General features: G+C 35.3%; 21 protein-coding genes across 31 annotated transcripts; 9 read left to right on the top strand and 12 right to left on the bottom strand.

Annotated features, from left to right (window-relative positions):
* Positions 1–68,887: 68,887 nt before the first annotated feature.
* On the bottom strand, positions 68,888–71,956 carry kek1 (kekkon 1). Its single transcript, XM_053756466.2, has 2 exons — positions 71,825–71,956; positions 68,888–71,721 (listed from the first exon to the last, which is right to left on the bottom strand). The coding sequence occupies exon 2, from the start codon at positions 71,417–71,419 to the stop codon at positions 69,455–69,457; it is 1,965 nt and encodes a 654-aa protein (XP_053612441.1). The 5' UTR covers positions 71,420–71,721; positions 71,825–71,956; the 3' UTR covers positions 68,888–69,454.
* A 13,273-nt stretch (positions 71,957–85,229) lies between these two features.
* On the bottom strand, positions 85,230–87,660 carry LOC128676384 (uncharacterized). Its single transcript, XM_053756471.2, has 2 exons — positions 87,320–87,660; positions 85,230–85,479 (listed from the first exon to the last, which is right to left on the bottom strand). The coding sequence occupies exons 1-2, from the start codon at positions 87,506–87,508 to the stop codon at positions 85,339–85,341; spliced, it is 330 nt and encodes a 109-aa protein (XP_053612446.1). The 5' UTR covers positions 87,509–87,660; the 3' UTR covers positions 85,230–85,338.
* Positions 87,661–87,695: 35 nt separating this feature from the next.
* LOC128676377 (histidine-rich glycoprotein-like) lies at positions 87,696–125,340 on the top strand. Of its 2 annotated transcripts, none has more exons than XM_053756465.2 (2): positions 87,696–87,842; positions 123,692–125,338. In XM_053756465.2, exon 2 carries the CDS (start codon positions 123,711–123,713, stop codon positions 124,434–124,436), a length of 726 nt encoding a protein of 241 aa, XP_053612440.1. In that variant the 5' UTR covers positions 87,696–87,842; positions 123,692–123,710; the 3' UTR covers positions 124,437–125,338. The 2 variants fall into 2 exon arrangements, with proteins under 2 accessions (XP_053612440.1, XP_053612439.1); XM_053756464.2 differs by lacking the exon at positions 87,696–87,842 and adding an exon at positions 120,632–120,841 and having other exon boundaries at positions 123,692–125,340.
* LOC128676383 (uncharacterized) lies at positions 89,130–92,288 on the bottom strand. The gene is made up of 2 exons (XM_053756470.1): positions 91,100–92,288; positions 89,130–90,120 (listed from the first exon to the last, which is right to left on the bottom strand). The coding sequence occupies exons 1-2, from the start codon at positions 91,289–91,291 to the stop codon at positions 89,980–89,982; spliced, it is 333 nt and encodes a 110-aa protein (XP_053612445.1). The 5' UTR covers positions 91,292–92,288; the 3' UTR covers positions 89,130–89,979.
* Positions 92,435–93,794, bottom strand: LOC128676385 (probable salivary secreted peptide). The gene is made up of 2 exons (XM_053756472.2): positions 93,493–93,794; positions 92,435–92,655 (listed from the first exon to the last, which is right to left on the bottom strand). Exons 1-2 carry the CDS (start codon positions 93,679–93,681, stop codon positions 92,515–92,517), a joined length of 330 nt encoding a protein of 109 aa, XP_053612447.1. The 5' UTR covers positions 93,682–93,794; the 3' UTR covers positions 92,435–92,514.
* Positions 125,341–126,978: 1,638 nt separating the features above from the next.
* LOC128676379 (histidine-rich glycoprotein-like) lies at positions 126,979–127,860 on the top strand. Its single transcript, XM_053756467.2, has one exon. It carries the CDS (start codon positions 127,020–127,022, stop codon positions 127,752–127,754), a length of 735 nt encoding a protein of 244 aa, XP_053612442.1. The 5' UTR covers positions 126,979–127,019; the 3' UTR covers positions 127,755–127,860.
* A 134-nt stretch (positions 127,861–127,994) lies between these two features.
* LOC135309871 (uncharacterized) lies at positions 127,995–129,598 on the top strand. The gene has a single exon (XM_064436469.1). The coding sequence runs from the start codon at positions 129,002–129,004 to the stop codon at positions 129,596–129,598; it is 597 nt and encodes a 198-aa protein (XP_064292539.1). The 5' UTR covers positions 127,995–129,001.
* A 47-nt stretch (positions 129,599–129,645) lies between these two features.
* LOC128676381 (odorant receptor 67c) lies at positions 129,646–133,854 on the top strand. Of its 2 annotated transcripts, none has more exons than XM_064436468.1 (6): positions 129,646–130,232; positions 130,732–130,828; positions 131,353–131,369; positions 131,892–131,980; positions 132,497–132,563; positions 133,512–133,854. In XM_064436468.1, the coding sequence occupies exons 2-6, from the start codon at positions 130,804–130,806 to the stop codon at positions 133,572–133,574; spliced, it is 261 nt and encodes an 86-aa protein (XP_064292538.1). In that variant the 5' UTR covers positions 129,646–130,232; positions 130,732–130,803; the 3' UTR covers positions 133,575–133,854. The 2 variants fall into 2 exon arrangements, with proteins under 2 accessions (XP_064292538.1, XP_053612444.1); XM_053756469.2 differs by having other exon boundaries at positions 131,353–131,457.
* A 1,138-nt stretch (positions 133,855–134,992) lies between these two features.
* Positions 134,993–135,859, top strand: LOC128676380 (histidine-rich glycoprotein-like). The gene has a single exon (XM_053756468.2). The coding sequence runs from the start codon at positions 135,044–135,046 to the stop codon at positions 135,761–135,763; it is 720 nt and encodes a 239-aa protein (XP_053612443.1). The 5' UTR covers positions 134,993–135,043; the 3' UTR covers positions 135,764–135,859.
* A 2,768-nt stretch (positions 135,860–138,627) lies between these two features.
* Positions 138,628–145,357, bottom strand: LOC128676746 (histidine-rich glycoprotein-like). Of its 2 annotated transcripts, XM_053757051.2 has the most exons (4): positions 145,309–145,357; positions 144,200–144,246; positions 139,957–140,033; positions 138,628–139,856 (listed from the first exon to the last, which is right to left on the bottom strand). In XM_053757051.2, the coding sequence occupies exon 4, from the start codon at positions 139,668–139,670 to the stop codon at positions 138,897–138,899; it is 774 nt and encodes a 257-aa protein (XP_053613026.1). In that variant the 5' UTR covers positions 139,671–139,856; positions 139,957–140,033; positions 144,200–144,246; positions 145,309–145,357; the 3' UTR covers positions 138,628–138,896. The 2 variants fall into 2 exon arrangements, with proteins under 2 accessions (XP_053613026.1, XP_053613027.1); XM_053757052.2 differs by lacking the exon at positions 145,309–145,357 and having other exon boundaries at positions 139,957–140,041; positions 144,200–144,237.
* A 602-nt stretch (positions 145,358–145,959) lies between these two features.
* Positions 145,960–146,854, bottom strand: LOC128676498 (histidine-rich glycoprotein-like). The gene has a single exon (XM_053756633.1). The coding sequence runs from the start codon at positions 146,830–146,832 to the stop codon at positions 146,098–146,100; it is 735 nt and encodes a 244-aa protein (XP_053612608.1). The 5' UTR covers positions 146,833–146,854; the 3' UTR covers positions 145,960–146,097.
* Positions 146,855–149,388: 2,534 nt separating this feature from the next.
* On the bottom strand, positions 149,389–177,101 carry Ufd4 (Ubiquitin fusion-degradation 4-like). 2 transcript variants are annotated; one of them, XM_053757076.1, is made up of 46 exons: positions 176,878–177,101; positions 176,093–176,232; positions 175,616–175,731; positions 175,269–175,387; positions 174,793–174,932; positions 174,132–174,307; positions 173,640–173,770; positions 173,261–173,394; positions 172,473–172,738; positions 171,918–172,082; positions 171,618–171,753; positions 171,234–171,414; positions 170,156–170,221; positions 168,508–168,679; positions 167,733–167,948; positions 167,250–167,382; positions 166,851–166,981; positions 165,986–166,098; positions 165,061–165,190; positions 164,548–164,688; positions 163,871–164,066; positions 163,231–163,450; positions 162,714–163,013; positions 162,207–162,404; positions 161,547–161,806; positions 160,977–161,148; positions 160,560–160,698; positions 160,135–160,304; positions 159,615–159,743; positions 158,993–159,103; positions 158,597–158,715; positions 158,185–158,320; positions 157,814–157,939; positions 156,965–157,151; positions 156,551–156,791; positions 156,198–156,277; positions 155,713–155,902; positions 155,202–155,342; positions 154,879–155,002; positions 154,381–154,576; positions 153,897–154,021; positions 153,554–153,669; positions 153,169–153,382; positions 152,384–152,625; positions 151,907–152,051; positions 149,389–151,422 (listed from the first exon to the last, which is right to left on the bottom strand). In XM_053757076.1, exons 2-46 carry the CDS (start codon positions 176,230–176,232, stop codon positions 151,285–151,287), a joined length of 7,221 nt encoding a protein of 2,406 aa, XP_053613051.1. In that variant the 5' UTR covers positions 176,878–177,101; the 3' UTR covers positions 149,389–151,284. The 2 variants fall into 2 exon arrangements, with proteins under 2 accessions (XP_053613051.1, XP_053613052.1); XM_053757077.2 differs by lacking the exon at positions 170,156–170,221.
* A 141-nt stretch (positions 177,102–177,242) lies between these two features.
* On the top strand, positions 177,243–179,243 carry LOC128676764 (uncharacterized protein). Its single transcript, XM_053757080.2, has 4 exons — positions 177,243–177,509; positions 177,778–178,117; positions 178,450–178,700; positions 178,980–179,243. The coding sequence occupies exons 1-4, from the start codon at positions 177,396–177,398 to the stop codon at positions 179,175–179,177; spliced, it is 903 nt and encodes a 300-aa protein (XP_053613055.1). The 5' UTR covers positions 177,243–177,395; the 3' UTR covers positions 179,178–179,243.
* BBS8 (Bardet-Biedl syndrome 8) lies at positions 179,227–182,289 on the bottom strand. 3 transcript variants are annotated; one of them, XM_053757078.1, is made up of 5 exons: positions 181,895–182,289; positions 181,230–181,475; positions 180,443–180,867; positions 180,069–180,243; positions 179,227–179,528 (listed from the first exon to the last, which is right to left on the bottom strand). In XM_053757078.1, the coding sequence occupies exons 1-5, from the start codon at positions 182,168–182,170 to the stop codon at positions 179,388–179,390; spliced, it is 1,263 nt and encodes a 420-aa protein (XP_053613053.1). In that variant the 5' UTR covers positions 182,171–182,289; the 3' UTR covers positions 179,227–179,387. The 3 variants fall into 3 exon arrangements, 2 of the variants coding, with proteins under 2 accessions (XP_053613053.1, XP_053613054.1); XR_008405460.1 differs by having other exon boundaries at positions 179,388–179,528; positions 179,752–180,243; XM_053757079.1 differs by having other exon boundaries at positions 179,391–180,001.
* On the top strand, positions 182,265–185,016 carry Gpa2 (Glycoprotein hormone alpha 2). 2 transcript variants are annotated; one of them, XM_064436489.1, is made up of 4 exons: positions 182,265–182,384; positions 183,685–183,807; positions 184,347–184,513; positions 184,713–185,016. In XM_064436489.1, the coding sequence occupies exons 2-4, from the start codon at positions 183,720–183,722 to the stop codon at positions 184,803–184,805; spliced, it is 348 nt and encodes a 115-aa protein (XP_064292559.1). In that variant the 5' UTR covers positions 182,265–182,384; positions 183,685–183,719; the 3' UTR covers positions 184,806–185,016. The 2 variants fall into 2 exon arrangements, with proteins under 2 accessions (XP_064292559.1, XP_064292558.1); XM_064436488.1 differs by lacking the exon at positions 182,265–182,384 and adding an exon at positions 183,301–183,319.
* Positions 185,017–186,989: 1,973 nt separating this feature from the next.
* On the top strand, positions 186,990–191,712 carry eff (effete). The gene is made up of 5 exons (XM_053757075.1): positions 186,990–187,325; positions 187,844–187,907; positions 188,313–188,344; positions 189,628–189,811; positions 190,515–191,712. The coding sequence occupies exons 1-5, from the start codon at positions 187,302–187,304 to the stop codon at positions 190,652–190,654; spliced, it is 444 nt and encodes a 147-aa protein (XP_053613050.1). The 5' UTR covers positions 186,990–187,301; the 3' UTR covers positions 190,655–191,712.
* A 3,385-nt stretch (positions 191,713–195,097) lies between these two features.
* On the top strand, positions 195,098–197,850 carry LOC128676760 (potassium/sodium hyperpolarization-activated cyclic nucleotide-gated channel 4-like). 2 transcript variants are annotated; one of them, XM_053757074.1, is made up of 5 exons: positions 195,098–195,457; positions 195,635–195,744; positions 196,612–196,805; positions 197,183–197,386; positions 197,670–197,850. In XM_053757074.1, exons 1-5 carry the CDS (start codon positions 195,204–195,206, stop codon positions 197,790–197,792), a joined length of 885 nt encoding a protein of 294 aa, XP_053613049.1. In that variant the 5' UTR covers positions 195,098–195,203; the 3' UTR covers positions 197,793–197,850. The 2 variants fall into 2 exon arrangements, with proteins under 2 accessions (XP_053613049.1, XP_053613047.1); XM_053757072.1 differs by having other exon boundaries at positions 195,103–195,457; positions 195,635–196,805.
* Positions 197,851–198,126: 276 nt separating this feature from the next.
* Cad88C (Cadherin 88C) lies at positions 198,127–226,659 on the bottom strand. The gene is made up of 28 exons (XM_053756781.1): positions 226,510–226,659; positions 216,416–216,732; positions 214,496–214,647; positions 214,059–214,277; positions 213,217–213,508; positions 212,749–212,921; positions 212,198–212,395; positions 211,744–211,937; positions 211,121–211,321; positions 210,375–210,652; positions 210,099–210,256; positions 207,923–208,078; positions 207,330–207,509; positions 206,717–206,851; positions 205,963–206,147; positions 205,267–205,526; positions 204,653–204,816; positions 203,905–204,072; positions 203,387–203,544; positions 202,628–202,809; positions 201,972–202,201; positions 201,358–201,546; positions 200,568–200,848; positions 199,991–200,231; positions 199,698–199,883; positions 199,261–199,596; positions 198,749–198,947; positions 198,127–198,547 (listed from the first exon to the last, which is right to left on the bottom strand). Exons 2-28 carry the CDS (start codon positions 216,585–216,587, stop codon positions 198,198–198,200), a joined length of 5,637 nt encoding a protein of 1,878 aa, XP_053612756.1. The 5' UTR covers positions 216,588–216,732; positions 226,510–226,659; the 3' UTR covers positions 198,127–198,197.
* A 2,906-nt stretch (positions 226,660–229,565) lies between these two features.
* Positions 229,566–275,358, bottom strand: LOC128676465 (uncharacterized). Of its 3 annotated transcripts, XM_053756589.2 has the most exons (15): positions 273,547–275,357; positions 258,602–258,976; positions 251,616–251,780; positions 241,328–241,515; positions 239,268–239,443; positions 238,804–238,945; positions 238,441–238,455; positions 237,838–237,990; positions 236,159–236,346; positions 235,660–235,802; positions 234,940–235,068; positions 234,169–234,414; positions 233,692–233,864; positions 233,195–233,350; positions 229,566–232,874 (listed from the first exon to the last, which is right to left on the bottom strand). In XM_053756589.2, the coding sequence occupies exons 1-15, from the start codon at positions 274,883–274,885 to the stop codon at positions 232,764–232,766; spliced, it is 3,699 nt and encodes a 1,232-aa protein (XP_053612564.1). In that variant the 5' UTR covers positions 274,886–275,357; the 3' UTR covers positions 229,566–232,763. The 3 variants fall into 3 exon arrangements, with proteins under 3 accessions (XP_053612564.1, XP_053612565.1, XP_053612566.1); XM_053756590.2 differs by lacking the exon at positions 238,441–238,455 and having other exon boundaries at positions 273,547–275,358; XM_053756591.2 differs by lacking the exon at positions 234,940–235,068.
* LOC135309868 (uncharacterized) lies at positions 270,602–271,842 on the bottom strand. Its single transcript, XM_064436463.1, has one exon. The coding sequence runs from the start codon at positions 271,736–271,738 to the stop codon at positions 270,602–270,604; it is 1,137 nt and encodes a 378-aa protein (XP_064292533.1). The 5' UTR covers positions 271,739–271,842.
* A 5,484-nt stretch (positions 275,359–280,842) lies between the features above and the next one.
* LOC128676722 (acyl-CoA Delta(11) desaturase-like) lies at positions 280,843–284,377 on the bottom strand. Its single transcript, XM_053757016.1, has 4 exons — positions 284,352–284,377; positions 282,565–282,766; positions 281,715–282,051; positions 280,843–281,476 (listed from the first exon to the last, which is right to left on the bottom strand). Exons 2-4 carry the CDS (start codon positions 282,761–282,763, stop codon positions 280,987–280,989), a joined length of 1,026 nt encoding a protein of 341 aa, XP_053612991.1. The 5' UTR covers positions 282,764–282,766; positions 284,352–284,377; the 3' UTR covers positions 280,843–280,986.
* Between the last annotated feature and the right edge of the window lie 3,981 nt (positions 284,378–288,358).

Genomic DNA, 288,358 nt, shown 5'->3' with positions numbered 1-288,358 from the left:
TCGACATCATTACAACACTAGAAAAACAATAACTATATAGTTAGGTATTGGTTTTTTTGTTTGATTGATAGACTGAGTGATATTTTTTAAATGAACACGGTTCTACGCTCCAAAATCATACATTATTGAGTATAGTATTAGTAAATCCATCGCGCACAGACAGCCACATACTCGTATGTAACTTAATAATTATAACATGCTAACGAAAAGAGCATGTTTTTTTATATAAAAAGAAGCTCCCAAAATCTCCTAACATTTATGACTTTTTAAAACAAGCAAACAAAAATTTTGTTGATATTTTGTATACCTATATATTTCTAAGCGATATGCTGAATGATTTGTATTATCACTCATTGTATTTCACACATTACGATATATGACAAAATTGAATACTTCCTTTACTGTACTTCCACAGAGAGTGCGAAAATGTAACGACATTTTATAGTCACTGTCCCAAGTTCTCATTGAGATTATAAATGACCGGAGCGGGTGGCGTCTCCTTCAATATTATCTGAGATCAGGACATTCCCTTCGCCACTTTAATTGCGTGTTTATGCAAATACTCCACCCGCCGTCCTATCTACTACCAACTCGTTATAATTTGAGTGGTTCGACCAAAGATTATTGCATTCTTGGCGGTTCGAGTATTGCGAGTGACAAAAACCACATTAGGAACTGTGATTTGAGTTTTATTCTTTCATGTCAAGCTATGATGCTTCAATGGTAGACTGGGAGCGAAAGAAAAACAATATAGAATTTGCCAGCTTGATTGCTTCTACCCGCGCTGATTGTAAAAGTCAGTCGAGAGAAAGGTCTATAACCCTTGAAAATAATTCTCATAGGCGATAGGCTAGCAAACCTGTCACTATTTAATCTAAATTTCGCCAATAATAAAGTGGACAAAAATAGTAGTGGATTTCGCGTTTCCCCGCTCATGGCTCTCGCCCCGTAAGAGATAAATACGCGTTACTCTATCTGTCTAAACTACTATCCAAACAGAGCCGACATTGTCTACAATCTAACGGAATGAAAGGTATAGATAATCAGCCATTCCATAAACATCCATATTTTCAGAAACTTGTAAAATCTTTGAATGTTTTAAATTGTCAAAAAAGTATAGGTAATATTACTTTTTGTTATGAAGAATCGTTTCCATGGAATGCATGCCAGGAGTTGAATTTCTTGTCATGGTTTGATTTATTAAAATTCCATACCTATAATTATAGTCAATATAAATACCATTATAAGGAATTTAATTTTCGTTCCACACTAAACCAGCTTTTTTAAAGGTCAAAGATATTTATTCCATATTTAAGAATTATTAATATTAATAATAATTTATAATTCGTTACAAAAGCTTCAGCGAAGGTCTTATTTCTGAATAAATAAATGCTTTAACTTTGATTTATAATATCCAAGGCAAATCGGACTTTTTAATTTACATAGCTTAAAAGGTTCAACGGTTTCGACCAAATCTATATTAAAAATGTAAGTGTACAGAGTATTCCACTAAAATAAACTCATGGTTTAAATATAATACAGATACGTATCAAAACGCTCAGCGTGCACTCGAAGTTTATAATAAGTACATATTTTAAATTTAAGTCGTGTTATAACAAGCGAGTGATAATCCCGGGCTGCGAGAGTTAGTGTTATGGCCGCTGCAGCCAGAGCTCCAAGAGTTTCGCGGATTAAAAGCAACTGCTCTGAATGTCTGACTTGCCCTCGTTTTTATACACTTTTTCTCATTTGCGCACAGCCATTAGTATTTAAGTAACTCCGAAATATCTCTGCTGATTTTCTGCTGCGGCACTTGCCGTTAATTCTTGTTTTTACATTTTTTTTTCTTGTGGTTTTTGCAACTCTTCGCATAATTATTATTAATAACTAGAGGTCCATCCGGCTTCGCTCAGGTAAAACCATAGTAGATTATACAACCTAAACCTCTTGAATTTGTTGCGTAGTTTTGAAGATATAAGCATACACAGGGACACAGACAGACAGACAGAGGGAAGCGACTTTGTCTTATACTATGTAACGATAGTGATAATCAGATGTAGACTGAAAAGAAGAATATTCTCCGTTCGTTTCAGTCAGTGTGATAACTTATTCTAAATGAAAGCTATAAAATTATTTTTATGAGTATGTTATTCTTAATAACCAAAAGCAATAAAGGGCTTTAAAATATCATAAAAAAGTAGCTTTAGTCCAAAAAATTGAGTCTAGTTATATTGACACGGCAAACATGGACACCTGCCAATATTGGCCGCGCTCTCTCAACAACAAACACGGGCCAAATTAATATTCATTTTAAGCTTTTTTAATCTTTTTTTTTTTACTTTTGCATTAAATATGTGTAAAGGATTTATATTAAATGTCGTTACAGAAAAAGTTACAAATGAATGTTACTTTGGAATATTTGGATATTCTAACATGAGTTGAGCACACGGAGGTAATCAAAGCAAACAAGTTTTTTACAAAAATGTCTTTTTAACACTAATAGTAACACTAGTTTCTTCAGGCTGTTTCAGGCTCGTTGAGATCCGATCCTGGGAGATCCATCAGATGATAATAATGTACTGTCATGGAAACTTCGCGACGATGTATGGAGTATGGGACGTGGTAGAAATTTTCAAATCTCTAGGATAAGCGAAAGTAGGTCAAATAATTTTCAAGATTTAATTTCAGATATACATCGGGACAGGTGAAACTAAATAAAAAAATTGTGATCAAATTCGTTAAATATTTTTAGTCACCATGGGACCGCACAAAAACCGAAGACTACATTTTGCAAACGAGCAAGTTCGTAGAGCATTTAGCGCGTCTTACGTAGTAGTTACTCGTAGGCCCGATCGGCGTTGTAGAACCGTAGATCGTAGCGCCGTAGCTCGTAGCAATCACATCACATGCACATGAATGCACAGGTGGTGAAGCCTAGATAGAATAAATGTGTCATTTTTATTTCTGAGAATTGATTAAACGTCAATGATATCATTGGAACTTAAATTATTTATATAATATATAATCTAGATCGACATTAGTGGGAAGACAGACACATAATGGACCCAGCGGTAAACATACAAACATGTAACGAAATTTTTAAATCACTGTTCGTTGGATTTATACAAAATACTGAAAGTGTAGCTTAAATTCGAATTGAAGCGCGTAGACATTTGCCGGAAGGTTACAGGAAGCAACGTTCGCAATTGACGGTGAAAGTGCCTCACTTCGCTTTGATCGGTCACTCGTGTCGACTCCCGGAGGCGCTTTTTGGGTAATAGGCACATTAGGCAATACTTACCTACTAGTATTATATATGCGATCGGTAGGATATAAGAATATATTAAATCAAAGTTTCTTCGAAAACTTTTTAGTTAGCCGATCAACAATGTTACCGCTGCTATATTGTATTTAATCGATTAATGGCAACGTTGCAATGTTCTACTAAGTAAATGTACTTGAGCAATACTTTCATGATGAAATTTTCAGAAATTGTTTTCGTTGCATCTACACATCTACACAATTAAATTTTACACTCACACAAGAAAATAAAAACATGATTGATGCAGAGAATTTCATTCATCTTTAACTCGATATTGAGTTTCAAATTAGTTGAGCAATATGTTTTTTCTCTCATTTTCCGGGAAAGTTATTCACAGATACCTTTTTTATTAACACTGTGAACCATATTCCGCACTTTTCTTGGACCCTTGAGCGGCCGTCTTGCAATGCACGTGAAGGATAGTAATCCACAATTTATGAGGCCATACATCACAACTGCGAGCTTCCCAGTTGTTCCTGCAGGAATTATACGCGATAGACATTGATAACAATTCCCAGGTGCTGTCTGTTCTACAGTGAATTATATTTTGTAACTACTATAATTATTTGTCAACTGTAATAACTGGTTACATAATTTGTCCAATAAGGTTGTTCTATACGTGCGGAATCGATATTTTGTTAAGGATACCTATTATATTTAATATTCAGTTTAATAAAATTGATACAGCTGTAATAAGTTGTAATAAGTATTTGGAAAAAACATTCTTTTCTTTCCTTTTCCAAAGAAGTACTGAAAACCACTTTCAAACATTTTGTTCTAATTTTTCGGATAGGAACGAAATAAATAATGGTTATGTTAAGTTATATTTGAATAAATAATATTTGAGGAATAATATTTTCAATAAGGGCTCGTTTTCACTTATTACACTAATAGTACAACATATTACTTATATATGTATATTACGCAGTACTCTTTATTATACTATGCTTCATGTTTATATAAAAATAAATTACGAAAACGGTTAAACGGAAAAAAGTTTTATCTAAATTGCTGTGATAGGATTTAATTCGAGTTTAATGTTTTGTTTTGATGCAATATATAGCGGGAACCGCACTCATTTATGATATTTTTAAAAGTAATAACACATATCATATAACGAGACTGTACTGTTATATTTTCTATGTATATCTATAGAATACATATGTCGGAAACAATTTGAGGTTCGTGATATACATATACTCACAGTCACCGGGACTAGTTGTCGGTATTTGATGACAAATATAAACGTTTTCATTAAGAATTACCTCCTATACAGATGTTGAGAGATGCGTTACTTTAGTGTTAAGTAGATAAGAACGAAATATTTTATTGAAGTGAAAAATATGCCCAGTCCCGTAGTTACTTTGGCCAGTGACAATAAATAGTGATTTCACGTTTGTCCATCAGAATATTCATCCAATTGACGATAAAACAATCAACATTTCACGAGCGTGCTTGTCTAAATCCCACAAGTTTTAACTCAAAATTACAACAGCTTCAATTTTACGCGATCGAGGGCGAATGCCAAAGTTAGTTTGATATTATTCCAAATACTTTTTTATTAAATAAAGGCCTCTCCCACTTCTGAGTGCATTCTTGGTTTCTTCCTTCAAAAAGCGTTGAAGCCGCGGGTCCGCTTTCCTATTTCCTGATCTAGATGCGAGAGACATTGTATACACTATACTTCATTTGTTTCCTGTAGAAATTTCTATATTAGATATCACTATGATTTCACGGCCGGCAACCTGTATGACAATAAATCCTCTTTAGCTTTGGGCCTGTTTCACTACTTTATGGTAAAATATTATAATGTAATCTGACATATAAAAGTAAATTTTAAATATATATGCCTAATGTTTTTGGCCAGTTAGCCCTATCCAACACTTGTAAAACAAAATTTTTTAACGGTATCAACACATTAAATATGTCACATATATATCAGCTATCAGCAAGCGGTGAAACAAGCCTTTGTATTATTAGTTAGGACTGTCGCGAAACAATAATATCTATTCGTGATCTGGCACCGGTTGGTTTGCAGATAAGGTTAGTTTAATCTCTCGTGGCGCAACATTGCAACGCTCCAGTTTATTACTTGGCATTCCGTCAGCATGCGGCGCTGCGCGGCGCACGACAAGGCACAAATATGAGCACTGTGAGCACAGAAGTTTAACCCAAGCCTGCATGACGCGATACGACGCTATATAAGTATATATATGATAGATTAACACGACTACACATATAGAGGTAGATGTGGTTAGAGTCATAGAGTTCTATTCAGATTTGGTGGCTCCTTCTAAATATTAGATTGTTTGCAATGCTCTGTTATGTTAAAATAGTGAGATCTTTAAGAAAGAGAGGGTGAGTATTTTTGGAAATGAATAAACTTGTTTGATAACTCACGTATTGTTGGGAGTTTTTAAATTTTCTAATTATGTAGAATCGAGTATCGAACTTCAGCGTTTACGCGCAAAAGCGTAGCACGCAAAGCGTTGTAGCGTATTGCAGCATGTACATAGCATGGTAACATAACATCCACGGTTGTGAGTACAGGCAGAGTACTTTAAGAAGTTAACCAGTCAACAAAAAAGAAAAATAGCGAATGGAACCGTAACTCGAATTGACGCATGCATTGTTTCTTTAATTTAAGGCAACACTCGTCGCGTCTGTTTGGCGAGCGAGTGAGCAAACTCGCCCCGGCCGCATTTGCAATTCGTTTGCGGACTACGAAATACTCAGCACTCCGTAGTCTTTTGTAACAGGATTTGCCGGTTAACGACTCACATTTCGCATATTTATGCAGTTCCGTCACATAGTTTTCATGTGGAAATCTCCACAGTTATATAGGGTCTGTGTTAACAGGAGTCTTGAAGTAGTGCCGCAGATTAAACTTAAAATTGACATCTAGACGTACCAATGTCTGTTTAAATTAACATCATCACCAATGATCATTATTCTTGGATAAGAACACAGAAAGAACTACCTAGATCAAAATTTACTTATAAATTTCTAACCCGCGTTTACGTCAGGGGTAAAAATGTGTTAGACAATGGATGTTAATTGAAACAAAAAGTAAGCGGAAAATTTGAAAAAAGAACAAATGAATTATTTTTGTTTCTATTTCAGGCAAAATCTATCGGACGGATTTAATGAAATTTGGTTTTCATCCATTTAGGGCAGAACATTGTAGAATAATTTGACGTAAGGTATTTTTATGCCGACATTCCCACGTCTAAAAGTGGAATTTGTTTAAAAAATTACGTTATATTTTTCCTGATACAGCAACGCGATTGATATCGCTCGACCTTCGACAGAACACGCTTTCAACGGAACGAAAATTATCCGATTTTCTCTCTATTTTTTCATAGTCATTATTTTTGACATTTAATAGGTCGATTCTAACTTTAACTAAAATAAAACACAAGGTATGTCTAAACGGGCGACAACATCACAACAATTAGTATACGAATAGGTATAGAGATAGCCATCAAGAACAGTAATGTATGTATGTTCTAGTGAAAAATTATATTATAAGAAGAAATCCAATGAATTTTAGCATTTCTGAAAGCCAAAATATTTAACAAAACCTTAAAAGAAACATCGCTTCCAGGACTACGATGGTCACAGCACTAATACTTATCTTAGAGAAATGTGCATAATTCAGAGGTGACTCTCAGAAGCGGGATCCATGATTAACAATTGGCTAAGCTGGGAAACGAGAAAATTAACTTTTAAATGTAAATTTTACGACGAAGTCATAACGTGAAAGCTGCCGCGGTTTTCCCTGATTTATTGCACTTGGAATTGGAAGTGTTAAAGGAGTTGCAATCTGAAAAAAGTTTTAATAGGTACCTCTTTAAAGAATTATAAATCATGGCAGTGAGCGCCGCTTGCAAAGTTGTACAACATTTAGAGTCATCTACTTGAGCACCTATTTAATGACGACGCTTTATTTCGCTAATCACTGAGACTTTAGTTCTCAAGAGATACTATACAATTTACATTATTCTTGCCAAATCAAAAGGCTGCTAATAAATGAACGATATTGGTTGTCATTTAAATTACAGATAAACAGAAATATACCTATACTTTGTGAACAACAATTTTGACGTCTCCCAGGCCCAGCCAAACAGGATAGGTGAACAAATGAAATTAATAAGAAGGGCGACCGAGCTTCGTTCGCATCCTAATATATAAACATTTTTATATGGTGCAAATCTCTTGGCTTTGAAGAAAAAGGATGTGAGGATTCGGCCAATTGCGGTGGGCACTACGTTAAGGCGCTTGGCATCAAAAATCTTGTGCAAATGTATTGCCCCGACATTGGAACATAGATTTCGGCCTGTTCAAGTGGGTTTCGGCTCAAAGGGCGGCTGTGAGGCAGCTGTGCATGCGACGCGTACATATTTAAAATCAGACGCGATTGAGGTCCTTCTGAAGGTAGATGTTAAAAATGCATTTAATACCATAGATCGTGGTACTCTCCTCACGTAAGTTAAGCAACATATCCCTATTGCTTATCCCTTTCTTTGGCAATATTACCACAAACCATCAAAGCTATTCTATAATGAGGAAGTTTTGATGTCCTTTGTTGGATGTCAGCAGGGGGATTCATTAGGCCCGGCAATGTTTAGTCTCGGTATCCATCCCATTATTTCAACACTTAACTCGAAATTTAATATTTGGTACCTATACGAACGGGCAGATAGGGCCCTCCGGGATCTGGAATTTTTAAAAAGAGAGTTTCAAGAAATTGGTCTCGAGTTGAACTTCTCTCAGTGCGATTTGTATATTCACCCATCTGCTTCTTCAGCGTCAAGGGATATGATTCTAAAAAGCGAAGCTGCACCCAACATACAGATTGCTTCTGATGCCACTCTGCGCCTACTGGCAGCGCCGGTACTAGACGAATCTATCTCTGGTTTCATGGAGGAACAGCTGGAAAAATTTCACGAATCTTCAGACCGACTCATTAAAATTAACGCACACGTGGCCCTGTCTATAATGAAATTCTACTTATTTGTGCCAAAGTTTACCTACTTGCTGCGCTGTTGTCACCTTTGGATGTTTGTTTGAAAAAGTGGATACATGCATTATTGAATTGCTAACTAAGGTTCTGAATTGCCAGCTCGCGTCAAGGGCTTAGACACAGGCTTCTCTCCCAGTTCGTTTTGGAGGTATTGGCATACGTATTGTGGTGGCTATTTCCCTTCCGGCTTTCTTGGCTTCAACACACAGTTGTAACCAACTTTTTGATGACATAATTGGTCCCTCGATCCCATGTGCTGAATGGGAAGTGCCTTTGTGTAAAAATGCACAAGTGGCTCTTTTGAATTCAAGCACTGATTCTTCGGACCGAGCTCGTTTACTTGCCTCGTATCAGCGAGAGTCAGGATTGTGGTTAACAAATATCGGCACGTGTTTGGATAACTGCAGTCTTACTTTAGCTGTTGGTCTAAGATTGGGCCTTCAAATTATTCAGGCTCATCAATGCAGATACGGTGTACAGGTGGACGAATTTGGTCGTCATGGCCTTTCGTGTGCCAAGAGCGCCGGTCGCATTTCACGCCACGCGGCGTTAAATGACGTCATTCGTCGCGCTCTTGCCTCAGTGAACGTTCCGGCAAGGACTACACGGCAGACTTAACTACACGGAATTGTTCGCTGTGATGGTAAGAGGCCCGACGGGTTGACGCTCATCCCCTGGCAGCAAGGAAAATGTTTGGTATGGGATGCGACCTGCGTGGATACGTTAGCACCATCTCACCAGTGCCATTTCTGAGAGGGCAGGAGTGGCAGCATCAAGTGCGGAATTTTTAAAAGCCCGGAAATACAGCGAGTTATCTGGAAGCTACATGTTCTCGCCATTAGGCATTGAGACTTTGGGTCCCTGGTGTCCCGAAGCCAAAAAAATAATTAGTGACTTATCGGCACGCCTCTTCGAGACAACTGGTGACCGCAGAGCTGGCAGTTTCCTGGCTCAAAGAATCAGCGTTATAATTCAAAGAGGAAACGCTGCTAGCATTTTGGGCACTGTGTCCGGAGGAGACGTGTTAGATGAAATTTTTCGCTTGTAGAATATTTAATTATAAGAAATGATTTGTAATTGTATGAAATTAAAAATAGTAAGCTCCTATAAAAAAAAGTAATATACAAACAGCACAGTTTTTCATGAAGATGGTACTTATCGTTGAGATGGCACTTACGTAGACTAGTTGTTCGCCGCGAACGTAGACCTCGCGAACACAATAAATTTTGATGAGATTTTACAAAATTGTGAATATTTCGAAAACGACTTAGCCGATTTTGATGCCAAATTAAAAATTATATTGACAGATACTACATACATCAGACCAACGGTTCGAAACTCATTTACTTATCCTTTCATCTCATTTGTCGTTTAAAATTTTATATATAGTGAAAAATAATCTAAAAATAGTAATAACGATCCATCGATACAGGGTTAAGACAAAATTTTATAGTGCGACATAACACTGTACTAAATGTACACATACGTTATTTTTTGTAATAAGCCATATCTTCTTATTTTGTTTATCATCTTTATTAAAGTCGACTCCGCTACATACATAAAAGACACATATTATTATAACTACTTAACTATATAACTATTCTAGATGCGATAAAATATACATTCAATCAAATATCTTAAAACACCTTTTTCAAAGTTACAGTCTTTTGGCTTCACACGGCCGGCGCGTGCCGAGTTCAACAATATATAAGTTACCTACATTAAATAATTTGGCGTACGTATTTTTTTATTCCACAATATTTCAGAATCTATTCATCCAATTAATGTGCTGTAGAGGACAAAATTTATCTTCATGAAATTATCTTGATGACGAAATAACCTATTAATTATAAGGATTAATATGCTTGTATAGTAATAATTGTCAAAATGCACCTTTTAATTTACATTATCTTTTTACATATAAAATGCTTATAGTTACTTAATTATAAAAGATAGATGTATAGTGTCGCGGACTTTTTTATGGATCTACTAAAACCTATATTTTTGTAGTACATTATATACATGTATAATCGACAGTAGAGCCAGTGCACGCACGTAAAGATTACTTTATAAGTGTTCATTGATATGTCTGAAAACTAATTTATTTCAAAATAAATATATGCCAATAGCAATCTCTGATAATGTAGCTTTCTAATGGTGAAAGAATTGTTGAAATCGGTTTGGTAGCTTCGAAGATTACCCGCCTCAAACATACAAACTCACCTCGCGAACACAATATTTTTATACAAAATTGTGAATATTTAAAAAACGGCTTAACCGATTTTGTTGCCCCACGAACTTAAAAATTCCATTGGCAGATCCTACATACCTTTATATTTCATGAAAATTGGACCTACGGTTCGAAAGTTATCGCGTTACAAACAAACATACTTATTTACATACATACAAAACATATATTTTTGCCCCAAGTAAAATGCTCGCTTGCTTCGCTCGCTCGGTCAATAAATTTAAGTAGTAAGAAACCAACAAAGTAAAATAAAATTTAAAGTAAAAACAGTTTGCCATCATCCACTATCATCCTTTGTTATAAGGCTTAACGCGATACGAGTCACTATTGAGGTACAAAATCAACCATATCCTAACAAACTTGTCTTTGAATTTTTAGTAGGTCACAATGAGAACTTTGAATTTGATAAGATATAATTTCTAATTATAAATAATATTCTTAGATGAACGGGATTATATTCATTGCTTGCCAAGTAAACACTTAGCAAAGAATAGAAAACATGATCACTCAGCAAATCGACGAGCGAATATTTGTACTGGAGCTGGGACATCTATATCGAATTCCTTTAAGGATTATTTTAGTGGTGATAATGTGTTCATTATTTTTATAAGTATTATATGGATATTGGATAATTAGTGTCCAGTAAGGGTTTGCTTTCTGTATTTATAGGCTTTAGCTATGAGAGGATGCGAGGACGCTGGCTGGAAGCGGGGTGAGAGAAGTTTTAATATGGAGGCTGTTTGGGTCATTAGGGGTCCGCAGTAATCGCGAGGGCGGACGGGCCAGCACTTAACGACACTTCGGCTTGACATACCCTGTCTTACTCCACTCTCAGGACCTTTGTATTCAACGATATCTATTCACAATTTTGCTTATGATTTCTAAAGATTTTCATGGAACCCTCATTATCTGGAAAAGAGGCCGGTCGTTTCGAGATTTTGCGGTATATTGGACACATAATTTGTAATGTTGATGAAAATAATCGTACCTATAAGTATTTTTATACAAAGCACATTATTTCTCCAATATCTATAGTATATTTTCAATATTTTCATATTTTAATACTTATATCGGTACAACAAATATGAAGACGATGGAGAAAATATCGTAGACATTAGTCAATATCTCGGCCAAATAGTGCTTACACTTAGAAATGAATATAGTGCCTTTAGGATGTATGTATGATGTTAAGAAAAAAACCGTTGAAAAGAACCTTATTTCAGACTACAAAATGCAATAGCATTTATTGTTGTATTTAATCAAAACATTAATTACACATTCTAAAGGCGTGCGTAATAACAAAACGTAAAAATGTAATCATATTCTACGTTACGTGACGAGCTAAACTCCCAATAAAATAAATCCATCTATTACGTACATTACACGAATACAAATGCCGGTGTTTTATGTCGTTCGTAGTTAAGCTAAATTGTAGCTCAACGCATATAATGAGAGAAACAAATAAAGAAAAGGGCGGGCGATGCAGTTTCGTTTTCCAATTTTATAGGCGTCATAGAATTGTATGTTTTATAGCGTTCGGGATCCCTGGATCATTACTGTTTTGTTTTATAGTATTGCCTTTCTTTATGTAGATCTCAAATACAAGGAAAAACCAATTTATATTCTGATCAATGTATATATCTAATTGATTTATACAAGTTCCTACATAAATACAAGAAGATTTTTTTTGAAAAGGTAATGTTAGAATATTTTAAATTAGTTTATATGCTTATAATGACTACTAAAGATCAACTTTTCACGTGGATCCTGGCTGCCGGGGCACCATAGCCGATAATAAAACTAGGAACACGCAGAGACGATATATAGTAACATATCTCTAGTCAAGATATAGTGTCACTATAATTAGTTAGTAAAATTTATTTATTTCTTCGTAAGGCGAGAGTCGTTATAATATACGTTTATTACAATAGTTACTATGTTAATAGGTATATTCAGATACTCGTACAACATACGATTTGGATACAAAGATAAAAATCTGTATCTAAATCTTATCTTTTTTAAATATCATATTTACTTCTTACCACAAAATACGCTATTGTATTGATGGTAAAGTATAGGCCCAGTTATGCTACACTTCTCAATAGAAAATGTTTGTTTACTTACTATTTTTTACGTTGACCACAAGCTTCGTAACATCACAGCTGTAAATATCAAACCAAATGGTACTATTAAGAAAGAGAGGTACAGGAGGTCGGAGGTAGAGTAGTAGTAGGTGACGCTGTTAGGCCTATGAAGGAAAACGTAAGAATTAAGAAAAAATTGTTAGTAGGTAAAGAAAAATGAAGCGAGGCATAAATCCCTCGAAATAAAATGGAGCCATTAAAGTGGTAAGCCCAAGCCTCTTTGACTGAAACCGGATCATATTTTTGCTCGGAGAAATTTGCAGCAATGAATCTTTGCAAAGTTTTGATTGTACACATTCGTTACGCGCTCCCATTCGTCAACGGTAAAGAGTCCCATCTAACTTTCAAATTCAAAGAGTTCAAACATTGAAGTTCAATTTCCTTCAATTACCATTTTGTTCGTGGATAAAAAGAACGGCAATATTATCATCGAATATGACTGTTATTTGCATAAATGTTAGTTTGGGCTATAACTGTATTATACGTACCGTTAGTTGGTGTTTTTGTTGTAAACAATTGCCTTTTTTATATAATTGATATGTTTTCATTATATTCTATGGAAAATAATATATAATATAGGAAATCAGAATACCTCTTGATGAAATCGGTATTATAACGTCCTCGGAAAAATACTTTACACAAAACTTAAATACGAAGAAAACTAACTACTTACTACTATAAAAAAGTGCAAAAAAGACTAAAATATAATATGTTGTAAAGGGGGCCGTTTGACGGTTAATGGAATAAGTTTAACCTTAAGAATTAGAAGTCAAATAATTTATTTTGTATGGAGGGGTGAGTATTCTGTTGTGGACTTTCACCAGAAATAATAATTAGGCTGATTTGGGCTGAACATATTATTACTATTGCGGTCATACACACCATGAAGGTAAAGGTGAGTAAGTACAACTAACTAAATATTAGTTGTATTGTCGTTCTTAAGTTTAATCTCAAACCTTAAATAACTTGATCGGGAAATACCGGATTGAAAATCTTATTTTCGTTTTTTTCACGGACCGGCGTCTCCGCGTGCTACCATCCGTTGTCGGCAAGTAAGTATTGTGCAATGATTAATTGTTCTGTAAATTGAATTCACCGTGATAAATGAAATATCCGCACAATAGGTAATAAATTACGCTGACCCGCCAGGACGCAAGATGAAACGGTCTAAAAGTAGGCACGGACGGATGTTGCCGGGTAATGGGGATAAAACACAACACACTGCGAACACCTGCCCGTTATTGTTTGGATTTTAATTATGTAATTTGTGAAAAAGTTGTTCAGCGAAAATTAATTAAAAATATTTCCAAACTAAAAATAGCGAGAATCAATTTGCTCAGGTTCGTCCAAGTTGAAAGTCAAGGGTCAATATTTAAGCGTTTCTGAACTAAGTATACTTAATTAGATTCTGTATCTATGCAGATTAGATATGTTTAGCCAATGTCAATTTCTATATTGGATTGGATACAGTAGCTCCATCCCACGTAGCAGCGACTGCCTGTAAGGCTGGTGCGGCTGTTTTGGCGGCAGAGTCCGGCAAAAGGCGTAAATATGCATCATTGGGAGAGGCATACATATTTACGCCTTTTGCTGTAGAGACCCTGGGACCTTGGGGTGCGGATGCAAAAACCCCTTAACAAAGAAATTTCCGCACGCCTGGTCGATGTCTCCAAGGGCCAAGGGCTGGTGACTATTTTGGCCAACGTTTCAGTTTGGCCATACAAAGAAAAAATGTCGCCAGCCTTCTGGGAACTTTACCGCACGACGACGGCGATTTAGTGTCAATTTTTTATTGAAATTAATTTAGTATTTATTATTTTAGTTTTAATTTTGACTTATAGTACATATGTTGTAAATAAAAATTGATGTGAAAAAGTGCCCGTAAATGTATAATTTCTGAATAACAATAACAGCAATAGCGTTTCTTGGTGTTATTCATTGGTGTTATTATGAATTATGCATTATGTATTATTTGACATCTATTCGATTGCTACTTTTCTTATTCCGTAATGCTAGAAATTTTCCTCTAATAATTTAGGTTTTTCACAACCATAGCTTAAAAAGCGTATAAATTCCGTATAACGCAGTGAAAAACGTGCTCAAAGTGTAAGTCAATTGACGCGGGGTAAGAAAAACGGGGTCTACAACGCACCGGCTGCCTGAAATTGCCGACACTTCTGCCCCTTAAATGCTCACTGTTCACTCCACTTCATTATTTGATAAAACGTATTGATCCGACGCGGTTCAACTTTCTTGTACGTATTTATAAGTCATGCATTGGTTTACCGACTTTCAAATATTCAAGGTTTGTCAGGTAGGATACAGTGGCATCAAATGTATCTGTTTCTATATTATTTGTTATAAACTTGCCTTAATCGTTCCTTCATTCGTTTAGTTTGTAAGCTACACAGTAGTATAGAATAAATAACAAGAAACAACATTGAGGAGAATATAATTTGGCCGTAATTTCACAACATTGCTCGAATAAAGCTTTCCAATTTCATATAATATGACGTTACAAATTATAAATATTATGAATTAATATTTCGTTTTATGTGTATCTTCTTTCAATAATTCTGTGCAGTAATTAAAATAGTCATACGTTTGTACCTACATCAACATTAATAGTTAATTAAGTGCTATTTTTATTCATTATATTCACATATGTTATGTAAAGACATCCAAAGTAAAGCAAAATATACGTATAACGAAGGGTAGGTAATTAAATTGAATGTGCCAGTTAAAATAAATGTCAATAAACGGTGAACGAGTGGGACAGGTAATCAAACAGAAATTAACACTTGTTTATTACGTGACACGGAATTTAAAACCCACGACGGCGATAATAAAATTGTATCGTTATTCGGCTTTTGTTCATTTGCAGTAACGAGATCCTGGCTTGTTTTCGGCAAACTAAATTAAATTCCTATAAGTTTGCCTCTATTTTTATGTTGCAAATAGCTCAGCGCTTTGGCACGGCGTAAAATTGCTTCATATCATCATATTCGAAAATGACATTTCTATGTCCGTTCAGCGTTTAGGGATTACTTTTTAGTGTGTTTACATCATTTAAATTTATTGAATTTATGACAAAAATGGAACATTAAGCCCAAATAATTAACACTTCAGCGACCGTTTCCAATTAGCATCGATTTTGTAAATCCGAATATTCATTTGTGTCAAATCTGAGCCCAGTTCGTGTAACTTTTAAATTCCAAGCCAACTCTGTGAAGTAATTAGAATTTTTCCTACAGCGGCATTGTGCCACAAACTCGGCCCGGCTCAGGCAAACTTTTAATACGACTTAAATTCAAATGCTATTTTACGGTTTCTCTTTGTGAAGTTGATTTTAATGGAAAGTAGAATTTCAGTGATTGTTTTCTGATGATTTCTGTTGATTTAGTGATTGGAAATAAGTAAATGTGAAAAAGTTGTTATGTTGATTAATTGTCCTAATTATATTATGATAAGAAAAAAAAAATTATACGAATTAACTTGGGTGGAGAAGTTAAAAGTAAATTGCGGATTCTGTCCTCTATTAAATAAAATACAGTCACACATACACTAGTGAGCTAAAAACAAAAAAACTGTATTATCAAAAGCTTCGTTATGTTTTCATTTAGCGAGAGAGTGATGGGTTGTTTTTGAAATATTTTTTCTCCGTTTTCTTGTTGTTTAGTAACTTGTCAGAAGTATCACGAATTCCGTGGACTATTTGTATGATATTTGCAGGTTAATAATGAGCTATGTCAGCTCCGATCATCTAAACCATTCAAAACTTTCTATCAATAGCAGGTTAATTGAAAACTTAACGAAGCTTTTGATAAAACAGTTTTCATTTCGAGTTACGTTAGCTTATGATCATCAATACATATAATAAAATTGAAGAAGTTAAGTACTTACTGATATAGATGACGAAAACATAGTTTTGGAAATTTTTGTCTGTCGGTCTGTCTGTCTGTCTGTCTGTCTGTCTGAACGCGCATCACTCGAAATCTACTGGACCGATTTGCTTAAAATTTGGTACGTAGGTACCTTATATACCGGGTTAACATCTTAGATACATTTCATCTCGGTAAATGGTCAGGTTCCCGTAGGATAATTGAAAAACTAATTATGAATCAAAAATGCCTCGGAATCCCGAGCTGACATCTTATAGATATTTCATCCTGGAAATGAGGAGGGTCCTGTGGGAAAATTAGATACATTTCACCCTGGTAAATGGTCAGGTTCCCGTAGGATAATTGAAAAACTAATTATGATATGAATCAAAAATTCCTTGGAATCCCGGGTTAACATCTTCACGTTTGCGGGATGAGACATGCAGCGGGAAACAGGAATTTGAACTAAAGATGAGAAAAATGCGAATTTGAATCATATATGTTTACTAGTCTTGCAGAGTACGCGATAAAAAAAATACTGAGATTTTGCTATGAAATTCAGGCGGGCGAAGGCAAAAGCTAGTTAAGAATAAAACGCAAAGATAATTTATGTTTGATAGCAATAAAATACTATTGTATAAATTAGCAATTTTAATTTAGTATTTCAACAAACGGAGATGCTAATTCGACATGAACTTATAAATCGTGTTGCGGTTACGTAAAAGAGAGATACCTGCGTGTATAACCCCGTTTTTAAAAGCCTAACAAGGCGTATTTGTAAGATTAATAGAAAGAACAGACAGTCGTGCCTATTTTATATTCAAATCACCGTTACGCTGAGGACAAACTTGAAAGTCATTTGAGAGGGCGCTCGAAGTTTGCGCAAATAGGAGTCATCAATCGAAGGCTCCGATCAAAGGCTAGGGACAAAGGGACATCACGGTGGAGATATACGGAAGAATTATTAGACGGGAAAATATTTGAGAAGGGTGTAGGTTTTCCTTTGGATGGATACGTATGATCGAATTTTAAACAAAGTTTTTATCGATATATTTCGGGGCTTGGTTATATTCTTATGATAAACCCAAATATTTGTACTAAATTTGGCACATTTTAAATTTTCTACATAGTTGAAACTACAGTTTGAATTTTATACATAGTTTTAAACATAAAATTATTTGATTATATCAGTCGCTTATATCAATCGCTTCAAGATAAGGATAAATAGGTCGTGATTTTTATGCCAAAGTTGAGATTTTACTCAGACTGTTTTTGAGAAATATTAAATTATAAAATTATGAAATAGTTTACTTTAGGTATGGGTAATTAACCCAGCAAGATAAGCGTATACGCCAAGATGAAACTCCTATTTACCTGTAGCTGTTAAGGAAATGTATACGAAATAACGAAAGGGAGTAAATCTGTAATGATCTTGATAAATAATACTGGGGGATTAACCAAAATAACGTTTCGACTGCGCAAAGTTCTTAATGAAATAAGTTGGTAATCCTCAGTAATTCGTTCATTGTTGTTTGCGATAGTCAGTAGTTTGAGAGCTTCCCCGGCGACTGCCTTCTCGCCGTCGTCATTGGAAATGCCCAAATCCGTTTCAAGTTTAAGTAGAAATAATACCTATACGGCTTTGTAAATCGGATATTCTCATAATGCTTATAAATTAAATTAATGTTAAGCACGCAAGTTATGCCGATAAATGGATATATAATCAATACTTAAAGTACACTGCGTCGGAGTATGTGCAAAATATTGATTTTCTACAAAAGTAAAATACCTATATTATTTTACTTTTCAAAGAAATTGTTATTTTATGATTATACGTTGTTACAAGAAATGTCATTTCACACAACCTTTTATTGACGTCAGAGAGAGCTAGTCTCATTCAAAAAATCATGTCCGTGTACTAAATATATATATATATAATATAATCAGCACTAGGATCATAATCATAAGAAACAATAATGGTAAGCCGATCTGACATGATAGTGACCAACACTGTTCAAATGAGTTTCTTTCGGCATTTCTTCTCAGCAGTGGTCGTTCCGAAATGCCAGTAGTTTGTAGCTTGTGAGAAATAACTATAAATATAAAAATTGACGAGAAAAAGTGCCTGTGAAGGTCTAATTTCTGAATAAATGATTTGAATTTGAATTTATAAAAATTAAACATGTAGGCAAAATTTAAGTACAGCTGCTTTAAAATGTAGTTGCAATATTCCAGCCGAACAAACATACCAATTATATTTACCTACAACCTTCATACATTGCAAGTGGAATAAAAGCTTTTGAAAATTACACTGTTTCTATGGTTTTTAACACAGCAAACAAAAAAAAAAACTGTTATTGTAGTCGAAGTTTTCAAAATATTCGTTCATAAACATAATTATGATAATGAGTCGCTGTCAACGTGTTGCAGAGGTTTGCCAGTTATTACGAAGTCGATTACTGCCTGTTAGGTGTGATTTTACCTAATTTCATATTTATGGACTGGCTTTAGGTTACTGTGACGCAAAGAAACTTTTTCATAACAGCTGACCATTTTGTTATCTTGAGATAACCACTGATTAAGAGCGAGGTTTACAATGAGTTTGTGTAGGTGACTGTACCAAAACATCGAGAATTAATTGATTGAATGCCAAGAGTTCAATCGAATACTGAAAGTTGAATGTATAAAGGTAGCGAGCCAGGAAGACTGAACGAACGTTATTTATATAAGTCGTGTCACACAGAGCTGCTCTGAAAACTCCAGTAATATTTTTTGTTTGACAAATTGCCGTGGTAACGGCACTTGGCTAAAGTTTCACCTCTATTTAAGCCTCCATTAATACTGGCTCGGTAACCAGCAGACCTTTTACATTTTGTGGAATGGTAATTTGTTGTAAATACTTTGTAGGTACGTTATACATTAAGTGCATAATTCAGCATTTGACCCAAGGCATTTACATTGTCGAAATCCTACATGTAATTTTTGAAGTTAGATAGTAACGTTTTTCATATTGATTGTGAAACATATTAGTAGGCTTTTAGCGGTCCGTCCCGACTTCATTCGGATAAGAACATAAAAAATGTTACACCTAAACCTTCTTCAGAAATCACACTATATATTGGTTAAAACCGCATGAAAATCCTTGAAGTCGGTTTTGAGTTTATCGCGGACAGATTGACAGACGCAACATAGGACTTTATTTTATAATAATAATTAAACTTGACAACAAAATAATATTATGACATCAAAATGAGTTGTTTCCTTTTGATACAAGCCAAAAGTTTCATAGAGAGTACGGATGAGCCGCTTCCAATGCCGCCCATGCATTTCTCAGTTCGCTGGTCTGGAATGTATATATAATTGATTTCAGCATTGCGGTTGGCATGCTAACGAACCCTGAATTTCGACGAAAAGTTTGATCTTTCGAATGGAAATACCTACGCACATTTCTAAGGGCCGACACACGCACACCAGGCCGTTGATGGAATTCATCGAGTTGATGTTTGAAGGAAACATAAGAAATAAGGTTAGTAATTAAAAAATATATACTTATTTAAAAACACGTGGTGTTAAATTGTAATTTATAGTGATGACGTGTAAATGAGGTTATTAAAAATTAAAGATGTTTATAGAAACTTTATACTAGTAATGTTTGTCAACCAAAGATTATTCTTAGCTGTTGATTTTTAACACTTTAAACCATCTTTCGAAGAGAAATGATTATATAATCAGTTAAATAGAAAATTTACAAAATACTTAATAAATATTGCAAAATTTATTACGATTTGTAGGGTCGTATTTACACGAATTTGAGAATATTTAAAGTAACCACCGATACAACTAAACAATGTCGAAATTGTACTTTAATCCCCATCATCTTTTTGCAGTCTGTTAAAAAAATATAATAAAGTTTTTCACACGACCGTAGGCCGATATATTTTGCAAAAAAGCACTTTGTACCGAGCGACCGCACAGAGAGCCTTGTCAAAACTTGTTCGGCTATGCATTCCTTTTTGATTTATGACTCCTATATGTCAATTTAACGTCAGTCAGTATGATTTATATGATCATATTTGCGCGGTAGTTATCGATTTGAGATGAAGTACCTATTCGGTAAGTAAACTGCTTAACCCTCTCAAGATATATCACTTTTGAAGAAATATAATATTCTTTGTAGATATAGTCCAGTCAAATCTTTTTATCATTATGTGTCCATGGGTTCAAAGTTTCTTGTTTTCATTCTTGCTTTCCATTCGGGTCCTTCTTCTTCTTCTCCACTTTTGCGATTCAAGGCGATATAAAGTAAGTTAATTTAATTATAGACATTACATTGTAATCCTTCTATTTGGTTTAATTCTTATATATATTATAAAATAAAGTTCTCTGCGTATGTCTGTTCGCTATAAACTCATAAACTGCTGCATGGATTTTCGTGCAGTTTCCACCAACATATACTGTGAATCATGAGGATGATTTAGATGTATAATTTATTATGATTTTACTCGAGAGAAGGAGGGACGGGCCGCGAGTCAACGATAAAATCTGAAACTATTGACGGATGATTTCCGCCATAGAATGAGGTCGCTCCATATCCTCCCGTGGATGAGGTACGGGGCGTCTAGGGATAAAAAGCTATAACAGTGAGAAGGGAACAACAGCATTCGCATGAAAGAGGGTTAACAACACGAATGAAATTAGGCAGGTGGCCACAAAATTAGAACCGCATCTTTTATTTATAGATGTATATTATGTATAGACATAATTTGTTTTATAACTGCTTTAATACCTCAATGTCGAAGTCAAGCTAAGAAAAGTATCATTTGCGTTGTAGTCGAGCGTTGGGTTTTGTTTAATAATAATCCATTACGAAATTCTTGCTCCACTGAAGTGCGTAAAAGAAACATATGAGTGTAAAGCCAAACAGTATTTTCCATTAGTGTCATAAAAAGGTAACGCAACGAAATAACCGCGAGGCCGGGCCCATAACCACGTGTGATAATGCGCAGTAACATTTTATAAGGGATCTAAATGTGAGCAGATGGCACAATGCGAATCGCTGTAGTGCTTCCCCGCAATCCGCCGTTACATTTTATGCAAACAATCTGGAATGATTTTGCTCAATTTACTGTGAAGAATAATGTAACTATTATGCATTGTTATAAACTGAAGTGCAATAATGGCGGAATAATTGATTTTAAAATATGTGACATATAATGGACGACTTTACAGCGTATGAAATATTTTTTAACAGATCCTGTGTTGGCAATGGACTTTTCTGCGGACCGCTTCGTATCCTGCTTCCCTAAACTTCTAATCCCATAAGCGGCATAGGATTGATAAAATTTATTTTTCCTAGTAAATTGGTCTCAAATTTAAGCCAGTTATACTCCGTGAAATGTCAAAAACAACGAGATCCGAGTAACAAATCCCTGGGGCTGGCTCGGCACGTGATTCGGATACGGCGGACATAATATCCAGTTTAAGTCCCAACTCAAACATCCATCCAGAATCGCAATTAGCTACCCGCTTCACGAAACGTCACAAAAATAATATTAACGGGCTATAAAATTACAAGAGTTCAGTCCTAATTTAAAACATTGGCAATAAATTAATTACTATCATAGATATAACCAAATCCTAAGATTTCTAGACTTTAACAACTTGTAGACTCATGATTATTTGTTATTGTTTTGTACAACATGTCTAAATGAGACCTTGGCTATTATTTTAAAATTTATCGGCTATTCATTAAAGCAAAAAAGGGTTTTTGTTAGAAGATCTTGTATTGATTTCCATATTATCTGTTTATTTTTACGTTTTGTTATCTACTTGTACAAATAGGTTATAAAGTATTTTACTAATGGATTGTATTAGCATTATTTGCGTAAAGTGAAAATTTTGAATATATATTTTAGATAATGTTTAAGTATTTTAGTGTGTTTGCTGTGATACATTGTCTCAAATGTAAGCATTGTTAGTTTTGTTGAGTGATCTATGTTATTCTTTGTTCCAGTAAGATATATTAATATCATTCAGTGATCTACGAGTAAGCTAGTGATGATGCCGAGCAAGAAAAGTAATACCCTTAGTGTTTCAGTCGCCAACCGTCCTGTACTTATTACAGTAATATACCACATAAGCCCTAGCCTCAATTTTCCACTTTTGCCTTACTTATAGGGCATTGTGTGCTGAAGGCTATGTGGGCCATATCTGTAATTTTTGCCTGCTGGCAGTTACCATTTTTGGTTACGGTAATCTCCTCTCCTCACATTCCGTCTTCATGTGATGTCCCACATTGGCTGCACACGTCCACCTACTCATAGAATCGCTGTCCATACCCGTATCGCAGACACCGCGAACATTTAATGAGAAGGTCTGCAAGCCTGATCGCTGCTGGAGATAAATAAATAAATAATAAATAAATAAATATATTAGGACAAATCACACAGATTGAGGCTAGCCCCAAAGTAAGTTCGAGACTTGTGTTATGGGATACTAACTCAACGATACTATATTTTATAACAAATACATATATAGATAAACATCCAAGACCCGGGTCAATCAGAAAAAGATCATTTTCCATCATGACCAGACCGGGGAACGAACCCGGGACCTCTCGGTTCAGAGGCAAGCACTTTACCACTGCGCCACCGAGGTCGTCAAAATGGATCGACGTGCCATGTCTCTGCTGGGGCCAGTCTTTGCCACAGTTTTGAAGCTACTCTATATGCTGTTTCGGCTTTTATGCGGGTTACGTGTTCGTCTCCTTAAAAAGGTCTCAAAAATAATGAGCGGGTTATCACATTTTTATAGCCTAATTACATTAAAATTTGAAAAAGAAAACCTAAACCTACTCAAGCATAAGACCAGGATTTTTTCAGCCTTTTTACTTGTTCACGCACTCGGCGCATTAATCTGTCATTACATCAGACTAACTATTACATAACTTTTCTTTGTTATATTTACAATGGAATAAATTATCTCATTATGACGTAATTTTCATGAGTTGTAGCTTTTTTTTTTCAGAAAAGGTCATAATGATATGTAAAGGAAAATGGAAAGTGATGGTTTGGTTGACAACATTAATAATTATAAGTATCAGAAATTTAAATATAGACAGGCCAGAAAAAAATTTATTTGGTCAGCAAGATTTAGTCAACATGATTTGATTAAAAAAATTGGTAAAAAGTAGTGATGAGGAATAGATAGATAGGTAAAGACGATTTCCGAGTTTCCTCTTTAATGCTGTCAACAGCTATTTCTGTTATAATAAATATGATAAAAGAGTTCTTAAAAATAAAAAGTAATTAAGTAAGAAGTATTTACATGTAAGTACTAACGCGTAAATATTTTTCTTTTCAATTACTTATGAAGAAATCCGTTTATAATGCGCCAAATCTTTTTTTTATGAATGTGAGAAAAATCAGTTTCATCAACAGAGCTGACGTCCCCCGCATAACAAATCAACACGTGTTTGATCTCATCAGATTTAAAAATCACCTCTTTTTTGAAACATAATTTTTAGAAATCCGTAATTTAATTGCGTTTACAGAATTTTACATATAATGTTATAAATAGTTTTCTTTTTTGTTCAGTTACCGTTTGAATAATTCACCTTAATTTTTGTGTTACAATGCATTTTCTATAGAAAGACGGTTATTTTCACAAGAAATTTTATAAATATTTCAATATTTGACAATGCAGCTTCCATCTGGTCCTGGCAGAAGGGGCAAAACCAAGAAGTGCTGGCTGATCTGACAACAAAGTGGAGGAAAAAAGTAGGAAGGCGACTCCGACGCTCTATGCTTGGGAAGCGTAGGAAGAAACCCGGATGTTCATAAGAAAGTCATCACAATACATTATGTTATGTGACGATATTTAATTTGTTTGTGTATTTTAACTTTCCTAAGATTATAGGTAAGTTACAAATAGAAAAGTTCCAATCGTATTTCCCCCGAGACGCGCGAGGAAACGAAGTCGAGTCGACGGCGACGTCCGGACTCACGACGGCGTACATCATTTTAAACGCGCAATGGGAAGAAACGTGTAAATAATGTTAAATGCTTGTTGACACACTTTTTGTGAAATAAAAAAAATACCTAAGTAATTAATTTATATTAAAACTATTTGTCACTAGTGATTAGACCAGACAGACACAAGCTCATTTTTAAAAGAAAAAGAAACTTTAAATCAAATAATGATAGTGTTTTGTATATGTTTATTCTTTTCTTGTTTATTTATGGGTCCCAGGCTAGAAAACCCATATAATAGTATTAACTTATACTATTATATGGGATTTTTGTCGACTAACGATAGATCCATCCAAGTTCCTTAATACGACATAGTAAGAGTTATTTTTACCTAGGAAAAGTTGCCTATTTATTGAATAGCAAACCGATGTTCAGCAAAGATGATGATCAGCAAAATTTATTTGGCAAAATAGATACAGATGAACAGATATAACCTTAATAAATATATGGATAGAATAAAGTGGAAAGTAGGTATACCTAGTGTGGGCGCCGCATGATTAATAAATTACTTCGTCAGAGCGGTTACTGCTGAAACAAGTGAGTTGGCCGGAGTTTGAAAAACTTGTTTGTAAATTTATTCTGCCTTTATGGCCAGTAGCATTATAATATGTGTAATACAGCATTCCGAGCGGGTAAAAATATCGGGATAAAAGGGGGTTGGCCCCCACTAGAAAAAAATCTTGTTGCCCCACTACAATACTTTAGAGGATTCACTACAAGAAATTCGTTAGTGGTCATGTCCCCAATGACCACGTTTCCATGGGCATTGTCCTCGTGACAAGCTTTTATTGTGTCATATAAATAAACGTGTATTGATTAAATAAACATATTGTATTGATTGACGTACTATATTAATAATATACATGTTATAAAACACCTAGCAATTCATTTTTATTTACTTATCTATTGCAGAACATATTCAGATTACTAGTCACTAGATTTTAATTATTCATATTAATGACAGAGTAAAAAAAAATAATTTTATTTAGGTATTATTTCTCACTTGGGGCGAACAAGAAAAATTTTCTTGTTGTCCTCAGGACGTGGACGTACTCCCAAGACGTGGGGTACACGAAAAATAACCCGATAACAGTACCACACCTATCCTTCGTGTGCTATTCTAGTTACTACTAAGTATATTATAATATAAAAGCTCCTGTAAATGTCTAATTTCTGAACTACTTGTGTACCAAGCTTTATAAAAATATTTGTGACTCATTCGGAACTCAAACGAATGTAAACTTAATTGCAATCTGTCTCATTTTTTCCCATACAAAATGCGGCACATGTTATTTTCAAGCTTCCATATTTCGTTTAAGGGTGTATGTTACTATTCAATGTGTTTTAACAAACTCTGTTGTGTATTAGGCATCTCATTGAAAGTGTTGGCTACAAACATGTTTTGTGTGATTGTGTATTGAAGAGTGCAGGACAATGTATGTTACGCTTAGAGGTTCATACACAGGTTTTTTTTTCATCAGAAAATCCGTAACCGAGTTGGTTTATTCATACACAAATATTTGGCTTTACGCGCCCTGGCCGCTATTGGGGATAGAATTCGCTCGTTTTGTCTAAACACACTGAGACGATGGTTTCTAAAAGCTATTGAAATAATAGGCATAGTATCTGAATGATCGTTTACAGAGAGCAATATAAAAATCACTACATATTACTAAAACAAAGTCGCTTCCCTCTGTCTGTCCCTGTTTGCTTAGATTTTTAAAACGCAACGGATTTTGATGTGGGTTTTTTAATAGATAGAGTGGTTCAAGAGGAAGATTTAGGTATTTAATTTATTATGGTTTTACCCGAGCGAAGCCGGGATAGACTGCTGGTTCAACTTTAAACTTTGCCATTATATCTTACGTAATCAATATTATAAATGTGAAGATATGTTGTCCGTCTTTCACATCAAAACGGAGCAACGGATTGAGGTGATTTTTCGTGTGGAGACAATTCGTCTCCTCAGACCGGACCGGTCGGTTTGTCTCGATGATTTCTAACGGAGGTGCTTTACTAATTTTTATTGTTAATTGTTGTTGTTTTTGTTTGTTACGAAATTACGACCACGAAATTATTTTATTAAACGTAATTCTTATTAAGTTTGTTTCAAAATTAATAAATTATTCTAGTTAAAAATGTGTTAAAAGCTTTGGCGTGTTTGAAATTTGTGTTGGCAAAAGGTAAACCTTTGTCCTCTGTACCTTTAAAATGTACTTTTAAAAGCACCTTCACACCCACTCACCACAATATAATCAAACTCACTAAAAAGCATTTAGCTCAATAAAGATTTCCGCATCAAGTCTAGTGCTCACACTGCAGATACATACACCCCATCAAATTTTATAAAATTAGAATTAGCGACTCTTGATTCTGGATGTCGTCGTGATTATTAAATAAGCAGACTGAGGCGAGCGAGCCAAATTCACTCAAGTACAAAATAAATAACATTAAGTAGTATGTATATTATGTTCATAAACTTCTATTAGATGCTGTAGGTAGTTGCCATATGTATGTACTTAGAATCAAATGTGAGTCTATTCGAGTGTACTGCATGGCGTATCCTAACCTAATCCTAATCCTGTGGTATTATAATATTTTTACACGAGCGAAACCGGGACGGGCCGTTAATTACGAATACAATATGGACATGTACTACTATCATAAATAACAATTATATGTAAAACTATAATGGGATATCGGAGCACCACATGTCTTTGCTAGCTATGAACACGACATCACAACCTTACATAATAATCCCAAGAGCAAATTTATTAACCTTTTTGAGCAACAGACCCCTAGGAAATCAAGCAAAATATTTCACAAAGACTCTCTTGGTGAAAAACAGTAATTAGTTTGGTACGTTTGCTTTCCTAGTACAGTACGAAACTAAAAACGTAAATTAAAAAATACTAAAAATTGAGCTTGAAATAACATTGATTCTCATGGGACTGTTGAAAGAAATTTCATTTAGAATAAGCAGCATCTTTTTACTTTCCTATTTACTGTCTCTCTTTTTGTATTTCTGTCTTCATAAACTGTAAAATAAATGAATTTAATTTAAAAATATTTTATGAAAGGATATTGTTTATTGACGATATTTTGCTTGCGGTTACAAATGTGTTGCAATTTCAAAGCGGGTTATTTAACAAAAGAAGTATATAGTTCAGTGCTTCTTTTGTTGATAATTTGTTGTAATCTTCAGTATTCAACCAAAAGTTTTGAAGACTTCGTTATCATCATAATGCTTTATTTAATAACAATGCACATTATTTATTTAAGTTAAAGTAGTTCTTTCTAGTGGCTCGACGGGTTCCCATCTTGTCGCGATGGTGGGGCTTAGTAACCGGGGGGGCTGGTCTGAACCAGCCACCCCGGTGAACCAAGAGGAACCCAAGGCCAGAGACTTTGGTGGGTGCTCTGGGCCTGGTGGACGGTCCCCTCGGTAGTACTGCCATTGGCTGGTGACCCGCCACCAGCCTTTGGATGGAAACTAGAGGGGACCAGAGGTGGGGTCGCGGGGTTTTGTCCTCCGCGACCACAGCGCGGCCGTGGCGCTGAACACGGTGCGGTGGGGCCGCAGGGGAAGAGGAGAGTCGGTATGTCTCTCGACGATCCCTCTGTCCTCTGCGGCCGAAGAGTGGCTGCCTCTGTATCGGGCGCAATGTGTGGGTGTCACCTGCCTATCTCCTCTTGCGCCCGTACAGAGGCAGACTTGGGTGCCCTGTGGCACCCAGGATTTTGTTGTATGTGTCCTATGTGTGTTGTGACCGCTGGTCCCTTCAGGACCAGTGGTCGTTGATGCCCGCTCCCCCCGTCAGCTTTCTGACTGGTGTGCGGAGTGGGCTTGATGGTCCGCGCCACGCTCGCGTGGCGTAAGGGGCGGGTGGTTAGCACTTGTGCTTGCTGCTCGCCCAGGTCGGGGCCGATAGGCCGGCCGGGGCGCGGTGAAATGCCTAGCGACCCCGTGACTTCCCCATAACGGCAGCGTGAAAACGCCCCAGGGGTTTAGTGGGTAGGCTGGGCCGACTAGCGGCCCAGGAGTCCCACACTCAGGGCGTAACAAGCATTCCCCTGGGTAAACAAAAAAAAAAGTTCTTTCTAGTGGCTGATTTTATTTAATTCGTCTAAAGTAAATATAGTTATAGGATTTGCAAGTAAACTAATCAAAAATTGTAACGTTGTAAATCTAAATAAAAAATAGTTGCTATACAAGGATCCATAGATGGTTATATTACTAAAATTGTCATCACAATACATCACCAAATGTTTTTACAAGATCATGCTATGAGCGCATGCTTCATATTTTTCCTGCTCCTGTGCACTGTGTTCCGCCATTCAGATCTATGTTAATACCTAATCTTACCTAAACGAAAAACACATTATTTGTACGTATGCACTTTAGTAAGTAGTCGGACTTATTAATTTATTATACCTTGTATATTTTCGAAATACCTCCACAGACGCAAACTTTTTGATAATAATAAAGATAACAATTCTAATATTTTAATGTTCCGTAATTTAATCGTGGCTCGTAAATTCTTCTATAAAATTTATTTTTACACAGTAAAAATGCAATTTTTATTCTGAAATCGCTCTCCCTAAAGTTTCCAGCAAAAGCCGTTTCTTTGGAGAGTTATGAGAGCAACGAGGGGAATATTGGAATTTATTTTTATGAAGGCGGATCCCCGACTGAGTTAATCTGTTAATATTGAACGTTTTTACCACGACCTTATAACATTTTTGTTAGGTACTTAACTACTAGTAGATTGTATATTTTTTTACATAATATTTTTTTTTTATAATATGTGACTATATATTATAAAAAAATATATTATGTAAAAAAATATACTAATTGAGCGCCTAAGATAATAAATGAAAATTATAAATGTGAAAAATAGAATAAAAACTAGATGACTTAGATGGTATTATATTAAATATAAATGACAATGTACTAGGAAAGTAGAGTACGAAGGATATGATATGTTTCAGATAAGAACTGAAATAAATAAGAAAGATATTTCGCAAACAAAACCCTAATACCCTACAACAAAAAATGGTCTTTAGACATTCATAATATTTTTTTAGATCTATCAAATTACACGATAACCGGGAGAAAAAAGTGTACTCCTATAGATCACGGATCACACAATATTCATGTCCAAAATACAAATTTTTGCATAGGATCTTTATCAATGAATGAATGCTTTATGATGATTAATATTGGCACGCATAAGAGTAGTTTTAATGTCTGAAAACAAAGTTTAATCTGATATTAGTGGAACAAAGTGCAAAGTCGCTTTAATACAGTTATTGCAATTATGCTAATTTCCTTCTAGCATTCACTAAAGTTGGCTCCAACAAATTTATTATTTTCAACATGACAACGACTAAACTGTTTTTTTTATTATCCAAAAAACATAGACAAGATAAAAAAGTACATAAACAAGAGTGCACAGTGACATTTAAACTTTTTATAAAACTGGATAAACATAGTTATTGATACATTTTACATAAATTATGAATTGTATGTTGATAAGCAAATTACATACGCACAAAAAGCCAAACAGTACATTAATATTATAGTTAGGTATAATGTTTGGTTTTTTCTGACGATTAATTGACACTACCGCTGACCTAAAAGGTCAAAACTATTCCGTACCTGTCTACCTGATATTGTAATATTTTAAAGTCTACTACAGGGTAGAGCACGTTCACTAAATGGCCATCAAGTGGCGATTATCATGAGATCCTCCATTCTTTGAGAGCCGTTAAGACGTCATGGTCCGGGCGATTGTCATTACTTCGTAGATAGCCGCCGTTATAGGTACTTACTCTGGCTGGATCTCAAGCGTAAAATAATGAATGTACAGAGAGACCAATCTATGTTGTTGCTGGCAACATAAATTTAATTTTATTAGATTTTATGAAGTTGACTCTCTTAACTTCGGCTCGGTACTAAACGCTGTATTTCAAAAATAGCAAATACATTATTATTCATTAATCGACGTATTTTATTATAGAGTCCAGGCAATATCCTAACAATGTTATTTTCTTACATGCCTTAAGTCAAGGTCTCATTTTGGGACAACACTGCATCACGCAGCGCAAACACAGACATACGTACGGCGTTTGCTTTTTTGTGGCTTTGACGTTTAGCTAGACTCTTATTGCATACATGATAACAAATAAATTTATTTAGTGTCCACCTAAGGGTTTGAAAGGGCAAGCATAAGCAGACTTAACATACCTATCGATGCCCTAGTGTGCAATCATGCCAATAATGGGAGAAAGCCTATATAATGAAAAATAATGAGCACAAAATATAAAATTTCACTGGTAGAATGTAATAAATATGACGTTTATATTATTTATTAATAAACAAATAATAAATAAATATATAGGGACAAATCACACTGATAAAGTTAGCCCCAAAGTAAGTTCAAGACTTGTGTTATGATCGAGACTTGTATTGTGATTTTCAGATAATTCACATTCTTCAGTTGAACTTTGATGAATACTTAGCTCAAAACATCTTCATCTATTACATCCGTCACTAGGCAGCTAAAGATTATTGTGGAAGTTGTTACATGAATAGAATATTCTGTACCTACTCTTATTTTATGTCCAAGGGTCTTTGACGATATGTGAACTGTATAGTTGGAAAGGTTGCCAATAGGCGCCTTATTACGTACCTGTATGCCGACCTTGGTTAATAAACACGTTTTACAGTTAGTTACTTGGTAAATGTGGAAATTTTATCAAAACATGTATGTCCTTTTGAAGAATTAACTTACTTGTTCGTCCAAAACGAGAGAGCGCCATAGTCGGCTCTTCTGCGCAATGGTTTGCCAGTTTCGAAGTTAATTTCAAGAATTTATGTTGTGAATTTGAACTTTTTGAAGATGGAAATAACTCTTGTAACCTTGAATTAAATATCGGGAAATTATAAATATAAAAAACTTGATAGCGAGCATCTACGACGCTAAAATTCATGTTGTAAGAACTTTATTTGTAAAACGATGTCGATATTTCTGAACACAATTCACAGAATAGATTTGAAGGATGATAACTGATACACTCGAAAGATTTTTGAAATTCCACTTTATTATATAACTCGCTTTTGCCCGCGGCTTCGCCCGCTTAAATTTCCCACGCGTACAATTTATTTTTCCGGGCTGAAAGGTACCATATACTTCAAACTGTATATGTGCAAAATTTCAAGAAGATTGGTCCAGTAAATAGAGCGTGAAAAGGTAACAAACAAATTTACTTTCACATTTATAATATTAGTTAGGATTAAGAAATATTTTTGATAATAGGACTACGATAGCATGCCGTAGTATTTAAAGAATCTTTTTAAATTAAATAAAAGTATTTTTAAAAGGCTTTTTAAATGAAATAAAAATTTTACGTAAAGTATTGGGAGTAAACCCATCTATGATAGGTGCAATTTTTTATGATTAAAATAGTCATCGAGTACCTACAGCATCGACTGCTATTCTACAGCTTTGCTTTACCCTGTCGTGTCGAGTCCGACCCCTGGCTTTGCGAACACCAATTTCGCTTTATCCTCCAAGTTTTGAGGGCTGACCCTTCATTTACATATTACATTTAGCAGCCTGAGCTCCGATATTCTGCTTGTGCATGTGCATTACCGTTTTAAATGTTTAATTAACTAGACATTTCGATTTATATTTTATGACAACATCATAAACTTTAATTGTCCCTGAATATTTATGCAACGTGTGACCGATATGTGGTTGCAATCGCTTTCATAAACGTTGAAATGAAAGCAACAAAGCTTGTTCAGCTATGGCGTTGTTAACTTGGCACAGGATTTTGAAAATTGAATGTAAGAAAAAATGGCGTCCATTCGTAAAATGTGACACCGCCAGGCGTAAAATGTGACACCGCGAATTCGAGAATCAGCGATAAAAAAATGTGTCCCTTAGTCGCCTCGTACGTTCCTATTTCTAAAGCACAGACCAGACATTCAAATACTATTTTGATCAATCGAACTGTGCGATACATAAAATTGTATATGAAATAATGTTTATTTTCTTGGGAAGGTACGTGTTAATTGGGGATCCCGGGCACGTTCGGCTTGTTGACTTGCGACGGCGCCATTAGGAGAGGGGGACCTCCTGACCCACCCATCTCTGCGGGATATTTGCATTATAAAAAAGGAAATTTTCCGAAATGAAACAATCATTTACAAAATTTTCCTTCTTTATCCATTGATTTACTGCAAATTATCCGTTTTCCAAGAATAATGAAAAGGCTTATGAAAATAAACCACATAATAAAAACAAGACCGAGGATAAAGAACTTCTTATATAATAATAACAACAAGCTTTTGCCTACGCCATCGATCGATCGTCGCCCTGTTTCACACGACAATTTCCCGAGACAAATTGAGTTGAAAAGGCACTAGAAAGTTTCTAAGCCGGTTGATTAGCTTGTTCAGTAGTTTTAAATTCAAATTCCAGTGAATAGTTCATTATTTTATTATTGTGTACCAAGTTTACATAATTCTGTCTCAGTTTTTTACTTCGTCAAATCTCGTTTATAGTTACAATATGACGTTTATTATGATAATATAGCGTTCATGTCAGAATAATGTGGGACCTGGGTTTTAATATTATTTTCTTGGCTTCGCTCCGAGTGATAGATTTGGTGTAAAATGTAATCTACTAACGGCCCACACTAAGTATTACGCTAATATCGTGGGTGCGATAGATATAAGTAAACACAGAATGGCATGGCGGGACATGGAGAGGGGCACACATATCATCATAGAAAAATATTAGTTATTTATGCAAATACCTGCTTATGTATTACAAACACATACGAGTATATGCCCGCGTTGCGAATTGAACCTAAAATATATAGAGTGATCGAGTGTTGACGTCATAGAGTGTTTTCTGAGCTAGGATACGGTATTTTAATTTTTAAGTAGACTTTTAAGTCTTTAGAATACCTATTTAGTAGATAGAAAAAAGAATATAAGTAGAAGGGAGAAGGAGACCCTAGCGGCATATTGTGATACACAATCGTTACGAGTTCCCCACTTGGCAGGTACGGCGAGCCTAGTTACCTAGTAAATGACGAAACTTTGGGCTCTTAAAGCAATTTGACTTCATCACATAACTTCGATCGTCTAAAGTTCTACTTACGATAGTACAAAGTAACAGAGTAATTTATAGTAAAGTTCGTTCATTTTCAGTGTCACAGAATCCACAATAAGGTTTAATTTTGCTAGGAATTGAATGGTTCGAAATTGCTAGGCGAATTTTGAGTTTCTAGTTTTAGTTTTGAATGTATTGTAATCGCAGTGTTATTTACAGCATGGCAGCCATTTTTCGTGCTGATTATCTACCATATGATACAGTTTCAGATAGGAAACGGAGGAAACGATGATGATGTCATCATCAACCCTCAGTCTTTTGTCCTCATTATGTACTGTCGAAGCCTAATGCAAGTTAAGCCTAAATAAATTAATTAATAGGCTAGTTTTATTTCCCCGACTGTAAGTACTTGTTATTAAAATAGGTAAAATCTAAAAGATCCCTGAAAATTGAGGGCACTTGTTGCTACAAATTAATTAAGGAGCAAGTTAACAAAAAGTGCAATAAAGTTCGTTAAGGGAGCTTAATTTGCGAGTGGGCTCCGAGCCTAACATTAATCAAGTGAAATCGTTCTTGACTGCTGAGAATTTCATTACCGCCCCGGAACAATCGCAGATTACCATTATAATCGAATAAAAACATTTGGGCTTATTTAAACGCTCTTTGTAAAATCTTTCGGGATAACTCATTTCAGGCTCACTGCCACAATAGTGTGACAAAGAATATTAATTTTCTTCACAATCATCTTAATGTAACACAAAATATTTTTTTATTCTCAGTCACACCAGTGTACTTTGTATACCTACTGTTGATAGAAAACTAACTTTAAAATCAGCAATGTACTTCGATTCCGTGTACGAGTAGGTCCGTGTACGATGTGTGAGTCAACTACGTCACATGCCCCATTGGTAACTTACTAACTGAACTACCGACATGGTCAGAAAACTTTGCTTCGTAGGTGCAGAGCAGCTGGCAAAACTTCGATATATAAATACCTAAATTGTTAATTTACCTCGATGAGCTTAGTGGCGCAGAGGTTAGCGCGCTCGGCCTGTGATAGCGGCGGTTAAACCATTCTCAATAGTCAGTCATTGGATGGAAGACAAAAAATATATTATATTGAGCTCACCTGACTTGAATTGACCTAAATAAACATTTTTCGTCGTAAAGTGAAAAACGACTTCTCAATAGGAGGACTTTGCGAAAGCCGAAGATCATTAACGTCGCCATGTATATCCCCAGAAGCTTTTGCTTAGGTACGCCAAACTCTCCTGGTTGGTCGTGATATCAAAGGAACGGATTCGAAAGCCGGCACAGGATCAAATATTTGCCGAACAACAAAGAACTTGCTTCGTATATCGCCTGATCCATTAATCACCCTATTATTGTGTTTTGTACCACAAAGCGCAATATTGCTTTTCGACCTCGGCAGGCGCTGTGCTCATAAACTCATTCATTTAATGACCCGTTTAAGAACAGTTAAATGAAAATCGATACAAAATAAATTATTTTCAGGATCGATTCAAGTGACGTTGCGGGTATCGGTTATTTTATACGGGTTAGACGCAAAATGACCGTTTTGCATAATTAAATTGTGTTGACTTAGAAACATGTTACCTAGATAAGTACTAAGTAGGTACATTGTCTTGTTATTTTTTCTATGACTAACAAATTGCCTACAATATTGCAATAGGTGCGGTTAATTTCGTTCGGTTAATTTAATTCTATTTAAGTTTCGGTTAATTTAATTCTATTCTAGCTCCTCAAAAGTGAAATCGTATGTTGGTCTATCAGTCTGTCTGTAGTCTCTTTTACTCTAACGACTATTCAAACTGTGGTGCAAACGAATTAAGAAAACCCATTGCATAAGTTCGCGATGTTCTGAAAATAACCTTTCTATAAGTATTTCCATCTAACTATATATAATGACTGGACTATAATAATGAAATATGTGGGGTATATATGAAATATGGATGAATGTTTAATGATTTTATAAACAGTCGTTATATAGTCAATTGTTTTTAAAACTTCTTTTGATTCTCATATGGATATCAGTTCGAATTTTATATATATGTTTTTAGATTAATTTTTCACTAGTGTAAAGGCTCATGAGAAGGTGGGTAGTGAGATATTTTATAAATCGTGGGGAAGGGTACATACCAATAGAGGTAAATTAGAGTTGGCCAAGCTAGATATCATCATATCTTGAAATAGTGTCAGAATGAATAATACACTTAATACGATATGCTGACATAGGAAAAATTTTTGTTTTACCGAAACGAGCAATTCGTTTTATTTATGGGCTTAAGCCACGGGATTCCTTGCGAGAATTATTCAAATCGATAAATATTATGACTGTTGCATCTCAGTACATCTTCGACGTACTTATTTTTGTTAAATCTAACTTATACCTGTATAAAACATTGAGCGATGTTAACAGTGTAGTCACTCGTAATAGGCATAAACTTTGTATGAACAGATTCCGACTTAAAAAGGTTAGGAGGTCTTTCGTGGGTCAAAGTGTAAAATTGTTCAATAAACTCCCTGTAGAGGCTATTAACTTGCCAATGCCAAAATTTAAATCATATATTAAAAATGCTTTAATGGCTAATGCTTATTACACGATTAGCGACTATTTAAATGATAAAAAACCTTGGACCCTTCCTAAAACTTCCACCTCTCACACTTGATTTTAATTTTTTTTATTTTTTATTATTATTTATATATTTTCTTGACATGTTTATTACATATATTTTGACATTTACTTGTAAAACATATACGTGATTTGTGATCTTCAAGTGTCTGAAAGTAACATAGGTATCTATTATGTTAGATTATGGAGATCGAGTATGTCATGCACATTCAAATGGTCAAACCGGTAGCGGCGTCGTGGATCGGGTCGGGAGGTTCCCTCTATTGTGGTTGAGCTTCGCGATGGCTGACTCACGCGTCAACTCGTGAACGGGTGCTGCCGGGGGAACTGGTCAGCTCGATCTTTTATTAAAAGTTTTTTTTTTTGTTTGGTTAATTATACATATATATATAAGTATATATATTTTCCTTTCATCAGCACTTGATCACAATTATAATATGTTTCAGTATACCTTTTGACCATGTACTTTATTATGTACTTACATGTTATATTACTGATAAAAAATTATACATAAATTTATATTTAAAAAATGGTAAGCCCTTCTGGCATAATAGGGACCAACACTGTTTGAATGAGTTTCTTTCGGCATTTCTTCTCAGCAGTGGTCGTTCCGAAATGCTAGTAGTTTGTAGCTTTGATAAACATCATTTAATTTAGATTATGACGTGAAAAAGTGCCTGTGAAGGCCTAATTTCTGAATAAATGATTTGATTTTGATTTTGATTTCGGCATATCTTACAACTCTAATAAGATCAATGCCTTCAAACTCACAGTTAATACACACCGGCTACAGTAAGCGCTCCGTCCCGCGCTACACCATCCCTAACCACTTCTTACGAGTACGTTGTATAGCGCCAGGCTGTGTGCCACATACTTCATAGATTTCATTACAAAATGATGTTTTCGTGTTTTGATTTGAATTATTTTCGTATTTTGTTAACTAACTACAAACTAGATGGCGCTAGTAGTTTATTTTAATCTTTCGCTCCGACATGCATTACTACGATTTGCCAACTTGAGATTCCGAAAAAAAAATGGAATAGAACTAGTAATTTCAAATACTCATCAGCCAGTTAAAAAAATATCTTACAAATATAATTTAGGAAATCCTCCCTATACACATTCGTTCAGTATGTGAATGAGTGTGTTTGGTATAGTATGGCACTCGGGTAGATCTTTAGGAGAGAAGCCACTCGGCCCGGCTAATATTGAATTAAATCTTCGGATTTATTATGTGAGTTATATACATAGATATTTACGAGGACCAGTGTAAAGTATGAATAAATAGGCGTTCGCAATCATTCCTTACTTCCTAAGTAACGATTGCGAAAACCTATTTATTTATAGATAGATCGGACATTTGTCAAACCAATATTCTGTATCTACGCCGCTAGCAACACAATTAGTGTAACAGCGGTTTCTATCGGTTTCTGAAGTTAACAGACATTACTAACTTATCTTTCTGTTATCTTGGTGTGTCTAGTTTTAGCATTGCACATTATACAAATAATTGTTCATTACTTGCAGTTGCTCGCTTTATACATATAGATAAATGTAGTTTCATCAAGAAAATCATGGTACAAAATATATTTGTATAGAAATGAAAAGAAGAATGGATAATATGGATATGTCGTTGTTTTATTTATTTCATGAATTATATATGTATAATCATGAATTACCTTTTACAGACGGAGTTTGTATTATGGTCGAATAAATTAATAAAATATACATAGTCGTTTAAAATTTAAACAGGTGGTGTTTAAATTCAGGTTGTTTATAGGTGCGCCCAGAGGCCCTTTCTCCAAATTAATAAAGGGTATGTTTTGGAGTCCGAATTCATTCAAAATTATGAATTATATTCTTTGTATTGACTATTGCAGGTAGCAGGCACTCGAACTAAACAGTGCTACCGAAATCGCTGCAAGAGTATTATAAATATTTTGACGACGATAGATGATAGTCGAAAACTTAGTTCCGTCCGTATTTTAAAGTAGCTAAAATATTTCTCTGAATTGATTGATTTTTTTTTTCTCGAGAAAACTCTACTTTACGATCCATTTTAAAGAAAAATGAGTGTGTTTGTGTTACCAAATTTTGAAGTTGACTATACTATAATTAGTTACTTTCTTCACTGGCCATAAAACTATTTATATAAAACCTTTACATTCATTGAATGATTTAATCTATAAAACAAAGTTGCTTCGCGCTGCCTGTCTGTCCCTCTGTGTGCTTAAATATTTAAAACTACGCAACGGATTTTGATGCGAATTAAAAAAAAATGTTGGTGTGGTTCCTGAGCAAGTTAGTTCCATACAAAAATAAAATGTTAGTTGTATGTTCTGTGATTGAATTATTAGGCGGTTGTTAATACATATTGTTATAAATGATAGACTTTGAAGTCGCCTGCAGACCCGTGCAGTCCCAGCCTTATGACCGTGAGCTCACGCCTTTATTGGGGACCCTTCAAAAGGTCTTTATCGCTCCATAAAGCTTCTTTTATGTAAGTAAGGCGAACTTTCTGTACTGAACGGTAAGTTGTTTGATGGTTACCCCTGAAAATAATTTTGTAAGCCCTCCCTGCGTTCGCCGATCACTTCACAAGTTACTAGCGATAAAATAAATTCTATACATAAAATAAATCTCGTTATGATCCCCTATTACTTTTTCCAGAGTCTTTCAGAACCGGTTTTAGGGATGATCCGATAAAATATTTTCTGTTCTTACGTCACAAATTTGACCTTTTCCTTAAATAGATAATATTTATACAGTTTAAAAATAGACAATGGTTCCAACTCGCTTTAAGAAGCTAATAAAAAGATTTTCAACTGGCTGGTATGATAGCCTTATTAGGACATTCAATTTGGCTGATAACTCAGATGATGATAGTAACTTGAAGACACGACTGTAAAATTTTGTTTAAGTACTGGGACTCACGATAAGTAGTACAAGTACGTACTGATATAGAGTGTTTGATAGGAAAAAGCTCGCGTAAGTAAAACTTAAGAAATGAAGAATTAGATGTGTTTTTATTATAAAATAAAATAAAAAGGCACAGCTTTTGATATAAATTTAGATTACCAGTAAATTACCAAAAAGTCGTTCGGAATACCGGCTTTATAAAGATTTATAAAATATCAAGACGTTTCTCGAGCAAAATCTACGCAGTTTTCTGTTTAAGTACTATTTATTTATCTATACAGTAGAGATTGCAAGAATGTAGGTCGTTTCACACATTAATTGCTAAGCGGAACAAATAGTCGTCTTTGCTTTATTTTGAAGTGAAAGTCACACGGTACGACAAAATAGCTCTTTGTTTTCTACATAATTTAGTGAAATTTCAACTTAAACGTGCGTGAACTGATAGTTTTATAAATTTATAAGTAGCATTTTAACTGGTAAATATGGAGGTGTAATGACATTTCAATTTGTATGTGGTTGGGGCAGTATCGAGGTCGCTTTCAAGGTTGAAAGATGGAAATAACTATAGGTTATCTGAGGACTGGAGAAGCTTTCGATCAATGTGCAACAAATTTACAAAGTACACGCGGAAATCAGCAGATGTAAAATTAATATGTAAGAATGTGTATAGCGTGTGTGTCATGTGCCAGCAACATGTGTTATTAAAATAAGTTTTATTTATTTATTTCTTTCGAATTTACTAATGCGATATTTTTTTAATGCAAGAGTTTGTGTGAACACACACAAGTCCGTACAAAGTCTCATAGCTGCATTTCAGTAGCTTTATATTTTTAACTATATTACCACTGGATTAATCAGAACATAAAAGGCACTTCCACTACCGCACCTTGGCCGGAGGTGTGTTTCTTGGCCTATATAAAACGAATTGAATGGGTGGAGGCTGTGCTGGCTGGGAGCGATTTCGTGGTCCGATGGCCGCCACACGCCGCTGGTCAGAGACAATGGCGGCCGAGCACTGCCCTCGGGCTCAACAACGCATTGTTTTTGATTAATCACGCAACGCATCGTGTTACCCGGGATTTTAGACATGTTTTGTTTTTGGACGCTATAAGAGAAAGCATACTCTGTGGCAAATATGTGTCATCAGGCAGCCCATACTGCGTGCGCCGCGTATCCATATGAGCCATATTGTCCCAATGCTACTACGTTCCGTTCCATCGTCCTCCGTGCTTTGGTAGATCAACTATGAGTTGAACCAACGTTGAAATTGTATGGAATGGTTTTGAAGTGCATTAACGCATGTCAATGTCTACACGAAAATACTACACTAACTAGACTAACGGAGCACAACGAAGCTGCAACGTGCTGCGATGTCGCAACTTAGCAATGGGGCAAGGCTCTATGATGGATGATCTTCGTAAACTAAGCTGTAAACTTGTTAGTATTCTATCTATAATGCTACTTTAGTTTTTAACCTAATCGTGTAAAGTTACTAGCTATTGCCAGGAGAACACTCTTTGTTGATTTATTTAAATTAATAGTTGATACACCACATAAATTGGAATATTAACTTACCTAACCTGCCTAAATTCATTGCAAATTCGCCTCTATTGTTGCCCCATAGATGCCTGTGCGTAAACTTTAGGACAGTGTAATTTGCCGCTAAATTTACCACGTTTTTGAAAGTTAATTTGCTTTACATACATCATACAATTTTGACGGGCTTAGCTTGAGATGCAGTTCAAAATACGCATAAATAAAAAGATTCAGTAATAATTAAATTTTATCCGCGTGTTCAATTAAAAATGCCAAAAGTTTAATCAAATTCACAACCACATTGAGTGAATAAGTGTAGGTAGGTACCAACTAATGCAGAATACGAGGGCGAAGAAGTTGCCAGATTGAATGGAACAAAAGATATTATCAAGTTTGTTGTAAATGGAACTTAATTTTGTTGGGAGAACAAAAGACCCGATAGGTTTAAGTGAACATTCAGACTGCCAGGCCGTCTATTGTTTGTGTAAATTGTAATGAAATTAATTACGTGCGTAGGGCAGCGACCACGGGCATATGATATAAGAAAGAAATTATATTTAATAATTATAAATATAACAAAGATTTTCCATTCCGACAGTGTTTTTCTAGTTTAGGTCCTAAACTCGACGTACAAAATATATTATTCCATATCCGTATAACATCTGTAACTTTGTGTTACAGTACTTTGTACTTTGGTGCCTAATCGGCAAACATTTTATATACCGATTTCTTTGCTGTGTTCACTCTAGTGTGATACATTTATCAAAGCGTGTACGTCTTTGCGTGTAAAAAAGTAAAAAAAAATATTCTGTACAAGATCGAGCCCTGTTTCTATGCAAATACCTTTTTGGGATAACGAAGGTGTGGCTCTGAATAACGAACGTGTTAAATGTGTTTTGTTTTAAAATGAGTACATACCCATAACAAAGGAGTTTCTATGATTTTTAAAATTTTATGCAGCGCAATATAACATTAGATTTTTTTAGGTAATACCCGAAACATGTTCGTTTACTTATAGTATATATATATATATATATATATATATATATAGTATATGTATTTGGTGGTGCAAAATCGATATTTTATTCACCAAATAATCTTCCTTTAAACGAGGCTTTATAATTAAATTTATGATTTTGTAATTATACTTGATGTAGTAATTAAATGCATGACAAGATTTTTTATATTCATATTATTAGTAACTTTTCGGACAAATGACCTATAAATACTGAATTATTCGGTTCTGACTATTGATTGCGGGTTCACTCGCGTTAGTATGGTCGGTTAGGTTATTTAACTTCGGCTCTCTCTGTCTCTCTCATCAACATCGAGAACCCTTTATAACCCACTGCTGGGTTTCATAGGCCTCTCTCAATTTATGCCATTCACATAGAGGGAAAGAGTTCTCGTGTAGTTCGAAACCATTTTCGACTTACAACCTTTCAACACATCTTTCTCTGATCTGAGCGTATTACCGGTTCTTCCTTAGTCGTTGAGCGTCGAAGCCCAGGGTCTGCTTTCCGACTTTTGCGTCTCCAATTCGCACGGTCGTCGGCATGCCTACTTGTCTGACCATTGGCACGCATATCATCCTCGACGACTTAATTTCTGCATGATATAATAAATCCTTAACAATTCTTATTATTCCCTTATAATATTCCCTTTACAAAATATATTTAATAATATATATATTATATTAAGACAAATCACACAGATTAAGCTAGCCCCAAACTAAGTTCGAGACTTGTGTTACGGGATACTAATTCAACGATACTATATTTTATAACAAATACATATATAGATAAACATCCAAGACGCGGGCCAATCAGAAAAAAAATATTTTCCATCATGACCCGACCGAGATCGAACCCGGGACCTCTCGGTGTGGAAATAACTTTACAACTGCGCCACCGAGGTCGTCAAGATAATATATTATTAATATACATATTAAGTAGTAAAGGATTTTTCTTACTAAGTTATGCCAAAAGCAGTAAACTTACTTATTACGCTGAACAACATCTGCCGTTACAGTATAGCTGGTTTGTTTGAATTCCACATGAAAATGAAAAGATCTTCGATATTTATACCTCAACAATAAATGCTCATCAGATTGAACAACTTTTGCTAAGACCTTTCTATATATATTACTGTGTAGCTGGTCTCTTTGCGTTCCACAACAGGATCTGCAATGTTCATTACCTAAATACTTATCAATCTGTATCACTTTTGCTAAGGCGTCATTTCGATATATCTTACAATTACGTTAGAGTAAGTTAAAGCATATGCATTAGCATAAGCTGTCCCTGTCTTAATTATTTTGCACCGGCTTATTTTTCTTTTTTTTATGCTTAGCCCGGGCTTTGCGGCTTCCTTAAACTATTTTTTTTTGTAAATATATTAAGTGTACAACTTTTTTACTGTTTTATTATATGTAGGTTGATGATGATGATAAGAATTTACTGTATTTTGCAGGCTTCTTGGAGGAAATGCAATCTGAACCGGAAGTGGAAGTTTCAATTACTTCGCGTCACGATAAACTTTTTACCCACTATGAGGCGAATAATATACTTACTTAGTTATATAAAGAAAGAGCGTATTGCTTAAAAAAACGTATCATGAAATAAATTTATATGTTGCGAAGGTTTATTTAACAGAACTAACCTTCTCGGTCACAAAAGGTGATTTTGCAAGTGCCAATGCGGGTTTCCAAAATCAACGTTGTAATTGTGAAATAAAAACATACACGCTTGATTTCGTTTCAAACTAGTGTTGCCGAACTGTCGATAGTTTTACAATCGATAGTTTCAATCGAAAAAGGCCATACTATCGATATGCCTATCGATAGTATCAACACTATTTCACAGTCTTTTCTGTTTTTTAACTCGAATACAAATATCACTAAAGCTTACGCTTTTGTAAAATACGAGTATGCCTAGCAATAGTTCTAAATGATATATAAACCTCACACGTAGGGTCTCACACAAGACCCAAGCGTAATCAGTTTCTCAAAGTAGTGTCCATTATTATCAACTCACGGTAAGCTGTTACTTGAAACTTTGATTACTTGGCTAAATTGAGCGACGGGTGGCATCAAATTGTCATTCGGAAAGCAGTGACTTGAATTAGCAATTAACTATAGGCTTCTAATTAATGATTTGTGCTAGCTGAAGGTAGGTGCGTACCTGCCGTGGCATGTCGTACGTCCGCTATATGTCGCCCGACTCGCGCGACGCAACCTGTAATAAAGACGCCCTCAGCCGTGACGTTTAGATACGCTCCCGTTACCAAAACCGTCGCTTTTACTTGATTCATCCGACTGTATGATATGGCATACATTTGTAATCAAGTTGTATAGACAAAGTCACTCGTAGTACAAATTTTATGAATATATAATATATGGATCTCGATGGCGCAGTGGTTAGCGCGCTCGGCATGCTATGATGGTGGGTATTAGAGTAGAGTTTTAATCTCTAGAACATGACAACTAAAAAGAGAAAAATGTTGTCATGACAGTTGGTTGTTATTTCGGAGATGGTACAATTGTTGTAATGATTTAATGTATTCATTATAATAGAAATAAACAAGTGATTTTTTATCTCCATACCCTGTGCATATTTTATGATAGTTTATCTACGGTCCTCAATAGTGGGTCATTGGATGGCTGATCAAAAATTTTGAGCTTTAGAAGGCATGTCAAAGCGTTGGTCTCGGTGAGTCGCTTGTGTTTGCTGTTAAAACTCACTAATTCGTGTTCACCAATTGGGTCCGCATAGTGGGTCAAGGCCCATCCTCCTCGCACGGGATCCCCTGGGTACTAGAAATGTTATATAATCTGTGCCCTTGGGGATCGGGCTGCGGGATGGTGGATGACTTGTTATCTATCCACAAGGAAGGCTAGCTCCCCAGCAGCCATTTAAACATAACTGGATGATGTAAGTATAATAGTGTCTCAGCGATACAAAGAAGTTCTAATAGCAGAAGCAATGACCGCTGTGTTCGGCGAACTGTGACGGCTACCAAAAAATGAATCTTGAAGATGAAAGATTTTACTTTTTTAAAAATGGCGGCGGCGGTGGCTTGTGTTTCCGCCCTAGAATAGGACCAGTGCATGTCCTCCCGTGGATGTCGTGCGTAAGGCAGGCGGCGAGTTGTTAAATCACAGCCGAATCTTCAAAATTTGAAAGTTCTTTTTTACGCTGACCCCGGGCTTCGCGGCTTTACAACCCTTCTTCACAACCTGGGAACATACAGAGATGAGAGAGTGACTTTTAAAAATGATGGAAAAATGTAATGTTTTAAAAATGTAAGGAAAATAGAATAATATAAATATGAAATCATGCGGTAAAATTTAGCGTGACTGGTAAATCACGACGATCAAGAGGGATTCGATTGTAATTGTGGCACGGATGAGCGCCTCCCTGCCGTAATTATGACGAAATCACACGCCCGCCGCCGCCATGTCGAATGCCAGGGATAGATATAGATCGGCTATTTTTGGATTTTATTCGAAATTTCTGCGTTTATACAACCATAAAAATTCAGAATCAAAATAACCGATTAATCAATGGTTTATGCAAATACTAGCTTTCAGCCGCGTGAATTTGAAACAAACAATGATATCACTCAGGAATATTTTTTTTTGTCGTAAATTTGATAAATAGAAGGTTCTCGTCGTGACTGAAGCGGCGTAACTGGGGCCATCCGTTTTTAAAATAATCGTAACATCACTTTGATATTTTATAATACGAGTATAGTTATGTATGGCAACAATAACCCGCATCTAAGATTGAAGTCGCGTATATAGATTGAAGTTAAAATTTTGAGTTTAGCCAACAACTAGCCCACAGCAACGAAAATAAAAACAGCACATAAAAAGTACCATTTGATTGCCGCCAGTCTCCCGGTTAGACCAAAAATTTTAAATCATCGCTGTCATTTTAGAAATTTTACATTAATTTTTATAGCAATTTAATAATAGATACTTGCTGTGTACTTTACCATAATTAAATTTGTGAAAAAAAGGCAAAATTATGTAAACCTTATTTAATATGAATTCTATTGTTTTTAGTTTTTTGAGATTCAATAAAGTAACCCATAAGAAAAACAATTGATGTTTTTCTTAATTCAAAAAGTTATTTAGCATTTTCGTGAAAGATTTGTGGATGCTCAGAATATCAGAAAAAAATGAAGTAAACGACTGGTTTTGAGTTACGAAGAATCTCTCTTCAAATAAATTAGCGAATGATGGATCATTTACTTAATATTCGTCTCGCCTGTACCTTGCCATGTCAGCTCCCCGACCCCATTTAACGTTTCATTCCATAACGTTCCTTTTCGTGTGTAGTCTATCAATCATATTCTACATAATTACAAATAAAAAGCTGGCGGAAGTGTGGGAAATTTTGCGTATGGCAACTTTACTCTGATGGATGTAGATCCATGGTAAAGTTGCCATACGCCTGTTGTTGGGTCTGAAAGGGTAGCCTTTCAGACCCACCTTCTTGGTCATACGTATATACCAATCTAGGTAACATATACATGTCCCGTTTGGATATGGTATCTGGAATAAAAGGTATATATAAATATATACTGTGACTATATTGTGAACTATTTTATTAATGGGCTTAACTCGACGGCCATAATCTGTAATAAACGGTAAACGAGAGGACGGACGTAAAATAATTCAGAAGAAACAGATTTCTTTTTGTTTATTTTATATATTTAGTGAAACGGGCTCATTTTCATAAACTTGCAACGAACATTTGCTCGTAGTAAAAATGAAATTCTTTGCCCTTTAAAACTGGGCTAATAAAATGAATTCAGCTGCGCACTGAGCTTGAGCACCCTAAGCTAGTAGCGTGGCAATGTTATTTTACAACATCCATCAAAAGAACTAAAAGTAATAAATCTCAGAAACTTTGGGAAATGTATACGTAGCGAACCTATTTCAAACGTGTTGTGCATGGTAAGCGCCTCATCCAACTTGCTATTCAAAGAGGTCGTTAGTCCACGTAAGTAACATCGTTTATGAACGTAACATTAAACGTATCACTGCTCTCCCCCTTGAATTTCAATAATAAATAACTATTTGACAATAACAAATCCCACTATCAACCAAATTTACTAAATATTTATTCAAGTTTCGATGACATTGACATTACGAATTAATTATATCATAGGTGGAATTTATATAGAACATGCTCCTAGGAATACTCATTTTAACAAACAGATTCATAAAGCAATATTTTCCAGGTGACTGCCTAAGTCAAATTCAAATTCAAATCATTTATTCAGAAATTAGACCTTCACAGGCACTTTTTCACGTCAATTTTCTATAATTATTTCTCACAAGTTACAAACTACTGGCATTTATTTTGGAACGACCACTGCTGAGAAGAAATGCCGAAAGAAACTCATTTGTACAGTGTTGGTCCCTATCATGCCAGAAGGGCTTACCATTACTGTTTCTTACAATGTTTTTTTCTAATAATATATAAAAGTACATAATGTACATAGTCAAAAGGTATATCAAAACAGGTTATGATTGTGATCCAAGTTCTGATTATAATATATATATCGATGTGAAACACAATTAACTTACATAAAAATATAGGAGAAACGAGATGACCAGTTCCCTCTGGCAGCACCCGTTCACGAGTTGACGCATGGGTCAGCCATCGCGTAGCTCAACCATAATAGAGGGAACCTCACGACCCCGCCCACGACGCCACTACCAGATTGACCATTTGAGTGATCATGACACACTCGATTCCCATGACTTCATAATTACAAATCTTATTCGTCGAAATAGAAGTATAATTCAGACACTTGAAGATCACAAATCACGTACATGTTTTACAAACAAAATTTAAATGTCACAATATATGAATTATTATAATAAAAATAAAAATTATAATTAAAAAATAAAATAAAATAAAAAACAGTAAAATAAAAATTAGGAGACCATGTGTGGAGTGGCAAATTTGTCGGGAGGATCCATGCGTTTTTATCAGTCAAACAGGCGTTAATTGTGTAATACCCTTTATCCATGAAATTTTTCTTAACATAAGTTTTAATTTTTTCATTGGCAGATTAATAGCTTCTGCAGGGAGTTTATTGAATAATTAAATAGTTTATTGAAAAAATAAAAAGACCGCCGAACCTTTTTAAGCCTGAATCTGTTCATACAAAGTTTGTGCTTATTTCGAGTGTTTACACTATTTACTTCGTTTAATTTTTTATATAGATGTAAATTTGATTTGACAAAAATAAGAACATCAATAAGACTAAAATAGAGTTACTGACGCATGTGTCTGGAAGTTTTTGAAACTTGTTTTTGGTCACACTATAAAATTAACCGCAGTGCCGTGTCAGACCAGTTACATTTTTTTAACATTAACTTTTTTGGAAAATATCTGGGGTGCTTTCAGGCTATTCTGGGATGAGCACGGCTGGTGAGCTTTACTACGCGCATGTTATCAAGGAAGAAAAAATAATAAAACTTATTTATATTTTTTTGACCAGATAAATAGACTACCTATTTTTATTTGTCAAATCTTGAAATGAATATAAAATATTTCTGCCGAGCGCAAGCGTACATAATAACACTGGTGAAAGGGGATAAGTGTAAAACACCCCGAGGGCTCAAAGTGCAAAACCCTTGTATGTTCCGTGAATATAATCATTTATCTTCGTAGCTTACAAGTATCGAAACGGTGTTGGTACAATGTGAAAATGTCAATCACCGTAATGTATTACATAATCTTTCAATGGAAATTGTTTTTCAAAGCTCTGTGTTTTTGTTAGCCTGACCGTAAACCGGAATATATTTGGCTTAGCTCACATAAAAACCTTTATTTAGTACAGTAACAAGTAGTTGTCGGCGGTGCTTATGATTATCTATTAGCTTATGTCACTCCCACTCTCTCTCCTGCCCTCCAACAATCTCCACACCTAAAATCTCCTCAATCCAAATGCTTGTATATGACATGGAAAAGTTCCTGTGAATGTTCTAGTTTCTGAGTAAATGCTTTGAGTTGAGCTCTGTTTTGACGTGAAAGAAGGACTAACAAAAACAAACACTTTCACTAAATAAGTATTATAGGTTTTATATAAAACGTTTATGCCCGGGAGTAAAAGTATCTCTGTAGACCTAACTACGTAGGTGGACGGACAATCGTTCTGAGGTTCTGTTGCTTTGTAACTAGAAACTTTAAATGGCTTTGCCATTTAAAGGAAACTTTCTATATGCAAACTATATATAGCACAATCACTTAGATTCTGGAACACCAAACAGTCATTTTCTAAAAATTACATGTACATTGAAGTATTCATAAATATTGAAGAATTTTGGTATTGTGTGTAGGTACATATTATAATTAATTTTATTTTTAAAGTGCTCGTGTTGAATAAAATTTATATTATTTTATTTGATATATTCAAGTTCACTTTTAATTTTAAATAAGTCGTTAAATTCTGTTGGAGTAATTACCTATAAGGTCTTATTTATTTCGGTGACGGAAAATGAATATGAATGAGGAAAACAATGTATATTTCCTGAAATTGTATACAACCTTGTTTACCTTGTTGTGACATTCTAGATGTCTTCCCAAACCAGTGTGTTCCTTGTTACTCGTTCGGGGTACAGGATAATAATTAATCGTAATCAGTATAACATAAAACCGACCATGAGAAGAGATAATTGTGACAGCCAGTGGGCTACAAGGATAAATCAAATCATATCTTTGATGTACGCTTATACCTATAATTTCAATGTATTTCAGTTTTTTTTTTGTCTCTATATTTGGAACAGGCCTGTCATTGTTCCAAATATAGAGACAAAAAAAATTCTCTATAAATTACATACAGTTCGAAAATAAAGCATTTTCAAAAAGTTTCTCAAATTTTCATTATATCGAATGAATCTATTTTTTTATAGTATTTCTGGGAATCGAGATGGAATGTCTAAAATCCTACATCCAGACTAAACTAGCTGGTGTTAAAAAGTATATATGTATTGTTAAATTAGGAAAAATAAACATAATTTTTAGATACAACTAGATGATCTAAACATATAAATTCCAAACTCAATAAGCCCGTAAGCAAAAATAACAAAAACAGTAAATCGTTTGATGAATGGCGTTAAGTGTAGAAGGGCCCACGCAACAACCTAATCAAAATTAACAATATTACTGCGGCACGCAGGCGATTTTTAGGATTCTCTATATAAAATAAGAAGACGAAAGACTAAACATAAAGTCTGTCGCGGTCATTATATCTTCATACAGTATTTGCAAAGAAAATTAAGATGCAGCTATTCAGCTTAAAAATATTGTATAGTTCTTTAGTATACTTAAAAAGTCAGACAAACGTTAGAAAAATTTATACATTTTTCTAAAAATATTTAGTAAACATTACAATTATACAATATTTCAGAAAAATCAAGTTTCAGTGATGCAGCTGGGGGACGAGAGAACTGTTTCGGTAAATTTTTATACAACTTTATTGCATAACAATCACAGAAAAATAGTACACAGAACCCTTTGTGCGAATCTGTCGTATGTAACTGTGTAATTTTTTGGAGTTTGTACGCAGTAGAGCAAAGTGAACATCAATACATATAATAAAACAGTAGAAAAAAAAAATCATATACATCGAATATTTACATAAAAAAAATTAGTCGATAGAAAGAATTTGAAAAAAAGCTCTGCCTGTTTGTTTGTATGTCTGTCTGTTTGTCTGTTGTCTGTTTGTACACGCTAATCTTCGGAACAACTAGACGGATTTTAATTAAACTTTTTTGTTATATATTTATTAAGCCTGGGCATAATATAGGGTATATAAATGATTTTGAAAAGTGGAATACTTGATGTAGACCCATGATGATACAGCTAAACTATAGGAAATATATATATAATATTTAAATCGTATGAGTATCTTCTGTATAGGTATTGTTACACTTACAAGTCTGTATAGTTAAATTTCTCTAATAATTTTGACTCCTTATCAAAAAATATTCGGCCACGCGAACGAAGTCGCGGGCATCAGCTAGTAATAAATATATACCTAATTATTTAGAACTAGATTATATACAATTTCAATTAAAATATATAATTATTTTTATAGCATCGCAAAATTCAATGAATTTATTACTTAAAGCTAGTTTTGGATGACAACAACTAATAAACCAATACAAATAAACTATCATAGATTGGAATAATGGAAAAAGAAAAATATCGTGTCCGACATAATTCTAATTCTACAATTTCGTCAATGACGACCATGTTACGTGAAAATGAAAAAATAAAATATTTATTTCTAAAAGTGGTAATATATACTAGCATTCATTCTAGTGAAATAAATACACATTGCCAGAAGGCCACGCTTTTCCATAACAATTGTAAATAAATTGACCTACTAATGAATATAGTAAAAACAATCAATATTTTGTTATATAACATAACACAAACTCAGTCTGTCGCCGGCCTCCAGTAGACCCTGCTGGGGTCACTTGTTTTTATTTTTCACTTTGCAGATTGTGAATTACATTTAAAAGTATTTATTAGAACACATAGAAAAATACACAATATTAATGTTATTACCTCAACAATAATTAATAAAAAGTTACCTATCTATTTATTACTTAAAATCTTTCGAAGTGTACTAGAAATTTCAAGACACTGTCACCAGTTTAAAATTCTTACATAATCTATGAATCAATAGTTCACTTTAATAAAACAAACAAAACACTTTAAAAAACACTTCGAAACAAACTTTTTTTTTCGAAGTGTTTTTTAAAGTGTTTTGTTTGTGACCTCCGAGGCCGCTGACTGTCTTCTGTATGATTTTCTATTCCGAAGCACGCCCGATGTAAACATTCTCACTCATCTGAGCGTTTTCCATCTACAGATCTGGATTCGATACTATTTCTTTTTCACTTAGTCCAATTGGACCGCATATCGATAGTTTTAGACAGTAGTTCTATTATATAAGTAATTATATTTAAGTAAAGACATATTTTCCTAAAGTCTGTCAATATCTGTACTACACGACATAATACAATTGAATTGAACAAAATCCAGTATGTTTCACGGCACTCGAGGTTTACCTCAAAAGTTGGGCATAGCTATTGCAATCTTTCCGAAGCATTTTCCTGAGCTACGACGTTTACAAAGAGCAAAACGGCGTCGATTTGGTGGAAAAGTTCCCGAGGCCCGTTGGCGGCCGATATCTGTTCGTCGGCGGCAATCTGTTTACGTAACAACCCGTTATGTTCCGAGAGGGTTCGCTGTAGACGTTAAACATATTGCCTCATAAATCGCTGGAATCCCGGCTCCTATAGCTTCTCTTCCACTGTCAATTTGACTACGCTTCCTTTACGATTTCATGATGTTGACTCAATAGGTAGGCCGGAAAGGATGCGAAATTACAAATTGTTTGGTCAGCGAAATGGGGCTGTTTAGTACAAATGAAACTTATTTGGAAATTCACACTTGAATTATTTTGCAATTATTAAAGTTTTGGGAAAACCATTTCAATATAAATTCCTTTTGGAACACAACATCAAGTAATTGGCAAAGTGGTCGAAGAGTTAATGTGAGTAACTTTTAGTATATCAGTGCAGTGTAGTGTTAGTGCAGTGTAGCTTTAGAGCTGGCTTACAAAAGTGTATTTACAGGTTTAGTCACATAACACGAGAGTGTATATACTTCTACTTGGAAACTATCGGTCGAAACACTAGCGAAGCTGATAAATGAAAATTAATTTAATAAATTTAGCTGACAAGCAGGCATTATATTATCGTGTAACATGTCATACAGCACACGAAGTCTTTGCTAATGACACACAATTATGTATCAAAGCACCTCTTCATTCAATTGCATGTTTAACAGCGAACAGCTAAAAGTGAAAACGCTTTTAGCCCATCCAACTAGTAATTAACTATTTTAATGTTTCAAGAACATACAAAAGGCCATTTTGCTTCGAATTGGGTTAAAGTTTTATGGGTAAGTTAGCTGGAGATTAGACATCTACACGCGAGCATGCTAGGGGTCTGTTGTTACAACTGTTGCAAAATTGCTTTTGTTCTTCGATAAATTAGAAATGCTTCTCGTATATTCACAGTCGTAAAAGTTTCTTTTGTTGGCGGCGGCGGCGCTTCCTGTTTACCCGAGCCTACCCTGTTTTCCACATGAAACAAAATAATTACTTATTCAAAATTTTATGAACCGAATAAAAGAGAGTACCTATGTATATATTTATAGAAAATGGAAAGGACGGAAATCCGTTGTATACAAAAAGTACACAAATACCAAATGTATGTAAACACGTAAGTGAATTTGTATTTGAGTATGTATATTATACTTAGATGTTTTTTACGATATAATTATAATAAGTATACAAGTATATTTTTTTCATTTGACCGAAATTGTTAAGCTACCGGCTGTGTATATTGTGTGGCTCCGCCTAGATTACGACGGCTCCATGTCCTCGCGCATAACTTACTAATCGTGATGACTTACGTCGATAGGAAACCACAGCATTTCCAAAGAGTTGACATCAGGCGTGTAGCCAGTAGCAAAACCAGAAACGAATCTTCAAAAAGTTTTAAGGTTGATTTTTTCTTTAAAGCTTTCTTAAAAAGCCGAAAATGAAAAACGTTTAAATAAATAAGAGCTTGGGACATCTTAATTTACACTAAAGTAGATTCAAAAACTGCAAACGTCTCAGCTCTGTATAGATAGGTGCATTACTTTATTAGCAATATGCAACAACGTCCATTGTCGCAGCAGTCACAGGAATACATAACACACTTTCCCTTTGATAGAACGATTCTCGCAGACACATACATCGCACTGTAGAAAGTGGAGTTTACGCCCTTTGTATGTCAGTTACAAAATTGTAACAAAATTATACCAAATTATAATATTCTTGATTCTTGTTTATTTTTTATTATTGTCATAATTTTTGGCCATAAAGGGACATAATATAACATGAAATAGAATAGAGGAGAATAAAATAATTTCAAATTATAGATTGTGGCGAATTAAGCATATTATATAGAATACAACGATTTTCTTAATTTGTGACAAAACTGTGTGTAAAAGCTAAATTATATAAATTTTCACTGAAGAAACCTATTTGACATTTAGTCTAACGCGTTTCACTTCAACTATGGAGCATTTTAAAAAGGCAAACTTTATTTTTTCCTGTTTCTGTGTGCTGTGCTGGTTGATAAGTGCGATAGTGTTAGAAATCATTGTTTATGACGCATAAATGATGAAGCTCGCTGTTGTCTATGACTGTTACCTACGTACAGTATACTACACGTCAGGTAAGACTGCATGGACCGCTATGTCGCAGTTATAGAAGCAAATTTGCAATGAAATGGCCAAGCCTTTGAAACTACTATTGATATCGTCATTAACTATGAGATTAACTCACGTCAAGTTCTAGCACGTTCTAAGCCAAGTCTATTACACAGTCTCTGTTATAGATACAGACATAAATTATAGGCTACGGTGGGTATGTCAATTGGCTGACCATTTGTTTGTCAAAATTGTCAGTTAATCAGAATTTTGGACACAAACTCACTGAATTTGGAAAGCACAAACTTTATAAACATTGTACATTTTTTTCGTGTAAATGAATAGCTTGCCGTCAACGTGCCCATCGAAAGAGTGTGGAAATATTATGGAAACAGTTTAATAAATTTGGTTTATTTTTAATGTACTCTTCCTAAACACCTTTTATAAAAAACCATCGAGTAAATAGTAGTAGACTCAAAAATTAATAAGCTTCCATCCAAAAAATCTACCCATTTGTAGACACACATAAATACACAATTACTGTATTTTTATTGATAAAATATACATTCAATAAATTCTCACGACTCTTAACTTGATTGCCAGAAGTGCAGTGTTGAAAATAGAATCCGAAACGTACCTAATGAGTAAACTAATACGCTGAATAATTTACAGGCATCCGCTTTAAATATAGTAGTCAAATAGACAAAATAATGTTTATTCAATTATAACGTGACTTACGACAATCGAGACAAACTTGTCAGCACGGAAATACGATATTACAAATGATTTATGGCAATTTCTGTGTAGTATTTCATTCGTGTTAGGTTTTACATTCAAAACAACAAGTTTAACAACTAGTTGTGTTTGATTGTAGTTTGATTGAATTGTGTTTCTGGAAATTGAATAACGACCACTTTTTATTCTCGAACAGCAACAGCGAACGAAAGAGAGGTAAGCGTTCCAAAGACTGTACGAAGTGGGGGAGAAAATCTAGGAAAGCGGAACTTGGGATCCGACACTCTATGGCGAAGGGAGCTACCAGGAAAACACTCATAAGAGAGAGTGAGAGATTGTAAAAATGTTATCACTTGTCGGATTCTGTGGTCAGTAAAATACAAGTTTCCGGTAGGTTGTAAAAATTAGTAATTCTTCGGTTTGATTTTGATTAGAACTTTAACTTAACTCTAGTTAGATAATAAATACTCTTTATAGTTCACACTTTACAAATATTGTAACATGCAAGAATATTTTTTACGTATCTACAAATAAAATAAAATAAAGTCGATTCAAATATTTTTGTTTTGGTACATGAAACAAGAATATTTTCTTTTGTTTTGTTATAATATATAAAGATCTCAGGACATTGCCATAGAAATGGTAACAAAACACCTATTTAGTTTATGCGATGAGGATATGGAATGATTTATTTCAATGTTTATACGCTTTTTGCCGCTATCGTGTGCGAGACAGCGAAATATTTTTGGGAAAATGTTAAACGCGGTTTTTTTCACCACTATAATGTAGATTACGGGACATTGACTGAGCTACCAGACATTTTTATCGAGATTCGTTCATGCCTGATTCGCCTAAGCGACTATTACGAGCGGCATATATATGTAAAACAGCGGAATAGTCGTCATTTCGTTGGGTTTCTCGTCCTCAGTAACATACACAATCCCCTACTTGAGCCCTAGGCGGATCCCTTCACCGATATATTTCAATTACCGCAAACTACATATAAATATGCTATACTCTATTTGTTACAGCGAAAAATCTAGAATTTGTTTAAGTAAATCTCGTACCAAGACACAAAAATATAATTTTATAATAGTTTGTTCTTTGTAGTTTCTAGTACACTTTGTAGCTGAATGATGTCAATTTTAATTGGTGTATTATTTTGAGCTATTTTTTATCATTACTAAATATTCCCCGCAACTCGTTCGCAGATGCCTATGTTTAACCTAATAAATAAATTTTCACAATTATAATAGGTAAATTAATTATTTTTATAATATGGATATAAAGTATGGATGGATAAGTATAATATAGAAATTATAAGTTGTAGATTGCGATGACTAACGAAATTTCGTCTAAAACTTTCACACCAACAAACTCTGACCTAGGCCAATATAAATATAAAAATTAATATGCAATCGCAATATTTCGCAAGAAATCAATATATGACACACACAGTAACCCAGCCAATAGTCGTGTCAGTGTTTCGTGATAATAAGATCATGTGATTTTCTCGGAATACTGTGTGTAACTTATTTATATAGATTTTTACGCAGCAAGGAATTGTAACTACTTAAGATATCAGAAGAAGATTATTTCTTGGGTATTTTGCCGGAAAAGGCATTCGAAATTTAGACGTACCTAGGCATTTATATTTTTTATAATTAATGTGTAACTAATAAAGTGAACTTATAACCTTAATAATAAAGTGACTATATATCCTTATTTTTCAATAATTGTACTAGCTTAGGTCCATGCAGAGACACGATACGTTAACTTCATTCTGGATCCAAGGCAACCCTAAAGGATACCCCTAGGGGTGCTACGGGGATTCGGACCCGTGACACTCCAATTAAATTAGTGCAGTGCTTTTGAATATTCTTCTACACAAAAATATATCACCCTTTTTAAACCTCTAAAGATTTATAGCATTTTATAGGAAAACTAAACTGATTTAAAAGCACAAAATTAAATTTTTCCTAGCCGATTAATTACATTTCAATAAGTGTGTAGGGTTTAAAAAAAATGAATTCAGTTTTGAATTGAAACAAAAAAAATCGTGGTGGAAAGAATGGTGATGCATGGAATTATTTGTTCACAGTATTTTCTTCTTCCTCCCTTCATCATCATCATCATCTGCAGCCCTCCGTGACCCACTGCTGGGCATAGGCACCCTTATGTCTCCGCCTTCTTTCTTCCTTACAGACATTTTATACTTTAGTTCCAATGACAAGATGAATTTAACCTTTAGGTAAATTGTGGAAATTCAGCTGTGAGATTCATGACCGGCCCCGGTTGTTTTTAACTTTGACCTTCTGAGAATGTTGCCTATAAGCAGATAAAGATTTTAACTTTTAGGTGACTAATCGCCTCACATGACATTCACCTGAGTATATGGGGTGGTTCTATGTAGGGCGGGAACCACACGCCTCATTACTTATCTACTAATAAGTACATTAAGTTCCGTTAGAAGACAGCTGAGTTCGTGTAGCTAGGCACCGGTAAGTAAACTGCGATAAGGACGGGCGGAAGTGAGGTCAATGTTCGGATTCTCGCATGTAGGACAATTTAATAATCACCACCTGCTTTCTAATAAATGGCTTCTTTATTTCTGTTTTCTATATAAACAGATTTTTCTATTTCCGCCAACATATTTTAAAAGTTAAAAAGGTTCATAACAGTTTAAGTCATCTCGAATTGGGATCCTCCGATTCTACAAAAAGCAAGTACCTACATACACGTACATGTCCATAGTGTCTACTACAAATATTATTATACAACTGAGATTAAAACAAAATTGTCCACTACACTGAACTACCATAGTCAAGGTAGGCTTGAAGGCTCGATAAAATAGGCTCGTTTCAACGGAGGCTTATCTTGATCTAAACTGTTGTTTTCCACCATAATATCAGTTCTCGTAATTGTTGTTTATTGATTTTCAATTAAACCGCCATAAAAAAAACTTGGAATGTCGCGTCCGCCGGAAACGGATTATTCTACAATGAATCCTTTCACAATCTATATTTTGAATGTCAATCTGTTGTCTGTTTCACGACCGACAAAAGCGTTTGACTATTTATGATGATTTATGAAATTTAATTTGACTATAGTACCTAGGTACTCATATTCAAACTAAAGCCAATTTTGTTTTCAAGTAAATCTATCTGTAGAATCAGCAATATATCTTTGGTTGCAGACTAGCAGCGAGCCACTGTTATTGTTACTGATATGTAGCGGTGGTTCTTGCCTAGAAAAGGACCACTCACACCACAGGACATTCTCCTGTGGTATTCGTACGAGGCTATCAACAATGGTATTCCCGAGGCTGATTGACTCACGGACAATTCTGTGAAATAATAAATATTTCCTGCAAAAAATGTTCAAAACATCACAATAAATTGAGCACACGATAATAACTATATTGCGAAGAAAGAAAACACGAAACTTCTTTTATCTTCGAGGTTTGCCCTTTTAGTCTTATCTTTGTGGGACCGGATAAGGATCGGATGTGTGAAACGTAAGTATACAACAATATTTACTACAAATGTACAAGCATTCCCTATATTTACATAGGCATGTTTTTTTAAGTGAATGTATATATTTTAATTATATAATTTTAAATGAGCAATACATGGTAAAGGCTATTTCCGCTTCTACATCAGCAAATGCGTAGGGAACAAATGCCTGGCCATGCCACTTCCGCCTGGCAGGAGAGGCATGCCCAAGACAGTTGTACCTTCAGCCAGCCTCTATTATATAGTCTGAAGCCTAAAAGGAAACAAGTTTGCAATTGGATTGAATGCTGATGTATATAAAGCGAGCTAATGCTCGCTTGTTCTATCTATCCTCAATCTGATAGTCCATCAATGCCTGGGCTCGGGCTATGGCCAGACATTGGTTCGACAACTAAAATGGGGATAGAATGAGCATTTTCTGTTATATATTATTATTATATCTGTTATATATTACTATTGGTAAATGCACCTTCATAAGTACAACTCTTTATAATTAATTGTAGAGCACATTTTGAAGTACCCTGAACAGACAGAGCGATCTAATCTATCCCCAATAGCTGTCTGCCCGCCGGCGTCGAACTACAGATACGGAATGACGCTATTTACATACGAAACGTTTCACTGAGCACTTGTACGACTTGTATTTTATACGAGACTACACATGTAGATACTTTTAAAATCCATTATGGGATTTGCCTTTGTCATACATTGAATAAATAACGCGTTGACCGAACGCCGCGACTAAATATATTTTATTGTGATTAGTAGTATTTTAGTGTGTTAGGTCGGTGGGATGGCACAAATAGTAGTTGTGTGACAATTAATAAAAACAGTTTTATGCTCAAAGTTTGTGCACTAACCCAAACAAGAAATACAAAAAATTTGAGCATCTGTTACAAAAGAAGTGATCTCAAATTCACTAGATAAAAATGTTCCTTCGCCGTGAAACAAGCGTCGTTAACATCCGGTATACTCTGATATAACTTGTAAGTTGAACATAAATAAAAATTCTATACAAAGTTTTCTCGATTGTACTATGATTTATGTTAGACCGTATCCAGCCAGCGCCGAGAATTCCAGATCAGATGAGTGTACAAAATTACTTTGGCGAGTGAGAAATTCTTTTGGGCATTTTTCTTTTCTTAAATAGGGTAGCAAAAAAAGACTAGCAAGCACATATTGTAAATATAACTTAAGTTCTCATGTAAGTGACAAATGTTTTAATGAGAATAAATGTCTTTAAACCTTAAACCTTAGGAACAATTTAAAAATTGGTAACTTGACATGTAGTCCGTCATATTTAAACTGCTCCACGCTAGTCAGTAGTTTGGTTGACCAAACTATACCAGGATCGTAAAAATATGTTACGATGACGAAACTACACCATAATTTTAGAGATGACCAAATTAATACACGTTGACGAAAATACACTAACCTATTTGTTAGTTTGCAAATTAGTTGTGATAGCTAATATCTGTGTTGTATTCGCGTTCCTAATTCTGCCTGCACCAAAATAACTTTATCAAAATGAAGTCGTATTCTGCAAGCACTATACAATGTACGACATTTACATACTGTATTAGCTTTGATATTAGTTATTATGAAAATTTCTTTGCTTTGTTCTCGCGTGAGTAGTATTTTACTTACCGATTTAAATAAAGTACCGATTCAAACAAAATAAAATTTAATAAATACGATAAATTATTAAGTACGAATAATTAATCGATTAGAATGATTCTTAACGACTTCAGGAATACTATTTTTTTATCAATACTGAACTCAAGCACATAAGTATTAGGCAGAAGGTGTAAGTTATTAGGTAAATTATGTAGAACACCTGTATTGCCAAAGAGAGACAACTTCCATATTTCTAACTTTTATCAATTTAAGTGATTTATTATTTGGCTACCCACGTAGGGTACAATATAATCTGCATATAGGAGTATTTTTTATCCCGAAATTCCCACCGAGACTTAGAATTTTACGACCAAAAGCTAGAATTTTAGCATATTTGAGGAATAAATTACAGTTTGCTTTATATTTATACATATTATATTTATAAATAGAAACTAAAACTTATCTATAAGTAAACTAAATTAAACATAATAAGAATGTGATTATATTATAAATGCATAAGTTTGTGAGGATGTATGTATGTTTGTTTGTTTGTTAGTCTATCACGCAAAATCTACTGGACCCATTGTAATGAAAATTTCATGTATGGTACACGAGTAGAATATAACCTGGAATAACGCATACTTTTTATACCGAAATTCCCACGGGAGGGAAGCCCCGAGGCGCAGCCAGTATTTATATATATTTATTATATTATTATAATATTTAGAAGTTGTGTAGCTCATCAAGGCTTACACCCCTCGATAACTTGCCCAAAAGGCTGGCAGCATTGCTCATTTATATCAATACTGATCCTTTTTCCAAAGATGGTTCCTGCTTTTTGGTCACGAGATATTTTGACCTATCTTTTTGAAATTATTTTTACTAGCGCCCTGTACGCAGCTTCGCTCGATTGAAACCATAACAAATTATACACCAACCTTCCTTAGGAATCACATTATGCATATAATGGTGAAAATCGTACAAAAATTCGTCGGGTAGTTTTTGAGTTTATCGCGTTCATACAGACAGATATAGACAGACAGCCGCGACAGAGAAACTTCTTTTTATAATATGTTGGATGTTTACGAAAATAAACCTGGTATTTTAGGCTAAATCCTCGTCGCGTTCTATTAGGGAGGGAAGAGTGCAAAACCAACCAATATGTAGCTGCGAATCTGCAGTGACAAGGGCATTCACCCCGCGTGCAACCATCCCCTCGTTTTTGTTATAAAATCAATATAACGTATTTAGAGGGGTCGTCCTCGGTAGACATGTGACTGAGCTCCGGGAACAAGACGGCTATACAAGTAGTAATGTGAAATATGGGAAGAAGGAAGAACATGAGGTTAAGATTTCGAAAGCGATTTCGAGCTTTTGTAATTCCAGTGTTTCCAAAGTATAGGGATACTATTAGAAATAAAGAGAATAAAAATATCCCTACCTATACTTATCGATGTCCGCGTAGCCGATCAATTTTTGGTAAGGAGTTTAAATTAGAGAAATTTAACTGTACAGACAAAGCGTAACAATACCTACACAGAAGATGCTCATATGCTGAAATATATATTTCCTATAGTTTAGCTGTACCATCATTGTTCACCATCTGGTGTTCCAGTTTTCAAAATCATTTATACCCTGTATTATGCCCAGTATAGTTATATTATTATATAACAAAAAAGTTTCATTCAAATCCGTCCAGTAGTTCCGATGATTAGCGTGTACAAACAGACAAACAGACAGACATACAGACAAACAGACAGAGTTTTTTTTTTTCAAATTATTTCTCTGTTTCTATGGCTCTATCGCCTAATTTTGTTTTTATGTAAATATATTCAATGTACAGGATCTTTTTTCTACTGTTTTATTATATGTATTGATGTTACATAGCAGGTTCCACAATATTTATTTACAAAATTTAAAATAAGTATCTCTAATTTGTGCTAAATCTAGAACTTGACTAAGGAAGATTGTAGAAAATTAGTAATTTAGAAATTGAAGCATAATAATACTATAAGATCAATGAAATCGGAACGTTTACGTTCGAGGCCCGGGGGACATGACCTGGAAACCTGTACAGTGTACACCGACTTCGCACGGGCGCTTTTTCAACGCGCTACGATGGCGTCATATCAACGATTTGTCATTTGTGATATTAGATTTTCAACCTACGTTCCTACGCATAGCGGTCATAATGCGACATCAAATCATTTCATTTAAAAAGCCACAGCTACACATGGCTCAATGTTGGAGCGTTTCGACCGTCGCGCTGACGCCCTCTACATCATGTTTCAAATTTTAACAATGATAAGAATCAATTACATTTCACAAAATATAAATACTTAACTAGCTGTTGCATGTAGCTCTACCTACGGATAACATAACATGCTTATCAATACATATAATAAATATTATAATATAAAGGCTTTGTTTGACCCGCGATTTAGACGTGTGTGTAAGCATGACAGACAGACTTATAATAATAGTTAGCATGCTTAACTGTACTTACTGTACTAGAAATATTCTTTCCTAGAAGAAATTCTACCTGGAAGAAGGTTTTATTCCAACATTCCCAACGCTCGTGGTTCGAATCGCTTGTGGTGCGAAACGACTAAATACCCGTTAAAAAGCGCTCGCTCCAATGTTAAAAACGCTTAACGAAAAGAACGAAAAAGATAACTGGTGCAATCGACTCTGAGAAACCTCTCTCCGAGGTTGCTGGCATCATCTCATCTGCCAGAAAAAAGCTGACGTTTTCCAAACGGCTGAACACACATATACAAAAACGCGTTAAACGTATAACTCCTACTCCTTCAGTCGTCGGGTGTTATACTCGTAAAGCTTTTTTTTTACTATTTTTTAGCCAGAAATTTTCTTCACAACTCCTTGACCACTGCAATACCGAACTTATTAGATAGCGTACCTCGGCTAGTAGACACCAAGGACGCCAAGGGATGTCTGTAAATTCAGCCGTGTAAGATCTTGTTCAATTACATTATCGGACTCTAATGCTGCTCTTAATCTGCCTTAAGCCAGGGTTTTCCTTATCCTCGTGGTGAGCTTAGCCGCCCTAATATCAATTACCACCGAGGCACGTCATTTTTATATTCTGTAGGTATCGAATATCGTTGAATCTATAACTACTTATAATATTACTACATAAGTAATTTATATAAATAATATAGGACTACATTTTTTTTGGAAACTTATTGATTGAGATTGATTTTGATTTTCCAAAATAACTCATAATATATTACTTTCTTATTGATTGAGGATAAATTCAAAGATCTCAAAATCAATGGATATGTCACAAGATTTTTTTGACTTCTTTCGTAATTTTTAATAAAATAAAATTTAATTAATTATTTAAATTTGAATATTACAAAAATAAAAATTCATTTAAGTATATCAGTTATTTGTGCGTCTTTGGATAATAAACTTCCTCATGTGCACTAAATTTCAATTCAATCTATACAGTAGTTTCGCAAAAAAATATCTAAATTATCTTTTATACGCTCTAAATGGATCAAATTCCATGTTGTGAAAGTACTTAATTGAAGTAGAACAAAAATCAGCATGAAAAATTATATAAAAATCCATTATTATCTTGCGAATTATATACATTCGTGGTCGAAATAAATGTGAACCTCTCTGCTGATGCGTCATTTACTAGAACAACTAGCTATTCTCCAACTAGTCAAATTAGGTATCTGATTTGACTAGTAGACATTTGTTCTAATGACAAAAACAAAATTTGATATGAAGCTGTATGACAGTAATGTATTGCGACGTCTCGGATTTTGGTGTCAAAAACCATTCCTAATATACTTTCATGAGATTGAAAAAAAATTAAATATAGTAATTAATACCACAGATCAATTGAAATGACATTTAATTATCGTCCTTCGTGCATTTTATTTTTACCTAGTCCAATAGCCAATTCCGTTATGTTACATCAATATGTAATGACAGCGATGAGTATTATTTTTTAAAAGAAGTATTTATAATGTAACTGGCAGAAGATATGACTATATTTTTTTAAAATACGAAATACTGCGCGTGTGAATATTTGATGGACTTTGTAATTATGCATTATACATTGTATTATACTTATTTTTTATTATCGTCATAGGCAAGAGTCGTATAAAACACTATATAAACGAAAGAAAGTACGATTCGTGAAACAACTCTTTTGTATTTGCGACCCTCGACTAACGTCTCGGGCTTAAACGTACACCCTCGTTATCAGAGACTTCTCGGTGAACAATGTACTATTATAATACACGAAAAAGCAAAATCTAAGTATCAAGGCCGGACTCCTATTTGCGCGAGTTCAACTCGCACTTGACCAATTCATTTTGTTCGAAATTTTAATTCAATAAATACGTAAATGAAAAAATAGGACTCCAGTGGGACTCAAACCCTCATTTCTGCTCGAATTTAAGACAGAAGCTTGTTCAACAGAGCTACTGAAGTTAAATTTTTCATGTAATTTAGATTTAAAATAAAATCAGTAAGTCAGTCTATAGATAGACTTATCTAATATAATTCAGTTTTCATTTAATCTAATCGGAAGGGTATTTATGTATTCAAACTTTTTTGATATTAATAAAACTAATAATTTTTTTGATACATGTACTCTTACCAGAAATTATCAAAAAGACAGATTCTGGGGCGAAATCGGCCTTTACGTAAAACATATCATATAAGTTAGTATAAGAAACATTTTCTTTTATACATGATATCTCTGAATGTATCTATTCGTCCTCGCGTGCTGGGTGTTCAGTACGGACTCTGTTCATATGTAGATTCTAATATAACACATTTTTATCTATTTAGAGTTATATTGCAGATGTTTCAAGGGTAGGTGGCACCCGAGAATTGGCTAGGGGGCGCAAGCCGGTTGTTAGATTGATTTTTCGTTTACATAATTTAATGTCAACAGCAGCGCAGTAGGCCGATATTTCCACCTGCGCTATCTTCATAATTTAAGAATATACTAGATTTAGGTGCCAAATGCGTTTATATATTTCATATACAATTCCTTCCGACATTGACGAGTATGCATCGTTCTAAACATCGTTCAAAAAAAGCCTGAGTCGTGTAACCTTACGGTCAACATGGACTTACCAGGCACAGACAATATTTCATAAGTCTACCAGATATACTTATTTTTTCTATGAATGACAAGATATTGGCCATGAGCGTATTACTTCCACGATGTTGGATGTTATTAGCTTAACGTAATTACAACATTGTAATACGTAATCCGTACAGTAAACAACGCAACAGGAAAACCTTATTAGGATTGGAGACACAAAACATTGTTCTATATTGTGGTGTTCATATAACGAAAGCAAATTATATAGAGCGAGAAAGCAAATTATATATATATATATATATATATATATATATATATATATATATATATATATATATATATATATATATATATATATATATATATAATAAATTATACACCTTACCTTCCTTGAGAATCACACTTTCTATTGATGACAACCACATAATAATCCGTGCAGTACTTTTTGAGTTTAACGCGAACAGGTAGACTGATAGACGCGGCACCGGCATAAACCTATCTCTTGAATTACTCTTATCTATTTAAAAAATCCGATCTAAGCATATAGGTAGGTACATATTGACAGCCAGATAGCGGGATGCGACTTTGTTTTATACTATGTAATTATTTACAACACCCAGAAGAGTACTTTTGTTTTGATTTCATTTGATTGTAACTAAAGCAAACAGTTTACAAGGCTACAAAGAGTTTATATTGAAGGTAATTTTAATAACACGACCGACCTAAGTATTAATTATATGGGCGCCGATCTAAATAAATAATTACATACATCCGAAGATTAATCGATATATTAATCGATAAATGATTACATTTTCTCTTATGTCAGCACAACGCTAAATATACGAGTGTGCAATAAAGCTGATCACTTAGAGCGCAGCGCCCACTCGATTTACCAAATGGCTGCGGAAATCAATTTGGACGAAATTAGCCTGAATCACCATTAATCCAATTATTCAATCCGAACACCCCCTATATATTACACTATTATTATATTAACTTTGAATATTCGATGCACTGTAATGTAAACGCAATGAGTGAAATCATTTTAATTGTATTGTTGGAATTGCGTTTGTATGGAAGGATTTTGTTATATTCTGGAATGTTGTGGAAGCTTTGATAGACAATGGTATGCCAGAGAATATACACCATGCATAAGTACCAGAACAACGATATCCATTCGGTTTGACGCTGGAACAAACGAGTTCAGAATCAGAGATTAACTTATTCCGATTTCTACGGCGACCATTCATCGGACTCCGTCCCACCATGGTAGGACAGGCGTTATAGATAAGTTTTAAATTTATTTTTTCAAATGTTAATTTTGTTATTCATTTATACATAATATGTCAGTAATTCTTTTACACGTGTAATTTTAGAATCATTATCTATCGATGTATCACATAAATAACTTTTTAATATATGTGTAATATTATCTAAGTGGTCCCGGGACTTATTGAACCATGTGATTTTTGTAAACCATGATGCAATTAAGGAGTGCACAACTATTATATGAAATGACAACATAGGCGAAAGAGATAACGTTTTGTTAATGTTATACAGTTTCAATCACTGTGGATTCATTATAATGTTGTAAAAAGCACACTTTTCATGGCTCTGACGCTGATTTATACTAAAACCTTTCATAAACTTTTTTCGTTTCACAAAAATTTACAAAAATCATGTTAAATGCGAACCAATCAATCAGGATTGACACAAAATAAATTTGGTGAAATTCGGGCTTTAGAGAGCCTTCGCCACGCGTGACACAAATTTTATTGAGGATCTCGCTCCACATTGTTCAAAGTGTTCAAATGTGGCTGGAAAAATGCTCCATATTACAATTTTTTATTTTATTTATGGTATTAGCTATTGCCCGCAGTTCCGCGCGCAGAACTGTGAAACGGTGACAGACAGACGATTTATAATTTTATATGGAAGTTATCGCAGTTTAAGAAATAATTATTATACATAATAATACTCCTACTACACTTAGATAGAATAAAGGAAACATATATATACCGATGTAAAAATAAAACATTACACTTCTACTTACGTCAGTCGTCGTGTAATAAAATGTTAAATTTCAGTATTGTTATTTGTTGAGAGCTTTTTAAAATTCGATTTCTGTGAATTAGTCAGATTTCTATATTTAGCTCTAAGATGTAAGCTTTGATTGATAAACCAACCCGTTGCTTGAATCATAGAAAATGGAAGTAGTAGCTCTACACATTAAAATAGAAAAATATTGTTTAATCCTACTTCCAACTAATATTATAAATGCGAAAGATTGTGAGGATGTGTGTATGTATGTTTCTCTTTCACGCAAAATCTACTGAAATTTGGTACTTATATTTATCCCGAAATTCCCATGAAAGCGAAGTCCTGGGGCGCAGCTAGTATTACAAAACTTTATATTGTATACAGGGTTTCTGGTAAGCCGACCTACATAGCTTGGGGGCGTTACTTTGCATATGCATATCAGTCAATCAGCGTATAATTTTATATAACTAATAGGTATGTATTTGAAGTAGTAAATTTATTTGTCAACTTATTGTGTATTATAAAATCTACTTTCTCTACTCTATAGCTACATAAAATTGATGCCTCATACGTATAAATAAAGAACAAATAATAAGATTTTAGCACGATCGATTTTGTGAAAGAAATACATGTACATATACAGCATCACGTCTTTAACCCTTACGGAGTAGACAGAGCCAAGAACTGCGAAACGTGAAGACCTCGTTTAGATGTAAGCATGTAATGAAATCTGACACTAATTAATATCGATTCCACCGTTCAGCTAAATGTTGATTTCGAAGGAAATAGATTTATGCAAAAATTCAACATCGTTTTTTGTCACATAAAACATTTTCAGAATTATTTAAATTGAATACGTGTCTACCTATAGAAAACGTAGAAAATTATAACGCACAATAAGTTGACAAATAAATTCCCTACTTTAAAGGCACGACTGGCATTGAACTCGGTGGTATTTTTTCTATAAAAAAAACCACATTGAATTGAACGGAAATGAGACAACGCTAACCGGTTTTTCACCGGTCTGTTGAAGGTACCTTTTTTATGTCGAGCCTTCGCTGGATCATTCACAATGGTCGGGCTTTAGACGATGGATTTTACGAATATTTTGTTTTGTTGTTCGTTTACTCAAGTTTTATATCAAGGAATCATTACTCACGTAGATTTTGGCCAGTTATTCTACCGACATGTCATGTAAAAAATTGTACATGTACGTGTATAAAAATACATTATTCTTGACTAAATTGGACTATGATCGAAGTATTGTTTAAATTGAAATAGGATGGGAATTATGAATATCGTAATTAAATTGAAAAGTTACATTTTACATAGGTACTTTACCATACTTGACAACTCATTTCACCAGTTTGTATAGACAGGAAAAGTATGAAAAACTATGATATACAAACGACACAGCATATTTAGTAATCGATCTTTGCATACCAATGGATTAAATTACAGCTCTTCGATATGGAACACCGTAATGGTCTTATATGTTCTACTGTAAAAGTTGTTTCAGGTAGAAATCACCATATCGTATTTTGCATACTAATCTCTGAAATATAGACCAGTAGTGGTAGTAGTGTGTAGACTAGTATCATGTTATGATAATTTACATCGGATAATTATGAGAAAACGTTTTTTTATCTATGAGTTGGAAGTTCCACGAAACAATTAAAACAAAATTAAGTTTTCACAATCGCCGTTTATATTTTGTTTTGTTTCACGATTATTTCCATGGTCACTTTCTGAAAACAAATATTAAACATCCAGTTTGATACATCAAGTAACAACGACAGTAGATTACATTAATATTTATATGTTATAAATTTTTACAGTTCTTTCTGAAGGGATTTGAACATCGTCGGATAGTATTTTATTAACACATGTGGCTTACACTGTAAATACTCATTATCATTAATTATAACATCTATGTGAACAAATCAACAATTTTCAATATTATAATAATTTGGCGATCATTCATTAATACCATTCCGTATCTTATACAACTTACACTTACATCCCTCAAACTAATCAGTCGCGGACTCTTCACATGTGGGTCCAATTAAACCTTCCATCCAATCTCTACCTAAATAAATAATATATTACAAAAAATACTATACTAACAACCCGTGTAGGTATATATTATATACCTACATAATATATCATATCGTACGTATAAATGCATCCTAGCTTAATATCTATATTATACAGTGGGACATCGTTAAGATATGTAGCAACTATAGAACAGTCTAAACATCAGTAGCACAGCCATCCTGGAAGCCGTCATCGCTGATCGGCCTCGTAATGGTTAGGACACGTTTCAGGGCCGACACCGGAGGCAGCACGGGCGGCGCTCGCTGCCACACGCGGAGTGTGCGTGCGCCCACTGGCAGCCCATAGTCCGGGGGGTAAGGACCTTCTCCCGGGGCTGTCTGCAGTGACGTGGCAGCGATGTGGGATCGGGGAAATGTTCGACTGCTGAATCCTAGATTTTCTTGTGAGCCATCAACGCTGTAATTCTCTATGATTGGAGTTCTATCAGAGTAAAATGCGGGAATGGCTGAACTCACGGCGTGCGAAAGATTTCCTGTTTGATTTATTTTCATTTGTTCCCACAAACCTGACGGATATAATGAGTCGGAAGCCTCGCGTGCGTACTCACCGCTCTCTGGTCGCGGACCGCTATCTGGTCTCGTGTCATTGATAAGATCAGGATCGATAGTGGCAGACACTGTCGGTGACACTACCACCCCACCGGCAGTAACAACACTGCCACGGCCTTCATAGTGATAAGTCGAATAGGGTATTTCATTTACTCGTGGAGGTTTAGACACTGGATTACATTTGGGATCCATGTAGTTTGAAGATTCTTGTCTATCTGTTAGCACGGCAACATGTGGTCTATCATCAGCTGCCGGGTGTACCTCATTGCCGGACACGACCCGGTCCAAAGTGTTTGGGGCTTTGCTTTCGCAGACAGGCGCTGGTCGAAACCGGACGAATGTGACGAGCAGCACCAAAGCAATGATTACAAAAACCAAAAACAGCGCCGCTCCCAAGCTGGCAATTTGTGTGCTTCCTAAAGATGCCATTCCAGCAGGCTCCTGTGTTACATGTACTGTAAAGTTAACTTCAGCACTTCCTGCTTTATTTTTTGCGACACAATAAAATTCACTCGAATCTGTGTTATGCGTATTTGTGAGAATCAGAGTAGATTTCCTTTTGGCATCCCCTTCTTCAAATATATAAATTTTTTGGTGAGAATTGAAAAGAGTTCCGTTTACAAGTAAGTTTCCATTCCAGTACCAATTCATATTCGGACTAGGTATAGCTTCTGCTCTACACACAATCGTTGCATTTGATCCTACTTCAGTATCAATGTATCTGCTCACGGGTAAGATTTCAGGTTTACAAGCAAAATCCTCAATAGTTAACTCTGTAAACATGCGATTAGCTAATCGCTTTGGAGCCGAACACATAGATGTAGGAGTTAGTTTCTTTTTAATAAGCCATATCTTAAGGTCTCTCAATCGACAATCGCATACTAGCGAGTTATCTGAAAAATCGATAGTTTTCAGATCATGTATTTTTTCTAATGATTCCAAAGGTAGCTCTCTGAGCTTATTCTGATTCAATTTTAGATTATGCAAAGCTAGGACCGTTCTAAAAGCATCAGGAGCAATTTCTCTGATTTCGCATCCAGATAAATCAAGCTTTACTAAATTACTAAGATTATTTAAAGCATCTGAATGTATCGTCCGTATTGGATTTTGAGCCAGTATCAAGTCTCGCAAAAATGGGACTTCTTTAAAAGTATCCGTTGGTATTTGGGTAAGTAAATTTTTAGTGAGATCTAGTTCCACTAAATTGGTAAGATCTTTAAATGCTCGTTCATGTATTTGACCTATACTACATCTTTTTAAATATATTCTTTGTAAATTTACAAGTCCTACACGAACGAAAACTTCTTGTGGAAGTATTTGTAAATTATTTCCGGATAAATCTAATAGCTGCGTGGCTGGATCCACCTTTTCCGGCACGGTGATCAGCGCCCGCTGTATGCACTCCGCAGCCTGCTTGCCTGCCTTCCATATACACTCACACACCACAGGGCAAGCTCCTGGAGGCGTCAGGCCAGCCAAAGTAGTTTGCCACACTGTCACAGTTATTATAACAATATACCACTTCATCTTGCTAAATGTGTTCGTATTCATTAATCACATATCACTGCACGAAATTCACAGTAAATCCATAGGACAATCCATGAAGTCAAGAATATCCAATGTTCAACAGTGCGTCACGACAACAACGTTTCTGTATCGAATCACATCACTAATCGAGAAAGTTGTCCAGGCAATCATGGCGACACGGTGCGAGTCCGCCACGGCAGTTTACGAACTGAGAGAAGGTATCGTCTCCCCTACACACAAAGCTGAACGCATGCGCGCGAGCCCCCCTCGCCCCGCTCTGCGGCTGCACGGCGGCTGGTCGGGAGTTGAGTCCCTCTCGAACTGAACTGTTGAAAGAATTCCAAAAGTATAATTTTCTACCTGCCTGTGGCCGCCGCCGCGCCGGCCCAATATCCTTCTCAGTAAGGCATCACGTTCATTCATAAATACCTGAGCTGGCCGCGGCGGGGTGACGGCGACAAGCAATATATGACGAGGGCTTGAATGCCGGCTGGCTCGGCTGAGGCACGCAAAGCGCCTCGATTGTTGCATGCCACACAATATATTTTTGTAGTGCTCACGTCGTACCCGCCGCCGTCACGTCAGGTAGTGACTAATTATAGATCTAAAAGGAAAGCAGGTAGACGCTGACAATAACACAGGATGTAGTACAATGAATACGACGATTTCATTCATAACTTCTATGAATGGACATCGAACGAGACAAATGCATCGTGGAAAGACATTTTAAAATTTGCATCAAACATGCTTGTTCTACAAACCGAAAGATTAATACGAATGAATAGCGGTTTGGTAGATTTTGTATTCAATTGGCACAGATTCGGTTGTAATTGAAATAAAAAAAATTGCATACTTAAATAAAAATAAGTAAGTATCAGATTATCTTTAAAATAAGTAAATATGTTCTTGCCTTCAGAGTTTCAGACAAATGAACTACCTAAATTACCTACGATAACTCATTTTCACCCGTCATTGTATAATATATTAAGACAACTACTTAAGTGACTTTAATTGTTTATTATTATTGTTTATACATATTAGATTGTCTTAACATCGAAACTCATTTCCGCTAAATACAATCGCACAAAAGATAACTGTCAATTTTTATATTTTTTATATCATAATGAATCTTTAAAAATAGTGTGCATCTGATACATGCTAGTTGATCGGGTAGATAATGTGCAATTAACAAACTAGTATTGGCACGCGGCTGGCGACGCTGCCACATGACGCCGTCAGCTGTTGCTGCTTCGACACCTGGTTACTGACGACGCGTGACTCTCGATCGCATCCCTTATACGGCTTCGAGCTTTATAATTTAATTAAATTGCAGCATATGGCTTTAGCAGGTGTTTATTCCTAAGTAGTAAGTAACGGGTGGTAACCTACAATACTACATTACTTTTTGTGACATACACTTTCGGTATTCCTTCTCAGCAGTGGACGTAACTAAATGTTAGTTTAAAAATAAATATTATTATTTAATTACAGCATATGGCCTCAACAGGTGTTCCTGGTAACCTACAAAACAATATTACTTTTTGACTTACCTTCTGGTACTGTTTAAATGAAATTATTTCAGATTTTTTCTCAGAAGTTTCGAAATGCTAGTAAGTAAAGTAGGACCAATTTAATAAGTCACATTTGACATCTGTCAGCCTATAGCTAGAATTGTCAAAAAATGTTTTCTTTTGTTAGTATTATTAATTTCGAAGATTTTGGATAAACCCCTTATCTTTGATTTTTTTGTAGTTCTGATTTTGTAACAATAAATATAGTACGCCCTCCGTTACAAGGTTACATTTATGAATTTGGATGAAGTGTCAAATGTGACCTGTTAAATTAATCCTCCTTTAGGTACTTAGTATTTTAAAGTGCGATAGTGACAAAACATATTTTTGTTTTCTTTTTATGAATAATGGAGTTACTGTTTAACTTAGAAAAGATGTGCCTGTGAATGTCTAATATTTCTTTAATAAAAATGCATTGACTTTGATTTTTATAAGGAAATGTAATCTTGTAGATGATAAACCTAAGTAAAATCTACTTATCATATGAAGAGATGTGCCTGGCTAGTAGGATTTTGAGTATTAAAAATATATTTATTTAACCATAAAGCTGAACAGTCGAAACCAATCATAATAATAATAGACAAAAGAAACTAAAACTAATACATATTATAAATGCATTTCTATTCGGCCTCATATATCCCCTGCCACCATCTGCCATCATCAAAAATCTATTGATGTACAATGTGTTTTTGGCTCATGAAAATAATATTTCCACAGGAACGGAGCGGAACCAGGACGCGGCCGGTATTGTTTAAGTCTATATACAATGGATACTTAGAAATAATATTTACTTTAGTATTGATTACAACATCTCACCAGATGGGTGATATCAAAACTGTATAGTTTAATAACAAGTGTCGGAAAGAAAGCTGCAATAACATAAACATCTAAGTTTGTCGATGGATATATACCTACGATACGGATAAGCCTGAGTGTCTTTACTATCATAAATAAATATACTTGTTTGTTCCAAATTACTGAACCAATGATCGAAAGTGAAAGGCCCATTCATTTGTCATGTCTATTTGTGATTTATGTACCCAAAATATATTGAAATTATTTCGTAAACTATGATTATTTATGTAACTAATAACATTTCCAAATAAGTACAAAATGTTTGAATGAATGTAAATTTCTAGGTACATATATTTTATAATGCAAATTACTTTTTCATATAAAGTTGGCGGAAACATGAAGTACACACATTCAGTGTAGGTATTTCAATTCATTGTGAGTGACATATTAAGTAATTTTGAAATATGATTTTATTGTAAAACTCATTTGACAACAGCGACTTCCTCACTGTGCCGTGCAAGTTTAAACTTGTTGTCTTGATTGGTTGATTGTGATACAATCGTCAATACCTTTGTATATAGCAAAGACTTTTTATAATTGACTTTATTAACAGTGTAGTGACTTTATTAAAAAAAAATTTTTTTTCTCATTGTAACACAAGTAATAGAACCGAGCAACCCAATTTGATAATATGAGCTTCTTCCGGTTGGCATTGTCCGGCGCACTTGTTTTGCGCGTAGTCATTAAAAGAGTCATTTAACGATTTTTATTACCCAAAAAATGTTTAGGTGTTTAGAATATAAAACACCATAAAAATATTTTTAACGTGATTTGATATTTATTGGAAAAATATTTATTGGAAAGGTAATTTTGAGATATACATAATGGTCGCTATATTGCAATCTTGCAATTACTACTTAGGAATAATTTCGATTATGACATTTAATTAAAAATGTCAGATTAATTACATGAAAGAATTTAAAAAAGATGCATGAAAAACATCGTTCAAGAACCTATATACCAATTATGTATAGTTATAACCTAACTACCATATATATAGTTATATTTTAATTATCTTGATATATTCATAAAATACTTTATTGTATAGATAGAGAAAGCTATAGACCCGTTATATCTTCAATTTCGCTCATACTAGAAAGTGACTTGTTTATTAGAAATACATAAGAAGAAACGAGACTATTAAAAATCTTTTGAAATACCGGCATCAAAATCCGTTGCTTAATTTTAAAGACCTAACATAGGGACAGACGGTTGCCAATGGCAACATCATTAGTCAGCAATGTCAACACCATATCGTAATTTTAATGTTGTGAAAAGTCGAAATTATATTTGCTATAATTCGTTCATTTTAAAGGAAAGTCTTGAAACTAGAACAGTTATTGCAACGAGGTTTATATGCTCAGCGGTTTGCTCATAGGTATACCACAATCACAATTAGTTTATGCTGCATGCCCGAATTATTTATTCTAACTAGCTGCATATCGGCCCTTTGCTCCCGCGGTAATATCGAAATATAAATTACCATATGTCACTCTGGAATAATGTAGTAATACTTTTAGAAATTGCTCGAGTACTTTCGAAGATTACCTACACCAAAACACAAACAAGGCCCCAAAAACAAAACTAAATTATAACGTTATCGTTCTTGTTGAAATAAACCTTAAATAAACCTCACAAATAAAGTGTCATTTTTTCATCGTAAACAAACAAAAAAATAAATAAAAAAGTGTATAAATTTGGTTGTATTCTAATATCGTGTTTATATTTTATGCCTCTTCGATGTAAGTCAATAGAAGAAATGAAAAGTAATACTAGTTGTTCGCCGCCTTCGTGAAGACAATACATTTTTGAGTTTTTACAAAGCTGCGAATATTTCAAAAACGGCTTTTGTTGCCCCACGAACTTAAAAATTATGTTGACAGATCCTATAACCTTTTAAATTTCATCAAAATCGGACTAATGGTTCGAAAGTTATCGCGTTACAAACAAACATACATACATATAAAAATGTATTTTTGCCCCAAGTTGATTTGCATCGTATGATTTAATCATAAAAACACTACTTACATTAACTAGAACTAAACATAGCATTATATGTAGGTACTCCATGGACCCCGGGCGTCAAAATGTTTGAAAACAGAAAAAGTATTTAAAAATCGAATCGACGAAGAGTTTCGTAATAAGGAGGTAATATCGGAACATCCTACATATTTTAGATCGCAGGGCAACTGCGCGATAACAGCAGATAATGGCGGCACTCTGTAAATTAAAAAGCATAGACTAACCCGCCCTCGCCGCCGCCGTGGAATTGCGATGTCCATTTGCATTTTCCTGTATGAGAGTGCCTGTATTTAATGACATACGTGAACACCATTCCGTGACTTTTCACTTTTCCCACACATATTTACTTTGATAAATGTGAAAATTGAAACTGGAATAGAATTGAATGCAAAACTTGTACGCTTTTTCATTGCATTTATCCAATGACAGAAAATAAATTAGTTTTCTCCTTTGTCTACTCTCAATATCAACATTCTCAACTAAGTAAAAGTAATTAAGTTTTCCTTCGTTCGGATAACTCAATGGGATTGCGTTGTTTGATTACAGTTTTTATGACCTTTTTCTTGTGTCATGATTTATTTTTTATGTTTAATGTATTTATCCAAACATTCAGTTCCGTAGTGAAATAATTTTTAAATTGATACTTTTAGGGAATGATAAGGTAAAGATGAGAAAACATAATAAACTACAAGTTAGACATTGCCTTCTTCGTCAATTATTATTAAATTTACTTAACTATCCAAAAGCCTAGATGAAATCGATTAGCATTTTTAGAGTTAATAATTTTAACATTTAAGTCAGTTTACGTTTTAGCAGGTGCAGACGATAAGCTTGGTAAATTAAATCGACCCTGTTTGCAGAAAATTCGTGCAGCATTTAACATTTAACCAACTAACGCTGCAATGCAAAGGCCACATACTAAACTAACATATTAAAAATATTTGGGCAAATTGTGTTTTGGCCACAACATTCCCAGAGCTTGAAATTGTTGGGTATTTTAAGCATAATTTGAATTGTAGAGGTTTAATGCTAGTTTTACTGTTTTAAATTTTCAATATAGTAAACTAAAGAGCAGAAACGAACGATTGTTGGGAATAATGTTTCACTTACCTTTTTACCAGACTTTATAAAATAATCAACTTATACTGGTGTAGGTAATGATAATTTATTATATTTGATTTTAGAGACGATCCCTTCATAAGATAATAATTGATGGATATTAATGACAGATCGACCGCGGCGGTTAAAACGCTCAAAGGAATAACCTAATATATGATCATTAACCGGACCAAGAAGTTAAAAGTTTTAGTGTTTTCATATAAAATTAAAAGGTAGGTAATAAAAGAACCATACATAGACACTTTTCTCTAATTTTGAATAAATAAACCGAATGACTGGTTTAATTAAGTCTCTATCACTATATGATGGAATACCTATCAAAGCATACAAATCGATATTTCCCAGTATTAGACAAGGAGTTACTACCTCACCACCGCAGCATCGCAAGAGTTGCTAAAATGAAAACACAATTTTCTACAATAATCTTCCTATTTATTTTATTAGAACCACATTAGCCGCTTAAGTAAATATTCTGTATAATTATAAAATTCTGACATTTGACGTAAACCTTGACTCTCGATAAGGCCTTCCATGGAATTACTAATAACTCGGAGTACCTACCTACTAATTCCAAGGGCCTTCGTCAATAGGACACGACCGAACAAGTCCATACTTGTTGTTCTCTGAATGAAGTCACCCGCACAATGTGGTTCCACGCGTGCTTTCAATGCCAAATATTTTCGATTGTTATTAGTTTATTGAAAAAATAAATATATTTTTTACTAGGTACTTTAGTTCCTAAATAAGTCTCTGTTGAACATATATAACACCTGTGTAGGTACCTACTTATATTGATTGAAATGTTATTATACATAAGAGTGCGAAGAATGAATAAACTTGCATTCATCCAGATTCCACAATCTAGGCAGGATTCAAAGAAACCAACTAAGCCTTCGATTTAAAAGATTATGAGGCTACAAAAAGGCGGACCCAAGGTTTTGTTACAACCTCTACACTTACCCGATGTCCTAGGTAAGCGTTGTCGCTTAAAAAGATTGAGGACAATTACAGAACAACGCTTTAATTTGGGAAAAACTATGTAACACTTTACGTAGTTTTTCTTAAATCGAAATTTATACACTAGATAAGTGACAGCGCGAATCTGAGCGATACGACACTTATCTAGTGTATAACTTTCGATTTAAGAAAAGTTATGTAACGTGTTTCTTACATAGTTTTTCCCAAACTGAAGCGTTGTTCTACAATTGTCTTCAATCTTTTTGGTGACACAAAAAAAATAAAGATGAGTCTAGATAATGTTATTTAGAACACTCAGTCCATTAATACCATCGTAATCTCAAGGTAATTTATGCTAAAAACAACACACACGCACAATACCGCATCGCGTCATACGTACCCGTGCAGCGTTCCGCCGCCGCTCAGCTAGTAGGTCGGGTTAGTGATTCCATTCCCGCATCCGGTAAGCAACAACTTATAGCGGAAACAACTTATCAGATACGCTGGTGTACACGACATTATTATATTCTAAGTAATAAAGTTAAACCGGTTTCGTTTCTATCAAAAATAATCTTTTCTTGGCGCAACTAAGCTTAGTAGAAGAATAAACAGATTAGGTTAGCTCCTATTCAGTCATTTATTCATAATCCCTTATACGTAGAGGATATACATATTTTACAATATTGTAAGTCGGATACATGCATGAACAGAACACTTGTCGGATATTGTCTGTTACCGCACGAATGTTTATCGAAACCTGTACTAAGCAAAGAATAAGAGGGGGTTACACCAGTCAAGTTTGACGATAACTTTAACCTGCGCGGAAAAAGCAGGTTAAATTGAACGTCAAAGTTGACTGTTTCAACTCACCCTAATTATATTTTCTTTATTTTCGTATTCGCGCTAAGTAAAATTTGACCCCCGAGATACTTGTGGTCTTATTGTTGTGGTTGTGCCAAGATGGGGCGCAAGTTAGGCACTGTAAATGCTTCAATTTCAATAAGCCTTCTTTTCTTGATTGTTTGTTTGAAATAACTTTATTGCACATAACAAAATACAAAAAAAAAGCAAAGGCGAACTTATTCCACGAAGGGTTATCTTCCAGTGGGAAGAGAAAAAAGAAATCAACTGAGGGCTAGCAGCTGTGTAAACAGTAATAAGAACAAAATGTTCTTATAAATATTTATAAATTATATATGTTGATCTTATTACAACCAATTTAAGAAAGAAATAAATAATTATGATTCATACATTTGAGCAAGCTATTAATCAATATGGGCTGAAGACACCGAAACCACCGATGTTTGTTTAGGTAATTTTTTGCAACCTATGCCAAAATCGAGTGGGCATGGCACGAATAATAAAATCTCAGCCTTTTATATAATTTAAGGCTGCTTTTTAGTAAGTTTTAAGTAAGAATGTTTTTGTTCTGGTTGTCAAATTATGAAAGTGTTTACACTCTACATTTGCAAAACTAGGTAATCAAAGCTACTAATAAAAGTATACTATTGAAGTGACTAGGGTAAAGGCAGCCAATTTCATAACGACAATAAATGGGCTTTTGTCACTGTGAATGTATTTCTAGTAGATATTTCATCTCCACTGCATACATATCACACATTACCTCGTATCTCATCTGTAAGATACTGATTTGGCATCCTTATAGTTGTCAGACCATTGGCACGCATTTGTCCTTAACGATATCCTGGCTTGATGACATTTGAATCCTATTTTTTGGATTGTCGGCCATGATATTAAACCCAAAGTCTGAAACACTTATATGCAATGCAACATAACCTGAGAACATAAATCCTTTCTGCACAATCATGTAAGAAAATTGTTTTAAGAAATTCTAGACGCACTATATTCGTCTGAAAATCGACAGATCCTTCTCAATCCCTATGCAAGAGCAATATCGCAGCGAACGCGACGCCTTGTGATTGGCGCGGGTGGAGGGAGGAGAGAGCTGCATAATGAGCCGAGCCCAAGGCCGGATTAGAAGTCTGTAGGCCCTGAGGCGACGTAGGTGTTGAGACCCCTTAACAATTTTTCGATAAGAAACAATTTTTCAGAAATGTATTTTCAAATTTAAATAATTTTATTGGAAATAAATTTCTACAAAGAATGTCGTAATAACAAGGCGCTGGATAAAAAATGTAGTAATCGATTTGTTGTCAATGAAATTGTAAAAGAAAAGTTGCTGACCCGTCGATAGAATTTTCTTAACTATTGCGGGTTCCTTTTCTCGAGGAAGCCCCAGAACAGTAGCTCCACTTACCCCCCTGCAAATCCGACCCTGGCAAACCACGTCGCGCTGAGCGGAGCGAACTGAAGGGATGAAGGGGAGGACTGCGGTGCACACGCTAGATTGCAATCCGCACGTCCCGGCCACGTCTGACGCCCAATCCGTCAACATTTGGGTTGTCTTGTGGACGTCATAAGCGCGGATTAAATTCCTGACTGGCCATATGCTTGCCTTTTAGGATTTAATTTAATGATAAAAATAGTATTCAAAACAGAATAATGTTTCCAAATCAGGCTTGCTGCTTTAATAACAGGTAGAAATCCGCACATGCCTGAAATAATATTCTACTAGTGTGTCTTCTAATAGTGTTTCTTTAGGCTCAGTCCGGCTGCAGCGTAGTTGATGGTATTTATTTACAAGTTTATGTACCTTACACAAAATATGGCGCAGGATATATAATTATACATAGATTACTTATATAGGTGCTGCTTATTTGTAAAGAAATCTCTTCCAGAACTGTGGATGGGATTCGTTAGGATTAGCATCATCATAGCTCAGCTCATCATATGATGTGTAGATTTCTTATGTATAGGACTTATCATAATATTAGATTTTTCTGGGAAATTAGAGCGAGTAAGTAAATTATTACTGAAAATATATTTGGACGAATGATCCAAAAAGGAAAAATATAAGACATACCAATTAAAATATAAGGAACCAAAACCTTCCTAAAGTTTACTTTTGAAGATAATATTGATTGGAGTAAAATTTATTAACATGTCTCATTATATTTCATTGACAAATTTATTGTATTTAGTCAACAATTAACTATAAAACGATAGTTATGAGAATCGCTAGGCCCTTCAAAAGCCGACTTAACTGCCTCTCCCGAGTAATTACACTGAACTTCATTTAACTTCCTCAGCTTTGTCCAAATACCAGCACCGCTAACTACAGTACTTACTTACTTAGTCCGTAACAAAACGATGCAATTTTAACTAACGGTCCAGTAGTGTCTCACGCGGAAATAAGCTAATAGGTGAGTGCGTTAATTTTAAGTTTTTTATCGTTTTACTTACTACATTACATCATATTTACATTTTTCTGAAAAGTAAATATAACCTTCGAAATCTCTCAAAATAGATGCTAAAATACAATAATTAAACGAAAAAAAAAAACAATAAGTACAAAATACGATTTTCGTCAGGTGTCTAAAAACCACCATTTCGAGAAGCCGCGCCATGTTTATTTAGATAATGAGATGTTGTGATAAAGTAAATTCAAAGTTATTCCATCATGTTCTCTTTCATTGCTGGTGTAATTTCCACGTCAGGAAATTAAAGTCACATAGCGAGCGCCAACGGTGAATGTAATAATCTCCGAGTGCAAAATTCTGAGGTAGTCGATTACTCTCCCGAAATATTTAATTTACCAAAATTACCTGCGATAAGTGCTTACCTAGGGTTGCGTTTCTTCATTTATAAATCAACCGCCGAAAACACAATTTGATATTTTGTTGTATTAGGGTGGCTTGCTCCAGTCGACTGGAATTAACTTTAACCTGCGCAGAAAAATGCAAAGTACCTATGCCATTTTGTCTAAACGACGGTGGAGCGCATAAAGCGTGGATAAAATTAACGTCAAAGCTTCAACTCACCTTTAGATTGCCTAGATAGTTTTGGGGTTGTTGCAAAGTAGTTGATGCAAAACTAGAAATTAATTAGTCTACACTTCGTCTGACATATAATAAAAAAATGGTATAGAAAAAAAACTACAGTAGTACGTATAGAGTACAACAAGTTGCCCGTCCCGTCTTCGCTCGGGTAAAACCAAAAATCATACTATCTATTAAAAAGACCCGCATCAAAATCCGTTGACAGACGGCGGGAATCGACTTTATTTTTGTAGTGATAGTAATAAGTGATAATTAGCAGTTTTTCTTTTCTTTATATTTAAATTCAGACAGCCCAATTGAATAATATATTTTGATACAGAGCAATTACGATACGAACTTGTTTGGCATATGTAAAAAGTCAGACCTAATGTAAAAAGTTCCAGGATCCAAATGTAACCAAAGTTATGTATTACTGGCAAAAAGTAATAGCAATAATGACCACAATCTTTAATGCCTTTAAAGAAATAGAATAATTATTTTATAAGAATCTCAGCCAGCTCGGTCCGCCTTTCTATTGTTTCCATTTCACTTTTTCACTATTACTTGACACTCTGGTAGACCTTGCTGTCAAACCTTTCTGATCGACCGGTTTCCCGGTTTCTTCATCAGCCCTTAGAGCCATGCTCCATTGCTTAGACGCGCTCGGTCATTTTAACGTCCGGCGACAGATAACGCAGAAATTGTATAAAATTCCGACGTACGTCAACGCACGTCAGTGTCAAAACCTACTGTTAGAAAGTAAAAGACAACGTACTACACAGACTGCTCAGTACGACTGAGCTATGAGACATAGCTCTTAAGCGTAAGCTAAGGTCGATCGTTCTCTCAAGTGCATAGATAATAATAAAGGGAAATAAAAATGAAGACGCCTTTACTTCTTCTAAGGGTACTTCAAAAACTAGTGCAGGCTAGCTATTGACATACTTATATCACTTTTAATGGTTATTCTATGCATTTACTTAGATGACTTTTAATACTAGGCCATTGAAAATTAACACAAACTTACTTTCGCATTTATAATAGCAATTCCTCTTTAAAGTGGCGGAACACGTGGCTGCATTGGACAGCCGCCTACTCGTCGTTGTGGGCGTCTCAAAGTATAATATAACTAGATGTTGCCCGGGGCTTCGCTCCCGTGGGAATTTTGAGAAAAATATAGGCTATAACAAACTTGGATAATGTACCTTTTTAATGGTGAAATAATTTTTGAAATAGGTTCGGTAGTTTTGGAGGTTACCCGCCTCAAACATACAAACTCACAAACGCTTACCAATTTATAATAATAGTATAGATTACTTATATAGATTAATGCTACCTAGAACGCAAATGCCAAAGATTGCAATGGCAACCCATGGAATATCGGAATGCATATTTATCAATACGACTGGCATTAATTGCAGAACAGCAACAAATTATATAATATAACGTAGGTACCTAGGTTATATTATATAATTTTTTCGGTCTAAATGCATTTAAATGCGGCGTGTGATTTTAATAAATAAATAAAATATACATCACTATAAAGATTGAATTGATTAGTCCTAAATTAATTCTTGACTTGTGTTAAAGGACTCAACGGTACTTTATTTTATACCATATCTATATATCCAAGACCCAGGTCTATCAGAAAATAACAATATATCTCGACCTGACCGGGAATCGAACCCGGGACTTCCAGTGTAATGTGTAATATTTCGGCATGATGACCCTGAGGTCATCATCTGAATAGGCTATAGAGAATTGAGTGTCACTTAAAAATATTATCTAATGTTTCATTCGTGGATAATTCCTACGATTTCGAAGTGTAAGTCGATGAATCTTATGTTATTTTATTGATAAGAAACTATAGATGAAACCATAAAATCTAATTACTTATTGCGTATTGGCAAGGTAGGTACTGGACATAATAATACAATAAGCCTGGAATAGCCTAGATTTCACAATATAACATTATGTTTAGGTAGCTAGTAATCATTGGTGTGGTATTGTGGAGTGACCTGCGAACAATGAGTTCATAGATACAGTGGCCTACAGAATTAAACCTAACATTATGACTTTAAAACAGCTCTAATAAAACATAATAAGGTCGGTGTACAGTCGAGCGCTTGGGAAGGCCGAGTTTATTTCACAATTAGCATTTTCCTGTTGACTCAAGGCAAGAAAACACAAGGTCTATATAGGTTATCCTTATTTCTTTTTCCTTTTAAAGTCAGTAGCAACTTTATACATGTTTGGCATATCTACTTGTAAGTATCTGTTATTAGTATTTATTTGTTTACACTGATAGTAGTTTTTTTTATTAGTTTTAATTGTAATCACATGATTACAATTAAAACTAATAAAAAAAACTTAAATCAATTTTAAAGTTAACTAAGTACTTAAATTACAATACCTACATAATTTACTTAATCTCACTTCCTAATATATTTTGAAGGTCATTAAAATTAGTCTTATCGGAATGTCTTATTTATTTGAGTTGGAATTCAACTTCAACCATGTCGAACGCTCGATATTTAATTTAGAATACTCGTCATACTTACGAGTATATCTATTCTAAATTAATATTTGTAGTTTGTTTTATAAAATATTAATTGATAGTTAAACCGAAATTTAATTATCAATAGGTATAAAAATATAAGGTAACCAAATTGCTTATAGTCAAATTCAAAATTTTAAATATGGAACACGCCTGTTATCATTGCAGGTCGCCTTGCTAAGATATTTTTTAAATTAAATATGACTATAAATTCACAAGACCACAATAATTCTTTATTTTTATTCTTTTTTTTAATAGTTTAAAATTGTTCGATGCCAACCAAAGAATTCTATAATCACGTAATATACTAAAACGAATAAAAGAAAAGAACTGTTGTGGTCTTGTGATAATTGAGTTTTAACTCGATATTCGGATTAAGCTTATACCTAAATACGAGTACACTCCCAGTTGAGAATATAAAAAATCTATTCCATTTCCTGATCGATCTGAAGATCATCATGAAAATATATCAAATTTTGCGGATTGGCATCAATTTAAATTTGACAAATGCCCGTATATGACAGTAATGGTGTATCATGGAATTAGCACGAAGTACCTACTAATTCAATGTGGTGTACTTATAAATAATTAACCAATTACAAATCTGAACTGTAACAAAAAAAATCTCGTATGGATTTATCCTCCTGCCCTATCCTAGCTCATATACCTTAAAAAAACATTTACAAAAAAAATGGCGTATTACCCAAATGGCGCATTTATTGAGTCAAATAAAATGTCAAAATATCATTGCCAAATATATAAATATCTTAAAAATATATACTCCTATTGTGAATATTGTATAGAATTCAGAAGTATTCAATAGACTTATAAAATATTTTAAAAAAAATAACGAATCACAATTAATATTTTATTGCGCGCATAAATTTATTAAACTTAATTATATGTTTGTACACAAAGTAAAAATAATAATAAAAAGTAGAATAGGTACAATTTGTGATGCTGTTAGACATAAATCTCTATTTGGTAGTTTAGCCCTGATCCGCGATCGCTCTTCAGCCGGAGATTAGCGTAGGAGAAACCAATACCTCCAGCTGTGATAGTGGCTATAGCTTGAGTGTTGTCCAAATCCCGAGCTATGATACCCTGAAATTTAAAAAAAAAATGCCAATCCATTAAGGCCAAATAATTGTCAATCCATTTCTTGTCTTTCAATAATGCGTGTGTATTTTATCATTATGCTTTCTTAACGGGTCGATGGGTCAGTCGACGGATAAGTTTACGTTAGATTAGATAAAGAAACACTGTATGTAAGTAGCGTTAACACACTAAATACTTATAAAATAATTTAAATAATTAATAACGAAAATTTGCTAAGAGCGAGGTGTCAATGACCCCTTCTAAAATATGTCCGAATGTCATGGCCCGCTGAAAAAGTTTTTCTATTGGAATATACATGTCAGCATAAGTTTCAACTTTGTGCTTTTGTTAGTTAATTCCAAAGAAACAAATATGCTTATGCAAAGGTATGTTTTAAACCTTATAATGTATTGGATAAAGAAACACTTGCTTTTGCTGCATACATTTATCATTTTTCATCTTGAAAATAATAATGTTTTATAGAAACTTGCAACCTCTATTAATTTCATCTTCAATCTTCCCTTCCGCCAAATTCATCTTAATCGTCTTAGTGGTTTTCAAGATGCCGTGACGAGTACTCACTCGTACGATGACTATATATTAAAAATAGTAATAGATCTAGTACCTAATATAGTCATACACACACATTTTCTAATCATTCGTCGAAAGACAATCGGTATTGATAATCCAACCTTGGCATAGCACAGCATACTTAACATTAATATCTGATTTACCAAATTTTCGACATCTTGATATTAATGCTTGACTTGATGAGCAACTAATTAAATTACATAAGCCCCGAGAATGCTCAGTTGCTTACTTAACCAATAAATTATATCTTAAATATAATGTAATTACAGTCAACACCACATCAACCTACTCAAATTCAATGCATATTCATCAGCATTACCATCGCACAGGAGCCAGTAGGGTAACTTGTCATGCTGTTGACTGTACGAACAATAATGCCGGTGAGAATAGATGGGATTTCGAAATATAAACAGCAAAATGCTATTTATTACTTTATGAAAGTGATTCGAATATTGTAAAAAAATGTGTATAAATAGATATTGGGCTAGCAAGCACGTTTCTGGCTACCAGTGACGGGATCGCAAACGCAGAAACGGTTATACGCCTAGTAATTTTTCCCAAAAATGTTTTTAAATACTAGGCGTAAACCTATCCATAACCTATCTATGTCATAGATCAACAAAAAAGAAAAAGACCAGCAGAACTGAATGGTATATGTCCATCAATGCTAGCCAGGACCGCACCAGAATTTTAAATAGTGACACAGTTATTGTTTTACAAACTTAACGCCTAGTTCGATTAATTCAAGACCTTGAAGGTAATTTGATTAATTTTGAAATTTTGATGCCTGTTTTAACTTCATAGACACCCTGGATATTATTAATGGTGTAAAACTTCTCTTTGAACGTTACCTAAAATATTTCATAAATCAATTAAGTTCAAATTGGTCTCGAAAATCTCGTAATGAAAAGCTATCAATAGACATTGTAGTTGTTATAGTTAAAGGGCAATAAAAAACTTTGTCTATTGTTACATTTTTTTTGTTTTTATTACCAAGTCACTTTATTTAAAACGACTGTTTCCTAATGTTCACATGATTCTGCATTGTTTGTGAGATGTTTTATTTTATACAAGGATACCTATCCTTGTAATATTATACATCAGATATTATCAAAATACCCATGAAATTATTAAGTTAAACCAAATAATTTACAATTGTACAATTGACACAATAAACCACAGATCTTTTCAGATTTGGGCCTATCGGCACACAGTGCTCACTTAAGAAAAACGAAATAAATAAAAAAATACTGACCTTAATAATTTGTTGTCCAGGATCTGAAAAGAATACTTCTTTCACCCTTTTCTTGAGTGGTATAGCATTGTATTCGGCTTTTTGTTGCCAAATCAATCGATTCTGGTAGCTAGTCCCAACTACAAGGTCTTTACATTCTACAGAAATGAAAGCAATAAAGCAGATAATTAACACAGGGAACAGCTTCATTTTTGTTATTTATTTGAGTATTTTATAATCTCGCGAGTGACTACGTCTCGGCCAATGGTCAACCGCACACACACTGGTTAGATAACCAAGTTAACTGAGTAACACTTCGCTCGTAGTTCACTAGTTCATTCTGTAGTTAAATTAAAGTGGATGTCGTGAACAGCGTGTTTTATTAAATTTTGATGTCTATCTTGCTTATGGAGCATACATATAAGTAATTCGTCCGTGGTATTGCGTAATAAACATTGTACTATTCTAGATTAGTTCTACATTCCGTATTTGGTATTGCTCATATTGATAAGGCTATATACAGACTTCGGTACTGCATTGCGAGGTAAGTTGCGATTTCAAATCCAAGTGGATTTCATCAAAATTCTTTGATTAAATCCCATAAATTTTGCGCAACATTTAAACACACCTACACATAAAATTCCCCGTATGTAATTATTTATTTATCATGCGTAATAATGGAGCAAACAATTTGAAAATTATCATACTGTATCTATTTCATATTTATTCATGCTACCAACTTACTTTATTTATATAAAATCAATGTAAGCTTGTAACCTATTATTCTTAACAAACTTTTGACTTCTAAATAAAATTCATGCTCAATCGAAGCAGTGGTAAAAGCCCTGGAGATGAGACAGACATCGAACAATTCTTATAGGCCCCTAGGGCAGGAGCAAGAATAAAGGGAGGAAACAGGACACACAATTAATTGTAATACCAACTGTATATTTATCTTTCTTTCATTTTACTAATTGTTTTAACTTTACGAGATTTCCATGTTAACTTTCAACAAAAAATATTAGATAATTTACCCCATGAAATAAAATAACATGCCAGTTTTCGAAACTTAAAACGGTAATTAGTTAGATACACACGGCAATAGAATGTGTGTACCTATTACTACAGAAGTTGATACCTAGTCAATGTAGCTGATAATATAATAAGTACGTCAAAATATGCAAGATTTCTCAAAAACTGTTAGTAGGTGGGGCGTGTGCGGAGCTAGATGACAAATTTTTGTTTAGACTATTAACACTGTAAAAATACTTTGATAATAACAATGCTTTCAAAAATATGATAAAAACGATATCACATGTTTTTGGGCTCGTCCAAACTCTCCTTACTAAATGACACGTAGAAGTGACGTCACAACGTGGTAATATGTTCGCCAAAAAGCTTTGTTTGCTCAACAGCTACATTTATTTTTGTGATGATTGAGTTTGACTTTTTGTATTTTTTTAGGGATCCGGTTGCATTTTCATAACGTGTTTCAGCTAATAGGAAAAGATTGTAAGAAAACTTGTACTAGTAAAATCTGACTTCAGTATTTCTCATGCCAAGAACATTAAAAGGCTTTTTGAACACCAGTCAATTTTGTATCAGATTTGGATGACGGCATAGAATAGGTATACCAAAAAATAAAAAATGTTTTTTCTCTCATACAAATCGACAGCTCTGCAGATCGAACTAAGTATGAAAACTTGTAAAGACCGAAATAGTATATTTCAATTAATCGTACTTACATATTGTACTTGTACATCTGTAAAAAAGAGCGATGCAGCGACTGGGATTATGATAGATTTAAAAAATGCAAATAAAATCATTCTTATCTAAAAATATATTTATTAACATTATTAAGAGATATACAGAGCCTCTTTTATATTTGATATACGTTATACATTTTAATAAGTTGCATTTTTTTTATTGTGTTGCTTATTTAAAAACATATTGAGTGCATTCATTTAAAGTAATAGCTTGCTCTTGACCCGAATATATAAATTAAGCACACTATGAGCTATGAAAATAAAATACAAAAATTAATTTTATCACATTTTTTTTATCGCTACTTTTTAATATAATTTATGTCACGATCACGATGCAAAATAAAGGGCTTCCCACACAAATGGGTATCTGAAAGTACCTACTCACATGTTCTTTGGAGAGAGATTTTCTATCGGATAACTATTGTTCATTACGGTTTTCAAATAAACCATGTATAGATATAGTTTAGTATTGAATGCTATAATACTAACCCAGCTTCTATAATACAGCATCAAACATCGAACTGTAATACCTACCAGCTTGTAGAAGCGAAACAACAACTCCTTTATTATCTATAAAAATATGTATTTAATCAAAATATTTCAAAATATTCCAACTTATTACTATTATGTATAGATATTTCTTTTACGTAATGATTATATACTATACCATTGCGTTCTTAAACAAAAACAAATTGAAAATACCTACATAGGTACGGAATACAAACCGTTACTGTGTCTATTCTGAACGAATAATCTTGATCGGGAATGTTGCACTAATTTGTAGGTCTAAGGTCATTATATTTTTAGCTCCAATAAGATACTTAGTAATTAAATCATATATTCTTCGATGACGGCGACCCTTGATATCGGCCAAGGGTGAGCGGCCCAAGGGTGAGCGCGTGTCGTACACAAGTTTTAAACGTAGACTTCCACTCGGTAGTTGAGTGCCGATCCCCTCTCGCTCTTAAACCTCAGGTTGACGTAGGAGAACCCCACGCCCCCAGCGGTGACTGTGGAAGTCGCCCTAGTGTGGTCCATATCCCTGGCGATAATACCCTGAAACATTTAATAAAATATTGACTTTATATATTGACCTTTACACCTGATAGCCCAGTCAAATATTTTTTATAACGGACAGAATATAGTGTGTGTTAGTAACAATTGTTAGTAAATTATTTAAATGAATGGCCCAGTCTTTAGGTCCATACTTAAACACTAAAAACCGGTCAAGTACGAGTTGAACTTGCGTGAAGAGGGTTACATACAATTTATAGATTTTTTTTGTTTTCTAATTTACCCCCCGAAAATCATCCTTACTATTTATTTACTCTGCACGTGTTTCGGGTTATAGGATAACACCATCTTACCAAATTTCAACTGATTTGGTCTGAAATTTCAATAGATTCGTAGAAATTTGGGTGTGACAGACGAACGTACAGACAGACGTACGAGTGGTTCTATAAGGGTTCCGTTATTTATTTTTATTTTTTGTATGGGACCATAAAAATAAATAATAATTGGGCCCATATCCATCCACTGCGAACAATAACAGAAAGATGTCGCAGCAACGCCACAGCCGAACATTCATAACAATGTAGGTAGATACCTGGTGCGCTTCTTCGGTTTAATTTTTGCTTGGATGACGGATCCGACAGACAAATGCCGTGATCAAACACGATACGCCCACACTGGCAGGACTCAGGACGCCCACACATTAAACTTTTTTTTTTATTCGGTTTTTATTCTATTATAAAAATCTATTGTTCGATGTGTGGGCTGATGCGTATGTATGATGTACTAGCCGAGGACGTTTAAAAATGAGTGCCCAATGACCGGACCGAAAATTAAAGCATTTGTCACTAGTACTATCAACATTTCCATGATGGAACTCCTGACAAATTTCACTAGTTCCTTTTAAAAATAATGCAGTTCTGCTTCTGAAATTACAGCTAATAATTTACCTTTTTAACAAATCCTTTAGTTACTGGAGCATCGTACGCAGTAGGAAGCAACCAAAAACACACTAACAACTAACCTTAATAGTTTTTTGTCCTGGATCCGCGTAGAATTCCTCTTTGACCCTCTTCTTGAGTGGAATGGCATTGTATTCAACCTTATGTTGCCAAATCAATCTGTTATTAAAAGTCGCACCTATTATAAGGTCTTTACATTCGGAGATACAAACAAATGTTAATAAGCACACGGCTAAAACCAATGCTAACTTCATTTTTCAAAGGAACGTAGTAATTTAAATGTTTAAAAAGAAGATATGGACGACTTGATCAATGGTCAGTCACGTACTGGGTTGTTGATCGTCCATCAAAACTAGTTCACCTTTGTGTAAGTATGTAACCGGAAAAAGCTATAAGTACTAGTAATTCCCACGGATTCACCTGTGCATCGTTTACCTTGGCCTTCCATTATTATTCAAGACCAAAATTTTAGCTTCATTTACATCATACGAAAAACATATATTAATAGTACCTTATTACATTTTTTTTGTCTACTTTCTTTGCAATCTAATTGAATTCAATAGGTATGTAATGTATTTTTTGTAACTAGCTATTTGTGTCTCATAATATAAAGGATATAAAGCATAGACAGCTATAGGCAACAGTAGCATTCCGAAAAAGTGCTGATGTCAGGTATACAATCAGACCCGAAACTTAAAATTTATATGGGAACAAGTTAATTTTTAAGCGGCCCTCAGACTTCGGGTGACTTCACCAAAATTGTTACCGGGAACACTCGTTAATAAGAAAGACAGCATGCATAATTAAAAAATTAATAAATATTAATAAATTCATATATTTTAAAAATTAATTAAGTACCTATGTAAAGTAAAACGTTGTCGCGATCATTACCGTAATCGCGTATTCCACGAATGTATTCTTCGTGTTTAAATCGAAACGTTTTTATTAATAGCACACATAAAGATAGGTAAATTTTAGATAAATGAAATTATGATATGAATGAAATGATTATCTTCTCAGAAACACCTTAGTAACTAGTTTTATAAGTAACGTGGTACATTAAGTAGGTATCTACCTTCAGCCATTTTGACGTCTTCCACTCAAATACCATTCTAATAATGGTGGCAAAATTGTTTCACATTTGCAAAACTAGCAGACGCGGAGATTAAGTACAATTTTTACGCCCAGTTTATTAGGGAATATCTTACTTCGATTTTACATTATCTTGAGCATTTTTGGCATAGATTTAGAAAGGGCCCCGCGCGTGTATTCCTTTATCTCTGATTTTTGGTGTAGCGATAATTGGAGAACCGGAAAGTGACATGGCTACCCGTTGCCGCGGGCAACACCCATTATATTTCATTAACAAATTTATGGGAAAATAGTAAAATCAATCATTTCATATCTATGGTATATATATTTAAATTAAATAATGTTTTACAATAGAAAACAAAACTAGTATTTACAGTTGTGAAGTCTACGCGTAAATCTCTACTTGGTAGTTTAGACCTGAACCCCTCTCACTCTTGAACCTCAGGTTAACGAAGGAAGAGCCGACTCCTCCGGCTGTGATGGTGACCGATGAATCATCGTGGTCCAAATCTCTTGCAATTATACCCTGAAATGAAGATTTCAATTTAATTTTAAAAGCAGAATGTAGCCAGAATTCTGCTCCGACGTCAATTTCGCCGATTAGATCTAGGATCACCACAGATAGATAAATAGATCCAAATTAATTATATTAGTCAAAGTAACCCTACTTCAGTACTTCCTACCAAATTATAAATGTGGAAATGATGTCTGTCAGTGTTTAAACCGAAAGCCGTTTTCTATTTTTCAAATGTGACGATTGGGATTCAATCACGCAATATTTTATGAACGCAGTTTGTTGAAATTTGGCAGAAGGTACAAGCCTCAGGGCGATGCTAGTAATACATAAGATGAGTCAGTCGTTTTTCTGTTATTTGGCATTTTTAAATAATGCTGCATAATTTTATAAACAGAGGTCAGTGTTTGTAATAAATAATACACTCAGTATGTATAATCTCCGATTGTTAATGCTCCTTCAAACACCGGCCTTGATATATAAATAGTAATATATAATAATAAATAGTAAATTTCTTCATTACCCATAGTTACCTACCTATGTACCTATATAGTTCGCTAATTTGGCCGGTTATTAGATACCTCATCAACTCGAGCATCGTGAAAGGTCATCAATTCAATATACCGGACCAGTTTGAACTACGACCTGACCAATTCATTAAAAAATAAATCTTTTGTCACATATTTTGTGTGGCATTTAACATTTAGGCTAACTTACAAGTAGAATTAAATTAATAATTAATAATCATTACATTACTCAGTCTGGTGAAGGAAAATACTGACACAAACTGACACTATAGATTTGATGTAAATTAAAGATTTAAGATTTGTGATCACGAGTTCAGCTTACCTTAATAATTTGCTGTCCAGGGTCAGAGTAGAATTCTTCTTTCACCCTTTTCTTCAGAGGAATGGCATTGTATTCCACCTTCTGCTGCCAGAGCAGTCTGTTGCTAAGGTTTGTGCCAACTATGAGGTCTTTGCATTCTGCCACACACACGAATATCAGAACGCAAGCTGAGAGTGCTACAAGCTTCATTTTCTGAAAGTACTTTGTGTTTTATTGGAAAATAATGAAGATTCACGTTGGCACGTCTCGCAGTGACTGGTCGATCACACACTAACTTTTGATTCGCTTGTTGGCGCAGCAAGACTACCTTTAAAACATGTTTACTTTTGCAAATGACTAACCGGAAAATACATATCGAGATGTACATATAAAATTCATTTGAAATTCGTCGCTATTACCAGTTCTCAGAGTCCACATACGGCAATCTGGCATTCAGTTGACTGTGCAATACCTACAGGCGTCAATTCATGATTGTATTGTAGTGTCAATTTGGTAGTGGAACATATATCATTTAGGAGTATATCACCAGACACATAAAATATACGATCCAAAGTCATAAAAAACACTAAACAGTGTCTTTCAATAGACTTGGGTAAACAGACATAACATGCAAGAATCTACTTCTTAGATACCTTTCATGAATGAATACTTACATAATCATTCAATTAAATCCAAAATATTTATAGTGCAGACTTCAGACAGCGTCTAAAATCGTGTTAGTAACAAACAAAATAAACTTATAAAAAATTAGAAAAAAATACCCATTGAAGAAATTGTTTCTACTAGTTAGTGAAAAAAAGTTCCTTCGTTATATTTGGTATTGAAGATGAAATGCTTCCAATATTTTCGCGTGGGTTTCCAATTATCTTGTGACAGTGTACGGTAATAAATCTAGAATCAAGGATTTCTCATAAAATAACTATGATAATAGAAGCACATTACTACTGTTATGTATTGTGACAAGCTGTTACTTTACGTTAGATTCTGAAATCTGGATACTACAAAGGTGAAAATCAGTTTTTTCACGGCTGAACCGCGAGGCTGATTTTAATACAATTAAGTTAGTAAAATTAGTAAAATATAAAATTATTACAACTAATAATTAAATCAAGGCCGCGTTTGTGCATTTTTATTTCGTTAAATCCAATTTAGTTTCTCAATAATTATTATTGATGGATAATATAGGCAGAAATATTTATGAGAGAAACCCTCATTAAAAGATTATTTGTATGTATTCTACAAGGGACTTCCCATCTTCCACTGAGCGTATTCCTATTTTGCTATCTTCCATTGTTACTTTAATATAAAAAATACCCCGTACAATACAATAAGTACTTATCTGAGCATTTTCCCAGTTTCTTCCTCATTGATAGAATATGCCCAGGTTCCGCTTTCCACATTTTCTGCACTTCACACGGTCTTCAGAAACCAATATCCGTAATAAAGTAAAGCACTTCTTGGGTTTGTCCCGTCTGCTAGGACCAAGCGGAGCGGCATAGTCGCATATTTGTTCCCTACATAATTTGGTTGATTACGCAAAACGTGGCACATTAAAACACGTCATCCTACGGCCTATTAAAAAAGATATATTGTGTGTTTACGTTAGCAATTGTGAGAATCAATTCCCTGTGTACTCGTAAATAATCACATACTTGTAATATAAAACATTTGATTGGATTAACAAACTTTATTAGGCTTTGATCGGATAAAAATATAAATTATACACCTAAAGCTTCCTCAAAATCAAATTAGAGACCTCCTCTAGATTTTGTCATTTCTATTTCTATATTTCTATCTGATGCGTTGGTCCTTCAGACGTTTCTTTTCACAGCCGCCGCCGGCCGCCCCGGGTCAGGGCGGCCCCTTTGATTACGGCAGTCGCAAGGCCTCGTCTTTGCCTATTTTAGTCCAATTCCGTTGTGTTAAAGACTTGGAAGCGACCGAAATCGGTGACAAACTGGGCTAAAAGTATATAAGTAATTTGAAAAATACCAAATAGCCATTATTGTCTTTCTTTCATAACTAAACAAAACAACTAAATGTTAATATTTTTTTACCATTTTCAAAGCCGCTGGCTCCGCAATTTATTCAGTAATTAACGCCAGTCCTCGAGGGATAGCGATTCATCAAATTCAAAACCTATCCCAATATCGAGTTCTATTTCACGTGTGGCTTAGTCGAGTCATACAGAGCATAAACGATACACTGAAAATGTACATTACCTCAGTACATTATCCACATTGAATAATATATCCCCAGAAGAAAGAGACTGAAATTTACTAGAGCTCGCGCGAAGTTAGTAAACCTTATCTGAGGCGAATTCCGTGACGCCAGCTGGCTTTTTAAGTATAATTTATTTCCCTACAAAGGAGCGGAGTATGCCGAAGCCAAGGAGTCGGTACACATTAACGCGCCATAGCTCATGAAAAATCGCTTAGGAACAAAGCGCAGTGTCGGTTTTAGCACTCATAACGCCCTGGGCGAAATTACTATGGCGGCGGCGCCCTGTCTTCGTGAGCCGATTCTAGATGCACCATCTGGTCATGCTCATCATAATAACGTATTATAATCCAAATAAAACGTGTATACAAAATTTTAGCTCAATCAGTTGAAGATGTCTGTTTCGAATTTGCAAGATTCTACCCGAACATAATGACATTCATACATACATTGCAAATTAAATAAAACCTTGTAAAAAGCTCATTCGCAAAAACTGATGGGGGTGCTACTAGTTAGGTTCCGCGCATTACTGTATCCAGCCTATCTAATTCTAGGGTTGTCACATGTTATACAATCTGAGAAAAGTTCATTCGCAAATGTACGGTGCCCTTTTGCATCCAGTGCCCTGGGCTATCACCTATCTTAACGCCACCGATGGTAGAGTTTGTGGTCTCTGGCGCTACGTGTGTGTGCGCCATGCCTTTTATCCCTTTTTTATTGCCGTCCATTTTAACTGTCACACATTTTCCTGCGTAGTTCGTGGAGTAACGTAGCAGACATTACATGACGAAGCACATTTTGTGATTAAATTTATAGCTAAATAAATAAATGTTAGAGTGAGTATGCTTCATTCAAAATAATAATAAAAAATCAAATAAATATTTTTTATTTGAAATAAGTTTAATGAAGTATCTGTAAATTTTTACAGTTTTTCTCATTGCAATAATCGGAATGATATGTTTCATATTTCAAGTTAGATTTTACCCAAAGAAAGATAAGAGATCATTACAGTCATAGAAGAAGGTACTTAGCACAGTCAACGGCACTTCAACCTTCCCTATTTTTTTGCAAACTCGCCCCTATTACCGCGGTATATCAATGCGCGGCATAAAGATAACTTGACTTGCGGTCGACTATACAAAAATGTCAACTTTATAAAAATTTTAATTCAAAATTTAACATTAAATAAAAAAGTATTTTATTATGCCATTGTGCGAGAGACACCATAGCACACGCCACTCCAGTCCCTGAATTCGAACGCGTTGCTTTGAGTTTTGATATTGAAATGGAAAATATAATCTAAATAAAATATCAATACACGTAGAGCAAACGTTGTTAAATGTCCATAGTATACAAGTAACCCAGTATAATTCAACGAAAAAAGAATCTATCAGTGTCCTCATAAATGCCACATCTTACACTCTGCCGCCAGATAATTTGCCAGGAAATATGGCGATAACTAATCATGTATGCACATTCGTTAGCCAGATTTAACTAAAATTTGCATAATGCTTTAACTTGTCACATAACGGCTACTGAGCTTAAATTGCATTTAGAGAGGAATGCGCTGCAGTGCAGAACACGCATACTTACATGCAATTTGCGAACATTTATTATAATCTCAATTCAGAATCGTGGCTAATTTCTAATTTAATTACCCAATATTAATTTTACAGAGGATTTAATTATCGGATTGTTCATAAATATTATTACAAGATCAAACCTTTTTCTTACTTATGTGTGTTGGTTATTTTTCCGTGCCAAATCCACTCTACTGATTTCAAGGAAATTCTACTACTTAACTGGGGACCTAAAATATAAACTACTGAGACAAGACTAACTAGTTTTACATGAAACAAATTGTTTTTCCTTCCAAGATTATCAAATAAAATTCCTATGCAATAATGAATGATCTCTGCAAAGCGATATGGAGATAGAAACCATTCGTTTTAAATATTAATCATACTCGCACAAAAGAGACAAATCACATGAAAAATCATGCGTAAAATACAATCCAATTTGAAGTCAAATAGGTACAGTCGGAAAAGAATGGGAAAAATCAAATTGTTTTCACGAGGATATCAAATCGTCGATGTTTAAGGAAGAATTTAGGTCACGTCTCATGGATTACGGCTTATTTCCTGCGTCTCTTTTTCTTCGTTTGACGCTAATCCCGACGGGTTTGCAGAGATTCGACCTCGCCTGCAAACGTTCGCCTCTTCATAAGTACATTAGTCCCAAGGTCGTGCTTTTTTCGTTTATATTCGAATTCGTACAAAGTTTTGCATTCTGAAGCGTTTTACTGGTAGCACAATACAGCTTTTTTTTCTATTGCAATCAACACTCGCCAAAGCTCAGGGTTTGTGTATGATATTTTAAAAAATTTTGGAGATTTGGTTGTGATTTTAAGACTGGCCGGTCAACCTTGTTTGTCAATAAAACACGTAGGATACTTTAGAACTCCGTCAGTATACACGACGGAGTCTAATTTACTCTTAGAAGGAGAATAATTTACTCTTTTTGTGAGAGTGGAATAGTATAACCCTTAACAAAAGAGATGCTTACACTAGGTAATTATTTGTTTCAGATGGATCAAAATATTGTTTCCTATAGAATTCTTAAAAATATAACTTTTAGTTATTACAACCAAGATAGTTATATACCCTAGAATTTATTATATCAATTATAATAACAAGTGTGTTATATGATAATAGAGGTAGAGGTAATATCTGGAGTATACCGTCCTCTTAACATAACAAAATAATCAATATTAATTAATTCCCTAAATACGAGAACTAATTTCCAACTTTACGACACTTTCCGATTTTCAAGCAGACAGTATTAGGACAGGACATCAAAGACAACGTAATTTGTTTAGCAGCCTTTCACGCAGCGCGAAATCGTGAATCAAACCCTATCTTTGAGACTTTGGTTCAAAAAGACTGTACCTTTATATCTCAACTAGATAATCACGATTCACGAGGCCTAAATCAGATTATTCAAGAACAGACTACGCAACCTGACGCGACGCGCCTACGGAATATTAATATTCTTCCCTAACTTATACCTCAATCATTATTCTAACTATTAAATGCCTGTTAAATTGTTAATTAAAAGACCGTCAGGGAATCATTTTGCTCTTATTATTATTATACCAGAATCCACTGAATAGCTCTAAACCGGCGACATTGTCGCAGTATTTCATTGTGTAGAGGACAGTTAACCAGCGCAAAAAGGGACCGATTTGCATTGTTATAAGTGAGTCGAGTAGGTACCTAATTAAAACTACATGGGAGTCTCCTGTTGCCAGGATATGTTTTATTCCGGAAAACGAAATTACAGCCATAGAGGATAATGAAAGCATAGAAAACCGGATGCGCAACTCGTATTTGAAGTGAGTGGAAAAATTCCTTACGACATATTAACTACTCTAATGTAGTCTACATCAAAGAAATTCAATCTTGTAATAAAATAGATAGCTGGAATACCGGTTAATAAAAGGTTATAGTTATATCCTGCTTTTGTGGAACAAAATTATTATTAGTATGTGGTATTTTAAATCATTTTCTAGTGTCCTTTTAATTTCAACATTATTTTGTAATTTTAGAAACAATCATTAAACATCTCTCATTTGTAAAGAGTCCTAAATAATTTGGTTAATAAAATGGTCAGGCTACGTCAGTGGCCACAAACGACAAAACCAAAAATAGAAACGCCAGTGCCGCATAATCCGAGTCAAACAAGCAAGAAATGTAATTCGTCGCCAGTCGCCACCCCTCTCAATGTTTCAATAACCTATATCCCAAGATTAAAGGGTTTTGGTTTGCGCATAATCCGTTCTTATTCCTTCGTAAATGGATATTGAAAAAATTTGATGGGGCCGTTTTATCGGAAACGCTTTTTCGAAAGTGTTCTATTTTGCCTTTCCAGAATGACGTCGATTTAAGGTGAATGAACGAGCGAAATCCCTCGACATGGAAGAGGCGGCGCTGGAAAGGTGATGAGTATATTCCGTACCATTTAGTCGACAGCGCACCTCCAACCGAAGGAGTAGCATTGCTCTTTCAAAGACGTAAGGCGTTTTGCTGAGCTCGATTGCTTGCAACGACAAACGATCAAATTTGAATGCGGATATAGTGAACTGAAATCTATAAATCAAATAATTATGACTTAGAGACATGATTTAATATAATAATTATATGGTCAAGGCAATATTAAGATCACCAGGAATTTATTAGTCTCTAATTGATTGATTATTATATAATTTACATTAAATTTTTTCTATTATAATAGAACTGTCTTGCAATTTTGATGCCAAAGAGATAGTTTGATATCTGTTGACGTTAGGTATAACTACTGATAAAACTTATCCCTATTATGCGAGCATAACGTCTTATTAAACAATTTAGGTTACGATGGAGTGACGGAAATAGCTTCCAGAATGCTAGTTAACTAGATAACTCAGTAAAGCACCGGAGCATATAACTTCGTTAAAAGTTAAGTCCATAACCACAAACATATATATATATATATATATGTATAATCTATATATGTATAATTTCCCACCGGACGTCAGTTTTAATCGCCATCATACTACGATCCATTAAATTCCACGGCCGGTTTACTGCTCGAGAAGTTGGAATTCTAACATAAATATTTAGGTTTCGTGGATTTTTCATTTGTTACCATTGAGGACAGAGTTTGGAATGAAATCTTATTTGTATTGGTAAATAAAACAGAACAGACGACAAACACAGAATTTTAGCCATTTTATTATATCTCATGGATTACAAAATTTATAGCAATTATTAGGTATGTTTGCCAATAGGTAAGTAGGTATAATATAAACATTAAAAGTAGCACTAATCCATGCACGCCCTTTGTCCAATATTTATCTTGGAAAATTCGCGGAAACTTATTGTTTATTTCTGGTTTATCATTTCTCATTCATTTATGGGTACCTTCTTATTTGAATTGAATGTTAGTCCTTTTCAGGTTACACTCTCCCTAAACTTTGCGTGTTCCCAATTGTTATGCATTTAATTTTTTAGCCGTAAACTAGCTTTGCAACATTTACGTTAGTCAATTCAGGCAACTTCAGGCAAGCATACTTTTACCCCGCAAAAAGAGTTTTCTCGCTCGACACGCATTTTTTGGCTGAGCCGCAATGAAATCGTCCTGAACGGGTTTTACTGTACTTGTGGAGAGTTTCGTCTGAGCAATCGGGCACTCGTATATTTCACTGTCACGAACAAATGTCGCGACAACAAGGTGCTGAAACTTAGACAGAAGGCAAATAAATTAGTGCGGGGTGTGGCGGGTTCGAATACTCCCAGTTATGACTTGGTGCTTGGCGGTCACGGATGAGGAGCACTTACATATCCCTGTGTTAGATTTACTTGTAAAGGATGAAGATTTATCTCATCATTTGTATATAATCTACATGAATGCGAGAAGCACCAGAGAAAGTTGGTCTACAAAATGATTTTCATTACACCATCGCCTCTTCATTCAGTTTATATTATTGATAATTCAATAAATATACCCATGACCGTCCTCGTCATACTGATCCTGAATAAACAAATAGAGGAGAAACTTTAATAATACTGGACTTTAATTAGGCCTACAATTAGAGGCCCTTCAGTTCTATAACCCTTTGCAGTAATTACGTCAAGGACATTACTCGTAAGCTTTTCGATTCTGATTTTGTGTATTGAATTTTCTACCTGGTTTGGAACTTTAATCAGTATATATGTAATGAGTAATTGTTGTTAGTGTATAATTTTTTGATTTATTTAAATGTATCAATCTAAATAGATAAGCAAGTATGTAACTTCCAAATTATAACTTAAAAAATGTGAAGTAAAACAGAAAAATGGAATGTTATCATACTTACAAAAAAAGATTTCAGGTCAACCGGAAACAGGAAGTAATGAAATTAGCCCTAATTTTACTTACGGGTTTTTATTAAAGACAGCAGCAGCGGGAAGCGGGATTTATATTTCATAGTCCATAAGTACATATGGACAGTATTGTATACTTATAATTGCTTTTTACTCTACAAATGTTACACTGTTATTTACCCATAATCCTGTATCGACATTAGTACTGTATTAAACGAGCCTTTAATTGTTTTAATTTGCCGTTATGGCGTACAATCGCCGAATAAGAGGCGCTTTTACGCACATAATCGTTTTAAGTCCCTTTATAGCCCTTTTGAGCTGTGGCGAGCTTCAGGAAGGATTATAGGTGATGGATGCACTGCCAGGATTACTGGGCGTTAGCGCTGGCTCGACCGCAGCGGCTGACACTATACAGCAAATTACGTATGCGAATAGTAACGAATGCGAAACGCGGACTCTAAAAGGTTCGTCGATGTTGTATGAAGAATTAATGAAATGCATGTCACGGCATTTATCAGGCTTGCTAATGGAATAGCTCGATTCATCTTCCCGCTGAAAGTACGGGTTTCAGGTTAGATGTATGACCAGTTTTGCCGTATGCAGATAAAACTGTATGTATCTAGTACATATTTATTTTATTTACAAATGTATTTATTTTACACATGTATTTGATATATTGAGAATTTAATTTAATATGTCTTTTAATATTAAAATTACGTATAACTTCTGTCTTTATTAAACTTTTAATACAAATTGTCATTTTCTTACACAATCGGTACTGTAATGATAGATGTGTCTTATATATAAACCTATATTTCGTTTTAATTTTAATGAGTTTATCTCTTACATTCACACTATAACATTCTTATAGTCGTAGGCATTATATGGAATGTAACACACAACGACTTCCTGAGCAATATGGAATATTTGCGATTGCCTTCGTTTCACATAGGTACACTGAATAAATGGTTTGATTAATAATTGATTTTGATTTTGTACGTACTCCATGGTTTCACACTAGCTTATATATCAAGGTTTCCTCACAACATTCGCCTTTATTGGAAACAAGTAGATAATAATCAATATATGAGACAAATCGGTATATAAACTCTTGTAGCTTGTGTAGGTACCTTTCGGTTCACAGGTCTTAGCCACCACTGGTCCATCACCGCTTCATAATGTACATTATATCCCAAAATAATAAATGTGACTACGAAGGTACTTACAGCTAGGACTTATACCTATAATGATGTAAGATATCCGGATTAGTGGGATTTATCCTTGAAGTTTTGATTGAGTATGCAAATCAGCGCTATTTCAGTCACGGTGGTATGCCGATCAATACATTACACGTAACATATTCGCTCTAGGGTTAGGACTATGGAAACATTATATATTAGCACAATATTTTATGAACAAACAGAAATTTTCTTAAACGTATGAAAACGGTGTTCTCTTTTACCTTTATTTAATTCTTTACCTATTCCATGATTAAAACTAACACATGTTTTGGAAAATATAAAATTTGCAATTGTCTTTTTTCGTGTTTCACAGACCACTCGCACGTGTATATGGTACTCGATTATCGTATACTATCTATATAGTATTACTTTTTAATTTGCCCTTTAATAATATACGTAGTATTGCTGGGATACATATGTGTAGGTATATCTGCAGTTCAGGATATGCTCCAATAATAATCGGGGGCAGATAAAAAAAACCAATAAAATTTAATTACCCGCCAGTAACTTACTAACGTTACTTAAATGGTCAGTATTTTTTTGCCTTTCACTGTACTTGTGTCTAATGTCGTCAAGAGTTGTTCAACTGTACACAGTTTCAGCTGTTCTAAAATGTGCCATGAGGGAGATAGTTTTTGTGAGCTTCCACTTGCAATAATTGGCAATTTGCTTGCCGTTGCCATTGTTCCTCGTCGGCCACACCGTCCACAGAGTCGGCGTGAACTCTGAATCTACTGTCTTTGCAATTTCGACACTGAAACAATGTCGTAGAGATCCATATTAAGTAAAACGACGTACATGAAAATTTACCTACTAAAAATATACTTGTGGTACCTCATACAATTACCAACATAACGTCATAATATACACAATCATTGTCATGAAAAATCCAATTTTTGTCATGTGGTTACCGCCCTGAAATAGGACCTCTCCAAAAGTTATATTACGCGGACCTTGGACCACAAGTGACACGCAAGGTCGAGAGTGTGAGAGAGATTGTCATGAAAGTTGTAACGGATAGATAAATCATAAAAAACTGGTTGTTTCAAAAAATTAATAACAAATATAACTTCATTAATATTTTAATCAATTGTATTATCACTGCTAAGTAGTGTACCACTCGGTGCTATACGTAACATCGATTGTGGCCTACAAAATACACGAGTTATCGGGCTTGTAGCAACTAATTCTGAGGACATGATGTTGCTAATCGCCACGGATAAACGACAGGGACGATCATAATTTTGGGAACAAAGCGAGCCCTGAACGACGTGTGCCAACCCTGACGAAACAATGAGATAATGATTCGCGAGATCGTAAAGCCTGTACTTGCTATACAGTTGTCAAACTTCAGACGTGTTATCTAGAGAATGGCCCACTATCTATGTAGGCTGGGAGACAATGGACCAAGTCTCGTCTTGTTCGTCGTCTTGTTATATGAAAATGAAAACTAGTTGACGTTTATTGGATAAAAGATAGCTATGACTGACAAGGCCCTATTATATTCTCTTGATCGCAATCTATACTCGCGACCTTTTGGTTATCATTCTCGATATTTTCACATGTTTAACCTAAATTGACTCTTTTGCGTGCTTTCCAATACAAAAGTAGAAATTAATTAGAGGTTTTAAACAACGTAAGTATTACCTAATTGACAACTTGGGGCAAAAATACATTTTTTGTATGTGTGTTTGTTTGTAACGCGATAACTTTCGATCAGTTAATCTGAGTTTGATAAAATTTAAAAACTACATACCTTTATATATAGATCCTTCTCTCAATAGTATTTTTAAGTTCGTGGGGCAACAAAATCGGTTAAGTCGTTTTTGAAATATTCACAATTTTGTAAAAAAAATGTGTTCGCGAGGTCTAAGTTCGCGGCGAATAATTAGTTTTTTTCAAATAACAATATTTCTAAAGCTACCACACAACCCTAAGAAAAATAATTTTGTAAATAAAATGTAAGTGAATGTCGTACTTTATAATTATTTAGTACTTAATCCGGCACCAAGGCAGACAAATTACGAGAAAAATAAATCTAGGGATATCAAGCAAAGCTCTTGTTAAAAGAAGGAAGGTGGCAGCTGGACAAACAGATTGCTGGAGGCGCCCCGCGCCTTGACAAACGACCGCGTCGCGAAATATGTTTTTACGAAGCGCTTCTCATGGGACCACTCAGTTATACTAGCGTCTTTATTTATTACACCTGATATGACTTAGAAATACCTATTTTATTTTCTGGTTTAAAATTTAACAAATAAAGTAGACGTGTGGTTTGATATAGTCCACACTATAATCGAGATGAGACTATTTGCCATAGTGTTACGCATACTTTTAACAACTCCTATTCGCAAAGAACTACTTTAGAGGTACCTACCTATGCTGGTCGTATTTATATTGATAGATATTATATGAATACAACTCACAAAATATTTTCTCTTTTCTTAAGAAGTTGACAATGACTGCGTAAGAAATATAAATCTTTCGCTTGTTCTTTTTAAAGAGACACAACAAATCTGTTACAACAGGTTTATAGCAAATGTTACTTGAAATGCTCTCACAATTAAATTTAAACTCATAAAAAAATATTGGATAGGTTTCGTGCAAAAGGCACAGAAAGTATAGAGTAATAAAGCGACATTTCCAAGGTGCAAACGGTCATGTGTCGCGTCACCTGCCGTCGACGGTAAGCTTTCATATTTCTCATAGCTACGAACTGTTCCACTTGTTTAAGAAGACTGTGCAATTTATTTACTTTCCTATTTTCGTTTTCTGTTTATATAACTACGTAGTTCGTGTCCATGTGAACTTATTTTTTCAGAAATTGGAAACAGAGTCACCGGTCGACTAATAGAGAAGGCTGATGGAGAGAGGACGACAAAAGGCCAGATGATCCTTGATCCGAAAAGGGTAGAAATTAAAAATAGACCACCTACCTTAATACAATATACATTAATTTTGATGGTATCTTACGATACCATGTCCTCACTGCAGCAGAACATTTAGAGCAAAAAATTAGCCACTTTAGCCAACACCAACTAAGCCTTAGACGAAGTCGAGACAAATTAAATTACTGTACTGTACACTTTTCAAGATAGTTTATATTTCGTGCTTGAAAATTTAATAAATCAAATAAATTATCAAATAATTTGTTAAATTCGCAACGAGTTTCCAAGTCGAAATTAACTCTAATTACACCTACAGCGCAGCGTCTTAAAAACAATTGAATCTTTAAAATATTATCATAAGGGCAGCTCAAAATTCTATTCCTAGATCTAAAACTAGACTCAAGTGCCGCAATATTGACTGGCTCGGGAAGAACGGTGAGCACGTGTGCAATAATGCCATTCCACTTTATATTGTGCCTTTTGAATACGAGTTTCTATCTACATTCTGGGTTTTCAATAAGGCTAAATATGTTAATCTCCATAAGATAACATAATGATTGATCAAAAATTGTCTATCACATAATTCAAACTATACGCATGTATCAAGTTTCTAGGTCATCGAATAGGTTCTGTGAAAACGATCGGTTTGTTGATAGTCATATAATATTTATGATCCTCGTCTATTTGGACGTAATATACATAATTTATTAAGAGAAAATATTTGTACGTTTGTTGGTAATGGACAACTACTTGCCAAAATCATGCAACATCATAGTTACTTATTTTTTATAAACACAACATTTCGTAGGTTATTAGTAAGGTGATATAGATTTTTGTTATTTTTGTGAATAGAATATATCCGGGAATAGAAGTATCAAAAAATACATCTTATCGCAAATTTTTATCGGGAGTGAATCCCTGCGTGACACCTAGATAATCTATCGTATTTTGAGTTTGAAGAATTTTAATACGTACTTATACATTTTACTTGTACGAAATACCAAATTAGTTCAATAAAGCAAACCACTCGGCAAGCGGTGAGCAATCTAAAACGGCGTAAAACAAAAAGCCTTACAAATAAAACAAAAGGCACGTAACACGTGGCTCCTAAAATGTGTAACAAGAACATAAAGTTCGCCGCGGTATCTCCGCAAACTAACATTACGAAAATCTCTCCCATGTAGGGTCAGGTATTGTGAAAAAAGCCAGCTATATCACAACAAACCTCTGGATGCCGGGCATTGCCGTTGTTGGCTGTACGTGACCCGAATGCCTACGCTCCAACTCACGGATACTTCAGAAATGTTTCCGTTGCGATACCCGATCTTTTCCGCGCAGAATGTGCCCTAAACACGGAAATATATACGAGTTAAGTACGTATACGCGGTTTCCCCAAATTTATAGGCGAATCGGCCGTAGATTCAGCATTCTTATGGCTTGGTTATATTAATAATGTTACGCGATATTGTCTCCTTTAATTCTCGTCTGGAAAAAAAATAAATTTTGGATGGCATTAAGAAGTTTTTGAAATGTGAATTGAATGTTAAAATTCATGAAATACAGAAGAATAAATGTATGATACTGAAACACAATATGGTTCAGACAGTTTTGCATTGATAGTATATATTTCAATTTGTAACTCTCAGTTACAGGGGATTTTCCGTTACTGGGAATTGGTAGGTTTTTTGTATCCAAATGTATATATGAAGCATACTTGATCTATTTTATACATACAACTTTATTAAAATACTAAATACTTAAATGAAACCGGTTGAAACTTTTTACTAACAAATAATGTAACTAAAAAATAATAAATATTGAAATTCTCCACAATATCAGGAGAAAACCAATGGACGCCATTATTTTTCTGAAATTATAACTTTAAATAAGTTTTTTCATGGATTTAGTAAATACTTCGTACAACCGGAGTACCTATTAATTCCATGAGTTTTTTACAAAAATGTCATTTTTGACATAAGTTTTTATTAAGTCACAGAGACCATATTGCATTCAATATGTGACAAAAACTCGTGAATTCGCAAAAAATAAGATAGTGCCAATACTAACGTCATTTTCATCATCGTCACAAATGTTAGAGAGACTTGACTCTTGACTCGGAGGTAGATACACTCCTTGTTTTTCACAGCTTTTCTTTGTGTTTTGCGTTTGTTTCCTTTGTCAGTTTTCTTTTTTCTATTCTCTGTTTTCCTTACTTTATTTGGCTTCTTACCTTTCAGCACTTCAAATGTTTCATTAAACTATCAAACTATTCTATTAAAAAAGGAGTAAGGAATTCCGATTCCTTACTCCTTTTTTTAATTTAATAGAACCTAAAATCAGGAAATAATTCTAGCCAAGTCGTAACGTAATACGAATAAAACAATACAACCATAGCTATTTTTGTTTCATACTTTTTGGAGAGCGATTTTCAGTAGTCGGGATTGGAATTTACTACTGATAATTTTTACTTTACAAAGAATAAAATTCCACTACACAAAACAGTAAAAATACAAAATACAGGACGATTAACATCGGAAGATCAGGTGCAAGTACTGATAAATTTATACTTATCTAATCTGATCTAATCTAATCTTTTTTTGTTTTCCAGAAATTTTATAAGAAAATAATATCTACAGGTGGAGATGTAAGTAGTGTAACCAAAACTTTAGAAGTAAGAAAAATCGTTTGTATTGATATTGTTTGGAATCGGGCCAAGATCTTTAAGTAAATTGTCTTTCAATTCTTGCTAAATGTAAAATCACAGAAGAGTTCGGTGACTCGACTTTCAACATTTCTGGAATATGACACTGAATGACTACTACCAAGTGAAGCTATATCAACTAAACTTTGCAGTAGTTTTAACATAAAGGCTATATAACAATACAGGTCGACTTTACTCGTCTTGATTTATCTGTGGATCTTCTTATAATTTTGTAACAGTCGTAAAATTGGATTATCCATCAAAGCGGAGTGGACATAACCCAAGTACAGAGGTGTAAAAGAGTTATTCCCACAAATTCCCGTAACTAGTGATAGCGAGGCACGGGCGTGCGACGGGACGTGTCCGGTGAATCAACGAGCGGGTCTTGTTCCCGCTGGACCTGCAAGATTCAGCCCAAGAGTAAGAAATGGACCACATTGACATGGCCATTTTGCCCCTCTAATAACTTTACACTACCTATTCTTGAAACTATATACAGTTTTGATCCAATGGCGACGTATAGATCTAAAGTTACTTTTTTCATCTTCAGTCCTGTACGTATGTAAAAATTAATTTTTCAAGTCAATTTAAGAGGCTCATTGTTATTGAATAAACTAAAAATCTTAAAATTGTTTATTTTTTGGAATTCGTAATATACTGGAAGAGTAGAACAAGGTTATCTATTTTGTTTTAGTTGATAAAATAGATAACCGTTTTGTTGACAGGCATGCGACTAATTGTGAAAACGAAAGCTGCGTTTGTTTTCATTCCTAGGAATTCAGGGCAGTAGTCAAAGTTTCAAAATTTATTTTTTCATTATTACAGCCCCGAACACAACTATAGGGGAAGATGAGAGAAAGTGTAGGTAATATAAATATATGAAGATGCTTTGTGTACATGGATCGGTGTCCGATAAATCCCACCACATACGGTCCAATTACGGTAGTTCAATGAGTACTGGACCAACGAACGCTCCGCTCGGCCGGGCAAAAACGGAAAACCATTTTACGCTCCATTGTGAAGAGGATTGGCAATTCCGTTCCCAGCTTACTCGACCATCGGCCGGCAACTTTACAGCATCTCTGATGTAACGAATGCCCCGATCGCACTGGATTGCCCTTCATTGCGATATGTTGCAAGGTAAACATTACTGCAGACTTGTGTGACCAATTCCTAGTAGATTGGTTGAAAACTAATCGTTTTCGTCTGGTGGTCCGTGGCAAATTTTTGCCAAGGAAAATAGCACCTTTATGATCTGCGTCCTTTTAGGTTACTCTCTCAACGATATTCTCACGTACAATAAGTACCTACTTAATTTCCTTCGCAGGGAATCAAACCTATATAGTTGACGGGCGTGGTGTCCACTACGCCACGGAGATCGACAATTAAATTTATTTTGCATCTGCCAAAGGATTAGCGTTTTTTGCCCGTAGCCCGCAATATACGCGCACAAAGCGCTTTAAACGACCTAAATTGGGGATATTCTTCGAACTATTATTTTATCTGCGATATCAATCACCGAATCGGCAAATGTGTCGAGTTATCGCGAACAGTTCTCGACCTAAACGACGGCCTATTTGAAATTCCAATTAGAAAGTTTTCTCATTTACTTGATTCAGGGCGTGGCGTAGCGTAGGGCCACAATCCTTGCTGATTAGCCCTGCTCTCGCCCTGCACCAGATTTAGAGGGTATGGTTTACCGCATAAACTAATCCTTGATTGAACCCCTTCCTATTTGCATTATGTATTTTTGCCCCGGGACGGATTTCGACGCACGAAAATCCATTTCAATATTAATAGTTTGTAACCTAAAATACTAGTGGCTCTCTGAGCTCTAGATCGTAGAAACGTTTTACAACGTATTTTTTAAAAATTGAACTCTTTAATAAAACCACTCAATCCCCATCGTTTATTTTGTCTTGAACTTTGGTCTCACAACAAAAGATTGTCATAAAGGAGATTTTTTGGTTAAGTACCAATTTTGGTAATACTTTACCAAAGCACCTAAACTTTGGCTTTAAGCACCTAAACGAAAGTTTCCTGTAGTTACAAAATTACAAAAAAAAAACAAATATAAGTATATCTACTTTTTTAAAATAACAAATAAGTAAAATATTTGTAAAATAATCTTCGAAATGGCGGTCGTAAAAATAAAACTAAATACACTATAGGTATTTATTTTCTGGAAGGCGACCTAGGTCGCCTTGCAGCGAACTCTAGACGCTCAAAGCTAATCAGTCGTGATGTCTTTGTAAACGAAATGAACTATTCATCTTTCGACAATGATGGTGAAAATATCCGTCTATAATGTCTGTGTATGTCATAATAGAAAATGAAAATCCTTTGTTATTTCGTTGTCACTACAAACACAAAATAGTCGTAAGAGCCATAAATTCCAAATTCAAAACTCTGTCATTTTCAAAAATTTCCAAAAAATGGCTCGACAATCGATTTTCATATGTTTTTCGAACCTGCTCCCAAAATCTCACGGGAATCGGTTGAGAAATGCGACCTCTAGAGGAGAACACACAGACATACAGAAGCACTTTTGGCCAAGCTGAGAACACACAGACATACGAAAGCACTTTTGGCCAATTATATTTCGCAATATTATATTCTCCATTTTTAAGCCTGTGACAATATTTTTAAAATGCTATAAAAATATAGGTACAGTAAACAGGATATCAAGCTAACCCATTTTATGGAAAATTCATCGCTATTACTATGCCGTTCAACTTCTAGCAGTCTTTCTTATTTTTGTACAGTTTGATGTGATGAATAACCAGCTTTAACCTTAAGTTTTTTTTCCGAATCAATGGGAAATTGCTACTATTATCTACCATGTATATGTTAATCCAGTTGAAGCCTGGATTAACACATTTAATCCCTATAAATTAGTAGTATTCAGCTTGTATAAACATGCAATATGTGCGCGCCACAATTCATCTACCTACCTATTCTCCCTCATAGCGATTGAATAAAGTGTACAGACATTTATAAATATTCATGCATAGAGCACACGCCCACATCATATACTCCAATTAATGTCGTAAAAGGCGACTAAAGTACAAGACAGCTGTTCAGCAACGGGATGACATCAGACTAGCAACCACTCGAAAAAATACACCGATTCATCTAAGTTTATGTAAGTTTAATTTTAAACAGTCCCCGAGCTTCAGAATACCACGGCCGCGAATGAAACCGAGACATCATAAACCAAGAGAGACACTATACCTTTATATAACACATCACCTATATTAATCTTTGGTAACAACAAACATATATTTACGCAATCTATCCAAATCTTGTTTATGTTTCGCTCTTCAGCTAAGAGTTACGTTACGAATACACACGACCGCCTCGTGTAAACTACACGTGGTTGGAACTAGTTGATGTTTAATCCTCAAGCGAAATTGCTAAATTTAACTATATTACATACAATATTATTATGTCAAGAGTTACAACATAGAACAAGTGTCTACGGAAGTTACTAGTTTCAGAATAAGAATATTTCCCAGCACTCTTAACACCTTTCAGGCTATCCCGCCTGTGAACAGGTCCCACATTTGAATCCTATTCGTGCCACACGAGTATGTATACCAGTCTTACTCATTTTTTTGAAAAATATTTACACAAATTTAAAACAAACAAAATAAATATATCAGATTGATTTGATTTACAAGAACTATGATTGTAATGCCACTTTTATTTCCTTCCATTCCCGTTTTTCACAACTTAGCTACCTTCCAACTAGTCAAATCAAAAGTAATATTATTTTTGACATTTTTGATGGTGTAGTCCAAATTGAGGGGAAAATCTTTCCATATACCCCACCTAATTATTATTATGTAAACCATAGCTAGATATCGTATTTTCTGCAGAATTTCCCACGCGGGTCAAATAAAAACTAATAGATATCAAAATCCGTTTCTATCCCTATATATGATAGTATTTGCTTTACCCGCCCGTATATTTTTCTTGCTAGCCTAACAAAAAAGAGAAAAATGTCCGGATCCGGATCACAGACAGTTCTGATAATAACAATAATATAAATAAGTGCTATATATAAATGTTTGGAAGATCGCCTCCACAAATAAATCAGAGATCCGGATATTACTGATTCAATATGCTACTGTGGCAGCGAAAAGTTATGTTTGGATCCCGAAGTTGTGAGTTTCTGTGCTTCCATCGGCTGAACCCGCGGCCAATTTATTCAAAAAGTATCGAGCGTGAACCAGACACGGAACTTATCCAGTTGAAAATTGAATTTATAAAAGTTCTTAGGGACAAATAGATACTTTATAGACTGTGAAAAGCAATTGACTTTCAATGGCATTCTTTAGAACTACTCGTACAAAGGAACTCGATGGAAATCTGCGTTTTCAGTCTTATTGTTTGATGTTTATTTCTAAGGTACGGAGTCTTATTAAACAATGCACTATTTAGAGTACCAGAAATATTCCTGGTGCGATTCGAGGAATAAATAATTAAAATTCGTCCTCCTAAGATATTTATTTATTTATAATACCACTTTTTTAGAATAGATATTTTGAAAAAAGAAACCTATTATTTTATGGTGTCTGTAACATATTAAAAATCGTATTTAGTGATAGAAAAAATTTTCTCATTTTTTATGGACGAGTGGCCGGTAGACTTTACTCATCCCATGTTTTGCACTGGTATTAATAAACCATTGTACACATGTACATTTTTTTACTAAACCAAAGCGAGGTTTTATATGAGGGTTGCGTGTCATGACATAAATTTATAAACAATCGAGCAGAGTGGGACACGAGCATGACCCATGCAATAGAACCACTAGACGTCTATCCAAGCTGTGTAATTACTGCAGCGGCCGGTCCTGACGTATATGATCTCAACCCGCGTCGAATATGTCCATTCCAATTAAATCCCGACTCTGCGGGAATGGGTTCACAAGAGAACCTTTACCCGGCGTCCTAGGTTAGCGGCTTAACGCTCCGCTACATTGCTCTCTTATATCAATCCGTTGTTGTGCAAGGTAGGTTGACTATGCACGCGCCAATTTTTTGAACATGATCATTACAAATATGGGTTGATGGAATCAGCCTAAGATATTGAACAAACTTATTCTGAAAAAAGTGATTCGAACTACACAAATTGTCCATCATTGTCCAATATTATTTATTTTCAAATGGATCCCCAATCAGTGATCAATGAGTGGATGATTCACAAGCATTCATGTTCAAATCAATCTGATCTAAGGATCAGTAGATAGATCCAAAAAACAATGGGTCTACAGGTAAATACACATATACATGTAACATTTGATTTGACGTATCTCGCTGCGTTATTGACGCGTTTTTCGTTCATCTAGGACGCAGGTTATTCATTAAACGTACAAACCATACTCCAATTGGAGTTTCATTCCGCAGACATTGAATGGGAGTGTCAATTTATTTTTGAAGCCTCATTTACTTTCTGTATGTTCGTTCCTATCGCATTTTATTGGGGAATTTACGGGAGAAAATTAAATTTAATTAACGCCATCTAATACTATACGGAACAATTTTAAATCATTTTTATTAACAACTAGTTTTATGTTATCCATTCGTTTACTTTTTCGATGTGAATTAACAAAACCTACAAAACAAAACTATCAAATCATGATATAATACTAAATTAATTTATTCTGGGCCAGATATTGTGATTGGCAATTTAATCTTCTCGGAAATTTTCGTTCTCGTTCTAATTGAAATTGGAGATAAGTCTTATTGAAGGTTTTGTAAGTTTTACTGGGGCCAAACTAATTGCGAAGCTTTCACTATATGTCAACTTTGCCATATCTGAACGCAGACTTTACAACTCAATTTATTTAAAAAACAGCGCTCGAAATCAATTTATTACAGACAACTGTTATAAATTTGCAACCCTGTTTAGTCCAGTCATTTGTATGTTAGTTTTCGACTAGACAAGACTGGGTAAGTTTTGGTAATATTGTTATTCAAGAAAGAAACGCACAATCCATCACTACTCACTAATCTGACTTGAGCTGAAGCTGAATCACTAGCTTCAGTTGTACTAGTCAACTAAATCAACAGCATTAACTTGAAACTGCGCAAAACAACATTTTATTTATATATACGACACTTAATTTCAAAGTAGACTGGTGCGAATCCTGAAAATGACAAACTTAATTTTGAATAAAACAACGGAAACGCTTTAAGTAACGGCATGTGTGACACATTCTTTTCTAACATTTATCGCTTCCTGGTGTCGCGAGTTCCATTTGTCTTTCCGGTCTGCTCCAGTATATTCCCCGTAGAGTTTCCAAAGTGAGTTTAGTGCGCGCGCGATAAGATAGAATAAGCCCCCTACTCGTATGTCATGAGTTCCTTCCTCACTGTAACTTACCTTACCATTCAAACACAATTTCCTTTGATATCAAATGTACTAAAGAAAACGTAAACAATTACATATAAACGACAGTGATACGACACCACCATCATAACTGGAGATGTGGTGTGCAGAGCAGTTATAAAAGTAGATGTGGATACACATAACAATATAAGTTATGTCAAAATTCATTATTTAGATGATAATTTGTTAGACGTAAAATACCAGTCTACTACATAGTCCCTCGAGGATTCCGATGTTTCACATGTAACTTTATAGGGATAAAGATACAAAATCCATCCTTATCCTTACATATTATAAAACCAAGTTTACTGCCGCGTCTGTCTGTCTGGGCAACAGCTAGTTCTAACATAAATATGCTTACATTACGTAATAGCTTTTCTAAAAAATTCTTCCAGCTATCAGTATTTACGAACAAAACCAAGGTTCAAGTATGATGAATTTCTTTGAACCTTTCCAAAAACATAACATTTCATGAAAACAATTCATCTACATTAGGCATATAATGGCAAGTATTCAAATCTTCATTTATCTTTGTTTTTTGACGCTCACGTCATCCAACTCCATCAATTCATAATACATATACAAAGTACACAATAATACACTTTAAAAATCAGAGCACAATATTATAACTGTAACATTAATTTTATTTGCAATATCAAGATATAAATAAAACAAGGGCCCATTTTCAACAGGTAATAAGATCCGACGACAAGGATCGCATTATCGCGAACACAAAATCCCGAAAGTGCCTGATTTATTAGGATAAACGAACTACCTTGCCGCTCAACGATATTATATTGCAAAAGCGAGTTAAATATATTTTATTCATATTAAAGCCGATTACTTTCGTTAGTCAAGAGACATATATAATACATGTTATATGGAGTTTTATATCAAGATCTATTACGTATTTTCAACATTCAAAAATGTATGACAGTGACGTCCTGGTCCATTTCATAAATATATGTAACTTAAAACGCTTTCATATATATGGAAATGGATTATCACGGATATGACATTTATCTAGATTAAAATATTCGTCGAAATCGTTAGAACCACAGCTGAAATTAAAATTACAAACAAACAACAAAATTGCTCACTTAATTTATTTTTGCAAAATTTGTTTCGTGGTGCAACGAAAGACTAAGTGAAAATGAAAATCAATTGGTATAAATTCTTTGCTAAACATAAAATCTAAAACTTCCTGTGGCATAAATATAGCAATTTATCACATGAAAATATGAATTCGAGTTGCGAGAGAAAAATGTTTAGCACGAGATGAGACGACGCGCACACCTGCGATCGTTGACAACTTTTCAACATCCGACGGAGACATTTAAACTTTAAAGGCAGTGTCAAATGGGACGTGTATACGTAGGCTTTCTTACGCTTTCCAACTTAGCTTGGAGTATTATTTATATCTAGCCTTTGCCCTCGGCTTCGCCTGCGTGAATTTCCCACCATGTCCTTCTCTGTACTTCAAAAAATGTATGATTTATTTTTTTAATAAGATTGGTTAAGTAGATAAAGCGTCAAGAGGTAACTAACAAACTTACTTTGGCATTTATAATGTTAGTCAGGATATTGCGAAAATCTTTCATGTTAGAGAGATCACATCACTAGAGCACTACGCATGATGAAACCGTTTAAATCCCACTGTACCCCCGAGGGCTTGGAGGGTCCGCGACGAGAAGCACAACTATGATTCAGGTATTTTGAAAATTAGCGTGAAAATATTTAATGATATATTTTCTAAATAGTTAATATATTTTTTTGATAATTTAACAGAAGTAAAATTTTAAAGTAAGATATAGAGGTAGACTAGTAGGTCTTGAACAAGAACCTTCAAATAACTTAGTTACCCAATTCAGTACGAATAGAACCAACCAACAACATTTCAAATTTAGCATTTACTACAAACTGTAATTGTACTACGAGTGGATTTTGGGAATTAGTCAACCTTTCACTTTTCACCTGTCTGGGCTTATAGTTTTGTTTGTTAGTTCATAGACGTCTAACAGAACTAATTTATACGAGTATATACCAGCTGTTGCCTTAGCCCCGCCCGCGGCAGCCTATGTTTAACCTCGGGTCATTAACTATTTAGGCGGTTTATTCATGAAAGCGTAACAGACAGATCGCATTTTTATAATATTATTATGGATATACTCGATTCCTATCCAAACTAATGTTATAAATGCGTATATGAAAAAATTACAAGTGAGTTTGTGTGTTACCTTTTCATACATTATCTACACAACTAATCCTCTTCAAATTTCGCAAAAATCACTAGATGGGATGTTTTGTTGAAACATTCGCAATAAGCGCTTCCCAGTTACTTCATTAGTCAACATATACCTATTGGAGCCCAGGGCTGAAATCTCTTTTTCTTCTTCCTTTTTTACAATACAAAGCGAAGAAAAAAGAGTGAAGAAGAAGTGGAACTTTGTACCCTGAATTCTCAAACCATTATGACGACACAAAAACCAGCACTTTTTGGGTTTGCCAGGTCCAAGGACAGGCCAGGACCAAGCCGGAACGTCATCGTTGCCGGTATTCCTACAGTTTGTGCGTAACTAAGTATATCGTCAGAGAGGACCAATAACAGTATCACATGAAATACTTGTAAACAATAATAAACAGACAAGTTGCATGGTGGGCAATTCGGGAATAAAGCATCTGAGTTTTTCCCGGTTACTTCCTATCCATAGGTTATCTATTTTTTTCTCCTCTTTCGTATTGGAACAAAGTTCATGAATGTCAAATTCAAGTTTTTTATTTATTTTGTATTCAAGTTGTAATGAGATACGCAGTATTATATGTAGGAAAATATTATTAGTAAGTAGGAATAATAAAATCGTTGTAGTTAGTTGAAATTTTATTTGCAGTTAAAACATTTACGCCTGCCGGTAAGTGAACGAACATTGTACAATTTCCCGACTCCAAACTGCGGCCAGACATAAAATAAAATTTATGGCTCGATTAAGACCCTCTGAAGGGTAACCGCAAAAGTGCTATGCCGTCACTCAGTTAACCACCAATGCCAATAAAATTAAACAACATCTTTCTCAGTATTAAGGTTTGGAGGTCTTTTCATGCTTGATATGTTATTTTTTTCTAAATAAATACTTTTCTAATAATTACTTTTACGTGGTCCAGACTATTATTTAATCTGCATCATACACAAAATATTAGTATCTCTAAGCCTTACTTTTATTTAATGTTTCACAATTTTTCCGAACCAGATACTTGCTCTTAGATGGAGGTCGAAAAAGTCATGTTAAATGCCTTTAGACGACTTAACCAACAATTTTATAAGAGTGTTAGCAAATGTCACACTCGGTATAATATAGAAGCAAGTCATAACATAAGATTCTGTTTTTAATTTTCATATTTTCTTACGATTTAACTCAATCACACTATGTATATTCTGATGACATTGAAATAGTAAATTTGTATACGATGAAGATCTTTGAGATTTCATGAATGTAGTTTTCCTTAAACGGTACAATTTTCTCAAAGTGGCAGAGAGAAAAATCCAATAGGTAGGTACATATTTGACGTCTTTGCTTGGCAGAATTATAGGTTAGCGCGCAGTAAGTTAAATTGAATACCTAAGCTTGCGACGAAGATTTAGCAAATACTGGAATCTGTTGGGAACGATCGGGGAGTTTTAAGAAAATCCATCGGCTTCATGGCTCTCCTCCGTGATTTGCTGCCAAGCTAAGAGTTTATAAAAATCTACAGAAATTCAATTATTTTCAGCGAAGTTTATTTAGTTTCTTTGCTTTGTTTGTAATCTTCTTCATTGAATTGATAATGAAAAAAGAACTTCGTCCACTTTGAAAGCAAAATATATTTAAGTATTACAAGTTTGACCATTGGACAATACTTGGTCTTCAGTGAGATGAAAGAACAACCAATGTTTGCAATAAAACAAAATCTAATGCAAAGAACATTATGCATTATGAGTTGACTTGAGGTCACAAAGAGGAAAGGTCCCACTCCGATTCGTTACTTCAACAGAACAAAAGTAAATGAGAATTGTCCTTAATTGGAATTGTACGTAAATGAGTCTTGAGGCGCGTTCTTGCCGGTTGAACGTCCGTGCCGCATCTCAGTTGAATAAACTGTGATGATTTCATTTAAATTAATTCTGCTTAGTAGCGAGTGCCGGGAAGGAGCCTCATTGAGACATTGAGTCGTTTGTACCCTCTGCACTTATTCACTTCTTACAAATGGTAATAACTTTATTGACTTCTTCGCCTTATTGAGTCGCGCTCTGCGATTCTGCAGGGTTTGATTGAAAAAGAGGCTCTTTGATGTGACCTCGCGTCTGTTCTAAAAATAATGGCTTTTTTATTGGACACAGTTAAATGTACTTAACATTGGAACGTTCACGGGAATAAGACAATTTAAGATAATTTCTGAGAGTAAAATGCAAATTACGTAACATTGAATGACGTGGGATTTTATTACGTCTGGAATCTTATTATTTACTCTCGTGTGTTTTAGAGGCAAACATTGAAGATTCCACAAACATAACACTGATTGAAACCACTCACTAGCGAGACAATAAGGTAAACAAGGATTTAGCTTGGTGTCTAGTTAGTGTTACATTTTGAAACACTAATGTTTTCCTGTTTGTCTAAACATTAGAGAGTTTTATAAAAACATGATTGACTTCAATAGTTTCATTAATTCATATCAAAAAAATATTTATACTATTTTCTGTGGTTTTAACAATTTCTTGGGCTATTAGATAGCTTTTATCTTTCTTCTCCCTGACGTGGTCTACGATAAATACATTCAGTGTTTGAAAGCCTAGCTTAATTTATTTTTTATTCGTTATATGTTATTCGTTATGTGTCAGTTACCAAAGTAGATAAACAAAATAGATTATAATATACCCAAATAGTCGCTACTGTTATTTAATTATATATAATGTGCTAATCCTTGTTCAGAATGCATTGTTGTTTCTAATGAATTTTGGTGTGGAGTTCTTTAAAAGATTTTAATGTTGATTGATTTTTATTTTCCCAATGGAAATATACATTTCCTTTTCAAGAAAATTTTCTTCTTCAATTTTTCTATGACAAAATTTGTTGAAAAAAATGTTAGCATTGCAAAAATTGAGACAGGATCAACTAAATAAATCTAAGTTAAAATGAAAATGAGATAACATTTTAACTTCGGCAGCAACAATGAGACGATAACGAGGCATTTAGTATTCGAGGCACGTTCGGCGATCCACCTGCTTTTCATATCACGACAATTGCGACCCCAAGTCTCTCGGCTCCAGTGACGTAGCTAGATGAGGGCCCGGGCCCAGGGCCGCGAAAGGGCCACATTTTTATTCGATTAGGCAATATTCATAACACTTACACGCACAAGCTTTTATTTCGATTCAACTGTCCCGATGGTTTTCTGTAATCTTGCAAGTTAAATTTCCTACAGAATTGAAATGTTTTACGTCTGCATAGTTTCCATGAGAATGCCTCCTTTCCATTTCAACATTATGATGTACTGCACTATCATGATTTTTTGTCACATGTTTTACAATAATTTACTTTAAGTTAATTTTACTACGGCCTCCAAAGCGCAGATGGAAACTAAGCTGCATCGCAAGAAACTCCACTGCGCGGCATTTTCTCAAAATATGTCAATTTACAAATATACCTTAAGTAAAAGAATTTAATTTTAAATATATATAATTTTCGCTTAGATAGCCTAATAAGGGTGGGGCGTGGATATTTTTGTACAAGGGTCTTTTGTTATGTACTCATCATTTCTTGATATAAAAAGATTACCCCGATCTTTTTCGCCCCAGGACATGTGATTATCTAGCTACGCCACTGCTCGGCTCTCGGCGGAATGACGATCCTCGTCTATGAGAATCAATTGTGGAGAACGAGGGCCGACCAGGGACATTCCAATTCCATTAATAGCTTCCGTTGGCGCAGGATTGTATCTCCAATTTCATCTTTCATTCCACAAGTACGTAAGTAAATGAAGGCTGGCAATTTGAACACACAGTGAAGAAAAGCTTGTCCGTTCTCCTATGTATGAAGAAAGTTAGTTTGTAGCAATGGAATAACGTATTGACGCGATTCTTTTGTATAATAGATGAAAGCTCATTAATGACCTCTGGATTAATATTATACTATAACTGATTTATTTTTATTCAAATTACGTTTTTACTCAGACCTTTCTCAAAACTTATTTTCATCCACTTACCATTTCATAAGCCAGAAGAAGCGCTCTTACTTAAAAAAATATTTTCCAAGTATCCTTACATATTATAAAACTAAGTCCTCTGCTACATCTCTCTGTCACGTACACGAATTTTCGTATGGTTTTCACCAACAGATAATGTGACTCCTAAGGAAAATTTAGGTGTTTAATTTATGTTTTTAGGCGAGCGAAGCCGGGATAAGCCGCTCGTATATTTTTAAAGCATATAACAGCACATAACTCTCTCTTCTGGCAAAATGTACCCTATCTACTGTCAAAAGTTTGATACAGAATTGATTGGTATTGAATTGGTACACCGTCGTCACTACTCAAGTCTGCACCTGGAGCTCACCTTCGTCAGAAATGACGCGGGTCAAATATATTTGTCACTTCCAACTGTGTAACGCATGTACGTAAAAAATTGGACAACACTGTTCCTATACTACCTCTGAAATATCGATAAAACTTTCTTACAGACGCCATGTCGGAGCATGAAGTGTGAAAAATTGTTTCAGCCAATGACTTATATTTCCTTGTCCAATTTATTTCTTGTATTATTAAAGGATTGTTTTCATGGTTTAGACGAAAATTGAAGAACTTGTAGAACAAAAGATGCCTTGATGTTTTCGAATTTTGATATTGTTAGTCAAATTATAAAGTGGATATTCAAACATATGAGGTCGATGATATGCTCCTGATTGATAAAACAAATAGTCGACCGGAGCTCCCTTCCCGCTTTAGTTACTTAATTGATCTGCCAATTAAGTGCCCGTGTAACATGTACCTGTACCTTTTGTGATGAGTTTACAATACTTACTTGAACGCGATGAAAGTAAATACTTTGTAATTAATTGAATCCAATAGAATTCATTCGATTAATTACTCCAATAACGAGGGTGTAATTAAAATATCTGAATAGATATTAAAAGGATGTGCTTATATATGTTTTTGACTTATATCGTGGTATAATGGTAAATTAATTAAGATTTAATTAGAACATTCTATGTTTTAGCGAAAGACTATGACATATCGAAATGGTTATAAAAAATAGGTCGTTTGATCCCCAATATTTGTCCAAGTATAACTAAAATTTAAAATATCCCTTCTTCTCCTACCAAACCACGGTTTTCACTAATGGATTTAATTTCAGAAAACTGTCTGTTTATTACTGTAAAGAAAGACGGGAGCAGACTGTGATCTTCACTGCGCCGGCGCAGCGACACGTCTGCTGCGAGTGCACTGGACCGCGCAATATGACGCAAGATTCGGTTCAATACCAATTTATTCAATCATGATTCATGTAAAAAATAGGAGCGACGACTGCGCAACTCCACCTTGACCAGAGACGCCCTTGACTTCAGAGAAACTGACTTGGACCGCGAATTTTCTCAGATCATCTTTACAATGATAACTCGCTCTCGTCTTCGTCTGCTCCAAGTTTCATTTCCGACGTTAGCCTTCCTTGGGAATGCTATTGTCGCCCATCAGCTGTCGTGTCGGGCTTTAACCGCCTCGAATGATATTCCACAGGAGATTGGAATGGTGGATAATATGGTGGGAAACACACGCCGCAGCAGAAGAAAAATTTTATCACTTATTTTTTAAATCATTTGCTCTCACTTTTTTTCTTAAATTACCTTCAGTTTAACTGTTAGTAATGAGATATTTATATTTGGGTTAGATTTTTATATACTTTCGTTATATCAGAATTTCAATTACAACATTAACACTCGGAATGTTTGTATTATAACAGCTTCTAGGAATAAATCTTGTTTCAAATTTTGTTATCAAAGTAAGATGGGAAATGTGATCAAAGAGCAAAATGTTCAGTTCTGTGAACCGAAGTTGAAAGTCTAAGTACTCACGGTAATAGAACCAGACGAATTTCATTGAAACTGTACTCTCCGACACGTGTCTTCAGGTAAAGATTATCAGGATGTCATCAGTCTTTCTAATACTATTCTATCAAAAAGTCAATATATAATATCATTTACTTATTTTCACAGAAATCTGGCTAGCTTCTATATTCGTGCTTACGACAATAGATTTTTTTATACCAGGTAAACACCGCAGCCCATGGACATTACCAACTCGATAAAAGTAACTAAATTTGTCCATAGTAACCTGTAACTACATTGCATCTCTCACTCTAAAAATCGAACACAGCTAAAACTGACAATTCAATACTTAGCAAGACTAGTAAACTAACCCTAAACTTAAAATCGTCACAAATTACATTCTTCTTTCTTTTCAAGTGTGTTATACTAACACTGGTGTCAGATTTTATTTAAGTCAAATAACATTAAGCCAGGAGCAGGATTAAACAGAGAATCTTGTGTCTTCTTTATGTGAAATTACTTTATTCATGAATATTGAGGATTGGAATATCAAGGGAAATACGAAATTTGTTTGTTTCCATAGCGTCAAATTATAATTTAAATTAAATTGTGTCAATGAGATATGGAAGAAGAAATCCAGGTCAGCACGCATTTGTGACCGCTATTATATTGTTACCCTGACATTAAATTAAGTGACAATAGATTTATTGGCAAATACCTATATAAGCTGTTAGTAAACCGTATCAGGCATCATTTGGCAATTATTACTCAACAGTACCTGGAGTGCAGTGAAGATGAGGGCTATCCACGTGGTCGTATTAGTAGCGGTGGTGGCAGCAGTACATGCCAGGGATGCCAGGTACAGAAGGAATGCTGATTTAGAAGCAGCAGCCTCCCACCACTGGGAGAAGGGAGACGGCGGCGAGCATCATGGACACCATCACAGTGAACACGGTGGACACGACGAGAAGGGGTACAAAGGGTACCACGAACAAGACCACGGAAAGAAAGGACACTCTCACCATGAAGGAAATAAAGGATACTACGGAGAAGACGGTGGCCACAAGAAACACCACCACCATGACGACGGATACTATGAGGAGCACAACTATGGCGAAAAGGGTGAAAAAGGACACGGTTTCGAGGAAAAGGGGCATTTCCACAAAGGACACTCGACGAAGGGACATCACGGCATCCATAAAATAGACGAGTTCAAAAAAGACAAACATTTCCACGACAAACACGGGGAGTCTGGTTTTGAAGAGGGCTATGGTGGGTATCATCATGAAGGTGGTTACAAGAAGGGTGGAGAATTCCATAAGGGTCATGATGTTGGAGGTTTCCATGAACATGAGCACGGCCAGAAGGGATTCCACGAGAAGGGTGGCCACCACCATGATCACAAGGGGCATCATGGAGAGGGCGGCGAAGAAGAGTACTGGGGTCACGAAGAGGGCCATGGCAGCAAGGGTGGGCAAGAGGAACACAAAGGCTGGGACTGGAAGAAAGGACACAAATAAATTAAACTGTTACTCGTGGATCGTTTTGTTAATGTTAATATTTTGTGATACGAAAATAAAATATTTTTTTCCGACAATGTCTTTTAAATTTAATTTAGCTTCTGAATAAGAAGTGTTTTTTTATTATTTATATTTAATATTTACCTATATATGTTCATTATATACTTAGGTGTTGTTTTATTCAGGAGCATCACATTTTTTACAGTTTTGTAGAGATTACACAACAATGTACATGCAAATTTCTTTTAAATTTTGTAGACGAAAACGTAGCAAACTACAAACTCATTTTTGCAAACGTAAGACTACTTAGATTGCCAGTAAAACTGTCCGATTTTTTATCAAATCAACAAAACAATTTGAACTTTTCCAAGATATATTGTTTTATTATACGATAACTAACGGCATAATATACTAACTTAGTTACTAAAAAACAAACAAAAATATTTTTAGCCACTATGATAGAGTTTCATTATTTCAATTTTAACTATGCATTGAATGCTCATGCGAAAGCGTAAGTTAAAACTAGCGCTTTAATCCGTAGTAAGTGTGCCTAGATAATAAATTATTAACTAATAACTATGCCTCGAATTTAATACAGGAACAGTTATTTTTTTCATAATTACATATATGCAAAATTTCAAAATTATGGTTGAGTAGATTCAGCGTGAAAAGATTAAACAAACTTACTTTCGCATACGTAGGTATGTTTGTTATGATAAATTCGGATATTGATAAAGATTAAGACTAAATTGTTGAACAAATCCTCACAACACGTTTTCTACGATAGTGAGTCATCTTGAAATTATAACGTGTGGTTCCGCCCTAGAATAAGACCACCCAGAAGGCCGGGGTCAGCCCCGGCCTTCGTTGCTTCACAACCCCGAACGCAACCGTGTACATGGAGAGATGAAACATTATGAGAGTGATAGTGAAACATTTTGAAATTATCATATCAGTACAGGGATGTTATTATTCAAATTGCAATTGTTTTCTGTGTATTTTTTCTTTTTGGTGCAATAAAGAGTATTTGTATTGTATTGTATTGTATTGTATTGCAATTTATTTTCCCCCTCGTCTTCTGTTCCTGACATCAATGCACTGAAAACGTTGGCAGAATAACATGCAATTTTAGGGTTCAGAACACGATGGACATGACAAAAGTTACTTCATTCTGTTTAAAATACTCAAAACCATTTAATTTATTTATTTAAAGCCATCAGGTGTCCCATTGCTAGGCAAAGGCCTACCTCCATTATTACCATTTGTTCTTCATATTTGTTCCATCTAATACCAAGTCGGTTAATTAATTTAGTCCCTACTCAATACAAGTAATACATATTGCATTAGATTATTTAGTCTATGGCGCCCCACGCGATTGAAACGTCTCGTCTCCAAAACGAATGTGTGATTTTTCCAAGCGGCTCATCGGATGACATAATGAATTCCAAGGGCGTTTAAATTTGTCAATAAACCGAGAAGTGGAGACGAGATCTAGTGCAACCAATTCATTAATTCTCTTGTTCGCCATTAAAATTTCGGGACCATTAACTTCTTAAAAATACTCACCTAAATCATTCCACATCGGAAGGACTTTAGTTAGAAACCAGGTTGATTGCTCGTAGTGCTGTATGGTGTGATACATACTTGTACTAAACAATCTAATCATGCGATTGCCAAGTCGATCTATTTATTTAAAACGTAAAAGATTTTTAATATTGATATAATAACTTACGTAATAATTTAAAACAGAAGGTCCCTTAAGTAGGGACTAAATACCCGAGTTGGTATTACGTGGATCTCACAACTTTTTACGGTAGAAAAACTGAGCTGATGTGCATACATTTAAAGTTAAATAAAAACTTATAAGATCAAAATGGCGGCTGCGAGATTTTTTATTTTAAGATAAAAGAAAATGTTTTCTAAATACTACGAGCAGGTATCTTTTTGTAGTCATTAGTATTGTAGCTTTCTATAGAAAGACTCAAAGAAATGGTAATAAAAACCCTGTGTATATTAAGTATAAATGTTCTGAAGTAACCTACATTATCATACTCTTAAATAATATGAACTCTTTAATTTGACAACTAAGCCTAATTTTAATATGAACTTATAAATATGAGTTATGACTTATCGATAACTGATGATACAAACAAAGAAATGTTCAATAAGTTATATGGAATAGTATTTAATAGTATCTACGTATTATGAACGTTATTTGATATTTGCACCATCAAATTCAATTATCTAATACTGGGTCACCGATTAACCATGGTTTTTCCGTGACTTGACCTTGAGATACGCATTAACTCTTCAAAGCTTTCTGCAAATGCCTATGATACTAACTTACACCAATCTATAAAGTCAAAATAAATAAGTCAAAAAGTAAAGACGAAAAAAGGAAAAATTGTAAACATGGAAGTGCTCACAAATGACCTGGAAGTGGAAATCTTTCAATAGTTAAACGAAACAACCTTGACACTATCGAACGCCAACTTACCTAATCGTAACTGCTGTTTTGGTATATAAAATCATTGACCCGACGATGCAAGTATCATTCAACAGCTACAACAAGTCTAAACAACAATGAGATCTAGTGTGGTAGTGGCTTTCGGGCTATTAGCCCTGGCTGCGGTAGTTTCCGCCCGGGAAATTCGGGAAAAGCGGGATGCCGATCTGGAGTCCGCCGCGTCCCATCATGGCGGGCACTGGGACAAGGGCGGCGGCCACGAACACCACGGCCACCACCACCACGAGGGCGGCCATCATGACCACAAGGGACACAAGGGCCACCACGAGCACCACCACGGCAAACACGGACATCACCATCACGAAGGACACAAAGGACACCACGGAGAACACGGCGGCCACAAGAAACACCATCACCACGATGAAGGATACCATCACCATCACCACCACGGAGAGAAGGGCGAGCACGGCCACGGTCACGATGAGCACGGCCACTGGCATAAGGGCCACGACACAAAGGGACACCACGGCGTCGAGAAACACGATGAGTTCAAGAAGGACAAGCACTTCCACGACCATCATGGCGAAAAAGGCTTCCATGAGCACCACGGCGGCCACCACCACGAGGGCGGCTACAAGAAGGGCGGTCACTTCCATAAGGGACACAAGCACGGCGGCCACCACCACCACGAGCACGGCAAGGGAGGGCACCACGAGAAGGGCGGACACCACCACCACCACGAGGGCCACCACGGCGAGGGCGGCCATCACGAGCATCATCACCACCACCACGACCACGGCAAGAAGGGCGGCCATGAGGACCACAAGCACTGGGGCTACAAGAAGCACTAACCCGCTGATCTCAATTTTATTATTTGTTGATAATTTACAACTAAGTTGCTTTGTTATAATGTTTTTACGAATGAAAGATAAAATTTTATAAAAAAAATCTGTTTGATTTATCTCTATTTATATTTATACATATATTGGCACTGGAACAATTTGGATAACATTGGGTGAAATAAGGATTGACGATATAAATATATTTTTTCAATGCTTGCGTAAAAAAAGATGACAATTGAATACTAGCAAAGAACAGCCTTTTTTCCAAGAAAATTCGCATATAGACCCATTTAGTCGAATTCGATAGGTCTCTAACCACTACCATACATAGCTTAATGTAATTCTTCTTATTAACAATAATAGGGTATTATAGGGGTTCAAACAGTATTGTAAAAATATTTATACCTAATCTAGCTAGTAACTATTGGAAATTACATGTGTCAGTGTTGAAAAATGGTTCGTTGCAATAATATTGTGATCATCGAAAAGCAAAATCTCTTATGTCGGCAGGTACGGGACTGAGTCCAGTCCTTTATTCCTTTGGAAGTGTTGGTTTCTGAGTGTGGAACCCTAAAATAAACTTTCTCTGTAATCTTAAAAATTACCCACACATTAAAATAATTATTAATAATCGTCTAACAAATTTAAATACATTAAGCTAATAACTAAAATTACCGGTGCAAGCTAGGAAGCAGGGCTAATTTCGAATTAAGCTCATTGATCGATTTTGCGAACCCTTATGAAAAGTTTAATTTTACTTTTTAGATTAATTTTAATTTTACGTACGCTATCGAATAAAAAGGTTTACCTAATAAAATGAGTCCAAGTCGAACTGAACTGACGAACAGGAAAGGCTGGGATATTTTTACGAATCGGAGGCCAAGATCCTTTTTGGGTTGGCTAAGTACCTATGAACTTTTGTTCGCATTTCCGAAATTCGGTTTTGAATCATTTAGCGTTAGGACGTGGTTTGGACAGTTAGTTTTCAATGATGATAATTTAATGACAGCTCCAATGATGACATATTATGAAGTGACTTATTCGTATTCTCTAAAAAGAAATTACCCCAACTCACCCATACGTACAATTATTGACTAATACCTATTAGATTACGTATATAAATCAAAACGTTGGACTAGATGTACCTATATATCTACGCTTACTTCTAAGCGTCTTAAACAGTAACCAGTTTCTTAAACCTAACTGCTTATTGAAAACTGTAATACTAACCTGACCTAACTAACCTGAGTGATAAAATGACACTTTTTGTGGAGGGAATGTTGAATGATATCCGTTTTGTGTTCAAATGTGCTGGTTTATCTCTCGAATGCCGAAAGGAAACTCGCAAACAGACTATTATACGTAGATTCATTTTCTTTATCAATTCCCTCATGCTAAATAGTGACATCATAATATCAGCTAGCTGGTTTTTCATTGGAATTAGAAGCGGCATCAGTTTTACTGAATTGACCTTTGTATCCCCATGTTTTACTTTCGGTACGATTACAAGTATAAAGGCAACGTATCTCGTTTTTAATGAAGATTTAATAAATAAAATTGTTGAAGATATGAAAGTCCTAGAAGTGAAAACACTTGACAAAACAAACAATATAATAGAAAAGTTTGTTAATAAGGAGGCTAAGTTTCTGAAATACATAATCAAAATATTCTTTAGAATGCATGGTTTGAATATTGTATTTTTTATAGTGAGTCCTCTAGCTTTAATATTAATGAATTTTATGAAAACTGGTGAAATGGAGTTTAGGTTGCCTTTGTTAGATTTCTATACATTTGTTCAGCCCACCACAATATGCTGGATAATGAAATATATAAAGCAGATATATTCTGGTTAGTATACTTGCTTATTGTATTTTAAAAAATAGTTTTCTTATAAACCATTTTTTATCAACTCTTCGAGTCTCTTTTACTTTTTCCTGAAAACGGCACGACACAGAGATTTCTAAGAACGAAAACCCACAACGTTACTTTTCAGCATTGGTCTCCTACGTATATAGTTAGCAGAATAAATCGGTCAGAATAAATTTACAAATCCTTGCATCGTCCAGAAAGTTAGTTTTAGCATAGTTTAAAAAATGAATTAAATATGTATTACAATGATCCATTAGCTTCTTACATTTCCTAATACATTTTCTAGAAATTCTCAGTTGTGATGAATTAGATCTCGTTAAATTTTTATTTTATGTGCGATTTTATAGTGAACCATTTAACTGCCTGACGCGAACCCTTTTTAGATAAGTCGTTTTTTAATTTAATTGTTATTTCAGTATGCATTGTAATAATTGAAATTTGTGCAGCAGACTTCTTTTTCTTCACTTGTTGCACCTATCTGCGTATGCAATTTCAATTCTTGCACTATAATATCCAAGAACTAATTCCTGTTAATTCTTGTAATACAATTATGGCTTATAATAAGGAAATTCGCGGCAAGCTTTTGGAGTTAATCCGAAGGCATCAATTCTTGATAAGGTATGGTAATCGTTATAGTGACCTTATAAAAAAGCTTTTTCACCTATCCTATACAGATAGCTGTCTCTTGATTTGTCTATCTGTAAACTTGTGTAATTTATGTTCTATAACCTATAAGTATTATATTTTATAGAGTTTCGTAGAGTTAGTTCATTGTGGAGAGAAATTTGGTTTTACATAAGACTTTTACGGAACGATTCCAATGCAACTCAGTTCAATTTAATAACCTAAAATGAATACTAAAAATTAACTCGATGTTACGAATTTGCGAGACAGATCAGTTTAGGTCGCAAAGTGGATCGCGGCCCCTTTTAACTGACAAGTTTTCAACAGCGCATATCGTGTGCACTCGTGTTGGCAACAGTTTACACGAATCACCAAAAAAAGTGTGGAACGACATATTTAAAAAAAACAACGTATTTATTTTTCAAACGTAATTACATATAGCATAATCCCATATAACATAATCTCACTACATCACATGTTTATCTCGTTTCAGTGTATCAGAGAATTTGAATGTTATATATACACAATCGTCACTGGTAAATTTTGTTATCAGTTCAATTGTTATATGCCTTTCTGGATTCAATGTTATGGTATGATATGTATTACCTATTCAAGCTATATTTTATTTTCATCCTATATAGTGATACTATATGAAGTATTTAAAGCATTAATAACAAATGTACTTACGTCTAACGTAATTATTTTACTTACACATTCACTTGTTTTCACGGTCACAATTGTCACGGTTGCCAAATAGACTACGTAAAATTCACAAACTGGGGAATAAATACAAAAAATCTTAGTCTGTTATAAATACTTCCCTCCCATTGAACTTATATATTTTATACATACATTGTATAAAAAAATAAAATTTTCATAATTTCAAATTCTGATCAAGCATTATTGTCACTCTGTATGAGTAGTCTCTATTTAATTGTCCTAACAGCTAGGTAGTCATTTTGAGATTTTGTCTCACGAATATTATAGTCTTACATTACATTCTGTCTGATTAAGATATAGTCATAAGCTTTTAACCCATGTGGTATTGTAATCTGACAGTAAGTAGTCTTATTTGAATATTCTAAGTCTAACATAATACACTTATTTGTTACAGACTGTCAAGGACGTGGTGTACGTCTCTACATTTCTATCTTTCCTGATCCTGTCTCTCTTTCAAGTGTTTTTCTTGTGCTATTTTGGCGATTTGCTAATGAATTCAGTAATTGCTTAAATTTGTTTTACTATGTAAATGTTGATGAGACTCAACGAGAACTTTTACAATATTATATTTCCTAGTCCGACTCTCAATTTCTCCCAAATAGAAAAAAAACTTATCCGTTTTGGCTATTTTGTACAAAGTTGCTAGTTTTAATGTAAATGTTGATTTTTGTTATAATGATTAAAAATGTAGAGTAATACCAACATATCTTTTTCATATTTATGTTCAATCAATATAAAAATAATACTGACAGAAAATATTTGTAATTTTGTTTGTACTGAATAAACTCGATTTTGATTACTAATGAATTTCGTCTGAAACCGTTCACTATATTTCTCCATTGTATTGTGAGCTTATTTTTTATTTCCATTGTTTTCTTTCTTACAATTACGATTTCAAACACGTTAGCTTTGAATATATTTATACTGTTTCAGAGTACAGCAATTTGCGATGCAATTTATAATAGCCGATGGTATTTAATGGAAAATGCTTTTAGGAAAGACATACTAATTATGCATATAAGGTAAAACATTATAATTTTTGTACCCCAATATATGTATATTATTGCTATAGTTTAGCTTCAAATATGCGAATAACATTTACTTTCACTTGACTTTCATCCTATGTTTCTAATTTTTATCAAAACTTTTGCCAAGCTATGGGACAATAGCAATCTATACTATTATTATAAAGAGGTAAGCGTTTGTGAGTTTGTATGTTTGAGGCGGGTAATCTCCGAAACTACTGAACCGACTGAAATTATTTCACCATTAGAAAGGTGCATTATCCAAAATTGCTATAGACTACATTTTATCTCAAAATTCCCACGGGAGCGAAGCCCCGGGCAACATCTAGTGATAAATAAATCAATATACTTAATACAGTCGCATGGTGTCGCTAGACACAATTTTCTTTTAAGGAGTTTAGGACACACAATTCATGGATTTCACTCCATAAGATACCTTGAAATGAAATCCCAATGGCATTCCCAATGAATAGAGATGTCGAACTTTCTTTATCTTTTCAATATCTTTTACAGATCTCGAAGAGCTTGCAAGCTGACGGCCTGGGGTTATGCTAACATCAACCTCAATGCGTTTATGAGGGTGAGGCATTTACTTTAATTATGTACCATTATAATTTATCACGTTTTCATTCGTTTATTTTATTTTTAGTTTATTATATTTCTATTGCACAAAATAACAAAAAACCAAAAATACAATTTTACAAGCTGTTCTTTAATTTACCTGTCCAAGTATTTGCTCGTCTGTCTGTAATGAAATCTTGCATGTTAGATTTCTCTTACATCCAGTTGTCCTACAGGGTTGAAATTTCCTACGTCGATTCAGTTTCCGTGAGGTATTAATATTACGATGGGGGAATCGTTGAGGGAACTCCTCAATGGTTTACACCAAGGACATGTTTTTTTTTGTCAGGCGTTAAATGCCACAAGATCTCTCTGACGACAAGCTTGGGGCAAAAATGTCATTTTTGTAAAAAAACTTGTTAATTGGACTGACAAAAGCTTTTCAGTGTTTTTAACAAAATTAGAAACAAGTTGAAAGTAAGAAGATCTCACTGACAATAGAAAAAACTTGTGGCAAAATTGAAATTTTTGTAAAAAAAATTGTTTTCTACACTATAAATATTATAATCTATATTTTTTTTATGGTTAAGCATCAAGAATCCCTAGATTAAAAATAATTTTAAGAGAAATCTAACATGCAAGATTTCATTACAGACAGAAGTATATATATAAGTAATTACTTTGGTAATTTTGGTATAAAGTTTGTTACTTATAAAAGTAACAAACTTTATACCAAAATTATATATATATACTTATATAATTATATATAGAATTAATTATATATATACTTATAATGACACCTACTACAATTTACAAATTAAATAAATCAGTGGAATGTTGATAAATTACTTGGTTTCTTGTAGGCAACAGAAAAATACTTTACTTTCACACCTACACTATTTGGCTCTGAATATAACAACTAAGTATTTTCCAAAAAATGTCTATAAGATTTTAATTTTTGTTTCAGGTACTTAGTACTTCTTGGTCTTATTTGGCCCTTCTCAATACTATGTATGATCAGCGGAATTAAGTAATTTATAGCATGTAACATGGTAGGTTACCTACTTATAGTCGAAAAAGTTATATTAAGATTGTTTAGATTTCCATTTAGTCTAAAAGTCAATCATGCCTTGCATAGATTATAGATACAAAGCTCAGTTAACAGCACATCAACCTACCCAAATTCATTGCAAACTCGCCGCTATTGCCGCGCCATAGAGATTTATGCAGGGTAACTTGATGTGCTGTTGACTGTACATTATTAAATCAGTCTCTTTGTAATACTTTGTCAATAAACATACACATAATCATTGTAGTGTTTTTACTTCAATATCTATTAATTTATCACAGTGGCGTGTGGTTTCCGCCCTAGAATGGTATCACTCCATATCCTCCCGTGAATGTTGTAGAAGGTGACTAAGGAATAAGAACAGCTTTCACAGTAGCAGACAATATCAGCGTTCTTAGAGTAGACGTCAGCCAGAAAATTTTCAGATTGATTTATTAAGCGGCATATCAGCCGTGTAAGTTGTCAGGAGATCGTGTATGTACATACAATTAATATTGTTCTGCGATCCTCGACACGTCCTAATCCCAACCACTGCCGCAGAATTTCGACACCAAAGGATTCAAGTTCATAATTGAATTAGATATGTCTACAATACCCCGCTTAGTACCAAGCGGAGTATTGTACTTATAGGTATAATAAGTTATACTTGACTATACGTGATATAATATGTTATATTATTGTTGTATGGCTCTGTCTTCAAACATCAATATGTTAAGATCCACTGTTGTAAGTTACGACTAAGTATAAAAGTATATTACTTAGTAGTCATATAATATGGTAAATTTAAAAATATATATTTAATTAAATTTTAAATCCTGAATGTAAAAAGATATAAATCTTTTTAAATTTAATATTCATATAGATGTATTGATTTATAGATAGTTATTATACTGTTTTATTGAACTATTCAGGTTGCCAACGAGCACGAGCTAACTGAAAACTTTAATTTACTTGATACATTTGAAATTGAATCTGCAAATAATTCCAAAAAACATACATTACAATTATATTTAAATATGTAAAATAAATTTTAATTATTGAAAAGGTGGACTTAAAGAATCAGTCAATGTGATGATGCAGAGAAAAAAGATCATTTTTTTACAAACCAACCGATTTTTTGTTTGCCCGATCGAAAATGTGGTAGACGACATTTTCGATAAACGTGTAAACGTAACTGTAGTAAACGACTGCAATCAAAGTTTCACGAAAGAGATAAATTAATTTACATGCTAATTAAGGTGTCATTTCCTCCGATCGGATCGCCAACGTCCGGACCGGACGTTTGACCTTGTCTGCAGCGTAAGAGTATACAAACAGCTGCAATAGTTGCTCAATGCAGCCGCTGAGAAAACCGGAGTGTCTATAAAAGGTGGTAAACCTTAACAAATAAATCGACAGTGAAATCAAAGACTGCGGAAGAGAGCACGACAATGAAGGGCGCTCTCGTAGCAGGCTGTGTGGTGCTGCTCATAGCTCTGAGCGCAGCCAGAGACCTGCGGGAGAGCGGGGCCGACCTCGAGACTGCAGCCTCCCACCATGAGAAGGGCGGCGGCAAAGAGCACCACAGCCACCACCACCATCACCACGGCGGCAAGGGACACAAGGGCTACCACGGACACCACCACCACGAACACGGTAGCAAGGGCCACCACGACCACGGCGGACACAAGGGACACCATGACGAACACCACGGACACAAAAAACACCACCATCACGACGAGGGCCATCACCATCATCATCACCATGGCGAAAAAGGTGAAAAGGGACACGGCTTCGAAGAAAAGGGTCATTACCACAAGGGGCATTCGACCAAAGGTCATCACGGAGTGCATAAAGTAGACGAATTTAAGAAAGACAAGCACTTCCATGACAAATGGGGAGAAGGGGGCTACGAGGAAGGCCACGGGGGACATCATCACGAACATGGGCACAAGAAGGGCGGGCACTTCCACCACGGACATAAAAAGGGCGGCCACCATGAGCACCACCACGGCCACAAAGGACACCACGAGAAGGGCGGACATCACCATGAACACAAGGGACACCACGATGAGGGCGGCCATCACGAGCATCATCATCATCATCATGACCACGGCAAGAAGGGAGGCCATGAAGACCACAAACATTGGGGATACAAGAAAGGCCACTAATGGATTAGAGTTTACATAAGGAAATTTAGCTTAAGTTTCTGCTATGTATATAGTTTGACCAAATATTTGTTATATTAGAATAAAATTTTGTAAATATTTTCAGTTTCAATTATTCAAAAGTAGTTTTAAAACCAAACACCTGAATCCGTAATAGAAATTAATAATAATGGTACACTTATCACAAATCGTTGAAAATATACACTTCCGCTTTTTCCATTCATAATGCTTTTACAGGTTTCATATTCTCAGTACTCTTTATTATACTGTGATATAACTTCAGAAGTGCAAAATCACATTGTCTATTAACAGTGGCACGTACGTCTTCAGCTTTAAAGGCTGTCAGATCCCCGACAAATTTATAGCCAGAAGCGATATCAGGCTTCATCAGCTAATCGGGCTAATCCTGACCGTAGTTAGATTAAAACACCGAAGTGCTCCTACACGGCAGCTTAGCTTAAATTCACATATTTAAGACACAAAACTCGCTTGAGTGAGAATGAGAAACAGCTTGGAATATACGATAAAATCTAGAACGCTGTAAGATGGGGTATAGAATATAGTTAGCCATAATGTATATGCCACGCTATTTCTCACATATATTTCTCACCATAAGTTATCTGCAATCTTCTGTTTGTCGTTTGAAAATAATACAAGTACGTTTTAGACTACTTTTAATATTGTGTTATGTGTACCGCGATGTTTCTCGCATGTTTCTTACAACCTTTTGTTTCTCTATATTAGATAGATCCAGATCGACAAGTGTGAGCAACCTATGTAAGCACGCGTGGTCAACCACCTAAGTAGCCGATTATACCTACCAAGTTTTATTAATTCTTCCTGCTCTTTTATATTGTTCGTATTTCGTATTTAGCTTTTTTCTTGAATCTTCCTTATGAAACATTGAAAAAAAAAAACGACGGAAACCGCCACTTTTCGCAGATTGCGACTTTTCAACATTATCAAATGTGTATTCATATTGGTAGTATTTTACTTACGAAGATACTTTACAAGCTTATCTACGAACCACGATACCTACTCGGTTTCAATTCACTCTATTTTTATTTTTTTATTACAGTTACGTAGAATACCCTTGCGTTTCTGCAAACAAATGGATTGTTAGTTTTTTTTATTGAGGATTCTATACTTGTCTTCATGTTTTCTATTTTAATAAATTGATTGATAACAACAAAAATATATATAACAGGCACATAATCTAGACATATAACAAAACTGTAAATATGGGCTGTCTCTAGAAGAAAAATAATATGGAAAATAATTATGGGGAAAAGAAAAATAATTATGGGGGACTTTACGGGACTAATAGTAGCCAAAACATTTTTTAGATCGAATATATCGATTTTCTTAGATTGATTGAATAGACCGATAGACAGATTGTCTATATGTACGTTTTTTTGCACATCACGAAAAAACAGTTGCATAGCGGATGGTCTAACTTAAAATCTGGTATAGGTTTCATCGCGATACGTAGCTTAGAAACTGAGATATTTACAATGAAGTATGAGCGGATGCAAATAATGTGGGCGAAGCCGCGGGCAAAGCTAGTGCGAGATATAACTACTATAATAAAGGTTTTTCTATACTTGCAGCCCGTTTTTTATTAATTTGCACCTTTGTTTACATGAATTCTTGATTTTGATCGGCGGAGTGTGTTATTTTTCTTACGTTTATTATAACTTTTAATAGGCAAACTGCTGTATTACACTTTTGCTCGACTGCCTCAGAAGGTTTTTAGTCACAATTTTCTTCAAGTAAGGTTCTGATATACATAAGTTGCTTATTTGATATTGATTGAAAACCAATAATACTAGAAGTAATACATATAAGGTTGAAATAAAAACGACGATCTAGGTACACAAATCCCAACTAATATTTTAAATGCGAAAGTAAGTTTGTTACCTCTTCACGCATCATCTGCACGTGCAGAGCTTTTATTCACCACAATGAAAAACCAGCAATATATATCAAATCCACCCATTGCGATAATGTATAAACGGCATGTAGCCGCGCGAAATAGCTTAACAATAAAGTAACGCTTGTTGGGCATAATTTAAATAAGTAACAGGACAGGACATAATTTAAATAGGGACCAACACTGTTCAAATGAGTTTCTTTCGGCATTTCTTCTCAGCAGTGGTCGTTCCGAAATGCCAGTAGTTTGTAGCTTGTGAGAAATAACTATAAATATAAAAATTGACGAGAAAAACTGCCTGTGAAGGTCTAATTTCTGAATAAATGATTTTAATTTGAATTTTTTGAATTTGAATTTTTAACTGAAACTTGCTCAATTACGGCCCTATTTATACCATGGTATCCAGTCGTAGCAGCATTTTCAATAGTCTTTTTCCATGAAATAATAGAACACCGAGAATTTATAAAAATCTACCAAATTTTATCAAAATCGGCCCCGCGGCAGCATAGAGTACTATGGAAGTACGGATGTTCTACCTTGATTTTTATTCAGTGTGTTAAATGTTTTATTATATGTTTAGAAAGGAATTTATTTTCAGGATTAGAATTTGGGATTTCTAAACAGGTAGCCATTTTCATTATCAAGCTATCCGCTCGCAACGAAACCTTGTAACGGGCGTAGCTACGAGTATATGGCGCACTATACCCCCACGCAGCCACAGAATCCTGAGTGGCGGTTATCAGCGTTAATTATTTTAAAAGCATTCCCGTAGAAATGGGCCATACTACAACCATATCCACCCAAGAGAATATCTTACGGTACAGGAAGGGTTGCCTTGCGAAACTCATTAATAAATTAAAACAAAAACGTTAAGACTTGCAAATAAAACAAAATATTGGTTGATTTTTTTTATAAAAAATGGCTTAGTTTATTAAGCACCTCCATACTTAAATATTACAAAAATAATTTATTAAGTATTAATTTAACTACAATAAACGTAACAAAATAAATTATAATCGCAGTAGCTTATTATCACTTTTTTCAGACTTAACACAAAAAGTTAAAGTTGTGACAACAACTGAAACTAAGTTAGGAAATAGCCACAATTGACGCAATAAAAAATATCCCGACAATTCGATCGTCGGTAACCTTTCCGCCACAACATTAATAAAACATGCCGTTAAATTGGTTCTATCTAATTCATCAGTGTCCTTTCTTGTAACCCCATTTCTTGTGGTGTTCGTGACCCCCTTTCTCGGCGTGGTCGTGGTGATGGTGGTGGTGCCCGTCATGGCCGGCCGCCTCCTTGTGGCCCTTGTGCTCGTGGTGATGCCCGCCCTTCTCGTGGTGACCCTTCTCGCCGTGCTCGTGCTCGTGATGGCCGCCTTTGTGGTGCCCTTTCTTGAAGTGCCCGCCCTTCTTGTGTCCATGTTCCTCGTGGAATCCTCCGTGCTTCTCTTCGTGGCCTGAGTCGCCTTCTTCGTCGAAAAAGTGTTTGTCCTTTTTAAATTCATCGATTTTATGTATTTCGTGGTGTCCTTTCGTGGAATGCCCTTTGTTGTAGTGGCCCTTTTCTTCGTATTTGTGACCCTTTTCTCCTTTTTCTCCCTTATGATGCTCGTCGTAATGGCCATCTTCGTGATGATGTTCCTTTTTGTGGCCGCCGTGGTCGTCGTATTCGCCTTTATGTTGCTCTTTGTCGTGGTGGCCCTTCTTGCCCTCCTCGTGGTGATGGTGCCCCTTGTATCCCTTTTTCCCGTGCTCGCCATGCTCATTATGATGATGCGCGTGGTGCTCCTTGCCTCCTCCTTTTTTATGGTCAAAGTTATGACCGTGGCCCTTATCATGTCCGCTGGCGGCGGGTTGCTGGTCATTCAGGGATTTTTTATCTGACACTTCATATTTGGCTTGTGGAAGACGTCGCGCGTTTGCAACGATAAGGAGTGTAAAGAGTCCTAGCGTCCAAGCCAGCTTCATATTGATTTTATATTTTTTGAGCGTGCGAATACAACTCAGCACAGTGGTAAAATTGTTAACAAGTCGATGGCGCAGCAGTTTTATATAAAGAGTTGTGTAAGACACGAGGCGCGTCGCGACGGACGAGACGCAGAGCTCGACCCCGCCGATGACAATACACCATTATACCGCCTGACTTCGCTTTTACTATAAAATATATAATTTATAACTTCTTATGAAAGAATATAGGTAAATAATGCATGGTTGTTTTACCGTTCCACGATTGAAATGGCAATGGGAATCAAACCTGGGGTATTTCCGATTCTCTCACTCTCTCGGCTGAGCTTGCTTAAGCTTTCATCCTCGACGATGGTCCCCCGAAGTCTGGAATCCTTAAAACATCCGTTTATTATATTACCTACCACTAATTAGGTACCTATCTGAAAGTAACAGTCAGTTTATTTTAAGATAATTTTATGACTGGCCACCTAACTAACTTGAAATCTCATTGGGCATGCTGTTGTTTCCTCTCTGCGGTCAAGGCAATGTATCCCCTAATATCCTCGTATGATATCCACAGGAGAATATAATCCTAGTGTGTTCATACTAGCGTAGGTGCATAATATGAAACATTTTTTCGATGTTAGTATGTATGTAATAAACAGAATCATGAATTATTGTGACCGCGAAACGTCTATATTTATTTGTGGACTAAGGTCGTATAAACACAGCATGCCCTAGAATAGCACAACGGCAACTGGGTCAATGCACTTTTACTCCGATAGAAAACACAAGTTTAACTCTAATGAACGATCGTGAAAAAAGAGACAGAATACCTAGTTGCCTGTAAGTAAATAAATCAACACTAACTTGTTTTCTACATATCGGGCAAACTTTCAACTTTCAACAACCCTGAGGATTTTAGTCCCTGAAAACAGCTCCCTAACGCAGTTTGAAACATCGGCTTGTACTATATAAAATTACTTTATAATATAGAGTAAAATAATTCATTGCAACTAAAAGTGTCGTCGACACCGACCGTGAAAACTGAGCCACGAGACACCACGGGCCGCCACTTTCATAATCGCCAATTCGTCACAACATTTAAGACAAGTTGATAAAAAATTTGGTAAACACCGTTAGTAGGTATCTTTCATGGCGGTCTACGAGCAAAATGACACAGAATGTGCCAGCTGCTTCCCCTGCGCATCTTGTAAAATTCAATCAAGGAAAAAGGGCTATTAACTGCATATTCTTCTCATAGACATATATACCGACCGCGAAACGCCTCATCGCTAGGGTATAATAGGGTATGTTTTTATTAATTGCACCTTTAATATTTTAAAAGAAATTAAAGAATACATTTTATAGATAGATATTTCATTCTCTGTTTTAATTCTAATCCTGAATAAAGCATAATTTGAGGAATAAAAGTTTAATAAAACAAAATTTCACTGGAACCAGCTCACTACGGGAAAATAATTATTTACTTGTGTTTATGACAAACACAAGAAAGTAAAAAAGCTCATTCTCCCGATTTTCCCATCCGTCACTATACAGGCCATGTAGGTCCATGAAGGTACGTCTCAGATCAATTACTAAAGAGGTAGGTAATATTCCATAGACATATAATAAAAAAAATATGTCATTCTTCTAATTTTATAGTAGGTTGATTTGATTTTTAAAATGCTTAAACACTAAGGGTAAACTAAATTATAATCTCAATTTTCAGCAATTGTGGTTCATAATAGTCATTATATATTTAAAACTTTCAAAAATGATGATAACATTCTCAGAACTAACTAAACAAGTGCATCTTGTTAAAGACCTGATATTATCAGATATGATTTGTGGAAGTATTGAAAAAGAGACAAAAGATGAGTCAGCAAACGTTTCTAAAAATCTGTTTCAAATGAAATCATGGTTTATTAGAATATCATGGGCTAATAAAAAACGATACATATTGGCTTTATTAGAAGATGTTCGCAGTGCCTGGACACTGTCTTGCTTACTGAAATCCATCTGGAATTGTCAACCTAAAGACGCTGTAATATCGTCACATCAACCGACAGCTTGGAGTAGCTACGATTCCGTACCCTTGGATTACAATCGAACTGCTCTTCCTGTCAATATTTTGGCTCAAGTCATGAAGAACGGCCGCTATTGGTTTCTTTCTTTAGAGCCACAAATCCAAGCGAAAGTTTTGCTGGAACTCTTAAGCCTATCTGGAGGTCCAATTATGTGCATAGTTTTAAAACGATGTGAGGCAATTTACCAAAAATACCGCACAGAGCAGCTACAAAACCTAAAGGAATTTATCGTTTGTGACTCGTCTCAAGCAATCGATAAAGGTAATAGGAGCAATCAAAACATGACGTCTGCTTTTAAAGTTAGTTCATCAGATTGGAAACCCAAGTCAGGTGAAGCTGAGAAAGAATTGGAGTTAAACTTAATACATTGGAATAATACATTACTGGAAATGCGAAAAAGTCTGAAATTAGACGAAATAGAGATGACTTTCAAGGATGGCACCAAACGCAAAATTTGGAAGGTAAACAGACCAAAACCTGAAGCACTTGAGACTGTAGACTACATACAACTCCTACCTTCAGAAATTGCTAAAAAAATTTTATCATATTTACCTTCTCGTCAACTTGGAGACTACGTCCGAGTGAACAAGTATTGGGCTTACCTGATACAAGATTACCATGTAGAACTATCAACTAAAGCTCAGCTAAAAAATAGTTTCGAAAAATTGGAGAAGTTAATGCTTGCTCATGATATAAGTTTAGATTTTGTAACTCCCCTGAATCCTCTGTTAAAACCTGCCTCTACTTGCGTCACAAGTATACATTTGCCTTCCTCAAAGATGAGACAAGTGCAGGCAATGAGCACAAAAGCGAGTGAAAAGTCGACCGGTGCCTACTCCTTCAGACATCTTGTATTTGACAACCTGACTAAGCCAATTTTGACTTTAAGACCATTACCAAATGTAGCAGAATTGTCAAATAGGCTTAAACGACGTGGTGCTGCTGATGAAAACTTGTGGGATTGGTGCAATAATATAATAAAGGATCAGAAACATCGTAAGGCCAAACGACCGGCATATGGTGTTTTTCCTCAAAATACTGCCAACTTTCCACATTCCAAGATAAATGAAACATTAGAAATTCCCCTAAAGTTACCTTTGATCAAGGACCCTGTCACACTCACTGAATGTTGTTACAAAAGGAACATATCTAACACCACACTGATTGGCTTGCCTAGGAATCCGACAACAAAGCGATATAAATTGTGGACAAAAGATTTTTCAGGTCTTTTTCCGATTTATAAAATACCTTCACATGCATTCAATTTTCATAATTAGATAGGTATTTTTAAATTAATTTTTAAACAATTATTTTTGCACTTTTACGATTGTCGATTGTGACGTATTTTATTGTTTTTTAGTTAAGTATGTACTTATTACTATTTTAATAATTATACATTTATACACGTTTGGTACAGATTTACAAGTTTTTATAATTTTGTTTTTGTGCAACAATGTAGCTATTTAAAATATATATTTTTTTAATTTGTTTATTTTATATAGAGATTTGTTTTTTGCAGCCGCTAGTTTAATGGTTGTGGAGATTGTGAAGTTTTGAAAAACGTTGATTTTTCTTATTGTTTAAATAAATGATATTACAAAAACTATTACAAGAACTTTTAAATGCATATAAATAATTACAAATAAGTCTTGATTACCATCGCAAGATATGCAAGCAACGTGTGAACGTCACACCTTTTGATTGATATGACCTATGCAAATTGAGCGACCTATGTAACAAATTTTATTTCTTGTGAGGTGTTCGGTGCATCCTATATGATGTCATCAAAGAAAACTATAGATTAGTCATATTTTTCGTTTCGCTCATATAAGAAAGCGTTTTAGAAATACGGGCAACGGGACAGTGCTATTGGCCAGGTCAATGTTTATGACCGTCGAGCAACCTGTTATTCCGTTTCCCACACGGTTAGGCTCAGACCAAATCCATGACATTTATTTTTGACGGAGTTGGTTAACCAACTGAAAACTTCAAAAGCAAAGAATCGTTTATATTCGCATATAATATGGTACTTATGCTTCTAATGCTGTAAACAATAGCATTATATAACATATCACCACATAATAGTTATTTCTGTAATCAAATATTTTACTATTTCACATATTTTATCCATGCTTGCCGTGGTAAAAAACCTAAGGCTTAGCGTAGCACCTAGATTCCTATAAATGAAGTATATATTATACTAGCTCCACCCCACTTACGTTTTTATGCAAATCTACTTTATAAAGCCCCATTTACTATCAGACATTTTGACCAAATCCTGCGGGAATGGCGTATATAGGGAATAAAAGTATTCCAAGGTGCCATATGTCGCAGGCAATTTGTATGATTTGTCCGTTTACAAACGGCTTAGGCACTTTAACACATTACCACAATACCAAATTACATAAAAATTGGTCCAGCTGTTTGATCTTGATGAAGTAAAGTAAGAGTAATACTCACAAACTTATTGTATATTTGTATGGGCATTTGTTATTACAACTTGTTGCCTGAAAAAAAGAAATAAATAAAATAAAATAAATTTCGCCTTTATAATATTAGTGGGATTTGTAGTATATGTTTTTAGTTATTTATTCATAGTACCTCCCTACTGTAGCGTAGACTACTATGGTGTACTGGAACATAATATAAAAGAAAATCCTCTGCCGCGTCTGTCTATCTGTTCGCGATAAACTCAAAAACAACTATACTTATTTTCATGTGGTTTTCACTGATAGATAGTGTGATTGCTTAGGAAAGTTTAGGTGTATAACTTATTATGTTTTTACCCGAGTGAATATAGTTAGCAAGAAAAATGTATCAGCTTTATTGAAAAGCTAGCTTATGTTCGACTGGTCGCATACGTTTTTCATTTTCTTTGTTCGTAGCTTATGCAATTTAGATGTCGCCGTTAGGTGGTAAAACTGAGCTAAAAATAAAGTTAATTTTGGCCGTGTTGGCTGAATGCCAGCAAAGGAGTAGACGTACTTTTAAATGTATTTTTTTAAACAGTTGACCGGTTTTCGTTAACTCGTACTTCTTCGTAATGGCACCAAAACACCCATTTCAAGTAATTTTAACTCGATAAAGCAGAAGTTTTTTTTTATCGAACAAATAAAAATACTGTTTTAACTATTCTCTCTAAAATGTGTCTTTTCCCGGTTGCCTACACTGCCATAAGAATTCGGAGCCCAGAGTCTGTTTTCCTCCTCTACTTAGCACAGTATTCTGTATCTTTATTTGTCTGACTATTGACGCGCATTTATCATCCATATCAACATCAAACCAAAACTTCTTGGATTTGCCACTTCTGCCAGGAAGTTAGTCGCAAATTATTCGCTGATGTTTAACTAGTTTCAAAATTTTTATTATTCAATTTAATTATATATTTCTTTATTTTATTATTAGTTACTTGGCATGTTTAAGATAGTTAGACGTAATTACTGATGATAAAACACGTGGAAATAACACATTTAGGTTTTTTCTTTTCATCCAACTTATTTTCTGAAACCCTCCTCTTACACCCGATACACTTTCCTGTTTTTATTAAAGAATTGGTTCTACTTACTTACAAGGATTATTTTTCCTTTTTAATCTGTGTAACTAGTATTCCATGTGCCATTCCCAGCCAATGTGTCATACCCAATTATTTCGTGTGACTGAAAACCAACGCTCTGTGCCGTTCGTGACACATGCCGAGAGTGGTGTCTTTGGTAGCACCAAAGACACCACTCTCGGCACCACCTACTAACATTTATTTTATATAAAAAGTCGTCCATATTTTATATAAGAATACTTCATAATTTGTTCGTAGATCCCACTGTACAAGAATAGTAAAAGTACACAAAGGCAGTCAAGCTGACATTGAAACATTTATCTTGCTCGCCTTTTTTCAGCCGAGCGGTTTCATCTGGCGGCGACAAGGTACCACACAACCCTATTGAGAAACGTTATCTATTTCAGCTATATTGCACTTGTTTTGTATAGAAAACGCTTGATTGCAACCACATCTAATTGCGCGCAGTTAAATGTAGGCCAATCTCGGGCAGCGCTCTAGTTTCTCAACATTAGGTTAGGTACTTATCTTGCCGGGAGCCGTTGCCAACGGACCACAGCCAACAATTTTATGTAACTTTGTTGTTGAAACGTGACGTGAAACTGATAAGTTTGTTTTCCTACGAAAAAGCAAATACCAATTTCCTGGAATAAGTAAAACTTCTCAGTAGGTAACAATTTTCACGACAGTATATTTTATAAACGTTATAACAATGAATCACAGTCAACAACACTTAAAGGTAAGCTTAATATAGCTAAACCTAGGCCTAAAATAACTGGCAACTCGATATGGACAAAGTGACACCTTAGTGTCCCTTCTTATGACCCCAATGCTTGTGTTCCTCATGACCGCCCTTCTTGCCGTGGTCATGATGATGATGATGATGCTCGTGATGGCCGCCCTCATCGTGGTGTCCTTTGTGGTCGTGGTGGTGTCCGCCCTTCTCGTGGTGCCCTCCCTTGCCGTGCTCGTGGTGATGGTGGCCGCCGTGCTTGTGTCCGTGGTGGAATTCACCGCCCTTCTTGTGGCCGTGTTCCTCGTGGTGTCCACCGTGATGCTCGTGATGGCCGCCGTCGTGGTGATGGTCGTGGAAGTGTTTTTCCTTCTTAAACTCATCGTGTTTATGCACACCGTGGTGACCCTTCGTGGAGTGACCCTTGTGATAGTGACCCTCTTCGTGGTGACCGTGTCCTTTGTGTCCTTTCTCTCCATGATGATGCTCATGGTGATGGCCGTCGTCGTGGTGGTGGTGTTTCTTGTGGCCGCCGTGTTCGTCATGATGCCCCTTGTGTCCCTCGTGATGATGATGTCCCTTCTTGCCGTGTTCGTGATGATGATGTCCCTTGTATCCCTTGTGGCCCTTCTCCCCGTGGTCGTGGTGGTGATGCGCGTGGTGTTCGTGTCCGCCGCCCTTGTCCCACTTGCCGCCGTGGTGGCTGGCCGCCCCCTCCAAGTCAGCGGCGCGCCTCTCCCGGGTCACGTGACAGCTGACGTACGCCAGCGCCGCGAGACCCACGCAGCAAAACACGAATGCCTTCATTTCCTCTGACCGGGTGAAAACTAAACCGATGACTGATACTTGCTCCAGCAACCGATAACTTTTTATACTAACTGAAGTGGTAGCAGTATTGTATGAAAATTGTGCAAATAATCAAGGTTGACGCTATGCCTAAGTGATCTGGTTGCGCAGCATCCTGACCCGGAATCTCGACAAGAAACGCCCGGTAGCAACAAATATTTCGTATCCGCTCTGAATATACAATAGTTTCGATTTCTTTCCAGCGTGTTAGAAATTCTTCTTACAATAACATGAGAATGTTTTATTCCCTTGTGAAATCAATCATACATTATCAAGTAAGTTTTCCCGCCTGCATCGCGGGTGTGGTCTGAATACTTGGTGAGTTGCGTCCCGCGGGAGCTACATCTTCGATAGGGTTAAACTATCATAGGATCTACCCAGGACGGGGAAACATTTGAAATAGTATTAAACTTTTACTACGTCTATTAATTTTCACTCATACTCATTCTATTAAACTCATACTAAATGAAATACTGAACAGGATCCTAATTATGTGTCCATTTTTAAATTCTTTAAGAACGCTATAATAATACGTACTTAAAACCTTTATTTTTAAATAAGAATCCGATCGCCGATTCTCGTCCTTTCCGGGATTACCGTCATAAAATTTTACACACGCGTAGCAAAAATATCTATTATTAACATTACACAACTATTATTTTTGTTTAATACACTGAGAACATGCGGTGTTCCGGTGCGTACACAAGCGAAATTTCGCAAATGAAAATTATGAAATACCTAATTGCGTAGGTATTTTATACCTTAACAAGCGCTCCGCAGAAATTTACACGTGAATTTTCCGATTCTGAATAACCTATTTATTTCATAGTGGCTAAATTGCTATACGTCTTACATATACGGGACAGTCACCGTATTTCCTACTAAGTAAGTACCTACATGATCGTAGTTCAAGAGTTGTTGTTTTATTAACTTTATCAATTTTATCCTATAAATAAGTCCATATAATAGGAATCATTTTGATAGCCATTAACAGTTGGTTGAAATCATTTAAGATTATAGACCTAGTATAGACATACTAACGTTGCTTCTGAAGATTTCGTATATCTCTGTGCTTAATTTCATTAAAATCGGTAGAGTTTTTGAGTTTATTCATTACAAAATAAACAAAAAGATAGCTAGCGTCAGTCCAGGCTTCATTCGGGTAAAACCTTACTACCTTAACCTGAAGGTTTGGTCTATATCTATGCCAAATTTTGTCTCTATCTTGTCTATGTCTAATTAGGCACAGTAGTTTTTGAATTTAGTCATCAATACATATAATAAAACAGTAGAAAAAAAAATCTGTACATTGAATAAATGTACCTACATAAAAATAAAATTATGCGATAGAGTCATAGTAACAGAGTAAGAATGTGAAAAAAAAATCTACCTGTTTGTCTGTACAAACAGACATACAGACATCTGTATGTCTGTTTGTACGCGCTAATCTTCAGAATAAAACTACCGGACGGATTTGAATGAAACTTTTTTGTTAAATAGCTATTAAGCCTGGGAAACATATAGGATAGGTATAAATGATTTTGAAAACTGGAACACCCGATGGAGAACACTAATGGTACAGCTAAACTATAGGAAATATAGGAATGACGCCTTAACAAACGTTGTTCAGCCTGATGAGCATTTTGTGTAAAGATATAAAAATCGAAGATCTGGAACCTCATGTAGACCCATGATGATACAGCTAAACTATAGGAAATATAGAAATTACACCCTAATAAAATTTGTTCAGTCTGATGAGCATTTTCTGGTGAGGTATAAAAATCGAAGATCTAGAACACCTGATGCAGACCCATGATGGTCCAACTATAGGAAGAAAAGAAACGACGACTTAACAAAAGTTGTTCAGCCTGATGAACGAATGATGAATGAATTTCCTGTTGATGTATAAAAAGATCTGGAACACCTGAAGAAGAGTCATAATGGTCCAGCTCATCTATAGGAAATAAAGTTTTTCAGTCTGATGAGCATCTTCTATATGTATAGGTATCGTTACGCTTTGTAGTACAATTTCTCTAATAATCTTACCAAAAATTGTTCTGCCATGCGAGCGAAGACGCGGGCATCGGCTAGTTACAAATATTTTTTTTTTTTTATATATATAAAAGTGTAGATATTATGTACATAAAACAATAACAACATAAGGAGTATGTACGTAAAACGAGAAGGGGTTAGTTGGAAGGACATAAAGGGTTCTGTTTATCTTATTTTTTAAAGGAACCCTGAAAGTGCCGTTCTACGGCGATGTTCTAAAAGGTATGCTCTAGGAACCCCTCCTAGGCTATGTCAAAATAATGAGAGCTGAGCAATGGGGCCGCGCTCTAAAGTGATTCTTAGATTTACGACGGCTTTAGTCGTAAAGCGAATGCGAATCTGTATAAAGCAAAAAATTGCTAGACATAAACACACATAAATAAACTTAAAAGTGCCCTATTATAAATATAAAAACAGACAAAAAGGGAATATCTAGGTATGGGAAGATTTAATTAAACTAAGAGCTGCATTTTCACTTATTTTATTGATACAATCTCCAACAAGTATAATAGCACTACAAGATCATCAATTAATAATACATTAAATATATTTAAATTAAAACTAAAATATATTTTAATTCGTATTTTATTATAAAGTAAATCACAGTCAACTTTCAGCTGACAAATTATGTTTCAACTAAAGGAACGCAATACTAAATATTTTTCGATTTTTTCATACAAAGTGTTTCACACCTAAGTATTTGTAATATATGTTTTTTTTTTTTATAATTTTAAATCTTGATCACATTTGCAGGTTTGTAAAAAAAAATCTGAAGGAATATATGCCCACACTCATGTTATATTTAATTATACATGTAATGTCGATGCAAGATGAAGAAATGAATAGTTATTTATTATAATTATAACAGCTCAAAAGCGAACGTCATAAAGCACACTATTTTATATTTTGTCAAATCAGTTCTGTTGCCAAAAGACATGTGATTTCAATATTTCGCTACCTTTTCGAGGAAAAAGAAGCCGCACAAATATTACTGACTAGATATATAACTCCCGCTTTGCTGTAATAGACTTGCATTTTACATAGATACAAATTCAAATATATTTTGAAACGAGAGCTACTAATTTGTAAATGCTTTTGAACTGTTTTCATGTAATTTTTTTTTAAGTAGCAGTTTTTTAAATTTTATATAAATGAATTGATTCTTAATGAACTCAAATTCATAATGTTAAAAACAAATCAAGTTAATCAGGCCAATACAGATCAAGTCAATACAGAGAAACACGACCTCGATAATATAATATGTAAAATTCGTAGTAATTATCTCTTTCTTCTAAAACAATCGTCTGCACAGTAAGTAACAGTGCAATTTACTATTATAACTTTGACACTTACAAACTACACAAAGTGGAACAATACATAAAAATTACCTATTTTATGTTTGCACTACCGATAAGGAAATTAAGAGATCTAATGGTACCCCGGAAACCAAATAATGAAAGCCTCTTCGCGCCTACTAGCGAATGAAAAAATAGGTATCTATCATTATATTGGTGTATTAATAAAAAAAATACCTGTCTTAATATTTAATTTTATTAAAAGGCATTTCATTAATTTCCATCTTAATTTTTTTATTCATTTTAGACATTAGTAAAATATGATGATAATGGTTGAAAAGGAATATGTAATGAAAACCGTATTATCATTGACTAATGTCAAATGGGTTAATTGATGGAAGAAATAATTCGTACCTAATGCAAACAATAACTTTCAAAAAGAATATGTATCCTGGAGTAGAAAAGAATAACTGAAATTTTTCGCAATCTTTCGATTTTTCCTTATAATCAAAAAAAGAAAAGAAATTACCAGAAAATAAAATCCTGGGTTAGAAATTTGCTTAAAAAATAGCTGCAACGAAATGGGCAATTTAATTAACTGGTCAAAATGCAATAAAAACGTCACATCGTGTTATTTATTGCATAATACATCGAAACTTGCGCAAATCGTATTTACGAATGCTTCGCGTGCTAATACTTCGCGATAGCCCCCGTGCAAAACACTACTTAACCGTACCGCGACGTGGCACCAGCAAGCCTAACTTTCATTACTAATATAGTATGAAAATTATTTCATAGCGTTCTTCAACAATTTCACTTGTAAACATTCACACAACAGTTTATTCATATAATCAACCATGATCAAGCATCAAACGTCGTTCTTATCGGTTTTGCAGCCTCTATTTCCAACCATCTGCCATCTGCCAACAATAATCTGCCATCGATTTTACAATGTGAAATCAGTACATGTAATAAAACTTGCCGTGTGATTGTTGACGAAATTAATATCACGAAACTACTTTCACACAACAAATTTCGTTATGAAAGTTAGGCGTTAGCGACATATCTAGTTGAGATGGAAGCCCCGCTCGTTGGTGGCGGCCAGCAGTCGCTCGCGCAGCACGTCTTTGCAGGAGTACTCCGGCAGCTTCAGGTAATGTACGCACGTGTTCACTGAGGGGTACGACCCGTCGCCCGCGTCCACCTGCATTTCGTAAAAGTAAATACATATTAGACATCATAAAACCGATTAAATAACTCACTTTTTTCCTCGCGTGTACTTAATTTTATTCGGGACTGTGACGAAGGTATGTCTAATATTTTACAATCTTGCCTGATAACAACCCTATATGCAAATGTCTATAAGATTGGACCGACCCAGTTCATGTCCTTTGCTTGTACACTGGACTGTCTAAGAAAGCTATTATCTTCAGTTGAGGTGGAGATGGTATTTATTACTGAAGCATAAGCCTTTTGCATTTTACTCTGTTTATCTTTCCTATTGCTAGTACTATTTATTATATGAGGCAGTCCGGCATGATGATCAATAAGGTCACAAAGGTCCTAAAAGTACTAAAGTCCCAATTTTTTTTAAGTATCCTATGTTTGAAACGGGGTCTAAATGCATATCATCAAAATTTGTCCAGCGGTTTATTGCAGACTGCATCGCATTTATAATATTAGCATACCTTCCGGACGACAGTGAGCCGCGGATGCAGGTTGGCGAGGCCGCCGGGCGGCAGGCTGCTGCAGCCGGTCGCGAACTGCAGGAACGCCTTGCGCTCGCGCATGCTCATCTCCACCAGCACCTCCACCAGCCGCAGGAACCCGGGGCTGCGACGATACATACTTTATTAGAGCTATATTTATTTTTCAAAATTAATTTTAAAAAAGGTGATAGTTGATTGCTTCATATACTGTTAATATGTTGACTGCTGTATAATTAAAATATTTTTTTAAATGTGATGATGGCGCTAGAGTGCGATTTGGTCTTAAAAAAGTAAAGGTTGACTATAGTCTGAAAGTAAATAACGGCGCTGTGTACTGTTAGCTCGCAACACTGGGTGCTCATCAACCAATCGTAATCATTATATTTCGTATTGCAATGTCTTCATTTCCTTGACCGACTACGACAAGTGTCGTGTACCACGTGATGAATATATTACCTGTCACGCGTGTAGCCCAGCTTGGGCTCGGTGTAGGCCAGCAGATGGTCCCTGGTCCAGTCGGGCCCGCGCTCGCCGCACAGCAGCAGCCGCAGCTCGGCGGGGCTGAAGGCGCGCAGCCGGCGCGGCGGGAACACGAGCGCGAAGCCGCGTCGGAACGCCGCAGTCTGCCGCCGCACGCCGCCGCGCACCGCCCACCGCATGCTGCGCTCCGCGTACGCGCGCGCGTTGTGCCCGCTCACCTGCGTTCGTACACGTTTGTGTTACTTTATTCAGAGTTCAAACATTCCCGACGACTTCCTAAAATTGCAAGTTACTAAAATCCATACTTCAATACTAATATGACACACTACTAATCCGACAGATTGACAGACAACTTCAACGATTCCATACTAATATTATAAATCTAAAAGTATATTTTATTTATCATTTATTCACGTCAAAACGGAGCAATCACTTAAAATAATTTTGTTTAGTTAAACTATGGATTGAGTTACATAGGCTACTTTGGATAGAGCCGCAATAAACAATTTTTACCAATTTAGTAACAATATCATTTAGTAACAATATGCTGTGATACCTGCAGTAATTGTAGTCTTTGATGAGTGCTCGTTTCGATAATAATATTGTAGTTACACACCATATACTAACATATTCTTAACATAAGTACCTCTTCTTCATCACACTTCAGCTGAAAAGACACGGCGAGGTCGGTCTTAGCGACGAAAACGCAGTGCCCTCTACCATGATATTATCAGGAGACAACTCTCAAGTTATAACGTTACCTCGATATGCTCCCCGCCATCGCACAGCGGCTGCATAGACACAGCGGGGTCGGCGTCGGCCGCCACGTACGTCATGTTGAGCGCCAGCGACGCGAACGAAGCGCCCTCTACCGTTATGTTATCAACGCGTTGTGATACTTCTTCTGGAGAAAGACTGTGATCGCGAACCACTGCGTCGTACTCGTCCGCAGCAACGAGAACACTTTGTAGGAACCTACAACAGAAAAGATTCATTTATTCGCATGACTTGACATAGAATTTTTAGGAAATGAGAATCAACTTGCTTATTTTCTGGAGAGTAAAATATGTCTTATGTTTTTACTAAATTTAGATGTTAGATAATGATAAAACTCGATAGTGAAGCAATCAATAATTAAATGCTAACCTATGTCGGATTGGATCTATTTCCTCTAAATGCTCTGGTCGTAGCTCTTCCCCGCACATGATGCGCAGGAAAGGCTCCGATAGTGGTAAATCTACGAGGCGGCCATCTTGTAGCACCTAAAATTGGAATAATCGATTAGTTTACATATCATACATTTAAAAAAACGTGAAATCATATGATTATTTTTTTTTATATGTTTTAAAACAGATAAAAAGTATAATAATAGGCGCGATCCACGTCGATAATTCCAGGTGCAAAATAGATGAGCGAGAGCTTCGGAGTGGAGAAAAAGGAATAGATAGTGCGAACGCAGTGGAAGAATATAATTAAAGCCCCGTCTTACCTTAGCTAAAAATACTCCTAAGAACCAGAAATATTTGCAAACTTTATCACAGATAGGCGAGTCTTGTGGCAGCGGCGCCGGGAATAGACCTCCCGCTCGCGTCACGTAGTAGCCCGGGGGCTTTTCTGTTAACACAAATTGTATTATACATTAATTTTATGTATATTGTATTACAGTTAATAGAATGTACCCTCGCTAAAGCATCGGTCTTCCTTTTGTATAGTATCTAACGGCGATTTTATGTTGTGGCCGTAACGAGTAAAAATACAGCCGGGACCAAAGGCATGAGCTCCACGGTTATTATATAGTAAAAAATCCAATACTGGCCTCAATTTTCATTTTCTGTGAAAATGGAAAAATAAAAAATCAAAGAGCGTCGCTCAGCCACATGCAGAGGTTCGTCCGCTGCAGCTCCCCGGCCACCAGCGCGTAGATCCGTCAATATAGCCCTAATATGAGACACCTTAGACTACCAGATACATACCTTCAGCCAGCACGAGATGCTGCAGCAGGTCGCTGTGCGAGCGCTCGGAGTCGCTGAGCCACATGCCGAGGTCGGCGCGCTGCAGCTCCCCGGCCACCAGCGCGTAGAACTCCAGCGTCGGCCCCAAGCCCGTCCCCTCTTCACCCGCAAACTCCACTTCTAGTACAGATTTTCTGCCCGCGTGAACTCGCATCACCTATTCAATTGTATATCTTAATTCCTCAATGTCAACAGTCTCTGTCTCTGTAACTCATCTAAACATTTTCCCGGTACATCCTCAGCAGTAAGGCGTCGGTTTACTACTTTATCTGATCCACTATACACGCTTTTCAGAATCCCTATTTGTCAGACCACTGACGCGCTTATCACATAACATATACCTATGTTAGTAAAATCAATTAAAAATATCGGTACATAAACCAAAGACAAACCTGTCTTTGGTATAAAAGTAACGTCATAAACCAGTATTGTAACAGAGTGGTGTCTGTTGTATATTACCTGCATAGCGGACCGCAATAGGTTGGGCTGCCTCGGGATGCGCACGCGCTCGTGCCGCAGCCGCCCCATGCGGAACTCGGTCGCCTCGAGCTCTGCGCGGCGAGGCGACACTGTATTCCCCGCTCTGGAATTCGTCAAATAAGTCAAACTGTGAAATAACATATTCATTTTTTTATTTTATTTTAGGCAACCTACATTTTTAAGACCATGACGGACGAACTTTACGAGCTAGATAAGAGAAAAATATGTTGTTTTTTATTTTCTTAACATTTGTGGATTTCAAGTTCATTTGAGGCATTTTGTAATTTTTTTTCCTTACTCACCTTTGCCTGTCGAGCGCACGATCGCGCTGCGCTTGTAACCACACTATTGTCCGCGAGGTGCCAAATGCCGTACAAGCGAAGAACATCTGACGAGTCTCCAACGGGAATAGGAATGGACACCAATCGTTCAGCTGTTGACACCTGAACCAAACAAGTACTAATTAGAATAACAAAACATTAATCATATCAAAATAAAATTGAAATTGTAAATTGAATTACAAACACAAGTTTCAGGTGATCGTGATGAACGCTATGATCACAGTACTCGATATACACGAAAACAATCCACTACAAATTGAAAACAGGACAATCAGGATAGACTTTAGTAAAAGCAAATGACATTAATTTTGCGACTACCGCCTTCTAGTCTGTCGCTAAATGTAGATTTTCACACATATTTTTTCTTCCCAAAAAACCAGTGGTGGCTTATGAAATTCTCACCATATATTTATTTGTTCACACAGAGGGTTATATTATAACACGTTACTTGAGATTCAGGTTTCATACATACCAGGGTGGGGTTGCAGCCGCCGCTAGAGTGAGCGGTTCCTGCAGCTGCTGATGCAGCTTGTTGGTCAGCTTGGTGGACACGAATGCTAGAGCAGGCAACGACGGCGCTGCGGCCCGCAGCCGACGCAGCACTCGCACGCAGCACGTCACTTGAGACCCTTCCGGACCTTCAGTGCCACACACGCCGCGCTCTATAATAATGTTAAGATTTGAGACTGTGCGAGTATGTATATTATATTCGAAAACAGATTGATTCTGGAAAATTTTTCAAACTTCACCGCAATGAAATAGAATGGTACTGACAACTTTATGAAAACATAGAACATAAATAGAATCCTACTGGCTTTTTAAACGTTGCGCCATATCGATATGAGATTTTCTAGTAATACCTAAAATGTAGATGTTTCTCTGATATAGTATATAAATTGTAGCAATTTATTATATTCAGAGAGCAATTATGTACATGATATCAAGATTGCAATGTACCTGGGTCGGAAGGCTCGTCATCTTCACTGTCACTAGAGGCCGCAAACGTCTCCATGCCTTCAATCTCCTTGTATGTTAACCTGAAACAAAACAGTGAGAATAAAATATAATAAATTATCAAAGTTTAAAACCTTCAAAAAGGCTTCTTAACGCAAGAACAAAACTGCATAAAATTAATGTAAGTTCCGAATTCCTCACATAACGTGTTCAATATACTTTGAACAAAAATGAGATTCCATAATTAAATCGTGAGAACAGCGATCACGTCATCCGCTGCGCGCTACAGAAGCGGCACATGTGCTGACCACACAGCGCTGTGTTCGCTGGATCTCAGAACAACAGCAACAACTCACGTGTAGGTGGTGTCCCTGGGCGAGTCCCTCATCCTAGCGTTGAGCGCCAGCACAGCGCGGTATAACGTCCACGACGGCCGCTGCAGCGCTACAGAAGCGCCGCCCGCGCTCAGCACCAGTCGCAAAGCCGGCAGCCGGCCGCTGTTTGCGGCTGGAGTTGTAGCGCTGCCTTCGCTCGGTACGCGCTCTGGCTCCGCTTGGTCTTCCGCGTCCGATTCCTCGTTAAGAGGTATATCCAAATCTGGTAACAAAATTTTTCGGTTGTAATAAATTGGCTATCTTAAATTCTTTGCAAACTCTTTTATTGCTACTTTATTAAAACTTTTTTCAGTTTCCAAGACCGAATACTACTGCCATATGAGTTTATATAGCAATCTGACTCATGTATAGTAACGGATAGTTGTATGTACTGACCGACAGTCTGGTTGAGGTTGGTGCGCCCGGGGCGGGGGTCGAAGGCGGGAATGAGCGCGGAGAACTGCCTCTTGAGCACGAAGTCGTCGTCCCACGGCCGCCGCGACCGCGACCCGCTCACCCCGCTCACACCGCGCACTGCTTCCAGCGCTTCCTCCTCCATCAGTGACAGGAGATTGCGGGACACCTGCCGGAATATTACTCAGTTTACATATACATTTCTTTTAGCTATTCCCACTGTTGGGTCTACTGCTCCTACCACGCAACCCTCCGGGTTATATAAAATTATAGAAATAATACCAAGTAGACCTTTCGACGAATGACTAATGATGTGGGCTGTAACACCCACGGAAGAAGGGTTGACGTCTGCAGACGGCAGTAATATAACAACCAAGTTTATTTTTTAAGATTCTTGGCGTCAAAACATCACATCGCCGAATGATACCACGGAAGCACGACAAGATGTGAGTGATATTTCTAATATCTAGCGTTAGGAGCTGGTTGTTAAAATGCTGTTTGTATGCTGTTCGTCTATCTAAATATCTCACGTCTAGATAGCACTCAGCGACAATTATCAAGAACTCTGTCATACTCAAAGTATTCAGAAATTAGACCTTTACTGGCACTTTTCCACGGAAAATATGTACATATATAGTATTTCTCATAGCAACAAATTCGGAACTAGCATTTCAGAACGACCAGTGCTAGGAAACAATGCGAAAATAAACTCATTTAAACAGTTTATTAACTGTTGGACTGACATAACTAAATGTATATTTCCTTATTATTTAAGAATTACGCTTTTGTTGGTTGTTGGTCTTAAAAATAAATGTAGCCCACAAGACTCACCACTTCCTGGTACGTGGGTTCGTTTTCCTTGTCGCTATCGAGAGCGTCTTCGGCATCGTCGTCGTCCTCCAACTCTGTGAGGAGAGCGGGCGCGCGGCAGGACTCTAGGAAATCTTCCAGCGATACCTGAACGCATAAATATTTATTTTTTTAAATAGATATAATATTAATTCACCATCACATAATTTTGTTCATACCATATAAACAAATTAGCAGCGCCCCGAGATTTCGCTCCCGTGGAAATTGCACATAATTAATTCGTATTAATTATGTGCAAAAATAGAGCCCTATTGCCATTTCTATAATAAAAGTTGTGTGATGGTGGATGATAAGTTTTAGTTAGCCGCCTTTTAAAAAATATGTATTTTTACCTGTTCGCTCTCGCTGGAAGTGGAAGTGAGTGATAAGGTGAGAGCATTCTGAGCATTCGGAGCTAATGATGGGTAGCTTTGAGCCGCCGACAGCAGTCCGCCGGGGAAATTGCTCGAAAGCGCCAGCCGAACCAGGCTGAATATAAAAATTAAACGATATAAATAACATTAATCTATCCTTAAAGTGGATATTTTATTTATATATAATTACGTCTCTTATTGTATTTCACATGTTGTATTTTGTGCAATAAAGTTTAAATATTTCCCGGTAACTTAGAATTCAGATAATTTGACACTAAGCAACGTCGGTTAAAAGAAAAAAATTAATAAAATCGACATATAAGTTATGTATGACATTTAATTGTAGGGCGTCACATATTGTTAGTATTATAAAAACAAAGAAGATTCTCACCTTGGGAAAAGACTATTGGTATGGTTGGTGCGGTTGGCCCTCTGCGCACTGTTGCCACGCTGTGCACTTCCCGTGTTGGTTCTACCCACACCCAAAGACTCTAACAACCTCGCAGCGCCCTGCGGAACATCATTATTTTATAGAAACATCAAAAAATAATAATTTGTTGTACAAACAAAAATCAAAGACATCAAGAAAAACAAATTACCTCCTTTTTACCAACCGACAAGTCCACCTCCAAACTAGACACTTGTCTGGATCTCAGAGGTAGCTTGCCACAAGGATGGAAAGGAAGCTTTCGGCATTATTTTTGTTTTCCCTCAGTGTTAACGCTGAAAGTAGCACCACTTATATTTCGCACAACATTTTTGTAAACATGAAATTATAAATTTATACCTGTTGTGTTAGATCAGGTTCGCTGGCACTCATCGTACCAGAGCCGGTTCCCGATTGACCATCTTTCTTGTGCTCTGTGAACTGCGCTTCGCCACTCTCGCTGTCTTCGCACTAAAATAAAAATATTATTCGCTTCAGAATAAAATTTACTATCAAACTAGTAAATGCAACTCGTTCCGTAATACAGATTTTTTGCTCTGTCAAATTGAATTTTGGACTTGATTTCGATCAATTAACGTCTACATTCTAGTACGGTGTGTTTTTACACAACAAGCTACAAGTGCACAAGTCTACAAGTGTGTTGTACAAGCTACGAAAATATCACGAAATGTACAAACAACCATAAAAGTACTGAAGCAACGGGACTTGTGCTAATAGATGAAACGGGAACAGGAAGAGTTTTCGCGTTCTTGCTACGCCCAGGATTAATTTGGCTCTATGATACAAATACAGTATGTATTTAAAGAATAGAAAATGAATTTTTAACTGCATTTTTAGCTATTGCGATACCAAATAGAATGGTCAAGATTGTTTCATAAACACCCAGTGTTGCCAGCCAAGAGGACACAGCGCCCCTTATTTTCAATTATATATAACAGACTGAACAACAAAACATTATTACCTGTATATGTAAGCGGTTGACGTTGTTCCTCAAGGTGTGAAGCAACGAAGCCGGTAGACCCAACAGGTCAGTGGAGAGCAAAGCATTCGCGCTATTTCGCACCGCGTCCCCTTCGTGCGCCGAACTTTCCTGATTGTTATATAAATTTGTCTATAACACTGTTTGGGGATTTACTATCTTCTAATGCAATCCAATTCAGAATCTAAATCGATCTGCATCGTATTTACGATATTATACTATCAAGTTATTTTTTTATACTAATGCGTATCATTTCAGGTCCTAAACAGAGTTGCATATTAATCGTTCCGTAAGTAGGTCTAACTACAACAGTGACGGCATTACGAAGGCGACATGTGACCGAAAACATAAAACCTCTTAAATAAATTTTAATCAGCACTGTAATTGTACTTATATCTAGGCGGACCGCAATCAAGTGTTCAGGATTACCACTATTTTCCTAAAAACAAAATAAAAGAAGTCTTCACAGAAAAATACAATAAAACATTTTCCGGTAATTTACCTCCTGTGAGTTGGCCTCTGGCACAGGTTCCTTGGCGGGGTACGGCTTCGTGATGTCAGTGATACTTGTAGGGCCCATCTCCATGTTGGTAAATGACGTGTTTCCTAAATCCGACATGCAGTTGTTGCCTTCAGCCCCTAAAGTTAGCGACTCCACGATCGTGGCAAGATCTGAAAAGAAAATTGTTAAATTCATTTTAATAACCACGCAAAGATACACTTTGGGGTCACTGAGCCAGAGGAATATGTAACATGTGGGAAGTAGAAACATTTTAATATAGTTCTTATTATTTAGATTATTGTTTCGTTGTCATTTTGTAATCTCTGTTAACTTCCATTTCGGAACAATTTCACGAGGTTTTAACACCTACAGATTTCCTAGCCCCAGTTCGTGTAGTTTTGATTATTAAACTTTTTACAGTGTACCTGTGTTGATGTGGTGCGTGGAGTTGTTGATGGCGGCCAGGTCGGCGGCGTGCGTGCGCACGCGCGTCATGTTACTGGCCAACTCCTCACTGGAGATATTGTCGGCTGACGAAGCCTGCTCCGTCGAAGCGACGGATATCTTCAAAAATAAAATATAACTATTAATATAAGAATTCAGATAATTTGACACTAAGCAATGTCTGTTAAAAGAGAAACTTTTAATAAAATCGACATATAAGGTATGTACGACCTTTAATTGTAGGGCGTCACATATTGTTAGTATTATAAAAACAAAGATTTTTACCTTGAGAAAAGATTATTGGTATGGTTGGTGCGGTTAGCCCTCTAAGTAAACAGGAATAATTTACACTACATCTAGGTTCACTATAAAAACAAACTAATTCTTTATATACTAACCTGTTGTTCCACGCTGGTAGCGTCAGGCAGACTAGGAGTAGAATGACTCTTCCTTCCCGTTCTCGCAGAGTCCGGCGTCACTCCCCCCACCACCCCCACACCGCTCACCACTTTTAGGTCGTATTTTCCCTCCGCGCCCATACGGTATGAGTTTCGACCACCATGGTCCCACCTGGAATTAATTTAGTTATAATCTATTACACTACTACATTCAATTAGATGAAGATATATTTTTTCAGATCTTCAAGTCCCGTAAGTCTTCATAATCTCCAAGTTTCCATTGCAAAGGTTCAAAAAATGGAGGTTTCATATCACCAGAGAATAACGGGAATATAGTTTTATATAGTTTGTCTATTACTACCGCCATTTGGCAACTTTCCAGATTCATGCTCGTTCGATAACCTAATTTATATACTACAAGCATAGAAATCTCTATACATATTGTACAAAGTGAAAACGTATTTTAACTTTGCAGTCATTTTGTGTTATATAAACAATTAAAACCAACATCCACGTACACACTAAAAATCATTATAAAAATTATCGGTTGAAATACAAGCGAGTACTGACTTGACATCGACCCATCCGTTGTGCAGCTCGGAGGTGACAGTGCCGACGGCGGGCTGCGGCCCGTCCTGGTCGCGCCACTTCCAGTCCGCGCCGCGCACCACGCGCGCGCCCGCGCACAGCCCGCGCGCGCCCCGCGACCAGCGCCGCGCGCGCCCGCCACCGCCACCGCCCGACCCCGCCCCCGTCCCCGCCCCAGCTACGCCACTCACGTGGTTCGTGGCTCCGCACTGCTTAGGAGCGGTTTCCACTACTCCCACCACCTTTAAGTAAATTTGAAATTCGAATTTCGCCAAAATTTATAGTTTTTTTGTAACGAATTTCAACAAATAGTTTAAGCAGTTTAACTGTGAAAACATAACAAACAAACAGATTTTCGCATTTATAATATCGTAATGGAAGTGTAGGTCTTGCCCACAATGAAATGGGCATTTTTTCATTCGTCTCAGTCCGGGACAACAGTCAATTTATTTATATGTTCGTGTACACAAAATATGACACAAGATGGAGTATTTGTAAATAAGTACTGCTTATCTCTTCCAACAGACCCGAGAGACGAAATTGGTAATGTACTAAAAGACTTTTTTAAAATTTGTTGTATGAGAACCCAAGAAGGAACGTGTCGAATATATCTTACGGACTTTCACACTTCAGTTCACTCACCTTGCCATAAATCTCGACGCCAGACAAGGACAGATAGTGGTTCTGTCCACTGGCGTTCTTGCCGTTCTGCTGGATCCGCAGGTAGCGGTACGGAGTGTCGGCCCGCAGCCGCCAAGTGGCGGTGCTGCCTGGCTCCTGTAAGGCTTGTTCGTCGTTGTGAGACAATAATGTGCTCCATGTTACGCCGTCCATTGACATCTACAAATAAAATACATTATTATTATATCATACAATATAATTTGCCCATAAAAATGACAAAAATACAAAATAACACAATGGTCGTTCGTACAAAATGTTGGACAAGAGGGTGTGGGTCAACTTGCAAGATTTGAAATTAAATGAAATTACTTATTGCATAAAATATGGTACATATGTTAATTATCCATCATGTGTACCACATTTTATGCAATAAATTGTTAAAGATTGTTCCCCACATTGTGTTTGATTACCGACCCCAGGAAATAATTAAAAATACTAATTGAAATGTCCCCGAGATAAAAAACATACCTGGAACAGCCAATTCCTAAGCGCCGAGCGACCATATCCACGAGCGTGACGCAGCGTATAAGCTGTTGGTACAATATGGACGCCAAGATCTATCGCTATGAAAGCACGTCTGTCATCATTCGTATGAACGTTGAGGGGCTCCGGCGACCGTGATAGGACATCTTCCACGCGGCCGTAAGGTAACTGCTTGCCGTCCGAAGACCACACGCAAACGAGGTTGTGTGCGCCTGGGTTAACCCACTCACAGGTACCGCCGTTTGTGCCGATGAAATATATAAGACCGTTTTCGTCGAAATCGTGCTGCGAAAAAATAATAAATTGCATGATAGTTTTTCTTCATATCCAAAGATGTAACATACTGTTTCTTTATTGAATAGCGATAACCTTATCATGAAAAGTTCTTCCTATCTTACAAAACAAATAAGTTAGAAAACTTCACAAGTAAGCTAAGAAATTGTCATAAAATAATTATTATAACTTTTCGTGTTCATTAAACACAACAAAACACAAAACTCACATCATAATTGAAGCTGATGGGCGCTTCAGCCTTGATCTTCTGTGTGAAGTTAAACGTCGCTCGGTCCATATCGTACCACTGTCTCGCCACAGACTTGGCTAGAAATCTCTCCAGCTGTCGCACGGTCGTCAACGCTTCTACTTTCAAGTTGCGGCCTGCGTTGTTACCATTGTTTGAGAGTTCTTCGCTGCCTTCTTCGTTTGCTCGCTCCACGCGGAGCCTAAAATTGAATGGTTATAACTTCAGCTATAGAGGCTATAATGAATAAAAAATAAATGGGCTGTTCATAATCCAATCATAACCATTCTGTTTGGAATTGAAATGACAAAAAAATTTATTTGGTTCATTAAAAATCTGTTTTCTACTCTATATAGACTTACTTACTGTACTCTTACTTCTTAAAATAATATATACTTATAGATATAAATACAGGTGCTATAGATGTTTCAATATAATACATTGAAAAATCTATAAGTACGCAAAGGTGGTCATATGTTTTTTCAGTTAATACTTAACATTTATAACATTATTTTTAAAGAGATTTGCACCAATGACATTGCAGCCTGACTTTTCCATCATCTTTTTTCTGAGATTAATCTGACTTATTACACAGTACATAATATTGTATCAGTGTACCGACCGTATTCGCTTGGCCAGATGGTGCAGAGAGGCGGCGGGTGTGACGGGCGCGTCGCCGGCGGGCGCCAGCACCGGCAGCCGCTCCACGCTCTCCAGCACGCCCACCAGCCGCTGCGCCAGCGCCGCGCCCGCCTCGCCGTCACGCGACACCCACTCGCGGACCACGCGCTCGCGCTCCAGCGCTTGTCCCGGGGTATCTATGGATAACTTGTATACATCAACAAAAGAACCCGCATAAAACTTTGAGAATCTTGTATTCTTTCTGCCAATGTTTGTGGGGTTGCCCCCAATACTTGTTTGTAATGCATGCTTCTTTTGATTTACACGCACATTATGGAGAAAATAATATATAAAAACTTTAAAATGTGACTACGACATATGCCATCTCGCTATGTGTGATATTCCAGCAGTACTTATATATGGTAATTCTCGTTACAATAATAATAGTTAATGATACCTAAAAAATATGACGCCTCCGTACTATAAAACTTTAAACATTCGACTGTGATTTTACAACTTGCCGCCTGACAGACGTCAACTCACTTTGAAAGTACTATAATATCTAGTAGTTATCAAGGTCTTTTATTTTTTAGTTGCCTCATACAACATCTAAGAAGGCCACACGCCACAAACTCCTCTGGTCATTGTACTGACACACAATGACGTCACACTCCTTACCATTGGGCTGCGCACACAGCACCTGCAGCAGCGAGGGCGCCAGACCGGACGACTGCAGCTCGTAAGCGGACAACAATTCATCGCCGCACAGCAACTCTGTCAGCTGTTCTAATGATTCACGTAGCTCCTCTTGCCAGTCTTCTGTTGGCACAAAGATTATATGGTCTTGCCATGATTTTCAGAAATATAGAACCCAGAACAGAGAGGTGTGGTCTCGTAATAAGAGGATTGTGATCATTAGCTAATACTTTGCGCGTTGATCATGTATAGAAAATACTTACTATTCAGGCCTTTCAGGCGAGATTCAAGGCAAGAGTGAATAGAAGTTTTTAGCATTCGAGCTTCACCTTACACCTAATTTCAGCTTCCCATCACATTAGATTGAGAACAAACGCACTCAAATATTAATTTTAAAAAATATCATTGATAGTCAACTAACTGAGAGACAAGAAGTAGAAATAGATCAATACTTCATCCTAACAGAATGAAAAAAAAAAACACTAGACAACTTACTGGAGGGCTGCGTGGCGAGACGCTGCATGCGCGCGAGCAGCACGCGCAGACGCGCCACGGGCGGGCGCGGCTGGCGCGTGGCCGCGTGCGACAGGTGACGCGAGAACAGGGCGCGCGCGCGCTCGCTCACCTGACGTACATATATTTGAATCATATGAAAGCAAACACAGACTCTAGACATTTGACATTATCCGTTTTACTCAATACTAGATGTAGCCCGGGGCTTCGCTCCCGTGGAAATTTTGAGATAAAATATAGCTAATCTTGGATAATGCACCTTTCTAATGGTGAAATAATTTTTGAAATCGATTCAGTAGTTTCGGAGATTACCCGCATCAAACATACAAACTCACAAACGCTTACCTCTTTATAATAATAGTATAGATTACTTTAATATTTTTATGAATCCTTAAATCAGTGCATAAAGATTATATTTGATGTATGTATATGTCTCACAAATAAAAATTAAATTCAACATTCAATGCAAATTATACTATAATAAATATATTGGATGCAAATCTATATCACCCAAATCTTACACAATAGGGGAATAAGATTTGGGCGATAAATAAAAACATAGTCATTTCAAACGACGAACTAGTGTAAAAAATGAGATAGATTTCCATACAACTTCCGGGTCCAATCCGACTAATCTCATACAAAGTGACAGATTGAGCCGAGCATGTGACGAGGGACAAAGTTCGCTTTCTGTCTCGTTACTTCTCTATTAATTCTTTCTCATGTATTTCACATCCCTTTCTATGTATGGGCAAAATGGAAGATATGACTGAGCTTTATATGTCTAAGACTAGAACACTGGCCTTCTTTAGAGATGGATAATGAGTATAATAGGGCACCCACCACGCAGTCCCTAATTTCCACATGTCAAAAAACATATAATTAGATTACAAATTAATTAATATACCTGAGCTTTCAGCGCTTCAGCTTTAGCAGATGAGCGAGTTCTATTTTGGCTTGTAGTCGCACTATCTGAAGCCACTGGGCGCCGGCTCGTCCAACCGCTAGCTAGTTCTGGACCTAAACATTCAACGTATAATTATTTTTACAGTTTTCCAAGCTAATTTATAAAAAAATCTTTTACAAAAATGTAATTTTTGAGACATTGATTTATTATCGTCAGAGAAATCTAATTACAGTCAACGCGTGGCAATAAAGCATTAAAAACGCTGGGTGCACCCATGTCAAGCACCTCATGATGCATTATCATCCAATTAGTACCTACTATACAAAAATCCCTCAATTGAAGTGTAGCGGGAGCTAGGTGATTATGCTCGACCGCCACACAGGGAAGATCTTCCCGCCAGGCTAAGTGTTGCGCCTGGGGAACCACACGGCTCCGACGGTGTCATGTCGGAGGTTGTATTTATGCTTCCAATCGAAAACGCATTGCCTGCGCGGTCTAGGCTTGTTAGCTTCTAGTAGTAAGTCGACCGTAGTGCTATCTGTCCGTAGAGTCGTGGAACACTTGTGTGGCTTGTTATTCGTTGCGTTTGGTCGGCTTTTTACATCTGCGCCGTTGTGCATGTGGCGTGGTAGATGTCGCCACAGAAGATTCAATCATTCATCAACCGTCACTTGTAATCGCAAAGGAACACGACCGCACCCACGGCGCCAGATTACGTTCGCACGTTCGTTTCATAGCCAAAACACAGATTGGGTGATAACAGGTGACATTTGCGAGTCGCTTTGCTGACGAGTACCATTTTATAATACGAGCTGTTTCACCGATAGGTAAAACAGCTCGTCATATAAATACGTAAAATACTTACACAAAAATGTTTCAGCCGTAAATGTATGTTTGGTCCCACGATTTGATTCGAATATAAATCCTGACAAATCTTCCCTCAATATTGTTGTTTGTTGCTGCCCGTCTGTATTGTGTATTTGCAATTCTTTCTCCCTGAAAAATAAAATTTATATATCTGGAATATCACACGTAATTTGCGTGCGGGAATTCAAGAAGCATGTATTTGTAATATTATAAAAATTTTGCTTCAGTTCAGGTTTTTTTATCAATTTATTATATATTAAGGTAACTAATATTGATCCATACATACACTTGATACACTTAATGTTAACAAATAGGGTACTTAATCACATAATTCCCATGGGAGGCCAATGCCAAGGAATAGCTAGTGACAAGATGATATATTATAGATAGATCTTACTTCTTGGATGACAAAGCCCAATTTCCAAGGATCAGTCGGGTCGTACCGGGCTTAGATAGTATGGGCTGTGGCACTACATTTTTCACTGAAGCTCTTGCTCTCTGTAGTTTGTCGATAAATTCTCCGCGATTTTCTGAAAATAAACATTTACATTTTATTTTAAATACATTAGTAAAAAGTAGCCTATGACACTCCCCAGCTCTCCAATTATCTCCACACCAAACATCAGTACCTTGCTCCGTTTTGACGTGAAAGACGGACAAACACACTTTCACATTTATAATATTAGTATGGATTTTGGGCTTTATACTAGAACTATTTCATTGATTAACCATTGAAAGTCGATTTCTATACGCCACTCACAGTAATCCACCTAAAAGTCCATATTTTCTTCTTGTCTGTTGTGCTTTCATGTCTAAACCAATGGACGATTTCGATTAGATTTAGTATGGATAGAGCTGAGGTAAAACTTAGTAAATAAACCTGTGTTGTCTGTCTGGTGTTCGGGGCTGCCGCTGGAGTACATAGTGGCCAGCTTGCCGTCCAACAGGAAACGGAACCAGCCATTACTTCCGGTGCTCAGTTCTAGCGCGGCAGTGTCGCTCCAAACGTATAACGCGTCCCGACCGCGACACAGAGACCACTCCCCCCAGGAATAGGCCACGCCGTGGGACAGGCATGTTGCGTCTTCGCTGCTTCCTGTTTCAATACATAACTTATATTTTACTTCGTGTCACTGATTAATAAATACAAATAATTTTGGTATTAATTACAATCACTTTTATTGAGAAGAAATATACACAGAACAAAATTAAGTAGGTAACTTTGACATGACCTGACGACCTCGGTGGCGCAGTGGTAAAGTGCTTGCCTCTGAACCGAGAGGTCCCGGGTTCGATCCTCGGTCGGGTCATGATGGAAAATGATCTTTTTCTGATTGGCCCGGGTCGTGGATGTTTATCTATATATGTATTTGTTATAAAATATAGTATCGTTGAGTTAGTATCCCATAACACAAGTCTCGAACTTACTTTGGGGCTAGCTCAATCTGTGTGATTTGTCCTAATATATTTATTTATTTATTTATTTGACATCTTATCAACAAGCACATTCTGAAGGAACTAACACATCATCAATATAAAACTAGATTACCTATGACCACGAACTAAATTGAATCGGGTTAGGTATTTTATTTTCAAATACAAATCCAACACTTTATTGTATTATTTTCATAAAAATACAAGATATGGAAATTTACCCGCTATACTGGTTTCTCCATCGGAAGATATTTGCGACGCGGGTTCAGACGCCAAGGCTTCTACCTTGCTGAAGACGCCGAGTCTCGCAAACTGCTCTAGATATAACTCAGCTGCCTTCACCATCAGTTCTTCAGCGATGCCCAGCACGATCAGATGACCGTCATCGTCATCCTGAAGCACATTACACTTAATAGACCGCTTTTAAATGGACATAGGAAGCTAACGACTTCTGGCTGTGGACCACTACAGTGCAATTTAGCATCTTTCGGGGAGAGTTGGGCATGGTAATATGGACTTTATCTACAGAGATGACATACTTTGATTATTCACAAAATATGTCATCACACACCCCTCACCTAAAGACGTGTAAACAATACTAATTCTAATCGGGAAACTATAACAGAATATTTAAGACCTTATTGTAACATAAAAGGTCAAAAATTCCATCAACATTTATCTGTGTATGTGTTATCTGTACCTGTTCATTCGCAAATAAAAAATAAAACCAAAAGTATTTATTCAAAAGTAAAACAAAACAAATGAAAATTAATGACAATATTAAAAAACATAAAACACAAGACAGGACGATTGATGCAAGTAATTTTCGATGGTGTGATGTCTTTACAATAATGTTGATGTATTTTAAGGCAAATGACAAGGTAAATTAAGAGAAATAAAAAATAACGGCAGTCATACGGCAAGTTAGTATCAAAATGTGACTACAATAACTCATAACGTTTAGCTATGTAAGCCGGGCAAACGTCGGCGTCTCCGTACGGATGACAAATGTACGTCTATATATAATTTTAGCATACACTCTATGCTAAATTTTTAGTTTTAGACGTATTCTTAATTTTTTTCCATATAAAATGCGTCCAATTTTTATTCAGATGTAGCAAAAAATCCGTACGACTTCGTCTCTTCCGGCCCTGCGGCTCTAACTAAAAAAACAAATTATTATACCCGTCAATAGTGTACAAAAAGACGTGATGAAATCGATGCAGGCGTGTCTGTCATCCTATTATCGATCACAACCTCTAAAAATTCAAAATTAAACATGTATCGATGTCGTGTCGATTGATTATAACCACCATCAATTACTCAAATAATAATTGTGCCATCACTTTCATACATATTTCGCTTCTTAAGAGCATAGTGAATCGCAGTGATCTACCCCGTAAAGAATAAAGACATGACACTGGAGTAAATAATAATTGGCCATGCATGCGCGAATGTGGTTTGTGCCCGATTCTTGAGAGCTGAAACCCACATACTAGAGCTACCATCACATTTCATCTATTAGCGAAAAAGTAACGCTACACTAGACAAAGGTTTTTTAGAAAGTATTACAGTTTTCCATTGGACAAAGCTGCCACAATTTACAAAACCGCAAACAGTGGCCACCAAATCCGTTTAATGGAAAACTATAATATTTTCTGATTATCCTTTATCTAGTCATTAGACTAAATTAATCTCTACAGATTACTGAATAATATAAAAAAGTAACCCATCAAAGTCATGGTGGCGCTAGTCACGTGCAAAAGCAACACGTAATTATTACTATCGAATATACTAAAGTTCGTTAGAGCCGCAGAGTGTAACGCAGTGAACACACTGATAGGAATCATCACACCATCGGAACATTACCGCTGGAGGGCGGATATAGCGGCTGCGCAGGTACCGCGGGGGGGCCCGCCGCACTCCGGTCTCGCCCTGATCACATTACAACATCAACTTTACTACCAATAGAGAATGTTACGCTTAGCTCAGCGCAGATGGCAGCACAAATGACCCACAAATTAAGAATAAGTTACATGAACATAATAATGATAAGCCTTGTAGCATGAGTGTCTTTCAGCATTTTTTCTCAGCAGTGGTCGTTCCGAAATGATAGTAGTTTGTAGTTTTAAGCAATACTATTTAATTTAGAACATACTTGTAAAAAAGGGCCTGTGAAGGTCTAATTTCTGAATGCCTTTAGTTTTGAACTTGACATCGTCATTTCGTTCATACAAAAGAAACGCGTGTTAGAAATACACAAGAAACAGGACAGAGCACTGATATAATGTTGTCCCTTATCATGGGCCGGATTTTACAAGGGCTTTTTTCATATATGGCTACGCTACACTAACCCCATTTTTAGCCCAGTTCTTCTGGTGCATAAGTCAATAACATCTGCCATGCTTTGGAATAGTGTCATTGTCATCTTAGTTTAGTGCTGCGCTCTGGCGTGATAAAATCGCAGTAATATTCCCTATCCGCTTAGTAACAATCTACGCGCAACATATGGCGGTTTCTCACTCTGTACAATTTACATGAGTGAGGAACATGATGTGCTATTTTGAATCAAAGAAAATGTTTTTTTTTTTGTAGATAAAATGATATTCGTATTTTGTGTTGCGCATCCATGTTACCGATACACGGCTATTGTCATTTCACTCATACAAATATAAATTCACTAACTACCGTTAAAATATATAATTTTGCATTAATGTGGACGAGTGGTAATAAGCGATAAAAAGTGTACAATAGTAAAAACTATACGAAAATTGGAGAAAATCTTTATCAACATTTTTATTTTAACTAACCTGACGATTCCTAAAAAATGCTTTAGTTTCATCAACTTTGGATGTTCGTGAATCACCATTGTGGCGACATCTAACGCGCCACATCCGTGATACTTTACATCTACAGGATAAAAACGACGCATAATAAAGCCACTTACCACGTTATCAAGCACGGCAGCGACCAGCTGAGTCAATAGCGCGGGAGTGGAGTGCGGCGCCCGGCGCAGTATCCGCGATGGCGCGTAATGCACCATCTTGCGCACGAGTGACAAACATGCGCGGCGCACACTAGCGCCGCCGGCGCCGAGATAGCGTGCGCAAAACAGCGGCACTAAACGCCTGGTAAAACATAACGTTATATGTCAACAATAGGAGATAAACAGCTAATAAAAAAATTGTCTACTTGAATCTTTGTTGAAGTGAAGACGAACAATAAATTTGAATTATCATTTTTTTTTCTGTGGATGTATTTTAGCACATGTTATTTGTACAATAACGATATCACAACAAGAAATATAAATTTAATAAATTTAATAACTCACTCAAGATAAACAGCGGCCATTTCTTTATCCCCAGTGTCGGGGAAATCGTCTTCGTTAGTGGAAGTCGGCGAGTCGTGATTGCCGACCACCAGCCATTCGCCGGGACACTGAAGAATGGCTGCCACTTCTCGATGTCCTGAACATAATAATACTCTATTAATATGTATGTATATTTGTAATACTAATTTTGTATTATCTCCTTTGAACTATCAGTATATTAAAAAACATTACTCTATAGAGTATCTTAATTTCTTACTAGCAGCTGCCCGCGGCGCGGTAAATGGAAAAAGGTAAAGTTACCTTGGTCGTGTCTCTCTCTGGCTTTGTCTAGCGGAGTCTTGCCGTCCTCGTCTCTCAGATCTGCGTTGGCGCCGTAGCGGAGAAGCACCTTGGCTATAGCTGGCCGACCGAAACATGCGGCATAGTGCAATGATGAACTGCGTTGTCCACGATTCACGTCCGCACCTTATAAACATTCGTGATAAATTAGGTAAATGCTGTAAACCGGATTTAGAATATAGTGATCGTCTAATCCTACTAATACTATAAATGCGAAAGTTTGTGAGGATGTGTATGTATGTTTGTTATTCTATCACGCAAAAGCTACTGGACGGATTGTTATGAAATTTGGTACACGGAAATATAACCTGAAATAACATAAAGGGTACTTTTTATCCCGAAATTCCCACAAGAGCGAAGCCCCGAGGCGCAGCTAATTAAATATAAACACAAACTTACACTTAAATAACATTAGGAATTCTATGTTTGATTTGACTATAATAGCGGAAAATGCTTGTTTTTTTTAACTAAAAGTCTTCAAACATTACACTTACACTTAAATTAAAAAATACTCACCTTTTTCACACAAAAATTCCACCATCTCCTTGGTGCCAAACGCTGCGGCCCAATTCAACAAAGTTTGTCCCACATCATCCGTGAAATTCACATCAACCGCTCCACTATTTACAGCTGATAGTAAGGCGTCAGTGTCTTTGCCGCGGATGCAGTCGATGAGCTGCCGGTGGGATTTGTCCCCGCGGGCCGATCCACCGCTGGAACCTTCGCCGCTGGCGCCGCCGCTACTAGACCCTGATGCTGAGCCACCGTTGCGATTCAATCCCCTGTGTAAACATATATATAGGTATATTTCTTCTGGGCGGAAAAAAAAAGCTGACATGATGATTATACTGGCCAGTAAAAATTATGGTTTCATTCTTTATGAACCATACCGGATTCTAAGTAGACAGAGATAAATAAAAAAATATTATTTCAGTAGACTTGTAACTTTGCTGTAATAACGATAATAAATGGAAGATCATACTGTTACTAACAACTTCAGAAAGTATTTAAGAAATGATACATATAAGTACGAGGAAAATATCGTCAAGAAATATGCATGATATGTAGGTAATTTAATATTTAAAATAGAGAAGGCAAATAACAAAGCCCTTCCATCGCCATTTGCCAGTCTTTGGGTGAATACTTTATGACAATGATTATAGCGCTATTGTCGTGTCATTGTGTGGAATGACACTTCAAAAAGGAAGAATAAATATGATATAAGTTCTCTACATACAATAAACTGGCCAAATATAGCTCGACATAAAAAAAGGTTGGCGTATGACTGTTGAAAATAAACTTACGTTTGTATAGCGTGTCGTCCTTCGCACAGCAGCACTAGTAGGAGATCAACCAGCCGCATACATTCGAGGCACCATCTCTCGTCTGCTTGTACGGCAGTCTCTATCGCCGAGCACAACTCCAATCGAACTAAATCCTGGAGAATACATAATTTATAAATAAATGGACAATACTCAACGGCCCACACTAAGCACTGAGTTTGTATTGGTCCTATGGATAAAAACACAGAAAGTGTACATTGAAAACTGTCGTATGACAAACGCGTGCTTTAATCATATAGCATCGCACCTCGTATTTAACAACCAACATTAGAATGTACCTGTACTAAATATGTATTTATATATATATTTAACATACTTTAACACTATAAAATAAACTTACATGTGTGATCTGAGAGGAACCTCGGCACAGAGTGGAGAGTAGACTAACGGTGGTGGATACAGATGGAGACAGACATTTGTCTTCCGTACTCTCTGTGCTGCCCAAGCGACGCACCAACTCTTCTATCAAACCTAGTCAAGAAATCCATACTAATATTATAATGTGACATAGAACGTGGAAACGAACGTTTACAGTTCAAGTAATTTACAATGAAACTTGACGTGCGTACATCAAATTTTTGACTAAATTAATATCGCAAAACTATTTTCGTAAAGTTTGAAAATTAGTAATGAAAATTAAGCATTAATGTACACAATGTTCAGTGTATAAATTAGTAGAATACCAGCGGCCTGTCCAGACTTCGCTCGGTTAAAAACATAATAAACACCTGAACCTTCCTCAGGAATCACACTATTTATTGGTGAAAACCGCATAAAAATCGAAGTATATCGGACGTGGCAGAGGACTTTGTGTAATGTTAAGGATACTCACCATGCTCGGCTAGCGGCGCGGGGTCGGCGTGAGCGCGCGCGAAGCGGTCGGCGAGCGAGGCGAAGCAACGCAGCGCCGCGTCCGCCACGCGCGCGTCGCTGTGGCGCAGCAGCGCGGACAGCGACGACACGGCGTCGCCCACGCGGGCGTCGCCGGGCTCCATTTTGCCACACACTCTGTTGTGAATTTACATATAATGTCAATATTTAGCTGTAAGACCTAAAAAGTAAGTACATACTTATTTATTTTTGTAAATTTTTAATTACAAAAAAAAGTATCGACATCGTAAGTATGAGATCATCATACATTTGTAGTAAATGAGAAAAGTAAAATGATATTACGAAATAGGTACTTATAAGAAAACAAAAGTTTGAAAATTATATTGCCATAATGGACTCCCTTGCAAGAAAATAAAATTATCGGAATCATATTTAATGTTTGAGTTTGAAGTATATTCATCACTCATTGGCATTTGTATAAGGTTTTTGTACCAATGTTATTAACTGAAATAAAATTATTTATAACCACAAATATAGGATTCTATCTATGTTACTTCTGAATCAAAATCATCAAAACTACTCGACCAGTATTTTTGAATTTATTCATTACAAATTAAATCAAAAATCTTCTCTCTTTATATTAGTATGGAAGTATGGATTACCTAGAAACCACAGCCATGGCAGAGTGCAACGTGTCCTTGTGTACAGAAGTTCCATGATGTGTGATGAAGTGTAGCACAGCGGGCAGGCCGCCGCCCTCCCACACCGCCCCCGCCTCTCGGGTGCACACCAACTCTAAAACCTACAATAATATATAATATTATTAAAAGAATTTATTTCTAGCAATAAAGACCTTTTCGTTTGTTAGTACTGTACATTTCTAGTAGTATGGCATTAAAAAGTAATTTAATCTACAATGTTTCCAAAATGTCTTAGTAATGAGGTGAATACAATGCTCAATATTTGCATAATATAAAAAACATAATATTTGCTTTCGTCCTTGTGTTTTTGACAGGAGTTAAAAAGCCCACTTAAATGAAAACCTCAAGTTTAGGTTTCAATTTGGATAATACACATTTCCCATCAAAAATATGAGATTCTTCTTTATGTATATGAAGTAGTGCCTGAACTGACTTACCTTTATACATTGTTCAGCTAAATCTTTACTTGTACGGTTGTTCGGATCAACTGTTAGTAGTCTGCTGCAAATAGCCTTCACAGCTCCTTCAATAGCCACAATCCGTCTTGTGCATTCAGCTGTAAAAGAAGTTTATTCTGTTACAGACAATACAACACTTAGGGATATTAATTCTACTGATATAATAAAATATGTTAACATTTAGACAGATTTCTACTACTATTTTGATGAAAATTGTCCTTAAGTATGCTTTGTGCTTAGCAAGCACAAAGCATACTTTTTACATTGAAATTGTCATGGTGGTGAGGCATTCTAAAGTCTTATAAATAGCAAGGAGAAATACATACCTGAAACATCCAAATAATATGTAATAGCTCTGGCAGTGACTTCCAAAACATTGTCTGGAGCACATTCATCTAGAAATATCTTGCAGAGAGCAGGCAAAAATGTTCTTGGGGGACAGCTGAAAATAAATCATTAAAATGTTAAATTTTTGAGAAAACAAAAAAAATCAAATAAACAACATCCTTTTTCTTCTAAAGTGTAGACGGAAAAAATATAGACTTTGTCACATATTTCATTTCACTAATTCAAAAAGAGAAAATACAAGAGAACAAATGAGATAGGTAGGCCACTAATATGTTTTGTCCCTCATAATGTGCATGTAGTTTTACAATGTCTGTCTTGCCACTTTGTGTGAGATGGTCCAGGGAAGTTGTATGGAAATGTTTTATCCCACTTGCCTATGCATATAAAACTTCCTATCTAGCTCATTAGCATTACCTTTCTGTGTCTACATTGAAAAACAAGAATGATACCAATACCTTTCAAAGCATCTATCGACATTATCCGACATGAGCAGCAACATACAGAGCTGCTCAAGGGCAATAAGTTGCATGTCCCTCTCATCACCCTGGCCTGTTAGGAGCCACTCCAGTAACGTCTCTGGGTCTACCTCCGCCATCTGAACAGTGAAATGTCAAAATATGATACTTGTGTTATTATTATTTTTAACCATGATAACACAAATACAACAAACATATGCTAAATAAAGTATGTAGCATGTGTTGACTTTAGACATAGTACAGTAAAATGTCATCATCTCATCTGGTTAGAAGAGCACATTTTGCATGCAGCCATACAGACCCACATTTAGACATCAAATCACAATTCACAGTTCTTTTGTATTTAGAAAGAAATGTAAAAATTTTAGATCTCACTACTAGTAGGTATATTCAACATAAAGTTGTTCATAATAATATTGGTTATCAAAAATAAATTTAATTCTAAATTTATTTTAGATTCTAAATTTATTTTAGTAATCAAACCACCATTATACTGAGTATCTATAGGGTGTGTGTATAATAAAAATACCACGATACAAAAGTTACAAAGTAGGTTACAAACTAGGAAATACGCAACGCAATATAATAGCACCTTTCTCTTTGACAACAGAAAAAAATTAAAGGAACATCTACAAAATAAAAACACAAAAATGTTTGGGAAATCGAATAAAGCAATTGATAAAAATATTAGATGTCCAACAAGAAATAAATATAAATAAATGCGATTGTTTGAGGACAAACGTGAAGGTTACGATACTACTTACTTTGGTAGATTAGAACACCATAATCACTAGTTAACAAGAAAATGAACTTTTTGAATACTATTCACAACTTTTATTGGAGACACCGATAAACCTCATCAAATACGAAATATATATTAACTTCAGCAAAAAATCAAAAAATCACACGACTTGAAAATTCATCGCCATTATTATTTTCACTAGTGAAGTAGGTAACTCAGTCACACGCAGAGTCTGAATAGCTATGTGACTGACAGGACATTGTGACATTAGTGATGTAAATTCCGATTCTCGTTTAATAGTGTGTGACATTAGTGTTGTTGAATTTTCTTTTTCGTAGTCGAGTATCGAAATAGTTTTCTGCATGCGACAAAGTGAGTTGCTAAGCTACATAATTTCTAAACAAAATCTATGACAGGGAGAGGTCAATTTATAATAGAATTAATAAACACACTTCCTTAAATATTTCTTTCAATATCATACAGATATAAAGAGTAGTGCAATATCATCATCATACGTTTTTTTAAATATTCATAGCCATAATGGAGAAAATGTTATCAATACCAGAAATAGCCACAGAAATGGTAGAAAAAACATTAATGGAAACAAGTGACAATAATTCTCGTACGCTGTTCGTTGTTGGCAGTAAATCATCCGTAAGTAGTCTTCCAAAAAAATATGAAATATTAAGTAAATTTTAATTTTAACCAATAGTTGCGCGACTATTTCAAGCATTAAAGGACACAGGACACATAACTTTATGTTACGGCTAAACCCTGAATTGCGGTTACACCTAGGTTTAGTCTGCTAGTTCTAGAGATGCAGGTTTTCATTGATTACGCCTAGGTGACAACACGATCTTAAAACAACTTTGTGAGATTTGATTTGTAAGATTTGATTTTACTACAATATATATTTTTTCAGGGTAAAACGTCCTTATTATATACTTTTCTTGATAAAAACGAAACACCACGTGAAACGTTGGTACTAGAATATTCTTTTGGACGGAAATCAAATCAAAAACAAGGTATCGAAAAGACTGTTTGTCATGTTTGGGAATATGGCGGCAAATTGAATTTATTAAAAAACGTATTGACCTCGATACCAATGCACGGAGTACATATTTACTGCATTATAATAGATTTAAGTAAGGTTAAATCTATCTGGAGTACATTGGAACTATGCTTGCAATCGTATTCTGAACTAGAAAAAACACCGGAAGTCATTATAATTGGTGGGAAATATGACATTTTCAAAGATTACGGTAAGTCCTTTTGAAAGTTTAATATCTTTAATATAATGTAGGTACATGTATATTCATTTTTCAATCTAATTACAAGGGTTTGTTTCGTTTCACCTGTCACGTGTATGACTCTTGTTAAATGCAATTTAAATTTCCGCTACTTACATTGGTCTAACCAATCATAAAACTGTCGCGCGTCGCTTGAATTTCCAATAATGATGCCATGATGAGCATGATCAGAAGGTGCACCTAGGATCGGCATTTAACGTTTTCTCTACTCCAAACTACTGCACGGATATGATTTTTTAATTGACAAGATCTTACTTTTTAATTTATTTTTCCTTTTTTTTCAGATAATGAAATTAAGAAATTTATATGCACAACTCTCAGAAGTGTCTCTCTTATTTATAGTGCCCATTTACTGTTTTATTCATCAAAGGATCCATACTTAGTAAAAAGAGGAAAAGAAATATTACATAACATGTGTTTTGGAAATTTCTCTTCATTCAAAGAGAAAAATACAAACTTTGGAAAGCCTTTAATGGTAGCCAAAGGTGCAGATTCGTGGGAAAATATCGGTGTCCCTAAATCTACAATAGAGGAAGTAAGTAGTTTCATGTTATAATAGCCATCTGCTGAAAAAATATATTTAATTTTAATTACACACTTATTCTACCTTCTCACAAGTTATTTTTGTTACATACATGTTACATATTACTAGTTTTCAGTGCAATTCGATGTACCTATTTAGTTTGTTGTTACATTTTAATAGATAGATCTCAATACATGTAACTTGTAAGATTAACCACAACCGACATTTCACACTTAAATTCCAACGTAATGGAACATTTACGCTTAAAAATATTATTTTTTAATTCTGTAGGTGAAAATGCGGCATTTATCTCGCATCCCATTGCAACCGGAAGTCACCGAGACGGATGTTGACTCTGGACTCAAACTTATGCGATCTCATCCAGAAACAGCGATAGATGTCAAAGTGGCTTTGAAATATGAAGAACTACGAAACCTTACATCTTTGGATATTTCGATTGATGACTATTTAGCGGGAATAAAATCGTAAATCAGTTTAAATAGTTGTGTAGTTTTGATAAAATGTTTAAATAAAAAACTTTGATAATACTTTGAATTCCGTTTATTTATATTTGCAAATAATAGGTACCTATTCTAGTATAAATAATAGGTAAAAATTTTCTGCGCTGCAAAAGTATATGCTAAAATTAACGTATATTATTTTATGGAACGTTTCTACGTTTACCAGTTGGCCATTTCATTAAGTGGTTTCCTTCACTGGTTTCCTAATGCGTACACGTGCATTTAGAGCTCGAAGCGCATTCCTTGACGCATCATGTTCTGAATTTGTAGCCAGACTCACCTTTAAACAACGACGAGCTAGCGCGATATCACCTGTTGACTAAAAATAAATAGAAGAATTATTTATAAGCGGTTTTATCTAACTGGAAACAATAAAAACAAAATTACAGTGAAAAACTTTTCAAATTTTAAATTTTTCTTCCCTAAAATTTAAGTAAATAAATAAATAGGTATATGGACGATAGAACACACAAATTGAGCCCAGAGTAAGCTTTAGCCCCTAAGTAAATTTTAGAGTGGTATAAAGATATTCAAGAACTGACCGATGTTCGGGACTGGACACGGGACGTTCGAGTGGATGAATTATTTAAGAGAAGATTGAGATGGTGAAGACTTGGTTTATTGTAAAGTCTCGGAGTTATACATGAATTTTACTTATTTATTGGGAAAACAATTATTGAGCGCGCAAGCCCATGTCGCGTCGGTTGAACGCGAGACCAGAGAGAAGTCTTGTCTTCTATTTTTTTCTTTGGCGTTGTCGTCGTAGTAATGTTCTTAACACCGGACATGGAACTACACAAAAAAGAATTATTTTTTTTTTATGCCATTAAAGCATCCTATGCTCACCGAAGTTACCTACCAGTGCAATATGAAAAATGTTGAACCAAATGTCAGAGCGTGTTTCAGCGTTCGTAGAATAGTAAAGGGCCTGCCTAAAACATGGCAATATTAAATCCCACTGATTGCAATATAAGCAACATAGACCGAGGTTGTTGAAAATCTCTGCTCCAGGTGTTGTTGTGGCCAATAACCTCCTAAAACAATATTGTAGCTATTAGATAGATATTAAATACACCATATCGAGTTTTTACATGCTTTAGAAGGCACTTCAAATCTTGCCTATGATTTCAGTTTTTGATGAAATTATGATATTACTGAATTACAAAATATTTAATCATTGTTATGGATAGAAAATAATTAAAATACCTATTGTACTATATTTTTTCGATTTACCTGTAATAGCGTAAAGCAATCTCTGGCTGGTCATTGTAAAAGTTATACATAGCTATACTAGCAATAGCTTCCATATTTGTCGGATCTTCTATTGCTACCATCCTATACTCTTTTACGGCAATGGTGGTGTTACCCATTTGATCATGGATTCTTGCTTGTTCCAAGATTAGCGGTGTATATTCATGAAAAACAGAAAGTCCTTGTTTACAAACTTCTAGTGCTGACAATGGTTGATTAAGTCCTACATACATTGCAACTAGACGAAGGTATATCGAAATATGTTTAGTTTGTTTCAGAGCTTGCCGTAAACATTCCTCCGAATTTCGGTACATTCCAAGTGCTGAATAACATCGGGCTAGTGAAAAATCCCACCACCAATCCGTGCCTTGATCTGCCTTTTTTGCTTGAAAAGCCACATCCATCGCCTGTAAGAAAAGAACAATAAAATTATCAATCATATTACATTTTTACTAAGTGGTATTTTTCGTATTGATAAGGAGAGAGCGGTCGACCAGCCTTAACTAGTTTATTACAACCAGATGGGTATTATTATTATATTAGAATATTGAGTGGAGATCGTAATGGAAAAGATATAATCTTCTTCTGGCTTTATCAAAACAATGGAGTGAGTCGAATTAAGTAAGCATTTTATAACAAATAACATACTTGGTTCGAGTCACTCCATTGATCTTCTTCTCTTATAAGCTAATGATATAAAAAAACTGAACAGGTAACAAATGTACGCAAATAAATATTTTAAAAAAAAGATATTATATCATCATCAAACCTTTCTGACATCACCTTCACAGTAATATACATATTCAAAAAGAGTTTTTGAAGCAGATAAAAAAAGATTATCTTCTTTCTTCATAAATCTGAGAGAGAGTGGGACACCAGTCGCTAACAAAGCTCCACTAGCTAACGCAGTGGCTGCTCTAGAAACTCTCGATGCAGTGTGTAAAGCCGAGCGGGCTCTTGTATGAGTAGTACTAACACCCCGGGATCGCAACGTAGCTGTAGATGTAGCCCTTTTCTACAAAATTAAAAAAAATTAATCTCTTTTTATTTAGCTTAGCTTTTAAATCCTTTATTTATACGTATAATTCGATAATTATAAGTATAATTATATAGAGAAACTTAATAAATACAATGCATCATCAACTTCGGTAGGTTGATGACACATTGTATTTATTAAGTTATTATTTTCTTATACAAATCTTTTTCTCTAAATCTTCTCTGATTTTTATGGCTTTTGTAAAAAGAAGTATAATGCCAAAAATAACATCATCACCACCATCTGCAGCCCTCCGCTGCCACTGCTGGGCTAGCTCTTCGACTACACCAATAATATCTCTATATATCAAAAATAATATAACTAGGTGTATTACTATAGATAGGAACATCAAAATTACTGTAGATATAGGTATATGAATAGGATTTGAAGAATCTCACATTTAATTGCTGAGCCGTTTTCACATCTCTTTGCAGAGAGGTGCCCACCCTTGGTGTCTTATTCACTGCTGTGGTCATCAGTTCATCTTGTTGAGGCATATATTCAACCTCTTCATATCCATTACTTGCCACTTTGGCTTGAACAGTCATTGCACGCATTTGTATAAATTCAATCATCCGATCGCTATTTCCTCGGAGTGCTACAGCGCACATTTTAAGACATTCGTCATAATTTTTTGTGGTGTAGAGATTTAAAATTCTGTATTTTAGATCCATTTTTATAGAGTCACGTGATTTAAGTTACCAAAATTCACCTTCTGCTCCAATACCAATGTTTGTTTCCCGTTGCCATTGTAACCTGTTTGTTGTTGTGGCAGTAAGCATTGAGCGTACTCTCCAACAGGTTCGATTGTAGAGACAGCATGATACATTAAAATATGTGCCTACAATCGATAACGGCGTTCCGTATGTATACTTGTGGGGTAGGTAGGTAAGTATATCATATTATTTATTTGTAACAAGTAAATAGTAGACAAACAATACGTAAGTAGGTAGTAGCTAATCAATGCTAGCTATTTAGATTAATCGTTACCTAAGTACTAGCATTAGTACCTACTTATTAAAATAATTAAATTTTATCTGTTTAGTTCAAAATACACCATTTGTTTCATAAACATCTAAGCCAGAGACATTAAAACAATAGATGGAAATTTATACCTACCCTATGCATGTATAGGTATTCTGTTTTGTTTCGATAATAGCGCACATTAAAAGTCTTTACTTCACTTTTTACTTACGCAAACTTAGAATAAGCGAAGATCTCTATTACTATTTGAGATAAAATATAGCCTACAGCAATCTCGGATTCTTGGATAATGTACCTTTCTAATGGTGAAAGAATTTTTTAAATCGGTTCGGTACTTTCGGAGATTACCCGCCTTAAACATACAAGCTCATAAAACTCTTTATATAGATTACTTATTGATTATTCTTACTTAGTATAGATTTACAAATTGTAATGACTAAATTAATCTAACGTTATCAATCATATAATTTAATTTATGTCAATTATAATTATTGTACCTACGATATAATAATAATAAAATCGTTTCTATCGTTTTATAGTTTTATTATTAAAAGGAAGAGCGGAGCGATACTACAAAATAAACTTGGCTATCTATGTTTTATTTGTGTTCTGTTTGTTCATAATGCACCATTTATTTCTTCAACGTCAAACCCTAAGCCATTAGGTTAACGAGGTGGAAATTCATCCCCTTTATATGCATATTTTGTTTTAATTTCAATGGACAGTCAGGCTTCTTGAACCTTGACTTTCTATTATAAGTATTGGTTGGCTATATGCAGGTATAGATGGCTATATTCTGCCTGGGTCAGCCCGAGTGAAAAATTTACAATTGTCAAGTGGTAAGTATTCTTACGATTTCGTCAAAATATGATCATTTTAGGTATTCCAGTAATCTTTTACGAATTTTTACTATGATTTATCATAGTAAAAAATTCTATTCAACATATCGTAGACTATTCATCATTTCGCGTGTTCATGAAGATGCTTTAAAAAGCACAAGGTTAAATAAAATGGAAGCCCTTACCTTACTTACCCTTACTGGAGTATTATGTAATATGTGCCCTTACCTAATTAAAATTGACAGTACGTAACGTCCTAAGTACTAATAAAATCAAAAGAAATGTTGATAACCTCTGCAATAAACAGCATTACGTTATGAGTAAGTATAAAAGGTTCTGTTTTCTTATTTTTATTTCATTTCTAGGGAGTGTCCTCAAATAGGACAATTTTATTTAAAAAATGCTTCTAAGGCTTCTGTTATTAATTGCGTCTGTTGGTCATATTCTTGCTGCTGAGTCGTGGAAGAAACCTGGTTGTCATCGTATTGGTATGTAACCTACCTAGGTATATATGCACAAAATTACGTAAAAGTATGGTAAATGTGTAACAAAGAAAATTTTTGTTAATTCGTAATAGGTACATCCTATGCAGAAAGCTACGCATAAATCGATAGCGAAATTTTTTTCCATTTCCAAAGCTAGTCGCACTTTGTAATTATTTACTTATTTCACTTTCTACTAAAACTATCAGTTTTAAATCTACCTATATTTTAGACTGTGGATCATATTGGTGTAATAACTGTCTACCTAATATATTTATTTTACTATTACGTCATACTAGGAACATAAGCATACCAGACTGTGTCCAGTTCAAAATAAAGACGAATGCATGCAGAGATCCTATGCAGAAAGCTACGCATAAATCGATAGCGAAATTTTTTTCCATTTCCAAAGCTAGTCGCACTTTGTAATTATTTACTTATTTCACTTTCTACTAAAACTATCAGTTTTAAATCTACCTATATTTTAGACTGTGGATCATATTGGTGTAATAACTGTCTACCTAATATATTTATTTTACTATTAGGTCATACTAGGAACATAAGCATACCAGACTGTGTCCAGTTCAAAATAAAGACGAATGCATGCAGAGGTTTCTGCGAATCATGGTCTCTCCCAAGCATCATGCTTGGCTTCAAGCGGCATCCAGTCACATCACTGGGACAGTGTTGCAATATCATGGAATCCGAGGATGTAAGTAATGTTCCAATTCAGCCCTGGATCCCCTCTATTTTCCCCATAGTTCTGGCCCTGTTCTAAATATTTTGAAAGCTATCTCAGGGGTGTTAGTACTCTGAAGTAGAAACATGTTATGTTTGTAGCTATGTACGTATCAAACAAATTGACGTCAAACGCACATACATTAATAATGTTGTTTTTTTTATTATTTCAGGTACCCGTAAAAGTACTATGTTTAGACGGCGAAAGGAATTTAATATTCAAATCGGCTGTATCCTGCGCCTGTTATCATTGTCAAAAAGAATGATGAAACCTCCACTAATAATCCCATATCTTGTATTATAAATTCCAAAATAGCAGCCAAGGACTTTATTTATTTACTTCATAGAAGAGCCCTTTTAAGTAGACTATTGATATTACATAGCTTAGATTTTTCAGTACATACCTATTCTATCTAACTTATTTACAAGTGATATAAAATGGAGTGTGACTTGCAATGAATAAATTATTCTATCGTTTTCAAAGTTTCATTTTAACGCATCAATCAATTAAAATCATATTTGTAACTACGTACTTATGTCATTTTACATGCCTGTAATAAAACATTTTCTATAAAAGTAAAAAAAAACCGTTTCGACGATCGAAATAAAATAAAGTAGAGCTACGAACAAGCCTACTTAAAATGCGAAAGTTTGTGAGGATGTATGTGTGTAGTATGATTGATGAAATTTGATACACGAATATAACCTGGAATAACACATAGGGTACTTTTTATCCTGAAATTTCCACGGGAGTGAAGTCCCGGGGCGCAGTAGTTGGATTTTTTTTTTACTCTGGTACGGGGCAGAGTGAATTAATATTAGGGAAAATAAAGTAGAGAAGGGAAAGTACAGAGCTACTCACAGAAATCTACTAGTAGAGAGAGAGAGAAAGAATATTTGACGGTGTAGCTCTGCACTAGTGATGCCGCTTTATAGTCAACTATCGACAGCGTTTCGTTAGACTATAGATCGTTTGAGAAAAAGCATGTATCGATAGCCGGTTTCGGTGCAATTAAATTGATAAAGAGAAATATTTGTAACTAATAGTACAAAACTATTATATTATAAATTAAAAGTAAGTCATTAGCAATAACCTTCCATCTTGGCAAAAGAAATCACGTGAGCGAAAGCGCGGGTAAAAGTTGGTATCTACAAATTAAAGTCGGTACCGAAAGAATCGATTGTTCTATATTAGTCAGTAATAATCAATAATACGAAGTATGAAGTCAATGGATATTGTAAAATATAATGTATTTAGAGTTCAACTATAATGCAGAACATAACTTAAAATAGTGTTATTATTTTCAGGATAATCCACTAAATCCTTCCTTTTTCCTTTAAACTCGCATCACGATTGCGTAGAAGGTATAATGGTCGTAAATCTGCAACAATATTGAAAATTGGCGCTTTTTGCCTCCATTGGTAATGTTTGTGTACCTTAGTTGTACCAGTAACGCCATCTGCGCTGAGCTTTGCGCAATATGCCCTATCTGGTAACGTTAACAAGCCTTCGTGATATTTGGCTGTTTCTCATAATTTAGATAGTTACAGATTTCTAAAAAGATAAGTAGAACATAAATATGTCATCCATGGGCCTTTGTTGTTGGTCCGGTGTATAAAAACCAAGAAAACTATATAGACGACGGTTGAGTGAAACTAAATGAGATTTCCTTACAACTTCCCGGACCGATCTCGTACGTACAAGTAGCAGATTGTGCCGCGCACGTGATGAGGGATAAAAGATGTCAGCGCTCTGTCTCGTTTCTTCTCATGTATTTCTAATACACGCACATCTATTTCTTGTCGGAAGATATAGGGGGTCTATAGCTTTCTGTGTCTACTACCAGACCCAATATCATGATATGATACAACAAAATTTCATTTCATTTCATATTAGACTTGGAGTTGATCAAAATACGATACTTCTGCTTTACTCTTGCTTATACTTATTTGCATAAGTAACAATATTTTCAATATAAAATGCGTGGTAAAATGAGTAAATATAATTTTTTAAAAGTAGGTCGGTGTTCTCTTTGGTCTGAGGTAATATACTATAAGAAGAACATTGGGTGCCATATTATTATTCTTCCCATTTTTACCTGCAGAAGTTTCAAATTGCACAAACGTGCGTAAAATAACTATTTTATGTATACTATTCAAGACCTACACCTACGTACCTACCTAGCTAAAAATAGTGTAGCGCCTCCAAGAATTTGGTTCTTGACGTCATTTCCGGAAAATACTTTACATTGCCAGACTAATTAAATTAATATTTTTTCATTAGACTAAATAAAGAATTAAGCATTTCTATATAGGAATATAGAAGTATATAAAATTATAAGTAAAACTACTTACGGTATAGTGGAAATCTGACTCATTTTCATAGCATTATAGATAATAATATATATAAAAGTCAAAATATATTGCCAGTTAAAAGAATAAAATGTAAAAAATTGGAACGCACCTTGTAAAATTGTCGATTTTCCTGTTCGCTGTTCTCCATTCGCTGATAGTGTGTTAATTTGTTATATTCCGCGATCTATTTTAATTCTTATTGTTTCATATTATAAGTTATTATTATTTTTTGTATAAGCATTTAGTGTTTTATCCATTTTCAATGAATTTGGATAATACTACATAAAACGACTAGGTGGTACTTTGCGTTTAGACGGGAGCCATCTTGCAATCTCTAATCAAAGGTCCTTGGTTCACAGTTTCGTTGTCTAGTTGAAAGTCGATATATTCCAAGATAAAATAATCAAATGGCGTTAAAACGAATTAATAGGGTACGTATTAATAGTTACAACGTTTATTTCGAAGTTTTCTGTGTTACTATATGATGTGTTACTAAAATTGAATCAAGACTTCGCAGTGAATGTTTCGTCATTGTGAATACCTATTATCGAAAATTTCTTCTGGATAATTCTGAGTGCCTAATAGTTTAGTTCATTTTGGATATAAAAAATATCTAAAATAGTTGTATGTGTCCAAATTGCTCAGTTATGAGTTAACGGTGTTTTGCTACCAGATGTAGGTGACAATTTGTGCACACGGCGTACATAAAATGTCGGAATTATGTGCCAATTTTGAGGTTTTCTTATCCAGTGTGGTGGATAATGTTTTGTGTTATCACGGCCAAAATCCTGTGAAAGCGATTCATTACGCCCTTCATGTATTTTGACAGTGGTTTTAGCCTATACGTTGGTGATCAGTTTATTTTTCGAGTGATGATGTGACATGTCTTTCGATCGTAGTATTGTGTTTCAATATTATAAGTTACAGTTGGTACTGTTTTACTGTTCAGGAATTACAAGACCTCGGCAGAGACCCACCAGCACAATGTTCTGCAGGACCACACGGCGAAGATCGTACGTATCTATTGATCTACCTACTTACTTTTTGTGACTCATTGTTTCGTATAATAATAATAGTGAGAAACATGTCATTTAGTACAATAGATAGTAGGATGTGTCTATATTTTTGTGCAGAATTGCAGCAATAGATTCAGAATAAACTGTTTTATGATTTCAATGCTAGTACTTAGTATAAATTCACTATTATTTATAGTACAATTATGTCCATTTAAATTGTACATCACATTATTATTTTATATTTTTATTAGTACTATTATGTAAATTTCCTAATTTGTTATAAAAATATTGTTATTTTTGTCACTAAACAGAAAATCAAGTGACATGTGAAGTGTGAATGACCTAATTTGAGGAAAGTACAACAACCTACTTTGCTGATTTATATGTTTTACCTTTTTTCAGTTTTTCACTGGCAGGCCACAATAATGGGTCCAGTAAGTATATTCCTTATTATTTTTAATTATATATTTATTTGGTATATTTTGCATTCAGCCACTTTAAATTAAGAAGTGGAAACTTATATGGCTGTTTTAGCCTGTAGTAGCCTGAATTTACATGGGACTGTGCTCGGGTGCCCATTATGTGTTCTGTTATTTTAATTCAATCATGTCCTATTTTAAACTCAAATGACAAAACATTTTTATAAGGAGTAGAGTAGTAGTTATAAGTAGGTACAATATCTTGTCATCTTTGGTACTTACTGTTGAATTTTTTAATTGATCATAGTGACATGACAATAGGGCAGGTATTGAATATCTCTAATGGCATGCAAGTGAAGTATTGGACTAAACTTTTCCTCAAAGAACTACCTACTTATCATATTTTAATTATTTTGTTAAACTCTATAGTATCTATTTGATCAAGCAATTAAAAATATATCAATTGGCAATTAGATCATGCTAAGCATTGTCAAATTATCCCAATCAATATTTTTCTCCTGAAAGATGAAAAAACCCAATACCTATATCAATAAGTTATTTCCAATATGATTGCCTAAACTGAACTGAACAATGACAATTCAAGTAAGAGGAAAAGAAAAATTTATTTGCTAAAAACATGAGTACAGCAGAAATGACGTTATTTGAATTGTTTCATTGGAAGAAAAATGCAAAAAAATATAACTATGAAAAAGTTGTATGTTTTAAATACACCTATTGTATAACTATGTACAGTTACAGTCTGTCAAAAAAGGAAACTGATTGACTAATTTTTTTTGTAGTTTTTATATATATGTAGAATGATCAAGATTGGTTGATAACACCCAATGTTGCCAGCCAACTGAGGACAGCAGCCTCAGTAATTACAAAGGCTTTGATATAAATTACTGATGAAAATCGTATTTTTATAACTTTAACGATCACAGAGTTGGTTTTGCTTCAGCAGCTACTTTGACTTCATCATTAAGCAGCATCATTAAGATTTTATCAAAACAAAGTTATTGAAGAATACATAAGAATATGGGTTTCTTCCTAAAATCCGTTGTTGAGTTCAATGACCTCTATAGTTTAGGTACTTACAGATTTCGATGTTAACATATTTTTGCTTTATCACTTCAACGGTTCGGAATAGATATAGCTTCGAAATAGATATATTGTGTGGTTTCACACTATTTATGTATTACATTCATAGTACATTGCTCTTTTCAGAGAGCATATGACTGCGTATTTTTCTGTGCTTTGTATATAGATGTGTTTATATGATGTGTTATTATTTTCAGGTCGACAGTCCTTATCAGGGAGGCGTATTCTTCCTCACCATACACTTTCCGACAGACTATCCTTTCAAACCACCAAAAGTAGCGTTCACGACACGCATCTATCACCCAAACATTAACAGTAATGGTTCCATTTGCCTTGATATTCTCCGCTCACAGTGGTCACCGGCACTCACCATATCCAAAGGTAAATATAATTTAATTATTTTATTTATAATAGGTAACACCATATTTCTTTCAAATCGCCTAAAGGCAATTGACATTCATTTTACGACTACCCAGCCTTAAAGGTATGGGAAAAGCCAATTCACTTGAAGCCTTTAATTCATAAAAACCACTGTTTTCATAAAAAGATACCTGAAAATTCTTTTATTTCTGATGTGAAATTTATTTAGTTCTAAATTTCTTTTGGATTTATTAAAAGATTAATTCCTATAGAGTTATTTAAAAAATACCAATATAGTATTTTATGATTAAAGTGGTTATATTTGAAAATCTTTATACTAGAGTTTGCTTCTGCCATCCACTGGTAAACAGTCTGCTATCCTCATGATTGTGCTATCCTCACACTGTAATCCTTCATTGGAACAAAGTGGTAATAAAATTTGACAACAATGTTAGTACTGGGTCATTTTCTTGGATGTCCAAAGTCAACAAAGAGCATTATCCAGTTGGATATGATAAGGCCCGCAGCAAATTCCATCAAACCTTAAAGCAGACACACAAGCAAATTGCCTGGAAAGCAGTAGCCACATCTACTGGTGGCCTTGACCCTCAGCCATGAGGATGATGACTTTTCGATGTTCCATTTGTATATTGTTTTTATTTTATTTATTCTATGTATGTATAGTTTAATTTCCTATTCAAAATGTGTTTTTTTTTTGTTTCAGTGTTGCTCTCAATCTGCTCACTGCTATGCGATCCAAACCCAGATGACCCATTGGTGCCAGAAATTGCTAGGATCTACAAAACTGACAGAGAAAAGTACAATGAACTAGCTCGCGAGTGGACAAGGAAGTATGCCATGTGATGAGTCAGTTGTGACGCAGCAACATACACACACACATCGCCACAGCCCAGGCTCACCCTCCCTATTTCCCAATCCTTTGAAGTCCCTATCAGTGTCCTACATTACAGGAAATTGTATAAATGTTCATGGTCATTTTAGGATCAGCTATCTGTCGTTTCTGGTATTATAAACTGCAATTTACTGCAACTAAGTAAATGATTCTCATAAATGCAAATTGTTTCTGTTTTGTCTGATAAGAAACATTTTCTATAAGAGCAAAATTACTTTCTGTTTAACTTGATGTGTCAGTAGATGTCTACACTTTAGTTGAGGATTAGTTAAATTTACATGATTTGAATTTATGTAATTCCTAAAGAATTTGTACTTTAACTAGATCTAAATTAATTGTGAAGCTGTACAATAGCCATATATTTACGTAACGGAGCGTTCAATGCTTTTATTACTGATCCACATTCACTTAGGATTTTTGTTTTCAATGAAATGTAAGTAAAGCTCAGACTTTGGGTAAATGTAAGTAAGTGGTATTGCAAAATGAGCTCATTGAAGGACTCGAGTGAGTGTTATTTTTTTTACTAGCCAACATTTTTTTAAGTTTAGTAAATGTAGCGTGCTACAGAACAGACTGACAAATGATTGAAGCGGTCAGTTTTCTTTCATCCACAATATTTTACTATGACGAAAACGCTCCTATAGTTCAGTATAAATTACAGTGTATCTCATAAGATGATAAGTTACGAATAATCTAGTTTTTTTCAATACGGCGATCTATTATATTATAATTTTATCTAATATATATTGTGGTTGTAAGGATACCTGCGTTGTGATTTCCACGGATGTCCTATCCAATTGTCCATCCTGGTTTCCTCCACTCGACAAAGTGCAAGCGAAAGAGGCGGAAGTGGCAAAATATGGTGTGTTTTACGGAGATAATACGGAAGCTTGTTCACTTGGTTTAACACTGGGAGATGAATTAGCTTTTCAAATTGTAATCATCAAACAACTTGTATTTTAGCTTCACTAAATTGTAAGGAACAATAAATTATTGTGTATGTAAATAACACGTGGAGCTTTATTTAGGTTTCCTCATACGTCAGTTTTATTTATAAATAAGCAATTAGTATTGGATAGTCTCGTGTCCTAAATTAGTTTGTAAAAATAATAATTCTCTTTAAAAATAGTAATGGTGAGATGGTCACATAAAACCCCAGTTTTAGACCACTCTGGACATATTTAGAACTTTGCATCGGAGGCGTCGATAGAAGATACGTAAATCTTTGCTTCCTCTTATTCTAAATTGAAAATTCAAATTTGCCTGTGCTTTTGTAGATAGAAGAAGTAGTCACATAGAATTTTTAAAATACGATAGGATCTCTGAACACATGTGGCTCGTCATATCCGTCGTTGGTATCGTCGGCTTCCGGTGAAGAAACTAATAATCATCAAGGCAGCAATCTTTCTGTAAAAAACATTAATGGCCGGGTGCACGAATTATCTTCATTCGAGCTATTCCTTACTAGCTAATTCACTGTGAGACTATCGATAGTTCGAAGCAATAGTATCGATAGCCAGTATAAAATAGGTGGAATACTATTGATAGTATCGAACCGTGATCGCAATTAGACTGTCGATAGTTTATGGCAATATTACTCCTCTTCACTATCGATTGCAGAGAAATATTTATAGTCTACTCGTTATCACGGTTCGATACTATTGATACTTGATAGTATGGTCTTTTGCGATTGAAACATATAAGAACATTGTTTTTACCTGAACCTATGTACATAGATAGGCACCGTTAATCAAATTGTTCGCTAATCCGTCACGCTTTTAGGTGGAGCGGCGGAGCTATAACAATGTAATAAAATCTAAGAATCTGAATTGAAACAAACAGACGTTTATATATATTATACATAATTCAAGTGTCATTTTAAAGTGACTATTGTCCTTCATGAACATTAATAAGTTCTCGTCTGAAAGTGACGCTCGTTTCGGCGTTAAAATATCCTTGCCATGGAAAAAAGGCGTTCAAAACTATAGCGCTTGAAGGTGTAAGCAGTAGCGCTAGTAGGTAAGGAGTATTATATTTAACTACCTACTTAATTTCCGGGATGAATGTCCCAACAAATTTACTTTCGCATTTTTAATATTAGTTAGAATAAACAGATTGAAGAAATAATGAATGCTGCTCCGTAACGAGTCTGGAATAATGTCTAGCCACATTTTGACGAGATTTTTTGAGATTTTTACTCTTTAAATCGTGCGCTGGGGGGCTTTCTAAATCTATGCTTTAAATATCTGTAACTCTTAGGTTTTTCTTTAGAATGAGTGACAGAATGGAAAAAGTCTTCATCATCATCGTTTTTACTCGTGTTGCTGTCTCCGTCACTTACTACACTATATTGACACTGCCGCGGTTCTTGGTTAGTAGGTAAATGATTAACGATTTAACGGACTTTGAGGAAGCTTAACGGATATATGACAAAAATAAAATCACACATTTTTTGACTTGTCCAAACGCTCCATACTAAATGACATGTAGGAGTGACGTCACAGCGTGCTAAAATATTCGTTGAAAGCTATGTTTGTTCGACAGCTACATTAAATATTACGTTTCTGGTAATGACATCATAATAAAAGTTACAATTTTTTTGTTTTTTATGATGGTTACATTTATTTTTATAATTTCAAAATGGCCTACCTAGGTTTAAATTCGGAGTACCTACTAATTCCAGGTATTATTGTCATGGACACGTACAACGATTCTGACATCTGTGTCAGAATCGTTGTACGAACGAAGTAGGTTACTAAATCCATGGTCAGAACAGAATTAATTCTTATTCAAATAGAGAATCAACGTTGACAGAACTGTTGTCAGATCTTGAAGATCTGTCAACAGTTTTATGCCATAAATTTTCAACCAAATTACAACCAATAGTACCTACCAAGCAAACTTTATATCAGTTTTTAAAGTCAAATGTTATCAAAATGTTTAAATTTGGCGGCAAGATGTCCGCCTTTAATGCTTAAACGTAAGCTGGCAGCACCTTTAAGAAATCCTGCTAGGTTAATGTCAGACTTGCTCCCTGTTCACCAGTATGATATGCCATGGCCTAAAAGACTAACGTTCTTCTATGTCATTGTGAACTATTGGGAAGTCATTCCTCTATTCTCATGTACAGCATTTTCTTTGGCTATTCTTTTTTATTCTATTTGGAATGATTGTGAAAATAAGGTAGGTACCTAAGTGTGAATTTTCTGGTTTATATTATAGCCAGTCATAGTGTAAAGTGGCGTAATAATAGGGTGACATGACAGCAAGATGCTAAGGTCGCCGTAAAAAGCCTTAGATCTCCAATATGGGATTTCTTTCGGCATTTCTCCGCAATGGTCGTTCTGGTGTGATATCCGAAAGTAACTTTATTTGTTACCTTTTCACGTTTTATCTTATCAACCAATCTTTAATTTTGCATACTTAAATGGTATATGTAGTTTGAAGTAGATACGGAGGACACATAGTTACATACCTTTCATCCCGGAAAAAAGAAAAATGTTCCCGTAGGAAATTCACGCGGATTGAGCTGCGGGCAAAAGCTAGTTTAGAATAAGACGTAATAAAGTGCTTTTGAAGGTCTACTAATGAATAAATGCATCGACTTTACGAGATTTTTGCCTCTGGTAGGTATTCGGTGTAAATAGACACCTATAAAACTTCAAAGTTCTCTTCCAGGCAGATGTAGTGTTCTCCACGCACAGTCGCTTAAATAACTCTCGGACTATGGACCTCCGAAACCCCAAAGTACTGAAGCGGTTTGTTATTAATCAACGGTACGAACCCTGGCCTGAGATGCAAGACGTTTTGGACAAGATGTACGTAGCGGAAAAGAGGGCTATAAACCGTGCATTAACTTGCGCAGTTAATTTTGAAATTTGAATTATAAATAAGTTCGTAACAAGATATAAGAATCACGTAAAAAAAACCTACTTAATTCTACCCCCTGGGGTAGGTAAGTAAAAATATTACGTGAGAAAAAATCATGTTGCGCACTTTGCTTTTAAATTGTGTGAAAATAAATTGTGACCAGTGAATTAAACAAAAATATCCATTGAAATCGTGTTTATTTTAGTACCTAGTTTGTGTAACACTGTAACCGTGCTTCCATTCTCATTGGCTTCCAAGTTCCTGGTGATGGTACAGTCGGGTACACCGCACGTAAGTTTCCATTAGACACAGAATTTAGAATTGAGTTTGGTGAGATCAGGCTAGTCGCCACTATGTTCAAGTATAAAGCCTAGGTAGGTACCGCCAAAGATCCTAAAAAAAATAAGTACCTAGGTACCGCAGAATACCGCAGCACCGTGCGGACCTTGCGGTTTTTTGACCTGGAAGAGAAGAAAAAATAATGACCTCTATGATGACCCCTTCTGAAATATTTTTTTTTAGTTTCTGACATCAAAAATCATCTGACACTAATAATTAAAATGAGCCATCATCTCACACGATAACACAGAGCACATTATACCTATTTTATACGGTTACACGATAATAGAAATGAGCCGTGGCTTTCACGAGTCTTATTACGATCACGCGTGTCGGGTGATCTCCGAACGCGATATATTGGATAGGAATATCGGAGACGTGACTTTGTTTAAGGCAATAAAGAAGAAGTGGAATGATCTGTTTTTGCTCTCATACTCCGATACCAGAGCAGGCGACTTGTACCACAGCACCCATGCCATGAGGCTGGGCCGCTCTCACCATTATCTGATGCACCGGGGAAGTATACACCCTTTAAGCAAATTTAGGTGAGGAGTGGTTGTCTTTTGGTAATATAATATTTTTTCCATAAAATTGTCAAGTCGAACTAGGAAGATACCTATAATAAGTAGGTATTGCGTTAAAATGCGTTATGAAAAATGTGGTAATAGGTATCGAATCTTGTATAGCAATCGACTATTAAGTAATTCTTGCTATTGTTTCAGGAACTTTTGGGACATGTTTATTTTGCACGTTTTCATAATGCACCAACTATTTGTTTATTTAAATACCACCCTATTGTTACGAAGTGTTCCAGTATTAACAACTTACATTGGTATGATGCTCGAAGTGTTCATGATTTTTGATATAATCATCAATTCACGGACTGGATTCATAGACAAGTTTAACAGAAGCGTCGAGCTAGATAAAAGGCTAATTTTGCGAAATTACTGCTCCAAAAAGCTTTTCTTCCACACTGCGTCCGCCATACCTCTGGTATTCATAATGTTCCTCCGATATGGAAATGAGATAGGCTGCACTCTATACAAAGCTAATTACTTCAACTGTGTGATCAGTTTCCTTACAATAATCAATCTGTTGAGAGTGTACGAATTATCATCGTACTGGGAGCGAGATAGGACGTCGTTTACATCTACAGTGATTTGCGATGTTCTACGAATCGGCGTTAACGTCACTCTTATTGCGACTCAACTGGTCCACTCTAGTGATACATTAAGCCTCATTCATGTAATGAAAACGGAGACAAAGTCGGCGGTAATTCACAACATCTCCTCCATCAACTCCTATTTCGACGAACTTTTCATGTTAATACATACGAATAATACAGGTACAAAAATTATCAATGACATGACATTCGTATATGTTCATTTTTGGAGAATCGTGACTTTTTTAGGTCGTCCCCGTTTTGGCATAATTCATGATGATGATGATGACAATGATGATGTTATTCAGTATTACGCTCTTATATATCCTCATCCTTTATTAAATTTTATAGCTTATGGCATAACGTTTTTTATTACCAGTTGGTTGATAATGAAAATATTTTATCTAATCAGTCGTGCAAGTTACTTAGATGATGAGATTCATAACAGTGAAACGTATTTACTGAATCTGGTAAAAAGACGACAGCTGCCTGAACAACTAAATTCAATGATAAAGGAGTACGTTCACTTTCCTGCAGCGAAAATTAAAATGATTGAAAATACTATCAAGAAATCTCTACCAAATAGTTTAAACGAGGAGATAGCATGGCATGGCTTTAGTCGTTTTGTGATGCGGATACCTTACTTTAGCGGGTGGCCAAGAGAGATCTTAAAGAAGATTGTTTACTTGGTTGAGGAGCTCATCTTTCTCGAAAATACTGTGGTAGTAGAGGTATCAATATATTTCTATAATTAGGTTTATTTTTATACTAGTTAAGTAGTTGAACGTGGGCTGCGGTCGCATGAATTACACTTTTTGTCAGCTAAATCTGAAAATGATGGAATTTTTTAAAACGATAATCTAATGATATATTTAGTTTCGTGCTATGCTTTAGCCTTCAACGCGCTTGCACAGTGGGATATTCGAAACTATGATCTAGTGAAAGGCTTCCTTAAACGTGTTTGTACAGTCAACAGCACGTCAAGTTACACTGCATGAAACTTAGGCACGGTAATAGGGGCGAGTTTGCAATAAATTAGTTACTGTTCTTTACTTTATCGCAATCCCAAAATTTATATCGCCATTCAGGTTTTTTATTTGTTTTTCAGTCTGGAGTGGCAAGCCAGGGTCTGATGATAGTGGATTCTGGTGTGTTGGCGGTGTACAAAATGCACAACGGGAATCATTTTGGCACAAAACCATTCTATGACGAGGTGGAGCATCTCATTGACGGCGATTACTTCGGACAACTCTCTCTTGTGACGGAAAGAGCGATCAGTACAACCACAATCGTGGCCATCACCACATGCAAGGTAGATAGTACCTACCTTTTTTTCGGAGCAGTGTGGTGGTTGAGTGGAGTGGATACAGATGGATGTAGGATTCGGACGTGGAATCTTTCGTTAAAACATGAGTCTGTATAACAGTTTAAAAAAACATGTTTTATAAAACGTTGGTTACCAAGTATAGTACCAATATGTAATGTTGAATTCAAGCGATTATTGCACGTTATATCGTATCAATGGCGTACACTTGCGTCCTTTATTGAAAGTCTTGTATAATTTTCCAAAATGACTCCTGCCTCAACTATTTCAGATTCTATTTGTGGAAAAAACACTCTTCAAACATTTGATGAGGAATAATCGAGATCTATTTTACTCTATGCAAGAAGAGGTCCAGAATGAGATAACGAAACTTACAGATGAAATTGTAGAATAGGGTGGGCATATTATTTTGTATTAACTAAGAATAATAAACGACAACTGATATGACTTCATTACTTTTTTTATAGACTTCTTACTAATTATTATAAATGTGAAAGTCTGTGAGAAGAGAAGTTTGGACGAATGTTACAAAAACTCCTAGATTTTAAAAAAATAAATTCGGTACTGCAGAAATGTTTACTGCATGGCAGCTCGTAAACTTTTGAAATCAGCAAACGACGGATTAAATATTTAAACAAGTTTCAAGCCAAACTTGCGCAGCAGACTTGGATAATTAAATAAGTACATTAAGAGCATGGCGTGACTTGATACCAATCAAAATGCAGAAAAAGGTACTCGCGATTTTTTATTCTTCAATGATTAAGTACATAATTTACAAAGGCACATACATCTAAGCTAATTACAGTTCAGTCGTCTCCATGTTTTTGGCGTTTTTCATCTGTTCCAGTTGTTGGTAAAAGTCGTATTTGGTTTGGTTACTCTGTGGTTCTGTTTCATTAGAATCTATAGAAGGGAAAGCCCCCGTGGTTATAAAATAAGGCTTTTCATTGGAAATATCCTGGTCAACTGCGTTTTCATCGAGCGAATCGCGCTCTGAATGGCTCAGTTGGTCGTCTGATTTATACCAGTCGTTCTCATAAGCGTGCAGCCATATTGGATTTGAGCCCTTTGTACTGTGTTTGTTGGTGTTTGGAACTCTCCCGCCGGAACTACGAATAGTCATGTCCGATTCTCCAGGTGTGGGTGATGCTGTAACCAAAATCAAAAGGTTAGTAGTTCATGGGTACAATACAAACCATACAATAAAAACGATAAAATTTATACTTGTGGCCATATAAAAGCATGGACATATAAAATAATACACTATACTCTACACTCTATACATCCGATCTACGTTACTCTATGCCATAGACAAACATCGTAGATCGGGTTTATAGAGTTAATACTCACAATAAGCAGTGGCGGTGGCAGCCTTTAGCCGGCGGATGTAGTCGGCGCGCTGCGTGAGACACGTCATGACCGCCAGCGCCAGCAGCACGGCCAGGAGCAGCGCGGTCCACACCAGCCAGAACACCGTCTGGTTCGAGGACAACGTCTCCGCGGTCAGCGGCTGGTATTCTGCTGGCTGCGTGTCCAGCACGTTGAACTCCTGTAAACGGTCACACAGTTGCTATTAGCATTGGGTGTGTGCTGCCGCCCTAGAATAGGACCACTGTGTATGCTCTCGTGAATGTCGTAAGAGGCGACTAAGGGACAAATAAATGCCGCTTAGTCGCCAGACTACGCCTTGCTTGTACTTTTTTTAAACAGTATATTTATTAGTACGTTATTTGTAGTCTGAAGTCGAATTTCGAAATAGGTATATTACTTGGATAAAGATGTGAATTTATGTTCATTTAAGAGACTAACACTATTCCAATAACATCTTTATCAATTATTTTATTGGAAAGATACAAAATTACCTTGAACAATCCATCCAGCTGTTCAATATTCTTGTCCACAATCTTCAACACCTGTTCCACTTCCAACACAGAATGGTCCTGGCCATTCACAAGGTGCAAATACAAGTCAGTCTTGGTGTTGTCGACGGAACCATCTTTGTTTTCGTGTACTCTCATATCATCGATGTTGACGACGGATTCCGTCACACGCGCCAGCCGGTCCCGGAACACGTGGATTCGTTCTCTGATTTCTGACGGGTGTGAGCGTAGAACGAAACGCACTCGTTGGTCTTCGCGGAGGAGATATATGAACACGTGCGCTTCGTCTTGTAAGCCGCCAGAGTCGTTCGCTAATACCTGGAATACGAAATGTAAATAGTCGAATTGGATATTCTATAGAAGGATGTAACATTTTTACGAATTAACATTGAAAGATACTTAAGATAATTGATAAATACCTTGAAATCAAAATATCCTTTCATTCCTTTCTGGGGGTCGAAGTTAAGAGCGACAGCGCCAGTGTTCACATCGACCAGGAAGGGGGCCACTGCCAGGTTTTCTAGCCCTTCAGTAAGGGTTTCTTTCACGTCGCCCATTAGGTAATAACCGATTTTGGCGTTGTCACCTTCGTCCAAATCTTCCGCCTGTCGTAAGAGATAGTAAACAATTTGTAACGAAACATCGTCCAGCCAGATTTAGGAAGAATACAGTACAGTGAGATTCAGGTTTTCAGAAAGAGGTTTTTACTTACTTTGACAGACATGAACTCGATACCAAAATCAGCTTCCGTGGTAACTCCCCCAGTGAATATCTTGCGTGTGAATTTTGGCGGATTATCGTTGACATCTGTCACTGTCACGTTGACAGATAAAGTGCTGATTGCATCAGTTTCCGGTCGGTATTGAGGCACAGACACGCAATCTTCAGACGCGAGAATAGTTAGCGAGTATTCTGATTTTTGCTCGCGGTCTAAGGGCTTTAGCGTCGACAATCTGAAATTTTGTTTTAGTGTTACAAATCGCTGACAACAACAACGTGGTCGATCTGTTGACGATAAGCATACTTTAAACTAAAATAAGTTTTGTCACTATTACACTTTATAATATTTGCCATTGACAGAAAGAGACAAAACATACTTTAGCTTAAGGTATGATTTAATTTTTTTATGAATTAATGTTGCTACAACTGCTATAATTTCACAATATTTAGGACCTGATTGATAAAGTATCTGATGGTCTAAAAGTATTAGATAAGCACTAACTGGCCAGTCACTTCAGGCAGATTTATCTCGAAGTCAATAGATGTTTAAAAAAAGAATTAATACTTACAAATGCGTGCTCCTATGAAGTTCAAAGGCCACATCTTCATTTCCTTTGACAATATAATAGCAGACTGGCAACACTGGCTCATCTCCCCTATCGATCTCATCTCTCTCCACCACACTCGGCAAATAAACTGAGAACTCTAGTGCATTCTCTGTCACGTTCAGTCGTAAATGGCGATCGGGGAACCGCGGCCGGTAGCTGTCAACGTTCTGGACGTATACCGTTAGGTCCAGGTCTGAACTGAGAGGCGTGGGAAGGCCGAGATCGTAAGCCTCGATTCTTAGCTGTGTGCAAATTAAAATAGGGAATATTATTATGACGTTATCACGTTAGAGTGCTTCATCAATGGTCTAAAGCGTATTTTGGCATTACCAATAAGGAAACAAATCGTAAACTAATAAATACAACTATTCTACCGAATATAGATCGAAAAGTACTCGTCTGAAAGATTTCGGTAAATATTCCAAATAGTTGTATGCGAACGCTAAAAATAAGGAGAAGGTTTTTTAGTGTTCTCGCTTTTTGACCCTAACATGTCATTAAACGTGGACGAAAGTGACGGACACCCCTGGGGATCAGGCATCCATAGGTTGCGGTGACCACTTCCCATTATAAAAAATATCCCTCGACCAACTTCATGCAACTCTTAGTTTTGTGATAAGCTATGTGTGCATACCGGGAAAGTAGACCATTTGTACAAATAGACTGACTGTTGCGGAGGAAAAGAGCACTTAAAGATTTTAATACATGGCAAAATGGCCCCTATCACAGTGACATAAGACCCTTTTCCTACCTGATACGTGGTTTGCAGATCCCGGTCCAGCGCTCTGGTGGTCCGCAAGGCGCCGCTGGTCGCGTGCACAGAGAAGGTTCTCCAAGAGCCACCGGCGTCTTGTTTCACGCGATATCTCACGGCGCCGTTGCCGCCTATATCCGCGTCGATCGCGTGCACTGTTACTACTAGAGTTCCAATTGTTGCGTTCTGCGGATGTTTTTTTTTTCATTATTTTTTAATTGGCAAGAAAAAAGATATATAGATCTCTCTATTGCATCATTTACAGAAATAACATATGTTAGAATTGGGTATTCAGACAAATTAGCAAAAGATACTTTAAACAATTAGGCTTTTATGTTTTAAGGCTTAACTTTAGGGCTCTATATAAAAGAAGGAATAACAAAATTAGGTTATGGGTCTGTAAGAATGTCTTTTCGAAAGATTTTTAAAATAAAGCCCAAATCCTAAAAGCATTTCTTTTTTAAACAAAAAAAAAAAAAGTGATGTGCGAAAACGCATTGGGACTCTTTTCTCTATTATGCGCATTGGATGTCGCTAATAGTAAATTTTTGACTGAGAATAAGTGATGTGAATCATCCTAAGTTGAATGAAGAATTTTGAACTTTACTCACCTCAGGCACTTTAATGGTGACGTTTTGCGGCGGATGCACGAACACGGGCGCGTGGTCGTTGTAATCCGACACACACAGACGGAGGTCCGCGCGCGCGACGAGCGGCGGACGGGCGAGGTCGCGCGCCTCCAGCGCCAGCGAGTAGTTCCCGAAGCGGTCCCGCAGCGACTGCTTCGCGAACAACCGAGCCGTGTTCGCTTCGCCCCCCACTTGCTCGAAGCGGAATAGCTCTGTGTATATACGTGTCATATTAAAAACACTATTCCATTTCTCATGCGCGTAAAGTTAACACAAATTAGACTTTAACTGTAGCCAGAGCATAAAATAAAAACTTCGTATATGAATTTCTTTCTACTCAAGATCGTTCCAGAAGAAAAAATAAAATCTTCTAATTAAATTATTAGTGGCCAGTAACTGTTGATTAGTCAAGCAAGAAAAACAATCGTTTACATCCAAAATTAGAATGCTTATTAATCTGCTCGAAATCGAAAAAAGTTTACATAACTTGATCGTAAGTCGATATTTCACAATCTGCATAGGTACACTGTTAACTATCCATATACAATAATCAAGCATTGCGGAAAACGCTCAGATTTACGACCTTGATAAATGATCTACTATTTATTTAATGTATTGAGTCTGTTGTATGTTTATACCGTGGCCCTTGCCGCCGACTAAGTGGAACTGCACCCTTCCATTAGGCAATGCAGGGTCATCAGCGTCGGTGGCCGACACGGATATTATCGGTTCGCGGGGATTGTGGAACTCTGTAATACTGCTGCATTCTTCTGGTAACTGCAATTTTGGTGCGTTGTCGTTCACGTCCTCTATGTGCACGCTGGGAAAAAAATTACAATAAAACAAAGTCAAATCTTCTTAAATTTTTCGAGCGTTTTATTGTCAATTTCTCGGCCTATCTCATACAAAGCGGCAGATTGTGCCTTGTAAATCTGAGTACACGGTGAGTTACAAAGGATTCTCTGTCCCGTTTCTTCTCTTGTATTTCTAATATACATTTATCTTTTTTGCATGAGCGAAACGAAATATATGACGAGGGCTAAAGTTTTCTGTCTACGATAAAAATATTATTTTATACGAAAAATGCTTAATTTAATTTTAATCTCTTTATCGATTGCTTGATCTGATATTATTGTTGATAATACAACAGTTTAAAAATATACAATGCCGCAAATTGATTTGGAGTATCGGACGTAGATAAGATTGATTTTACTAATCATTTATCTAATTCATTACTTTTAATCAATTCCACCTTTAATCAATATATCAATTTTAGATCACGTAAGCAAGTTGTTTGGATATTAACATGAGTATAATGATATCTTATAGATAAAAGCTTACTCTTCTGTATGAATAAGAACCTTAAACTATTGGCAATAAGAGCTACTGTTGCTTACACAATCTGTTTGAAAGCGTTCCGGCTCTCTCCGCTAAGGAAGCCGAACTGATAGTTGTCCCAGGCCTCCACCACCAGATTGTAAACTGATTGAGTCTCCCGGTCTAAATATTCGGCTACTGTCAGCGCCCCAGTATCTGGATTTATGAGGAATTTACCCTGGAAAAAAAGTAGTTTATGGAGCAGTCATGAAAGAACATAATATATGATAAATGGGGCTGTCGTTTTTCGTTTACAAGTTGGCACCACTGGTCGATTCTATGGCAGGCATTAATATCGGATTGTTTTCGTTTTGTCTATAGCAATTTCGACACCAGCCCCGTATATTTAAGGACCTTTTTTCTTCGCAGCAACAAATAAAACACTTTAATTAATTTAGTGTTTTTTGTTATCAATATAGTATAATTAAAACTCTTTGACTCTTACATTTACGACGCCCGCTTGTCCCCCTACTATAAAAGCTCTATATATTTTTTATTATTTTGACCCATAGAAAAATTATTAAATGTGATAGTTTACCTGTGTAGACATTCTGTCCAGCAAATATGTTATTTTCCCAAACTCGCCGGAGTCCGCGTCTCTGGCCGCTATGTTGGCGACCACAGCGCCCGGCGGCTCGTCCTCGCGCACGGTATAGTCGAACGACGACGTTTCGAATATCGGATTGTTGTCGTTCTCGTCTATCACCTAAATGAATAAAATGTTTCTTTTTCCTTTCTTATGGAGTGTGGTGGTGTCACTGGTGTCAGATTTTATTTATTAACTTACGTACAAACCTAACGTAGGCTCTACATTGTCGCCGAACTCAGTCAGATGCCGCAAATGCGCGACCATTGCGTAGTCAGTAAGAGCGCTTTTGTTTTCCGCTATGAAATGCATGACGAATCCATCAAAATTTGACGAACTGGTCCGCTACAGTGTGGAGCCGACATAACATTAGGCATCCGACCTGATTTTTTTAACTACCGCCGTCACTAGATGTCTCTAGACAGAACAATTCGATCTAAAAAACCGTGTCGTCGTGTCGAATTAACTCATTTTTAATGAACCGTGTAGACTTAGCTAATATAGCTAGTAATGTGAACGTGCGCTCAGATGTTGATTACAAACTTTGTACTATTTATTTGTTATTGAATAAAACAAATTGAATAAATGGGGTGCTAATGCCAAATATCCGAACGCAAACGTCAAAATGTTTGAAAACTAACCTTTCACAACACTAGCGCACTTGTACTTATTTTAATTAGCAAATAAATAAAAAATATACCTGTATAAATAAATCGGCGACAGAGTACCTCGGGGGTACTCCACTGTCAATCGCTTTCACAGTTAAGTTTATCCACGGATACAGTTCGTGGTCTATTCTATTGGCGACCACCAACTCGCCTGTCGTGGCTTCCATGTGAACCATGCCTAATAGCTCTTGGGGACCTGAAAACGATAACAATGATAAATTTATAATTGCAGTTATGCAGACGTAGTCTAGTGGAATTTGAGAAAGTGAAAGATTCCGCAAGAAACTGGATTATTCTATAAAGTATGGTTACTCGAAAGGCAACAACAAATTAAAAAGTCACATTCTAAATATTCTTGATTTAGAAACATTATATGGTAGTGGAAATACCCTCTGCCTATTAACATGGGAATCGTAGGGCGAAGTGCGGGTTTGCATTTCACTTCTCACCATCGAATTGATTCGAAGTGAGACGCAGCGTACCAATCACTTTGCGATGTGTTGTCGTTGCGTCACAATAACGCACTGTGATTGGTCTGCTGTGTCTCACTTGTATCTATATTTATTTTTCGCTCCCGAACCAGCATTGAAAAAAATTTAGTTAAGTATAAAAATAGAGAGTAAAGTTATACAAAAACAGACCTTACCTTCAACAAAATAAGTCATAGTTCTATTTTTATCAGCGTCGTCGGCTATCACGGTCGCTATGTGGGCGCCGTTCTTAGAATTCTCCGTCACAGAGGTCCTATAGTAGGGCTTCCTGAATTTAGGGTTGTTATCATTTTCGTCTTCTACAATGATAGTCAATATGGTAGTGGCGGTTTGTGGCGGACCGCCATCGATTGCCGCCATATCTTCTACTGTTATTATTAGCTTGATAGTCTCGATTTTCTCCCGGTCTAGTAATCTGTAAATATTGGATCAAATAATAGTAGATAAGAGTACTAGATATCAATGTACTAATATAGTAAACCTAATTGCGGCTATTCTCAAACTAACCAAGTCAGATACTTTTTACTAATGTCAAAAACAAAATTTTATATGGACCTGACAGTAATGTATGGCGACGTCACAGATTTTGAAGTCAAAAATAATTTATATTATACTTCAATGAGACTGAAAAAATAGTTATAATACGATATAACTGAATATCGTAATTAATAAACCATCACTTAAAATGACATTTAATTTTGATTGTTTAAATACCGATACATTTTGTTTTTTACCCAGTCGAATAGCCAATTGACATATAATTCAAACAAATATATACATTATTATTTAAAGCAAAACTAAATATTGCCACTAGACGCCACTATACAGACGTTTTTTCTTGACGCACTTACCTTATGATCCTCAGAGTGCCATCGACCGGATTAAGATCCCACAACGCCAAAAAATCATATTCAGTGATAGGAACTATTATTCCGTCTTCATTTCTGGCGATACTTCCCGCGCGGTCTATGGAATACCTCAATACTGGCTGTTCGTCGGGATCGTAGGCTTCTGCACGATAGATTATTGTGCCTACCTAAGATTAAAAAATACACCTTAATAAATAACACATGAAAAATACACCTTAATAAATCACATCAAAACTCACGTTGTAATCACTTCACTTTCTTACTTTTTTGTAAATCGCCAGTTTGCGTAAAAAAATAACCTAAGTTTATCCTACTTCTTACTAATATTATAAACGCGAAAGCTTTTATGAAAGCGAAAGATTTCGTATGTTTGCTACTCTTTCACGCAAAATCTACTAGACCGATTGTTATGAAATTTGGTATAATATGTGGGTTTCTACCCGTTATAAGGTACTTTTTATTCCGAAATTCCTTCAAGGCGCAGCTTGACTTATAGGCTATGATTTTACAATCGGCTGCCTGCCTGACGTCAACCATTTTAGAGAAAAGCCCATCAAAGAGAAGAAATAAATATCATGCCGGCTCCACACCATCGCGTAACAGTTCGTCGAACTTTGATGGAATCGGCATACATTGCTAGTTTTTCATTGCGCTAAATATAAGCTCTCATACAAACTACGCAATGTTCATGCATACGCGTTCGGCGATAGTGTGGAGCCTACATAATAATATATACCTCAGTATTTTCCTTAACCGCGACAGTCCCTGGTTCTATTAAAACCGGTGGTTTGTTGTTCACGTCAACAATAGTGATGTTCACCAGTACTGCTGCGCTCAGTTGCTGGTCGCCTATACCGCCATCTATAGCAACCTAGGTTAACAATTTCATGATGTTAGAAATATTATATGATAAAATTTCTATAAAATAAATAAAAAGTGCTAATGTTGCCATCTAAACCCGTGGATCGCCTCATGCTTATTAAAATGCTTCTCTCAATAGATCGTTAAAAAAAGAAGAAAAAACAGTCCGTTTTCTAGAAAAAATATGAAAATGATAATAAGAATATTCATAGAGGCATTTTCTACATTGATTACAAAAAATACTACAAAACTGTTTATACATAGCTGCTTTTCAAAATCTACTAAACACAAAAAAAACTCATAGAAAAACAAAATGTCGAATGTTTCTAGCCTTGTGTAAAAATTGTACACATAGGACAAAGGTCAATAAAAGAATTCGATACGAGATCGCTTTTAATGGTGAGTTCCTATAACGCGAGAGTAAGCACAAATAAAGGAATTTCAGACATATCATTCCTATGAATCCGTCATCGTGGCTATGTACTTACCACAGTGAGGGTGTATCTATTGCTCTTGGGATTAGTCTTGTCCGGGTCCAGAGAGGAGCCATTGGCCACAGACACAACTCCAGTGCTAGAGTCTATAACAAACTTGTCACTGGCCCCTCTTTGGATGCGATACACAACGCGGTTATTGGGGGAAGAACCGTCAGCATCTCGAGCCTTAACCTGGAGATTAAAATATAATAGCTTTATTACATACACACACCCAACAAGCATTTTACTATAACAAACTTAACACAAAACTCGAGTGTGCCTGCCTTAGATGCATTAGATGAAGGCTCAGTGTTACGCTGAAAAATGCCCTGCGCTGATTTTCAGCCTACACCTTCTTTGACGACACAAACAAAACTCATTATGTAAGACAAAATGACAATCCTAACTAAAATTAAATCATTCATACAGAAACTAGATCTTCACAGGCACTTTTCCATATGATATTCCAAATTAAATAATATTTACCAAAGATACAAACTACTAGCCTACACATGATAAGTTTAATAATCTTGAAAAACGAAAAGGTTGCGTCTCTTTAAATACCGGGGTGAGTACACTAGTTGCACGTTAATAACGTCAGACACCTCTAAGACGCTGGCGCCCCCGGGCAGGTCCTCGGGTATGGAGCGGCGATACAGCATCTGCTGGAACAGCGGCGCGTGGTCGTTCACGTCCTGCACGTACACTGTCACGGGCGCGGCCGACGACAGCGGCGGCGTGCCGAAGTCGCGGGCACGGACCTGATCCAGATATAAATACCATTCATTAATTCAGAGTGTTATTGTTAACAGTGGTGTCAGTTTTTATATATATCTGATATGTCTGTTACGACTACCTACCGCTGTCTAGTGACAAGCATAACTTATCACTTCGTATATATATAGGTACGTATTTTGTATATATATGAAACATCTTCAGCGACTTCCCTTTACCTTTTCTCATGGAATGTCACATATAATATGGACAAATTACAAAATTTTTTTGAATATTATTTCACGTATTGCAGATAATCACGAACTAACATAAATTCGATCGATTATTATATTACATAAATCGATTATCATATTTTATTATCATACGATCGCACCACACGGCGTCAGAGCTAAGACTGAATACTTTAAAAGCTCGCATGGTCGTTTTATAGCTAGCCACAGACCATTTAACTTTAAGACCGCGCATCACCGGCATATCCATTCGCCAAGCTTATGTCGTGACACTACATAAGATCGGGCCCCGCCCCTTTTTCTTGGTTATACCGCCGGCGAGCATCGAAGCAAAGGCTGTGCCAGTTTGCTCGTAAATAAAAACAATGATGCCGTATTGTGCTGTGAAATGCTGTGGAAAGTGTAGCTCAACGTCCAGTCTAACAAAAGGTGGAATCACGTTTAACCAACAAGTCTTTATTTTTTTGTTATAATTTAATATGATAATTTTCCAAGCCATGTTGTTTTGGAAACAATATTATAAGAACAAAATATATCTAGTTCTTTCTTTCGCACTTAAATCAATATGGCACAAACATATAATTATCTCGCTCTGCCTTGGCACGTGTAAGGTAGCGACGGGACACATAAGATACGATAATCGATCGATGAACTGATGGTAATCGATGATGATGGCGCTAGTGTGCGGGAATGTAACGCCTTATGTTTATATATTTTTTTAATTTCTTGACCTTGGATAATAGCCTATTGAGAAAGACTTGTTTGCTTGTGATTATGTTTGTTACTTATTTACGACTTCACGTTCAAACGGGTGGGATTTTTTTTAAGAAAGTTGGTTTTGTTGAGGTAGCTGATACCTTGTATTTTTATCTTTTATAGAGTACTTTTATCCCGAAAAGTTTGCGATACTTGTAGGATTTGGTCAAAAAGTCTGATAGTCAATGACGCTTTATAAAGTATGAGCCATGGTTTTCCCTAGAGACTATGCGGTTATTCAAAAAGGACGTGAAAAGATTTACTCGGAGTCATAGTGAAACGTAGACGAAACCTTGGTGAAATATGAAAAAGTATAATTCATCAAAAATTACTGCCTACTTTTAGTTAAAATATGTTTTGTCTCTTTCTGTCAATGTCAAATATTGTAAAGTGCTATAGGGACAAAACATAATTGGAACTCGAAATAAGCAATACTTTTTTATGAATAATAAACGCTTAAATTTTGAAGATTCGATTCTTTTTATGACTGGCGACGGCCTAACGTCAATCCTTTTTGAGAATGTCTGTTAACAAAACAAATTGTCATATCATTTATCACAACAATAATTGTCATATCATTTATCACAACAATACTATAGTAATAAAGATCAAATAAATAATATATTGTCTTTTCTTTATATTATTTTACAGATATATATTTTTCGAGACCTCCCGTACTCTGTTCGAGACAAGAATTTTTTTCTCACTAATGTGGGACATGTGCGTCTGGCCTTAGAAATTCTCGATTGAAGTCATTGTGTTGCCCAACACTAGTAAGTTATCAAAACCTTATTATAACCTACGTATTTTTGAACGCTCCAATGAGAGCTAAGCTACCTTCCTCCGCACTCCACCACAATTAAGCGATTGCGTTGTCATACTAAAATGTATGCAAACGTGGTCTTAAGGTTAAATGGTCTGTGTAGCTAGCACACATGTGGGTTGACAACGAGTGACATTTGTAAGTCACTATGCCCACGAATAACATTTTGTAATCCGAGCTGTTTTATCGACAATACGGTAGTTAACACTCTCCGTCATATATAAACTTGTAACTTACAGTCAAGTGTATAGGCCTAATATTAGTGTTGTCGCCAGGTATCTGTTCGAAATCCAGCCCTCCGACTGGGCTGATGATGCCCAGGTTAGGATCGATTGTGAAGTTGTTCTTGTATTCTCCGCTCACGATCGAGTACTCTATGTGACTGTTTTTGGTTCCTGAAATAAATATTAGCATTGGGATTGGATATTTATCGTAACGATTAATTGAATAAATATTTACACAATACCTCTTAAATAGGAACATAAGATCTAAATGATTGCAAAAATCCCTTACCATTCAAATCGATATCTCTAGCTTCCAGCACCAGAGGGTTTTCAAACTGCGCCTCATTCTCCAATAACCTTGCCTCGTATTTATTGGCTAGGAACATCGGCGCGTTATCGTTCACATCTTCAATATTAACAACCAATTGGGCTGTGTTTCTGTTGCCTCGGCCGAGGTCGTCTCGCGCCTCGACTGTGAGGTAGTGTTGGGAAATCAATTCTCGATCGAAACTGTTTCCGCCGGCTTCTTTGACGGTTATTACACCTGATACCGGATTGAGGTACAATCTGAAATTATTCCAAATTTAATCGTTATTCAAATAGCCGGTGCACATAAGCTGAATGTGGCATGCGATGTAACATACAAGACAGTTAAACTTGTATTTAGAGCAATATATTGAAGCGACAATTCACTTTTCGATGGTGAAAGTCATGCATGTTGCTGACGGTACTTAGCTTGAGAACTATTGTTCATTTGGATGAGCATAAAACTAAAGAAGCTTTAAGTAATGCATCAGATTAAATATTATGAAGAATACAACTTCTTAAAGTAGACATTATTACAAAATATTTGTCATAGCATAGTGCCCAAATGTGCAAGTGTTGCGAGATGGTAAGCAGGCACTACAGTCCATGGACACTAGTCTGTAATCCGTATGTAATTTCTATATGAAAATAAAAACTTATGAACATGAAAATAAAAAGAACCTGTTTTGTACATAAATTATAAATTAGAATAAAAAAATATGTACTCACAAGTTAGCAATACTCCCACTAAGACTTGTGTATCTAATTCCCCTCGTGCCGTAATTATCAGAGTCCTGATCCAAGGCCTGGACCCACGCGACTGTGGTGCCCACACCGCAATTCTCAGGAATGGACACAGTGTACAAAGATTCCGTGAACTCTGGAAAATTGTCGTTTTCGTCCTTTATGTGGACCATTATTGGGACTACACTGAAAAAATAGAAAAAAAAATTGCTCAATATTTTGGCCTTAGCCCAGCAGTGGGACAAAACATCCACAGGCTAGATAAAAATATGAAATAAAAAGTAACAGTTCACAAATAGTATCTTAGTTAAGGTCTAATAAATGCCTATGTAAGTTTTTTGCTTGTAGTGTAATTTGTGTTTGGGTGGTTCTCAGAGCGTATCGACCGCTGCGGCCGTGCTGTCTTGTGGAAGTCTTGAGGAAGGAATCATGGCCGCAGCGGTCGAAACACTCAGAGAACCACCCGTTTAAATGTTATTGTAAGAAAAATACGATGTGTTAAAAACTCAAAATAATATACTTATATACCTACAAAAAAAATTTTTTTAGTATATATACAATTTTTATAGCCAGATAGTACAATAGAATAGATCAATATATTTACTTACCTCATTTTGGGATCTTTGGCAACCATTTCTTTGGCGACTAGACTAAAATTCATTACAGTGACCTTCTCATAGTCTAAAAACGTGGGGTCATTGACCCTTATGAGGAAGGACGCCTCATTGATTCCTTTGAATGGTGTCACGTCGAAGACACCATTGTCCCCGCTCAAAAACAGCTCAAATGTACCATTTGTGCCCTTAAAAATATTTTATTTCATAAGAGAAAAGAAAAGTCAACATTTTTAGCTGATATTAGAATAAAAACACACAAACCCACTAACATTATAAAGGTAAAAATGTGGATATGTTTTTACTCAATATAACTTTGAATTTCCTATTTGCTTCTCTAAGTACATAAAAATAAACAAAATGATTTTATACTTGTATTAATTTTGATTAATGTACTTATTTAAAGTTATTACAAACAAATTTTTAGTTTCAATGCCAACAAGCCTACCTGGTCATAATCAAAGACTTCTGGGATTGCATCCTTCATGAATGTTATGGGAGTATTTTGTTGTGCATTTTCTAGCACTTCCCCTACATAACGGTCACTGCGAAATGTGGGTGTTTCATCATTCACATCTGTTACGATTACTGTTACTTCAGTTGTAGCACTTGGCAGAGGTGAGACACTCCGGGACTCTTCTGTAGCCTGAAAAAGTTATGATTTCACATATAAAAAATGTGACAAGTAAATTGACATCGAGACATCTAAGTCACAATAAAATAAATAGGGCTTTCCCTCTGGGCCCCACTCTTGTCAGGATTTTTGTGTTGGATGCAGGACCATTGGGCCTTGCCTATAATTAAGCATTGTTACTGGAGCCAAAACAAATAGCAAATTTTGGTAAAGATAAAAGTCCTAACATGATCCTCCATTATAACCTCATAGCTGAGGTTTGTGATCCTTATGTAACACCTTCCTATACTAACATGATAACAAGTTAAAACTAAGCAAGGTTAATATTTAAATATATATTTCATAGAACAAATCAACAAGCTTACCAATATTTCCAAGATATAAGCTCCATTGCTGTTGTTCGGATCTTCCCTGTCCAGGGAATTAATTGTGTAAACAATGCCCGAGCTGCTGTCGATGTCGAATTGCTCTTCACCACCCGATATGATGCTGTATGAGATGCGGTTGTTGATGCCTCTGTCACCATCAATGGCACGTACTGCAGGTAAAATAATTAAATGTAAGTAATATTAAATTGATTTGATTGCACTATGCACTATTTGAGAAAACTAAAATCCGCATAGCACCTTCAGTCAAGAGTTTTAAGAATAAATTATATAAAATCAATCTTCAAGAGACACATGTATCAGCTTACTTAATTAGTTGCTAGTGTCTTATGATATAAAATAAATGGTTTGTTATTTGACGAAATAAATTGGTCCCATGATTTATCAACTAACGCTATTGATATGTATTTAAAATAATAAAAATTTACATCATTCTGAAGTGGCTACCTTGCAAAACCGAAGTCCCGATTGGCGCATCCTCACTAATTCTAGTAACAGGACTGGCCACCACAAACTCTGGGGGCTGATCTTCCACATCTTGCACCTTCACAAGTATAGCGGCAGTGCCTGTGTTTACTCGGCCCTGGTTAGCTCGATCCACAGCTAACACTCTCAGTTGATAAAGCGATTTTCGCTCGTAATCTAATCGGTTAGTTAGCCGTATCACTCCTTTTCCATTAATTGTTTGTACTGAGAAACTGTCCAAGTCTCCGTCTAGCTCTTGAAGGCCATACAAAACCTAGTAAAAATAAGATTTAATCAGGAATTCAGGTCAGGACTTAAATTCAACTAATTTTTAATTCGGTCCGATTCGACACCGCAGGCAGGCTTTTTTTTGTGTTGTTTGTTTGCTTGCAATGCAATGCAATGCAACTTGTAAAGTCAGTGTCGTTTAAATGTCACCTTTGGCAGAAAGTTGGCTATTGCTATTGGTGGATGTGCGGAACGGACACGGAAGCCTTGCGGCCGAGCTTTCGGCAACATTATAAAAAACATGGCGGGAAATAAAAAAATGCAAGAAATGAATAACAAATAGGGTAGGTACTTATAGATCGAATGTATTAACAAATTATCTTTTATATATTGTTTTTTGTATGGGTTTGTTTATATGCGCTTTACTAGAATTAGGTAGGTACTGGTGTGAAAGTATAGCCTATTTAACATCAAGAATTCCTAACATCTAGAATTCCTAAATTCTCATTGGAGCCAAGCTGCGGGGCAACTAACTCTAGTTTAAATACAAAACCACAGATTAGAGATGAGATGAATGTAAAATATTGAAAACTTACTTGACCGTAAGCTCCTTCGTCAAGGTCCGTTGCTTCCACTGTAGCTATAATACCTGGCGGTGCGTCTTCTTTTACGGTGATTGCTGATGGATATGGCTTAAAAATTGGTTCGTTGTCATTCACATCTTCTACTAACAGTAAAAAGCTTTGGGTAATAAAATTTCCTTCTCCTAAATATCCATCCGTCAATGTGAGGACAAAAGAATATTCATCTCGCGTCTGAAATGTTAAATTTATTGAAATTCCAATACGTTATTAAAAATACCTATGTATAAAGCAAAGTATATTTACGAACGGAAGTACTTATTAAATCCATGTATTTTGGTACTAAATATGTACTTATGTACTTTTGTTATCATGACTGATATAGGTCTTCTCTTTTATGTAATTCCTGAAATATTATGGAGCAAGAACGCATTCATTAGTGATTTGCTTACCTCTCTATCTAATTCCTTAACTAAATAAATATTAGCTTCGTTGGACGAAATGGTTTCTAATCTTAAGATATCACTCCCCAGTTGGTCTTTTATGCCGAACTTCAAGGGATCTCCATCAGGATCGACACCCCTCAATCGATATATTAGACTGCCTGAAATGAAACAAATATTGGTACATACTTAAGTTTTTTTAAAATTCTTGATAGTACATATATGATTTTAGTACATATATGATTTTTTAGTCTACTACTAACATAAGTAATTATAAATGGCTATGATCATGTCTGGTGAAGGAGTATTGTCGAGGAAATTGCAAACTCGCAGTTTTTACTTAATACAAATTACGTTGCCTATAAATTTAAAATGTTTGAAACGGAAATTAATAGATTACAATCCCCATTTCAACCTATTAATTCCCGCACGTCCCGATCTGACGCGATTCTATTGTTGTTAAATTATTTTTATTATCTCAAGGATCGAAGGGAATGTCACGCTTGCATGCCAGCAACTTACACGTGTCTCTGCACAGATATAAAAACATAACATTGAAGTGTCTCTTGTAACTTACTCATGCAAGTGACTGGCATGTAGCACACTCTCTACTGGTATGCTATCACAACTAATCACAAGCAAGTAAAATGATCAAGCGCCTGTTTTATTGTATTTCTATCATAACTTTTCCTTCTGGGAGGATTATGTGTTTAGCATGTCTTTAGATATCGTTTTGTACTTAGATGCAGGTAGAAAAAACGATGTTTATGATACCCATCTAGTTCTGCAATACTTATCAAGTAACCCTTTACAGACACTTTAATTAGTTAATAAATTTTTCTACCTTATTTGGGATTCGGTCCACGTTTGCCGTTCGTTGCAATAATCTAATCTAATCTAAGTATTTATACCTATCTTTTAGTGAAAATAGCGCTATTAAAGAAACCTTATAAACGAGCTAATCCGATGACGTCATGCAGTTATGTAGTCCTTACTAATAGACAACTGTACACATGTTCGCTTTAAGTGAGAGGTCAAAGATACTTCAGTAATCCAATTACATGACGAGGTGGAATGAAAACCCAGCAGTTTTGCATAAGGTTACACCTAGTACGTACGTACATACGTATATATAGAGTGAACATAGATGAAAATGCAATTGATAAGGGTACGAACATATTATTATTTATTGATTTGTTGCATTGAAATGAATTTGAATTTATTAAAATATATTAAACAGCTTGTAAGATAACAAGATATGTTTTTTGACCAAAATAAATTATCTGTACGTCATCCTTAACTTTACATTATTAGTCTTCTTCTTTTCTTGTGTTATGGCTCCATCGTTTGCCAAAACGATGATTTTCAATACTAATTTTGTAATGATCTTGGTGGAAGGTGGTAATAAATACCTATCTATAGCATGGCTTCTCTGTTGTCGCCCTGTCACCTTGGAAACCCCTCAGTTCGGTTAGTTCCCCTACTTTTAAATTGGATCGGTAATTTCCGGCCGTCGGAAATGCACCCATTGTTTCCATTTGAGTAAGTTTGAGGTAAAACAAGTGTAATGCGCGTGTGTAGGTAACGTACAGTATAGCACGTTATTAACAGGTTCAAAAGGTACATTCATGAACCTGTACTATAAGTAGGGAAATTAAGGTCAACGAATTTATACTTCAACTGATTAATCCCCATATTTATAGGTAGCCAGAAAAAAATATTTCCAGGAAATATCATGATAAACAGGAGAAACATGAGAAAATTGAAACAACTGGGGGTTTCTATACTTAATTATTCCAAATTATTTATGATTATAAATGGTCGGAATAGAGGTTATTTACCTCGTTTAATTTATTACCTATAACTTCATGAAGTTATAATAACGAAGTTACTAAGAACAACTTACAACTTTACTTAAGGACAACTTACCCACAGGGGTTTCAACACCTTCCTTCAATCTCACAACGATCTCCGACTGGCCATCTATGAGGAAACGTGGCGGTCTGTTCGCTACGGCAATCTGGATCAGTAGCAGCCAGACCAATCCGGATAAAACTGGTTTGAGGCGGACCCGCGCTCGGCATGGCACCCTCGGGCGCATGATGGTTCACCTGACGCATCGAGCCCAATTTTCTCTATACATTTTCTTAGTTTCCCCGGGTTTGCCGTGGGAACATTCCACGCTTCGGGTTGGTGAAAGTGTCAACTCTTGATCCAGTGTCAACTACGTGCCGATGAGTTCACGCCTGCAAAGAGACAGGTGCTATATTGTTTTGTAGGTTTTGAAAAGTTGTTTGGTCGGTATAAGAGAGCGACAATAATCACAAGTTTGTGCTAGGCCGATTCGGATACAAGCTTCCATATTCCTTACTTACGAAGTATAATTATATAAATAAGTCATATTATATTTTAGGATCTAATCTTAAATGCAAAAGTAGAAATTAGATGGCTGGCTGCCAAATTTACAAGCTAAGCCAGCTAAACACAAGATCGAATGGTAATAGCTAATTATAGTTAATTAAACATTGAACATATAACAATCTTATCTTGGCTACGAACACTGTTACGAAAATCGATTCATCCGTTACATACACATACTTACTTAAAATATTATACAAGATACACTACACCTCAAAGATAGTAAAACGCCGCCCTTTGTTTGCATCTGAGGTTATAAAAACAATTCAACATCTAAACTTGTACATGGGAAAATCCCATGTAAAAAATAGTATGAAAGCGATACAAATGTTCATTAGATGAACCTTTAAATAAGTAGACATCTCATAAGTGGATTATTACAATGACTGTGAATTAGCGCGTGTCTGAAAGAGGTTGCTAGTTAAATGGCCGGGCCTCCTAACAAGCCATCCACTATTTTCAAAGAATATGTTGACAAATTTTAAAAAAGTATATGGGTACTTATGGCTACTAAGAAAGTATATGGGACTAAGATAGTTATTATGGGATCCGGCGCCGATCCAGCTCTCAAAAAAGGTAGACATAAAACTTATTCAAGTTATAACATTTAGTAAAAATTGCAAATTTATTGATGTAGGCATGATGTAGGTCTGTAATCTCCAAGTATCTAGATTTGTTCATCTAGAAGCTGCTATTAGGATGATCTTTTCCTTGAAATAAAATTACGGACGGATAACACATTTGGATCTGACTAAGTATAAATTATTGTTAAATTATGTTTATGATATACAAATTGCATTAAGGTTGTGGAGATGCCCATCGTGTCGGCAACGTTAGATCCGCCCCTGGTGTTGTGGTAATTTTTTTAAACTGCGACGTTGCGTTTACATTCCTAGATTGCGCAAACGGATTGATTTGATTTTCACTATAATTTAGATAATTACTTCTTGGTGGTGTATTGGTATAATTTCTGTGTCTATAATACACACATTGGAGAAGCAGCGTAGGTACTGAACCTACGCAATTATATATTTCCGTTTGAAATACGTTCTATGTATCAATGCAGTTAGTTATGAGAAATATACATAGTTAACAAATATAGAATTGATTGTTTTGTAAACTGCTTACATTTTGCCTACATTTCTTAGTTTTTATTCACACAGTACTTACTGTTCTCTTTAAATAAACAGTTTAATACTCGCGTAAACGGGATCGAATAACTATTCGCATAAAAATCTAAGGTGCATATATACTACTAAATATATATACTACTAAATATATATACAGTAAAAAGTAGTGGCAAAAATCTGAGACGATGATTCACCCTGTGTGCGAGTTCGGTTTCGGAGCGTCACAGCCTAGAATGCCACTAGGAGAGAGACAGAGTAACTTAACGTCACTTTTGCGATGACATTGCCCAATCAAGAGCCGCAGTTAAAGCTCATAATTATTTGATTATTATATAACTTTAAACTCCCATCTTAACAAATTGGGCAATAAATTACATTTTATGGAGTTCACAGAGATCACGACACACATAGATGTTACATCAAACAGTAAATGATTTATTTAACTAGGTTCATTCGCACGACTTGCGAAACAATGACAATTATATAAAAAACAATTATAAAATGACCTCCCGTGATTTGGCGGATGTGTAACACCAAATACAGGGCTGTTCATTTCTTTATTATAATAAATCCCATGGTAATAAATAGAAATTTTGACTAATTTGGAGAACATATATTCATATTCTTTGTTTTGTTTGACGTGAGAATTATACGGTGAAAAAGGTTAAAATATAAAAGCTATTTTTTAATTTGTTGAAAATTATAATGAATTCTAGAAAATAATCAAATACATGTGAGATTCACAGAGATCGGATTTTTTTTGTGATATACTTATTTAAAGAAGAATTGTTAACTGTTTTTGCAAGTATGTTTTGTATTAAGTATAACTGTTATTGAAATGACTAATAAAAATTAAAATATTATTTATTTAGATATTTGAAGTCATGTTAGTATATTTTTTTTGTTTGTATCTGCGTGTTGTCTTCGACTACAGACGACCTGGCGACACGCTTGCTTATCCTGAAAGACCGTAAATCTATACAATCTATGCTTTCTTAAACAGCAGATTTTCTTTGAAGAAAAGAGTTCATGCTCATCTTTTGGACTCCTTTTCTTCCGGACTCTTTTCTGTTTCGCTTTTATCTGTATTTTCTTGGACATCATTTTTATTATTTTGGTTTGTATGTATTTATATATTTATATATATGTGGTCTTATGTATATATGCTTTGCTATTTATTTTAGTATGTGGTAGTACTTATTTGTGTTTAAGTTATTTTTTAACTTTTCTCTGTTTCTCCTAATGGTTAGCTGGGAGAGAATGCTTATAGAATTAAGTTCGCCATTTGTTTATAAGTATGTTTTTACTTGGAACAATAAAGTTTTATAAATAAAAATAAATAAAATAAGAGCAGATTCTTGTGATGTTACGAAATTGTTTCCAAAGTTATAAAAGTAACATCTTTTTTATGTTTTCCATCGAGAAATAAGTATAGTTCAAGGTTTAATTCAAAATGATTAATCAGACTTAGTATGAAATGTAGTCGAGATTTTTTGTTTTTTTATCACTGTAAATTCTTTTTCAATTTGTTGTATATCATGTACTGATCAACTTTGCATAGTGAATAATTTAACCTTATACTAAATTTTCTGTGATCAAAAAACCCTTTAGGTAGGTGACATAATCCCAGCCCCCAAACCACAAATGTCATTGACGTAATGACGCATTTTGGCAGTAGTTACATTACAACTGTCCGTATCACTGAAACAAAGGACGCAGCCAGCGCATCGGGTGCGAAGGCCAGCTATTGTAACCAGCCCATTCCAGTTATCGGAATCTGACAGGCGACTGACCTTTGCTTTTCATCAACGAGGGCTTTCCTTTCTATCATTTATGTTTTTCAATATTGCTGTGTTATTGATGGTCTATTATACTGGCCATTGTTCTTTTGCACGCGTGAATTCTCTTAATTTATTCAGGAATAGACAAAGCTTCGGCGTAATTGAAATCATATTTAATTTTTAACGACTATATTTATACTTAATTATTGAAAATATGTCAATTTTCCTTTATGACTTTCTCAATTTACGTTTTTTCCTTTGTTCTTTTGCTTAACGTCAATTTTTTTATTAGATTTATATGTAAGTGATAGTGAAGTGAGTCCCATTTTTTTAACCAGGGGTCAGTGGTACTAGTACCTAGTATTATTATTACATAGTATAATAATTATAACAGAGCGAGTTATGTAAACTATATTTCTAATAGGGAAATATTACAGCTATGTTATTACAAAAGAGGACAGCATAATAAAGCAAGCTTGACAATTTTATTAAAGAAATTGGAATATCTTCTACATCTATCGCAATGGGCGGTACACGACTCATCGACTCCATTAAAGTTGTAAAGTGTGTAACAAAAAAATCTACTATTCAGTAGTATTTTTTGGTTAAAGATTGAATGAGAAGACTTTCAGTCACTTTTCAGTAAATAAAATTTTGTTGTCTAAGTATGACTTAAACTTCGATAATTTAATGCATTGTAAAATGATGTACAAAAATGTTGTATCTAAGAGGCTATTTTCTTTTGTATGCATCAATCTATTTAAAATTCTATTCGGAGCCTGACTTAGGTAGACAGCGCTCATCTGAAATCATTGGGTGTTGAAAGCTAAAATTAAGTATATAGGATTTAGTGTTAAGAGAATTTTCAAAAACATTTGTTGCAATTTGCGACTGGAGAAAGCTTCCACCCTTCGTTACACACGTGAATTACAAAAGTAGCTCGGGACTCCATTCAAAATTTTCTTGAGGATTTTCTATTTGATTTATTTTATTAGATTGTTTTGTTATATTCTACTACTGGTATCATTGATTTGGTGAGAGAGTAGCAAACTATAAAGTTATATTATAGTTTGCTACTCTCATATATTATTACATAGCTATAAATATAAAATATTATTTTTTCTTTCAATTTAATCTCTTCAAATAAATTGAAGTCAGCACAAAATTATTAGGAAAAAAAAACCGATAAAAAGCAATTTGTTAGCAGGAAATATTGTAGGTAAAAAAATCCTAATATCTAAATTGTAACTGACCTCAATGAGCAAGTGACTTGACAAATAACTGTAATGGAGCGTATTCAAGACCGTTATATTACGACTATTTGGTACTTTTATTGTGGACATTAAACTTTGTTAATTGTGGCAGTTACAGCATGCACTGATTTTGAAATAGTTATGTTTTGGAGGATACAACATCATCCATACGGGCCCTGAGCTCCGGCTTACACTTAAAAACTTCTGAGTCTGGGGCTCAATGTTTATTTCGATTGCAGTGATGTATATACCTATATCTATATATCTTTATTGGGAAAGAAAAGTGTGTAAAGTATTAGTGTTTCTTTCTTGACGGGTTTCCCGCAATCGGTCATCACTCTTTATTGTGGAACCCAAACAATGTATCCAATTAAAACATACATCGCACTAATCAACAACCACGTTACTATAACAATACATTTCGTTTCGGAACATTTTTGTTACGGAAACCAATTCTCACAATTACAGTTTCAACAAAATTCTTTGAGAAACCGACAGATTAATGTGATAGCCACTTTAAATGGTCGTTTTCTTCAATTTTCAAATTTTTGCCGGTTATAATAAGATTCAATTTGACGATCGAGTATTGCAATCGATTTGTTAACAGTCTTAAGTAAATGCTAGTGGTTATTATCTTTATTATTGTCTAATTAATTTCAGTTAGTGTAAAAATATAAAAATAATTATATTTTATGACATGCTTTGCAGACACGCAAGGCACATGATGTATATAAAAAATTAATGACTGTAAACACCATCACTGATGCAGCTTTTTCTAATTGAACGCTAATAATATGTTACAAGGCGTGGAACTTGCATTGCTATCTTGCTGTGGCGTAGTCCATTGATCACCTAGCGACGTAGTCCTGTATAGAGTAAGAACATACCTAATTAATTTCCAAAATTTTCTGAGAAAGCCTGTTAGTTAAATTTCTCGCGACTCTTACAAAATTTTGAAAAGATACAGATGTGATAGTTGTACAAACGTTTCGGTAAGTTCAATAAAAAATAATATCGATTATTTGATTTATTTTCGATCGATATGTAAAAACACGAAATTAAGTTTTTGCTACGTTATTTCATTATTTCATGTTAGTAGAATCGCGTGTTAGAAATTATGATCAATCAAAGGTCCAATTTAAACTCGACTACCACAAATAAAGGTTTGGTGCACACGTGTCGTTTTAAGTATAAGTATGTTAACTATGTCTTTCTCCGGGAGCCACAAATTTCTTTTTAATGATAGCTGTACGCCATATTTATTATATGTAATTTTCTACTAGCACATCAAAACATATGTTTACGTGCTAATTTTCTGTTTTATTTTGGTAGAGCGTTGAGATCAAATCGTATATTATATTTATATGTTATCTGGGGTTTCTTAGATGATAAAACATTTGTGCTTCTAAATTTTTAAGTGACATGTCGAAACGTCTATTTGTGTTTGTACGCTCTTTAAGACCCTAAATTTAATGAATTTAAATATTACCTACCTACCATCAAAATTGCTCAGAGAGTAGCTCAACTCTTCATCTAAGGGTATTTCTCTAAAATGTATACAATGCAAATATAATTCATGATAAAAAATCGTCATAATGTTCGAAATTCGTTACCAATTGAAGATTTATTGGAAGTGGAAGAAATCTACGCGTTTAACTTTAGTAAGTTATATTAGAAAAAAAAATCTGTTTATAGCGCCAGTATGCGGTCTCTCATATTTCCCCAGTTCCCAGCACTCAATGTCGGCAGTCGTCACTAATGCGGAGGTCCGAATCAGGTGAACGAGTTTTTCTGCGAAAGTATCTCGTACAGCAACTGTTTATATGAGTAGACGTTTTGTTACGCTTTAATTTCTGATTCATAGGCGTTAAAACACTTTCAAATTTAAGTCGGAATAAATTTCTTTAATTGAAAGAATGGATGTTTCCGAACATTTAATTTTGGTTGACGGGAAGAATGACGGGTAATCATGTAGACAAGCGAAATAAGTCAAGATTAATTAAACCATGGAATTAGTAGGTACTCCGGAGTACCTGCTAATTACATGAGTAAGACCAACTGAAAGTCTAAAAACCTTGTTGCGGGCTACGTTGTAATTAGACAAAAAAAATCAAGTGAAAAATTGATTATTTACAGACAAGAAAGACTGATGAAACCATGGAATTAGTACTTAGGTACTCCGTATAGCGTAGTACCTACTAATTCCATGGATGAAACTTACTTAAGTAGAGCTACGAGTATAAGTTTTTATTGAAAATTAACGAAATAAATTTTCAATGTAATTTACAACATATTATATTAATAGGAAATATTATAGTTTCTAACTTGGTAGGTATTTAAAAATAATTCTTGTAAATGTTAATAAGACTACATGACAAAAATTAATTTGTCCAATTAGCTTATAGAATGTATCCCAGTTAACTGTCCACCTGTGCGTGATTATGAAAATATGCAATTTGAAACACGTAACAATAATGTTAACATCAAACACATGTAAGTAAATAAGTACGAACCTACCTACCTGTATAAGTACTAAAAAGGTTAAAAATCTTGGTTTGTTGTTTGTATTAAAATATTTTCAAATCTTTGTCTTTATATTATTTTATTGAAAAAAATGTTAGGCTTAGTTTATTTTTAAGTTTAGTCTAAGATTTATTTCATATTGTGTGATCCTAGATTAACAAAATTAAAAATATATACGTAAATACAAATTGAAAAAACATTTTTAATAGCTAAACACATTTGGAACAAAAACTACTACTACTACTACTAAACAAAACTAGTAGACTTTGACTCATTGTCTTGACAATGAGTCAAAGTCTACTAGTTTTAACTAATTTCAACATACGTTATAGAAGAAACTGAAAAAAAATAGTATTGTACTTGTTCTTTGATTGTTCATAGTACCGTGACGAGTACATTCCCCCTTCAAAAACAGGTGACAGAGTGGAATCTCGTGAATTGTAAAGAGAATGTAAAAAGTTACGAAAATTGTACTTTATACTATAGTAATTACTTTTATACAATAAGAATAATAAACCATACGTTTAAATGAGTACCTAACTGAAATATGTTTTCAGTTATTTAATTCAATTTTCTTTCTCTCAAAAAATATTACAATATTCATAAATGACGTCTCATATTTACGGTCTATGCGGTGGTTACAATTTGTGCTTTTTATGTATAACATTCTCAAATAGGAGGTAAAACATATTAGTTAAAAAAGGGAATGTAAAAAGACTTCGAGTGAGACTTGTACTCCACTGACACAGATAATATTTCTTCTTTTCTTTGCTCTAAATATTAATTTTAATTGTATGGTACGTACTTACATGTATTTTCACCTTTCTACTTTTTATTTTGTCGGAGCAAGAGGCGTGTGCACCCAGCGTGTCGGTCCGCCCAACCTTGACCAAGGGAACAGGCCAGATGTCCCATAAAATTGTTTTATTTTTTCACTATCCTTCTATCAACTCAATGAAAAAACGTATCCAGCCAGATGCTTAGCAATTCGTAGCGCACGTCGAAAAGTTTTTTATTTATTAAGGAAAAGTATATAACTAAATTTTCTTTTCAATTTCCTTCTCTGGTTCTAAATAGTAGTTATTTATTATCTCAAATTCGATTTCGTTACGATTATGCAATCTTAGCAACTCTTCCAGTTTTTCTTTTGTTTTTTTGCTGGTCGTTGATCCGCTGTCACAGATTTTACACTGTACCAAGTTTTTGCTCTTATTTACATTTTAAAATGAATTGTTTTCTAACCGCTTTTTGTGTCGACTACGTGCATAACAATATTATATCATTGTCATAAGTCACTACAGTGCAGATTTTTGATATGGTGAAAGGTAAAAAATATTTTTCAAATATTTTAATTTATTAATATTTTAATTATTTGTAAAAAATATTTTTCAAATATTTTTTAATTTTATGAAGTATTTAAAACATATATTTCTAAACAGTTTTACGTTGTGCACTTAATTTTATTTTACTTTTAAAATACCAAAAAGTATCTTTATATTTTTCAGTATTTGGCACAAAATTACGCAAAATATATGAAATTTTGTAATTTCCAATCGTCTGATCGTGACATCTTCGATATAGTATTGTGCACGTGTAAACCTCCCACGATTTCCAACTGGTGAGAATCGATTTCCACTGAGATGTGATCCGATTCTGAGAACTCGATACGTATTTGAATATCCCATATTGTTATTGTTTATATATCTAATTCTGATCAAGAACAATAAAATGTGTTGCCATTGTTACTATCATATTTTGTTTACAACTTTTATTGTCTTGGGTCGATGTAGGTTAACAAAAGATTGTGCCAAACAATTGATCTCTTGTAATTAAACACGGAGAAAAATTAGTTTTCAATCTATTGTTACTAAATATTTGGAGACGCGGGTATTGAAAACTGTAAATTTTTCACCATCAGAACGTTGTTCTTGACAGTGGAGCAGCATCTATTTAGATCTATCCTCTGCCATCGATGCCTGCTTTCTCCATCAACTGATCCATGAATTCTTAACTAATTGTAAATCTAAACTAAAACAGTGCATTACTATGGATGTAACTGAGTTCATAGTTTGATGCATGCGTGCAGTTTGCAAAAGATAAAGTGAAATTAAATGAACAATTTATTGTTATTATATTAAATCTATGATCGCAATAAAATAACAAATAAAGTGCACTTTCTTCGTTTATAATATTTTGTGTCTAAAAGTAAAATTTGACCTATAAATTGCAATCTGTGCCGCTCTACTTAACTCTGTAATTTATTTGTACGTAGCTAAATCCACGTCTAAATCCATGTAAACAGATTGAACCTTAACGTGATGTAGTTAGTGGCAATTTTGACTAAATTCATCTTTAGACGTAAATTGATCTCAAAATCAGATTTTACATTACGATACAGAAGTAGCGTGAATCTTTGACCCCTTGATAAATTTCTGTGGATATTGGAATCAATTTTGACGCATATAGATAAAAACGAACATTACGATTACGATAAATAAGAACTACATATAATATAGTGTATAGAAAAATATTCGTTAGTTATTTAATCGTTAGTGATCTGTGACTACTTAACTTTTAATACCTAACTATTTCATCATTAGAAAGCTATGTTAACTAGAAGTTAGTTACTAGTAAGCTATAATTTAAGCAGGGGAGACCACGAGATAAAGGCTAGTTATTATATCAACTTTCATAGACATCCTAAGTAGTTGTAAAAGCGGATATAAAATATTTTTACTATTGTCTGCAAAAGTTGCCCCTGGATTTTTAGTCTATGTCGTTCATAGAAAAATTGTGTAGAAACAATATATATTCAAATTACCTATATGAATAACAAACTTATTATTTTTTTAATCAAACAAAAGCATAAATGAATTAACGTTTTATTAATGCTGATAAAACAAAAATGTATAACTTACAATTTTAAAATTCCTTGAAGGGGCACGCACAGTTTTTGTGGTAAAAACAACAAAATAATTCGAAATTCGAACAATATCGAACGTCAGCCACTGCACTTCCTATTTCCGGCGCGTTTACGTGGGACGGCAGGTGCGGTGAGGGCCGCGAGCGAAGCGACACTGTACCAACTCTTTAGATGTCCATTCCATTGCACAATTACAGACCCCATATACGATAGTGCAAATGGTGTGAAACCCGCAGGGGCAGTATGTTGTTTTGTGAATTATGATTTAGATTTACAAACAGTTTATGTAGGTACACAGAGGTATAATAAAGAGATACTTACGTAGTAAAAAGTAAGTGCAAAGGTGCTGCTTATTTAAAATGATTTTTTTCCCAGCAGATCATACTAAGAGGAGTGTTGAAAAGAAAGGCAGACATGTTGTACGATGCATATATGAATTAACAAATTAACACCAAATAGTGTATTCTAGACACGTAATGAAAGAAAACCAACTGTAAATTTATAAATTTTTTAAACACTACTAGCTTATGTCCGTGGTTGCGTACGCATTTTTTCCCAAGGGGACAGTGTACCTACAGTACTTTTTTCAATATATGTCTTCACTCTGTTAACTGTTTCCCGCTTATTTTCAAGAAGATTAGTTGACATCCCAGACCATAAATGGTCTGTGGTTTGCATATAATTTTCCCCTTAACTTGTCAACTTGGCAAAATACATGAGGACGCCAATACAACGCCACCGAACTGCACTATCTTTGACTAGTCCTTCAGTCAGTGTAAAATATAAAGTTCGGTTGGGACTAGTTTTTCCCTGTGGCTTCGGCCGCGTTATTTCTCACTAGACTCTTTCATTCCCTGACCAGCTTGGAAGACTCATATATTTTAAAACATCTTCTGTGTCCCGACCTGGATTAGTAATATAATAGACATTATATTTATCCATGCTTGTTATTACGAGAATTTTCTTAAATATTTCATACAGCCCAGTTGTTGCTCATCGAGCCATAGAGAATTAAGGTAAAAGACCTCACTCCACAAAAAGTATAGGTTACAGACCCATAGTGTAACGATCTTTACGAATAACATTATCTTTAGATATTATTACCGCTAAGTTCATACTTTAGGATAAAGTGAGAGTAATATTGAAGCGTTATTATTTTATTGAAATGTTATAATGGACGATTTATTTGAAAGACTCCAGTAAGCGTATTTCCCAAAAGGCACGCTTTCTAAATTTATCTTCTCCAATCCGGTGGGTGGTCTTCGGCATCCATAATTTTCAGACCATTAGCAAGCATTATAATTATCATCCTTGACAACATCAAACCAGAAATTAGGTTTACCCCGGACTCGTGCGCGAGGCCCTTCCTAAATCTATGATTTCACCCTTCTGTCAGGTTCAGGTGGAAGCGGCATAGACAAACTGTTGCTCCCGTACCTGCTTCCTTATCAGCTGCCAATCGTTGTATTGTACGAGGCGAGGCGAGGGGTGTTGTCCACGGGAGTGGTCCAATTCAACGGCGGGAACCACACGCCTCATAATTTTTTGCATGTGTTGATAACATTACATGCTAACCCCTCGGAGTATGCCTGCTGGCCGACGCTCGGCGAAGCGCGACGGGATATGACCGTAACCGGCCACATCCAAGCCTTCATTTAAATGTAACTGTTACAGAAGAAAGTAGCGAAAATTACTTTCTTTGCACGTTTTTATTTCAATTTCGAGTTGGAACTTCGACCCTTCCAAAAACTTCTCCCTATCACACTTGATCTTACCATTAACCATTACTATGCCATTATTATAGTTAATGTACGACACATTCAAAACATATCAAATCGTGTAATAAACAACACTGGTGATATATTTAATTATCGATATTGATTAAAATATATTTTACAAATATCATTTATTTTTACAAATAGCCAATTCACTGAACTTAATAAATTCACTGATGTTGACCTGAAGATAATTTTTAGTTATTCATACAATTTACGTATAAGTACTTAAAAATGGTCTCGGATGGCCAGTGGCGATGATGCACCGTTTTGTTGGACACGCTCATCGGGCGCACGTCAGTTATTGCATGTGCAAGTTGCATTTTATGATACAACTTGAATAATACGATCGGCTCTGTTGTGACTATTAAACTTAGGTGAATACGGGCAATACGGGACACTTTTTTACAAGTCACGTACTGCAGTTTTAAACTGGTTAGGTACCATGAAGCTATAGGTACATAAGACTGGTATTTAATCCTAAGTACATGTACCTATTGCTATTCCTTTTATCGGTAGGTAGTTCTCCTCATCTTGCGCACTGAAAGGCATAACTATATGTGGCCGTCCAAATCATAAGGACCTTATGGCGGCTGGCACTTAAGTCTTTATTGCCGTTGTTCGAATAAAAAACAACAATAATGGCGTAAGTGCCGGGCGCCACAAGGTCCCTTTTGATTTGGACGGCCACCTACTTCGTAAAAAGAGAGGTCGGGCTATGATGAGAGAGATAGCGATATATGTACTTTGTCACAAAAAGTTCGTGGGAGTATTTGCTCCAGTATTACATAATCCCATAGATAAAAGAATAATATATCAAATAATCATTTATCCTTTACATATTATAATAAAAACAAAGACCTTTGGCACGTCTGTCTGTTCGCGATAAGCTCAAAAACTACAGCAAGGAAGGTTTACGTGTAGGTAAGTATAATTTATTTTAAGTTACAAGCGGCAGATCCCGGCTTCGTTCGGGTTAAAACTTTTAACCCGAACGAAGCCGGGACCAACACTTGTCAGATTGTAAATTATAAATATTGAACAAAGTAGATTAGTCATACTTAGAGAACAATGTAATGAATGTTATATTGTGATCATGTTGATAAACATTTTTGAAACTAAATAAAGTTTTTAATTACTATGCTGTTGTTACCCTTGTATGAATAAGTTTTGGATATAATGTTGCTAAATATTATTTTATAATTAAAATATAAAATATGTAAATATTCCGTATAAACCCAATTTCCCTATGATTAATGAAATTAAACCACCAGTATAAATATTGTTATCATTTTATTCAATTATATTAATATCGTACATCCCGTTACATTATGACTGTGACACACTATAGGTTTTCACTAAATCAATCGAAGCCACTAAGGCCCTTTCTCCACTAAGGCAAGACTAGCAAGCAGTGTGCATATGACCTAACAACAAATTGAGCACCATGAAATAAATTAACAAGACAGATCGACAGGTGACTATTTATGTTAACAAATATTTTCAAAATACAATAATGCCATAAAAGTAACAAAAAATCGTTATTTTATGCTATGCCACCATCTATTGCGAAACATACGTTGCGTTGGTTTCTTGTAACATCAAAATCAGATTGAAAATACGTATTTATTATCCCCTTTTTGTCCGTAATTAAAAACGAGTAATTCTCTATATTTTCAAGTTAGATTTTGTAATAAACTGGACACAATACTGAGATCGGATCAAGAAAAGTATCGTTATATCCACCGACATTCACACGTTTCCCGTAACAAAGTTAGCTACTCACTACATATTATCATGTCCATTTTCAGCACTCTTCTAACCATCATCTACAAATAGGGTCCAGTATACAAAGATGAACTGTCACATTATAGTCCAATTGTATAATTTTCACGAATTTAGGAAGTTAATAATCTACATGCCATACGATCGCACTAATCTATAACGCCATCGATACGCAAAGAAGAATATTTGCGTGTCTATGGCGGTTCTAAACGAATATGATCTATGGGAATCATATCTTAAAAAAATTTATGGCTTAAAAGCCAGTGAAAATGAAGTAGTTGTTTATTATCTGTATTTGGAGTTATATAGTACAGAACCCTTTGTATACTGGATCCCGTAACTAGTTTTTAACTTTATCAATATTTCATATTAATATTATTACCTACATTGTATCTAAATTTTACATTGTAACTCTAACACAAAATCCATCACATTTTATTTTAGAATATGAGTTTGATTCGTTGTGGGACCTTACTCTGAATGTAATATAATAAATATTATCGTCAGTAGATGTCCCTTTTCTTTTGGGTCATTCTTTAACAAAAAAGTAAAACGCAACGCTTGACTTGAGATCAAAGTTCCCAGTAGACTTATCAGGAAGTCTATTGGCAAGGATATTTCCCTGCTAGTTTCTACTTACTACTATTTACTAACAGTAACAGTAAGACTACTGGGGACGGGCGATAGCGTAACTACATCAGACTTTACTTACACATTCAGAGTAAGACCCCAAGTCATTTAGTGTGCAAGGTCCTTTGTTTCTACACGTAATTCACCTAATTTTGTACCTTATTATAATTTATTAAAATAGATTCACTAGTTTCGATTTGTCAATAAAATCTTTGAGTATGATAACAGTTATTAAAAAACCACAGATTTATGCAATTGGTATTAATATTAATATTTATTTTACAACTTTATAATACAATTGCAACACTATACTTTGAAAGTACTAATTTCTTTTTATTAAAATTTGAATTTGACTAGAGTCCATATTAAGTGCTTATAATAAGAATACAGGTATTTAAATATAATATGTACTTAAGTATGCTTTAACATTTTTTTACATGTGACTGGAAAAAAATTGAATATATCATGACATGACACACAGAGCTGTGCGGTTCAAAATCTGGTATAATATCGTAAAATTATCTGTTGTCCGCGGCTTCACCCTTGTCTAAAAATTATCCTTGGACATCGGGTTATGCAAATAATATTTCACAAAAATAAAAAAGTGAAACCCTTGAAAGTGTGACAAATAGACAGACTTTTGAGTTTATAATAATTAGAAGCTATGTGTCTGTAGTGCAGTTGAATATTTTAATAAAAAGTACTTACAATAATTGTGCTAATTTGACGTGTTATTTAAAAGGAGATTGTCTGGTAGGAGCCGTATATGTATATTACAATTATGTACACCTTAACATTATTATAGGCCACACAATATCCACAATTCATTCGCATATCAACCTCGCGTTCTAGGAACCAATTAAGTAAAATTTCTCATATTTTGATTTGTCTTATAGCTATATGTAAGTAAATAGTGCATTTTCGTTATTGCATGATATTAAACTTACTAAATTAGCACATAACTTAGTAAAATTAAGGCAAATTCGTCGATAAAAACAATTTGCCTTGGAAAATACTTTCCTTATTTTTATTACTTATATGATTCGCTAAACATGAGCAAAGTTTTTAAATATTTACATTATAATATAATAGTAAATTGTTTTCAGTGTTCACTACGAATTTAAATTATTTTACTAGAATCAGATCAATAATTGTCAATTTTCCTTCTTTTTTATGTACAAGGCCCAAACTTGCAATGCTAAACACATTGTTCATCCGAGACGTGACGTTACAAGAATTACCTGCGTTTTCTATATTTACGCCTTGTAAGGGGAGGACATAGTTTTAAAAGGGAAATGGTTTTAGCTAGGTGAACCAAAGAGATTTGAACAGACTCAAAATATTAGGTTATCAGGTACCTATATTCTATTTATTTATAAAATAAGGCATGAAACATTTTAGCTGTTACTTTCGCGATACGAAAATTCATAGACAATTTTCAATGTAAATAACTTTTATATAATCTTACTTTAATATGTTGCCTGCAGAATGTGTATTGTAATTTTGTAGTGAAAATAGTTTTCGTTGTGTGAATTGGTCGTATAACAGAACTATCATAAAATACCTACATGTCTTTGATTTATATTAATTTCAAAAATTATTTAATTATTTCTTAACAGTATATTTTTTCAAATCTGAGCGTCGAGATTATCTCGCCAGATCTACGTCATTCGCTTGTCATAATTAGTATATTTTTAAATATAATTGGTAAGTTTTTTATAAGTATTTATAGGAACTTTAACGAAATGTTTACTTGGCAATAAAATTCATAAAATTCTTCTCACGCCATTTCAAATATTATAATGAAAAAAAAAGACGTAAGTTTTCCAAATGATGTGGGTTTTGTATTTATAAATCTAGTTTTAAAATATTCATCCCAACTTTCTATGAATTCATACTGGGGCATAGTTTATTTGAGATAGTTTAGAATAATGTTCAAATAGACAAGGTTACTGTAATTTGAATTTAGATGCTGTCATGTACAACTTCAGCTGAGCGTTCAACGAACTCTTGACGCCTACTGTTGGACAGTACCAATAGTTGTGCGGGTTGTTGACATTCATTTTGGATTTGGTGGTCTGAGCACTGTAATGCAGATGGAACCACGAAGAATACGGAGCAAGTCTATCACTTCAGGTGTTTTCATCGACGTCACGTTCTCATCATTCACCTGGAAAGATGATCAAATAATATTTTTTTCAAATCTCCACTAGATTTTGAAATTAGTAGGTTAGGTTTGTAATATCACCTAATGATAGCTACTGTAAAACTACATACGTGTGAAATATTAACTATATTTGACATATAATTTTGCACATATTTGGTATGATTTTTTTTTCCTATCGAAAAGTTTACCTGTAAGAAATCGCTTACATAAAGGCATATATTATATGTATGAAACATTTTTGTATGCATAATCATGTGCAATATAAAAATTGTATTGTATGCTATCGCTGAAGCTGAGCGGCCAGTTGTAATGTATGAGTGTACCTGCAGTATGACATCACCGCGCCGCAGCCGGCCGTCGCGCGCGGCCACGCTGTCGCTGTACACGGCCGAGATGTAGCTCTGGCCGGACTCCGGGTGGCTCTGCACGCTGAAGCCGAGCCGGCTGTTCCACCCGCGGTTCAGCTCCACTGTCACGATCTGAAAATGATAAGTGAATTGCATAAGATTAATGAAAAATGTAAATGTGTGAAGCTAATACGCAATTCATACACGAAAGATTGAGCGTGATAGAGCAACTCAAGCCTTCGATGCTAGTGCTTGTTACAAATGTTGAAGTTGTGGGCACTATACACACATACCATAATACCAATCAAGGAAGAAAAAAAAACCATTCATGGATGTACCACTATTTAGCGTGTCGTAAAATTAACGTGTTAAAACAATACAGTCGATTTTGAGATGTCAAGTCTTTACAAAATCTTGGAAATTAAAACCACTAATTAATATGTATCTAATTAGTAGATATTTTTAAATATTACCGTAGGCTCTGTACTAGTATTGTCCTTTGGTTCCTCTGGTTTTATGTTTTCTTTTTGGACGGCTTCAGTTATTTTGAGGATTGGTTGCGGAGGAGGCGGCACGTCCATTGTTACCACCTTGCGCTCGTTCTCCGGTGATAGAGCAACGCCTTTCCATTTCTTTAATCCATTGTCTGTGAAAAATAAGTAAGTTACAAATTCATCAAAGTTAAAACTTTGTTTTTAGAAGGCCACGGGCCCTTGTTTATTTAATGCTGATAAAACCTAACAATCTACATTAGGCCCGCCCTCATCAACCATAAATTGGGTTAGCTAGTGCTCTAGTAGGGAGGACAAAATTTGCTGCTATATATAATGAATTTTGAAAATCTTACTGTTCAGCATGCAGGTCCTTTAGGCTAGTATAAATCTTCCACTTTTGTGAATATATTTTGTCATAATTTATTTAGTTAATCTCAAATTGCAACATAAACTTACTGTCATCTTTATATCCATCCGAAGCACTATCGCTGGAAGTATGGAGCACTGCGCTCTGGTACGCAGGGCTGGAATGCTTGAACCTTTCGTCGCTCGACAGCTCTGCTGGCATCGAGACTGGCTCGTCAGAATCCACGGAGAATACTGGCTCAGTGAACCGCTGTCGACTTATGTCCTCCTGATACACGTTTGGCGCGTCCAAAGCGGCGTTATCTAGGTTGTTCAGCTCGTAGCCATGTGGAGGTACTGTTAAAAATAAATAATTTTTGCCAAGGTAATTCCAGGGATTCCATTGTAGTATTGGCTGACTAGGCATGATGGTTTACTTATGCAGTTCTACATCATGAGACTTTTTGTGCATAAGTAAACAAAACAATTAAAATAATGACTCGTTGCTCACTTGTTTATGTTGTTAGCACTTTAGAAAAATACACCATTATTTTAAAATAATTAATAGTAACGGGCTGGAATACAATAAGTGATCCAGTGTAATGAAATGTAAGTGCAAGAAATACTGGTTTAGCGCATGCTATAAATATCAGGTTTGTGAATCACTGTAAAATAGATTCGAAATATAAGTAGTAAATCCTGGAAGTGAAAATATATGAGAAGATAGATATTGTAAACGAAAAAAGGGCAGATATTTCTACAGCGCGTTCGCACCCTAAATGCTGAAAGGAAGGACTCAAGCGTTGCAATTTCTATCTACGAGTATAGTTTGTTCATCCGACAGTCTGTGTGTTTTGGATAACCAAATGACCGACAGCTCACCTGTCAGGCTTAGTTTTTGTTGTCTACTATGTGGTAGTTTTGGGCTGCTAGCGTGGGTCACAGTGACTGTGTGTGCTCGTTGAGTCCCGGCCTCTTGGGGTGCAGATTCTACTGTATTGGTCGGTTGATCTGCGCGAAACACGTCGCTTAGTGTGATGTGTAGACCCATAGATTTATATAACCGCAGTCATGCACGGCAAAGAAATAGGAACCTCCCGGCCATTTTAAAACGTAAAAAAAATATCGCATGCCTTTTTGCGATTTTTGAAATTCGAACAAGTGGCGTGCTGAATAATTTATGCAAAGAATAAATTTTCTTGAAAATAATTAAAGTGGGACGAGGTCCATAAAAATAGCAGATTGTGATAAGAGGTCAAACTGTGTTAAAGTCGATACTATGGTCGTAGAACTCGTAGTCTATGTTTATTAATATTCATAGTAGTAGATCATTTTGAGCAGGATTAGTATTTATTCTTTCTTTACAACGCCGAAATGAATTTACATACAATTTAGAACTGATATTATTGACGGCATCGGCATTAAACTAATTGGACGAGTTTGATGTGTGTTGTCTGTACTGTAACAGTGGGTATAAGCAGTGCTTGGTGTGTTATAAATTTAAAATGTAGATTATCTTAAAAGCATACACACGGCTTACATAGCCCATAATTTGCATAGCTTCCGCCTGAAGAGTGCTTACGAGTGAGAAAAAATACATACCGTTGGGCTGTTCATAATGGTTGTTATCCTTGGTGAGTTTCCTGAATTTCCTGGGTGATAGACATGGGGACCTGGAGCCGTCTGCGGCGTCGGGAGTCAGGCGACGAGCTGCCAGATCACACAGCATGGAAACTGCCTCCGCTCTGTCAGAAATGACAGTTGAATTTTTAAAATAATAAAGAATGTCCCAGTAAGGAAAGGGGCGTTTGTTCAGTTCCCGTTGGAGTCAGACAGAATTAATCAAGCAAGGATATTTACACCGCTGTAATAGGGGCAAGTTTGCAGTGAATTTACATAGGTTGATGATCTGATTGGCTAACGTATGTACCTAGCAATGTGCGATACATAGAAACATACAATGATTACCCACGGAACATTTTCATTCCGGTTTGCGTGTGTACAATAAATATTAACTTAAACACGTTGCAAATGCGTATTGTTTGTCGCAGATAAAATCTTTTATTCACGGGATGAAATGTTAACTGTCAAATTAGACTACCTGAGCGGTGGTTTCGTCTTATTCAAGGGCCCGTCAGAGTCGATAGGGCCTTCTTCTTTAGGCGACATGGGCGATAATGGCGTGGCAGCGTGGTCCCGGTACAGCCGCAGTCTTACTTCGGATCCACATGCTCGCAGGAAAGCCACGGCCTCTGCGTGCGACATGTTCGACATGGGCGTGTCATTAACCTGTAATATTATTATAATTAATAATGTAGAAAAAAATCATTTAGAAAAAAATATGTTTCAGAAAAGGGATACTAGAATTTAACTTATTATAATTATATTAACTGTTTGTTTTTATTAAAAGCTTTGATTTATCTTGCAATGTATGTATAAAGAATGTCATTTGCGTAAGCACCTATAAGTATTTTACACAATTAAATAAACCTCGCGACTAGCATTTATGGTCATATAAATAGTGTATAATGAGGTTATAAGTTGATAGTTAAAATTTTAAAGGAAAATTTTATTTTCTTTTTGGAGCATTTCAATAAAAGCTTTTTTAAAGTTTTTTCTTTTACTTTTTTAAATGTGTATGTTAGCGAGCCAAATAAAAAAAAACAATTTAATGGAATCGAGTGAGGAGCATGCTATAGGTTCAGTAACATGTATGTAGTACAGTATCTATAGTAGTTTCAAAATCATTGGAGTTTTTTATCAACTCGATAAGAATGTGTTGATTTTCATTTATACTTATGTGATTAAGCTTTTGAAAATAAATAAGTTAAACCTCATCTCAGTAATCGAATAATAATAAAGTAATAAGCGGCAATGACCTTATTTCTCCTTCGAAGCGAGGCGATGAAGCAATAAATGAGGTAATTTATGTATGTTTTGTATTAAATTGTGTGGTGCGGCTGACATATCCAGAGCAAAGAAAAAACAAATGAAGTGTGATTAGTTTTTATTTTTCTTGATGCGTTCTTTTTTCGCTTCGGCGATGGGGCAGCTACCGAATGTGGTAACCGAATTATTTGAATTCACAAAAAATGCGCGCAAGCAGGTCTAATAAACTGATGATTCAGAGCACCAAGTCACAATATACACTTAGTTCTGAATAAATAAAAAATAAAAAAATGTCTTTACCGGTGAATATCGGTATAACACCGGCTATGTGAAAACCGTTGCAAAATTGGTACCTCATGGATTATCCACATATAAGTACTTTATGGTATATCTCGAGAGCGTGTCAACGAGTTAAGAGGAACATCTATTGGCCAAACATATAGAGAAAACATTTTTCTACTAACAATATTATTAAGTCGTATTAGACTTCGAGGCGAAAGGCCATTGAAAATTTGAATGTAAATGACTATTTTATCAGAAAATTGTATTGACTATGCTTTTGTCTAAAATTCCTCCATATTAGATATATGCTATATACTAATTTCACAAAAATTGGATCGCTAGATTGTAGTCTTAAAACTCATACAGAGGAATTTTTACATTGTCAAATCAAGTGAGTTTCACCACGCCCCGCGATCACTTGTAGTGCTAGTGGATCTATCAAAAGACACATTAAAAAATAATGTGTCTTACAGAATCGCACTGCTGTACCCTGGTTGTGTCCTACCATCGCTCAGCGCCGGCTCTCCCATCAGGACACGCACTTAATCTGGGTGTACAGTGGTCCTCATTGCATAACGCAAAGTCTAAAGAGTAAGACAGAATACTGACCGCTACAATTCTGTCCCCCGGCTGTATCCTGCCATCGCTCAGCGCCGGCTCCCGCACCAGTGCACGCACGTAATGCCCGAGTGCACTGTGGTCCTCCTTCCGTAACGTGAAGCCGAGAGAGCCATTCACTTTGCTCATCACTATGTCGAATTCCTGGAAATTTAGGTAATGCGTAAAGTGATAATATTAAGTAGTTAGTCACTAAATCTATGAAGAATAATAACGAAGTCGTGGCTTATATTTTCAAGTAAATAAAACTGTATTTAATTATTAAGTTGAATTGTAATAAAAACTTTGTGCAATTATCCAAATTAGCAATATTAACATAAAAATTGTTTTAAAAATAATATATTTATTGCTTTCGACTAATTGAATATTATTTACATTTCATCTAAAGAACTTTGAAAAAATAGTAGAACTATATAATCTTTAAAAATGGTAATATAAGGTTTTATATTGTTTTGGTATTTTGCCCAAAAACACATAATGTTTGATGGGTTAAAAAGTAGATTTTCAGTTTATCCAGTTGGAATTTAATCGTTCTTTACATGTTTGAAATTGTATAGGAGTAGGTACAGTACATCCATTTGAATAATTACTTACCACCGATCCGTCATCCTGGGAAAGCGTGGGAAAATACTTTTAATTTAATCTCACTAATGGCACGCATTAATCAGTACACAAATACATGACTAAAATTATTAATATCTTTTGCAATTAAAAAATCATGATTCAATGCTAGCCTATCAAAGTTAGCAGCGTAGTTTCTGTGAAAATATCAGGATAGCTTCATAGCATGCCGCATAAATATGAGTACCTTCATCTATAACAAAACTTGATTGAAAGCGCTATTGTCTGGAATTACAAGTTTGAAACATTGTTTTGGTGTAAGTATTTATAAAAAAAAGTTTCCTGAATTTACAACAGGAGCGTAGCGTTATATGTATCTATATTAAAAGAATTTACCCCATATTGAACATCGTAAACTGGCATAGGTCGGTCAAGGTCAGGAAGACGGAGGTCTTCACGGTTGACCTCGGGGCTCGCCTCGCGTCTACCTCGACCTTCGGATGAAGAGGTGGTTGCGCTACTTGTCGTCTGAGATAATCTGGAAGGTAGAACGTATTTCCGATTCAACACAATTTGACAAAATTTCTTATCTTCGTTCTTCTCCAATTACTGAATTTCAATGCCTAGGGTGGATAGAAAAAAATAAATATTTTTCCTGGAAACTGGTTAAGTTATGGATTGATTAAGAAAAACAGTGATTCCCTTAAGTAATTCGTTGACTATTTAACAATAGTCAGATAGACCACATTATCTTTTGTGGTTTACATCGCAACAGTTCTGATCAAGTTTCCAACAATCGATGCGAAATATAGGTATTTTTCAAACAGACATTGATCATTGTGCAAATCATGTTTAAATACCTGGCATGCATCGGATGGCAGTTGAGTGGGTCCATCGGTGGTAGATGCGGATGCGGGGTGCGGGCGGGGGGCGTCGGAGGGTCAGGGGGCGTAACGCTCTCCAGCGCCCCGGGCGGAGGCCTACAGATCCTCAGCTCCACCCGCGCCGCAGCCGTGCGGAGTACTTCCAGGGCTTCCTGCAGGGGTCATTTACATTAGGGTAATTGATCGTGTGTGACGGTACACATTATTGAAAATGCAATGTACGTCGAAAAAACAGCGATTATGTCCGATGTGTAGAAGAGGCATAACAGTTTCATGGTCGTATGACTATATTATTTTTATCAAGATAGTTATCACTAATCAAATTTTTGATAACAAGTAATATAACGAAAGTAAAGTCTATATTTAGTCGTGATTTTGAAGGCAAGGCAGGCTTTTTGAAGTGTACCTAACCGCTATTTATGTCAACCAAATTGGTTATATTTGTAATTTGGGTCTTTATATCAATTATCAATCCTCATCTAACGATAGTACTTATTAATTTCATGATCCTCATAAATGAAGGTTAAGGTTCAGTCAACCGCACATCATATTATCTACCTTAATCTATTGAACTGATATATTAAGGATAAAGAATACGAAATTTAAAAACAATCCTTTTTCAGACAGCAACAATTTTATTTTGCTTAACACTCACCTGTCCGTTCGTCCTAATCACGAATAAATTCTTATCTCTATTCAAAGCGTCTCTGGGCCTCATAACCGCAAATTGTGTTTTTACCGTGTCACGCCATTTTGTGGGACATTTCACAGTTTATTACCTTTTGACCCCGTCGGGTAGTGACAGTGTTTTCATAAAACTTTTTATGTTTCAGGAAGTGCGAAGCGAATGGAATATTTAAAAACGAATGTTTGCCGTTCTGTAATTTTTTTATTATTTGAATTTAATACACAGTACATAAAAATGATCTCATATGGGTAATAAGGTAAAGTTTTCGTTATGACTGTATTATAAATGGCGGATTTTCAATTTCATTATTTCTAGGCCTATTTATTTGTCAACTAGCGTCCCGATTCCCGTCCTGGCTTCGCTCGGAAAATCCGTAAAAAAATTAGCCTATGTGACATCTGAAGGTTTCGTCTATCTCTGTGCGAAATTAAATTAAAATTAGTAAATTAGTCTAGTCGTTTTTGAGTTTATTCAATACAAACAAAAATAAAAATCTTTTCTCTTTAATATTAGTATAAGTGGATAAAATTATTTACATGAAATGTAGTTCACACTACTTATATATTCAAATAATAAAACGCCAACTCTGTTGATTTTATAGTCTAAGTAGAGTTAAAACAAAACGGCATTTCTAACACGACAATGTTTTTTGAACACGGACATTGTAACGTTTATTAGCGTGCAGATATTACAAAGAAAATGGTTTTCCCTAACATACGATTTACATAGCAAGTCATGTTGGTTTGGATATGAAGAATGTACATAGGCATAATATTTATTGGAAAATTCTAGAAGATACGCCTATAGGTTAAGAAAGGAGGGAACTTTATAGAGAGGCGGAATCTAGGCTCCAACGCCCTATGGCTGTGGAAGAAACCCGCACAACTCTCAGATGACAGAGGTGACCATAGAATTAAAGAGATCGCGGCACTCGTCTTGAAAAAAAAAACTGAAACTATAGTCTACTTTTTCGTCGATAACACAGATCAGTACCCCTTATTTTTAATAACAAACGAAAAAATATTGAGAAATACAGCCAGTATTACTAGCGCCCCGACCCGATATCGCTCGGGTAAATACCTAATAATCAATTATTCACCTAAAACTTCCGCTTGAATCACTATTAAAAATACCGCATCAAAATCAGTTGCTATAGTGTACCTAGTAGACTTTGTTTGACGACCTCGGTGGCGCAGTGGTAAAGTGCTTGCCTCTGAACCGTGAGATCCCGGGTTCGATCCCCGGTCGAGTCATAACACAAGTCTCGAAATTACTTTGGAGCTAACTCAATCTGTGTGATTTGTCCTTATTTATATTTATTTAATTTAGTGATGTAAGGAATACTCACATAGGTACTCAGCCCAGCAAGCGGGACTCCGTTGGCTGAGAGCAGCAGATCCCGGGGCGCCAGACGTCCGGTCCGCCACGCGGGTTGCGGGGGGTACAGCCGGCGGATCTTCACCAGCCCCCCGCCCCCGCAGACCGACATGCCCAGCCCACGACCGTCCTTCTCCACCACCACGGTGAAGGTGTTCTCTGTTGACAAATTTACAATTTTTTTATAAAGAGTTTGTTAATGCAATCAAAAAGATTTCGTTTCATTCTAGGCGTGACAAAAAAATATGTCCGTGCTATAAATCGTTAAGGAGTTCCCTCATTGGGAGCCGATCCTGGGTGCACCGTCAGATTTTGGAGACTTTTTTTTAATACTTATGTACGAGTACATCTGGAACTATTTCAAATTTTTAACATCTGCATGCCAATAACAACTCAATTTCTTTGCAATATTGAGGAATATAGTCTAGTCGCGCTGGCTTGTCTCTCGTATTGACAATAAATGCATTGCGGACGTGATCTGGGTTCTCACGAGGAAACTTACATCTATTTTCATATTGTTCGATTAAAGGATTTATGTAACTACCGATTCTAAATAACCTAATGTAAAAAAATAGTATTGTGAAATACAAAATTCATATTCCTTCCTTCATAATGTGCTATAGGCGCACATTATATTTAGGTCATAATAAACTGACACGTTACGGACACACTGAGACTACCGGCTCATCATCAAAAAGCCCAAATTTGAAAGATAAATGTTTTATCTTTAACATTTTGGTATTTGATGTATAAAAAGTTTTGTACCTAGATATTTTATGTAGAATAGATGTTGTTGAAGTTAGGGCCGTAAAAATCTTTGTTTACAAATAAACAGTTCATTCCTCTTCATCATAGTTGATCATATATAGGGAAAGTACGGTTAACCAAAGTCAAAGAACGGTTGTCAAGTTACGTTGCATGGTCTAGGCTCTATATATATGTAATAACGGCGAATTTACAATTATTTTTGGTGGACTGATGATTGTACAAGATTACTTACAACCAAGGACCAAACGTAAGATCGGTATTCGAAAAGTAATAAACTCGAATTTCGGCCTGGGTCGAGCTGTAAATGTTTTTATTGCTTATTTACGCTGAGAAGACGGAGAAGGCATCAGGTTTTATTACACGACATATTAAAAGTAGCCCAAGGCTGAGTTGGACTTAAATACTATTTATAAGTCATTAATCATAATTTGGGGTGCCTGCTCCGATACAAGCTGGGTCAGGGAAGGTAGAACCGCGCCCCGACAGAGACTAAGAAAATATATACCTAGGTGTTTAGTTTTTAACAATTCTGGATCGCACAAATGTTATAAAATGTGAAAATACAAAACACTAGTCAGTAATAGAAGAAACTCGAGGTGAGGAAGAAACTTCTATTGCAGCCTTTTGTTTTCACGAGCAGCTGTGCCATGTAAAGATGGCGACCATGCCAAAAAAAAAAGGAAAACGCTTCTTACTAGTTCTGACTTTTACTGACTGTTACATGCTTATATAATGTACTTACCTTACTATTACACTATTTCACTCTTCCTAAAACACAAAATCCTAGAGGTTTGATAACAAAACAGTGTACTTTTAAAAGGGACGTCTGTAATGATGTTTATTTAAACACATCGCCCCAGTCTGTACAACATTATCACGTTGAAGGGCGGCTATTTTAAGACAATACAGAGCCTGTGTAGGTGTGTGTTCATTGAGGACAATATGAAATGACAGGCGAGATTGTATATTGTTCTGCGCGTTGATAATTTTGTGCAACACAAGCAATATTCGTTTTCAATAAGTGAAAACAAATGAAGGTGCTGTGTCCTCTTGCCTGGCAACACTGGGTGGTTATCAACCAATCAGGACTATTCTATCAGTCATGATTGGTTGATAGTTTAGTAGTCCGTAAAATCCGTTTTATATTCTTTATGTATGTACAGACTATACAACAATACATCTGAATTTACTTTGACATAGTAGAAATTGAAATTTTGAAATGAGTGTATGAGAAGTATTGATATATCTCTCGGGCACAGATCAATTTACGTTACCCCAATTTTCTTTTGAGCCGAATTTTGAAGTAAGAAATTATCTACAGCTAGCAACATTGGTTGAACAGTGTGCAGGTGTTGAGGATTAAGGAGAAAGACAAATAAGTTCTCCATTGTTTGAGGAGAGACGCCGAACTCGCAAAGTTTTGCAAACTGTGTAAGGTACAAATTTCCACCTGGCTATGCTGTCTTTACATCGGTTGTAATATAACATACTCCTCTTCGCATATCAGTCTATCCTATTAATTCTTATACATACTTATAAGGATACATTTAAGAAATGTAATAATATTTGTGCTAATCATTGGATATTTCTTTGTTACTCTACCACGATAAAACTAGCAGAATTTCAAATCCTATATTAATTTCAATAACTAGTAGTTGCTACAGAAATCTTCAGTCTCAAATACCAGGGATCAAAGCATTACAAATTATTATCGGTTAGAGTATCGCAAATGGAATTAGGCCGGCTATTCACGGTCACTTAAAGCCCTTTTATCCAGTAACGGACGATGGCGGCGGATATGAATTATACATGAGGGATTTACAGCAACAATCCCCAGCTGTATTACACGTAACGAGTAACAGAATACTTGATGCGGTAGTTTTGGGGATAGATTAAGTGATAGATAGCGAAGTTGGATGGTAAGATGGATGGTTTTTCCACATGGTTGTTCCACTTTGTGTTTGTCTCGAACTACTTGACGACTTGACTATTTTTGTGTTGAACTTGAAAGTGACAGTGTTGAACGATGACAAAATAAAAAAAAACTTTTCATGAGTAACTGGTGAAACAGGCCCATGGGATTAGTAGGTATTATCTTACTAATTCCATGCAAAGGCCTTTATTTAATTGCTAATCTGTTGTACTAATTAAGTCTACGTTTTTTTGTTATTTAGCCCTTTACTAGTTTTGGTAGGTTTCAGAACATAGCAAAAGAAAACAGTTTTGCAAAGCGCTGCGTAAATAAATAAAAAATCACAGTATTTTTGCGTGACTCACGAAATAGCGTGTTGAATAGTAGCGATTCTCAGACTTCATTAAAATATTCAACAAAGCCATTTTGTAAATTTAGTATGTAACTAAGTCTATTTATTGTACCTTTATCTGCATAAATTGATCCGTGCACAGTTACAAATCAGTAACAAGGTTGTAAATGCGCCTGAAATGTAAGTTGTCGTATACAATTACAATATACCTACAGCATAAACTCCATATTACTACTAATTAAAGCCGATGACACGTAAATGAATCTGCAAAAAAAATTAAAGACAAAGCAGTATAGAAAATTATTTTGTAATTCGTATCTACCTGTTAAGGTTAAGTACATCTGTTTGTATGTATTTAGTGAACCGGAATAACCAACTGCTATTAGCTAGAACAATATGAGTTGACACAAAGCACTTTGCCCCTATTGTGCCAGTTTTAGTTTCCAACCAACAGCTGAATGCACTAGTTTCAATATTGGACAAGTTCCGACACGGAGGGACTATTTGATTGTGGTGAAACTTCTTACAGGATTGGAACTTCGTGTATATTCGAAGTGGGTTTTGCTTGCGTGGATCTCTCGGACATTACTTCTCGGAGGATAACGTGTTGACAAAATTTATTTGATACAAGGTGTCATACTTTTATCCCATACTAGATGTTGCCCGGGGCTTCGCTCCCGTTGGAATTTTGAGATAAAATATAGCCTATAGCAATCTTGGATAATGTTTGTAACCTTTCTAATGGTGAAAGAATTTTTGAAATCGGTTCGCTAGTTTCGGAGATTACCCACCTCGAACATACACATACTCACAAACGCGTACCTCTTTATTATATTAGTAGTTCTATAATGGGTAGGTACGCTTACCTCTTTATTATATTAGTAGTTCTATAATGGGTAGGTACGCTTACCTCTTTATTATATTAGTAGTTCTATAAATACAAACAAATAAGTCAAAGTAAAATCCAAACAATTATAAATGCAGAGCATCGAAAGCTGACCCACTGGGAGCAATGACTGCGACCTCGAGATTTGACCTGTGGCTATTGTTCACCCGGATCTGCCTTCTTACTGCATTGGTGTGTCTGAGTTGTTAGCCAACTTTCTGGCTCAGTGGGGACGGACTGATAGCCCATAGGATAGAAGGCTTGTATTACTAAAGAACTGAAATAAACAATCTCTCTGAAGTTTTTAAGCGTTTTCTTGGTTCTTCTGCCTTAATAAAGCTTCAGTCCATTGTCCATTTTACTAAATTTTTCTCATACACTTTGCATGGAATTCTAGGATCTATAATTTTTGCCATTCAACGTAATATCATGAAGGGCTATCACGAAACATACAATAACGTCCACATCGTGTCTCTTTTTCCCGTATCGCATATGCATCGTGTAAAAAAAAGAGCGATCGACGGAATGACGCACTACAAGTCTTATATTTCATGGTAGTCCCCCTTTACTTTTTTCACTACGTTGTTCACTACGTGTCGTCATAGTATATAGTAGGCTATTAATAACATTTTTTGTTATACATATATGAGAGCTCATAGTTAAATGAAATAAAATGGAAGGTTTCTATATAAACCTACTTAAAAAATATACATAAATCTGTATACAGCTTTTCCACATCAGAACGCAATGTTCATTCGAGCATCGCGTGTTTTGGATCACCGATCGCGATACGAGCAGATAAATTCTGCAACGCCTTATCAATTCACCCCTTATTTGTACAATCAACAGCACAATCCTATATAAATATATTACAGTTATGACAGTATTTATTTTTGAGATGATTTCATTATTTGCTGTTTAGGCGCTCGGGGCTTTTGTTTATAGGTACAAATCAAAGGTTTTTATTTTGCTAGTAGATGTTGACATGTTACTTCCGTATCAAATTCTTACTCCTTAAATAAAACTACGAATCAGTTGCAATTCAAGATTCTTCAATTAAATTTAAAGGTGTCGAAAGAAAATGAATGGAAAAACCTTTCAACTCGCAATATGAAGTGGGTTTAAATAATAACTACGTCATTCATCCATATACTCACTTCTAGAAAGACATACATTTTTTTTTATTAATTGAGTGGGATTTGACTGATTTCGATTCGATTCTTCATTGTGAAGCGTTTAAGTAGGTACTTATAATTAAATGTAAGAAAACAGTTTTGAGTGAGTTCCAATTTAGGGTAAGTAGTACATTTCAATTTATTATCGAATCGCACCTGAAAAATCTACCTGGTTAATTACATGAATACCAATGAATTATAGAGGTTCAAAGAACGCCCTTTTCTCTATTATAAACTTCACTGCTATGAACTGAACCTACTAAGCTAGAACAGGAAATAGCAAGCCAAGCTATTGTTTGAGAGGTAGTTGGTCAATGCCCTATTTACTGCGGAGGGCATAGGACATCCAGCGTCGCCCATTGTTCGCGTTTTTCTCCAATACTCAATTATCCATGATGAATGTGAACCGGGGACGAGGCAGTTTTTATAGAGGCATTGTGTGAAGCTGCCGATTTGCGACAATAATATTAATTGCTGTGAATGATCTTTTCTCGAAAGTAAACCCGGGTCAATTAACTGACAACTCTCCGTGCACATCTTTAAGGCTGTTTAAAATGTTGTCAAGATCATCATGGATTTAGTGAGTACTTCGTCGTAGTACCTACTAATTCCATAAGGTTGAGGAGAATTGATGTCAATTAGATCATTTTTGACTCGAAGTTGATTTCCACTCAAGCTGTCAACTCCAATAGAGAAAAAATATAGGCATGGTAGTCATGTCAATTAGAATAAATTACTACATGATATAACTCCGCCGAATGGAGTATACGAATATAACTACTAATAGTATTCGGAACTTTCGCGTCTTTCTTGATTCTTCTTCTTTCGGTGCCATCTTGATTGAAAGTCGCCAATCATCAAAGCGATCGGTATCTTTGTTTCTCATCAATGTATCTGTAACGGCTACTCGGAAGAAAGATCGCGTACTTTTGTTGTACCATTGGCGTAGGTTTTTCAGCCACGAAATTATTTTTCGTCCAGGCCTCCTTGGGTCTTGCTTTGTATGATAAGTTGAAGGAACTCATGTTTGTTGTTCACATTTTTCTTGCGTTAGTTATAATTTATGTATCTCTTTTCATACATAAAAGTTGTTTTTATAAATAAAAGAACAATTAAACTAATGATCTAAACTGAAATTATCGTTGGTTGATTGGAAAAGATCCCTTCATGGTATAAATCCGCCATTATATATTTACTTTTTTTGTTGAATATTTACTAGAAAATAACATGTGTTCTTTCTACAAGAAAGTTATGACGAACAAACAATTTTTTTGTTGTTTCATAAGTGTTACAAGTCGATTACATTTTTTTGGATACTGAAAATTCCCATGAAGTGAATAATGTACATACAAATGACGACACAGACTTGCGGAATCCCCAGTAGCAATCAACAAACCCATTTAGGGTATTAGCAAGGATCATTTTTAAAACCCTGGTATAATAGAAAATGGGACGACGCGTATTACATAATTTATTTTTGCATAAAATTATCATAGTTGAAATTTCGTCGCAGTAGCCTAATTTTAAATGTGACAGACACTTTTGAAATACGTAATAGATAGTGTTGAGAGCGTGGAAGTTTGAATGCATCTTTGTAGAGGCACAACGTTTAATTACTAATATTCACACACTACATTAAGTAGATACTCTATTTTTTTGTCAAGAACAACTCAGTAATATTATAACTAGCTTTTAAAAAAAAATCTATAAGAAAACTTGACGCAGTCCTGAGCATGGATGGAACTACAACTTCAGCAGAATGAATTATTGTATATAATGATATTTAATAAATTAAAACTATTGCTCTTAGTATTGTTATAGTGAGAGATGGAAAAAGGATTTTCCATAGGTTAATTATTTTTAAAATTATTGTGAAGATTTAATTAGGTATTTATGACATGTTTGTTTAGTCATTCTTCCTTCATGCTCGATGACTCGATGATGAATTAAATCCATAATTACATTTTTTTTCGATATAAATATTCCAACAAGCAAAAATAGGAACAGAGTGGGAGGTAGTTATGTGATGGTATTATATGTATAGTTTGCATACATAGGTGTAACCGATACTTATATGTGATGGCGTAGGATTTGTTGGCGTTGACAGCGTGTCGTTTTAATTAGAAATGGCGCGTAGAACACCGGGGTCAATAGCACCTGGCCTATGCTTCGAACAGCACCTAGCGGTCACAGGTGCTGTTCAGGGCATACATTTTTTTTATACTCCGGTGGTCTACGCGGGATTTATCGTTTTAATGGGTCCGAGTTTCATATATCCGTCTTTCTGCCCGTGGCTGGATGGATGAGACGAGTGTTTTTCCACACGGAAAAAAAGGATTTGATAGTACGATTTCGTATTTTAAAGACTATCAGAAGAAAGTTATTATCCGTGGCTATATGGCTATAATATACGCGGAGGACCGCGTGTATTATAGCCTATTTTATATGTCCTTCTCCATACTCCTTGATTGTATAGATTTAATTTGAATAGAATTAATGAATTTCTTTATTGCAATAAGTTACAAACAAATATCTTTCGCCTTTATATTACTAGAAGTTTTTTTTATTGAAAAAATAAACAGTGAAACAATAGCCTTGTCGGTACCTCTTACACTTAATACTCTCTTTTTGCTTTTGTGATTATGAAATTCACAAAATGGGTATTATATGTATTACAAGTTTTTGTTTTATTTAGGTTGCAAATATAAATAAAGTGATATAAAATTGCGTGTTCAGCTCTTCACAGAGAATCAAATTTACACATAAAATGTTTTCCTCCCCATAAAATTAAGTAAAAACCCGGTTAACGGAACGATCTGGAAAATATCCTGTTAATCTAATATCGGGTGTTATGATGTTGATTTTACTGGTAACATCATTCCCAAATGGAATTGAATTGGCACGCTTAAAAAAATGATTTTTTCTCTAGTGTGTTATCGCTAACGCTGGTGTCAGATTTTATTCAAGTCGCCTAAAGGCATCTGACATGACATACTACTACCCAGCGCCATCTAGTGGAAAGTAATCAAATACACACGAGTGAACTAAACTGTCAAGCAGTTTGCAGCAAGTCACGATGTTTTCTTTCAACAGAAGCAAATGGTGGTCTATGAAAACTAATACATGAGTCATATTGGTATAAAAACTCATTTGGCACAAAAAAAACGTATAAACACTCTTTACAAATTTGATTTTTGTCGTATATTTTTAAGTATGTATTTTGCATTTATTCATAGTAAAAATAACATCCCGATTTTCATTTATCCCCTGTGAATACAAAACCGTATATTCCGATATTTACACCTATAATACGTATAGATCTAGTCATGTTCAATCAGTTATCGTTAAGCGCATGTCAAATATTTGATATATCGGGACAAGGGAGTATGTGTGTCTGACATACCTAATAGGATAATTTAAATGTATTATTTATTCCGTTTTGTTCTGTATTTTGTTGGGTGGAAATCAGCGGCAAACAATATCATGTAAAATTCTCTTATTTTGTTCAATATTACATATAATTTTATCAATTGAATGCATAGCAATTGTAATAAATTACAACTTGTAACATATTGCAATCTATACTATTATTATAAAGACGAAAGCATTTGTGAGTTTGAATGATTGAGACGGGTAATCTCCAAAACTACCCAACCGATTTCAAAATTTCTTTCATCATTAGAAAGGTACATTAGCCAAGATTGCTATAGGCTATATTTTATCTCAAAATTCCCACGGGAGCGAAGCCTCAGGCAACATCTAGTTAATTTGTAAACTTAGTTTGGCATTATACGAGTATAACTGCTGTGTTAGCACATCGATTGATAAAACTCTGTTTTGATACATTGTCAATTACTTCCAATTTTTTTGTGAAGATGTTATATATGTTGTTTCATATTGGTACAAAATTCTCTTTGACCTAAAGGTTGACTGTTGACTAACGTTTGTATTCCTTATCTTTACTACATATATTTTGTAAAATAAAGGTTAATATGCTTGTGTACTAAACTAAATTTATATATCAATAGCTGAGCCTCGGGGCGTCGTTCCAGTAACATGTTACCGGTGTAGAAATTTCATCAAAATTTATCTGTCTGTCTCTGACGGTTTCACGGGAAAACCCTTGGGCCGATTATGATGATAGTTGGAATAGATAACATAGGCACCCGCAGGCAGAGCTGCGGGCGACAGCTAGTAATATTATAAGTAAGACTATTCAATAAAAGTATTTTTGCAATGGTTGAATATTTTTGTTACGTAAGTTTTTCTCAAAGTTTATATGTCAATGTAACTTTATTTCACTAAATGAATGCAAGAAATAAATTTATGAAGAAAATATTAGAATCTCCCGCCGCCATTTAATGTATTTTTTTTAAATATTCACGTATAAAAAAGTCAAAGAATCCTTACAGTTTGTGCCATCGATTATTAGAAGTTTTTATTTTTAATTTCTTACTAATTTTTTTTCTTAACATGGCCTTTCTTTATGGTTGTAAAAAAAAGGAAACAAAGCAAATAAAATAAATTTGTGGCTGCAGTTGCCAATTTGTCGCGTTTGGGTTAGACGAAGATTTTACGCCTAGCATGAAATCGAATTTTAAGTCCTACATACTAGTAAAATTTAAGCTTTATTAGAGTATATTTCGAGCAAGAGAAGTGAAAAACTGTTTATTACAGAAAAGCAGCGACAAAAAATATAAAAGTTTTAGCAGAACCAATTGAGATACGTATAATCCTTGACTGCTCTGAGCCCATTTAAGTAGCAGATTAAAAACTTCATCTTTTAAGTTTGTTAATATATCTACTGCCATTTATTGGAGATGTACCTATTATATAAGGTATTAGGAGGTGACTACATTTCCAAGGTTCTTGTAAAGTTGGTAGGAGACTACGCTAATATTTTTTCGTCATCAACTAAATAACGACATTTTGTAATAAAAGTAAAATAATTAAAAATAAAATGCCACAGGATACATAACCATAAAACCATGTGCCATAGTGAAAATTGACAGTAGGTCATCTACGAGTAGTGCATTACTCAAAGAGCTGCAGGGTATTTGTTTAGATACTATCTGAGGCACACGGGATTGAGCGGACAACGAATACATGCATGTAAAAATAAATGTAAGATTTAAATTAAAAAAGGAATGAAGTGTTTGTACTCACCATCGTTGATGAAAGGGTAAACGGTCCGGAGTTCGGCCTCGTAGGCTTCGAGAGAGATGGGCGGCACGATGGGCGGCACGTAGTCTTCTTCTGGAGACCTTTCCGAGCCGTAGCCCTGGTCGAAGCCGGGGTCTTGGAGTTTCCACACTGGCTCCGCGTTGGACCCTAAAACATGCAGTTATTGTTGATTCTCCCAAAAAACAGCAAACATTTTATCTATGTTTTTTGGAAGACAACCTTTTATATTTTCTTGTTTCAAAATGTTTATGTCCAAAATGTTAAATGGTTAAATCAGTCAATTAAGTGGAAGGCTAGCCCGTTCATTATACCTGAATGGCTGAAGAGCAACTAGCCAAGTTTATTGAAAGAAATGTTCAACGGCTTCGATTAATGTCATTTAGCAGACTTGTTAAATGGCTGGACATTTATATTTTCGTAACTAAGCGTTAAATAATTTGTGACAGGTGATATAGATACACAGACATACTACTTCCCTCCTTCTGTCGTTGAGGGTTAAAAACAAATTAATATATTTCCGAAGAAAAATCCCTAATGGTACATAGAAGTATAACAACTTGTATTCGGAAACACTTAAAATTACTTATAATGCACGTTGCTTGGTAAAATATCGGCTCGCGTGTCCCGGTCTACGTTTCCCTAGAAAAGGTATGGTTTAACAGCATGCACGCACACTGACCTGGCCAAATTAATTGCAAATTGGCCCCTGTTACCGCGGCATAGAGTCCGTGCAGAGTAACTTAATATGCAGTCGACTGTGGCTTTGTTTTACATCGGTTGTTCCGTGCTATTGATTCGGTCAAGTACGGTCGACTTGTGCTGAATTGAAAAAAAAATGAACTATAGATTGAAACAATGGACTAAAACGTAAGTTGAGGTCGATGGAACTTGAAATAAAATACTGATTTATGTTTGATCAGAAAAAGCCGGAGAACTATAGAATTATATATGGACTAACTAACTAAATGCTAAATGCTAGTATTAGAACTGCTGAGTTTTATAGATAATAGTATAATGTAAATGTCCTTTTTTTTAGGTAAAAATTCCGATTCGCTTTGCCTTTCTGTGGCGGGTACAACAGAATAGGTATGTGGGGCTAGAATAGAACCCACTAAAAACACTTCAGTGTCCCTTTTGCGCTATATATCCAGGATTGCAGGCACCACAGGGAATAAAAAGCTCTGTCATTCTCCTTTAGGATAATGTAAATACCTACTAGACCCGAGTTTTTTTCATTATATCTTGGTAATTTGAATTAAATAGTTCATAAAAAGCACTGCTTTTATATGCTTTATAGGGTAAATTAACATTTTGCGAACGTTGCTCCTAATATTCTCGTCTGAAAATTGTACTGAAAATTTCCTTGCAAGGAAATAAACATTTTGTTGGTTATGAGAACTGCGAGATGATTTACTACGTTTTAAATAACTGGCCAAATGCGTGTCGGGTTACTTGCATTTGCATATGATTTCTGAAAACCATACCTATATTTTAAAATATTAAAGTGTGTTTGGTTGTTATTCTTTCACGTCAAAACTAAGCTAGCCTTTTTATGCGCGTGTTAAAGTTAACGTGAAAGTTGACGGTGCAACCCACCTTTAGCATCAAAACCGCCTCTAGTACTTTTACATATTCTATTTTTTTACAAAAAAGTTTACGTAAATAAATATACCTAAGAATTTTACCACCGGACAAATTTAAGTTTAAAAAAACCCGTGTTCTTGTGTCATTTTATCTTTATAAAATTGTCATGTCGTAATTTAATTTTGTTGTTGTTAATTTACTTGCTACAAATAAATTGATTTCTATTTCATAATCAAAGTCTGATTACATTTGAAATTAATAATATTATACACACACACAACAACTTGTGAAGGCACATGAGATTAATTTATCAAAGTATTTGTTGGCTCATTAGACTCCTAACAATATGTAGGTAACTCAATTAATTTACACGACAAGGCATAACGTTGTAAGTAGCTATATTACACGTAATTATTACCATTTGTGATACAAATACTAGCACTTCAGGGATATTATGGGGGTGTTTGTAACTTTGTATATTATCTGCCTTAATTGGAACATTGTTATACTTTTTTATAGTATAACTAGTTTTTATCCACGGCTTTGCCCGCGTTAATTTCCTACAGAAACAGTTATTTTTCCGGGATGAAACGTGTCTGAAACCATATGTCCTTCTTCATACATCAAACTACATGTATGCAAAATTTCAAGAAGATTGGTTAAGTAGATAGAGCGTGAAGAGGTAACAAACAAACAAACTTACTTTCGGATTTATAATATCAGTTAGCTCTAGTTAGGATACGTGAACATGCAGGATGACTGATGGTTAGCAAACACTGCAGTCCTACAATCTCAGCTAATTGAGAGTTACTGATTTACTTGGCCTGATATTTTTTACCATAGTTTTAATGCAAATACCTTTAGAGCCAAGCACCTTTTAATTACGCTCAAAATGTTCAATTCAAACCGGAGAAAATAATTGAATGTGCTGCATTTATTTGTGGTGTTTACCGTTGAAATTGATGAGATTGAGGTGCAGACGACCATTGAACGAAGGTCTACATGCGGTACGTCATCGTTAATTTGAATATACAATTGTTACATATAAAATGTTAACTTTCGGCTGGATCTGGACCGAACAAATATTGATTCTGTCAGTAGCAGGCGAACATTCAATTTCGATGAGACAAAGTCACAATGAGATATTTTTAGCAGATCGGTTAAAAATTCTCATAAACGCGTATTTTTTGTACGTTAAGTACGTTAATTTTAGCATAGTTTTATTTTTGTAGTCTTTATATTTTCATAATTTTTGTTGGTATAAAAAACAACAAGTAGGTAATTATAATGATGTATTTCCATGTTCAGAAAAAGATTATTAAAATAAAATCGTATACAATTTCAGTCAACCCCAAGCGAAGATTTTAAAATTTCAAGGAAGAGCGTGAAGAATTTAATCAATGCGGAGTAAAAGACGCGTCTGGCACTCTCAAAGGCCTAGATTACACTGAAGGTGTTATGAAAAGACTGCAAAGCGGCTCGCCTCTTGAGCTCTATTGGATTCTACAGGAGCGCGCTGAAATGCGGCGAGAATTTTCTTGGCTCCGAATATTTAAAATTCTGATTTATACTCTTTGAACAAAAAAATATGTAAAACCCTTTTTGTGCCGAACTGTGAACTGTGACTGCTTTTTCAATGCAGCTACTAATATTGTTTGCGAAATAATCCTCATTTTTCACATTGTCACGAGAATAAAAGGCGAATATTATTTGATTTTAGGTTTTTTTTTTGTAATTAAAATTAGGTACATATCCAAATTCATGAATCTAAAGTATTCTTAAATTGCTGTTTGCAAAGGAATAGGTATTATACGAATCTAACAAGACATTTAGGCTAACTGTGGCACTCGTGATGAATCGATTATCCTCAATTGGAATTCCTAGAACCAGAGGGCTTCGGGGCTACTTCGCTGGAAATTGATCAATCAAAACATGACATTCCTCTCAGAGTCGCGGGCGATGGGTGCCATTGGAGCTCATCGGACGCAATGGCAATAATTTCATGATGGATATACCTAATAAATATGAAAAAAAAACCTCCCGTATTTCTTATATTCCTTCACCGCACTCGGGCTTAACAACTTGTTACTTGAAACGGTATCTATAGTTATTATCTCAAGTAGCAATTAGCACAACTTAAATAACATTAAAATTTTTCTCAACAGTTTCGTAAACATGCTTGTCTACTTTTCCCTTTTTTTACGAGTATATTGAGTATATTATCATATTTTTTTTATTTCGATTTTGAAAGAGACGAATGAATGAAAATATATGAAATGGAGTACCTATGAAAGAAAACAGTTCAGCAAAAATCAGTAGAATCAGTAGAGACGATGGTCTTCCAATAGGTTGGAGAAGATTCACTCTGGAGAGACGATCGATTTGGAACATGGGAAGTGGAGTATGCTAAAGCCCTGACCAAATACGAGTACATGGTACTTATAATAATTTAAATTGTATTATTGTCATTATCATTCAATGGTTACAGCAAAAATGTTAAATGCTATTTTTTTATAAAACATATAAAAAAAAAACATATCAATATTTAATCCATGATAGATAAGAAACTATTTTAAAAAATCCCGTACCAAAATCTCAAGTCTCGTCACATAGGTACCCCGATTCGACTCTTATATCCGTTTACACACTGAATAAATTTACTTGCAACAGAATGCTAGTTCACAGTTTAATTAATTATTTTTGAAGTCAACTAGTTGTTGATCATAAACCTTTTACTATAAAGTTATCGTGAAATATTCAATCGTTATTACAGCACAAGTTGTACAGTCAACAGCACATAAATTGCAAATTTGCCGATATTATCGAAGCATCGATCCATGCATTACTTCATACAAGTCATGAAGTGTTGTTGTCATGTGATGAAGTTATGACGCATGTAATGCAAAAATTCGCATTAAAATTCACCGCAGCCTTTTCTTCAAATATATACAATATTAATTCAGTTGATTATTTTACGAGATTTAATTGTTGGCTACTGTATCCATGTTAGTATGTACTGCGGCATAGTAATCCATATACGCCAATCCGTAGTTCCGAGTGTCGATCACACCGCCTCCTTTCCCCGCAATTACGAGACGGTGTGATAAATGAGTCCATTGAGTATCGTAGCACATTCCGATGGCCTTAATTCTTGCAATATAGGTAGGTATTTCTCTACTCAGGTTTATTTATATACGCTCTATTTTTAATTTTAGTCGCTACAAAAGAAATAGTTGTTAAGACGTAAGAAAAGCAACGGCAATTGTATTAATTGTGAATTTAAGACAAATTACCTATTCGAATAGGCAATTTGTTCTAAATAAAAAAATATATATATATCCATATATTAAGATATATATTTAAATAGTAAGACACGAAACATAAGTTAATGCCATTTTAATTGATCATTTTTATTAATTAAGATTTATTTTTTCGGTCTCATTAAAGTATATCAGAAATACTTTTTGACTCCAAAATCCGCGACGTCACAATACATCATACAAGCTCCATATAAAATGTTGTTTTTGACATAAGTTAAAAGTATCTGATTTGACTAGTTGGAACAATCAACTATGAGTAGAATAATATTTTGACATGAAACTTGTGAAACTGTCAGTAATAATAATTCATATACTTTTATTTTTTATTTAAACTTTGTTGCACGACAATACAATTTGTAATTAATACAAGTACAATTTATAAGTTAAAGTGCAAGAATTTTGCTAGAATCTGTTTGAAATACAAAATAAATTTCTTCTAAAGTTTAACGTCCTAGTATGGGTTACGTTATTTACTTCATTGTTTTCCATTGGAGCTAAATTAAGAGTAGTCACGCTATGTTATGAGAAAAACCATCGTATCAATGTCTACATTGCGTACATAATGTATATAACTAGCAAATGCAGTCATGTGCAAAGTGCATTGAGCGTAACTCTGAAAGTGAACTAGTGTAATATGGCAAACGTTATTAGGTACTACCATATTTCTACAATTAAGATTTATAAAATAATAAGACAAATTCTAGTTCCTAGCTGATGCTCTCGGCAAAAAGTAGCCTACGTAAACCGTCTCCACATCAAAAATCGTCTGACGTGAAAGAAGAACAAACAAACACACTTTCACATTTATTATATTAGTATAGATTGAAACAGGGCTCGTTGGTTAAAATAAAAAAGTACGCGAAGACGAGGAGTACGAATCAGACAAGATTTTTTAGATTTTTTGCTCGTTATAGGCTACGCTTCAACTGTGATGAAGTAGACTCTAAATAGTAGATGTTCAGAGCAGATTTGATTTCTTATCGATAAGGTAGGCGTTTAAGTTGAGGTATGGCTTAAACAAGTAAAACTATGTCTATAGAATAGGATCACTCCATATCCTACCGTGGATTGTATGGACTAGAACACAAGCCTTAGCAGTTAACAACAATATCATTTCTAACAGAGAGTCAACTTCAGGTTGGTGGGCTTATTTTACGCTGTCCCCGGGCTTCGTGGCCTCTTAGCACCGAATGTAACCGGGAACACAGGATGGGAAAGGCTGCTGTTATTTAATTCTGCTGTTTTTCGTTTTATACTGAATGTCAACACGATATTTGGAATATATTAATGGTCATAACGCAGCACTGCCAGAGGCAATTTCATGTCACATTCAATTTCCAGTGAATGTGTGCTAAAATTGAAAAGGGTCTAAATTGGTTGAATGCATTCCGAATTCCATTATATACCTATATTGGCGATCGGTGGCCTAAATTTTTGCTAAGAATGTTGCGGAGTTGTTTTTCTTTCACCTTTTAAAATACCATTTTGGTTATAATTCGTGATAATTTCGAGAACATGTTAAATAATAAAGTGTTTTAGTTTTATTATTGTTTTAGTTATAGTTATTTATATTGTAAAAATAAATAATCAACCTATTTTTGTGCCCATTTATTTCACTAGTTACATAAAATAACACCAATATCGAATTAAGATTGACTTCGCTTTGTTCAAAGCTCATTTCAGAGACAAGAAAAAAAACTGCCTATTAATATTGTAATAACGTGTGAGTGCTACGATACCCTTCCTTCTACACTCAATGAATATGAAGGGTGCCCTAGAGCCTCATAGGCTCTGGTGGTTACGCCAAATACGTGTCGAGCAGACCGCATTTTCATTTTAGGTAAAAGTGATTTATTAATCGTATTGAAATCGTTCAATATTTTATATAAAACCTGGGTGTAGCGTGTTCAGATGTATTAAAAATAGTAATCTGTGATCACGAGTTTAGTTTTAGTTTTTTCGTTGTGTGGTAAATTAGACATGTCAAGATAATAACGACGAATTAGCAATAAATTTTGGCAGGTTGATGTGCTGTCGACTGTACCGAACTAAGGAAAAACTCACCAGATTTTGTGACCCTGTACCGCAGTCCTCTTCCTCCTTTTGGATGAGATCGATATGTGGTAAAATCACCATAATTATTATTAACTCTGCTATAATCAGCTAGGTGGCGGTTGCCGTCCAGGTGATTGGGCAGCGATCTATTCCATCCCATAACATCTCCGACGACTGACCCACAAACGGAGGATTCCGTTTGGCTTTTGGAGTCGCCATTGCAGAGGTCTCCACTGGAGCGGGCGCGGCGGCCCTTCAGACCCTTGTTGGAATGTTGGCTGATGTTGGAGCCCATATCTTGGCGGGACCCTACGTAGGCCCCGCCGGACGCATCGCGCCGCCCGTCTTCGGTGCTCTGTCCGTTATCTGGGCAGTTTCGTTTTGCTGTAAAAAAAAATAATGGTAAAAAGATGCTTTTATAGCAATGGGGAATAAAAAGAATGCAGAAAGGAAATCTACTTTCCTCTCTAAGGGTTTATTTATATTCCTTTGATAACGACCGCCCATCAAAAACATGGTATATCTTAATTGACCTACGAAAAATGATCTTACTTATGTAATCTCGAAGGACCAACGAGTAACAAATTAATTAAAACCCAATGCGAATTGGACTCTCCCGTAAGGTAAAAAAAATATTTTATCATACTGTTTGTTTATAAGACAAAATAATGTATGCAGTTTTGGAAAATGAGGTATCTAGAAAAGTACTGACAGTACGTCGTTCAAACTAAATTCCTTTGGATGTATTTATTTGTTGAGATTTAAAGCATAATACACATCGACAAAATAAATATACATAATAAAGAAAATAAACTTTTATAAAAAAGAAAAGTAAAAAAATCTCAATAAGTTTCAAAATAGCTTCAGAATCGCTGTGACACCAAACATCTATTTACAAAGTTCCATAAATTGGGCACATTCGGGCATAGTAGGTAAAGGAGGTATTATTGGTTTCTTTATATTGATTGCCGCTCAAAGGACGGGCCATTTGAAGGATGAGGCATCAATGTGACGATGTACGGCGAAGGTTGGGCGACATCGCAAGATCAATACAGATCGGCGCCAATCTGTCGAAAACACACTTGTGAGTGGACATGTTTAGTCTATTTTAAACTTTTGCTGGACACGTTTACAGACGTTTAACAATATTTGTGTCTCGTTTAGTATCCGTGAATGGGTAAGACATGTTTAACTTTATGAAAAAAAAAAAATTATTGGTGCATACAACAATATAATCTATACTTCCATACGAATATAAATTAATAAAGAAAATAGTTGTATTTTGTATGTAATGAATAAACTCAAAAACTACTGGACCGATTTTGTTAAAATTTGGCACAGAGGCAGACGAAACTTTCAGTAGTAACCAGCCTGGGTTACTACTGAAGGTTTTTGGTTGACTTGAAAAACGCGTTAAAAACGCGTGACGGGCTGCTAGTTACAGATAAGGCAACCTACATCATTTATGTCAGTAGGACTACGGAACACAAAAAAAATATTTTTATTTTCTAACTCGTGTGTGGTACAATCGACATAACAAAACAAATTCACAGATTATTTTCTCATCTAAGAAATCATTCATAAATTCCCATTAAGAAGAAGTTAAGTACAAAATTCTGTATTTATCGTTAATGAAGAGGTTTGCACCAAAACTCATTAACTTCCTAACGGGTCACTGCATAACTCGTTAATTTTACGAAAGCTAATTATACCGCATTAATAATAATGGTATATCATAGATAAATGAAGGTTGAAGGATGAATGCTTTAGATTGAGCTCACCTTTGAAATTATTTTGCCGTCGTAAGCTACTTATTTCTGAAAATAGCTCGCATGTAATTTAAACTTGACTGTATAACAATGGGATTATTTCCTTGTAAAGATTTACAAAAATTTACGGATATTTGAATGCCATAAAAGATAAAAATAAGTGAGAAAAGCCTTATAAAGAACTAGTGGCCCGCCCCGACATCCCTCAAGTAAAAGCATAAAAAAGTAGCCTAATATAATTTTTAAATTTATTTATTACAAACAAAAATAGTTTTTTAAAATATTAGATGGAGTACATATTATGGCTAAATGAAGTTCAAAATAAATTAATTATTTAAAAATATGTGAACGAGAATCTTTAATACATCAAGCAATCACAACTTAAACGATAATGCAATTATTTTCTATATTTATTTAGAACCTAGGGAGACGTCCTTTGTGTGCCAAATGGATATCTTCCCATCCTCTGTCGCACCCACAGGTCGCACCCATCTGCCAGTTACCGTGATTTCCTGACGTAAGACAGATAGTTCATAGTGAATACTTAAGTATTATTGTCGCTGTATAGTTCCTTCCGTCCGAATTTCAACAAAAAAATAGTAATCCCTTACGTTTTATGTATCGTTAGGCTAGAAGAAGAAATAATAAATAATATATAAAGATTTATAACGAGTAATTATGTTTTTACCTAAATCTATCGTCTGAAAATTCCCATATATAGAATAGATATAGAATCGAAAATTCCCATGGCAAAGAAACCGCGAGAAAAATATATTAATAGGCTAATGGTTATTATACTTTTTACATTTTTGAATAACATTAGAAGGGTGAGGTTATTAAGATGACGGATACGGTTGGGATTAAAAGCATTCCGCGGGATTCGTCGGTAGATTCATGCGTTTGGCATTATCTCTTTTCAACCACTCGATACGTGCCTGTCTTTTACTACGAGTATAATACGTATACTACAATAAATACATGTAATTTTACAAAGATTTTACAATGTGTTTATTTATAATTCGCCCTGTAAAATCTTTGAAGGATGAAAAATGAGCTTTGCATTGAAATAATAGAAACAGCTATTATTTTCCATGAAATAATCTATCCATAAACATAATAATGAAGTCATATTTTTCTGAAAAAATAATCCGATTTAATGAACCTTTAACTTTGTGACAAGATAAATAGTTACTATAAGGCATCCAATCTTATTATCCAAAATGACACAAACCAGGACCTCAGCAACTGGTAGGTAGTAATTCAGTGAACCCTCATTTTCCCTCATAAGGAAGATGCCAGAGCTCCAACGGGTATCAATCTGCAAATACATTCCCCCATTTAATGGGAATCGTAAATCCAGAGAGCCAATGGGAATATATGTCGGCGAAGTGTTGGCTGCCAGATTGGATTTTTATTATTTCTTTCTCCAATCAAAGCTGGAGTTATTGGAAGTTGTAATATTTTTTGCTTTCGTAAGTATTGTCACTAGTCAGGAAATTAAAATTACAATTTTAGACGGCTTATTTTGTTTTATGCGGCGCATTCGAAATTTAGCATTTAAGTGGTTGCCCGGTAATGTTCCGCTTCAATCGATTTTAATATATAAAACACAGCCTATGTTTTTTTTTGCATTTTTGATCAACATCTAAAATACTAAAATGGTATGATATAGTATATATATAATACATATTATAAAAAAATAAATTACACATTTCTTAAAAAATAATCATTTATCTGTTGCGGGAAACAGGACAGGACGCGGGTTTCGGCACGGGAGAGTTAGACAACATGGATCAACAATTTAAATAAACTTTGCCAGTCCTGAAATGTCCAGAATACAGTAAAAGATTGGCTAAATATATTTTTATATGCAGCTTGGAACACAATATTCTTGTCAAGGGAAATTCTCGCGAGCGAAGCAGCAGACAGGTACAAGCTAATCTATAAGTAAGATATTGTTGATGCAGCAGTCTAGTGCCTACGTACCTATATAGCTATTTTCGAACGCGTCCAATCTCGTGCCGCCGCATTTAGTTATAAATAACTTGATTAGAGAGTCAAAGCTCAATGGAGAGTGAAATTAAATGTTTTGAATGTATATACGAAGCTCCGCTCATGAGATACTTTGAAATAAAATAATATCCTGTTTACTACAAGCTGCTCTAGCTAGAAATTCTATTAGGTAAGTTTCAGGTTCAATATAAAAAGCACTATCGTTTCAGCTATGGAGAAATTTGCTCTCACAGGAACTTTTGTAAAAAATAAGTACCCCATGTTGTATTCCAGGTTTAATTCTATTCTTATATCAAATTTCATCGAAATCTGTTGAGTAGTTTTAGTATGAAAGAGAAAATATATATTATTCAGTAAGGAAAAGTTTTGTAGCACGTTCATTGATTTCTAGCTATGTTCTTTGATCGCCTGGGTTTATAAATATTGCGCAGTGTTCATTTATACAATATTATGCTAAGTATATTACTTTAAACTTCTGATCAGTTGGGTAATCTCAATTAATTTTGAGGTTAGGTTTGCCATTTTTAATTTTGTCGCACAACCGCAACCGCAGTCAGATATGCAGTAGGTAGTTGTGTATTTAATTAGTGAGTTTAATATGATACAGCTATCATGATTGATGTATCAGTTTCGCAACCACTGACACCAGTATTGTGTAATATGTAATCTTATATACCTATAGTTAATAAGTATAAATTCGGAAGTTTGCGTGAAGAAATACAAATAATACCTATTAAGTAATAACTGTCTTGAATTTACACTTTTTCGAATCAAAATTTTGATAATTTGTAAAGATTTAACTTTTAACGCCACAAACTATATACTAGCATCACGGAACAATGCAAATTGGAATGATGACTTAATCTTTTGTTTCGCGCCTTCTCTCTAACTTGGTAGCATAATTGTTAAAATTACCAGGTAAATACAATAATTAGCACTTTGTTTCGGGGAAACGAACGCAGAGACGGTAATTTAGACGAGGGTTTAGATCAGTGGTTGTCACACTTTTATGACTGAGGGCCACACGGGACAGGACTATAATGATATATATGTTTGAGTATCTTCTTTTTTAGATTTCGTAAAATGCAAAATAAAGTCTTTTTTTTTGATTTAAGGAGATCTAAAAATGTTATAAAATTTATAGAAATAAGAAAATTTTTATGACACGTTTTATACTATTAATATCTAGCTGCGCCCCGAGGCTTCGCTCCCGTGGAAATTTCGGGATGTACATCCTCACAAACATTCGCATTTATAATAATATTAGTAAGATTTAAAAATTATGTTGTTGAACTTTTTATTATATTTGTTATGTATATATTTTTGGTATTTTTCATATATCGGCATCTTAGGGATTTTGTTTCCTCAATTCCATTTACATCTGTAAGTCGAAATTTGTTTACTGTGGTAGTCGGGTAGGATTGATTTCAGCTTAGAGGACTTTTGTCTTTTTTGATTTTGATTATATTAATATAAACCTTTAACTATTTCCCTTACTATTTAGTTGTAATAAGGCAAAATAACGGGTTAGTGCCGGGCGGGTTCTGGTACCGTCTGGTACCTTGGTACTCCATGGCACCATGTAAATCGGTTGGGTATTCTGATCCCTCAAGTTAATACCAACACGAAACCAATCCGAAGTATTTCTATTGAAAATAGCCATTGCTAATATTCTATCGTAAGAAATATTACTATCGAATAATGGTCGTGATCTTAAGGATGTAAGTAAGTATTCCTAAATATGACTTCTAAATATAAATTAGAAACTAATAAAATAAGATAGAAAGTAATAGACTGCATTTGTAATAGACTGCATCTCATATTGAGGTTAAAAACTGTACTGTCAACATTAGACTTTATTTATAAGCAGCAATAAGCCTCTAAAGCTCACAGTAAGCTACTGTGAGTACTCTGATTTGTCTCCACACTTTTCCCGCCGAAACGGCGATGAAGGTCGGAATCCACCGATTCCATCTCCAAAATAAATGCCGCTTCGACAACGTTGTGTTGTGTTGTAAATACAAAACGAACGCCGCACATAGTTTTTTAAAGGTTTTGTTGAAGATTTTCCGATAATACATATTTTCCAATATTTAAAAAAACGATTTAAAAAATGAAATTGTAATTTTTTTAACGAAGTGTTTTAGGGAAATTTATTTCAACGAGATTAATAATGACGTGATCATTAAATGAATCGCATTGACATATCTCATTGAGATACATACAGTCAAACGCATGTCAAGTTGCCTAGGTCTTTTTTGTTATTTATCTATGATTATACCTACTAGAGTTAAAACCCACTTTTATTACTATATATATATGGGACACAATTATTACTATATATATGGGAACCAATAAGAGATTCTTTTTCAGATTTATTTTTAGTTTAATTAGAAAAGTAATTAATTTAGTAGGTAATCCTTTCATACGAAAAATCAAAGTATCGATTCATCCATTTGACATACTGAATGAAAGTATCGATATATACATATTTTTTTGCAATTTTAAAACATTTTAGTTTTTAAGCAAAACAAGTATGTAGATTACGTACCTATCCTCTTATTGTATTTAAGTAATACTGCTTAGCACATAGTGAGACTTTTAAAATAAAATAGATGAAGGGAAAGTTGCGTACGAACAATAACCTTATTTCTCACTATTATAATAGTTATCAGTTTTCACAAGCTACGTTTATTTGGGTGAAATGACTATAGCTATATATATATATATATATATATATATATATATATATATAATTTTAATATATATATTTTTATTATTATAATATATAATTTTAATATATATATATATATAAATTATATATTAAAAATACTAATAAATAATAAATACAACTTAAATAAAGAAATTAAGAAACCCCCAAATACAATGTTTCTGTCTAGAAAAGAGCTGACTATTTCCAAATGTTGAACGTAATTTTTTTAAACATAGGTTTACACATTCTGGATTATTTTTTATTTAAAATAAAAAAGACGAGGTCAATTCTGTTTAGCCGTTTGGGTGCTACGATTGATTGGGCACAGATACGCAGACACGTTAAACTTAAAACTTCCCTCCTTGTGTCGTCGGGGTTTAAAAAGTCATAATTATGGATCAATAAAGAAATAATCAAAAAGTCAAAATTGGTTCTTTCTTTTGAGACTGTAGATTCCACAGACAGACAACCTACCCACATTTACATAAAGATACAGATAGAACTTATAACACCCGTATTTCGGCAACTGGGGTTAAATATAGAAATTTCCACTAACCTCCGTTTGTCAGCCCATTTAGCCTGAGGGAAATTGTTAAAGATGAAACAACAGTTTTAATGGAATGTAAATGACAGTGGAATCTTAGTTAAAGCGGTTTATTGTCATTATAATATAAAAATGGTTTTAGCGGTTAGTTAGTGATGTAAATTAAATAAAAATTAATGTTTGAGATGTTTTCTTTATTTCTGAGAAAATTACAATACTCCGATGTACTACAATCTACAGAGAAGAATGAACTGACTAAAACGGAAACGGATACTGTGGAAATGGATACACTATTAACACATCATACTATCTAATAAAAAATACATTGTCCACAGACTAACAACACTTTACAGTTAGGTTTGACTGTTGCCCAATTTTTGCGAAATATTTTGTGTCATGTAGGTACCTAGGTACCTAGTTTCATGTAGGTTTTGAATCGATGTGTAACCTACACTATAATAAACAAATTTAACACTGTTCATCAAATGCTATTTTCACAAAGTTGATCAAAAAATGTGGTAAGTAATAGTTTTTGCAATAAGCCAATTTTGATAATTTACTATAGGCACACACGAATTCTTTTTTCAAATACAAAAATATAGGTTACAGTGGTTACTACTAAACTTATATTTCGAACATTGCGTGTGGCGAGAAATAATTTCTAACTTTCTTATTTGTCTTAAATACCTATTAAGTTGGATTTGAATATCATCATAGGTACCCTTATTTTCTATAAGGTAGGCAGGTAGGTATATGTACCTAAGCACATACTTATAGTACTCATGGGACACCCCTTTGACCTCGGCACCTAGTATTAACTTAACCGCTAAGTAACGTAGGAAACAGCTAAAATATGTGTCATACTCAGTGGTTGAATTTAATTTTTGGTTTAAGTGTGTGATTCATGGAGTGTTTTATTTTCTTTTCTTTTTATTAATCACTTAGCTATATTACCAATCTATTCTTACGTGGAAATATCAGATAGCTACTGTACTTACAAGGACTAGACTACTTGCTTAAGTATGTATAGTGTACACTATTTATTTTCAGATGTTACAAAATAAAAAAATATTATATTTGGTATCAGTAGTTGCAGATATTACTATGCTTAAACAAATAAAAATTAAAAAAACGTTAAATTATTCTGTCTGACTACTTTTGTATACTTACAACACAACAACAAAATACGTACCTACATATGAAATATATAAAAAAAACACTGAAAATTGTTTTTGAATGCAGAAAAATAAAAACTTAAGTACAAAAATTAGAAATCCACATTTGAAATGAAAACTGAAGTTCTCATCAAACTAAGTACAGCAAAGTCATCGGAATTTCTTTCGGACGCGCAATGTTATTAATCTAAACATTTATACAACACTTACTGCTGCTGGTCCGTCTTAAACTCGTCCGAAAATCTTGTGCACAACGGTCTAAAATGCGAAACGAAACAAATATATAACACAATGCGGTTCTTACGCGTACAATACTTTCAGTTTCCACAGATCACTAAACTTAGTAAAACACAGCTTATTATGTTGAATCGAAAACACGATACCGAAGTTCAGGGGTTAGTCAAGTTTGCATCGTGTAGGTTAAAATGGGAATTGTCCTATAAGCACGTGAGTCAGGAATGTGGCCGGGTGAAACCAGTCGACGCCGACGTGCACCGCGTACTGTCAAACACTTCGCCAGCTGGTTTGAGTTCCGTGGCCCTCTGGTGGGTTAAGTTGGAAACTAAAGACGCAACGTAAACAGTTGCAACTTAGATTGATAGTTTTTTTTTTCAAAATATTTTATAACATTATTGTTTTTATTTTTTTTTATTACTTGTAGTTTAGTTTAGTATTAAGTAAAGTTCGTTATAAGTACCATATCATTTACATAATCTTTAATATTTATTTAATTCAATATGGTATTATTTCCAAATTTCGTTAGGGAATCAAATTATAACAATTACCACAAATAAAACCATATGTGGCGGAAATACATTGCAACTATAGGGCTGGTAATAAAAATGCTATAAATGGAGTTACCTCGGTTGGTGTTGTGCCGGAGGAGTCGCGTCATGGCGGCGCGCCCGGGTGGGAGGATATTGACTTGCGCCGACACCGCGCATGCACAGAATCGGTGTTTCTGTTTTTAAGCCACGGATTCCAAGTCAACAAAGAACTAAAATCTTTTAAAACAACAAATCTCTGTCACACTTTCATTGCCACACCAATATATTCTCTGTATGTATAGCATTCTCTGTCGTAGCATCTGTATGACCCAAAAATTGACTGAGATAATGCAAGCATTCAGTCCGCCTATCGTGCTTTTACAAATTGTATTTCTGGTATATGCATATGTATAATGGATAAATAAATAAATAAATAAATATTAAATTAATAGCTACGTCATTACCAACGTTTGGCTAGTTAGTCGAAGTGGATCACTTTTGTCGGACATAATTTTCGATGCAAGTATTAAAATATATTAATGAAAATATTTATATATGTAGGTAAGGTAGGTAACTCAATTTTGTTAATTTAATACCTACTTAACAATTACAATCATTTATGAAACATAAGTTTGATTTATAATTTATGAAAACGGAAAACAGGGAAAACACAATCAGAAAACAAAACTAGCGGAATGGAAATGAATTTGCGTATTATTTTAGTACAGTCAATTTGCACAGGGCACAAACACAAATAGAGCCTTTATTTCGCTCAGCCTTGACCCCAAAGCCATTATAGCAAATATGGCTGTGGCGTTAAATTTAAACTTTGATAAATACTGGAACGTTTCAGCTCAATTTATTTCAGTTTCCGTGTCATTTACATAGTTTTATATACCTATTTGTTTTAACATTATAAAGAGTAAATATTTCTGTATTAGTTTATAATGAGTAAAGTCAAAATAAAATGGACCGATGTTGATGAAATTTGGCACAGTGATAGGCTAGACCTTCAGGAGTAACTTGTTATTAGTTATTAATATTTAGTTTTTTTTTTGCAGATTGAAATTATCAGTATCTATATATGTTATTAGTGTAGTAATTACTCGTATATTTCCTGTTATGGACATTACCGGTTAGAAATTTTCAATAATCTTACATTTATCCGACTGCAAGGAAAAGGTTATTTGTTTCGCGCGTATCTTTTTATTATTCCTAATTATACACTCACTTTCAGCTTAAAATTACTTGTAACTTTATCTATTCCTGTTTCCACTGTTCCAATATTACGTAAACAGTTAGAACAATTTTTTTAAACAATTATTACTATGAGGCAAATAAGTTCTCCATGACATTATGAAAATAAATTCAATATTCAAGATCATAGGACAAAATGTATTCTAGTGTCTCATAACAATTTAAAATTAATAAGAACCTAGCTTTTGCCTGTGGCTTCACTCGCATGAATTTGCCACGATAGTATTGCTCTTCTTCGTACACCTATGTATGTAAGTAATATTACAAGAAAATAGACAGAGTACGTGAAGCGTGAAGACAACAAATTTTATCATTTATAATTAGTAGAAATGGACATTTTTAGCATAACAGATTTTAAGAATATGTAATTTCTGTGCTGTGTACAGATCGGTTGTTACTTGCAGATGTCCTGGCTCGCCGCCAACCCTCGGGCCTAGCACCGCGGTTCCGTGGTCGAATCCACAAACCTTGACAGTGAAGCTGTTGACGGAACACTTCATTGATTAAGACTGTTTTTATTGTGTCCCCAACGTCCAACATTTTGGTGGAAATATAATGAACTTGATTTCAAGCATACTCTTTCCTAAATGAGAATATAAGTCATCTGTCGACGATGTTATGACGTCATGCTTCACATCACAATCGCCACAAAGCGGTATACCTACCAAAATGTATGTAAATAAAGATGGAAATAAAAGTTTTCCTTGTAAGATGAATTGTTGGAATATAACGGATTTATCTACATACCTACTACATAAAAAGTGACATTGATTTTTTCTAAGCTTAGACAGATAGCCCCATAGCCCTTCGTGTCAGAAATAGCCTAGCTATTTTTGGGATTCAAATGGCGGCTCCACACTGTCGTCGAACAGTTTGCCAAACTTTATACATTACTAGTTTTTCATTGCAGTAAATAAAAACACTCAGTCAATAAAAAAACTCACAAACCTACGCAATGTTCACGCATTCGCGTCGGCATGTGTCTGAGTTCGACAACATATGTGTATTAGCCGGCATAAAATAGTTAGTTGATGTTTTTGTTAAGGAACTATTTAACAAAGCTACTAACTCCAACTCGGTTCAGAACAATATAAACAGAGAGCGCTGATTTCCCACTGACGCAAGTTAAGTTACTAACTTCGTTGTTACGCGATGCCAGATTCCACCACAGATGGCGTGGAAGAATGTTACAAAGCGGACTTGAGACTGGTGGATATTTACTGAGCCGAATATACTCATAGAGCATGGCCCCATTGTTCAGTTGTGCTCCGTTGTTTTGACAACTCAGAAAAAGTCTGATGTACGACACCGCTCGTTAATGTCAAAACACAATAAGTAAAATAACAATGCAGCACAACGGAGCCGCAACGTTTTGCGTCGTCGCAAAGTAGCAGTGGGGCATTGCTCATACAGTTTATAAAAAAAAAAAATAGTGTTGAGTGTAAACAAGCTACGTGCATAAACAAACAATAAAAAATGGTGCTAACATAACTTCGGCATAACAACAAGTTGTTGTTGCCAAATTATCTGTCTGGAATTAATATTTCAAGTCCATCATTATGTCTATATTCATACTAAGATATGTATGTAGATATATATTGACATATAGTTTATGAAAATATACATTTTAGAAATAAATATTTTTCCAAGGCACATATACGAATTCCGATTTGAACTAGAAAAGAAGAATCAACTTTTTATATTCAGAATTTATTGCTGAAATATACTAAATTAAGCTTATTTATATATTTAGGCAATAAACAATATATAATCATTCGACATACGTATATACACCTCTCATTCTAATTTGGAAGTACACAATTTCTCCAATAAAAACAGCAAAACAAATTAGTATCAGAATTATGTACGAGACAAAAATTATCAACAGCGACTTTATTTTCAAGGGTTTCGCTTCTTCTGCTGCACTTATAGTTTTTTGTTTCTTCCATTTTGGTCTCTCATACACCTTTTCTACTAATCCAGCTTCGACTATACTTCGAATAATAGTATCAAATCTTTTTGCTCCTGGCCAACCAGGCCGCACGTAGAAACACGCGCTTGACGCGGTTACCTTTTCTACAATATCTATATCCTTAACTATTTGATAGAGACTTGTAACATCTACGATCATTATGAATTTCTTGCCGTTGACTATACCATGAATGTAAGATCCTGCATCTTTCAAAGGTACAAGTTGATAATTTTTTTCTAATGGCGTATCGAACACGAATCTTTGGTATGAAATGATTCCTCCATAGTCACGTATAAATTCATTCGCTTTTGCAAAATTTTCAAAACCTTTGTGATCTATTTCGGTCTGCAGGCCGCTCGTGAGATCACTTTCATATACTAAGCGAACAATGGCGCTACACCATATCCACATTATAAACATACTATTAAGTAATGATGACCCAGTTACAAATGGTGTCTGTTGTCCCAAAAAGATTTGGTAAGAGTCTAAAAGTATATTATTATATGATCCAACTTCTTTTCTTTTTAAAATTTGGATAACTTTTGCTACAATGACAAATATAACAAAACAAATACCAAGCAATGGAGTAACTTTATTAAACAATGGATCTAAAATTCTTCCTATAGGATACTCCAAGGATAGTTTGGGAGAGATCCAGCCAATGTCGCCAAATTTAAATATTGTAGACATCTGCACTACTGCATATATATAGCTGTTTATTGATAGGGATGGCAAAAAAATATCAGATTTGCGGCTTAATAAATCACGAAAGGCGCTGAGAGCTTTTGGAATATCTTGTTTCAAAATTGAAGTTATTTCCATTGAGGCATTCAAAGAATCGAATATAGTTTTTATGATAGATGTATCTACACCTGTGATATTTGTAACAGTTCCATTAACTTCCTTAAACATTAATGTCATAAAATTATTATACATAGTTACTTTTATCGGACATTTGTTATAATTACGATTTTTCTTTATCAACCAGGTATCTATACTTTCTATGTCGTTTAAAGGTATGGGCGAAAAATCATTACAATTTTCATGTTTGAATGGAAAGTATGTATTCACAGAAATTTCTGATCCATTGCTGCACAGAAAAACTGCATCGCCAATATCATGATCCCAAGCAATTTTTGCTAGTAGCGTTATATTTAGTTCTTCAGTATATACAACAATTGCTTTAGTAGCTTTATGCTTATTTTTATTTATATATACTTTCTGTAAGCTTGTTTCAAATTGTATAGCTGTGTCTATGAAATAAACAATTTGTGTGTACTTAAGACTTTTTTGTTTGGCGTATTGTGCATCATCTGCTGTTATTTCCGTTGTAGCTATAAGTCCGTTGTATTTGTCAAGGAACCTTGTCACTTCTTCATAATTTGATTGACTCCAAATCGCAAGGGTGACATCAATTTGATGGAATAAAGAATTCGCGAGAGCCACCGCTGTATCGCTAATATTTGATTTAGTTTGAACTATGGTAACACTTTTTAAAAGAAATAAAATATAGAAGAAACTCATTTTTATGAACTTAACAATGTTATTACCGCGTGCTGGCTACCGTCAGTCAATGATAAGATTAACAGAATAATGTCTAAAATTGTCTTGGAATATAATATCGACAAGCACTCAGACTGAATCAACAGAACCCGCATTTTTATTTTAATATAGTCACATATAATTAGGCTGACGAATGTTCGTTTTGTCTGAAAATGTCAAGAAAATGTTTTATTTATCTTATAATCAAAACTGACATTTTGATTATAATAACATTCACATTGTTTATTTGTTTTATTATATTATATACTAGCTGCACCTCGGGGCATTGCTTGGACTACATATTTAAATGAGTCTTTACGTAGACAACAGTGAATGCAATGAAAATAAATATAATGTGTTATTTGCATAAAATTCACCCCTCGATCCTGGACCTGGAGATAATAACAACAATTGAACAACAATAGAATCGGGTCAGATCGGTCCGCGCGGGAATTGATAGGTTAAATTTAATATATTTTCCATCCATACTAATATTATTAATGCGAAAAGTCTGTCAGTCTTGAACCACTGGACCGAGTTTGATAAAATTTGGTGTGCATGTAGTTAATTTTTTAAAATCAACCTTCAAAGGCTTAAAAGGGGGGGGGGGGTGTGAAAGTTTGTATGCTAGTAGCTACACACAAAAATTGGTCCTAGAAATGAGTAATCTGGCATGGGTCACATTAATCAAAAAATATGTCATTATACTGTCAGAAGTAACTAATCTACGTTGTAGGTCGCTGGTAAACAGCAAGACTACTTATATTTCTAAAAATGAAATAACATTTGGCTCAGGTTTATGTTTTGATTTATAGACAAATGCGAGATAAATAAATGTCGGGTAAAGAAAATGACATAATTAAATAACTTTTTCAAATAAAAACGCAAATTCTCGCTATTTTCAAGTTATAGGTCTTGTCTTATTTGTTTACAAGTAGTTTGTTTATGGGAATTAATATTGTACCGGATAGATCACATAAATGCTTAATTATGTTATGAGTAACTTTTCTTTCAATAAAAAATAAGTAACGAAAAAACAAAAAAAAAAGAACTTTTTTTATATAATGACTATAAGCTTATAAGCCATTTAGAAACATCCAAAGTTACAGAACATAAACTAACATCTAGGTCATTACGCTTCTATCTTTAAAAACCTTTATAAATATATTTTATGAGGATAATTAAAAATTAATGCCTCTTACCTAATTGGAATTTTTCGCCAAGGCACCGTCTTTTTTCTCTCATCTTGTTCTTTAGAATCCTCCTTTTAAGCCGGTTGAGTACCACATCAGCCTCGTCCAAGCTTTCAGACGACGAACTGTTGACGATCTTGACTGAACCACTCACAGAATGGCTCCGTTTTTTTGCAAATACATTTAAAACTCTCTGTCTCGTCTCGATTTCCGATAAACCACGTCTATACATTTTTAGGCGTTTTTCTATCTCACAATTTGCCGCTATATCCGTTGGAATATTAATAAATTCATTGTCGGACGTGCTATCGCCTTTTTTAAAGCGGCGCCGCGCTGTTTCCGAAGGGAATTTAGGCAATTCCCTACACTTCACCGGCGCTAGGGAATTTTGAGGGGATTTTATCGAGAGACGGTGTAAAGTAAACCAATCCGGATTACTGTTCATTCTAGCTGGTAAGCTTTTTAAGTAAGTGTTCAGGAATGATACCTTGTTGTGCGGTGGATGATACACTATCCCGGATTTAGAACGCTGTATTTCATCTTTCGCGAATTCATTTGTACTCTCTCGTAGTGCGGTGTCATTCAATGATTTTGATTTATGTAACCCTGTTACAACTCCGTTCTCATCACGTAATGATATTTCGATTGATTGATCGATTTCACTCAGAGATGAGACGGATGAGTTTTTAGAACTCGGAACATAAAGATCATTCATTGGAAAAATTAATTTACTCAGTGCACTATTTTTGAATGTTTGTTTACCATTTTCACAAGTTTCGTTGTCGGAACTTTTGTAACTGCTTATATCACTCACACTTTCAGACTGGAAGGAGGTAGTCTCTAGACTATTTACTTGCAAATGGGGAAAGTTGTTGTTTAATGTGAGATTGTCTGGAATATTTATAATACTGCTGCCGTCATTTATAATATAACCAATTCCTCTATTATTGTTTTCTACTGGTCTTCTATAGACACGTGTAAATACTTTGTCCCCTGAAATAGTATTGTGTTTTCTGATACCATTTTTGTTAATGTAATGCTTGTAATCCTTTAGTCCTTTTAAAGATTGACTGCTTTTCAAAGGGCTATTATCGAAATCAGAACTCTTTATAGATATATTATCGTCATTTGTTTCGACGAGAAGGTTTCCGTCGCAATCAAAAAGTTGTATCGTCGGGAATGTATTCCCCGACGACAAATTTCGCGTTCGGAGTTCCCATTTCCTTTGACATGGTTTTCGCAATTGAATTCTTATTATGTTGTCATCTACTATGGGTCCATCACTATCAGTCGACTCTTCTTTCCCCGCCATTACTTCCACTTTATTTTTATTACACACTCGACACATTTGTGCGAGTATGTAAAGAATGTGGTAAGTACATACGTACTAAATTGTTTGTTTACAGTCAGCTGTTCGTATGAATTTTGGCACTTCGCCATACACTCCGGCATCCATTTTAAATAGCACCAATGTCAATTTTGTTTTTCGCAAACAACAAAACACATGTAACAAATTAAGTGATGCACAGCCGGTCACTAGCACTGTAAATTTTTACTGAACATCATTTTGTAACGACTATAATGATGTTGAAAACCGTTGCATAAGTGCGCAGATTGCTCGCAATTGCCCTGTTTAATGAGTTTGCTTCATAATTGTATGCACTAGTTCTAGTTCTACTTAATTGTGTCACAAGCCGGGAGATTGAAATGTTATACGTTTTCCCGCTCGCGGGCGGTTTTTTTTCGCGCCGCCTTTTGAGAGGGTCGAGGTGGAATCTGGACGTGCGCGCCTCCGGACATTTCTACACTGAGAAACGAACTTCTGAATAGATGCTAGAAGCTATTAATAGAGAAGGAACGAGACGGCGATCTTGCGGCTCCCCTTGAGCACGCCTTGAACCTAGGTACGTTTGCGGCTAAACGTGACGTATATGAAACAACTGGTCACACTGACACAGTTTTCCATTCGACCATGTCCGCGATGCGACCATATGCACGCGCAGATGTTTGTTTACATCAAATCAACAGTATTGTAATTCAAATTTACAATATCGAGGACCTTAATAGTTGTGTTAATTTGACAACTAGAAGCGAAGTTAGATCGGGTAGGGTACCATTTATTTCTTGGAATATGTCTTGGATGCTATATACTTACGTGTGTGGGTTCAACTAATGTAGAAATCACCTCCACAACTTGGACACGAAACCTCGATAAGAGCCGAAGAAACAAAACCAAACACATCTAAGTCGACATATATGTATAACATGAGGCGCGCTTACATTTGGTGCTGGACAAAATTTCTTCTGTCCGTCTTACGGAGACGGACGGACGGATTATTTATGAGATCACATAAAATACCTATTGTACAAATTGTAATTGTGATTCTAGAAGTTATATTTAAAATTAATTATATGTAAAATCTACACTCTATATACAGGTATCTATCTACTAGTTCCTTAATATTATAAATGTTAAAGTTTCATATACACATCCAATTTTGAGAAATGTCACATGGACATGTTTAGGAGTACGGGGAATTCAGTCCAGAAAATCATAACAATTCCGTAATATGACAAGGTTGTACAAAATAGATTTGCAACAATTATTAAATTCATGTTGCAGTCTGGCCACATATATTACTTTATGTAGTAACTATTTCAGGACAACCCCGTTATGTCACTCTTAGTTTGGCCATTCCGACAATTCAGGTTATGCCCGGCTATTCTGGGAAGCCTTGAATGTTCGTTGTAACAAGCTTTATTAATAGGCTGAAGATCCCGCGTCATAAGTGGCGGTGTAAGGGTTGGGTGTGGTTGACCGACCATCCTGGATGATGGATACAAGAGGACACCTCAAATAAACATTTTCCAAAGAGACAGCCTCTTTGGAAAATACTAATGTTTTGTGTCGGTTGTGCCGGTTGTGAAATCACAGACTCAAAAAAAAAAAAAAGATTTTTTAAAGATTATTTTTTAAATGGATCCTTGGCTTCAGGCGTTGATAAAACCGGGAACACGCTCAGATGAGAGAGAGATTTTGAATATGAGATTGTTTAGCTTTAGTACTAGCGTCCTGTAATTTCTGATGGGGGCGCCGTACATATTTCGCCCGGGGTACATAAATAGTCTTAAAACCGGCACGCTGGTCATTATCATTAGGGTCCGCATGTACTTGGATTGAATTAATCTGCCCAGTAACCGACTGTCAACGGAGTGTTATTTGATTAAATACACTTGTAAATGTGTCAGTAATATATCTGTGTCGCGGTATATTGTAATAATAACGTTATTTTATTTCGTGATTTTTTTTCTTAACGCAACATGATTACGAGTCTAATTTTAAACAATAATTTATTAGCAACTAATATTATTTGTTGAAAGCCGTCATAAAACCATTGTCAAAGAATTTATTGTATGCCAAATGGCTGCGTTGCAATGCCGTACATTATTTTTAGCAAACAGGAATGCTTCTTTGATAGAACGGTCTAATTATGAAGATAAATTGTTCATCATTACAACACGCTATTGTCAGATTTTTCTGAGTATTCCGACCTATAAATAGGGCTGCCAGACTTTCCTAAATACATACATCCCGTACAAACGGGACTGTCACGTATTTATTTATTTAATCAAATAATACCTTTATTGCACATAAAGCAAAACAAACAGAAACTGGAAAATTTAATTGCACATAAGGCGGCCTAATAGCTGAGAGCAATTTCTACCTACCTGATTTTTTATAATTCCCTAAAGGGAATTATAAAAAAATCCTAGGTTTGTGGGTTGGTCTAAGAAACAAGTGGGTTGTCTCGTATATAAAAAAAAAGAAAAAGAAAAATCTACCTTTTTAATAATAATTACAGAAGACTAGTTGTAGTAAAGTAAATTATGCATCCAAACCTTCCACTAGGATTGATTGTATGATTACACAATCAATAGTAGCATATAAATCTGTGCAATTGATTTTTTTTTAAGTTTATCGCTAATAGACAGACAGATGCAGCATAAGACTTTGTGTAAGGATAAGGATTAACTTCGTTATGGAAACATCAAAACTTTCTGGCCTTCGAGAGAAGATACGTCCGTGCCGATTATCGATTAATCAAAGATGACATTGTCGACAAAATTATTGCTGAATCGTCGCGAATTTGAGTGCGACGATTCAGTTGATTCAATGGTCACATTAAAAGTAAGGAATTTACGTTTCTCGTCATATTCTAGGGCGGGACCACACGCCAATAGCGACACTAGATAGTAGACGGACACTATAGTTTAGTTACTTGTTGTGCAAAGTTGTGGTAAACTAAATAGCGAACTTGTCCTCTCTTAGATGCGCATTAATTTACATAACACCTTCTTGCTTCTCGACCGCAGGCGAGTTTCTGTTTTCACAAACTTGGGTTCGTTAATCCGGGGTCCTAGGTAAGCGTCGTAATGCTGCATGTGCACGAGTGCCTCATGGAAAGCACAAGTGAATAAAAAAATAAAGAAAATTCGTTTATTTGATTATGATTATTGAGTTGGATGGAACATTTATTTAATCACTAACTTAACTACCAATGGGATTAGTCCAGGGTTAATGATGTAATTATCAGCTACTGGCCATTTGTACTAGACAAATAAGTTAGACATTATGTTCTAATTTCAAATATTGTATATTGTTCTAATATTTATAAATATCAAGGTGAATGGTCCAATCACAGGAGCGAAGTGTCATAGAGCACAACTGGCACAACATATGTGAATGTTGACGACTCGATATAACATGCTAAATGATACGTTTCAGAGTTATATATCATGGCAGGCGGCATGCCCACAGCACAAAATTGCAATACTGCACTCGCTGCTGTTTGTTTACGTTATTTCCAGATTGCATTCCGTGTAGGTCAACATATTGGAATTTTACTATATTCTAATTTCTTTTTGTTCGTATTTTTTAAGGTTAACGCTATTATGCACACATATTTTGTGGATTATAATTTTATTTTGATTGTGTACTATTTAATTATTAACAAAATTTTTAAAAAATCTTAATTTTTGTCAGTTGAGATATTACATTTTCGTCTTCAGTCGTTGATTCGCGTCGCATTTGTTTTTATGTTTTTTTTGCCTGTTTTTATGTTTTAAAGCTATACGAGGCGACTTTGATAGCTGATAGGAAAATACAGTATTCTCAAACAGTCATCAGGAAGGTATAAAATAATAACCGATCCGATCGTAAAAAAACAACAGAACTTTAAAAAACTTAAACTTTGTTTCGACGGAAAGACTCGCACTGCTAATGCAACCGTTCCCGGTTCACGAATTTGGGAGAGAGTGAGCTTTGTGGCTTTACTTTTTCAAGCATCGACTTTTCTTGCATAAGGTGACCACCAAACATGTTTACTTGCCTTTTTTATTTGGGGAGCCGTCAATATATAGGAGTTTGAATTTTCAGGTTTTTTTTATATTGATATCGATACTACTTTATTTAATCTTTAACCATGCCATATATCACGGATCTTTGTAAAATTTGTATTCATGTAAAGTATTTAGTTTTATTAGTTTCGTGTGTACATAAATAAAGAAAAACAGCAATTCATATAATACTTAGTTAATATGCATATCTGAAGTAGATTTAAAATAGTCTGCTCGATGCTCTCGGAGCATGGTTCGCTCGAGCGAGTCCCGACTATACCTACTCGGCTTAATGTAATTCCTTTGCCGGCGGCAACTTTCAATACCAAAAGCGTTTTAGATGAGATCTTGGCAGAATTACAGTTTTTGATTGTTATTTTCATTTCATCGACTCGACTATGATGTCATAAAATCCAATGGTGATTTTTCATTTGGACCAATCCCTGTGAAACGAAAAATCTCACCTTGAATCCTACTTGCGCCATTTGAGTTTGTATAGGTACCAATTTGACTATCAGTTTTCATCGATCACAACTTGCTTCTGGTGAAGGAAAACATCGCGAGAAAATGAAGAAGCCATGACAAACCACTCAAATTTCAAATTAAAAATTAGGATGATATACACCACTTAACATTGTTAAGAAAGTCGTGTGTGTGTTTAATTCCACTTAACCATTCTGAGAAATACGACTGTAAGGAAGGAAGAAGGTTATCAAAAGTTAGATACTGCTTTGCCAAACTGTACATATTACATAAAATTACACATCAAACTATGCATATGTGTCATTATTTTTACAAATGTTATATGTTTGATAAAAAAAATAAGCCACAACTTACTTAAGTTAACTCTTCGAGAGTACACAATACACTGTTTGCAGTTGAAGCTTTCTCTTATAGTTTATTTTCAAAGGAATAAATTTTTGGTCGATCCGTATGCGTGAAAGATAACTTATAAAATAACTATTTGATATAATTATTTACTATTTGACTGATAAATAATTTTATATTGTTGAACATTGTAATATAAATCCATAATTGTTTTGCTAGCGGCGGTAGCGCAGTATAATAATAGAATGCAGATTTAGCCCACCTGCGACTGAAGCTGGAAAATTCTTTATGGCTCCCATTCATCAATTTGAAATGTTTATGAATGAGGAATTTTAAAAGCCTTCTACCAGCGTGCAAGATTTGACAGCATTACATTTAAAATAGATATATTTAATTTGAATTCGTTTGGGATAGTTATGACGATACTATTTCCAGGTACTTGCGAGTTCGTAGGTATTATATAAATCAGTTTAGTTCGACTAAGCTTCTTTCTTTTTGTTAAAAGACCATTAACCACGTTTCTCGGTTCTCTATTTTAAGATTCAAGTAAGTCCAAGGGTTTTTAGTTTATGTGATGCTCTTAGATTTCTTAGTTAAGAAAAAAATGTAGCCTTACGGCATGATAGAGACCAACAGTGAGTTTCTTTTGGTATTTCTTCTCAGTAGTAGTCGTTCCAAAATGCCAGTAAGTAGCTTTTTGAGAAATGATCTTCATTTAACATTTATTTACAAAACAAGATACATGTCAAGATATATATACCTATATATAATAAAACTGTAAGTGGGCTATGTCTACACATAGGCGACATGAAAAAAAATATAATGGTTCTATATAAATGACAAAACAAATTTTTTGAATCTTTGTCTGTTTGTCTGTATGTTTGTTCGCGCATCACGCAAAAACTACTGCGGTTGGATGGAATGTTGCGGATGGAATTTGATGCGGTTTACAGTTGTATAGCGGAAGGTCTTATTTAAAATCTGGTATAGCTTTCATCGCGATACTTTCCTTAGATCCCGAGATATCGATAATAATGATTTATGAACTGACGTACGAAATAAACACAGAAAACGAAGCAGTGAACAACAGCTAGTAAGTAATATATTTATATTTAAAAAATCAACACGACAACTTGTTTGCTTTTTATTATTTTCTCTGTTTCCTTATTATGTTTCAATGGTGCTTGCTGTCGAGTTAAATCGAATATTAAAATAAGGATTGCATTAACTCGAAGCCTTATAGAATTCAGTGCAAAAGAATTTCTGTTTCCTTTCATTATTAGGGATATAATACAGATCGGTGCCATCGCCTTTTTTCAACACCCTATTTTTGACGACTTCTTCAGAAGTCACTTTTAGGTCATACGCCCATCCGATTTTTGCCATAAACTCAATGAATAAAGCTGAAAGGTTATATTTGATGTCTCCAAACTCTGAGGACCTGTAGTCGTAAGGGAAAGAGTGATGGTAGTTGTGGAATCCTTCTCCAACTGTTATCGAAGCTAGGAATTGTGTTTGCGTTCCAACTGCGGTCCTGTCGATTGGTTTGTACCCGATTAGGTGAGCGACACTGTTGATTGAGCATATTAGTTGTAAACATATGTGCATACGGAACGTATTTATCATATAAGACACGAACAGCGATTCACCCCATAAAGTTGGAATGTATGTTGGGATGACGAAGGCTATCAATAGCACCAGAGGTAAGAAGTAACTGAAAAAGAGAAAGCGAAGGTTAATAAATATGTTCTCATCATATCCGTATATATAATGGTTACAATAGCACTACCAACGAGTGTTGATATCGCGCAGAAGTCCGATCATAAAATCAGGGCCGAATCTTCTGAATTAAAAGGTTAACTTTTTAGGCGTACTTCGATGTTCAAGAGGAGTAGAGAGATATGTAACAGAGTTGGTGAGAATAATAATAAAAACTTCCAAAATATACTTACTCCTGTTGAAATTTAACAATTTTGTTATTCATCAGATCTGAAATATCTACGTATTTCTCTCGTTTCGTTACTTCTGGGTGCGGTTCAACCATCATCCATCCAATATGGGAGAAGAACAGACCTCTAGTAGCATTGTGAGGATCACCATCTGTATCCGAACACTGGTGATGAAGACGGTGTCTTTTGGCCCATGTGACTATAGAGCGTTGGCTGTTAAGCAAGAATAGTATTGTGATCAATATTTCGAGTTGGGGCTTGCATTTGAAGGACCGATGTGACCAGAGGCGGTGTGCGCCAGCTCCCACGCCCAACATAGATAGGACCGTGACGATGATTGCTAGAATAAAAAATAAAACATCTTAAATGAAAATACTGGTCACACATACCTACGTGTGATGATCAAAGGAAAAGTCGATTATATAGAATCGGTCCGCGCCGCGTCCATATTATCATTGTGTACCGTTGTGATTTACAACATTTTTTTTAATCAAATAAAAATCGAGTAGAACTCGCTCGACGCGCGCAGCCTCGCAAGATCTTACTAAGCATTACTAAGTAAAATAGCAAATTACTAAGTAAAATAGTTTTATTCAAAATGATGCAGTATTTTTGCGCCTCTGCCCCACGAACCTGAAGGACTGACGCCAAAAGTCTCGTTTTCGTATTGGGCGACAAGACAACTATATTGATGGGTTTTTAATCGTTCCCGGGTATCTGCCGTCATTCCCGCCTGTCTGCTCGTTGCAGGGACGTTGGACGCCGCCATATTCGCACAAGTGGCGTCCCAAACTACGTCCCATTCTCCATGGAAACTAACTAGCTAACTTACACATCAAAATGTCCGACTTACTGAAAATAATAGTGGCGGGTTTTGCGGAGGTGAAGAAGAGATATCCCCCATATAAGCTTACGAAGAAGTAAACTACAGTGAGAGAAAACTCTAGGGGATACAATTTGAATTTCCATGAATCTGCAGAAGGCGCCACCAGTTTTTCGAATCGTGGTGGCTCCTCAGCCAATTTCTGTACGTTTTCCACATGAGGAGGCATGTTCTGAAAAGTATAAAAATGTAATTCGGTACTGAGATTTAAAATAATTGACTTTCCCAAAGGTTATATAATAAATTTATCTAGCAGCTAGCTTTTGCCCGTGGCTTCGCCCGCGTGTAAATTCTCGCCCCTTCGATGAGAAGAATTGAAATAAAATTTTAGTCATATTAACGCGTTATTCTGTTGGTCGGGTAAAATTTATTATATTTAAATTCTTATCGTCCCCCATATCTAGCTCAAATTCCCGTTCTCAAAAGAAGTTGTCTTACTTAGTTATTAATGATTTTGAGTGTCATGGAAGCCGGTTAATTTTTTTTGGAAATAAATTTGTGCAACAACAAATAGGTACCTGCGGTTTGTTTGTTGTATTAAAATTGGGTAGAGTAAATGTAAGTAGCCACAACAATGTCCTCTACATTATAATATATACAATACATACTTTAGCAGATAACATCAAAACGAATACGTCAAAGGGATTCCAAAAACCCAGTAAAGATACTTTACAAAGTACTTAATCTACACCTGACTACAACGTTACCGACTGGTAAACTTGTAGTAGTTTAAGTGGTAAATTGGATACCTAACTACTTATCTGCTGCTAATAGACAAATCGTTTGACTTTTGACTTTTGTATTTACGGAAAATAAAAAACAACGATTTAAATTGTTTGTTGCTATAATGTATATCGCTTTTATTTATTTGCTAAAAATATAAAAAAAAACTCGTTTGCTACAATAAAATAAAACAGACAAGAGCGAGCTAGATTCGCACACCGAGGGTTCCGTTCAAATTTGTACATTACAAAATCTGCAGGGATGAAACATGACTTTTACAAGTACAAAGTAGTACTTATACTTTATATTCTGTGTCTAGACGCACCATACTTAGGGCATTTAATCGGTGCCCTAATAAAATTAATATATTTTAAATAAATATTTATCTAATAAAATAGGATTTGAAAAATAAAATCCAATTAAAATGTATCTATCCTATAAATTATGATGTTCAGAAATATCACATCAATTTACAAATAATCGTAATAATAAGCTCATGTGAATGTTTTGCTTGTGGTCCGGGAATAATGAAAATGTATTTTCTCTGAGAATAATTAATAATTACACATATAGCACAAGAAAATACCATTAGGCACCATTCGAATTGGTGCGCTGTGAGCGTAGTGCGTACTTTGCTATTTCTCGTCTTCGTTTTACCATCGAGTCGATTCGCAGTGAGATGCAGTAACTATTTACAGTGCACCATTGTGACGTAATGACCACAACACCGCAATATTTCGATGATTGGTTCGCTGCGTCTCACTTCGAATCGACTCGATTCTGAACGGAATATTCCAAAAAAAAAAACATACATTTTCGACTTTTCTTACTAGGTCACTATACGCTAAATGGTTTGTGGTCACTACATATTAAAACTCCAAATTGTATAGAGAGATAAAATTATCTTAGTTTTTTTTTTATTATACAAAAAACCCGTAGAACGTGACCCGTGAAAGTGAAATGTGTTAGGTACACCTACCTTCTTTTCCGAAATAGTGAAAGTTAAATTTTGGATGACAACTAAATACACTTACTTGAAAATCCCAACTGTATACACTAAACACTTTTACCATTTATAAATACTCTGTTAATTGGTATTCAAAATAAGTTATTTTTGTTTCGAATAGGTAGGTATACTTTAAAAATATGTATTACCACTTACATCGAGGTATATAGGGTGTTTTTAAAAATTATGGTTTTCGAATATATGAAGATGCTTAAAATGTTTAAAGTCTTTATGCAAATAAAGCAATGAGTGTTCTTTAAGTTAAGCCAATGTGCAGCGACAAGAAAAGCCTTTTTACGTTATGGTTTTAGATGCCACAGTTTGTGTGTAGTTGCATCATTGTCAGCCATTTTAATGTCAGGGTCTTCTATACAGGTCTAATACAGTCTAATTTATATTAAAAAAAAATGGTAAATATAAATCACCCTATGCTGGTAATAGATGATGTGAGAATCTTTCCACATTTATATATGCAAAACATAAATAGAAATTTTTGCTCGCACATTCACATGACGACCTCGGTGGCGCAGTGGCAAGGTTCTTGCCACTGAACCGAGAGGTCCCGGGTTCGATCCCCGGTCGGGTCATGATGGAAAATGATCTTTTTCTGTTTGGCATCCCATAACACAAGTCTCGAACTTACTTTGGGGCTAGCTCAATCTGTGTGATTTGTCCTAATATAAAAAAAAAAGTATTCAAGGTGCTTTTGCCTGCGGCTTCGCCCGCGTGAATTTCATAGTAAAATCTCGGTCATTCTTTGAGAAAAATTATGAAGACGTATGTTTTCCAATTTTCAGCTTTTTATCTTAAAAAAAATATTAAGTCCCATACAATCTTTGACCCCTCTTTTAAAAGGGTTGAGGGTTAAGTTACAGAAAAATCTGAAACACTTATTCATTAATAGGTGGTTACATAATTTAAAATATTTTCTCTGCTATTAAAATCTAAGTGACTGCTCCCCTGCGTTACCGGTTGCCGTGTCACAAAGATAAACTGGAAAGGAAATAAGTAACCACTCAAAATAACATAAGCCCGAAGGCATATTCTATACATAAATGGGAGTTTTATCCAGTTCAGGCAAGTTTTCAACGAATACCTTCCGTCGTCATCGAAACTTAGCCCAAACTGTTACTCTAACTCTTAACTGTTACTCCCAGCTCATGTTATAATAGTATAGGGTAAATATAAGATTAACTTTATTACAGAACTTCCGTTCCAGAAATGTTCGAAATCTTCTATTTTAATACGGCAACGGTTACTGCTCCTCAAGCTGAACAATTTCTGCTAAGACTTCACCTAACAGAAAATGCTTATCAGGCTGATCAATTTTTGTTAAGGCGCTTTGTCATACCTGTTATAGTGTAGCGGGTCTGTTGGAGTTCAGATCGATTACAAAAGTGAAGTATCCCCAGTTAAATGCCCTTTCCCTTGATTGACTTTAACAATCTGCGAGAAGCAGCTGGTTTATTCTGTTTTGTATATAACGTTATATGTATAGAACAATATTACAACATTTATATTACAAAGTTGAAGAGTGTGTTTTTGTAGAAATGTCCTATTATTTGAAACTACACGCTATACCTATAAGGCACAGGTTAGGAAATGAGATCTGTTGATCACAAGTCATAAAAATAAATATTAGTATTTAGGATAACCTATCTTTTTCCTATACCACTTCACTGTATGTACATAGTATATAATGAAGGCTTCCTTTGTCTATCTGTCGCTATGTATATGCTGAAATCTTTAAAACTACGGATTTTGATGCGGATTTTTAATAGACCAGAACATAGAAGGTGTATTATTGTTTTACCGAGCGTAGTCGTTTGTACTTTATTATAATTTGTGTTAGTTAAGGAGTAAGTAAAGTGTAGCTAGGATACTAAACGTAAAACAGTGGTTTTTGTAATATTTGGTATATTTACCCCATAAGAATCCGAAATTCAATTTATTCATGACCCTTTGGGTTGAGAGCTTCCTGAAGATTCAACAGTCCTCAAGGGTTATCCCATCGAAGCCGACTTGCGGAGAACAAAAGTCAGTAGATAATTTATTTATAAAGCAGGTACCTCAAAAAGCAAATACTCCATCTACAAGAGCATACTAGCTCATAAAAAAGATGTTATAGAACAATAAAAGAACAGATACAATATCAAATAATGAATAAAAGGCGAACCATTTAGCAATATCGAAAATGTTCCGTCGAATCATTTGCTCATTTTCCACGCGTGTTTGCTCTGCTCGCCATATTGACAATACCATTGAATTTTCGTTGCAATTTACTTTAGAATATCATTTCTATAGATCTATGCTACTTATGAAAGGCAAGGCAAACAGAGAAATTTAATGGTCCACTCAATAATGTGCTCAAAATCAATAGTACTTGGATGATAGTTTATTTTTGAAAGAAATAAAATATATGTTTATCGTCGATTTCTGCCTCTTTCATTTGAGTGTTTTCTCGTTTTATTTTTAGTTGTAGTGCCCCTTTGCCCGAGGTCTACTTAAATACGAAGACGAGTCTCAATTTTGTTCCAAAGGTCAATCAAACCTCTGGGATCAACGAAAGGACTTCACGCATATATTTGTCTGCGACATACGAACGGACAGATGTTTTAATACGATTGTTTTTGTTTTTAGCTTGGAGCTCTAAAATCGTGACAAGTTATTAAAAGCAACAATCAACTGACTGACAGTAAAGCGACAACGAACCGACATCAATATGGATGAACAGGAAATAATTGTAACATAATTGCGAGGGACTTTTCGAATTATGGCTGGAAATTTTCCGGCCAAAAAAGGACTGACAGAACTAAAGTGGAATGGACAGTAATGCAATTATAAAGCGTATGATGGGAGGAAAAATAGCTTTGGACCAATATATGTACGTACTTTTCTCGATTGAAAGTCTACGCCTACCCTGGTACGACCACGTCTTGCAAATTACGTAGGGAACAAATGTCCGGCAAATTACGTAGGGAACAAATGTCTGTCTATGCCGCTCCCGCGCAGAAGGGGCAAACCCAATGAATGCTGGCCTTACCTCGTCAAGGATGATACGAGTATGCGTGCCAATTTTTGACAACTAAAGACGCCGACGACCGTGCGAAGTGGAGAAGAAAAACTAAGAAAGCGGACCCTAAGCTCCCACGCTCAACGGCTGAGGGACAACGCTCAGATGAGAGAGAGATCGGATTGAGTGTCATCATCTCGCTCATTCAAGTTATGTAAATCACCCGCAGTTTGCCAGCGTTCTTGAGCCATTTCTGAAATGTTTGCACTCCGTTGCCATGGCAGCATTGCAATCGGTATCCTAGATTCTCGACTTGATTACGTAATTGCTTTAATTTTATTTGGCTACCTAGTCTTAAAGTAGGTTACATAAATGTAAAACGAGATTAGGTATATATTTACAGCATATTTTTAGAACACTTTCCAATGTTTTCTTTGACTCAATTCGTATTTGAATTCGCAAAATGGATAGTAATTACCGATTTATCCGTACTTCCATACTAATGTTATATCTTGTCTTTCTGTCACAATTTTGATAAAATGTAGAACTGATATAATTAATGACCCGAAGTTAAACATAGGCTACCGCGGTGGGAGCTGCGCGTAACAGCTAGTGGTAGAGCTCCACTAACTTTACCACCAGCTACTACTACCCCACTAGAACGGTTCAAATGAAATGAATGAATTAAATTCAGGAGCAAACGCTCCTGAATCTTAAGAAATATCAGCAAAAAAGCTATTTTGAGAATGATATTTATAAAGGGATATTAGAAAGTCAATCTAATGGATTTGCGTAATTTATTCAGAGTTAATTTCGGCCGATAACCACGCTTGAAGTAATTGATTCATCCAATTTCCAATTTAATTGGACGCACAATTAATTCGTGTTTTGGTACATAAGTGAGTATTCTTTATATAAATGTAAGTACAATGTAGGGATTAGGGACAGAAACTTTTATACTATTATCTTCTATATATATATAACTTTTATTATATATATATATATAGAAGATAATAGATATA

Source organism: Plodia interpunctella, chromosome 16 (genome assembly GCF_027563975.2).
Source record: "Plodia interpunctella isolate USDA-ARS_2022_Savannah chromosome 16, ilPloInte3.2, whole genome shotgun sequence".
Classification (NCBI taxonomy): Eukaryota; Metazoa; Arthropoda; class Insecta; order Lepidoptera; family Pyralidae; genus Plodia; species Plodia interpunctella.
Note: the sequence above shows the minus strand (reverse complement) of the source record. Positions and strands in the feature narration are given on the sequence as shown.

What these genes read in the sequence shown, in the direction of transcription:
- kek1 (XM_053756466.2), bottom strand. Translation starts at nt 71,419, where the DNA reads ATGAATACGAACACATTTAGCAAGATGAAGTGGTATATTGTTATAATA.
- LOC128676384 (XM_053756471.2), bottom strand. Translation starts at nt 87,508, where the DNA reads ATGAAGCTGTTCCCTGTGTTAATTATCTGCTTTATTGCTTTCATTTCT. An exon ending in CTGGACAACAAATTATTAAG is followed by an intron (nt 85,480 to 87,319) that starts GTCAGTATTTTT and finishes TTTAAATTTCAG; the next exon opens with GGTATCATAGCTCGGGATTT.
- LOC128676383 (XM_053756470.1), bottom strand. Translation starts at nt 91,291, where the DNA reads ATGAAGTTAGCATTGGTTTTAGCCGTGTGCTTATTAACATTTGTTTGT. An exon ending in CAGGACAAAAAACTATTAAG is followed by an intron (nt 90,121 to 91,099) that starts GTTAGTTGTTAG and finishes TAAATGTTTCAG; the next exon opens with GGTATTATCGCCAGGGATAT.
- LOC128676385 (XM_053756472.2), bottom strand. Translation starts at nt 93,681, where the DNA reads ATGAAGCTTGTAGCACTCTCAGCTTGCGTTCTGATATTCGTGTGTGTG. An exon ending in CTGGACAGCAAATTATTAAG is followed by an intron (nt 92,656 to 93,492) that starts GTAAGCTGAACT and finishes TCTTCATTTCAG; the next exon opens with GGTATAATTGCAAGAGATTT.
- LOC128676377 (XM_053756464.2), top strand. Translation starts at nt 120,735, where the DNA reads ATGAGAATCAATTGTGGAGAACGAGGGCCGACCAGGGACATTCCAATT. An exon ending in TTTCATCTTTCATTCCACAA is followed by an intron (nt 120,842 to 123,691) that starts GTACGTAAGTAA and finishes ATTACTCAACAG; the next exon opens with TACCTGGAGTGCAGTGAAGA.
- LOC128676379 (XM_053756467.2), top strand. Translation starts at nt 127,020, where the DNA reads ATGAGATCTAGTGTGGTAGTGGCTTTCGGGCTATTAGCCCTGGCTGCG.
- LOC135309871 (XM_064436469.1), top strand. Translation starts at nt 129,002, where the DNA reads ATGACACTTTTTGTGGAGGGAATGTTGAATGATATCCGTTTTGTGTTC.
- LOC128676381 (XM_053756469.2), top strand. Translation starts at nt 130,099, where the DNA reads ATGCAATTTCAATTCTTGCACTATAATATCCAAGAACTAATTCCTGTT. An exon ending in TTTCTGGATTCAATGTTATG is followed by an intron (nt 130,829 to 131,352) that starts GTATGATATGTA and finishes TATTTGTTACAG; the next exon opens with ACTGTCAAGGACGTGGTGTA. An exon ending in GCGATTTGCTAATGAATTCA is followed by an intron (nt 131,458 to 131,891) that starts GTAATTGCTTAA and finishes ATACTGTTTCAG; the next exon opens with AGTACAGCAATTTGCGATGC.
- LOC128676380 (XM_053756468.2), top strand. Translation starts at nt 135,044, where the DNA reads ATGAAGGGCGCTCTCGTAGCAGGCTGTGTGGTGCTGCTCATAGCTCTG.
- LOC128676746 (XM_053757051.2), bottom strand. Translation starts at nt 139,670, where the DNA reads ATGAAGCTGGCTTGGACGCTAGGACTCTTTACACTCCTTATCGTTGCA.
- LOC128676498 (XM_053756633.1), bottom strand. Translation starts at nt 146,832, where the DNA reads ATGAAGGCATTCGTGTTTTGCTGCGTGGGTCTCGCGGCGCTGGCGTAC.
- Ufd4 (XM_053757076.1), bottom strand. Translation starts at nt 176,232, where the DNA reads ATGGCGGAGGTAGACCCAGAGACGTTACTGGAGTGGCTCCTAACAGGC. An exon ending in GCCATGGCTGTGGTTTCTAG is followed by an intron (nt 174,308 to 174,792) that starts GTAATCCATACT and finishes AATTCACAACAG; the next exon opens with AGTGTGTGGCAAAATGGAGC. An exon ending in CGTGCGCTCGACAGGCAAAG is followed by an intron (nt 155,003 to 155,201) that starts GTGAGTAAGGAA and finishes GACGAATTCCAG; the next exon opens with AGCGGGGAATACAGTGTCGC.
- LOC128676764 (XM_053757080.2), top strand. Translation starts at nt 177,396, where the DNA reads ATGGAGAAAATGTTATCAATACCAGAAATAGCCACAGAAATGGTAGAA. An exon ending in TGACATTTTCAAAGATTACG is followed by an intron (nt 178,118 to 178,449) that starts GTAAGTCCTTTT and finishes CTTTTTTTTCAG; the next exon opens with ATAATGAAATTAAGAAATTT. An exon ending in CTAAATCTACAATAGAGGAA is followed by an intron (nt 178,701 to 178,979) that starts GTAAGTAGTTTC and finishes TTAATTCTGTAG; the next exon opens with GTGAAAATGCGGCATTTATC.
- BBS8 (XM_053757078.1), bottom strand. Translation starts at nt 182,170, where the DNA reads ATGGATCTAAAATACAGAATTTTAAATCTCTACACCACAAAAAATTAT. An exon ending in ATTGCTTTACGCTATTACAG is followed by an intron (nt 180,244 to 180,442) that starts GTAAATCGAAAA and finishes ATATTGTTTTAG; the next exon opens with GAGGTTATTGGCCACAACAA. An exon ending in ACATTTTTCATATTGCACTG is followed by an intron (nt 179,529 to 180,068) that starts GTAGGTAACTTC and finishes ATTTATTTTTAG; the next exon opens with TCAACAGGTGATATCGCGCT.
- Gpa2 (XM_064436489.1), top strand. Translation starts at nt 183,720, where the DNA reads ATGCTTCTAAGGCTTCTGTTATTAATTGCGTCTGTTGGTCATATTCTT. An exon ending in ACCTGGTTGTCATCGTATTG is followed by an intron (nt 183,808 to 184,346) that starts GTATGTAACCTA and finishes TTTTACTATTAG; the next exon opens with GTCATACTAGGAACATAAGC. An exon ending in ATATCATGGAATCCGAGGAT is followed by an intron (nt 184,514 to 184,712) that starts GTAAGTAATGTT and finishes TTATTATTTCAG; the next exon opens with GTACCCGTAAAAGTACTATG.
- eff (XM_053757075.1), top strand. Translation starts at nt 187,302, where the DNA reads ATGGCGTTAAAACGAATTAATAGG. An exon ending in CGTTAAAACGAATTAATAGG is followed by an intron (nt 187,326 to 187,843) that starts GTACGTATTAAT and finishes TTTACTGTTCAG; the next exon opens with GAATTACAAGACCTCGGCAG. An exon ending in AGGACCACACGGCGAAGATC is followed by an intron (nt 187,908 to 188,312) that starts GTACGTATCTAT and finishes ACCTTTTTTCAG; the next exon opens with TTTTTCACTGGCAGGCCACA.
- LOC128676760 (XM_053757072.1), top strand. Translation starts at nt 195,204, where the DNA reads ATGAGCCGTGGCTTTCACGAGTCTTATTACGATCACGCGTGTCGGGTG. An exon ending in CACCCTTTAAGCAAATTTAG is followed by an intron (nt 195,458 to 195,634) that starts GTGAGGAGTGGT and finishes CTATTGTTTCAG; the next exon opens with GAACTTTTGGGACATGTTTA. An exon ending in TGGCCATCACCACATGCAAG is followed by an intron (nt 197,387 to 197,669) that starts GTAGATAGTACC and finishes CAACTATTTCAG; the next exon opens with ATTCTATTTGTGGAAAAAAC.
- Cad88C (XM_053756781.1), bottom strand. Translation starts at nt 216,587, where the DNA reads ATGCGCCCGAGGGTGCCATGCCGAGCGCGGGTCCGCCTCAAACCAGTT. An exon ending in GCCAAAGATCCCAAAATGAG is followed by an intron (nt 211,322 to 211,743) that starts GTAAGTAAATAT and finishes CTATTTTTTCAG; the next exon opens with TGTAGTCCCAATAATGGTCC. An exon ending in AAGGATATTTTGATTTCAAG is followed by an intron (nt 199,597 to 199,697) that starts GTATTTATCAAT and finishes TTCGTATTCCAG; the next exon opens with GTATTAGCGAACGACTCTGG.
- LOC135309868 (XM_064436463.1), bottom strand. Translation starts at nt 271,738, where the DNA reads ATGTATAATAATTTTATGACATTAATGTTTAAGGAAGTTAATGGAACT.
- LOC128676465 (XM_053756589.2), bottom strand. Translation starts at nt 274,885, where the DNA reads ATGTGTCGAGTGTGTAATAAAAATAAAGTGGAAGTAATGGCGGGGAAA. An exon ending in AAGACGAAACCACCGCTCAG is followed by an intron (nt 235,803 to 236,158) that starts GTAGTCTAATTT and finishes CATTTCTGACAG; the next exon opens with AGCGGAGGCAGTTTCCATGC. An exon ending in GGATGGATATAAAGATGACA is followed by an intron (nt 233,865 to 234,168) that starts GTAAGTTTATGT and finishes TATTTTTCACAG; the next exon opens with ACAATGGATTAAAGAAATGG.
- LOC128676722 (XM_053757016.1), bottom strand. Translation starts at nt 282,763, where the DNA reads ATGCCTCCTCATGTGGAAAACGTACAGAAATTGGCTGAGGAGCCACCA. An exon ending in ACCCGCCACTATTATTTTCA is followed by an intron (nt 282,052 to 282,564) that starts GTAAGTCGGACA and finishes TTTTTATTCTAG; the next exon opens with CAATCATCGTCACGGTCCTA. An exon ending in ATTGTTAAATTTCAACAGGA is followed by an intron (nt 281,477 to 281,714) that starts GTAAGTATATTT and finishes TCTCTTTTTCAG; the next exon opens with TTACTTCTTACCTCTGGTGC.